At 40.5% G+C, this 212222-nt stretch overlaps 19 protein-coding genes and 1 pseudogene across 23 annotated transcripts; 7 read left to right on the top strand and 13 right to left on the bottom strand.

Annotated features, from left to right (window-relative positions):
- The first annotated feature begins 29167 nt into the window (after positions 1-29167).
- LOC119491648 lies at positions 29168-31054 on the top strand. Its single transcript, XM_037775802.1, has 2 exons — positions 29168-30804; positions 31042-31054. Exon 1 carries the CDS (start codon positions 29168-29170, stop codon positions 30539-30541), a length of 1374 nt encoding a protein of 457 aa, XP_037631730.1. The 3' UTR covers positions 30542-30804; positions 31042-31054.
- A 12825-nt stretch (positions 31055-43879) lies between these two features.
- sbds (SBDS ribosome maturation factor) lies at positions 43880-47786 on the top strand. The gene is made up of 5 exons (XM_037776053.1): positions 43880-44109; positions 45002-45131; positions 45861-46061; positions 46935-47099; positions 47208-47786. Exons 1-5 carry the CDS (start codon positions 43982-43984, stop codon positions 47331-47333), a joined length of 750 nt encoding a protein of 249 aa, XP_037631981.1. The 5' UTR covers positions 43880-43981; the 3' UTR covers positions 47334-47786.
- Positions 47787-48877: 1091 nt separating this feature from the next.
- Positions 48878-50177, bottom strand: LOC119491827 (claudin-4-like). Its single transcript, XM_037776055.1, has one exon. It carries the CDS (start codon positions 49981-49983, stop codon positions 49309-49311), a length of 675 nt encoding a protein of 224 aa, XP_037631983.1. The 5' UTR covers positions 49984-50177; the 3' UTR covers positions 48878-49308.
- Positions 50178-51836: 1659 nt separating this feature from the next.
- On the bottom strand, positions 51837-73698 carry cldnj (claudin j). Its single transcript, XM_037775212.1, has 2 exons — positions 73326-73698; positions 51837-52777 (listed from the first exon to the last, which is right to left on the bottom strand). Exon 2 carries the CDS (start codon positions 52748-52750, stop codon positions 52115-52117), a length of 636 nt encoding a protein of 211 aa, XP_037631140.1. The 5' UTR covers positions 52751-52777; positions 73326-73698; the 3' UTR covers positions 51837-52114.
- LOC119491317 (claudin-4-like) lies at positions 54582-55651 on the bottom strand. Its single transcript, XM_037775211.1, has one exon. The coding sequence runs from the start codon at positions 55561-55563 to the stop codon at positions 54904-54906; it is 660 nt and encodes a 219-aa protein (XP_037631139.1). The 5' UTR covers positions 55564-55651; the 3' UTR covers positions 54582-54903.
- LOC119491321 (claudin-4-like) lies at positions 58272-59372 on the bottom strand. The gene has a single exon (XM_037775214.1). The coding sequence runs from the start codon at positions 59286-59288 to the stop codon at positions 58656-58658; it is 633 nt and encodes a 210-aa protein (XP_037631142.1). The 5' UTR covers positions 59289-59372; the 3' UTR covers positions 58272-58655.
- On the bottom strand, positions 61390-62620 carry LOC119491320 (claudin-4-like). Its single transcript, XM_037775213.1, has one exon. It carries the CDS (start codon positions 62520-62522, stop codon positions 61890-61892), a length of 633 nt encoding a protein of 210 aa, XP_037631141.1. The 5' UTR covers positions 62523-62620; the 3' UTR covers positions 61390-61889.
- Positions 63373-64678, bottom strand: cldnf (claudin f). Its single transcript, XM_037775210.1, has one exon. The coding sequence runs from the start codon at positions 64575-64577 to the stop codon at positions 63831-63833; it is 747 nt and encodes a 248-aa protein (XP_037631138.1). The 5' UTR covers positions 64578-64678; the 3' UTR covers positions 63373-63830.
- Positions 67025-68485, bottom strand: LOC119491323 (annotated as a pseudogene).
- LOC119491322 (claudin-4-like) lies at positions 70733-71898 on the bottom strand. The gene has a single exon (XM_037775215.1). It carries the CDS (start codon positions 71774-71776, stop codon positions 71156-71158), a length of 621 nt encoding a protein of 206 aa, XP_037631143.1. The 5' UTR covers positions 71777-71898; the 3' UTR covers positions 70733-71155.
- A 10995-nt stretch (positions 73699-84693) lies between the features above and the next one.
- On the top strand, positions 84694-85958 carry LOC119491013 (claudin-4). The gene has a single exon (XM_037774577.1). It carries the CDS (start codon positions 85150-85152, stop codon positions 85816-85818), a length of 669 nt encoding a protein of 222 aa, XP_037630505.1. The 5' UTR covers positions 84694-85149; the 3' UTR covers positions 85819-85958.
- A 4866-nt stretch (positions 85959-90824) lies between these two features.
- On the top strand, positions 90825-92102 carry LOC119490829 (claudin-4-like). The gene is made up of 2 exons (XM_037774324.1): positions 90825-91642; positions 91747-92102. Exon 1 carries the CDS (start codon positions 90917-90919, stop codon positions 91571-91573), a length of 657 nt encoding a protein of 218 aa, XP_037630252.1. The 5' UTR covers positions 90825-90916; the 3' UTR covers positions 91574-91642; positions 91747-92102.
- A 2979-nt stretch (positions 92103-95081) lies between these two features.
- LOC119490766 (claudin-3-like) lies at positions 95082-96564 on the top strand. Its single transcript, XM_037774219.1, has one exon. It carries the CDS (start codon positions 95231-95233, stop codon positions 95876-95878), a length of 648 nt encoding a protein of 215 aa, XP_037630147.1. The 5' UTR covers positions 95082-95230; the 3' UTR covers positions 95879-96564.
- Positions 96565-104804: 8240 nt separating this feature from the next.
- On the top strand, positions 104805-116926 carry gipr (gastric inhibitory polypeptide receptor). Of its 3 annotated transcripts, none has more exons than XM_037775872.1 (15): positions 104805-104929; positions 107763-107881; positions 109146-109242; positions 109411-109518; positions 109612-109727; positions 109810-109916; positions 111186-111339; positions 112623-112782; positions 112932-112992; positions 113160-113229; positions 114371-114459; positions 114870-115008; positions 115130-115171; positions 115269-115361; positions 116443-116926. In XM_037775872.1, the coding sequence occupies exons 2-15, from the start codon at positions 107831-107833 to the stop codon at positions 116554-116556; spliced, it is 1401 nt and encodes a 466-aa protein (XP_037631800.1). In that variant the 5' UTR covers positions 104805-104929; positions 107763-107830; the 3' UTR covers positions 116557-116926. The 3 variants fall into 3 exon arrangements, 2 of the variants coding, with proteins under 2 accessions (XP_037631800.1, XP_037631801.1); XM_037775873.1 differs by lacking the exon at positions 104805-104929 and adding an exon at positions 107569-107653; XR_005207640.1 differs by lacking the exon at positions 115130-115171 and having other exon boundaries at positions 114870-115076; positions 116443-116545.
- A 1425-nt stretch (positions 116927-118351) lies between these two features.
- On the bottom strand, positions 118352-122367 carry LOC119492044 (THAP domain-containing protein 5-like). Its single transcript, XM_037776384.1, has 5 exons — positions 122185-122367; positions 120407-120590; positions 119410-120218; positions 118877-119063; positions 118352-118756 (listed from the first exon to the last, which is right to left on the bottom strand). Exons 1-5 carry the CDS (start codon positions 122244-122246, stop codon positions 118646-118648), a joined length of 1353 nt encoding a protein of 450 aa, XP_037632312.1. The 5' UTR covers positions 122247-122367; the 3' UTR covers positions 118352-118645.
- Positions 122368-123729: 1362 nt separating this feature from the next.
- On the bottom strand, positions 123730-135194 carry ppp5c (protein phosphatase 5, catalytic subunit). Its single transcript, XM_037775990.1, has 13 exons — positions 135046-135194; positions 131207-131448; positions 128822-128969; positions 128540-128661; positions 128390-128455; positions 127493-127591; positions 127254-127359; positions 126888-127030; positions 126490-126577; positions 126367-126407; positions 126066-126244; positions 125558-125639; positions 123730-124890 (listed from the first exon to the last, which is right to left on the bottom strand). The coding sequence occupies exons 1-13, from the start codon at positions 135104-135106 to the stop codon at positions 124828-124830; spliced, it is 1440 nt and encodes a 479-aa protein (XP_037631918.1). The 5' UTR covers positions 135107-135194; the 3' UTR covers positions 123730-124827.
- A 23941-nt stretch (positions 135195-159135) lies between these two features.
- LOC119491197 (cytochrome P450 2G1-like) lies at positions 159136-193390 on the bottom strand. Its single transcript, XM_037774930.1, has 16 exons — positions 193049-193390; positions 191731-191893; positions 191356-191505; positions 191010-191170; positions 189589-189765; positions 189238-189379; positions 188728-188915; positions 188460-188601; positions 187830-188010; positions 174416-174607; positions 170494-170603; positions 164652-164936; positions 164293-164527; positions 162864-163014; positions 160473-160583; positions 159136-160353 (listed from the first exon to the last, which is right to left on the bottom strand). The coding sequence occupies exons 1-16, from the start codon at positions 193217-193219 to the stop codon at positions 160306-160308; spliced, it is 2607 nt and encodes an 868-aa protein (XP_037630858.1). The 5' UTR covers positions 193220-193390; the 3' UTR covers positions 159136-160305.
- On the top strand, positions 176385-185524 carry LOC119491198 (cyclin-dependent kinase-like 1). 2 transcript variants are annotated; one of them, XM_037774931.1, is made up of 11 exons: positions 176425-176537; positions 176667-176878; positions 178928-179116; positions 180792-180913; positions 182197-182269; positions 183427-183517; positions 183862-184062; positions 184261-184343; positions 184445-184501; positions 184582-184731; positions 185128-185524. In XM_037774931.1, exons 2-11 carry the CDS (start codon positions 176852-176854, stop codon positions 185221-185223), a joined length of 1089 nt encoding a protein of 362 aa, XP_037630859.1. In that variant the 5' UTR covers positions 176425-176537; positions 176667-176851; the 3' UTR covers positions 185224-185524. The 2 variants fall into 2 exon arrangements, with proteins under 2 accessions (XP_037630860.1, XP_037630859.1); XM_037774932.1 differs by lacking the exon at positions 176667-176878 and having other exon boundaries at positions 176385-176537.
- A 715-nt stretch (positions 193391-194105) lies between the features above and the next one.
- On the bottom strand, positions 194106-200184 carry LOC119492138 (cytochrome P450 2G1-like). Its single transcript, XM_037776523.1, has 10 exons — positions 199974-200184; positions 199684-199846; positions 199429-199578; positions 197794-197954; positions 197485-197661; positions 196234-196375; positions 195936-196123; positions 195713-195854; positions 194384-194640; positions 194106-194339 (listed from the first exon to the last, which is right to left on the bottom strand). The coding sequence occupies exons 1-9, from the start codon at positions 200142-200144 to the stop codon at positions 194459-194461; spliced, it is 1476 nt and encodes a 491-aa protein (XP_037632451.1). The 5' UTR covers positions 200145-200184; the 3' UTR covers positions 194106-194339; positions 194384-194458.
- Positions 200185-203713: 3529 nt separating this feature from the next.
- Positions 203714-209325, bottom strand: LOC119491034. 2 transcript variants are annotated; one of them, XM_037774602.1, is made up of 5 exons: positions 208912-209325; positions 206097-206355; positions 205798-205831; positions 205392-205590; positions 203714-204589 (listed from the first exon to the last, which is right to left on the bottom strand). In XM_037774602.1, exons 1-5 carry the CDS (start codon positions 209213-209215, stop codon positions 204234-204236), a joined length of 1152 nt encoding a protein of 383 aa, XP_037630530.1. In that variant the 5' UTR covers positions 209216-209325; the 3' UTR covers positions 203714-204233. The 2 variants fall into 2 exon arrangements, with proteins under 2 accessions (XP_037630530.1, XP_037630531.1); XM_037774603.1 differs by lacking the exon at positions 208912-209325 and having other exon boundaries at positions 206097-206710.
- Positions 209326-212222: the final 2897 nt, after the last annotated feature.

The following is a 212222-nucleotide window of genomic DNA, read 5'->3' as shown; positions in this document are numbered from 1 at the left end:
AATTACTACAAATATACTACTATACATATATATATACTAATATTATGACTTTTTTCTCTTAAACTCATGACTTTATTCTCATAATACTACGACTTTTGTTCTCGTAATATGACTTTATTCTCGAAATCTCAGATTTATTTTTTTCCCTCAATCTGGCCCTAATACTCGGTCGTACATTCGTACCATAGACCTAAAACAATGATAAATAAAAATAAAAATGTAAACAAAAAACAGTTATTCTTTTCCATTTTTATAAATCCACAGAGAGCCACTGGAGAGCAGCTAAAGAGACGCATGTTGTTGACCCCTGGTCTAGAAAGTGTTCACTGTCGGTTGTATTTGAAATAAAGGGTGTTTGCTGCTCTCAAGAGGCCACAAAGAAACACTGCAACCTTAAAATACAGTGACCAGCCGGACGCGACCAGAAACTGTTTATGTTAGTACTAGTTTTTAATAGTATTCAATAATACACACGTTGCTTTTGCGACCTCTGGTGGTCACAGTCAGTAACTACAACGGCATTCCACTAGTGTAAAGTCGGACACAATAAGATAGTAACACTTCCGGTTAAGACATTCAAAATAAAACTTTTACACTTGCTGTGGAACACCTCTGACCTCTGGTCCCAGAACTCCACAGTACCTAAAGACTTGAAAGGACGACCTTCAGATGGCAGCTGGGAGAATATTTATTATTACATGATCCACAATCTGACCCACTCAGACTCCGGCACGTACCAAGAGGAGTGTTGGACCGAAGGCAAAGTCAGAAAAGAAAAGAAAAAGAAAAGAAAAAAGGTGTTAAAGATTATATCACAAAACAGACCAGTCCCCTCCTATGGGTCAGGGTGCAGCTCAAAGCACTGATCCCTATAATCACATGTATCCACAACGAAACAAAGAAAAACAAACAAACATAACTATATGTGCAATATATATATAATATTTTATATATTTTATAAAAAACTAAAAAGATGTCCCTCTCCCCAGCAACGTTTTCCAGCTCTTCCTGGTGGACCCCGAGGCGTTCCCAGGCCAGACGAGACATTTAACCTCTCCAGCGTGTTCTGGGTCTACCCTGGAACCTCTTACCAGTTGGACGTGTGTAACATACGCCTCTTGCGTGTTACATTAGATACATAATTTCAGCTTTAATAAATTGTTACTCTTGTTACTATTCATATTTTTTAGTAATTTTACCTTTATTTGATAATCATTAGGTTTACATATTTGTGTTATTTTCGTATTTTTATTCAGTTATTTTATATTTAGAATATGATACTATGGTATCCACACACTGCAACCAGGAAATAAACTGGGACACATTTAGAATGTTTACGTTTAAAATCGTGTCAAGGGTCTAAATATTTAGATTTGTGACATCACAAATGGGCAGAAATCCTAACGGCTTGTTTCAAACACAAAATTTCTGAATACGGGCTGTGTGTATTTCTCCATATATTGAGCGTTTTGATAGTTTAACAGTATTTATATAGCACTTAAAGGGACTATTTGTAACTTTCAGTAATGCTTGTTAACAGCGACACCTGTGGCTGTTAAGTCAACGAAAGTCAGCGTCGGGCTCGCGCTTGCTCGCTCTAAATAGACATGAACCAGCATCGCTCAAAACAGTGAGGCGACACACGTCAGCTAAAAGCACAATATCACTCTATATTTCAGCTGCTTGGCAGTAATGTTAGCTGACCAGACGAAGGTCTCTCCATGAATCACTGCTGATCCTAGTGTTGGCTTTTTCTGCCTCAGCCTCCGGGGCTCCGGGGCTGAAACAGGAAAAGAAACGTTATCGTCTCCGCCCGCAGCCGGTGTCTCCCTCCGGCACCCGGTCAGAGACAATAACGTAACTTGCTGCGGAGCCCCGTCACTTCACAAGACACGGAAAACCTCTGTTGGTCTGGAGGAGCTGCAGCATTTATTTCTGCACAAACGTCCACTGTACATTCACTAGATATTCTCAGGGCCCCACTTTGGACAGCCCTGCTCTATCTAGAAGACCTGATGCCACATCACTGTCTCACTTGATAGACATGCTCTCCAAGCTCCTCCATGATCAACAGGCTCAGAGCAACAGACCCAGTCCTCTCTTAAACTCTCCACTGTAGTACCCCAGGCCCCGCAACATCTGTCATGTCTGTGACAGCAGAGGTCACAGCACAAAAACACACTGTGTTCGTGACCGCCTGTGCTTCTCATGCTATTCGAGAGACCACAGTATCAAAGATTGCCCCAGACGTCAGCACGCTATCAGTGCACTAACAGGAAACCAAATGTAGCAGCCTAAGCATACTGACAACTTTGTGGCTTTTTCAAAGTGAACACACTTCATAAGCAAAAACCTGTACAGAATGACTATGATATTATTAATAGTAGTCTCATGTCCTCTTATTACATTTCACAGCTGTTTGAACTTAGCGAACATAAAACATTAATCTCCATCTACCAAGAATTTCAGAGCACGTTCAACTTGTTTGTTTAGGAGTTGTGAACAAATGAACAGTGGCTGCAGTTTTGGTAAAAACTCCTGAATGTGTGTTTGTGTGTGTCCAGGTGGCAGGGTGACTGGAGCAGTGTTTAGTGTTTGTACATTTAAAGTGTCACTGGTGGTCGTTGTAATTGTTCCTCACCTCCATACTGGCTGCCAAAATATCCCCTCTTAAAGTCATTTCAATGAAAGTGATGGGGGACACAAATCATCGACCTTGTTTCATACAAAAATTAACTCTAAAGTTAATCTGAAGCTAAAATGAGGCTTTAGCAGTTTGAGTTAGACAAATCAAGTGGGTATTCCAACTTAATTTATTTATTTATTCCAGTCTTTTTAGTACCAAATTCACTCTTTGTGTTAGTATCTCTCTGCCACAGCTCTAAAGACATTCCCATCAGCCTCAGCTGTACTCTGTGTTAGTGCTAATGTTAACATGCTGGTGTTAGTATTTAGCTCAGAGCATCACAGTGCCTAAGTACAGCCTCACAGAGCTGCTAGCATGGCTGGAGACTCTTAGTGTTGTCTACTGGTTAACACCATAGACTGTATAAAAGGTTAACACACACTCACTGTGTATGACAAAAACTGAAAGCTCCACTATTGTTTTATTGATTAAATAAGTACAAACAAACATGTGTCAGACGTGTCTGTTCACACGTTACAAGAAAATACTACAAACCTGCCAGTAAATGAGACTAGAGGATAATTCTTAGTGGCCATGGTGTAACAGAATGCAGCTTGTTTACGGACTTATTCAACCTCAACTCTATCTGTTAGATCACCCTCCTCCTCCTCCCTGTGTGGTGAACTAACTAAAGATAACACGTCAAAAGGTTAGACATATTTCGCAACAGAAATTAACTTTCATATGAAGCTAATACGAAGCTTTAGCAGTTTGAGTTGGACAAATAAAGTGTTTATTCCAAGTCAATTTATTTATTTATTCCAGTCTTTTTAGTACCAATTTCACACTTTGTGTTAGTATCTCTCTGCCAAGGCTAAGACAGGAAACACTATCTATGGAAGTGCAAAGACGGAACTTATTAATACTAAAAAATATCTAACTTAATAAATACCAACTTGATATCTCAGACTGTTGATGCATCATATCAACTTAACAACTTAACAGTTGAACTTTGGATGTATTTTTGCACAGAACAAAGACTGTGGATTTGTTCCTCTGTCACTTACATTGGAATTGCTCAGAGGTCAATTAACCAAAACAAAAATAAATTCACAAACCTACAGATTATACAATCAAACAGATATGTAAGGAATAATGTACAGCGAGCGGGTCGTTATTGTGAAATGAACCCCAACAGGGAAGCGGAGCGGAGGTCATGTTGTCATGTTGGTTGTTACAGGAAACGAGGGAGGTGGAAATTTTTCATTTAAATTAACTTGAGACTTGGCATTTAATACGAAAACCTAAAGAGATTCACTCTAAAGTCGTAGTCTTTACTACCCCACTTTTAGAGTTTTTAAATATTTATTATATTTATTTATGCTCTTCTCTCTCCCATCACACACACACCTCTTGCTGCTGGTTTCCCCATATCTCTCAATAATCAGTGTTTGAAGACACGACAGCCTCAGTGGCTTTAGTTCCACGCAAAGGACATAGATTAGTTGATAGAGAGCCTGTTGCTTCAGAGTTTCCAATGATGATGAGATAAAGTTATAAAGAAGTCATGTTCATCCAACCACAAATGAGATGCTGCTGATGAGGGTTGACACAGAGTTTAAGAAGGGAGTTGTGTCGGTGTTTGCGCAACACTCACAAGCAGACGTCCGAGCAAAATGGCTGCAGTCGCAGAGCTCTCCTTCCTGCTGTTTGCACTCATCAACAACATTCATGCAGAGGAACTCATCATCATCCAAAAGGAAAGGGACTCTTACACCTCCGAGCTCCCCAAGGAGGCCAACTCCTCCTGCCTGATCTCCAGATTTGTTGGTGAGGAGAAGATTGTCCTGTGGAACACCTCTGACCTCTGGTCCCAGAACTCCACAGTACCTAAAGACTTGAAAGGACGACTTTCAGTTGGCAGCATTTCTAATTACACGATCCACAACCTGACCCACTCAGACTCCGGCACGTACCAAGAGGAGTGTTGGACCGAGAGCAAAGTCAGAAAAGAAAAGAAAAAGAAAAGAAAAAAGGTGTTAAAGATGATATCACAAAACAGACCAGTCCCCTCCTATGGGTCAGGGTGCAGCTCAAAGCACTGATCCCTATAATCACATGTATCCACAACAAAACAAAGAAAAACAAACAAACATAACTATATATACAATATATATATAATATTTTATATATTTTATAAAAAACTAAAAAGACGTTCCTCTCCCCAGCAACGTTTTCCAGCTCTTCCTGGTGGACCCCGAGGCGTTCCCAGGCCAGACGAGACATTTAACCTCTCCAGCGTGTTCTGGGTCTACCCTGGAACCTCTTACCAGTTGGACATGTGTAACATACGCCTCTTGCGTGTTACATCAGATACATAATTTCAGCTTTAATAAATTGTTACTCTTGTTACTATTCATATTTTTTAGTAATGTTACCTTTATTTGATAATCATTAGGTTTACATATTTGTGTTATTTTCGTATTTTTATTCAGTTATTTTATATTTAGAATATGATACTATGGTATCCATGGTAGCGATGGAGCTATAAAAGCTCATCACTGAGGGAACGAGTCGGACCGGGCTTGTGTCTGCCAGAGGTGTGTGTTTGTTTGTGTAAACTTTAAAGGTCCCATATTATGCTCGTTTTCAGGTTCATACTTGTATTTTGTGTTTTTACTAGAACATGTTTACATGCTGTAATGTTCAAAAAAACATTTATTTTCCTCGTACTGTCTGCCTGAATATACCTGTATTTACCCTCTCTGTCTGAAATGCTCCGTTTTAGTGCATTTCGATGGAATTGCAACAGAATTGCGTTGCTAGGCAACAGCTTGGGCCATGTTTACTTCCTGTCAGCTGATGCCACTCACACACACTGCAACCAGGAAATAAACTGGGACACATTTAGAATGTTTACGTTTAAAATCGTGTCAAGGGTCTAAATATTTAGATTTGTAACATCACAAACGGCTTGTTTCAAACACAACATTTCTGAATACGGGCTGTATGTATTTCTCTGTATATTGAGCGTTTTGATAGTTTAACAGTATTTATATAGCACTTAAAGGGACTATTTGTAACTTTCAGTAATGCTTGTTAACAGCAACACCTGTGGCCGTTAAGTCAACGAAAGTCAGCGTTGGGCTCGCGCTTGCTCGCTCTAAATAGAGATGAACGAGCATCTCTCAAAACAGTGAGGCGACACACGTCAGCTAAAACCACAATATCACTCTATATTTCAGCTGCTTGGCAGTAATGTTAGCTGACCAGACGAAGGTCTCTCCATGAATCACTGTTGATCCTATAGTGTTGGTTTTTCCTGCCTCAGCCTCCGGGGCTGAAAGAGGAAAAGAAACGTTATCGTCTCCGCCCGCCGCCGGTGTCTCCCTCGGGCACCCAGTCGGAGATGATAACGTAACTCGCTGCAGAGCCCCGTCACTTCACAAGTCACGGAAAACCTCTGTTGGTCTGGAGGAGCTGCAGCAGTTATTTCTGCACAAACGTCCACTGTACATTCACTAGATATTCTCAGAGCTAAACTAACTCTTCTGCAGTGTGGAGTGAGCGCGCATGCACGTCTAGAGGTGGAGCAAGAACTAGCGCGGTGTGTGAGTGAAGGCAGGCAGGCATAGGAGCAGAGACACCGGTCCTGGAGACCAAAGCTACGGTCTCCCCCGCGTACTACGACCGCCGCCAACACTGTTTTGCAAGACGGGCTTCACTAGATACAACCAAGAGGTTTTGGTGCTTTCGTGAAGTTTGTGTTGGAGTCTTATGGTACGTGTCCACAGGGAGTCTGGACAGCCAAGCCACACGCGAACGCGCATATGCGAGAGCGCGCCTGGGAAACCGACCCGGTAGATTTATACGCTTAAAAAGTTACAAACAGTCCCTTTACACCTGTTTTATAATATAAAAGACATGAAAATCTCACTTTTTACAATACGGGACCTTTAATGTGTGAATATTAATGTATAGTCTATGTATAATATATAATCTAGAGACCGGGCTGGTATCTCCCAGGTGAACGTGTGTCCTGAAGTGCTTGTAAGATAAATAAATATGTGTTGAATGGACATCGGAGCTGTCTGTGGTTCGTTGGAGTGAACCGTTAACCGTCCGTTGGTCTACAATCAAACACAACGCAGAGCCTGTTGGCTGCCACCGCTATCAGCGGTAAAATACTAAGTTAACGGGGCCGTCATGAACTGTTTCTAGAGGAAGTCAACGTTACATATGATGAAGCTGTTAACCGAGAGAGCTGCTACTCCAGTGGATCAACGGAGACTGATATCCGACTGCTCAGCTGAGTTATTCTGGTTGCTACGCAACAAGTGGAAGGTAGCGTGTAACTCGCTAACGGTTTTTAACGAAACTAACAAGCCATATTTCTGGTTAAATACGTTAAGGGGATACATTTATTTACTCGTTTTGTATATTTATTATATTTATTTATGCTCTTCTCTCTCCCATCACACACACACCTCTTGCTGGTGGTTTCCCCATATCTCTCAATAATCAGTGTTTGAAGACACGACAGCCTCAGTGGCTTTAGTTCCACGCAAAGGACATAGATTAGTTGATAGAGAGCCTGTTGCTTCAGAGTTTCCAATGATGATGAGATGAAGTGATAAAGAAGTCATGTTCATCCAACCACAAATGAGATGCTGCTGATGAGGGTTGACACAGAGCTTATGAGGTGAGTTGTGTCGGTGTTTGCGCAACACTCACAAGCAGACGTCTGAGCAGAATGGCTGCAGTCGCAGAGCTCTCCTTCCTGCTGTTTGCGCTCATCAACAACATTCATGCAGAGGAACTCATCATCATCCAAAAGGAAAGGGACTCTTACACCTTCAAGCTCCCCGAGGAGGCCAACTCCTCCTGCCTGATCTACAGATTTGTTGGTGAGGAGAAGATTGTCCTGTGGAACACCTCTGACCTCTGGTCCCAGAACTCCACAGTACCTAAAGACCTGAAAGGACGACTTTCAGTTGGCAGCATTTCTAATTACACGATCAACAAGCTGACCCACTCAGACTCCGGCACGTACCAAGAGGAGTGTTGGACCGAGGGCAAAGTGACATCTGAGAAAAACATCAGTATTATTATTTGTAGTTCAATAGATGAGGAATTTCCTATGGTAGTGGGTACCGAAGAATCAGCGTTCCTGCCATGTAGGGGAGCGTATGACAATCTGGATATCCAGTGGCTCAAGCGTGAGTCTAGATATGAGCAAGAAATATGGACAAGAGTTTTTGGGGACAATACGACATCAGTGATGGACAATGTTAAAGGAAGATACCAAATGGTGACAAACACATCAGTTCTTCGTGTATCTGACTTCAGAACAACAATCTACACATCGTACACCTGTCTGGTGATGAACCAACAGCAGTGTGTCAGCAGTCACCCTGTACGGCAGGCACCCCAGTCTATAATCTACGGCTCAGTGGAGGAGACGGCTGTGCTGCCGTGCACTGTCACTGATTTCATTGATGACGAGCCCCCACATTGGAAGAAACTCATAGTGTTCTTCAAAGCTGACAAAGGACAAATCAACTACAAGATGTCTTTAGTGGAACAAGAAGTGGACCAAAACTACTCACTGGTGTTTTCATCATTAATGTTAAATCACACAGGTTTGTACAGCTGTGGAACCTCTAAAAGAATGCAAATGTATGTGCTGTTGGTGTGCCCCAAATTTGGCCCACCTGCTGTAGAGCTCTTCTCAGAGGGAGAAGAAATCACTCTCAGATGCAGAGATTTGGGAGAGAGTATGGGACACGTTTGGTTCATCAAGTCGAACCAAACAGACGGAAGAATCTTTAATACAGGAACTGATCTGAAAATGATGAGCAGAGTGAGCTGGGATCCTTATAAGCCATCATCTCTGGTTATCTCTAATGTCTCACTGGAAGACACAGGAGAGTATTGGTGTGCAGGTATTGACCGAGATCCTCAGTGTGTGTCAACAACCAAAACTCTTCTAAAGTACAGAGAGCCCTCTGGGTTTCCCTCCACCTTCTACATAGTGAGATGCTCAGTGCTCAGTGTTCTGCTGGTGATGCTCTGTGTTGTTGTAGTCGCTGTGAACCAGAGGACCAGGAGAGGAGAGCAGCTTTGAGCTGAGACAGAGAGTTAATATGCAGATGTTCATTTCACTTCACTCATTTCTCATTGGCTTTAATACAGTGTGTTATATACTTGATTTAAAAATAATGAATGTTAGACATTCAGCCAAATAAAACATTTGAACTGGAACATAAAAAAGAAAAAGAGAGAGACAAAGAGAGATTACAGAAACAACAAACAAGAAACTACATAAACTCTGTGTATGTAATATTATTATTATTAATTATTATTGCTAAGTGAAATAACAATAACAATGTAGTTAAAAAGTACAACATATCCCATAAAAGATGGGAAACAAGATAAATACGTAAAGATATGAATACCCCATGATAATAATAATAATAATAATAATAATTATAATAATTATAATAATTATAATAATAATAATAATAATAATAATAATAATAATAATAATAATAATAATAATAGTAATAATAATAATAATAATAGGAAATATCTTTAAAAAGGTTTTGAAGATTAGAAGTCAACCATTGATCATGATCATGACAGGGTGCAGATGTCCCCTTAGTTTTTTATAAAATATATAAAATATTATATATATTGTATATATAGTTATGTTTGTTTGTTTTTCTTGGTTTCGTTGTGGATACATGTGATTATAGGGATCACTGCTTTGAGCTGCACCCTGACCCATAGGAGGGGACTGGTCTGTTTTGTGATATCATTTTTAACACTGTTTTATTTTTAACATTTCAGTAATTAATCTGTTATCATTGCTTTCACCTGAGCTATTTTTATTTCACTTATTTTGTATCTTGTTATTGTACTGATGTTTTATTTTAAATCAAATGATTATGTGATTTCCAATCATATGTGAAGGAATTTGAGTTGCCTTTTATGCATTTATAATTGTTATATCTTGCAGTGTTGTCAGTGTTATATAATTGTTATTATACCTTGGTCTGTAATCAATCAATAATCAATTGTCTCTATAATAAAGGTTTCAAATAAACGATAGAACTTGGTTCCCAGTTTTTACTGTTCAAAGTTAAATATTTAATGAATTCAGTTAAAATTCAAATACTTATGTCTCTTATTTGCTTCCATAGACAAATATCATTTATGTCTGTTACTATATTTCATTACTCAGTATTACTCCATGCTGTTTTTTTTATATTTATTTGTATACAGGACACACATGTGTAGGCTATAAGAAATACAGTTTTCTAATTGCACTAAATAAAGGTTACAGGAAAGTGTGTGCACACATTAACAATCCTAATATTCAGGCCAGGTGCAGATTCAGTAGAGGAAAGAGTAGAGGATATCAGTCAACTGGATTATAGCTCCCAAACTTTTATTTGATCTCAACAGTCATGTTATGGGACGTGTTGTCCAAAACATAATGAAATATATAACTAAGAGTGACTGCTGTCAAACGGTAATGATATTGTGTAAGGAGGATAAATGCCTGGAGAAGTAGGCCTATTCAGCCTCTCTCTCCGAGTCTCTGTGTGTCTGTGAGAGTTAGACACCGCCCCCATGTGTCTGTGTCAAAGTACCACATCTGATGATATCAACTGCATGACAACCGTTGCCAGGTGAAGACTGCGAGCATGTAAAGGCGGGGGAGCAGACCGCGAGGAGTACAGATATAGATATTCTGCAATGTCAGCAGTTGTCAACAAAGACAGATGTTGTGTTTGAGTATTTAAAGCTATTCATCTCACCCTAACTAGATGCAACTAGACCCAACAAGTTTTCTATTTGCCACAACAACAGTCAACATTAAAGGTCCCATATTGTAAAAAGTAAGATTTCCATGTCTTTTATATTATAAAGCAGGTTTAAGTGCTTTATAAATACCGTTAAACTATCAAAACACTCAATATACGGAGAAATGCACACAGCCTGTATTCAGAAATTGGGCGTTTGAAACAAGCCGTTAGGATTTCTGTCCATTTGTGATGTCACAAATATACAATATTTAGATCATTACACGATTTTAAACGTAAACATTCTAAATGGGTACCAGTTTATTTCCTGTTACAGTGTACAGTGTGTAAATAACATTGGCTGACAGGAAGTAAACATGGACCCAAACTGTTGCTTAGCAACTCAATTCTGTTTCAATTCCATAGAAATGCACTAAAACGGAGCGTTTCAGACAGAGAGGTTGAATACAGGTATATTCAGGCAGAGTGTACGAGGAAAATAATGTGTTTTTTGAACATTACAGCATGTAAACATGTTCTATTAGAAATACAAAATACAAGTATGAACCTGAAAATGAGCATGATATGGGACCTTTAATATCCAATTGGTCAGGATCCAAAAACACAACGTAGGCCAACACACTTTAACTGTAGGAGCAAGAGGAGAACAGGCTTAAATCCTCTGATCACTAACATCCATCCATCAGTTTTATTCCTCTTATCTGGGATGGGTCGCCGGGCAGCAGGCCAGCAGGCCAGCAGGGTATTCCCCTGGCAAGGCAACTCAAATTCCTTCACATATGATTGAAAACAAATCACATAATCATTTGATTTAAAATAAAACATCAGTACAATAACAAGATACAAAATAAGTGAAATAAAAACAGCTCAGGTGAAAGCAATGATAACAGATTAATTACTGAAATGTTAACAAGAAAAAAGGTGTAGCACATTTCGCTCATTTCGCTCCATAATGCCTTGATAGTCTTCAGATTTCATTGCACCCGGCACAGATTCAAGACACCCTGTGCCAGATGCAGCAAAGCAGCCCCATAACATAACCGAGCCTCCTCCATGTTTCACATTAGGTACAGTGTTCTTTTCTTTGGATGCTTCATCTCTTCATCTGTGAACATAGAGCTGATGTGACTTGCCAAAAAGCTCCAGTTTTGTCTCATCTGTCCAAAGGACATTCTCCCAGAAGCTTTGTGGCTTGTCAATATGCATTTTGGAAAATTCCAGTCTCGCTTTTTTATGATTTGGTGTCCTCCTCGGTTGTCTTCCATTAATTCCACTTTGGCTCAAACAGTGACGGATGGTGCGATCTGACACTGATGTACCTTGACCTTGGAGTTCACCTCTAATCTCTTTGGAAGTTGTTCTGGGCTCTTTGGTTACCATTCGTATTATCCGTCTCTTCGATTTGTCATCAATTTTCCTCTTGCGGCCACGTCCAGGGAGGTTGGCTACAGTCCCATGGACCTTAAACTTCTGAATAATATGTGCAGCTGTAGTCACAGGAACATCAGGCTGCTTGGAGATGGTCTTATAGCCTTTACCTTTAACATGAAGGTCTATAATGTTCTTTCTGATCTCCTGAGACAACTCTCTCCTTAGCTTTCTGTGGTCCATGTTCAGTGTGGTACACACCATGATACCAAACAGCACAGTGACTACTTTTCACCCTTTAAATAGGCAGACTAACTGATTACAAGTTTGAAGATACCTGTGATGCTATTTACAGGACACACCTTAGTTTAACATGTCCCTATGGTCACATTATTTTACATCTTTTCTAGGGGTACCATCATTTTTTGTCCAGGTCAGTTTCATTAGTTTGTTTTTTAAAATGATTCTGTTGAACCACAATTCAAAAGCAATGTCTGATTTTCATTAGTTCATTTTCAGTAAATTTTTATTTATTATTACTTTTGTCAGTTTCAAGTTATTTCAGTGACCATTGTGGGTTTTTCTCTCTTTAACGGAACGTTACCAACAACTTTGCCTACGTCTGTATACAATATATATAATATTTTGAACCGTTAACCGTCAGCCGTTGGTCTACAATCAAACACAACGCAGAGCCTGTTGGTTGCCACCGCTATCAGCGGTAAAATACTAAGTTAACGGGGCCGTCATGAACTGTTTCTAGAGGAAGTCAACGTTACATATGATGAAGCTGTTAACCGAGAGAGCTGCTACTCCAACGGATCAACGGAGACTGATATCCGACTGCTCAGCTGAGTTATTCTGGTTGCTACGCAACAAGTGGAAGGTAGCGTGTAACTCGCTAACGGTTTTTAACGAAACTAACAAGCCATATTTCTGGATAATTACGTTAAGGGGATACATTTATTTACTCGTTTTGTATATTTATTATATTTATTTATGCTCTTCTCTCTCCCATCACACACACACCTCTTGCTGCTGGTTTCCCCATATCTCTCAATAATCAGTGTTTGAAGACACGACAGCCTCAGTGGTTTTAGTTCCGTCCAAAGGACATAGATTAGTTGATAGAGAGCCTGTTGCTTCAGAGTTTCCAATAATGATGAGATAAAGTTATAAAGAAGTCATGTTCATCCAATCACAAATGAGATGCTGCTGATGAGGGTTGACACAGAGTTTAAGAAGGGAGTTGTGTCGGTGTTTGCGCAACACTCACAAGCAGACGTCCGAGCAAAATGGCTGCAGTCGCAGAGCTCTCCTTCCTGCTGTTTGCACTCATCAACAACATTCATGCAGAGGAACTCATCATCATCCAAAAGGAAAGGGACTCTTACACCTCCGAGCTCCCCAAGGAGGCCAACTCCTCCTGCCTGATCTCCAGATTTGTTGGTGAGGAGAAGATTGTCCTGTGGAACACCTCTGACCTCTGGTCCCAGAACTCCACAGTACCTAAAGACCTGAAAGGACGACTTTCAGCTGGCAGCTGGGAGAATATTTATTATTGCATGATCCACAACCTGACCCACTCAGACTCCGGCACGTACCAAGAGGAGTGTTGGACCGAGGGCAAAGTCAGAAAAGAAAAGAAAAAGAAAAGAAAAAAGGTGTTAAAGATGATATCACAAAACAGACCAGTCCCCTCCTATGGGTCAGGGTGCAGCTCAAAGCACTGATCCCTATAATCACATGTATCCACAACAAAACAAAGAAAAACAAACAAACATAACTATATATACAATATATATATAATATTTTATATATTTTATAAAAAACTAAAAAGACGTTCCTCTCCCCAGCAACGTTTTCCAGCTCTTCCTGGTGGACCCCGAGGCGTTCCCAGGCCAGACGAGACATTTAACCTCTCCAGCGTGTTCTGGGTCTACCCTGGGACCTCTTACCAGTTGGACATGTGTAACATACGCCTCTTGCGTGTTACATCAGATACATAATTTCAGCTTTAATAAATTGTTACTCTTGTTACTATTCATATTTTTTAGTAATGTTACCTTTATTTGATAATCATTAGGTTTACATATTTGTGTTATTTTCGTATTTTTATTCAGTTATTTTATATTTAGAATATGATACTATGGTATCCATGGTAGCGATGGAGCTATAAAAGCTCATCACTGAGGGAACGAGTCGGACCGGGCTTGTGTCTGCCAGAGGTGTGTGTTTGTTTGTGTAAACTTTAAAGGTCCCATATTATGCTCGTTTTCAGGTTCATACTTGTATTTTGTGTTTTTACTAGAACATGTTTACATGCTGTAATGTTCAAAAAAACATTTATTTTCCTCGTACTGTCTGCCTGAATATACCTGTATTTACCCTCTGTCTGAAACGCTCCGTTTTAGTGCATTTCGATGTAATTGCAACAGAATTGCGTTGCTAGGCAACAGCTTGGGCCATGTTTACTTCCTGTCAGCTGATGCCACTCACACACACTGCAACCAGGAAATAAACTGGGACACATTTAGAATGTTTACGTTTAAAATCGTGTCAAGGGTCTAAATATTTAGATTTGTAACATCACAAACGGCTTGTTTCAAACACAACATTTCTGAATACGGGCTGTATGTATTTCTCTGTATATTGAGCGTTTTGATAGTTTAACAGTATTTATATAGCACTTAAAGGGACTGTTTGTAACTTTCAGAAATGCTTGTTAACAGCAACACCTGTGGCCGTTAAGTCAACGAAAGTCAGCGTTGGGCTCGCGCTTGCTCGCTCTAAATAGAGATGAACGAGCATCTCTCAAAACAGTGAGGCGACACACGTCAGCTAAAACCACAATATCACTCTATATTTCAGCTGCTTGGCAGTAATGTTAGCTGACCAGACGAAGGTCTCTCCATGAATCACTGCTGATCCTATAGTGTTGGTTTTTCCTGCCTCAGCCTCCGGGGCTGAAAGAGGAAAAGAAACGTTATCGTCTCCGCCCGCCGCCGGTGTCTCCCTCGGGCACCCAGTCGGAGATGATAACGTAACTCGCTGCAGAGCCCCGTCACTTCACAAGTCACGGAAAACCTCTGTTGGTCTGGAGGAGCTGCAGCAGTTATTTCTGCACAAACGTCCACTGTACATTCACTAGATATTCTCAGAGCTAAACTAACTCTTCTGCAGTGTGGAGTGAGCGCGCATGCACGTCTAGAGGTGGAGCAAGAACGAGCGCGGTGTGTGAGTGAAGGCAGGCAGGCATAGGAGCAGAGACACCGGTCCTGGAGACCAAAGCTACGGTCTCCCCCGCGTACTACGACCGCCGCCAACACTGTTTTGCAAGACGGGCTTCACTAGATACAACCAAGAGGTTTTGGTGCTTTCGTGTAGTTTGTGTTGGAGTCTTATGGTACGTGTCCACAGGGAGTCTGGACAGCCAAGCCACACGCGAACGTGCATATGTGAGAGCGCACCTGGGAAACCGACCCGGTAGATTTATACGCTTAAAAAGTTACAAACAGTCCCTTTAAACCTGTTTTATAATATAAAAGACATGAAAATCTCACTTTTTTACAATACGGGACCTTTAATGTGTGAATATTAATGTATAGTCTATGTATAATATATAATCTAGAGACCGGGCTGGTATCTCCCAGGTGAACGTGTGTCCTGAAGTGCTTGTCAGCTAAATAAATATGTGTTGAATGGACATCGGAGCTGTCTGTGGTTCGTTGGAGTGAACCGTTAACCGTCCGTTGGTCTACAATCAAACACAACGCAGAGCCTGTTGGCTGCCACCGCTATCAGCGGTAAAATACTAAGTTAACGGGGCCGTCATGAACTGTTTCTAGAGGAAGTCAACGTTACATATGATGAAGCTGTTAACCGAGAGAGCTGCTACTCCAACGGATCAACGGAGACTGATATCCGACTGCTCAGCTGAGTTATTCTGGTTGCTACGCAACAAGTGGAAGGTAGCGTGTAACTCGCTAACGGTTTTTAACGAAACTAACAAGCCATATTTCTGGTTAAATACGTTAAGGGGATACATTTATTTACTCGTTTTGTATATTTATTATATTTATTTATGCTCTTCTCTCTCCCATCACACACACACCTCTTGCTGCTGGTTTCCCCATATCTCTCAATAATCAGTGTTTGAAGACACGACAGCCTCAGTGGCTTTAGTTCCGTCCAAAGGACATAGATTAGTTGATAGAGAGCCTGTTGCTTCAGAGTTTCCAATGATGATGAGATGAAGTGATAAAGAAGTCATGTTCATCCAATCACAAATGAGATGCTGCTGATGAGGGTTGACACAGAGCTTATGAGGGGAGTTGTGTCGGTGTTTGCGCAACACTCACAAGCAGACGTCCGAGCAAAATGGCTGCAGTCGCAGAGCTCTCCTTCCTGCTGTTTGCGCTCATCAACAACATTCATGCAGAGGAACTCATCATCATCCAAAAGGAAAGGGACTCTTACACCTTCAAGCTCCCCGAGGAGGCCAACTCCTCCTGCCTGATCTCCAGATTTGTTGGTGAGGAGAAGATTGTCCTGTGGAACACCTCTGACCTCTGGTCCCAGAACTCCACAGTACCTAAAGACCTGAAAGGACGACTTTCAACTGGCAGCATTTCTAATTACACGATCCACAAGCTGACCCACTCAGACTCCGGCACGTACCAAGAGGAGTGTTGGACCGAGGGCAAAGTGACATCTGAGAAAAACATCAGTATTATTATTTGTAGTTCAATAGATGAGGAATTTCCTATTGGAGTGGATACCGAAGAATCAGTGGACCTGCCATGTATGGGAGTGTATGACAATCCTGATATCCAGTGGCTCAAGCGTGAGTCTAGATCTGAGCAAGAAATATGGACAAGAGTTTTTGGGGACAATACGACATCAGTGATGGACAATGTTAAAGGAAGATACCAAATGGTGACAAACACATCAGATCTTCGTGTATCTGACTTCAGAACAACAATCTACATATCGTACACCTGTCTGGAGATGAACCAACAGCAGTGTGTTAGCAGTCACCCTGTACAGCTTGTATCCCGGTCTATAATCTACGGCTCAGTGGAGGAGACGGCTGTGCTGCCGTGCAATGTCCCTGATTTCATTGATGACCAGCCCCCACATTGGGAGAAGCATATAGAGTTCTTCAATGCTGTCAAAGGACAAGTCGACTACAATGTGTCTTTAGTGGAACAAGAAGTGGACCAAAACTACTCACTGGTGTTTTCATCATTAATGTTAAATCACACAGGTTTGTACAGCTGTAAAACCTCTAAAAGAATGCAAATGTATGTGCTGTTGGTGTGCCCCAAATTTGGCCCACCTGCTGTAGAGCTCTTCTCAGAGGGAGAAGAAATCACTCTCAGATGCAGAGATTGGGGAGAGAGTGAGGGACACGTTTGGTTCATCAAGTCGAACCAAACAGACGGAAGAATCTTTAATACATTTAGTGATCTGAAAATGATGAGCAGAGTGAGCTGGTATCCTTATAAGCCATCATCTCTGGTTATCTCTAATGTCTCACTGGAAGACACAGGAGAGTATTGGTGTGCAGGTATTGACCGAGATCGTCAGTGTGTGTCAACAACCAAAACTCTTCTAAAGTACAGAGAGCCCTCTGGGTTTCCCTCCACCTTCTACATAGTGAGATGCTCAGTGCTCAGTGTTCTGCTGGTGATGCTCTGTGTTGTTGTAGTCGCTGTGAACCAGAGGACCAGGAGAGGAGAGCAGCTTTGAGCTGAGACAGAGAGTTAATATGCAGATGTTCATTTCACTTCACTCATTTCTCATTGGCTTTAATACAGTGTGTTATATACTTGATTTAAAAATAATGAATGTTAGACATTCAGCCAAATAAAACATTTGAACTGGAACATAAAAAAGAAAAAGAGAGAGACAAAGAGAGATTACAGAAACAACAAACAAGAAACTACATAAACTCTGTGTATGTGATATTATTATTATTAATTATTATTGCTAAGTGAAATAACAATAACAATGTAGTTAAAAAGTACAACATATCACATAAAACATGGGAAATAAGATTAATACCTAAAGATATGAATACCCCATGATAATAATAATAATAATAATAATAATAATAATAATAATAATAATAATAATAATAATAGGAAATATCTTTAAAAAGGTTTTGAAGATTAGAAGTCAACCATTGATCATGATCATGACCGGGTGCAGATGTCCCCTTAGTTTTTTATAAAATATATAAAATATTATGTATATATTGTATATATAGTTATGTTTGTTTGTTTTTCTTGGTTTCGTTGTGGATACATGTGATTATAGGGATCAGTGCTTTGAGCTGCACCCTGACCCATAGGAGGGGACTGGTCTGTTTTGTGATATCATTTTTAACACCTTTTTTCTTTTTAACATTTCAGTAATTAATCTGTTATCATTGCTTTCACCTGAGCTGTTTTTATTTCACTTATTTTGTATCTTGTTATTGTAGTGATGGTTTATTTTAAATCAAATGATTATGTGATTTCCAATCATATGTGAAGGAATTTGAGTTGCCTTTTATGCATTTATAATTGTTATATATTGTATTGTTGTCAGTGTTATATAATTGTTATTATACCTTGGTCTATAATCAATCAATAATCAATTGTCTCTATAATAAAGGTTTCAAATAAACGATAGAACTTGGTTCCCAGTTTTTACTGTTCAAAGTTAAATATTTAATGAATTCAGTTAAAATTCAAATACTTATGTCTCTTATTTGCTTCCATAGACAAATATCATTTTTATCTGTTACTATATTTCATTACTCAGTATTACTCCATGCTGTTTTTTTTATATTTATTTGTATACAGGACACATGTGTAGGCTATAAGAAATACAGTTTTCTAATTGCACTAAATAAAGGTTACAGGAAAGTGTGTGCACACATTAACAATCCTAATATTCAGGCCAGGTGCAGATTCAGTAGAGGAAAGAGTAGAGGATATCAGTCAACTGGATTATAGCTCCCAAACTTTTATTTTATCTCAACAGTCATGTTATGGGACGTGTTGTCCAAAACATAATGAAATATATAACTAAGAGTGACTGCTGTCAAACGGTAATGATATTGTGTAAGGAGGATAAATGCCTGGAGAAGTAGGCCTATTCAGCCTCTCTCTCCGAGTCTCTGTGTGTCTGTGAGAGTTAGACACCGCCCCCATGTGTCTGTGTCAAAGTACCACATCTGATGATATCAACTGCATGACAACCGTTGCCAGGTGAAGACTGCGAGCATGTAAAGGCGGGGGAGCAGACCGCGAGGGGTACAGATATGGATATTCTGCAATGTCAGCAGTTGTCAACAAAGACAGATGTTGTGTTTGAGTAGTTAAAGATATTCATCTCACCCTAACTAGACGCAACTAGACCCAACAAGTTTTCTATTTGCCACAACAACAGTCAACATTAAAGGTCCCATTTTGTAAAAAGTAAGATTTCCATGTCTTTTATATTATAAAGCAGGTTTAAGTGCTTTATAAATACCGTTAAACTATCAAAACGCTCAATATACGGAGAAATGCACACAGCCTGTATTCAGAAATTGGGCTTTATAAACAAGCCGTTAGGATTTCTGTCCATTTGTGATGTCACAAATATACAATATTTAGATCATTACACGATTTTAAACGTAAACATTCTAAATGGGTACCAGTTTATTTCCTGTTACAGTGTACAGTGTGTAAATAACATCGGCTGACAGGAAGTAAACATGGACCCAAACTGTTGCTTAGCAACTCAATTCTGTTTCAATTCCATAGAAATGCACTAAAACGGAGCGTTTCAGACAGAGAGGTTGAATACCGGTATATTCAGGCAGAGTGTACGAGGAAAATAATGTGTTTTTTGAACATTACAGCATGTAAACATGTTCTATTAGAAACACAAAATACAAGTATGAACCTGAAAATGAGCACGATATGGGACCTTTAATATCCAATTGGTCAGGATCCAAAAGCACAACGTAGGCCAACATACTTTAACTGTAGGAGCAAGAGGAGAACAGGCTTAAATCCTCTGATCACTAACATCCATCCATCAGTTTTATTCCTCTTATCTGGGATGGGTCGCCGGGCAGCAGGCCAGCAGGCTAGCAGGGTATTCCCCTGGCAAGGCAACTCAAATTCCTTCACATATGATTGAAAACAAATCACATAATCATTTGATTTAAAATAAAACATCAGTACAATAACAAGATACAAAATAAGTGAAATAAAAACAGCTCAGGTGAAAGCAATGATAACAGATTAATTACTGAAATGTTAACAAGAAAAAAGGTGTAGCACATTTCGCTCATTTCGCTCCATAATGCCTTGATAGTCTTCAGATTTCATTGTACCCTGCACAGATTCAAGACACCCTGTGCCAGATGCAGCAAAGCAGCCCCATAACATAACCGAGCCTCCTCCATGTTTCACATTAGGTACAGTGTTCTTTTCTTTGGATGCTTCATCTCTTCATCTGTGAACATAGAGCTGATGTGACTTGCCAAAAAGCTCCAGTTTTGTCTCATCTGTCCAAAGGACATTCTCCCAGAAGCTTTGTGGCTTGTCAATATGCATTTTGGAAAATTCCAGTCTCGCTTTTTTATGATTTGGTGTCCTCCTCGGTTGTCTTCCATTAATTCCACTTTGGCTCAAACAGTGACGGATGGTGCGATCTGACACTGATGTACCTTGACCTTGGAGTTCACCTCTAATCTCTTTGGAAGTTGTTCTGGGCTCTTTGGTTACCATTCGTATTATCCGTCTCTTCAATATGTCATCAATTTTCCTCTTGCGGCCACGTCCAGGGAGGTAGGCTACAGTCCCATGGACCTTAAACTTCTGAATAATATGTGCAGCTGTAGTCACAGGAACATCAGGCTGCTTGGAGATGGTCTTATAGCCTTTACCTTTAACATGAAGGTCTATAATGTTCTTTCTGATCTCCTGAGACAACTCTCTCCTTAGCTTTCTGTGGTCCATGTTCAGTGTGGTACACACCATGACACCAAACAGCACAGTGACTACTTTTCACCCTTTAAATAGGCAGACTGACTGATTACAAGTTTGAAGATACCTGTGATGCTATTTACAGGACACACCTTAGTTTAACATGTCCCTATGGTCACATTATTTTACATCTTTTCTAGGGGTACCATCATTTTTTGTCCAGGTCAGTTTCATTAGTTTGTTTTTTAAAATGATTCTGTTGAACCACAATTCAAAAGCAATGTCTGATTTTCATTAGTTAATTTTCAGTGAATTTTTATTTATTATTACTTTTGTCAGTTTCAAGATATTTCAGTGACCATTGTGGGTTTTTCTCTCTTTAACGGAAGGGTACCAACAACTTTGCCTACGTCTGTATACAATATATATAATATTTTGAACCGTTAACCGTCAGTTGGTCTACAATCAAACACAACGCAGAGCCTGTTGGCTGCCACCGCTATCAGCAGTAAAATACTAAGTTAACGGGGCCGTCATGAACTGTTTCTAGAGGAAGTCAACGTTACATATGATGAAGCTGTTAACCGAGAGAGCTGCTACTCCAACGGATCAACGGAGACTGATATCCGACTGCTCAGCTGAGTTATTCTGGTTGCTACGCAACAAGTGGAAGGTAGCGTGTAACTCGCTAACGGTTTTTAACGTAACTAACAAGCCATATTTCTGGATAATTACGTTAAGGGGATACAATTATTTACTCGTTTTGTATATTTATTATATTTATTTATGCTCTTCTCTCTCCCATCACACACACACCTCTTGCTGGTGGTTTCCCCATATCTCTCAATAATCAGTGTTTGAAGACACGACAGCCTCAGTGGCTTTAGTTATGTCCAAAGGACATAGATTAGTTGATAGAGAGCCTGTTGCTTCAGAGTTTCCAATGATGATGAGATAAAGTGATAAAGAAGTCATGTTCATCCAACCACAAATGAGATGCTGCTGATGAGGGTTGACACAGAGTTTATGAGGGGAGTTGTGTCGGTGTTTGCGCAACACTCACAAGCAGACGTCCGAGCAAAATGGCTGCAGTCGCAGAGCTCTCCTTCCTGCTGTTTGCGCTCATCAACAACATTCATGCAGAGGAACTCATCATCATCCAAAAGGAAAGGGACTCTTACACCTCCGAGCTCCCCAAGGAGGCCAACTCCTCCTGCCTGATCTCCAGATTTGTTGGTGAGGAGAAGATTGTCCTGTGGAACACCTCTGACCTCTGGTCCCAGAACTCCACAGTACCTAAAGACTTGAAAGGACGACTTTCAGTTGGCAGCATTTCTAATTACACGATCCACAACCTGACCCACTCAGACTCCGGCACGTACCAAGAGGAGTGTTGGACCGAGAGCAAAGTCAGAAAAGAAAAGAAAAAGAAAAGAAAAAAGGTGTTAAAGATGATATCACAAAACAGACCAGTCCCCTCCTATGGGTCAGGGTGCAGCTCAAAGCACTGATCCCTATAATCACATGTATCCACAACAAAACAAAGAAAAACAAACAAACATAACTATATATACAATATATATATAATATTTTATATATTTTATAAAAAACTAAAAAGACGTTCCTCTCCCCAGCAACGTTTTCCAGCTCTTCCTGGTGGACCCCGAGGCGTTCCCAGGCCAGACGAGACATTTAACCTCTCCAGCGTGTTCTGGGTCTACCCTGGAACCTCTTACCAGTTGGACGTGTGTAACATACGCCTCTTGCGTGTTACATTAGATACATAATTTCAGCTTTAATAAATTGTTACTCTTGTTACTATTCATATTTTTTAGTAATTTTACCTTTATTTGATAATCATTAGGTTTACATATTTGTGTTATTTTCGTATTTTTATTCAGTTATTTTATATTTAGAATATGATACTATGGTATCCATGGTAGCGATGGAGCTATAAAAGCTCATCACTGAGGGAACGAGTCGGACCGGGCTTGTGTCTGCCAGAGGTGTGTGTTTGTTTGTGTAAACTTTAAAGGTCCCATATTATGCTCGTTTTCAGGTTCATACTTGTATTTTGTGTTTTTACTAGAACATGTTTACATGCTGTAATGTTCAAAAAAACATTTATTTTCCTCGTACTGTCTGCCTGAATATACCTGTATTTACCCTCTCTGTCTGAAACGCTCCGTTTTAGTGCATTTCGATGGAATTGCAACAGAATTGCGTTGCTAGGCAACAGCTTGGGCCATGTTTACTTCCTGTCAGCTGATGCCACTCACACACACTGCAACCAGGAAATAAACTGGGACACATTTAGAATGTTTACGTTTAAAATCGTGTCAAGAGTCTAAATATTTAGATTTGTGACATCACAAATGGGCAGAAATCCTAACGGCTTGTTTCAAACACAAAATTTCTGAAAACGGGCTGTGTGTATTTCTCCATATATTGAGCGTTTTGATAGTTTAACAGTATTTATATAGCACTTAAAGGGACTATTTGTAACTTTCAGTAATGCTTGTTAACAGCAACACCTGTGGCCGTTAAGTCAACGAAAGTCAGCGTCGGGCTCGCGCTTGCTCGCTCTAAATAGACATGAACCAGCATCGCTCAAAACAGTGAGGCGACACACGTCAGCTAAAAGCACAATATCACTCTATATTTCAGCTGCTTGGCAGTAATGTTAGCTGACCAGACGAAGGTCTCTCCATGAATCACTGCTGATCCTAGTGTTGGCTTTTCCTGCCTCAGCCTCCGGGGCTGAAACAGGAAAAGAAACGTTATCGTCTCCGCCCGCAGCCGGTGTCTCCCTCTGGCACCCGGTCAGAGACAATAACGTAACTCGCTGCGGAGCCCCGTCACTTCACAAGACACGGAAAACCTCTGTTGGTCTGGAGGAGCTGCAGCATTTATTTCTGCACAAACGTCCACTGTACATCCACTAGATATTCTCAGGGCCCCACTTTGGACAGCCCTGCTCTATCTAGAAGACCTGATGCCACATCACTGTCTCACTTGATAGACATGCTCTCCAAGCTCCTCCATGATCAACAGGCTCAGAGCAACAGACCCAGTCCTCTCTTAAACTCTCCACTGTAGTACCCCAGGCCCCGCAACATCTGTCATGTCTGTGACAGCAGAGGTCACAGCACAAAAACACACTGTGTTCGTGACCGCCTGTGCTTCTCATGCTATTCGAGAGACCACAGTATCAAAGATTGCCCCAGACGTCAGCACGCTATCAGTGCACTAACAGGAAACCAAATGTAGCAGCCTAAGCATACTGACAACTTTGTGGCTTTTTCAAAGTGAACACACTTCATAAGCAAAAACCTGTACAGAATGACTATGATATTATTAATAGTAGTCTCATGTCCTCTTATTACATTTCACAGCTGTTTGAACTTAGTGAACATAAAACATTAATCTCCATCTACCAAGAATTTCAGAGCACGTTCAACTTGTTTGTTTAGGAGTTGTGAACAAATGAACAGTGGCTGCAGTTTTGGTAAAAACTCCTGAATGTGTGTTTGTGTGTGTCCAGGTGGCAGGGTGACTGGAGCAGTGTTTAGTGTTTGTACATTTAAAGTGTCACTGGTGGTCGTTGTAATTGTTCCTCACCTCCATACTGGCTGCCAAAATATCCCCTCTTAAAGTCATTTCAATGAAAGTGATGGAGGACACAAATCATCGACCTTGTTTCATACAAAAATTAACTCTAAAGTTAATCTGAAGCTAAAATGAGGCTTTAGTAGTTTGAGTTAGACAAATCAAGTGGGTATTCCAACTTAATTTATTTATTTATTCCAGTCTTTTTAGTACCAAATTGCCTCTTTGTGTTAGTATCTCTCTGCCACAGCTCTAAAGACATTCCCATCAGCCTCAGCTGTACTCTGTGTTAGTGCTAATGTGAGCATGCTGGTGTTAGTATTTAGCTCAGAGCATCACAGTGCCTAAGTACAGCCTCACAGAGCTGCTAGCATGGCTGGAGACTCTTAGTGTTGTCTACTGGTTAACACCATAGACTGTATAAAAGGTTAACACACACTCACTGTGTATGACAAAAACTGAAAGCTCCACTATTGTTTTATTGATTAAATAAGTACAAACAAACATGTGTCAGACGTGTCTGTTCACACATTACAAGAAAATACTACAAACCTGCCAGTTAATGAGACTAGAGGATAATTCTTAGTGGCCATGGTGTAACAGAATGCAGCTTGTTTACGGACTTATTCAACCTCAACTCTATCTGTTAGATCACCCTCCTCCTCCTCCCTGTGTGGTGAACTAACTAAAGATAACACGTCAAAAGGTTAGACATATTTCGCAACAGAAATTAACTTTCATATGAAGCTAATACGAAGCTTTAGCAGTTTGAGTTGGACAAATAAAGTGTTTATTCCAAGTCAATTTATTTATTTATTCCAGTCTTTTTAGTACCAATTTCACACTTTGTGTTAGTATCTCTCTGCCAAGGCTAAGACAGGAAACACTATCTGTGGAAGTGCAAAGACGGAACTTATTAATACTAAAAAATATCTAACTTAATAAATACCAACTTGATATCTCAGACTGTTGATGCATCATATCAACTTAACAACTTAACAGTTGAACTTTGGATGTATTTTTGCACAGAACAAAGACAGTGGATTTGGTCCTCTGTCACTTACATTGGAATTGTTCAGAGGTCAATTAACCAAAACAAAAATAAATTCACAAACCTACAGATTATACAATCAAACAGATATGTAAGGAATAATGTACAGCGAGCGGGTCGTTATTGTGAAATGAACCCCAACAGGGAAGCGGAGCGGAGGTCATGTTGTCATGTTGGTTGTTACAGGAAACGAGGGAGGTGGAAATTTTTCATTTAAATTAACTTGAGACTTGGCATTTAATACGAAAACCTAAAGAGATTCACTCTAAAGTCGGAGTCTTTACTACCCCACTTTTAGATTTTTAAAATATTTATTATATTTATTTATGCTCTTCTCTCTCCCATCACACACACACCTCTTGCTGGTGGTTTCCCCATATCTCTCAATAATCAGTGTTTGAAGACACGACAGCCTCAGTGGCTTTAGTTCCGTACAAAGGACATAGATTAGTTGATAGAGAGCCTGTTGCTTCAGAGTTTCCAATGATGATGAGATGAAGTGATAAAGAAGTCATGTTCATCCAATCACAAATGAGATGCTGCTGATGAGGGTTGACACAGAGCTTATGAGGGGAGTTGTGTCGGTGTTTGCGCAACACTCACAAGCACACCTCCGAGCAGAATGGCTGCAGTCGCAGAGCTCTCCTTCCTGCTGTTTGCGCTCATCAACAACATTCATGCAGAGGAACTCATCATCATCCAAAAGGAAAGGGACTCTTACACCTCCGAGCTCCCCAAGGAGGCCAACTCCTCCTGCCTGATCTCCAGATTTGTTGGTGAGGAGAAGATTGTCCTGTGGAACACCTCTGACCTCTGGTCCCAGAACTCCACAGTACCTAAAGACCTGAAAGGACGACTTTCAGCTGGCAGCTGGGAGAATATTTATTATTGCATGATCCACAACCTGACCCACTCAGACTCCGACACGTACCAAGAGGAGTGTTGGACCGAGGGCAAAGTCAGAAAAGAAAAGAAAAAGAAAAGAAAAAAGGTGTTAAAAATGATATCACAAAACAGACCAGTCCCCTCCTATGGGTCAGCGTGCAGCTCAAAGCACTGATCCCTATAATCACATGTATCCACAACAAAACAAAGAAAAACAAACAAACATAACTATATATACAATATATATATAATATTTTATATATTTTATAAAAAACTAAAAAGACGTTCCTCTCCCCAGCAACGTTTTCCAGCTCTTCCTGGTGGACCCCGAGGGGTTCCCAGGCCAGACGAGACATTTAACCTCTCCAGCGTGTTCTGGGTCTACCCTGGAACCTCTTACCAGTTGGACATGTGTAACATACGCCTCTTGCGTGTTACATCAGATACATAATTTCAGCTTTAATAAATTGTTACTCTTGTTACTATTCATATTTTTTAGTAATGTTACCTTTATTTGATAATCATTAGGTTTACATATTTGTGTTATTTTCGTATTTTTATTCAGTTATTTTATATTTAGAATATGATACTATGGTATCCATGGTAGCGATGGAGCTATAAAAGCTCATCACTGAGGGAACGAATCGGACCGGGCTTGTGTCTGCCAGAGGTGTGTGTTTGTTTGTGTAAACTTTAAAGGTCCCATATTATGCTCGTTTTCAGGTTCATACTTGTATTTTGTGTTTTTACTAGAACATGTTTACATGCTGTAATGTTCAAAAAAACATTTATTTTCCTCGTACTGTCTGCCTGAATATACCTGTATTTACCCTCTCTGTCTGAAATGCTCCGTTTTAGTGCATTTCGATGTAATTGCAACAGAATTGCGTTGCTAGGCAACAGCTTGGGCCATGTTTACTTCCTGTCAGCTGATGTTATTCACACACACTGCAACCAGGAAATAAACTGGGACACATTTAGAATGTTTACGTTTAAAATCGTGTCAAGGGTCTAAATATTTAGATTTGTAACATCACAAACGGCTTGTTTCAAACACAACATTTCTGAATACGGGCTGTATGTATTTCTCTGTATATTGAGCGTTTTGATAGTTTAACAGTATTTATATAGCACTTAAAGGGACTGTTTGTAACTTTCAGAAATGCTTGTTAACAGCAACACCTGTGGCCGTTAAGTCAACGAAAGTCAGCGTTGGGCTCGCGCTTGCTCGCTCTAAATAGAGATGAACGAGCATCTCTCAAAACAGTGAGGCGACACACGTCAGCTAAAACCACAATATCACTCTATATTTCAGCTGCTTGGCAGTAATGTTAGCTGACCAGACGAAGGTCTCTCCATGAATCACTGCTGATCCTAGTGTTGGTTTTTCCTGCCTCAGCCTCCGGGGCTGAAAGAGGAAAAGAAACGTTATCGTCTCCGCCCGCCGCCGGTGTCTCCCTCGGGCACCCAGTCGGAGATGATAACGTAACTCGCTGCGGAGCCCCGTCACTTCACAAGTCACGGAAAACCTCTGTTGGTCTGGAGGAGCTGCAGCAGTTATTTCTGCACAAACGTCCACTGTACATTCACTAGATATTCTCAGAGCTAAACTAACTCTTCTGCAGTGTGGAGTGAGCGCGCATGCACGTCTAGAGGTGGAGCAAGAACTAGCGCGGTGTGTGAGTGAAGGCAGGCAGGCATAGGAGCAGAGACACCGGTCCTGGAAACCAAAGCTACGGTCTCCCCCGCGTACTACGACCGCCGCTAACACTGTTTTGCAAGACGGGCTTCACTAGATACAACCAAGAGGTTTTGGTGCTTTCGTGTAGTTTGTGTTGGAGTCTTATGGTACGTGTCCACAGGGAGTCTGGACAGCCAAGCCACAAGCGAACGTGCATATGTGAGAGCGCGCCTGGGAAACCGACCCGGTAGATTTATACGCTTAAAAAGTTACAAACAGTCCCTTTAAACCTGTTTTATAATATAAAAGACATGAAAATCTCACTTTTTACAATACGGGACCTTTAATGTGTCAATATTAATGTATAGTCTATGTATAATATATAATCTAGAGACCGGGCTGGTATCTCCCAGGTGAACGTGTGTCCTGAAGTGCTTGTCAGCTAAATAAATATGTGTTGAATGGACATCGGAGCTGTCTGTGGTTCGTTGGAGTGAACCGTTAACCGTCCGTTGGTCTACAATCAAACACAACGCAGAGCCTGTTGGCTGCCACCGCTATCGGCGGTAAAATACTAAGTTAACGGGGCCGTCATGAACTGTTTCTAGAGGAAGTCAACGTTACATATGATGAAGCTGTTAACCGAGAGAGCTGCTACTCCAACGGATCAACGGAGACTGATATCCGACTGCTCAGCTGAGTTATTCTGGTTGCTACGCAACAAGTGGAAGGTAGCGTGTAACTCGCTAACGGTTTTTAACGTAACTAACAAGCCATATTTCTGGTTAATTACGTTAAGGGGATACAATTATTTACTCGTTTTGTATATTTATTATATTTATTTATGCTCTTCTCTCTCCCATCACACACACACCTCTTGCTGCTGGTTTCCCCATATCTCTCAATAATCAGTGTTTGAAGACACGACAGCCTCAGTGGCTTTAGTTCCACGCAAAGGACATAGATTAGTTGATAGAGAGCCTGTTGCTTCAGAGTTTCCAATGATGATGAGATGAAGTGATAAAGAAGTCATGTTCATCCAATCACAAATGAGATGCTGCTGATGAGGGTTCACACGAAGCTTATGAGGTGAGTTGTGTCGGGGTTTGCGCAACACTCACAAGCAGACGTCCGAGCAAAATGGCTGCAGTCGCAGAGCTCTCCTTCCTGCTGTTTGCACTCATCAACAAGATTCATGCAGAGGAACTCATCATCATCCAAAAGGAAAGGGACTCTTACACCTCCGAGCTCCCCAAGGAGGCCAACTCCTCCTGCCTGATCTCCAGATTTGTTGGTGAGGAGAAGATTGTCCTGTGGAACACCTCTGACCTCTGGTCCCAGAACTCCACAGTACCTAAAGACCTGAAAGGACGACTTTCAGTTGGCAGCATTTCTAATTACACGATCCACAACCTGACCCACTCAGACTCCGGCACGTACCAAGAGGAGTGTTGGACCGAGGGCAAAGTGACATCTGAGAAAAACATCAGTATTATTATTTGTAGTTCAATAAATGAGGAATTACCTATTGGAGTGGGTACCGAAGAATCAGTGGACCTGCCATGTCCGGGAGCAGCTGACAATCCTGATATCCAGTGGCTCAAGCGTGAGTCTAGATCTGAGCAAGAAATATGGACAAGAGTTTTTGGGGACAATACGACATCAGTGATGGACAATGTTAAAGGAAGATACCAAGTGGTGACAAACACATCAGATCTTCGTGTATCTGACTTCAGAACAATAATCTACACAACGTACACCTGTCTGGTGATGAACCAACAGCAGTGTGTCAGCAGTCACCCTGTACGGCAGGCACCCCGGTCTATAATCTACGGCTCAGTGGAGGAGACGGCTGTGCTGCCGTGCAATGTCACTGATTTCATTGATGACGAGCCCCCACATTGGAAGAAACTTATAGACTTCTTCAATGCTGACGAAGGACAAATCAACTACAAGATGTCTTTAGTGGAACAAGAAGTGGACCAAAACTACTCGCTGGTGTTTTCATCGTTAATGTTAAATCACACAGGTCGGTACTTCTGTAAAACCTCTAAAAGACAGCAAATGTATTTTCTGTTTGTGTGCCCCAAATTTGGCCCACCTGCTGTAGAGCTCTTCTCAGAGGGAGAAGAAATCACTCTCAGATGCAGAGATTGGGGAGAGAGTGAGGGACACGTTTGGTTCATCAAGTCGAACCAAACAGACGGAAGAATCTTTAATACAGGAACTGATCTGAAAATGATGAGCAGAGTGAGCTGGGATCCTTATAAGCCATCATCTCTGGTTATCTCTAATGTCTCACTGGAAGACACAGGAGAGTATTGGTGTGCAGGTTTTGACCGAGATATTCAGTGTGTGTCAACAACCAAAACTCTTCTAAAGTACAGAGAGCCCTCTGGGTTTCCCTCCACCTTCTACATAGTGAGATGCTCAGTGCTCAGTGTTCTGCTGGTGATGCTCTGTGTTGTTGTAGTCGCTGTGAACCAGAGGACCAGGAGAGGAGAGCAGCTTTGAGCTGAGACAGAGAGTTAATATGCAGATGTTCATTTCACTTCACTCATTTCTCATTGGCTTTAATACAGTGTGTTATATACTTGATTTAAAAATAATGGATGTTAGACATTCAGCCAAATAAAACATTTGAACTGGAACATAAAAAAGAAAAGGAGAGAGACAAAGAGAGATTACAGAAACAACAAACAAGAAACTACATAAACTCTGTGTATGTGATATTATTATTATTAATTATTATTGCTAAGTGAAATAACAATAACAATGTAGTTAAAAAGTACAACATATCCCATAAAACATGGGAAATAAGATTAATACCTAAAGATATGAATACCCCATGATAATAATAATAATAATAATAATAATTATAATAATTATAATAATTATAATAATAATAATAATAATAATAATAATAATAATAATAATAATAATAATAATAATAATAATAATAATAATTATAATAATAATAATAATAATAATAATAATAATAATAATAATAATAGTAATAATAATAATAATAATAATAATAGGAAATATCTTTAAAAAGGTTTTGAAGATTAGAAGTCAACCATTGATCATGATCATGACAGGGTGCAGATGTCCCCTTAGTTTTTTATAAAATATATAAAATATTATGTATATTGTATATATAGTTATGTTTGTTTGTTTTTCTTGGTTTCGTTGTGGATACATGTGATTATAGGGATCAGTGCTTTGAGCTGCACCCTGACCCATAGGAGGGGACTGGTCTGTTTTGTGATATCATTTTTAACACTGTTTTTCTTTTTAACATTTCAGTAATTAATCTGTTATCATTGCTTTCACCTGAGCTGTTTTTATTTCACTTATTTTGTATCTTGTTATTGTAGTGATGGTTTATTTTAAATCAAATGATTATGTGATTTCCAATCATATGTGAAGGAATTTGAGTTGCCTTTTATGCATTTATAATTGTTATATATTGTATTGTTGTCAGTGTTATATAATTGTTATTATACCTTGGTCTATAATCAATCAATAATCAGTTGTCTCTATAATAAAGGTTTCAAATAAACGATAAAACTTGGTTCCCAGTTTTTACTGTTCAAAGTTAAATATTTCAACGCTATGAATTCAGTTAAAATTCAAATACTTATGTCTCTTATTTGCTTCCATAGACAAATATCATTTATGTCTGTTACTATATTACATTACTCAGTATTACTCCATGCTGTTTTTTATATTTATTTGTATACAGGACACATGTGTAGGCTATAAGAAATACAGTTTTCTAATTGCACTAAATAAAGGTTACAGGAAAGTGTGTGCACACATTAACAATCCTAATATTCAGGCCAGGTGCAGATTCAGTAGAGGAAAGAGTAGAGGATATCAGTCAACTGGATTATAGCTCCCAAACTTTTATTTGATCTCAACAGTCATGTTATGGGACGTGTTGTCCAAAACATAATGAAATATATAACTAAGAGTGACTGCTGTCAAACGGTAATGATATTGTGTAAGGAGGATAAATGCCTGGAGAAGTAGGCCTATTCAGCCTCTCTCTCCGAGTCTCTGTGTGTCTGTGAGAGTTAGACACCGCCCCCATGTGTCTGTGTAAAAGTACCACATCTGATGATATCAACTGCATGACAACCGTTGCCAGGTGAAGACTGCGAGCATGTAAAGGCGGGGGAGCAGACCGCGAGGGGTACAGATATAGATATTCTGCAATGTCAGCAGTTGTCAACAAAGACAGATGTTGTGTTTGAGTATTTAAAGCTATTCATCTCACCCTAACTAGACGCAACTAGACCCAACAAGTTTTCTATTTGCCACAACAACAGTCAACATTAAAGGTCCCATATTGTAAAAAGTAAGATTTTCATGTCTTTTATATTATAAAGCAGGTTTAAGTGCTTTATAAATACCGTTAAACTATCAAAACACTCAATATACGGATAAATGCACACAGCCTGTATTCAGAAATTGGGCGTTTGAAACAAGCCGTTAGGATTTCTGTCCATTTGTGATGTCACAAATATACAATATTTAGATCATTACACGATTTTAAACGTAAACATTCTAAATGGGTACCAGTTTATTTCCTGTTACAGTGTACAGTGTGTAAATAACATTGGCTGACAGGAAGTAAACATGGACCCAAACTGTTGCTTAGCAACTCAATTCTGTTTCAATTCCATAGAGATGCACTAAAACGGAGCGTTTCAGACAGAGAGGTTGAATACCGGTATATTCAGGCAGAGTGTACGAGGAAAATAATGTGTTTTTTGAACATTACAGCATGTAAACATATTCTATTAGAAATACAAAATACAAGTATGAACCTGAAAATGAGCATGATATGGGACCTTTAATATCCAATTGGTCAGGATCCAAAAACACAACGTAGGCCAACACACTTTAACTGTAGGAGCAAGAGGAGAACAGGCTTAAATCCTCTGATCACTAACATCCATCCATCAGTTTTATTCCTCTTATCTGGGATGGGTCGCCGGGCAGCAGGCCAGCAGGCCAGCAGGGTATTCCCCTGGCAAGGCAACTCAAATTCCTTCACATATGATTGAAAACAAATCACATAATCATTTGATTTAAAATAAAACATCAGTACAATAACAAGATACAAAATAAGTGAAATAAAAACAGCTCAGGTGAAAGCAATGATAACAGATTAATTACTGAAATGTTAACAAGAAAAAAGGTGTAGCACATTTCGCTCATTTCGCTCCAGAATGCCTTGATAGTCTTCAGATTTCATTGTACCCTGCACAGATTCAAGACACCCTGTGCCAGATGCAGCAAAGCAGCCCCATAACATAACCGAGCCTCCTCCATGTTTCACATTAGGTACAGTGTTCTTTTCTTTGGATGCTTCATCTCTTCATCTGTGAACATAGAGCTGATGTGACTTGCCAAAAAGCTCCAGTTTTGTCTCATCTGTCCAAAGGACATTCTCCCAGAAGCTTTGTGGCTTGTCAATATGCATTTTGGAAAATTCCAGTCTCGCTTTTTTATGATTTGGTGTCCTCCTCGGTTGTCTTCCATTAATTCCACTTTGGCTCAAACAGTGACGGATGGTGCGATCTGACACTGATGTACCTTGACCTTGGAGTTCACCTCTAATCTCTTTGGAAGTTGTTCTGGGCTCTTTGGTTACCATTCGTATTATCCGTCTCTTCGATTTGTCATCAATTTTCCTCTTGCGGCCACGTCCAGGGAGGTTGGCTACAGTCCCATGGACCTTAAACTTCTGAATAATATGTGCAGCTGTAGTCACAGGAACATCAGGCTGCTTGGAGATGGTCTTATAGCCTTTACCTTTAACATGAAGGTCTATAATGTTCTTTCTGATCTCCTGAGACAACTCTCTCCTTAGCTTTCTATGGTCCATGTTCAGTGTGGTACACACCATGACACCAAACAGCACAGTGACTACTTTTCACCCTTTAAATAGGCAGACTGACTGATTACAAGTTTGAAGATACCTGTGATGCTATTTACAGGACACACCTTAGTTTAACATGTCCCTATGGTCACATTATTTTACATCTTTTCTAGGGGTACCATCATTTTTTTACCAGGTCAGTTTCATTAGTTTGTTTTTTAAAATGATTCTGTTGAACCACAATTCAAAAGCAATGTCTGATTTTCATTAGTTAATTTTCAGTGAATTTTTATTTATTATTACTTTTGTCAGTTTCAAGATATTTCAGTGACCATTGTGGGTTTTTCTCTCTTTAACGGAAGGGTACCAACAACTTTGCCTACGTCTGTATACAATATATATAATATTTTGAACTGTTAACCGTCAGTTGGTCTACAATCAAACACAACGCAGAGCCTGTTGGCTGCCACCGCTATCAGCGGTAAAATACTAAGTTAACGGGGCCGTCATGAACTGTTTCTAGAGGAAGTCAACGTTACATATGATGAAGCTGTTAACCGAGAGAGCTGCTACTCCAACGGATCAACGGAGACTGATATCCGACTGCTCAGCTGAGTTATTCTGGTTGCTACGCAACAAGTGGAAGGTAGCGTGTAACTCGCTAACGGTTTTTAACGAAACTAACAAGCCATATTTCTGGATAATTACGTTAAGGGGATACAATTATTTACTCGTTTTGTATATTTATTATATTTATTTATGCTCTTCTCTCTCCCATCACACACACACCTCTTGCTGGTGGTTTCCCCATATCTCTCAATAATCAGTGTTTGAAGACACGACAGCCTCAGTGGCTTTAGTTATGTCCAAAGGACATAGATTAGTTGATAGAGAGCCTGTTGCTTCAGAGTTTCCAATGATGATGAGATAAAGTGATAAAGAAGTCATGTTCATCCAACCACAAATGAGATGCTGCTGATGAGGGTTGACACAGAGTTTATGAGGGGAGTTGTGTCGGTGTTTGCGCAACACTCACAAGCAGACGTCCGAGCAAAATGGCTGCAGTCGCAGAGCTCTCCTTCCTGCTGTTTGCACTCATCAACAACATTCATGCAGAGGAACTCATCATCATCCAAAAGGAAAGGGACTCTTACACCTCCGAGCTCCCCAAGGAGGCCAACTCCTCCTGCCTGATCTCCAGATTTGTTGGTGAGGAGAAGATTGTCCTGTGGAACACCTCTGACCTCTGGTCCCAGAACTCCACAGTACCTAAAGACCTGAAAGGACGACTTTCAGCTGGCAGCTGGGAGAATATTTATTATTGCATGATCCACAACCTGACCCACTCAGACTCCGGCACGTACCAAGAGGAGTGTTGGACCGAGGGCAAAGTCAGAAAAGAAAAGAAAAAGAAAAGAAAAAAGGTATTAAAGATTATATCACAAAACAGACCAGTCCCCTCCTATGGGTCAGGGTGCAGCTCAAAGCACTGATCCCTATAATCACATGTATCCACAACAAAACAAAGAAAAACAAACAAACATAACTATATATACAATATATATATAATATTTTATATATTTTATAAAAAACTAAAAAGACGTTCCTCTCCCCAGCAACGTTTTCCAGCTCTTCCTGGTGGACCCCGAGGCGTTCCCAGGCCAGACGAGACATTTAACCTCTCCAGCGTGTTCTGGGTCTACCCTGGAACCTCTTAGCAGTTGGACGTGTGTAACATACGCCTCTTGCGTGTTACATTAGATACATAATTTCAGCTTTAATAAATTGTTACTCTTGTTACTATTCATATTTTTTAGTAATTTTACCTTTATTTGATAATCATTAGGTTTACATATTTGTGTTATTTTCGTATTTTTATTCAGTTATTTTATATTTAGAATATGATACTATGGTATGCATGGTAGCGATGGAGCTATAAAAGCTCATCACTGAGGGAACGAGTCGGACCGGGCTTGTGTCTGCCAGAGGTGTGTGTTTGTTTGTGTAAACTTTAAAGGTCCCATATTATGCTCGTTTTCAGGTTCATACTTGTATTTTGTGTTTTTACTAGAACATGTTTACATGCTGTAATGTTCAAAAAAACATTTATTTTCCTCGTACTGTCTGCCTGAATATACCTGTATTTACCCTCTCTGTCTGAAACGCTCCGTTTTAGTGCATTTCGATGGAATTGCAACAGAATTGCGTTGCTAGGCAACAGCTTGGGCCATGTTTACTTCCTGTCAGCTGATGCCACTCACACACACTGCAACCAGGAAATAAACTGGGACACATTTAGAATGTTTACGTTTAAAATCGTGTCAAGAGTCTAAATATTTAGATTTGTGACATCACAAATGGGCAGAAATCCTAACGGCTTGTTTCAAACACAAAATTTCTGAAAACGGGCTGTGTGTATTTCTCCATATATTGAGCGTTTTGATAGTTTAACAGTATTTATATAGCACTTAAAGGGACTATTTGTAACTTTCAGTAATGCTTGTTAACAGCAACACCTGTGGCCGTTAAGTCAACGAAAGTCAGCGTCGGGCTCGCGCTTGCTCGCTCTAAATAGACATGAACCAGCATCGCTCAAAACAGTGAGGCGACACACGTCAGCTAAAAGCACAATATCACTCTATATTTCAGCTGCTTGGCAGTAATGTTAGCTGACCAGACGAAGGTCTCTCCATGAATCACTGCTGATCCTAGTGTTGGCTTTTCCTGCCTCAGCCTCCGGGGCTCCGGGGCTGAAACAGGATAAGAAACGTTATCGTCTCCGCCCGCAGCCGGTGTCTCCCTCTGGCACCCGGTCAGAGACAATAACGTAACTCGCTGCGGAGCCCCGTCACTTCACAAGACACGGAAAACCTCTGTTGGTCTGGAGGAGCTGCAGCATTTATTTCTGCACAAACGTCCACTGTACATTCACTAGATATTCTCAGGGCCCCACTTTGGACAGCCCTGCTCTATCTAGAAGACCTGATGCCACATCACTGTCTCACTTGATAGACATGCTCTCCAAGCTCCTCCATGATCAACAGGCTCAGAGCAACAGACCCAGTCCTCTCTTAAACTCTCCACTGTAGTACCCCAGGCCCCGCAACATCTGTCATGTCTGTGACAGCAGAGGTCACAGCACAAAAACACACTGTGTTCGTGACCGCCTGTGCTTCTCATGCTATTCGAGAGACCACAGTATCAAAGATTGCCCCAGACGTCAGCACGCTATCAGTGCACTAACAGGAAACCAAATGTAGCAGCCTAAGCATACTGACAACTTTGTGGCTTTTTCAAAGTGAACACACTTCATAAGCAAAATCCTGTACAGAATGACTATGATATTATCAATATCAGTCTCATGTCCTCTTATTACATTTCACAGCTGTTTGAACTTAGTGAACATAAAACATTAATCTCCATCTACCAAGAATTTCAGAGCACGTTCAACTTGTTTGTTTAGGAGTTGTGAACAAATGAACAGTGGCTGCAGTTTTGGTAAAAACTCCTGAATGTGTGTTTGTGTGTGTCCAGGTGGCAGGGTGACTGGAGCAGTGTTTAGTGTTTGTACATTTAAAGTGTCACTGGTGGTCGTTGTAATTGTTCCTCACCTCCATACTGGCTGCCAAAATATCCCCTCTTAAAGTCATTTCAATGAAAGTGATGGGGGACACAAATCATCGACCTTGTTTCATACAAAAATTAACTCTAAAGTTAATCTGAAGCTAAAATGAGGCTTTAGCAGTTTGAGTTAGACAAATCAAGTGGGTATTCCAACTTAATTTATTTATTTATTCCAGTCTTTTTAGTACCAAATTGCCTCTTTGTGTTAGTATCTCTCTGCCACAGCTCTAAAGACATTCCCATCAGCCTCAGCTGTACTCTGTGTTAGTGCTAATGTGAGCATGCTGGTGTTAGTATTTAGCTCAGAGCATCACAGTGCCTAAGTACAGCCTCACAGAGCTGCTAGCATGGCTGGAGACTCTTAGTGTTGTCTACTGGTTAACACCATAGACTGTATAAAAGGTTAACACACACTCACTGTGTATGACAAAAACTTAAAGCTCCACTATTGTTTTATTGATTAAATAAGTACAAACAAACATGTGTCAGACGTGTCTGTTCACACATTACAAGAAAATACTACAAACCTGCCAGTTAATGAGACTAGAGGATAATTCTTAGTGGCCATGGTGTAACAGAATGCAGCTTGTTTACGGACTTATTCAACCTCAACTCTATCTGTTAGATCACCCTCCTCCTCCTCTCTGTGTGGTGAACTAACTAAAGATAACACGTCAAAAGGTTAGACATATTTCGCAACAGAAATTAACTTTCATATGAAGCTAATACGAAGCTTTAGCAGTTTGAGTTGGACAAATAAAGTGTTTATTCCAAGTCAATTTATTTATTTATTCCAGTCTTTTTAGTACCAATTTCACACTTTGTGTTAGTATCTCTCTGCCACGGCTAAGACAGGAAACACTATCTATGGAAGTGCAAAGACGGAACTTATTAATACTAAAAAATATCTAACTTAATAAATACCAACTTGATATCTCAGACTGTTGATGCATCATATCAACTGAACAGTTGAACTTTGGATGTATTTTTGCACAGAACAAAGACAGTGGATTTGGTCCTCTGTCACTTACATTGGAATTGTTCAGAGGTCAATTAACCAAAACAAAAATAAATTCACAAACCTACAGATTATACAATCAAACAGATATGTAAGGAATAATGTACAGCGAGCGGGTCGTTATTGTGAAATGAACCCCAACAGGGAAGCGGAGCGGAGGTCATGTTGTCATGTTGGTTGTTACAGGAAACGAGGGAGGTGGAAATTTTTCATTTAAATTAACTTGAGACTTGGCATTTAATACGAAAACCTAAAGAGATTCACTCTAAAGTCGGAGTCTTTACTACCCCACTTTTAGATTTTTAAAATATTTATTATATTTATTTATGCTCTTCTCTCTCCCATCACACACACACCTCTTGCTGCTGGTTTCCCCATATCTCTCAATAATCAGTGTTTGAAGACACGACAGCCTCAGTGGCTTTAGTTCCGTCCAAAGGACATAGATTAGTTGATAGAGAGCCTGTTGCTTCAGAGTTTCCAATGATGATGAGATGAAGTGATAAAGAAGTCATGTTCATCCAATCACAAATGAGATGCTGCTGATGAGGGTTGACACAGAGCTTATGAGGGGAGTTGTGTCGGTGTTTGCGCAACACTCACAAGCAGACGTTCGAGCAGAATGGCTGCAGTCGCAGAGCTCTCCTTCCTGCTGTTTGCACTCATCAACAACATTCATGCAGAGGAACTCATCATCATCCAAAAAGAAAGGGCCTCTTACACCTTGGAGGTCCCCAAGGAGGCCAACTCCTTCTGCCTGATCTCCAGATTTGTTGGAGAGGAGAAGATTGTCCTGTGGAACACCTCTGACCTCTGGTCCCAGAACAACTCCACAGTACCTAAAGACTTGAAAGGACGACTTTCAGCTGGCAGCTGGGAGAATATTTCTAATTACACGATCAACAACCTGACCCACTCAGACTCCGGCACGTACCAAGAGGAGTGTTGGACCGAGGGCAAAGTGACATCTGAGAAAAACATCAGTGTTATTATTTGTAGTTCAATAGATGAGGAATTACCTATTGAAGTGGATACCGAAAAACCACTGGACCTGCCATGTCTGGGAGCGGCTGACAATCCTGATATCCAGTGGCTCAAGCTTGAGTTTAGATATAAGCAAGACATATGGACAAGAGTTTTTGGGGATAATACGACATCAGTGATGGACAATGTTGAAGGAAGATACCAAGTGGTGACAAACACATCAGCTCTTCGTGTACCTGACTTCGGAACAACAATCTACATATCGTACACCTGTCTGGTGATGAACCAACAGCAGTGTGTCAGCAGTCACCCTGTACGGCAGGCACCCCAGTCTATAATCTACCGCTCAGTGGAGGAGACGGCTGTGCTGCCATGCACTGTCACTCATTTCATTGATGACCAGCCCCCACATTGGAAGAAGACTATAGTGTTCTTCAATGCTGACAAAGGACAAATCGACTACAATGTGTCTTTAGTGGAACAAGAGGTGGACCAAAACTACTCACTGGTGTTTTCATTGTTAATGTTAAATCACACAGGTCGGTACTTCTGTAAAACCTCTAAAAGACAGCAAATGTATTTTCTGTTGGTGTGCCCCAAATTTGGCCCACCTGCTGTAGAGCTCTTCTCAGAGGGAGAAGAAATCACTCTCACATGCAGAGATTTGGGAGAGAGTGTGAGAAACGTTTGGTTCATCAAGTCGAACCAAACAGACGGAAGAATCTTTAATACATTAACTGATCTGAGCATGATGAGAGGAGTGAAATGGCATCCTAAAAATAGATCTCTGGTTATCTCTAATGTCTCACTGGAAGACACAGGAGAGTATTGGTGTGCAGGTATTGACCGAGATCCTCAGTGTGTGTCAACAACCAAAACTCTTCTAAAGTACAGAGAGCCCTCTGGGTTTCCCTCCACCTTCTACATAGTGAGATGCTCAGTGCTCAGTGTTCTGCTGGTGATGCTCTGTGTTGTTGTAGTCGCTGTGAACCAGAGGACCAGGAGAGGAGAGCAGCTTTGAGCTGAGACAGAGAGTTAATATGCAGATGTTCATTTCACTTCACTCATTTCTCATTGGCTTTAATACAGTGTGTTATATACTTGATTTAAAAATAATGGATGTTAGACATTCAGCCAAATAAAACATTTGAACTGGAACACAAAAGAAAAACGAAAAAGAGAGAGACAAAGAGAGATTACAGAAACAACAAACAAGAAACTACATAAACTCTGTGTATGTAATATTATTATTATTAATTATTATTGCTAAGTGAAATAACAATAACAATGTAGTTAAAAAGTACAACATATCCCATAAAAGATGGGAAACAAGATAAATACCTAAAGATATGAATACCCCATGATAATAATAATAATAATTATAATAATTATAATAATTATAATAATAATAATAATAATAATAATAATAATAATAATAATAATAATAGTAATAATAATAATAATAATAATAATAGGAAATATCTTTAAAAAGGTTTTGAAGATTAGAAGTCAACCATTGATCATGATCATGACAGGGTGCAGATGTCCCCTTAGTTTTTTATAAAATATATAAAATATTATGTATATATTGTATATATAGTTATGTTTGTTTGTTTTTTTTTGGTTTCGTTGTGGATACATGTGATTATAGGGATCAGTGCTTTGAGCTGCACCCTGACCCATAGGAGGGGACTGGTCTGTTTTGTGATATCATTTTTAACACTGTTTTTCTTTTTAACATTTCAGTAATTAATCTGTTATCATTGCTTTCACCTGAGCTGTTTTTATTTCACTTATTTTGTATCTTGTTATTGTAGTGATGTTTTATTTTAAATCAAATGATTATGTGATTTCCAATCATATGTGAAGGAATTTGAGTTGCCTTTTATGCATTTATAATTGTTATATATTGTATTGTTGTCAGTGTTATATAATTGTTATTATACCTTGGTCTATAATCAATCAATAATCAATTGTCTCTATAATAAAGGTTTCAAATAAACGATAAAACTTGGTTCCCAGTTTTTACTGTTCAAAGTTAAATATTTCAACGCTATGAATTCAGTTAAAATTCAAATACTTATGTCTCTTATTTGCTTCCATAGACAAATATCATTTATGTCTGTTACTATATTACATTACTCAGTATTACTCCATGCTGTTTTTTTTATATTTATTTGTATATAGGACACATGTGTAGGCTATAAGAAATACAGTTTTCTAATTGCACTAAATAAAGGTTACAGGAAAGTGTGTGCACACATTAACAATCCTAATATTCAGGCCAGGTGCAGATTCAGTAGAGGAAAGAGTAGAGGATATCAGTCAACTGGATTATAGCTCCCAAACTTTTATTTGATCTCAACAGTCATGTTATGGGACGTGTTGTCCAAAACATAATGAAATATATAACTAAGAGTGACTGCTGTCAAACGGCAATGATATTGTGTAAGGAGGATAAATGCCTGGAGAAGTAGGCCTATTCAGCCTCTCTCTCCGAGTCTCTGTGTGTCTGTGAGAGTTAGACACCGCCCCCATGTGTCTGTGTCAAAGTACCACATTTGATGATATCAACTGCATGACAACCGTTGCCAGGTGAAGACTGCGAGCATGTAAAGGCGGGGGAGCAGACCGAGAGGAGTACAGATATAGATATTCTGCAATGTCAGCAGTTGTCAACAAAGACAGATGTTGTGTTTGAGTAGTTAAAGATATTCATCTCACCCAAACTAGACTTAACTAGACCCAACAAGTTTTCTATTTGCCACAACAACAGTCAACATTAAAGGTCCCATTTTGTAAAAAGTAAGATTTCCATGTCTTTTATATTATAAAGCAGGTTTAAGTGCTTTATAAATACCGTTAAACTATCAAAAAACTCAATATACGGAGAAATGCACACAGCCTGTATTCAGAAATTGGGCGTTTGAAACAAGCCGTTAGGATTTCTGTCCATTTGTGATGTCACAAATATACAATATTTAGATCATTACACGATTTTAAACGTAAACATTCTAAATGGGTACCAGTTTATTTCCTGTTACAGTGTACAGTGTGTAAATAACATTGGCTGACAGGAAGTAAACATGGACCCAAACTGTTGCTTAGCAACTCAATTCTGTTTCAATTCCATAGAAATGCACTAAAACGGAGCGTTTCAGACAGAGAGGTTGAATACAGGTATATTCAGGCAGAGTGTACGAGGAAAATAATGTGTTTTTTGAACATTACAGCATGTAAACATATTCTATTAGAAATACAAAATACAAGTATGAACCTGAAAATGAGCATGATATGGGACCTTTAATATCCAATTGGTCAGGATCCAAAAACACAACGTAGGCCAACACACTTTAACTGTAGGAGCAAGAGGAGAACAGGCTTAAATCCTCTGATCACTAACATCCATCCATCATCCGGTGCCGGGTCGCTGGGGCAGCAGGCCAGCAGGGTATTCCCCTGGCAAGGCAACTCAAATTCCTTCACATATAATTGAAAACAAATCACATAATCATTTGATTTAAAATAAAACATCAGTACAATAACAAGATACAAAATAAGTGAAATAAAAACAACTCAGGTGAAAGCAATGATAACAGATTAATTACTGAAATGTTAACAAGACACAATGCTGACACAAGACTAAATCTTCTATCTAACACTTAAAACAACAATAATAATAATAATAATAATAATAAAACGTTTAAAAATGTGTGCTGATGCAATGTTGCATTGCAAGGTGGAAATAATTGTCATGTACACTACGTACATGACAATTATTTCTGAAACTTATATATGTACTTATATTATTTCATTGGTACTCCATTTGTTTAATTATATTATATTATATTTACCTTTTTTTTTTTTAAAAAAAAAGGTGTTAAAAATGATATCACAAAACAGACCAGTCCCCTCTTATGGGTCAGGATGCAACTAGATGGACGTTTATATTCATGATTATAAATATTTTTTTCTTAACTACAAATCTAACAAGCAGACACAATACTAAATCTTCTATCTAACACTTAAAATAATAATAATAATAATAATAATAATAATAATAATAATAATAATAATAATAATAATGATAATAAAACGTTTAAAAATGTGTGCTGATGCAATGTTGCATTGCAAGGTGGAAATAATTGTCATGTACACTACGTACATGACAATTATTTCTGAAACTTATATATGTACTTATATTATTTCATTGGTACTCCATTTGTTTAATTATTTCAATTTATTTATTTAAAATAATCATAAGAAAAAAAAATATTGAAATCGACGGGGAAACGAAACGGAAGCGGAACTTTAGTTCGACGTCCATGTTTCACATCGGACACTCTCTGGAAACAGACTCAGAGCAGCATTGACGACGCAGTAATTTAACAGCAGATGTTTCCAGAGCTGCTGTTTCTAATAAAACATCAATATGTCCATATTTACACCAACAAATCAGATCCGGCTGACCAACGTGGCGGTGGTGAGGATGAAGAAAGGAGGCAAGAGGTTTGAAATCGCCTGTTACAAGAACAAAGTGATGAGCTGGAGGACAGGAGCGTGAGTAAACAACAACAACACACACTAAACACACACTAAACACACACTGGACTCAATAGTTACTAATATATCTGGTTTATTATCTCTTAAAGTATGTAAGGATATTTACTGTTTTGCTTTATAAAAGTCTTTTTATTGGTATTCTGTACAAAATCCAATAAATAATTGTATAAACAACAACAATCCCTATAACAATATTACTGCACTATTAAATAAGCCGAGTTAATTTCATAAACAATTACATTTATACATATAAATTAATTAAATCTGATAGCAAAATAAATAAAACATATACCAAACAAAAACAAAAAAAGAAATAAAAAAAGGAAAGGACCAAAAAAAATAGAAAAATAAGTAAATTAAAAATAATAATAATAAATAAAGTATAAGTTGTGAATTATATGTAATATGGAGTTTAAAACTTCAATATATAAATGTCAACAACACCCACTAAACACCCACTTGACTAAATAGTTACTAATATATCTTGTTTATTATCTCTTAAAGTATATAAGGATATTTACTGTTTTGTTACTAATATATCGTGTTTATTATCTCTTAAAGTATATAAGGATATTTACTGTTTTGTTACTAGTATATCGTGTTTATTATCTCTTAAAGTATATAAGGATATTTACTGTTTTGCTTTATAAATGTCAGTTTAATGCTCTGTTATCCATGTTTATTGTATATTGGTAGAATTTCAATTTTTTTTTTTATTCTTATATTATTCTCACGTTTTTATCTATTCTTTTGTTATTATACTGCCTATTTTACACCAACAAAACCAAAGCAAATTCCTAGTGTATACCTCTTACACCTGGCAATGAACACGATGCTGATTCTGATTCTGATCTTGTGAATGTCCAAACATTGTGTGTTTCCTTTCCAGAGAGAAAGACCTGGACGAGGTCCTGCAGACACACTCAGTCTTTGTCAATGTGTCCAAAGGTCAGGTGGCTAAGAAGGATGACATGACCACTTGTTTTGGGACAGATGATCTGACAGAAATCTGCAAACAAGTAAGAAATAATGTCCCTGCATTTCAACGGAATTGCAACGGATTGCAACAGAATTGCGTTGCTAGGAAACAGTTTGGGTCCAGGTTCACTTCCTGTCAGCTGATGTTCTTCACATACACTGCAACAGGAAATAAACTGGGACACATTTAGAATGTTTACGTTTAAAACCGTGTAATGGTCTAAATATTGTATATTTGTGACATCACAAATGTACAGAAATCCTAACGGCTTGTTTCAAATGCACAATTGCTGTGTGTATTTATCTGTGGATTGAGTGTTTTAATACTTTCACAGTATTTATAAAGTACTTAAACCTGCTTTATAATGATTCTTCCTGATGTTTGCTGATGTTGCTGCTTTGACACCTGAATTTTCCTCCGGGGATTAATAAAGGTTCATCATATCTTATCTTATCATCTTATCTTAATATAGAAGATATGAAAATCTCACTTTTTACAATATGGGACCTTTAAAAACAAATTTTTACAACTGTGCTTTCACAGGATTTATGAACTGAATTCTCACTTGTATCTTAACTTTTGACAGTGATTATTTTAATTATTTTATTTTACTTATTGTACTTTTTCTCATATATAGCTCCTTTGCTCAATGTTGTATAACTTTTGAACTATTTTATTTTATTATTATTATTTATTTTATTTTTATTTTATTATCCTCAAACGTTATTCTCCTTCACTTCTTGACCTTTTCCCTTTCTCTCTGGGACAGATCCTGTCCAAAGGAGAGCTCCAAGTGTCCGACAAGGAAAGGCAGTCCCAGCTGGAGACGAGTTTTAGGGACATTGCGACTATTGTGGCGGAGAAGTGTGTCAACCCGGAGACCAAGAGGCCGTATACGGTCAATCTCATCGAGCGGGCGATGAAGGACATCCACTACTCTGTCAAGGCCAACAAGAGCACCAAACAGCAGGTGAGGAGGAGACACACATCGATTCGCTTTGTTTGCATTCTCGTGATTATAGACAGCACACTGCAGTGTTTCCAACATGTAGAATGTATTTGAGCTACAAAGATTTATGTTTTACTATATTTATTATGTACTCCTTTTCAAAAAAGTATGTGTGGGGATGTACTCAAATGAGCAGACTGATTGAAATGTCTACTGAATGGTGCATTTATGTGTGATAATGTGATGTTTTCCACAATAAATACCACTGCTTTGACCAATCTTCAATCTGTGAGAGACATTGCAAAGAAGGAATCCATCTATTCCCTGGAGCCATAAATACCCTGGAGTGTAATTTTTCTAGACAGGCAGCGTTGAATGGATCACACTAGCATTTCATTTGTGATGCTCAAACCACAACACTATGTCTACTTATAAACTCCACATCTTTTCCCAAATATAATGTCAATTTAAATTAATTAAATGTGACAGAATACTTGTTGTTGGTGTTTAAAACTCAACAAAACAGATGGTATAATTGGAAGATTTTGTCAAATAGACAACAATGAGGCATAAGACAGATAAATGTTATCTTATTGATTCCACTGACAAGTGCAGATGAAATCCACCAGTGAATAACGAAACTTGCTGATCCTTGACTCTCTGGTCCATCATTGGTGTCTAATGAGCCAAAGTGTCATCCTGTAATTACAGTTGGCAGTGATGCATTTAAGACAACAGGTTCTCGAAAAGGCATGGCAGCCATCTATAAGCTCTGCATGCAGGAGAAATCAAGCTGTAACAATCTGTGTCTCTGATGCTTTCCCCTTCACTTTATTCTGGATCCTTTTGTACGACCTGTAACAAACTCATCTGTCCCGTTGTTGTTCCCACGAGGCTCTGGAAGTGATCCGGCAGCTGAAGGAGTCCATGGAGATCCAGAGAGCCCACATGAGGCTGCGATTGGTGCTGCCAGCCAAGGAGGCCAAGAAGCTGAAGGAGAAGCTGAAACCGCTCCTGCAGGTCGTGGAGAGTGAAGACTTTGTAGAGGAGCTGGAAATGGTGAGAAAAAAAAAGATTTTAAAATTGTATTCAAAAAAAAAATTTGAATCTGTATTAACCGATGCCTTTATTCCTCTCCCGTACCTCCGTCCTTCTCTTCATCCTCAGGTGTGTCTGGTGGATCCCGGCTGCTTCAGGGAGATCGATGAGCTGATCCGCTGTGAGACTAAAGGCAGAGGTTCTCTGGAGGTTCTCAGTCTGAAGGATGTGGAGGAGGGAGATGAGAAATTCTAGAAACCCAACCAGCCGGGGCTCCTGTACCTTATCCACACTAAACACGCCTCACTAACGCGACACAAACTCCGTAAAGAGTCTATATTTTTGATGAGATTCATGCTAATTTCAGCCATTCCTGCTTCTGAATCTCTCTATGTTTAAAGGAAGTGTTTAACAGAAGGAAAAGTGTTGCCAGATTTGCATGCTGGGTGGAATGTATTTGTGGAAAATTTGGCTGAGCATGTAACTCACAGGACAGTAAATAGTTCTGATGTGCATTCACTTATTTATCCTGTTTTTTATGTCAGTACCTCTGTATCATTAACAGAAATGTTCTGCCTTCCATCAGACTTTGTGCCATTTAGTCACGCTCAATATCCCAGTTTTATGGATAATTACTTTAATCCAATAACTTATATTTTGTCATAATGAATAAGTTTGTTCTGTAGAAAATAAATATGTAACACAATAGGTTTGTTTCTGTGGATGCTCAGTGATTTTCCTAATATGTTGCAAGAGAAGAGCATAACATCCAAGCCGGTGATATTTAAAGCACTTCCATCTGGTGTAGCCCTTTGTACAAAAGTGCTGTACAGAGCACAATATAAAACTAGAGAAGTGCACTCAGTAGAGTTCAGTCTGCCAGCTGTGTCTCCCTCTCCCCTTAGTCAAGATGGTGGCGAAGATAACAACAAAAGGGATTTTAAATAATTCTTTAAAGGAGTAACTTTTTACAAATGCGGAGAGAAATTGAAAAATACAGTCAATAAACTCAAGCGGCAAATCATACACTGTAAACTATGATTTTAAATGTGTTTTTTAAATTGTTTTTACTTGCAAAATTGTAGTACGAAAGAGAAATTTAGCTCCTCTGAGTTAAAAAGAAACATTTAATGTCAGTCATTTTATGCAAAAATAGGGGCTAGACATACTTTTTCTTTTTACTTTTAGTACGTACTGCAGCTGCTCTTACAAAGTACATAATGTTGCATGCAGTAGGCATACAATTGGGACATACTACTTCATGATAACGTTGCGCCTTGAACTTTGACCCTCTAGCTCATACAGTTTATCCGCTGTGCAGAGGATTGTTGGTCAGAACAGCAAACTGGCTTGCTTACTGCAAAATGCGACCGGATGTAGTATAGGACATCCTGGTATTTTTGGCATACTGCATTTGACATACTATGTATTGGGACATACTAAAACTTTTCCAGGCATACTATTGTAGTATTGGTACTGGAACGCACGGAGGGAAAGTGCAACATGAGGAAAAACTGATGTCTTCCTGTCATGTTTCATCTTTGACTTCCACTGTGAAATTGGACAGGACAAAGTGAAAGTGCACTCTCTTTTATGTTCTTTATTCTGAAAAGTGTAACGTACTGACGTCCCATGATATACCCACAAAACATGGATGTAGATTTGCAAATAGAAGTCTGAAAAGTCCATCATTTTAAACCCTACTGTTTCAAAATGACTGCTCACCTTATTACCTCCTCAAGTGCTCCGTGGCATAGTGAGATAAAACCACTCTAAGACAAAGTCAAATAACTCTTGGAAACATTGCAATGCAATTTATTCCACAGAATCATCATCTCAGATGTAAACAGTTTTTTTCCACTGTCAAGTAAACAAAACAAATATGACATTACATTAATCTAATGTATCTGTGCAATACAGTATTTAGTTTTAAGGCCAGTATATTAACTCACATTTAAAAGTCTGTAATGTCTTAATGTCAGTTTAGTACCAAAAATGTCATCGAGTAAAGCAAACAGACAGAAGTGTAATTTTACAGGGATATTATTAAAGGGGGAAATGAGGATTGAGCAATAAAAGTAGTGACATGACACATCGCTGTGCCTCTTGCTTAGTTAAATCAGTGCATCATTATGCAACATGTGCAGCTTCTGCTGTTGAATCTATCCAGTCATTTCACATATTGCTTTTCCAGTTAAATCACTCAGTTAAATATTACTGCACAGTCCACTCAGGTAACCACTGATCCGCGTTCATACTGGCTGTTTGTGAACGTAGTCCTGTTGATCCGGCTCAGAGGATGACTAGCCTCCTCCTCCTGCCTCGGGTACCTTCCCTCTCCAGGCAGAAACACCTCTCTCTCACCAGTGGGGCATCTGGTGGTGAGATACACCCCACCGGCCAGCATCAACGCAAAGGAGATCCATCCGAGGTACAGTGCAGGTCCCCAGTCTCTTCTCAGCAACACAGCCCCCCCCAGTGGCTGACTGGTGTGGTGGCATGTCCAGGCTGTGGGAACCAGCATCAGGATTCCAGACAAAACAAAGAGAGCACCAGAAAACACTTTGACCTGGCCACGCTTAGGGAACCACACCGCCCCCACCGCTCCAATCACCACAGCAAAAGCCCCGGCTCCGATGGCTGACATGATGAGGGCTCTCCACGTCCGAAAGCTCCCAGACAGAGACATGAGAGACTGGTAGAAGGAGCAGTGCAAGCTGCCATCGTGGGCCAAATCCCAGTGATCCCATTCCAGCCACACCCCGTCCCAGTATGCAGGCATAGTAGCCGTGGTGTTGTCCACGGTGCCGCTCACCTTCCACAGGGCCAGGCAGCGTGTCAGAATGGCACAAAGCCACCCTGTGAGGGCCAGACCGAGAGCGGCGAGCTCCAGCTGCCACTCCATGACTCCGGCCTGCTGCTCCTCCTCTTCACCACCGTCCCAACTGCCTAACCAGAAGCAGCTGGCTGTAGGGTGGGGTGTGTGTTGTTTTTAAAAAGTGCGTGTGCATATAGGGAGAGCCGAGAGCTTCTGTGTAGGTATGTGTGTCTGTTCAGAAAGGGGAAACCAGTTCTTTGGAATTCATGAAAAGAAGGCACAGCCTGCAGCTGGGTGGAGAAGGGAAATCCCTCTGTTTTCTCTGCCATGGTTTCAAAACAATCCCTTTCTCCCAGTTACAGCGGAGAGGGGAAAAACAAAGCTTTCCCTGTGCTCTGACTTTTCAGCCACTGTCATGTTTCTGAGGGAGAACTTGATTGAAAGAGCACGAGTTCTTAACTGATGTTGTCAGTCGCTATTGTTCTCACAGTAGCAGTGAGTGGAGAACAACAACGACACCTAATTGAACCTGATTTAATGACTGTATCACCAACTGGCACATCTTTACTCTACAGTCTTTATTTTGAATTCTAGGTTGCAATCACAAGCACACAAGCGTATAATTTCACAAAAAAATGGTGCCTTAAACACGATTAATGTCATTTCAAAATGCATGCACGTTCAGCTACAGGGGTACAAATAGATTCTCTGGCCTTCTTTGTGAAATTAGTCACCTAGTCCTTCTTCATGAGACCAGAACAATCCATATTATGATCCGCTTTGACCTATTGTTGTAGCCATTTCAAAGGATGTCAGATAATTATAGGTGTATCAGACATACAGTGAAATATATTTCCACTATAGAGAGATCTAGGAACCACAATAACTGGCAAACGTCTGGTCTTGACATCACTGTGGACAGAACTAAAGTATTGATAATGGTCAAATCCACATATCACCCCGAAGAAAAATGACAACGTAATATAATGTATTGCAAAGCATACCTTTAGAGTCCTTTCATATGTTTAAACATGCTGTGTTTTTCCAATCCTTAAAGGGTAACTTGGGTATTTTTCAACCTGGACCCTATTTTCCCATGTTTTTGTGTCTAACAGACTAATAGGGAGGGGCGGGGGCATGGTGGTGCAGTGGTTAGCACTGTCACCTCACAGCTAGAGGGTCGCAGGTCCAAACCCAGCTTGAGTGTGGAGTTTGCATGTTCTCCCAGTGTTAGCGTGGGTTTTCTCCGGGTTCGCCGGCTTCCTCCCACAGTCCGAAGACACGCAGGTTAGGTTCATTGTTGATTCTAAATGTCCCGTAGGTGTGAATGTGAGTGTGAATGGTTGTCTGTCTCTATGTGTCAGCCCCTTTGGTTCGACTCCAGTCCCCAGGATAAGCGATTACAATTACAGATAATGGATGGATGGATGACTACTAGGGACGACAGGTCCAGTATTGAGGGAGAGCGCTGTAGACGGCAGCTGCTCACAGGTTGCAATATGGTGCTATCGGGGCAAGCTGGCACCGTCATTTATGTGCACTAAAAGTGCTTGTTTTTGCCATGACAGGCTCAGATTGTTATTATAAGTGTCTGACATTATGGAAAGAGTTCTGAAATCTGGCGAGGTGACGTGTTGCCGGAAGACAACGGTGAAATAGTGGAATAGTGGAATACATCCATGGTTTAAACACTGCGAGTGAAAGCTGGGAAGAGTTTGTTGTGTTGGAATACAGAAAGTGTAGCTTAGTGTTATCTAAAAGATTGTCAATGTCATGGCTGAATATTTAGATGATTTCCACAATGTGGATGAGATCTCTGAATTTGTTTTTTTGAGCAAGAGTATATACGGATATTCAGATTTCACAACGAGACTTCTCCTTGAGCTGGACTTGGACACAATCACAAACAGACCGGATCAAGCGAAAGGAAAGAAAAAGGTTTTATTTCTCTGTAGGGTCCTTTCTGTAATGTGGTCAGACACTTATAATAACAATCTGAGCCTGTCAGTGGCAAAAACAAACACTTTTAGTGAACGTAATGTTACATTGACTCATTGCTCACTCGCCCTCGCAGCTTGTTTCGCGTCTGCTGGTTACAGCGTTCTCCCTCACTACTGGACCAGTTTCAAAAATTGTGGTTACAAAAACGTGGTAAAACAGGCTCCATGTTGAAAAACAACGAAGTTACCCTTTAAGAGGTAACTTGTTTGTCCTCACTTCACACATAGTTCTTGATGGCGTAGCTGCTGTGTGTGGGTGTCCTGGCCAGTGTGTACCTACTGGAGGGGAACCTGGCCCTCTGTGGTGGGCAGCTTGTGCACAGAATGGCTCCCCCAATGAACAGCAGCCCAGATGTCACAAAGCCGATATATATGGCTGCGCCGAGCTCCCTCTTCAGCACCTCGGGGACGCGTGGGTTGTGGAAGTCCCTGACGATGGAGTTGGCCGTCCAGGAAACGGCGACCACGGTGGTGAGGGCCGCCAGGCAGAAGATGGCCCCGGAGCTCAGCACCACCCGAGCCTTGATCCTCGGGTGGCTCAGGCAGTTGGTGCAGCGCGCTCCCAGGAGGAAGATGAGGAATCCCAAGCATCCCAGCACCAGGCTGATGCAGATGAGGCCGCGGGCCGCCTGGAGGTCTGGCGACAGGTCCAGCAGGGCGTCATAGAGCTTACACTGCAGCTGACCTGTGTACTCGCTGACACACGTCATCCACAGACCTTCCCAGAACACCTGCATGACCACCAGGTGGGTGCCGATGAACGCCGTCACCTTCCACATGGGCAGAGCGCAGATCAGGATGGTGCCGGCGACGCCTATCATGGACAAGCTGATTCCCAGCTCCTGCACCGCCATGGGACACCGAGCAGGCCCTCTCACACCCTGGGAAACACATAAACACCTTCATGTTCATGTGCGGCTTTTCATTTCAACCTGCAACAAGGGATTATGTAAACTAAAGACATATAAAATAAGAAAGACTACAGATAGATAGACACAAGATACAAAGTGTCTGTGTGCAGGTAAACTGTGTTCACTGTTATCAGATGTGATAACAGCAGCCACAGAGAGGTTTTTCCGTAAAACTGAAGTCGTTTCCTGTAACTGATGTCATCAGATAAAGATGTAGGGATTATCTAGCCATGGAGGCAAACGGCCACTAGGCCGCAGTACGTCACAAAAGACAAACACAATGACACTGATGACTGGAGGCGACAAACTCAGGTGAAGAATCTGAGTTTTGTTTTGAAAAGATGTACCTCAACATTCAATGTTTGCAATTTGAAAAAAATAAATAAATAGAAAGTGTCATCTTCTGTCGCAGAATAATTGCTGACATGAAATTACAATTTGCTAGTGAAGTGTTTTTGAATAGTCGGTGCCGAATCAACTTTTTTTTATCAGAATGTTTATGTGGTGTTGCAGAATTACCTTTCGGCATGAGAGTTGACTATTTTAATCCTTTTTCCTTTCCTATTGGTCTTAACGCTTTTATTATTTTAATGTCCTGTTGGTTTTAGGTTGGTCTTAGTGTTTTATTGTGTTGTCTTTATGTTTTTTATGTATAATTGTACAGCACTTTGGTCAACTTTTGTTGTTTTTAAATGTGCTTTATAAATAAATTTGGATTGGATTGGATAATATTTGAGTGAAAACAATGGGATTGTGCTCAGAGTTTAGCAGTCTGGAGTCTTTTGTGGACACATTAGCTTGGAAATAAAATAGAAAAATTATATTTCTATGTACATGAGCTTCAAGTTTTCAGAATTGTGTGCATTGTTACATTTTTTCAGCATTTTTTTCCCCCAGGAATGTCACCACAGACACCCATTTCATAATACTGCAAATATGTAAATACTGCACTACTTTTTTTTTTAATAACGAATCTTACAAATGTCTTATTGGGGTATAATCTTTGCATCGTAGGTTTTAAATGATGGCAGTGAGTTGTTCGAGTAGGACAAAATGTATGTATTATAAATGCAAGGTATTTCACTATCACCATAAAAGGGTGGGATTAATGTCTGACCTCCACATCCACACCAGACTGAACCGAACTACTGTAAATATAACACTTGCTATGTCAAGATATCACGTCCCTTAAAGTTTGAAGAATCAGTGTAGGCCTTGTTGATCATCAATATCTATCTTTCTTCACTTCTTGTGCTCAGAATACAGAGAGTTGCTGTGTACAAAAACATGAAAGTAAACCTCTGAGAAAACACGAACAGTTAGTGGAGAAATGTGTCATTTTGAACGCTTCAAGCTCTTCAGACACTTCCTGAGACATGTGAGTAATTTGACCCTCCCTTCCTCCCGTCTCTCTGACCTGCAGCCCGATAACAAGAGGAAACACAACACTCCCTTCAGGTTGGTGGGAATGTGAACGGACGACAACAACAAATCAAAACCATCTTCCGAAACCAACTTTTGTGTTTTTGGATAACCCCTTTTAATCACTTTAATGTATTTCCTCCTTCAGTGTTTATGCAGCAAACGTTGACTTTTGAAAGCAGGTCGAGTTTTACTAAACAAATCAACCTACAGGATTATAAATCCCTGAGTCACCATCTTTGTTCACTGGATAGTGATCTTCGGTAAGTACCTGACAAACAGGTTCTCCAACCACAGGTGCTTTTTGTTTTTTTAAATGTGCATTAACAAGAAGCATGACAGAAACACAACGTACAACAGAAGGTAATTTATTGTGAAAAAAATACATATATCAAAGGACAAAAAGGTGCACAGTGCAATTACAATAAATTATTTCTTCATCCACTTTCCCAAGCATGTAAAACACAGTTTTTATAATTTAAGCTACCACCATATACATGTTCATTACCAAGAGTACCAACAATATTCAAAGCAATCTCCGACAGAGAGCATAAAAGTGCATATTTCCTTCATTGTGGGTCGTCTGTGTGTTCGTCCTTTTTCTTGATGTTTCACAGATTAAACTCCAAGTTTATTTTACATCAACCAGACTTCTCTTTGTCCGTTTAGAAATCTCAAATATACGTCTTGTTCGGTTCGTACGATTGGCCTGAATCGCTATTTCCTCCAGGCTTGTTTAGGAAGTACTTAGCAGAGGGGGTCTTCTCCTCTTTAGGGGGACAGCTGGCACACATGAGCGCTCCTCCCAAGAGCAGCAGAGCCCCGGCCCCCCAGCCGATGTAAAGAGAGGCCCCGAGCTCTCTTTTCTGGGCGGCAACTAGCACAGGGTTGTAGAAGTTCCTTATGATAATGCTGGCAGTCCACGAAACAGGGATAAGACAAAGGAGTCCACTGATGATCAGCAACACACCCGCTGCTATCGACGCCCTTGCCTTGGCCCTCTCATCTGGAATGAAGTTGGTGCACTTTCCGCCAAAGAAAGCTACGAGGATCCCAATGATACCGACGACGATGGAAACCACCATGAGAGCCCGGGCCCCCTGCAGGTCACCAGTTAGAGCCAACATGGAGTCGTACACCTTACACTGCATCTGGCCCGTACTCTGGACCACGCAGCTCATCCAGATGCCCTCCCACATGGTCTGGGATGTCACTATGTTGCTGCCAATGAAGGCACTGACCCGCCACATGGGTGTGCCGCACACAATGATCACCCCGATCCAGCCCAGAATGCCCATGGCGCAGCCCGCCATCTGCATCCCCATGGAAGCCATCGTCTTCTCTCTCCGAGAGTCTCTGAGAGAATATTAGGAGCAGGTCAGGTGTTTGCGTTCCTCTGAAGCAGACTGAAGAATGGGAGGCGTGAAGGCTAATAAAGACACATTAGAGGCCCCGTCAGAGAATACCAGCCATGCAGGATTCTTTGTGTGTCAGAACAATAAAGGTTCACTTTGTCTCCTGGATGGAGATGAGTATCGTGTTACAGAAGGTTTTGTTGGTACTCTCAACAAAGAAAAGGACGTATGTGACAGAAAATTCACCAACTTGAAAATGTTGGCAGTTTGAATGCACAGCGGAGCGCAGACAGTAGTGTTGACATAAGGGTTTAAGAAAGTCTGCAAACAGTGAGACTTAAATGAATCCATGCTGCTACTCATGACACAGTGTCAAGGCAAACAGGGATTTGTCTCCATGTGTACATACATGTTTCCATGTCTGCACACTGACGAGTGTTTGAGATTTATTTTAAATAAATCACTGGCGGCGGGTAAATGAGCTGAAGTGCAAGCGAGCATTTCAATTATCCTGTTAATTGGAGTTTAGTTGGGTGGTGGCTGTGGGTGAAACTCCAACTAGTTTGAGAGCAAGGTGAATAAAACATGACAATTAACTTTAGTCTTCAATCAGTCGATTTAATCGCAACTAATCGCAAATTAATCACACATTTTTTATCTGTTCAAAATGTACCTTAAAGGGAGATTTGTCAAGTATTTAATACTCTTATCATCATTGAAGTGGGCAAATATGCTGCCTTATGCAAATGTATATATATATTTATTATTGTAAATCAATTTAAAACACAAAACAATGACAAATATAGTCCAGAAACCCTCACAGGTATTGCATTTAGCATAAACAAAATGCTCACATCATAACATGGCAAACTGCAGCCCAACAGGCAACAACAGCTGTCAGTGTGTCAGTGGTTTGACTTAACTATTACTTGCCCCAAACTGCATGTGATTATCATAAATTGGGCATATCTGTAAAGGGGAGACTCGTGGGTACCCAGAGAACCCATCTTCATTCACATATCTTGAGGTCAGAGGTTAAGGGACCCCTTTGAAAATGACCATGACAGTTTTTCCTCGCCATAATTTAGGATATGTTTGGCATTTGGTTCTCTAGTTTCATATGATGCTAGTATCTTCACTCTAACTTTAAAACTGAGCCCACTACAACCTAAAAATTGCAAGTTGCGTTGGAGAAATTAGTGGCGTTAAAATTAATTTGCGTTAACCACTAATAAATAAAACAAAATTGTATAGAGTGAAGTAGAAATTGACTTCCAAGTCAAGTTTAAAACGTTTTTTTTAATAATTACCGTTGAACGCTGAGCAGCTGCAGTATTTTTGGGCATCTATCTATTGACATATTTCAAAACAACTTTAGGTGACTTCAAATTTTGCTCTAAATTTTCTTTAGTTTCATTGTTAACTTAATAAACAACTTGGATTCTTTAAGTTTCAGTTTCTGATTTTTAAAAGCTATAATGCCATTTGGAATTTTCCTTGTAAATATATCATCAGGTGCTTAAAACTATCAAGAAGCATAAAAGCTTTTAAAAGGTGGAAAATAAGGTTTATGATCAGGTATAACATACTTAAAAAGGCATTTTACATTGAAAGAAGAAAATACTTTTTCCACTTTTAACCATAACCTTTTATATTCAATCACTGCTTCATTAGACTGTGATGCATTTGTTCCATTGTCTACTCTGACATCAGTTTGGCACACAATCATTGATCCATAACAGGTTGAGGTAGATTCTCTCTCTAATGGCAGAGGGCAAGTTAGGAATGTGAAACCAACAACACAACAGGGTGTGTTCACACCAGTGAAACAACTTGTACAGCAATGCTGCACTGCTGACATCATGTTCGTAAGGAAATGTCTGTGGAACATAATAGAAATGCATTTCCTACACTTTGTACAATAACATGTACTTGCATACAAATCCTCCAAATTAGCTGACGAAATACACTGTTTGAAACTGCCTTTTTAAAGGACACAAGGAAGTGTTTTCTGATCTGACACCAACATTCACCTGAGCCTTGCAAAACTGTTACAAATCACTGTTGAAAAATAAATCTGCAAAATGAATAAATCTGATGTCTGGTTATGATTTGGTTTGGTTAATAATATCGTTATCTGTACAGCTGTGTCTGTAGTGGGGATCGTAGAGCCAGTCGCTTGGGCAACCAGGGTCAGAGCCAAGTCAAAACATGATAAGGTTAAGACACTGAGCACCAGGGAGGAAGGGCAGAGTTGTGAAGCCTTCAGGCAGAGAGAACCTCAATGGTGGAGACCTGACAATTGCTCCTTGATCAAGCTTCAATAAACCTTCTATGTAAGACATCAACAGCTCCGGGGCCTCTTCCTTCCTATAAGTTAACTAGTGTATCAGAAATTCCATCACAATGTGAAACCACAAGTCAAAGTTGATTTATTTGTCACGTAACTTCCGTACCAGCACTTCCAGACTTATTCTAACCCAAACCACGATCTTTTCTTAAAGCTAACTAAGTAATTTTTGTCACGTAACTTCTGTACTTAAGTTGCGTCACTTCCGGTGAAAAATACGTTGTTGAAAGTCGTACTGAGCGTCACAAAATAAAAGGGGAAATCTGTGTCTATGTACACGAATCAAATAGATTACATTTTGTGTCTATTTCACGAACTGCCGTGAGCAGTTATATCAATATATCAAGGTTACTGTGCACCTTTCCTTTTATCATAGCTCTTGTTGACCAATAACAACTAGCACAGCTTAGATTTACATACAGAGAAAAATTAGTTTCGATACAAGCTTTATATAGAATAGCTCTCATTCAGTCCAGTCATCATGCCGTTGGAAGATTTTCTTGCCAGTACAATAGTTTCACCCCACGTCGTTTGTACTGTGTTTCTCCTTCCTCTCTCTTGCCTACACCAAAGAAATCTGAAAATCAGTTCTCACTGTGTGACACTTTAAACAAAATAAAAGTGAGACACAACTTGTGGTGGTAACAGAAACTCACAACGAAGGAGGATTACTCAAGAAAAGTAAAAGCAATTAGGAGTCTTTCTCAGGAGAATGGACGTCTCAGACGTAGGCTCGGCTGGTGGCTGTGGACCTGGCGGGGGCGTACTTGACTGGATACTCGGGGCTTGCTTTTTTTGGGCAGGAGCTGCAGAGGAGGGCACCACCCAGGAGGAGAAGCGCTGCTGTGCCCCAGCCGATGTAGAGTGCAGCCCCCGGCTCTCTCCTCTGGGCGTTGGTCAAGACGGGGTTGTAGAAATCCCTGATAATGGTGTTGGCAGACCAGCAGACGGGGACGAGGATTGCAACACCGGCACAAATGAAGACGATTCCAGCAGCAATGGCCACCTTGGCTTTGGCAGCTTCGTCCTCCACAAAGTTAGTGCACTTGCCTCCGATAATGCCCAAGATGACCCCAAAGGCAGCGACGATGATGGCGATGACCACAAGAGCTCTGGCGGCCTGAAGGTCCTGGGGCAGAATTAGCAGAGAATCGTAGATCTTGCACTGCATCTGGCCTGTACTCTGCTTCACACAGTTCATCCACAAGCCTTCCCAGATGACTTGCGCGGTCACAATGTTGGCTCCGATGAAAGCTGTGACCTTCCACATGGGCAGGGCACACACAATGATGGTCCCCAGGAAGCCGATGATGGCCAGGACGAAGCCCAGCATCTGTCGTCCCATTGATACCATGATGAGGTTTGGTTTTGAGTCACTTGAACAGAAGCAGAAGAGTTTTCAGGAACAGGTCAGCTCAGGTCAGGTTGTAAAGTTGAATAAAGACCGTTGAACGTCTCCTTTGGTTATAAGGACGTCTTTGTTGAAGGTGGAGTCAGAACGAATCAAATTGATTAAATTCTGTGTCTATTTCACGAACTGCCGTGACCAGTTGCCACCAGCTGCTAACAGGTGACGTCTCCTCCTGCTGATTTCAACACAGGTTTGTTGTTCACAGTGTAGCATGATCAGGGGAAAAATAGGATGCGTCCCATCAGGTTTAGTTGCGACATGCTTTTGAGCGTTTTTTTTTCTCTCCGTGTGGCTCCAGTCCCAAAGAAACTAAAACATGAAACAGAGTGCGTATGCGTCATTGTGGAACGCATACGCATACGTATACGGGAAAAGCATCAATACACAGGAATCGAAAGACACAGAAGCATGAGATGCCAAGGAATTGGACGAGTAAGAACCCATTCTTAACGGGAATCGGTTCTCTGATACAAATAATTTGACACAAAAATGGTCCTCCAGAGTCTGAGATCAGAACTACGCCCATAGCAACGGTCTGTTATTCTTCAGTGTCAAAAAAATCCTAATTACATCCGCTGTGATTCAGTCTGATAAAAAACAAAGGATAAGGCTCCTTTGTGACCTTTCTGTTATTTTATATTTTTATTATTGTAACAATGAATTTATCCTATTAAGTATTTTAAAAGGAAATTAAAGACTTATCATTTAATCTGGCTTTTAATTTGGAGTAATGTCATAACCTTAGTTGTTAGGGTTTAATCATTTTATCCAAAGTGTTTATTTTATTTTATTGACTTTCATTTTACTTAACATTTTATTGTTGTAATTTTCAGTCTTGCAAAATTGAATATATTATTGTTGTTTTATTTATTTTTGTCTGTGGTCTTTTAATCTTGCTATGTGAAGCACAAGCTGCTTGTTTGTATGAAAGGTGCTATTTAAATATAGTTGAGTTGAGTATTGTATGTGTACCAAAAGCCTGATATATCTTATACCTCTGTGACATAGTAAGTTTTGTTTATTATCCTTTTTGAAATTCCTTTTTGTAACTCCATCGTTGTTGAATAACTATTAAAAACACACCAATGAGCACCGCTGCATTACGATGAACACTGTAGATTACTTTAAGTCAATCCAACATCCTGCTGCTTTAAATACTCACTAAAGGGGTAAATATTCACAGCTGGACATAGTCCCCAATAAATGCACAAATGTATTCATGTTTGACAAACATTTGCTAAACAATAACAGTGCCCAGCTAGTAAATTACGTAACCCCTTTTTTAACAATTAAACTATACTGGTACATTTGTGGCCTATATTTAGACACAAGATTTACGTCATCAGTAGAAACCAATGTGCTTGGGCCTGAGTGCCAGAGACTGAGGAGGGAAGTAAGAAAGTACTGAGAAATGGTGGCTTTCGGTCGGATTTGTTCTACAAAAATGTCGACTGACGCCAGCTTTATCCTTTAGAACTGAAAGTCAGTCCTCAAACCTCATTGTTTATTTAATCTTTTCTTTATTCAAATAGAAGACTTTTTAATTGTGTATAGGTACGGCTCTTAAAACACACTGTAGCCAACTCTATAAAAAGGTTTTAACTGGCACTCAACTCTGTAAAACTGGCTGAACTGGTTGAACTGGTTGAACGTCTGCATGAAGATTTCAACATACTGCTGAATGTTTTTGAATACACTTTGTTGTTACACTCTGCACCTGCTTCGTTATACTTACTGTGTTTCTAAAACTATAATGTATTCCGTCAGAAACATGCACCTCAGTTTGCTTTCTGCCAGCCAGCATGATAAGCTGGGTCATCGCTGCATTACTCAGCCCTTCTGATAAGATCAAGCTGAAAGACTTGCTTTCAGTCTGGCATGAACAAAATGTTAAAAGACTGACTAACCTGATTTGAGTTTGCAAAAAACAACATTTCCTGTTGCATTAATCTGAAGTTGCTCTGGACTCTCAACTTTAAAATCAAAACTGTGAATGCAAAAAGCAAAAAAAAAAAAGAGAACAGAATAGGCGAACAAAAGAATATAATTTAAGTAAATGTTTTATTAAAAATCTGTGATTTCAGTAAACAAAAACATTCTTTTAATATTGCAAAAGATATTGGTAAATTATTTTATACAGCAAATTCACAATAAATCAAGGTTACTGTAGACCTTTCCTTTTATCATAGCTCTTGTTGACCAATAACAACTAGCACAGCTTAGATTTACATACAGAGAAAAATTTGTTTCGATACAAGCTTTATATAGAATAGCTCTCATTCAGTCCAGTCATCATGCCGTTGGAAGATTTCCTTGCCAGTACAATAGTTTCACCCCACGTCGTTTGTACTGTGTTTCTCCTTCCTCTCTCTTGCCTACACCAAAGAAATCTGAATTTCTCAGAAAATCAGTTCTCACTGTGTGACACTTTAAACAAAATAAAAGTGAGACACAACTTGTGGTGGTAACAGAAACTCACAACGAAGGAGGATTACTCAAGAAAAGTAAAAGCAATTAGGAGTCTTTCTCAGGAGAATGGACGTCTCAGACGTAGGCTCGGCTGGTGGCTGTGGACCTGGCGGGGGCGTACTTGACTGGATACTCGGGGCTTTCTTTTTTTGGGCAGGAGCTGCAGAGGAGGGCACCACCCAGGAGGAGAAGCGCTGCTGTGCCCCAGCCGATGTAGAGTGCAGCCCCCAGCTCTCTCCTCTGGGCGTTGGTCAAGACGGGGTTGTAGAAATCCCTGATAATGGTGTTGGCAGACCAGCAGACGGGGACGAGGATTGCAACACCGGCACAAATGAAGACGATTCCAGCAGCAATGGCCACCTTGGCTTTGGAAGCTTCGTCCTCCACAAAGTTAGTGCACTTGCCTCCGATAATGCCCAAGATGACCCCAAAGGCAGCGACGATGATGGCGATGACCACAAGAGCTCTGGCGGCCTGAAGGTCCTGGGGCAGAGCCAGCAGAGAATCGTAGATCTTGCACTGCATCTGGCCTGTACTCTGCGTCACACAGTTCATCCACAAGCCTTCCCAGATGACTTGCGCGGTCACAATGTTGGCTCCGATGAAAGCTGTGACCTTCCACATGGGCAGGGCACACACAATGATGGTCCCCAGGAAGCCGATGATGGCCAGGACAAAGCCCAGCATCTGTCGTCCCATTGATACCATGATGAGGTTTGGTTTTGAGTCACTTGAACAGAAGCAGAAGAGTTTTCAGGAACAGGTCAGCTCAGCTCAGGTTGTAAAGTTGAATAAAGACGGTTGAACGTCTCCTTTGGTTATAAGGTCTTTGTTGAAGGTGGAGTCAGAACGTCCGTCCCTCTGACCTGAAACCAGTGTGCTGATTGAATTACCTGCCCGACCAGATTCTTAACATCACTTGTACGGAGTAGTTTCGATGAGATGAACATTACGGACTCTATGTAAATGAGGACCGTAAAGAGGCACCGCCTTCCTTATCTAAACACTGGCCAACCTCTGATTGGCCCATTACCGGAAGATCAGGTCCAGTCACTAATTTCAGGTTTAAAAACAACACCATCATGGTTGGGAGTATCACCGGATGTCAGACGTTAATGGAAAGTACCTCCATTTATGTTTTTACTCATTACGTATGTTTAATCACCATATATTTGCATATTATACACTAGTCTAGGAATTTATTAAGTTTTTTCTCAATCAATTTTTGTCTTCATTTTCACAAGGTTTATCATGTATCTTTGTGTTTTTATTTTTATTTTAAATAATTAATAATAATAATAATAATTAATAATTAAATAATCTTTAATAAGCTCCTCACAATTTACAGTGAAACGACACATAATTAAAATTAAATAAAAGTTTTAAATTGGTTATAATTTTTATATATAAGAGGAAAATGTATATTGTTTTTTTTTTCATTTCTGCCTCTCATTCACACAGAAAGGCCCTGACCTTTTAAAATGACATAATATTTAATAACATTGAATTAAATAGTAACAATATGTTGTTATAATAACTCCACAAACACATAAGTGAATATTTTTCAAACATTTTATTGAACATCTTTAAAAAATAAAGTTTCATTTGCAGAAAACAAACATCACAAATCATCACTATTTACAAAATCAGGCTCTGTATGACAGGGAAATAAATATATCGACAGTGACTTCCTTGAACCATTGAAAAGAAATGCAACTCTCAGTGCACACAGCCATGTTGACATAATATTCATCTGAAATCAAGACATCATAAACTAGGAAGATTTCTGCTTTAAATCAGTCCAACAGAGAAAACATTTTATGAATGATTGATGATAATCAAAAGATCACATGGATTGAATTAATTTTAAATACCAACAATATATTAGAATACACACCATCCTCTAGAAGTATAATGTGTATTTTGGTGCTATTTTACTTTCTAGTGGCATAACAAGTTGCTGAAACCATCGTGGCTAAAATCTCAGTCTTTATCCTCTTTCTGTCCTTTCAGTTTTTAGAGGTATTGTCTGGGAGAGTATGCGGTTGGTGCTGCATACGGTTTGCCAGGTACGTATGACCCAGTGCCTGTGTATGGTCGGCTGGATGGGGGGGCATACACAGGGCCATACGTTGCTGAGTTTGGTCCGTAGGGGTACGGTGGTGCTGGTGGGAAGCCTGGGTATCCATAGAAGCGTTTCTGAGGAGGGCAGGACGTGGTTAGGATGATCCCACCGACCAGAAGAAGGGCAGCGGCGGCCCAGCCGATGTAGATGGCGGCTCCGAGTTCCCTCCTCTGTGTCTCGATGGTCAGAGGGTTCTGGAAGTCTGTGATGGTGACGGCTGCAGACCAGCAGACGGGGATCAGGACTAGGACGGCGGCAACAATGAGGAGACAGCCGCCTATGATCACCACCTTGGCCTTTGATGAGTCTTTCTTCAGGCAGCCCATGCACTTGGCTCCAATGAAGGTGACCATGAAGCCGATGAAGCCGAAGAGGAGGGAGATGATGACCAGGGCTCGGGCGGCTTGCAGATCGTTGGACAGCCTCAAAACCGAGTCACTCAGACTGCACTGCATCTGCCCGGTGCTCTGCATCACGCAGTTCATCCACAGGCCGTCCCATATGATCTGGCCCGTCACGATGTTGGCTCCAATGAAGGTGGTCACTCTCCACATGGGGATCCCAGTGGTCACCGCCACCCCAATGAAGCCTATGAAGCTTATGACCTGACCTGCCACTTCCTTGCCAATCCGCCCCATGGTGAAGAGGCTTTGTCTGCGGCAGGAGAGAAGAGCGTTTCAGCATACAGGTCTGGTCTTCTCTCGGAGTGAGACAGCTTCCTCGCTTGTTGTTTGTCAGGGAATGTGAGGGAGGAGGGCCATCTCGTCGTCAGGTGAGTTCTTCTGGCCAAACAAGATTCCTCTTCCCAGAGCTAGAGGAGTGGCACTCATTTTTAAACAATGGTTTCCTCTTGCTCTTAGAAAACACACTTTCATATGCAGATTTGCCCTGCAGTACGGATGGGGTTATTGGATGGATTTACAGCCACTTAGGGACTTCAAAGGTCCTGAAACCAGCTCAGACTGTGAACGATGCAAATGATCAAATCACGTCCAGTTCACAAACAGGCTCTTTCTCTCTTTCTTGTGTTAATTTATAATCAGTGAATCACAGCTTTGAATCCCCAAACACGGCTGATAAGACAAATGGGGGTAAATTGTTGGCAGGGGTGGGTAAAATCGGCAGGCCACTTTGGCAGACAGGGAAAACGCTAGTGATGGGATCAGAGAACCGATTCCCGTTAAGAATGGGTTCTTACTTGTCCAATTCCTTGGCATCTCATGCTTCTGTGAATAATGATTCCTGTGTATTGATGCTTTCCCACAGTTCCTGCATGCACAATGGCGCATACTCACACTGTATCATGTTTTAGTTTCTTTGGGACTGGAGCCATGCGGAGAGAAAAAAAAACGCTCAAAAGCATGATGCAACTAAACCTGAGTGGACGCATCCTATTTTTCCCCTGATAATGCAACACTGTGAACAACAAACCTGTGTTGAAATCAGCAGGAGGAGACGTCGCCCTGACCGGCTCGCTGTACATTATCCCTTACGTGTTCGCTACCATACTGAGACAATTTTAGAGGAAAGGCATCTCTTTATCCTTCTGCAAAATGTTTTCACAAGATTTTTTTGTCACTAATTGGTTTGGTCAAGAATACGTCAATACACACACCAAGGGAAGTGAGTGGTGAAGCAAGAGAGAGGGCGGTGAGTGTATGTGAGTGAACAAATGAGCTAGCGGAGCAGAAGAGAGTTAGTTTAGCTCCTCAAAACCAACAGAGCTTCCCGGAGCGATTAACATTATTGACTCCGGCCCAAGCAGTAAAAGTTAGGTTTGTCCATTGTGGGCTACTGTAGAAACATGGCGACTGTCTCCGTGAAGAGGGCCCGCTCCCTATGTAGATATAAACGTCTCATGTTAAGGTGACGAAAACACGACTCTTATTTTCAGGTGATTATACATTAAAGAAAACATACTTATTAATATTATATTCCATTTCTGCCAACTAGATCCCCCTAAATGTTTCACACTGGTCCTTTAAGGTTACATTTGTTTACATATATTCTGTTGAATCACTGAACTAAACTGTAGCTGTCAATCACAGTATCTTTAATACAACCAGACCAGAAACACTGGGTTTGTTAACATCATGATGCACAAACCAAAAATAGATATGACATAAGACACACAAGAATTAATTGGTATTTCTTGTTGTTCCAGCTGCTTGTATCACTGATGTTGAATGTGCTGATGAAAGGCATGAACAGCAAGCAGACCTTATCATGACCTGTGCCAAGAACATCAAGGTGTGGCCCAGTTGAGACAGATACTCAGCCCCGAGCCGAGGAGGAGACATCTGTCTCAGGATTGATAACGATCACCTTGATGGATTGATGAAACACAGGAAGCCGCTGACGCTGTCGCTTTGCAATCACACTAATACATCCTATGACAAACACCTCTATTGGATAAGCTGTTGACACTCGCACAGCTTATCCAGTAACGTGATACTGCACAAACAACCATTTCCCACACTGCGATCCAGTGACGAAAGTGAAAAATGAAAAATGATGATTGTGGGAATACTTGATGTTACTTTTCCATAACACACCACTTAAAAGTTCTACAGGTTAAAAAACACAGAAATAGTGCCACATTAGTTTAAACCAGGACTGCCCAAAGTGGGGCCCGCCATCAGGTTCGATTTGGCCTGCCAGATGTTAGCAAAATTGTCTTTTTAATTAAAAGGCCCACTGGATTGCCGGTGATCACGATTAACTTTACTGTCTTTGTGGAGGCTGTGGCAGGCTTTAGAGTTCGAGTGACGGTACTGGTCATCATATCATATGAAACTAGAAAACCTAAGGAATCCATTGGTACCAACCATGTCATGTTAGTTTGTTGTGAAGAAGGCTAAAAAATGCTCCAAAGTTAGGCTAAATTTTGGCGAGGAAAAACTGTCATGGCCATTTTCAAAGGGGTCCCTTGACCTCTGAACTCAAGATATGTGAATGAAAATGGGTTCTATGGGTACTCAGCTCACCTTGTGATGCTGATTTCATTACCTCCTCCCTCGTCTTTAATCTCTATAACACTATTATATGAGTTGAGTTTCTCAGAAGTAAGTAAACCGTAATCATCCAGTGAATATTGAGTTTATTTACAGTAACAGAACATTACAAGATTCAAAGGCACAGAAATATAAATGTGGATTTGCAGGTTTGGTGAAAATGAAAATGACAACAGATAAATAAAAATGCATAGATTTTCCGACGGCGTTTACTTATTGCTTTTTGTTATAAAGACAGATATAATCAATGCAAAACTTGCTTAAGTAGAAGTCATACTTGAAGTATTTTCACCTTTGTTGAGTTGTTACCATCTGAATGATAATAAAGATAATTACACTGTGAAATCCTTACAACAATCAGACTAAATATTTACACAGATTAATTATAATCATGATTTAAATCAAGCAGCTACAATACAACGTGGATTCAAATGTTTAAAAGGCTCTTTTATTTTGAAATTTTAAACTGAAGCATGAGCCTATTTCCTGTTTTGGTGTTTTCACAGCAAACATTATAACTCATCATAACAGGAAAAGCACATTGATGCTGGCTTCGCACCATCGAGGTGTGACAGTGAGCCGCTGGCACAACTACATGGCATGAAGTCATTGTTTATGCCGTTTGTAAAACTTGCTTGACAAGACAAAATGTCTGCTGTGACAAAGGTCACTGTGACACTTACACTAACAACAATCAAAACTCAGGATTCAGCTCGAGGAAAGCGGTGATTTCATTCTATATATTTACATTGCCAGTGAATATATGTTTTAGTTTTATCATTTCTCTCTGTTGCAATTCCTGTGACCTCAAGAGTCCATGTAGGAAGTGCGAACCATCCTATACGTATTCTCTTGACGTGGAGACCGACCTCACAGGTGTGAATTTGGGTACGTAGTGGGGTTGTTCATGTTTGGGCGGGCAGTTCCAACACAGTAGCCCCCCTCCCAAGAGCAGCAGTGCAGACGCCGCCCAGCCGATGTACAGCGCCGCTCCTAACTCGTACCTCTGGGCTTCGATCACCAGCGGGTTGTAGAAGTTGTTGATGATGGTGTTGGCGGACCAGGAGACCGGAATGAGACAGAGAAACCCCGAGACGATGAACAAAACTCCAGCCAGGATGCAAGCCTTCGCCTTGGCTCGCTCATCCTCGATGCAGTTGGTGCATTTCCCACCAGCGATTGACAAAAACACGCCAACGATTCCAGTCAGGATGGAGATGATGATCATAGCGCGAGCGGCCTGCAGGTCCTGGGCCAGAGCCAGCATGGAGTCATACACCTTGCACTGCATCTGGCCCGTGCTCTGCACCACACAGTTCATCCACATGCCCTGCCAGATGGTCTGAGCTGTGATGATGTTGGCTCCGACGAAAGCGGTGACCTTCCACATGGGCAAGGCGCACACGACGATGACCATGAACCAGCCAATCACAGCCATCGATATACCAATCATCTGAATCCCCTGAGAAACCATTTTGCCGGCTTTGTTCCTCACACGCTAAAATCCAGAAAGAAAGACAGGTAGGGCGATGTGAGCTTGTATTTATAGGCTGTTGTGTGGGAAGACGGGATGCAGACATGAGGGTATGTGATACCACAAGTCCTCAGCTCCTATTGGCTAGCAGCAGTTTACACACAAACAAAGACCCAGTGACCTTTAGTAGTGCTGAGCTGCCTGAATCCAAAGCTTCAAGGTCAGATACAAACAAAGGAAACACGTCCTCATCCTTTAACCTTTTGTTCTCTAAATGATTTAAAAAGGTTGGTTACAAGCACATTCAAAAGCAAAATTGACAAATGAGGCTTCTTCTAAATTCACATAAAAAGCTATAAAGCTTTTATGCAGTGGGCAACTCTAAGATCTGAAAAGTGAAGATGCTGAAGTGCCTTGAACTTGTATTCTTTCTAACAGCCAGCAGGGGGCGACTACTCTGCTTGCTAAAAGAAGTCTGATCGTATGGAAGTCTCTGAGTAAATGAGCCTACTCCTCACTTGATTTATTACCTCAGTAAACATTGTAAACATGAGTTTATGGTCTCAATCACTAGTTTCAAGTCTTCTTCAATACAGCATGATGTTCATTTAGTAAATTATGGTCCCATTTAGAGTCAAACAGACCATAAAGCAGGAGATGCTTTAGGACGTGGCTACCTTGTGATTGATAGGTCGCTACCACGGCGTTTTCCGGTCTGGGAGTTGTCTGTGTTTTTGTCTTACAACTTTAACCCTTTCACAGTGTGTTTTCAGTTCATGAAAGTTAATTGTAACATTTTAGTCGCCTAAAAATGTAACTTAAACTTTGTTTTATTAACACTGTACATGTACAGTAGATGTGGTAAACATCCAACTTGTTCGAGGGGAAAACCACAAACTACACTACTGAATAATGGATTCAAGTTTCAGGTCTGAACTAGAATAAAAGCCAAAACAGGTAATATGATTTAAAAATGAAAACATTTGCTGTATTTTTATAATGCATTTCTACTTATACATCAACTACAGGTGATAGAAGTGGGTGTGTTCAGAAGGTCACTTATTCTGCAGCAGTCTAACCCAAAAGCATCCCCTCACCAGCCCATGCATTGTTCACATGCACAGTCTCGGCTCGGCGCATGGTCTTCACATGATCAGAGAGTGCTGTGATTCCAATCACCTTCTGCGCAGATCACAAGCCTCATCTGTCCTCCTTTATTATCCTTTATTCATATTATGCTCATTGTACTGCATGAGAGCCTGAGTCTGCTATTTGTTGACGTTCCCTTATTGTTAAGAAGGCTGTGTTCTCCTCCTTTAACTCCTGTTTAAACTGTTTAGCTTGCATTTAATTATGCTTGCATGTGTTTGTTTATTATTACTACATGTTACTAATGCCTGCACATGTTTTCTATTTTATCATTTATCATTTTATTTAATCAATAAATGAGTGGTATCTCAAAGAGAGAGAGTGTGTGACCTGGACTAATTGATACATCACCATCATCTACATGTTCTTACCGGACAACCTCTTGGAGATTGTAAATGACATTCATAGAACCATCATCTAAGGGTTCATTCAATCAGCATCACTGAGGTCACAAGTTTGGTATCCAGTAAACCAACGCCTATTTTACAGGGTGTTTACACACGATCATATGTGAGAAACAACAGGATGTTTTATTTTGTTAACAGCAAGGGGCAGTGTTGGACAGGTAATGACTGAATTAGGAAAATGTAAGTTTCCTGTAAAAAAACAAAACAAACATGCATCTCATAGATCATGAGGATAATGCAAAAAGTCTGACTAGATTATATGCACATCTAATACAAAGTTGATCATAAATTAGTGTATTGTGTTGCTTTTTGAACGATTATGTTGTATTATAAAGTAATCTCAATTAAGTTCAGTTGTTTTTTTTCCCCACAATTCTTTTGTCTACTTACACTCCAGAAACATTTTTAAAGAAGAGATTATTTTACACTATATTTAGGATTTACTTTTGGGACAACTTGATAATATGTAGAATTTTGTATATATATATATATATACATATATATATACATATATATATACACATATATATATACATATATATGTATATATATATATGTATATATATATATATATATATGTAAACTTTTTGCATTTCATTGTTTTTAAATATTAATCAGCTAAAATCTGTGGGTTGTGTGTAGCAGAGTCCGGCCTTGTGTCTTCTCTTTGAAGCCTTTGTTTCACCTTCAGATGGAGCTGTTTTAATGGCATGTTATAAAATTTAAAAGAACAAAACAAAGCATGATAATTCAATGTTGATAAAAAAACTTTATTTACAGTTTCAGATGCTCACATATAAAACACATTTTCACAAATGAAATGATATGTAAAAGGGCACAAATGGATGAAAACAAAAAAACATGAATCAAAATTAACACGTTAAATGTAGTTCCAATATATATACTACATGGTTTTTTATTCACTTGCACTGATTAAGCTTTGTGTCACTCAGTCCACATTGTTTGGGTGTGGTACACATCTCTCCATTTTGGCACTGATGAAACAAATATTGAAGTGCTGTAACTCAATATGAAATTATCAAACTAAACTGTGAGCACAATAAAATCACTTTGAAATTGAAATCGTACTTTTTGCAGCGACATGAATCCATTGTATGGACCACTAAGCATTTGACTCAAGTCTTTTTTCAGTCTCTTTGGCTCTTCTCTCCTTAGACGTAGTCCTTGGGTGCATTTGGCCGGGAGCCACCTGAGTACTTGGCAGAGAAGTTATCCTTGGGAGGGCAGTTGGCACAGAGGAGTGCACCACCCAGGATGAGGAGGGCTGAGGCCCCCCAGCCGATGAAGAGTGCAGCTCCAATTTCCCTTTTCTCCGACGTCAGCGGGTTGTAGAAGTTCTTTACGATGTTGTTCGCCGTCCAGCACACAGGGATGAGGCACAAAACACCGGCAACGATGAAGGTTACACCGGATGCAATGCCGATTCTGGCTTTGGAGACCTCGTCTTCCACACAGTTGGTGCATTTTCCCCCTGCGAAGGAAAGGAGGATGGCGACGACGCCGAGCATGATGGAGATGATGAGGAGGGCGCGGGCAGCCTGGAGGTCAGTGGAAAGAGCCAGCATCGAGTCATAAACCTTGCACTGCATCTGGCCTGTGCTCTGGTGCACACAGCTCATCCAAATGCCCTCCCAATTGGTTATAGCCGTGACAATGCTCGTGCCGACGAAGGCCGACACTTTCCACTGGGGAAGGGCGCAGCAAACGATGGACCCAATCCACCCAATAATGCCCAGGGCAGAGCCCAACATCTGAAAGCCGGCCGACACCATGTCTTCTCAGTAAGCTTCTTGCACAGTCGTCCAAAAAAAAGGTCCAAAAGTGTGTGTCTCTGGAGGTCAGGGAAGTCTTGCTTGAGAGATCCCCAGGAGTAAATGTTTGAGTAAGGTTGGAGGGGGTCTTTTATACATTCAAATCGGGAGGGGCTTCACACGCACATATTGTCACACAGAGCCGTGACGTGATGACTACCACCAAACCCACATGGACATGTGTCATCATGTCAGTTTTTGTCTCAGGCAGGTAATTTTTGAACAGTGGGAACACACTGTGACTCACAGGTGCTGAGATCAGTTTAGCAAACTTCAAAAAAAAAAACTCAGCCACACCCTCAAAATGCTATTTTGCGTCTGCTTTTTACATTTTTGAGATCACCCAAGTAGTTTCTCAAAATGTTTCCTGGATCTAAAGATTGGACTTTTCTGGCTGTAAAGGTGCACATGATGTTTAATTTGTGATTGAAACGAGAGACACAGCAAAGACTTTCTCAGAATTTCGGGATTTTCATCAAACATTGACTGTTTGTAAAGGAGTGAACGTGTGCTTTCTACCCACTGATGTCAGGACCCTTGACCTCTGACCTCAAGATATGTGAATGTAAATGGGTTCTCTGGGTACCCACGAGTCTCCCCTTTACAGACATGCCCACTTTATGATAATCACATGCAGTTTGGGGCAAGTCATAGTCAAGTCAGCACACTGACACACTGACAGCTGTTGTTGCCTGTTGGGCTGCAGTTTGCCATGTTATGATGTGAGCATATTTTTTATGCTAAATGCAGTACCTGTGAGGGTTTCTGGACAATATTTGTCATTGTTTTGTGTTTTAAATTGATTTCCAATAATAAATATATACATACATTTGCATAAAGCAGCATATTTGCCCACTCCCATGTTGATAAGAGTATTACTTTAAAATGAGTAGCACTTTAAAATGTGCGATTAATTTGCGATTAAATATTTGAATCGACTGACAGCCCTAGATGTGATATATTAGTCTGAAATGGGCCATTGTGCAGAATGAGTTACTCTTTGTACTTTAACTATATTTTGATGCTAATACTTTTGTACTTACTTAAGTAAAATTTGGAATGCAGGACTTTTACTTGTAACAGAGTATTTCTACACTGTGGTATTACTACTTTTACTTAAACAGAAGTTTTTACATTTTTGTCTATAATAAATAAATTACTTTGATAAACTATAAACCACAGAATGCCGTTGGTTGGGTAAATGCTGAATTAATTATGTTATTATACCCTATTTATTGTATAAATATATTAATCAAGTACATAATTACATCCTACACTGATTTAAACAGCTTTACTCGCATAGTATTGTCACAGAAGAGCATCGTTGGCTCAGTGAAACGTCACGCCCATGAAAATATGATTATAATGAGCATGATTTTTTGGTAATGATTCCATTAGAAAGGAAAACAATAAAATAATTTCAATAGTTGTTTTCTTATGAACCCTATTTGTACGATGTACTTTCTATGAGCATGTATAGTAGGTGAAAAAACAAGAGATTAAAGCTGACCTTGCAGTGATGACGGGTTGCAGCCTTCTCCTGTAGGTTGCCTTGTACTCCTTGCAGTCCGGGGTTCCCACTTGTTTTATCGACAGTTTTCCACGGCAGTCACGAGATATCAGGAGGGAGATGTTGGGGAACGCTAAGCCAAGTGATTCCCTGTTGACACACCGTTGCAAAAAGAGGGAATAGTGAGTGGGGGCAAAGAGAGGTAGAGAGGGAATCAGATTGTTTCAGACATGAATAGAGGCAGTGTTTAAGGGCCAAAACTGCCGTTAGGACTATAATGCCTCTATTTTATCCAAGGTAGGATCATTAAAGCTACTTCGGCCTGGCTATGGAGATTGGGTTCCACACACAAGGAGGCAGGGAGGAATTTACACAATTAAGAATCTGAGGAGAGATGGTTTCAGGGTGAGATTAGTTCTGATGCGCAGGTCCTGGTGGGCCACAAACACACGTCTTTGAAAGATTCACATATCGTTAACATGGTACTCCTACACATGCAGCAACTTCAGCACACTTTTTACACACAACTATTGTGAAGTTCACAAAGAAACTGCAAACGAACAACGCATAAATGCTGCTCTCCAGTAGGACAGAGCTACGAGTGTGAGAACAACAAAACCGAGGGGAAACGAGTCAGACGTGTGTTGACCAAATTTCTTGACACACAACGTAGTAAAACTTTGATTTGTAACTGTTCATTAAAGCAAGACCTAAGTTAGGCCATAGTAACCTAGTAGTAGCCTTGTAGCTACAGTTGAAAAGTATTTTTTCCCCCACTAAATTCATCTCTGTTTGAGTGTTTTTGTGGGAAAGGTACAGGGAGATCTTAAGTATCAAACAGGACCTTTAAAGGTCCCATATTGTAAAAAGTGTGATTTTCAGGTCTTTTATATTATAAAGTAGGTTTAAGTGCTTTATAAATACTGTTAAACTATTTACAGAACACATTACAGCATGTAATCATGTTCTATTAGAAACACAAAATACAAGCATGAACCTGAAAATGAGCACGATATGGGACCTCTAATTACAGGGAGTACAATAATACTCCATTGTATTTTCTGTAACTAAGCAACCAACTGCAGAATAGACAACTCTGCTTCCTGTGTACACCGACACGCACATGCCCAGTGTATCCGTGAATGGTTAATTAATATGCTTTTTCACGCGTGTCAGTATGGACGGAGATTATTCCTAAAACGGTGCTAAAATGCTGGTGCAAACGGAGATGGTTTTTACATTTTTAAAATGAAAATGATGATGAAATAGAGTAGCCTGTGTGTGTGTTGTCTTACAAAGCACTGTATCAGCTGAATAATCATACATGTGCATAATCAAATCTTTTCAAATCAGACTGATAGTATAATAAAGTCATGCTAAATGCAGCTGGTTGTGTGAAACTTTGTGTTTTTGAAAGTAAAGGCCGTGCAGTAATCAACATTTTAGTGTGCTCAGGTGATATACTTTCTAAAGTAATTAATGGTGTCAGAAAACTGTAACGAAGAGCTCAAGTTTCCTCATTGAGACAACTTTGCAAACACAATCCAATCTCTGCAGCAGCAGGTGAAAGACTCGACGCCAGCAGCCGTGAGAAATTGCCAGAGGGAGCCGATGGGACAAGTGTCAACAGGCAGTTCAAGGCAAGCCCAGACTTCACAGTAACGGCTGACTTTGAATCTCACTCAGGCGTCCTACCCTTCAGTTAAACTGGTTCGGTCATTATGCATATCAGTGCAAATGTTTAAAGAAGCAATATCAGCCTGCAGCCCTATGAAGGGTTCAGGTGTCTTCATTTGGCTTTTCACACTACAGCCATGTTTTCTAGATTTTAATTTAAGCTAATTTTAAGATATTGTAAATGTAATATAACACACAATAGCTGCCATGCAAGTCAGGATAGAAGCCATTTTGGCGACAGAGTTTGTATTTTGGCCTGGGGAATCTTTCAGTTCCTCGCTTGGCTATTTAGCTTTTTCCACTACATCAATGTTTTTTATTGTTTCCCAAGGTTCAATTAAAATAAAGTTAATCGTCACATATAAAACTGGAAAACTGGGAACTTCAGATTTGATGTTGGGACCATGACTATTTGAATTTAGCAGGAAGAAAGTTATCTTAATGTAATATAAACCTTTAGATTCTTAAACTACTTCCAGCTCAATCGTCCCACATTTCTATAAAATATGTAAATTAATTTGTGATGAATTTTTTTCTGTTCAGCGAGAAACCTGTAAAATGTTTACTTGCAGTATAGTACTTGCTTCTAGTGTTTTCTTGTTCTCCTCTATTCTGGTGTCATTGTGGTGTTCCTACAGTGTTGTCTGTCTGGTACTCCTTGAAGTGGCCCCCTGACCCGGGCCTTTTCTATTTTGGAGGCAGTTTAGTCTTTTAAATACACTTTTATACTTTATGCTTAATTAAGTTTGACATAAATGAGTCATAAGTTATAGAATACTAATATAGTATATACGTTAGGGCTGTCAATCGATTCAAATATTTAAACCAAAACTGGCAATGCTGCTGATTTTATTCACACTGTAGTCAAATTGTTGACATTGAGGATGATATTTTTTGCTATACTTTTTAAACTTTTTTTCAAGTTTTACAGCAACCTGGTCTCACAGGAGGGCGTATAAATAGCAGGACATGACATTTTACATGTCATGAGGACGCATATTAGGCTTTTTGCGTGTCATTTGAACGCCACGCAACAAAACTGTGATGTAGGCAATAAAACCACTTAGTTAGGTTTAGGAAAGACATCATGGTAAGTAAAATATGTAGGTAAACAACATAACATAAAAACATCAACGTCATTAAAGTAACACTGGTGTCCTGGTTGAAAGTCCTGTGTTTGTTTGACCCATCCACCTCGCCTCCTGCCCGCCATAAGCAGTCTTTCTTACTTTTTATTCTACATCACTAGCTCTAAACGTAGCATATTCACGCAGAGCGTTTACATTGCAGTCGGTACAGACTACATGGCATACACATGCACACCTAAAGCAAGAATGGTTTTCTTATTGCACGCTACATGCCCTGCGCATTATCGTGGCATCCATGCGCCTTTTCGTGCGAGCAGGCTGTTTACAGAGTAAAACCTGAAGAGAGTCTGGACAGGACAGACTCTCAGTCCCTATATGATGATATTACACCAATATCGTATGTAAAAATATCATAAACTCACTGTTGAGTTGCTTCAAAAAAACATGTTATATGATATGATAAATGAAAGATGATGTTGGGTACACCACAAGGTGAATACAACAGAGCTAAATCACAAGTCACTATATGAATATTTTAAGGTGATATATGCTAGAATGTGGTATTTTAAGTAGTTTAGTACTTTAAGCTCATTACTACACTGTACCAGGCATCAAATACGATGAGGGGATTTAGTAATATTTAGTGATGTAATGAGAATTGTCCTTAGTTACTTTGTTTGGGTAAAAAAAGCTACAAGTAGTTTCATGTGTCAGAGTGGGACGTACAGGTACGTGTGTGTGTGTATCTGTGTGGGCGGACCATGTCTGTATTTGGCGTGTGATGTCATCACAGCGAGCCTCGAGGCCATTGTCCAGGTGCCAGTCACAGTTTCAGTGGGTAATTTAGGCACGGTAAGTATGCTTGTGTGAGTCATGCGTGTTTGGGCATGATGCGTCACATGACACAAACAGAAACCTGAAGTCTTCAAGAGACTGTTGAAGAGATTTTTACAGATCTCTTAGAGAAGATCTGATTTAAAAAAAATGATATCAATAGTGTACAATATCTCTACATATCAAACAATATACTGACTCTTTCAGTGGTGGAAGACGTATTCAGATCCTCTATTAAAGTATAAGTATCAATTCCAAACTGTGGAAATACTCCACTACAAGTAAAAGCCCTGCATTCAAAACCTTACTTAAGTATCAAACGTAAAAGTACTCATCAGTGTTTTACTATTACTACTACTAATATTACAGCTGCATTAATGTGTATGTTGCATTTTACTGCTATAGATGTTTTAAACTCCTTTATATACTGTTGGCTGGTTTGATCTACAGCAATGCATCAATGTGTATAAGATCATCATATGATTGTAGTGTCGCTGTCCTGTGAGAAACACGTATCTCTAAAAAGTCAGAAAAACAGCCTGTTTTCAGCTTTGTGACGATGCATTTTCCAGCTGATCCGAGAGGCTTTTTAAAGAGTTTATTTAGCCATTTAGGATTTTCTCAACACATAAAAGAACACTTCATCTTTCAGCTTATCACAAACATTCAACTTCAACACATCTGGAGATACGTGGTTTTCAATGTGCAGGAAGGGGAAACTGTAATGTGTAACTAAAGCTAACGTCAGACAAATGTAGTGGAGTAAAAAGTAGAATATTTGCCTCTCAAATGAAGTATAAAATTGAATGAAATGGAAGTACAAGTACCTCAGATTTGTACTTAAGTACAGTACTGGATTAAATGTACTTTCTGGTCTATTTTGTTAATTTTATGTTGGTGACGTATAGGAGCTGCAGATCCCATCTGATGTTTGTCTAAATGAGCATATCAGGTAAATGTGTGAAAGTCAGATAGTGTAAATGTAATAAGGGCTAACAGAGGCAACACAATCATCAGGATAGAAGTCATTTTGGTTGTGAAACCGGGAGTGGCTGAGGGTTTGTATTTTTTGCCTGGGGACACTTTCCTCATTTGTATTTTCCGTTAGCGGTAGGGATTATGGCGTATTTTGGCTTTGAACAAATATACTGGAACAACATTTGCTTCCTTGGAAATTCTGTAACTTCAACAACAAACAAAATCTAAAGAATTAAAAGGTTTGAATTGAATGTGAATGTAGACGTTATTGTTCACAAATAGTTAGTATTAAGGAAAGCTTACTGTGAAACAACAACAGCCCATAGTAAACACCAGCCCCTCATGGAAACCGGTCAGACTCGCTCCCGTTCCCATAACAGGTGAATGCTCAGCAAGGTGCTCTGCAAGCGGCTACATGTATATTTCCAGGTTATGATTACTCACGGTGCTGCACCTGCAGAGAAAACTGGTGAACTCCCTAAATGAAAGAGCACAGAATGGCCTGTTATTCAGGGATAAACATCTATGGAGCAATCTGTTGTATCCACCCAGCAAACAACATGATGTGCGTAATGAGTGTAAATTGGTACATATAGTATGGCATCCAATGAGTGGAATGAAATTATTTAAAATGTGAATCAATTTTTACATAAATGTCTATCTCATCATGTGATTTAACTTAAAGTTGAATTAAGGACAGTAAACAATTCAACATGCTGTTCATACATTTTGGTAGAAAACAAAGGCAGCCTCCCCATGCATTTTACTGGAGGTAAATCTAGTTCTTCATACGCAAATCAAGAAACCTGAAACCTAATAACAAGCTTTAAATGTCAAATCTTCCAACCACACAGATGTAATACAGGTGTAATATTCTACGTGTTGTTGTAATGGGTGCGGTGTGTGTCCACAGATTTCTCAAAGTCAAGTGAAAAGAGGATTGCAAAGGTCGAGACAGACCAAGCCAAAATGTAAATCAGTCTCTTTTTGTCAGATTGAGTAAGATATTGTTTGACCTTTAGAAAAAAAGCATGATGTTATCGGTGTGTTTTTTAAACTAAAGTAACTGATTGTACATAGCAACACTACTCGCCTCAGACTGAATCTGAGTTGCCAAAGTTTCAGTGATGTTCTGCATACTATTTCAGAGTAACTACACACCACTTGCACATGCTTTATTATTATTATAAGTCTCATAATGATGAGTTGTGTATTGAATACTGCAAGAATGGAGTGGCTAAGTATCAGTTATGGTATCGTCATGATTGTTTTACATGTTTTATGACGTATGACAGGGTATTTGCATTCTTAAAGCCGTTTCTCACCAGTGTGATAAGAAAATGCGGGAAAACACGTATGCAAATTTTCTGCATTGACAACAATAGCCTGAAAAATGTCCCATAGGACAGAAAAAAAGCTCATTAGTTACTGAAATTGAGGTCCGTCCAAATATTTTTTCCAGTTTTTATAAATCTCCATGTGATTTTTTGGACGAAAATCCATGCTTGGTGTGAAACGGCTTTTAAGCTGCCTTCACACGCACTTCAGGCGCAGAGCCTTGCAAAGGCAAAGCGCAGCGCAAGTATAAGAAAGTGGGCAAGGAACGCCATTCACTGTTTCTAGGCAACAACAACCACAGTTGTAACTGATATCTCATTGGTTGTCTTTTGAAAAGGTCAGCGGCAAACAAGGTCAAAGTTGAAATAGTTTAAACTTTGAGCGCTCTGTGACAATTTCGAGTGGTGCACCCAAGCGCTAACCTCTGTTGCTGAGAAAAGAAGCCAATGTGGAAGTGCCAAAAACTCCAGTTCTTCAAATGGCCAATTGAGGCTCCAAAGTCAAGTCAATCCCCACAGACCTCCATGTTAAAGTGCCCAACTTTACAGCGGAAATAAACATGTTTACAGCTTTGTACAAAAACTGTTTCGGTCTCTATAGCTAATTTCCCCGTTCATGACAACTGTACAGGGTTGAAATTTTATATAACTCACCCGTTTAAATTATATTAAGGCTTAAAGTTAGGCATAAATGAGGGCGTTGCCGCTTTGAGTGACAGGTGTGTGCCATCTCAGGTCGCTAGCTGCTAGTTGTCTGCTCTGTTGCATCACCCAGTCCCGCCTCAGCTCCACCAACAATCCACCTCTTTGCCCATTTTTGGATTAGCTGGGAGTTACGCCGTGTCGTCACTGCCAAGACGGCAACATCAGCCAATCACGTCTGCTGTTATGATTCAGTTTGTATCTGGTTTTATCTGACTTTATCTGGTAATCCAGAGTTGCCTGGTGTTCTGACCTCTGGTTGTTAGAGGTTCCAAGACACAAACATATATTTCACTGGAAGCAGAAACTCCCTTCTCTTGAACACTCCTTGTACGGAGACAGCTGCCAGCCGCAAATCAAAACCAGAGGAAGAAAACAACATCTGATTGATTTATGAGCATTTTGTGTGTTGGACACGTCAGAAATAACTGAGGGGTAAAAATACAATTTGGATGCAAATGCTTTTGAAATCAACCCTTTTAAGCATCCCTGTCAGTGCTTTTATAATATAATAACAATAATCTTAGAGCAATTTTTTAAAACCCAAGTTACAAAGTGCTTCATGCAAATCAACAAATTATAAAATCACTCTATAAAAACAGATAAAAACCAATGCCAGTAATGTAAGGAATAGAAAAAGTAAAATCAGGAGAAGCTCCCAGATGTTTGTTTAAAAAGAGATTTAAAAGATGTTAAATTGACTCAGCCTTGTTTTGTAAAGATCTGATATCAGCAATGCACACGTTAATCTTCTATTACTGTCACTCCGTAAACAGACAAAATCCTAATGAAGAGTGTTTTCTGCAAAACCAGACAAACACAGGCACACAGAGATAATGCAATAGTAGCTCCCCCTGCCTGTAAAAACATACACTTACACTGTTATGCACATAAACAGTTACAGTCTCTTGAAAAGTCTCCAAAGTCTATCCTGGATCATATGCATTGTTTCTGACCTCCCAAATGTTTTAACCTTCCCTTTCTATCAGATCAGATCAGATCAGAAATACTTTATTGATCCCCGGGGATAAATTTGTCCGTTACAGTTGCTCTTGTATAAACAAGAAATGTAAGAAAATAGAAATAAAGGAGTATGTAATGTGTAAATTATGTAAGAAAGAAATATAACTACTAAAATAAGAACAAAATATATATAAAAAAATATGAAATATGTTAAAATATTTGCATTAAGATGTGCCGACTTTTCACCTTAGCATCTTTTTATAATAAATACAAACAACAGTATTTCTCAAAACTAGTTCTTGGATTTTGCAATTTTTGCTCTTGGTTATACCTGACATGAAATTGTTATTAAAGGGTAAATACATACATACTGTGTGTACTGAACATATGTGAACATTAAGTGTGACTTTTATTCTGCAGCTGACATTATGATGCCAAAGCAGCCATCTCTGGCGCATTTTGCACTGAGGTTTTCTCTCAATAACACCTGGAGAAATGTCTTTAAAGAAAGATTACCGGAAACTTAAAGGGACTATTTGTAACTTTCAGAAATGCTTGTTAACAGCGACACCTGTGGCCGTGAAATCAACGAAAGTCAGCGTCGAGCTCGCGCTTGCTTGTTCTACATAGACATGAACGAGCATCGCTCAAAACAGTGAGGCGACACACGTCAGCTAAAACCACAATATCACTCTATATTTCAGCTGCTTGGCAGTAATGTTAGCTGACCAGACGAAGGTCTCTCCATGAACATGATTAAGATCTGATCCTAGTGTTGTCTTTTCCTGCCTCAGCGCAGGCTGAGGCAGCGGGGCTCTGCAGCGAGTTGTCGTCTCGTATCCGCCCACAGCCGGAGTGAACAGGGAGACACCGGCACCCGGTCGGTAACGAGACGACAACGTGTCTCTCTGCAGAGCTCCATCCGTCACTTCACAAGACACGGAAAACCTCTGTTGGTCTGGAGGAGCTGCAGCATTTATTTCTGCCCAAACGTCCACTGTACATTCACTAGATATTCTCAGAGCTAAACTAACTCTTCTGCAGTGTGGAGTGAGCGCGCGTTCACGTCCAGAGGTGGAGCGAGCTGAGCGAGAATGTGCGCTCTGTCTGAGTGAAGGCAAGCAGGCAGAGGAGGAGAGGCAGCGGCCACACGCGAACGCGCATATGCGAGCGCGCATGTGTCCCGACCCGGTACATTTATACGCTTAAAAAGTTACAAACAGGCCCTTTAAGATGAAGTTTTTAAAAAAGCCACATTTTCTGAACTAAATGAAAATATTCAAGCTGATGGAAGAAGGATTAGGATACATGTTTTTGCTTATTCTTTTTACTGATGCACAATAATGTAAAATCACTTTGCCAGTAAAATGGTCCAGATGCTAAGATTCCTGTCAGATGTGTGTCTGTGTTTGTGTGGGAGGATGGGAGGGTGAGTATGTGTGTACATGTATGTCTGTGGAAGGGGGGTTAACCACAAGATAACAGAGATACTCATCCTGACCACTGACCCCAGGTGACCTCTGTTGATTAGAGGAAAGCCTGTAATGACACAGAGCTCGCCGGCCAGCTGACCTCAACGGCCCCCTTGTCTATGAAACAACAAGCTATCCTTTGATTCATTTAGTGTTCAGCGTCACAAAAGGATGATGTTGACTCATAAAGACATCACAGATGTGATGCAGGATTTTGTGAAGGCTAAAAAAAGAAATGATAATGATGATATTTCTGGGCCTTTTTCACCTCACTTTGCTTTTTGTGTTTAGATTTTCAGGTGAGAATTTTCAGCTTCACATATATAATCGTAATTCAAATTATAGATGAAATGCGAGATCACAATAATTTATAGTTTTTGTTTGATTGACTTGCTCAGAAAGTAATGTTTTGGCCTAAAACTAAATATGGCCTTTGTCCTCTCTGTCATATACAAAAGGGGGTATTTACTGAAGGGATTAGTTACACAGACGACCTATCATTAAGTCCCGGGTGTGTATTTATGGTTTCACGTTTGCAATGGGATGTCCCCTGGAGATTCAAAAGATTATTATCTGCTTCAGGCTGATATCCTCAGCGCATTTTGTTGATTTAAATTTGGGCTGTCAATCCATTCAAATATTTAATCGTTCAAAATGTACCTTAAAGGGAGATTTGTCAAGTATTTAATACTCTTATCAACATGGGAGTGGGCAAATATGCTGCTTTATGCAAATGTATGTATATATTTATTATTGTAAATCAATTAACAACACAAAACAATGACAGATATTGTCCAGAAACCCTCACAGGTACTGCATTTAGCATAAAACAATATGCTCCAATCATAACATGGCAAACTGCAGCCCAACAGGGAACAACAGCTGTCAGTGTGTCAGTGTGCTGACTTGACTATGACTTGCCCCAAACTGCATGTGATTATCATAAAGTGGGCATGTCTGTAAAGGGGAGACTCGTGGGTACCCATAGAACCCATTTACATTCACAGTTCTTGAGGTCAGAGCTGAAGGAAGCCCTTTGAAAATGGCCATGACAGTTTTTCCTCGCCAAAAAGTTCAGAGCGTTATTTAACCTCCTTGTCCAAGCGATGGATTTATTAAGTTTTCTAGTTTCATATGATGTCAGGATCTTCACTCTGGCTTTAAAACTGAGCACACTACTGTGGCGGTACTGAGTTCCCCAGACTTTAGTTGTTCAGTCAGAAGACTGAAAAACAGTTCCCATCCACATAATAATATAAAATAAAATGCCTTCTTAATAATAATAATGAACAAATGCCTCTATATTAACAAACAATTAAGGAAACTGAAATATTGGTTTGTGTTTTTCCTTTTACCCTCCTTTAAAGTTTTCCCAAATAAAATACACTAAAAGAAATGGGTATAAAGGGTTTCATTGAAAATCAACAAATGAATAGAATACAAAAATACAGCCTGCAGGCGTTAGGCTATTGTAAGGCAAGCCAGATCGTTGCACAAATAGTACCTAAACGTCCCAGTGCAGGTAACCTAATTGGTTGGCACTTAACTTGTTTCCCCAACTAGGAGTCAACACTCTCAACAAACAAAACACAAAGATCACAGAATCCCAAAAGGGCCCAAAACAGACCAGAGTTTCTGGTAAAGCTGATAACACATGTTGCATTGAGTGAAGGAGAGATCAGAATGACACTGGGTGTGCAGTTTCCCTCCTCTTTTAAGCCCTACAGAAAGGGCGTCGTTACACCCTGATTGGCCAAGAGGGGAATGCACCAAGCTGCTCTCAACTATCATTTAAGAGCCAGTCCCCACACCCTGCGCAACAGGTGAACTGAATAACCCTCTAATCACTCAGCAACTCAACCAAAAAAACACCAGGGAAAAGGGAAACAACAGCAAGCACCAGAGAATTGGCAGCTGCCATACTACGACCTAAAAATCGCAAAATTATTGGCGTTAAAATGACCTTGCATTAACACGTTATTATCGTGTTAACTTTGACAGCCCTAATCTAAATATTTAACTATGTTACCTCCATTTTAAAGGATAACGCCTCAAACATGTCCACTGACAATGAGGCCTGTGAACTCAAACCCAGCGGGGTTTTCTTCTCCCAGGAGGGATTATGTAGCTGACCAGTAAAACACAAGGCCCGTCATTGTTGCTCTTTTTTCTTGCACGGAGATCTCATTCAGATAGTGATTCAGCAATTCTCTTCAAGGTTGTCGCATGTCTCATACACAGATACTAAAAAAAAGACTTAAAAAGGAACGCTGGTTCAAGCATCTTTATATAATATAGTATAATCAGAACTGACTAAATGGTTAGTGTAAGCATTTCTAATGTAAATGTGGTTTGAGACAACACTATCCTCCAGAATCCGAGTGTATTTAACATGTTTACTGGTGTCTGAGACTATACAGGTACTTGATAAAATATGTTTTCAGAGAGAATACAGATGGTTTTCACATGCGACGCCAATTCCAGTTGTAAAATATGAGAGTATTTCCTTTTGTAAGTGTAGTTTGAAGGTAAACACGATGCCACCTTGAGCTGACTCCACCTTCAGTCGTCTAAGCTGTATAAAGAAGGTAGAATCTGTTTCTCCCTCTCTCTTTCTCGCTCACTAAAAGTCTTATGCAGGACGTTGAGCCAACGGGATCCGATATCGCCTTCATCTCAGGAGGGTTGAGCCTGCGGACACAGAGGGCCTTCTATCCCACAGAGCCCTGGACCAGAGTCTTGTTAAGCTCCCTCTTCGTCCCCAGCTCCAACGATGTACTCTGCAGGCTTGGAGATCCTCGGGATGATCCTGACCGTGGCCGGCTGGCTGGGGGTGATGGTGGCCTGCGGCCTGCCCATGTGGCGGGTGGCCGCCTACATCGGTCAGAACATTGTCATCTCCCAGGTGATCTGGGAAGGCTTGTGGATGAACTGTTCCGTGCAGAGCACAGGTCAGATGCACTGCAGGGTGCACGACTCCATGCTGGGGCTGCCGGTGGACTTGCAAGCAGCTCGTGCCTTGGTCATCGTCTCCATGGTGCTGTGCATTGTGGGAATCGGTCTGTCGGTGGCCGGTGCCAAGTGCACCAACTGTAGCCGGGACGTGAGCAGTAAACCGCGGCTCGTGGTGGCCGCTGGAGTAACCTTCGTGGTGGCTGGGCTGCTGCTGCTGGTGGCTGTGTCCTGGACGGCGCACGCCATCGTGCTGGGTTTCTACGACCCGATGCTGGAGGAGACGGGGAAGAGGGAGTTCGGTAATGCTCTGTACTTTGGCTGGGCTTCCTCCTGCCTCCTCATTCTAGGGGGAGCCCTGCTCTGTTGCTCCTGTCCGTCCACAGCAGCTACAGCAGCGAGTGGTGGCGGCTCCATGCCTCCCCGGGTGGACTACTCCGCTGTCAAGATTATGTCAGTCAACGGATACCCCAGAAGAGACTATGTATGAACATGTGGCATGTGGGCGCAGATGAACATATGATGACTACTAGTGCATGGATGTTAATGCAGCACCTTGGGCTTGGACTAGAGCTGCAACAATCGATTAATCGATTAGTTGTCAACTATTAAATTAATCGCCAAATATTTAGATTATTGGTTTGAGTAATTTTTATTAAGAAAAAAAAGGAAAAATCCTCTGATTGCAGCTTCTTAAATGTGAATATTTTCTGGTTTCTTTACTCCTTTATGACAGTAAACTGAATATCTTTGAGTTGTGGACAAAACAAGACATTTGAGGACGTCATCTTGGGCTCATTTTTCACCATTTTCTGACATTTTATAGACCATACAACTAATTGATTAATCAAGAAAATAATCAACAGATTAATCAACAATTAAAAAAATGTTTTGCATCCCTTTCCTGGATATTAAGTACGAATCACTGATGTTTCATGATGTGTTTTTGTTATGACCATTTTTTCTGTAATGGTGGGCATCTTATATTGCCTTAATATTTTATTTCAAACATTCTTTTACTTGTATGTTTTGGCTTTTTTCTAAGAAACATTAAGATGTTGTCTGATCTTAAATAAATGCATAATGTCTACCCAGATTACTTCTGATTAAAGCAAGTTTTTTTATATGATCATGAATAAAAGAACACAACTTTTACAAGAATGTCCTTGTTTTCAAGCCTTCTTCATGGTGGAGTTAACACGTTAATGCCATGAGTCTGAAATTGATGGTCAAATTAAGTGTAACATAACAACTATGCCTGCATGAGTTCTTTGGTATGCAGAAACAGGGGCAGACGCCAGCTGTAGAGCTCAGCAGAGTCTGACCAATAAGAGGTGCACGCCAAAATGAGGTATTTTATTTCAGTGTAAATGGGGGAGAGAAACAATGAGTGGCTTGTTTCAGAGGAGCACCTTATGCCTACCTTCCATTGTAGCCTGTCCTCCATTTGCGAGAGTGAAACCGAGTGAGAGATAAAAGTCTCCTTCTGCAAAGCCTGCACTGTAACCGAGTCCAAGCTGAGCCACAAAGACCCTATTGATCAGATGGTTTCCAACTGTTTACTTTACTCCCCAGCCGGGATTCACTACAATAAAAGTGCATCTAAATACTCTAAGACTCAAATCTTTAAAAAATCTAAATGACAAAACAACAGAAGGTACTGTAGGAAAAATAACGCCTCTTTGGATTTACCAACAACATTACCAACAATGTGTCCGCCATGTGGGCTGTTTGCAACCAGAAGTGACACGAGAGGGTGGAGCTAAGTACAACCGAACGCTGAATAAGACGTATTTAGGTGACCAAAGAGGTTATAATAAACTTTCCTGATCTGAAAACACACTGTGAAAGGGTTAAAGTTGTGAGATGAAAACACGGACAACTCCCAGACCGGACAACGGCGTGGTAGCGACCTGTCAATCACAAGGTAGCCACGTCCTAAAGCATCCCCTGCTTTATGGTCTATTTGACTCTAAATGGGACCATAATTTACTAAATGAACATCATGCTGTATTGAAGAAGACTTGAAACTAGTGATTGAGGCCATAAACTCATGTTTACAATGTTTACTGAGGTAATAAATCAAGAGAGAAGTAGGCTCATTTTCTCATAGACTTCTATACAATCAGACTTCTTTTTGCAACCAGAGGAGTCGCCCCCTGCTTGATTTTACAACATACTACAATTTATAGAAGTTATACAAACTTGCATGGCAATTCAGTACTCCTGATTTAAAAGCAACACACAAGTAATAAAAGAACAAGCAACAAAGATGCAGGTTGAAAACATTTCTTGCTTTCTTAACTTGCTTTGGCCTGAAGAATGAGGTTAATGATCTAAAACGAAAGGCTTCTAAATGTCCTGAAAACTCCCCTTTGAGTGACCGCAGACCCTGCTGGCAGGATTGTGTTACTGAGCCCAGCGGTGCAGTCATGTGTTATGTCAGGCTGACTCCCAGTCAGGAGTTAGAGCAGACAAACATCCATGCAATATCTACCGTAAGAGCACCAGCTACTACTCCATAGGAGTTCCAACAAATCACAACAACAAGCATGATATCTTTGCTGAAACGCCTACATTTACAAGCAAAGTCTGCACAAGAGAGAGATTATAAAAAATGAAATGTTACAACATTTGGGGGTTGGTAGTGTTTCGATCGTCTATGATTCCTTCGGGAGTAGATCGTGGACACCACGGACGCATAGTAGTTTTGGCAGGTCCGCACGGTCACAAGGAATTGCAGATACGCGGACGTCCACACAGAGCCTATGCGTACACCCTCTGATGACAAAATTTAGGTCACACGGACCCCACCAGTGAACCCCCACGTATTTGCTGACGTGGAAAGTATAACTTCGGCTTTACAGACCCACGTTTCCTTCATGGCCTCAAGCAGCCATCAGAAACTTGTGAGATAATGTTGGGTTATTGCACACTCATCAAATACATGGTGCGTTTAAAAGGCAAAGTAAAGCTTTTGATTAGTCACCGCATCACGTTGGTAAAGCAACCCCCCTTTATTTTCAGTCTCTTCCTTTTTTTATAAACTGCAATTTGACGGATGTGCTGTGCAGATTCAGAGTGTGACGAGGTATTATAGTAAAGCTACTGGAGGTCTGAGTGTGTATTCAGGAGGGTCATTTTCTGTGGCACGTGCACAAGTTAAATTGAGGTTGAAACCCCTGATGCACTTTACGACCTTCAGAGCAAGGACACTGATAAGACCCCCCGCCCTTGTGCACACAGACAATTGTTTCAGCTTCCAACACATTGGTCTCGTCTCCCTTTGTGGTCCTTGGAATCATCTCTAGAAACATGTCTATGTCCTGAGAGTTATACTTATGCTGTTCATAAATGATTTTCCTGTGTGCCCTCCACATGCATATGCTGTATGTTTACAGGAGTTCTGTCTTGTTTGCATTGCAGTTCCCGCATGTGGTCTCAGTTATTAACTTCCCAGGGTTTACTAGGCAGCTGTGAAAAGCTGTTTTTAGCATCACGTAATCACGTAGCAGCACACACTCCAACATAGTTGAGCAATATTTCCTTATCTTGTTGTTTCTAAATGAAATTATTTTTAAAGGGATATTTCTGGTGTTTAGAAGTGGGGTTGTATGAGGTACTTATCCATAGTCTGTGTATTACATACAGTAGATGATGGTCGGCACGACCCCAGTTTGAAGAAACAGACAGGAGTACCAGCACAGGAGCAAGGTAATGTACTGCTGTGGACGGGGGCAGCAACAAAACATATTTTAGACACCTAAAAAAATAAATATTTGTTTAAGTACACACTATATTTAGAATATTTTCACCACTTTACCTTGCCATGCAAAACACGGGGGTTGCTGGTCTACCGCTACCTCTATCGGTTTGCTTGTTTGTGTTGTTGTGTGACTTTGATGAATCCGAACTAACCAAAGTCACACAATAACGCTAACTGATCGAGGCAACGGTAGACCAGTAGCTCCCGTGTTCTGCGAGGTAAAATTAAGGTTTTTTTCCAATGGAGTCTGGTGGCTTTGGCGAGAGAGCATAGATAAAGTGGTGGACACACTGCCCGCATGAGGCTCGCGTGGCTGCTGCGTGGCGTGTTGTTGTTTTTATTTTTTATTTTAAAGCGGGTCTCCTTGGCACAGAATTCCTTCATTTGTTAACCCGAGCCTTTTATTCTGAAATATGTGCCGGACAGTGATGTGGAACAAGCAGTGACTTGGAAAGCATCATAAATGAATACAGTACGGAGTTTTAATTGTGGATTATCACTATTATTTACTAATCACCACACGTTTCTGAACCTTTCTCTGTCTAAATATAAATTATATTTATCATGAAGTTAAATGGCCATTAAAAGGCAAACTCTGTGCAGAAAGAAAGGGCTGACAGCAGCAGCAGAAACACAGCTGACAGGCAGCGGACACGCAGCGGGCACGCAGCGGACACGCAGCCGACACGCAGCCGACAGGCGTCTAGTGTGAACACCAGACTCCTGCATCACGCAGCCACCATGCGACGCAGACGCCACGCGAGCCTCATGCGGGCAGTGTGCCCGCGGCTTAACGGCTTCACTTCCCCGTCGGAAGGGGCTGTCTGACAGCAAAGTAAACCAGCGAAAATATTCTAAATAAAGCGTACATTTAAATGGTATTGATTTTAAATAAATAAATAAAGTATAAAAAAAGATGTTTGAAAGAATTTTTGTATCACTCCGTATCCACTCACTGCAACATTTGGGGTTTCTCTCGTCAGTATTTCTTACTCAGTATTTATTTACTCTCCAAAGACAGCTGCTGGTTTTTCCACTGTATTGCAAGATTGTTCATAACATTCATTCAGATTCACTTCAATTTTCTCCCACACACTCAGGCCGTTAAAAGATGACGGTTACAGTAAATGGAAACGGGCAGACTTTCCACAGAACTTGGGATAATAGTTTTATCAAATTCACTGGATAAAAAAGCCGTACCCCCTTGAGATAATCAGAGCACTCCCACCGGTTTCCAGGAACTATCCTGATCCATTTAAACCTTTTTTTTTCCACTTCCACCATGCCTCCTCTTCCCTCTGCAGTCATTTCATATAAATAAGGAATAATTAAAGGAAAATATGTTTCACAACCCTTTTGTACAACTTGCAGTCTTCATAACACAAACCATAAAATGATGCAATATTGTTGCCATGATTCAATCAGAGAGGATTACAATGAGGAACCTGAGGGAGTTGATAGTGTGTCTTCCACTTTCAATCATTCATCCACCATTCTTTACCGTGTCTGTTATCCTTTAACTACTCCAGACCTGAGAGACAAGCCCTCTGTTTACTCTCCCCTCACCCAAATAGGTGGGAGCGCTACTGGGGCGAGGAAGTTGAATGATTAAGCTGAGGCCGTTCACATGCCAAGGCTGGGGATTTTACATTCAAACAAGGTGGGACAGAAGACGAGTTGCACTCCTCTCTGGCCAATAACCAAGTGACTCCACCTTCTGCTGCTTATATGAGTCATCAGCACTCCAGAGAATACACAATCCACCGCTGGCTACTCAGATAGAGAAGACGTCTGTGCACTTTGACTCATACATAGTTCAGACATGCCTTCAGTGGGACTGGAGATACTTGGAGTGGCTCTGGCTGTCCTGGGATGGATCTCAGCCATCGTCTCCTGCGCCTTGCCCATGTGGAGAGTGTCCGCTTTCATCGGGGTGAACATCGTCACGGCGCAGACCATCTGGGAGGGCATCTGGATGAGCTGCGTGGTCCAGAGCACAGGCCAGATGCAGTGCAAAATCTACGACTCCATGTTGGCTCTGAGCGCAGATATTCAGGCCGCCCGCGCCCTCACCATCGTCTCCATCGTGCTGGGCATCTTGGGAGTCATGGTGGCCATTATGGGGGCCAAATGCACCAACTGTGTGGACGACGAGTCGGCCAAGGCTCGGGTGATGATCGCCGCCGGGGTATCCTTCATCATGGCTTCTCTGACCCAGCTGATCCCGGTGTCGTGGTCTGCCCACTCTATCATCATGGAGTTCTACAATCCCATCATACCGGAGGGCCAGAAGAGGGAGATGGGTGGGGCTCTGTATCTGGGCTGGGCTGCAGCCGCATTTCTGCTCATTGGAGGGGGCATCCTGTGCTCCAGCTGCCCCCCGCAACCTGAGAAAAGGTACGGGCCACCGTCAAAGATGATGTACTCCCAAACCAGGTCGCTCGCCCCGAGTGGCTACGATAGGAGAGACTATGTCTGAACTCGCACCTGCTCTTTTCTCACACCTTTGCCATCATGGAAAAGACTGCTCAGAGAGAACTGGAGAGGACGTTTTTAAATAACTTATACATATCTGTCTTCACGTTGAGATGGAGAAAACTCCCGATATTCATGTCACAATATAATGTATGTCCTTTAGAGCAAAGCCTACATCAAACTTGTTTTCCTTTGTTAAATGTTTTGTGTGTATCTTTGACGCTATCGGAAGCACTGATGTTAACAACTATACGTTAGTGACGTGGTGTGCCCTGTGTTTTATACTTTATGGAAATAATTGTATAATTTGTGATCAAAATTTAGAGTATAGGTGAATCTGCATTTTTTTTTTTTTTTTTTACTGTATTGACTGTATGTGTTTTATTAAGAACCTTTAAGAAGTACGAGGAAGTCTGTCATGAAGTCACATAATGCAGATTTTTGTTATCTATCCATTTTGTAAATCAGTTTTGAAATGTTTTGATGTCTCACATGTTACGTTTTTAATTAAAAGACCTTGTTTTTTCACTTTTGACAATTATATTTTTCAGGTTGTCTGTTTCATTATCTTTATTGAAGCTGAGAGGCTGAAACTAGGGTTGTCGCGATATACCGGTCTTGACGATAACCGTGATATTTAAAAATGAAATTGTGTTACTAATACACATATGATAATATCGTCTAAATAATCCAGCGCCCCCTTAAATCATTTTATATATACAGTTATTTATGTACAGTAAATACAGTTATTATTACAGTTATATACATATATACAGTTATTTATATTATATATACAGTTATTTATATATGCCCTGATTTCTGCTTCGACCTCCTAGGTGTGCTGAACCCTCAGGTTGAGAACCACTTCTCTATAATGTGTCCATAGTATATAGTTCAATAGGCCTTCAGGTCATGGTAGGTCGTATATTCAACTACTCTTCATAACTAAACTAACATCCATGGGGAAATTTGAACAACACGTTCAAAAATAGGTTCAGTAAAGTTCAACTCAACAGGTGTATATGATTCAATGCACCGTGCATTCCCACCCATTAGTCTGACGACTGGGAGTCTCCATCCAGCTGGCTGTCTCCCACATGTCTGTTGCCTCTATGATAACAAGAACCGCTACTTTGTCAGCTTCCCCACACTCGACTATCTGACCTGCCTTCACGAACAATGAACCTGCTTCATGTCAGAAGGGGGGGAGGGGCTGTCAACGCTGGAGGGGGGGGGGAGACAGTCCAAGCCCCGAAGAATTTCAAGGGCATCCTGCAGACAGACGGAGTCATTAAGGCCCATCAAACATAACAGTGTTGTCAGGTGAAAGCCTCCTGACTCCAACTAAGGCTGAGTGTCCATATAGAGGTTTTTTCTGACCTTTTTTTCTCGAATGAGCAGAGAGCGTATGCGGCGACCCATCGTCTTTTTCTGCAGCTGTTCCGAGCACTTCTAGTTAAAATTATCTGAACTTTTCAAAAAGCCGCTGGTGTCGTCACCGGCGTTCCTTTTCAGTAGGGCTGACCCCTCTTAGTCGATTAGTTGACTAATCTGTCGTTTTGGTCTTAGTTGACTAAGATTTCTTTAGTAGTTTTTTTTATGCTGAATGACTTATTTGTAAGAAACTTATGAGCACATCTCTGGGAAACACAAGATTTAAAGTGATGCTTTTGTGTGATTCATTGTGAAGAAACTCAATTTTCCAAATCGGGCGATTAAATCAACTAATTTTCTAAGAAGCACTGCCCGCGTCTTTTCCTCCGTTCGCACAGGACGAACCTTAGCGATAGTTTCAGCGTCTGGTCTGTTTTCTCCACGTGCCGTGAGCATATCTGAAAAAAACAACGTCAAACAAATAGCTAGTAGCCCAAATAGATAATAAATAGCAAAGGGGCGATGCTGGTCTGTCAACGGCGGTTAGAGTGGTGAGATGTTGCCAAGATATTTTTGTAGCAGAAACAAAACCCAAGCGCAGTGGGAAAGCTTTTTTGATGAAGCGCTGCGTTGAAGCGCTCCCCAGTGCCCTGCCAGTGCTTTGGCGCTTTTCTGCCTGAAAAACAAAAACGCTATATGGACACACGCCCTCAGAAAGTTCCCCTATCCTTGGTCTTATGAACCTCTTTGTATGATTTCAAAAAATAAATGTTTTTTTTTTACATGCTGAAGTGCGAGCGTTTTGGAGGTTTTCACTACACAGTGGTGATAAAAAGGTTAGGAGCGTGTTACTGATGAACGAAGGTCAGACATTCTTCATTTATTAGCCACTTTTAAAAAAAGCAACATTATCAGACCTACAGAGAGAAGCCTGGGATAATTATGAGGAAGTGATCTATGAGTTATGCCGGGCACAAACTACGCGAGAATCAAGCCCATTTTGTGCCCGATTCCCCCGTCCCGACAACGGTCAGCAAAGCCACGATGTTTTGATGGTTCTAAAGATTATCTTTCCAGATATTCCTGTGAGGTATGTTAAGAGTGTTTTTTACATCCCTGATCGGCTCGGAAGTCCATCCTGGCCGCACAATCTCAAATCGTAAATATTAAACATGTTCAATATTTACGATCAGATATCCGGTTGTGTATGAGGAACCCGAGCGATGACACGTCATTTGGGAAAGAACAATTGAGAACCAAGCTGACTGAAGCGGAAGGACAACTGCCGTCATGGCGGCTGGCAAATGCAAACGCAAAGCATAAAGTAGCGGTAAGATAGACCTAAAAAATGAAGGACCAACTTGTTGATTTGTGGCAACAACACGAGTGTTAATATAACGTTTCTCCATGACTTCATCCATCCATTTTCTTTTTTCTTTGTGAATTTTCAGTACAAAGTTGCGCAAAAACTAACATTAAGTCTTCCTGTCTGTTGTTCGCCATGTTTGTTTACTCTAAGGTCACGTTTGATCGCGAGATAGTTTGCGAGATTTTCAGTTTTGAGAGTCGGGACTCTTGTTGTTCATGTTAGTGAACAACAAGAGGTGTTCTGGCCAAATCGTTGCTCTCCACACACTACAGGAACAAAACTGATAAATTTAACATAACATGTTGTTATGTGTGGACTCTCTCACATTTTCAACATCTGTTAAGATATGAAAAATCTTTTAGTGTGGGCCGGCCTTTATTGAAGATAAGAACAAGAGTTTATCAGTGATTATTGAATGTACTGCTGATTCTGAAAAGGTCTGATCCCATTTACAACTTGTTTCATCAGCATGATAAAGAACATAGTTTCTTTCTTGCAACAGTTCATAAAATTAAAAACTTATTTTCTATCATACAATAAGCTTTAATCCACCTGAGAACTGTTTCTTTGGTTATAAGAACACGTGCAATAGTTGCGTGCGTTGCAGCTGTAAAAGGCCTCTTTGTGGCCAGGCCCATTGTGAAGCTGGCCGTGTAAGCTGATAGCAGAGTGTGTCCAGGTCCTTCCCCCTGTTTTGGTGATGTCGACTCCTTCAAGGACTCCTCCCCTCCACCTGATCTGCCTTATAAAGGATACTGGTGACGCTGAGGCAACAGATCATCACACACTCACAGATGCGAGGCCTGAAATTAACTTAATTACTAGTTGGGTCTCTGCTTGACTTTTCTCCTTTCTGTGATCTCCTCTCAGGTGTGACACACATTCAGCAGCGGGAGAAGAAGAAGAAGACGCTCCAGTATGTCTGTGGGGCTGGAGTTGATAGGCATCGCCCTGTGCATTTCGGGATGGATTATTGCCATTGTGGCATGCGCCCTCCCCATGTGGAGGGTGACGGCCTTCATCGGCAGCAACATCGTGACGGCTCAGATCATCTGGGAGGGCCTGTGGATGACCTGCGTGGTCCAGAGCACGGGCCAGATGCAGTGTAAGGTCTACGACTCCATGCTCGCCCTCTCCCAAGACCTGCAAGCCGCCCGCGCCCTCACCGTCATCTCCGTCCTGTTAGCCATCCTGGCAGTGCTAATCTCCATCGCCGGGGCCAAGTGCACCAACTGCATTGACGACGAGGCATCCAAGGCCAAGGTGATGATCATCGCCGGGGTCTTCTTCATTGTTTCCGGGGTCATGCAGCTCATTCCCGTCTCCTGGTCGGCCAACACCATAATCAGGGACTTCTACAACCCTTTACTTACGGACGCTCAGCGGAGGGAGCTGGGCGCCGCACTGTACATCGGCTGGGCAGCTGCCGCCCTCCTGATTCTTGGTGGCGGGCTGCTCTGTTGCTCTTGTCCGCCACGCGAGACCAGATACAACCCTTCACGAATGGCTTACTCTGCCTCGCGGTCCGCAGGTGGCCCGGGGTTGGAAAGGAAAGACTATGTATGAATGGAGGCCAAAGAAAATGAGACATTAGTGAATCTCAAAGCTGCTCTCCACACCAAACTGAAGGGAGGAAGAGAGCTCAAGGAAACAAGGAGACTCCGTAATGAAGGATGTGTTTGATTTTGCCTTTAATGTTAAGAATCTCTGACTTTGGCTTTTTGTTTTCAGAGACTGAAAGGACATTGGAGCGGAAATCTCCTTTAATCATGTTTCAAAACAAAAAGAAAATTGTGTTATTAGTCTTTTTTTAAGGTCAGCACGCTAAATGATATTGTCACAATCAGTATATACTTTTTATACAGCCCTGGCTTCTTAATGTTTACCACTGAATACTTTTTATAAAAACCGCCATGACTGCTTCATGCGTCACCTTCATAATGACGCACTGCTGTGTTCAAAATGGAAGAATTGGATGTGTTAAATGGTACGACCGGGATTATGTGTTGTAAAATACTGTAGTAAGATTATCATTAATCACCTGTAACTGTCAAGACGGATGATAACTGTATTCAACGCAGCTTTTAGTGCAGTGTGGTAAAGGTGGGGATGGGGAGGGGTGGCTTTACAGTGAGCACGGACGGAGAACAAAAGGGTTCATCCATAACAGAAATGATCTTTGTGTGTTATTTACAGAACATGTATCCAACAAGTGTTTTTTTTTTTAATAAACATGACTGTTTTTTTTTTAATACTGCATATCTTGTTTCATTTCAAACATAAATTATCTTCTAATTTGCTCATTCTTAAGATTTAACAGCGTATTCACCACTGCACGAGTCAGTGAACCGGTGACAAAAATGACGTCCTATCCAGGTGCCTTCGTAAGAGTACCCTGACATTCAATCCCGAGGGCTACGTTACCGGCAACCGGCAACTTAACCACACACGCTCTAAACAATTAGCCACAGGATCAGTTAACGGGCAGAGGTGAGAAGTATGAGCACAGAGGAGTGGAGCCATTCCAGGCAGGTTACATGATTTATTCCTTTTCTTACCCCTTCAGACTTTAGTTATCACTGGATGCTTGGCTGAGCTTACATATACTTCTTTCCAACACCCTGCCACATACTTTTACAATTATTCATTAGCGGGAGCTGCCCCGTATCACCACAGACTTCTACTTTTGGCCACTGAACAAGATCAACTCGTAAAATTAGAAGTGCCTGGCAAAAGCATTCAGTGTTTTTTGCTCAAAGTCGTAGGGCAGTTTCCTAGAGATATTCCATTTAATCTGTTTTTCCTCTCATCTCTGTGATCTCTATGTAACGCTGAGATGCATCAAAGCAGTAGTTATCTAACACATTTAAAAGACCCATCAGTTTCCATGACAGACACGAGTTAAGCCTTTAAACACATGCAGCCACACCTGACAAAGGAAGCGACTTGAAAAATTCATGAACATCTTATAGTAAATATTCCCTCTGTGCTGTATCACATTACTTTCCAACTGTTGTCTCTTAACTCCCATATCAATGTCGCCTCTAACAAAAGGACAAGCTTGACATCTGGTCATGATTACAGTAACTACAGATGAGAGCTCATTAGAAATTCTGATTATTATTAGAGGAGATTACATTTGAGCTTTTCTTTAAGAGATGCTGTTTTCCAGAGAACACTGTGATGAGTCAGAAGGGGCTTGGTGCATTCATTGGTCAGGCGGGAGTTGAGAGCAAATCACTCGGTAACAGTCTGCAGCTGGATTATGTGGCTTTTGAGTCATTTACGGGCCTCAATACACAAAGGTTTCCTACCACCAAGATATTCAGGAAGTGAATGAGGAAATATCTTTTGTACATTTGGCAGAACAAGTTAATTTTTTATCTGTGTTTTGTTTTTTTTTTAGTAAAATTGCAGCATTTTTTGAATCATGTCTAGTAATTTAGGATACAACTATTTACTTGCTGATTAAAAAAAAAATTTAAAAACTAGGGCTGTCAATCGATTAAAATATTTGATCATGATTAATCGCAAATTAATCACATTTAGTATTTAGTACAAGTATTTAATACTCTTATCAACATGGGAGTGGACAAATATGCTTCCTTTATGCAAATGTATGTATATATTTATTATTGGAAATTAATTAACAACACAAAACAATGACAAATGACAAAAAAGTCAAATAAAATATTAAAAGCAATACAAGATGCCCACCACTACAGAAAAATGGTCATAACAAAAACATATGAAGCATGTATCAGTGATTCATACTTAATGTCCAAGCTAGGGCTGCAACTAACGATTATTTTCATAGTTGATTAATCTGTCGATTAGTTTCTGGATTAATCGATTAGTTGTTTAGTCTATAAAATGTCTGAAAATTAATGAAAAATGTCGATCAGTGTTTCCCAAAGTCCGAGATGACGTCCTCAAATGTCTTGTTTTGTCAACAACTCAAAGATATTCAGTTTACTGTCATAGAGGAGTAAAGAAACCAGAACATATTCACATTTAAGAAGTTGCAATCAGAGAAGGTTGACTTTTTTTTTTTATAAAAAATTACTCAAATTGATTATCAAAATAGTTGGCAATTATATTACGAGTTAACAACTAATTAATTAATTGATTAATCGTTGCCGTTCTACACATAACACTAACTAAAAAAGCACAAAACATAAAGCACATAAAGTGAGCTCTTTCCACAGAGGCGTGCCAGAGCATCATGATGGCTGAGCATGTTTACCAGTGAGCAGTCTCCTGCGTGCTGTTCCAGTGACTTGTCGAAGACCCTCAGGCATGTTTGGTCATCGTTGAGCTAATCATTGATTCTTACACAGGTGTACTTCAAAGCCACCCATAAATACACACGTTTCCCTTTTTACAAACGGTAGCATATCAGATGAAACACTAAGTGAGATGTTCATGTTTTAACGAGAATCAACCACCAACAACGATATAGCACACAGAGGCCTAAACCAAAGCTTCCTGAGGCCACGATGAAACTGAATCTCATCAAATACCTAAACCTGGCTGACTGTAAAAAAAAAAAAAATACAGAAAAAAGGCTTTCTGTGAGTCTCTCCGGTCACGCTCCGCTGGCTCAGGCCAAACGCTGCAGGTCACATGACCGATACTGGGGAATGTGAAGGGCAGTGAGGTTGCCTGGCACCTGAAGTCAGAAAGAGAAAGCACATCCCCCCTCCTCCCTGAAAACAACACAGGCTCACTGTGTCCACTCAGTGGGAACGGAAACTCACCGAGGTTTCTTACCTGCAACAGCAACTTATCTAAATCCAAATCTAAACCACAACAGACCCACAAAGGAACGGATTCAACAAGAAGGTTTCTCTCTGAATCAAAGTTACAGAACCATGATAATATATATATATATATATATACATAACAGGTTTGTCTGCTTGAAACTTTCTCAGCAGGAATCATGTTCTACCAAACTCTACAAAAGAACGTTCTCCCTCCTGAGTTTTATTTCGATGCACAGTCCTCGTTATAAAACCCTATCAGGAACTTATTTCTTAACCCTGCCATTTACTGTTATCCATACACACACCCATCACAGACTCACATTTTCCTAATCAGGGTCCCCCCTTCACAGAAACTCTTGATTTCCACTATAATCAACACACATACCTGATTTACTCACATCTTCCTACTTCCTCCTAAAAAAAGCCCAGTTCTTCCTCTCTCACTTTGTGTCAGTAACGTTTTGCTATTTGCTATTATTTTTAGGGCTGTCAAAGTTAACGTGATAATAATGTGTTAACACAAATTTGTTTTAATGCCACTCATTTCTTTAAAGCATTAACGCAACTTGAGATTTTCAGGTTTTAGCGGGCTCAGTTTTAAAGGGACTGTTTGTAACTTTGTAAGCGTATAAATGTACCGGGTCGGGACACATGCGCGCTCTCATATGCGCGCTCGCGTGTGGCCGGAGCCTCGTCTCCGCTGCCTGCTCGCCTTCACTCAGACAGAGCGCACGTTCTCGCGTACTCGCTCCACCTCTAGACGTGAATGTGCGCTCACTCCACACTGCAGGAGAGTTAGTTTAGCTCTGAGAATATCTAGTGAATGTACAGTGGACGTTTGTGCAGAAATAACTGCTGCAGCTCCTCCAGAGAGAAACGTTACCGTCTCCCTCCTGCACCCGCAGGGAGACACCGGGTGCCGGTGTCACGGTTCACGTTTCTCTCTGCGGAGCTTCGTCACTTCACAAGACACGGAAAACCTCTGTTGGTGCGCGCTGTGTCAGTGAAGGCAAGCAGGCAGCGGAGGAGAGGCTCCGGTTGCCGGTGTCTCCCTGTGGGCGCAGGAGGGTGAGGCAGGAAAAGCCAACACTAGGATCAGATCTAAATCATGTTCATGGAGAGACCTTCGTCTGGTCAGCTAACATTACTGCCAAGCAGGTGAAATATAGAGTGATATTGTGGTTTAAGCTGACGTGTGTCGCCTCACTGTTTTGAGCGATGCTCATTCAGGTATATTTAGAGCGAGCAAGCGCGGGCCCGACGCTGACTTTCGCTGACTTCATGGCCACAAGTGTCGCTGTTAAGCAGCAATTCTGAAAGTTACAAATAGTCCCTTTAAAGAGTGAAGATACAGATATCATATGAAACTAGAAAACCTACGGAATCCATCGGTACCAGCCATATCATACTAGCTTGAGATCTCTTCTTCTACTTCTTCTTTGGTTACCGCCAGCTACTGGACTGAAGTGTGGAGCAGTATAGATTTGCAGTACAATAAACAAATAAATGAAATTAACAAAAAAACTCAATTCTCTCTATTATTTCTGTTGGTTTTAAATAATTAATTAGAAGATTGTGTACTGTGCTTGATGTCTTTCCTATAGCAGATTCCCCGATGTTCCATCAATTAATCCTGATATGAATTCCTTTCTATCTTCGTTGCAATCTATAAGTACATGTTTGACAGTTCTTGGTTCATAACTGTGTGTGCATAGTCCGAAGGCAAGATATATCCCATAATGCATTGGGTTGAGTCTGAATCATTATGGGCAGTAACTGAAATAATAATATCATAGATAAGTGTAATAAATAATATCTAGATTATCCTTTGCGCACTTGGATAGTATTGTAAGGCATGCGCCCGGGGCGTACCATTGAGAAATCCATGGATACATATCGTTGTTATTCCATTTAACACATTTTATTTGCTTTTTATTTTATTAATTAATTATTCATTTTATTATTTATTTTAGTTTTTCAGAATGTACAAACGATCAGTCATACCATTTCAATTGACAAAGACAAGAATAGCTACATCAGATGGTGATATAATGAATTTATTTGGCTTCTTGACATGGAAATGGGCAGGAATCAAAAGAAAAGGAGCGTCATGGCCCTTTGTGCAAAAACAGGAAAAGAAGGAGACTGATAGCAAACAACTCTGGATTTAAAATACTTTTAAAAAATCAGTTTTGCAAATGTTTTATGAGGAAGGAGATGCACTTGACACGTTTGTGTTTTATGTAATAAATTAATACATTATGTATCCCCACATCCCATTTAAAGAATATCATTAAAGGTACAACAGACAGAATAACCAGATTATCAGGTTTTGTATTTGCTCTACTAAATGGTATTTTTCTTTGACATGTTTTAAATATTCATAAGTATGTTTTCATTAGTGTATAATCACCTGAAACTAAGAATCGTTGTGTTTTTGTTACCTTAGAATTCACGGAGTCCGCCATGCTGCTCCTCCATGTTTCTACAGTAGCCCAGAACGGACAAACCAAACACTGGCTCTAGAGAGAGCCTTTCACGTTTATATGTTGCCTAAAGGCCAGCGTAGTTCTCCGACACGCTTGTGAAACTGCGGTAACGTGAACCGCAGATTGCTAAACCGTGATACCGCCAGACGCCATCTGACTTCCGTTGCTCCTAGAGTAGTGTTATTATGGTATGGATGGCCTCTGAGCGAGGCGAACGGCGTTACCAGGGTTTTGCACTCGGCGGCTCACGTTTCCGCAGTCTTGGAAAGGGAGGAGTGAGGGTTACTCAGTTGGTTGCAATCTGCAACCACACAACACTAGATGACACCAAATCTTACACACTGTACCTTTAAGACAAGATCTAACTAATCTCTGTTCAAGAAGAAGTGATCATAAATAATACTGCGGTTTGTCTCTTTCAAAATTCAATGAGAAAGTAAAGGGAGGATGCAGATAGGTACACAAAAATGTGAGCGAAAGGATCACTTGGGTCAGGTTGTACTGGCAAAATGACTTCATGTGTGTGTGTGTGTGTATTTTGGTGGAACATCTACCTTTTAGCTCATTGGTGAGGCACATACTGTATGAGCGAATGTACCTGCTGATAAAGCTCCCGGTCAGATGAAAAGAGCATTTCCCTCCCTTACATTCCAAGCAGAGAGCCTCCCAGCTGAGCACCGATAAGAAACTCTCATCACTTTTCACTTTTAAATCAGGCTAAAGCTCGTTTGAGGTGACAGCAGCCTAATGAGAGAGGTTAGGTAAACATATAGAGAGATTCAAAAAGCAACACAACACATTTGGTGGGAGTTAAAAGTGAGTAACATTCTCAACTCACTGAACAGCTACCGACCGAGAAGAGATGAAAAAATGAAATAGATGCTGCTGCTATAACATCTAAAATCACACATAGTGAAAATGTCAGATGGAGGTCATGACAAAAAAAAATCTCAGATTTGAGGATCTTAATGTTCAAATTTAAAGGAGAAGTCTGATTAAACACACATTTTTCATACAAATATAATATTCTCTCTAGAAGTATTGCAACAGAGGAGTGGAATAAAAAGAAACAGCAGAGCGCTATAAGAGTGTTTTGCCCAATGGAAATATCAAAAAAAAGATATTCTGCTGCCCTCAAGTGGTCATACTAAAAAAATCTATATGAAGCTTCTTCAATTATAGAGCTGTGTAATGAAATAAAATACTACATTGGTTGTTATATTGGTGCACTGCACAATAGTCCTGTGCTATATCCGATATGACTAAACTGCTTTTTTTCCCTAGAACTTTACATTTAAACTTCAAGGTGCTAACCACACTTAGTGGTGCAAGTGTGTTTATTTGTCAAATTTGAATTTTTACATGAAAATCAACCATCAGAGCTTCTTTTTGGAAGTTCATCTTCCAACCATTAGGGGGCACTGATGTCTACAAGAACAAATAGACCCAGAAACTAGGCGCGCTACTCGTCCATGCGAGTACTGTGTAGGTGGAAGTAGGTTTGTAAAGGTATGAGATTTTCATGGTATGATAATCACCTCAGAAAATATCACAGTTTCACGGTATCACACTATTATTTTTATTATTATTATTATTCTTATCGAACACGTTCATGTTCACATCCCAACTCATCACATCCCGCTGCTTTGCCACGCACCTTGGCGTCACTCCTCCATTAGACTTTCTGAATATACAATCTATTATTCAAGATGACTTAGTTTAATGTATTGATTAGATACACAAAATGCACATTTTAAATACAGATATATTCCCTTACTGTATGTGCAGTGTGTTCAGTTTTAATATAATAAAGATGTATCAGATGTTTGGGAAACACAGTCCCTTCCCTCTCATTTACAAACAACTTTGACAAAATTTGGAACATTTTACATATTTTAAACCAAACACAAGAGAACGATAACAATAAAAGATAATGAAACAATAAAAGACAATTCAAACTGCTGTGGTTCTTTCACAACAAACCGGAAAGAACAATTTCTCTCCCGCGTGGACTTTTATGTTTGACTTCAGATTTCCCTGCTGTGTATCTTTTCCCACAAACGTCACAACCACGTGGTTTCTCTCCTTGCATTCCCACATGACAAAAGTAGAACCAGGTAATGTAATTTATGGGACAAGCTATAGAAACCAGAGTAATGGACTTTTGACTTCCACACCAGTTGTGATTGATTTACACTATAGCATTTTATTAGAGAAGATTATAGGATGCAACAAGGGTCCAGAGCTTCACTATCAGGCTACATCATCATATGCATCAAGAGGCACATTTTGAGGTTGCTTTCCTGCACTCTAAGAAAAGTCTGTAAAAATACGGGCCAGTGTAACGTCTTAATATGAAGGAATTTTCTGTATAGATTTTTCACAGGACTGTTACCCCTATTTTAAAATACGCATTGCATTGTGGGAACAAGAACCTTCGCTCGCGCGAAAGTTGGAAGAGGCAGAGACCATCGCACACGGCAAAGTTTAGTTCAAATTTCGGATGTGGAAAAACCTTTCTCACACTTCTGTGTTAAAAAAATCAACAATTAATGTCCAACTAAATTGATTTATGTTAAGGACTTAACGTTGTTTAGTTCAGTTGTTGTCGACCGTTAACGTTACCAGATACACTAGGAATATTTTGCTGACTCATTTTGAGACTAACGCAAGTTTGATATTGTAATTTACGTTTTATTAATGCTTATATTTTAGACTTCAGTAGACGTCAGGTAGAGTTAGCCCCAGTTTCAGCCTCAGGTGGTCCACAGAGACCGACAGGTAATGTACAAATGCTAGCGTTGGCGTCTGTTTTCCCTCCAGAATGTAAAGGTTGGGCCTGTTATTTGGCTAGGTACTGAGGACATACTGTAAATCTACAGAATTCTCTGTTTTAGGATTAACAGAAGTGTCAGTGAATGGTACGGAGGACATCCTGTAAATCAACAGAAATTTCCGTTTTAGGGTTGACGAAAATGTCCGTAAACTTAACAGAAAATGTCCTGGTAATTTTCTGCCAGGACATTATCTGTTTTTCTACAGATTTTTTCTTTAGAGTGTGGTAGGACCTATAAAATAATATCTTTTATATATACGTTGGTTTAGAGGCTACTCCACCCTTAGTACTTGCGACTTTACCGCAGAGAAAGTCAATGAGAGAGAGAGGGGAGGGAAGAGGGAGAGGTGTGATGAGTGTGTCAGATCACAGAGAGATAGTGTCTCTGTGGATGTCTGTCAGCCTTACAGTAAACCATGATTGCATAATGTGATTTCCCTCACCTCAGGTCACTTCGGGACACAGACTTGCTTATTTTTTCCTTCTCACCTACACAGCTGGGGTCTGGTTACAGAAACTCCCAAAGGTGAGGTCCACATTTCTTCTTCTCTGTTATGTTTGTGCAGCCTCTATCTCGTGTTTTGTGTCTCCAGTGTTTGGTAGCCGATGCCTTTTCTTTCTGAATGATAAATCGTTGATTGTAATATGATAATATGGTAAATGTCTGGCAGAGTGAATGGAAGTGACAGGAAAACACAAATGGAAGCAGGTAAACAAAACCTTTAATAACTTCACAGGTTTTTTAAAAGAAGCATATGGATAACAATACACGTTCTGTATAACAAAGGATCTTTGGCTCGAGCTCTGCAAATGGTCACTTGTAGAGGTACAGCTTCTGTCCTCAGCTTATAAAAAATTGGGTTGAAGGTGAGACAGTGATAACAATCAAAATGATTTAGGTCAAGGAGGAGTACCTTTAAAGTTCACTGTCAGTGTGATGGACTCACTGTTGAGACTGAGCAACACACTGAATCCACCTCTGGGATGAGTGAGATAAATAATAAACTTGTCAGACACGAGTCGCTGAAAAACAATCAATTAATGACCAAATCATCAATTAATAATTTGCTGTGGGCTCCGATAACTTGAAGTGACCATTTGTCACTATATTTTACTTTTTGAGGTTATCAGTAATGGAATAAAAACATTAGTTACGCTACAGTTATTGAAAGAAGCTGTTATTTATTTCAGTTAGGAGTTTCACCAAAGGGGATCTTGCTGTTGGTGTGTACTTGAAATGAAACAGGAAAGAAAAAGGACAACGAGAGTGAAAAATAAAGCAGAAAGAAAGTCCACATTCATTACAGAACAAGCCTGTCACAGCAAGAGTATAAAGTGAGTTATAGTTCCCTGCATACATATCCCTGTAATTGACGCAGCCACGATATCAAGTCAATGGATTTCTGAGATTTATCAGAAAAGCAGAATTCACTGACACCTGAGACCCTGCAAAATACACCTCATGCTGCCTGAATACATTGTGATTTAATGCTGACAGTACAGATAGGTGACAAATTAAAGGAAATACCTACATAAATAAGTGGAGAAATAAATCTAAAACAGCAAAGCCAGACAGCAGATGCATTTGTTTGAATCCTGTTCCTTTTAGTGAACAACCTAATAAGGGAAAGTATGAGTTAAAGGTCCCATGTCGTAAAAAGTGAGATTTCAGTGTCTTATTTATTATAAAGCAGGTCTACTACTTAATACTGTGAAATGATCACAATGCTCAATCCACGGAGAAATACACACAACCTGTATACAGAAACTGAAACAAGCTGTCAGGATTTGTGATGTCACAAATGTACAATAAATTGACAATTTCACAGTTTTAAACGTAAACATTCTTAAAGTGTCTCAATTTATTTCCTGTTGCAGTGTATGTGAATGACATCAGCTGACAGGAGGTAAACATGGACCCAAGCTGTTGCCTAGCAACGCAATTCCGTTGGAATGTGCTAAAATAGAGCGTTTCAGACCGTTTCAGAGTAAATAAAGACAGTATGAGGAAAAATAAGTGTTTTTAATATTACAGCATGTAAATATGTTCTAGTAGAAACATAAAATTAAAAAAACAGCAGAATGTCCATACAGACATTAAGAGAAAACTTTTGAACTCTTCTTTGGAAAAATAATTTTGTTGTTTGTGATGAAGGAAATAAAAAACCTCATCACCGTTCTTTCTCTTCTCCTCATGTGACACACATTTCCCCTTCTTGGTTTGATGCCTAATGTGGAGGGAGTTGTCTCATTTAAGAGGAAATAGTTAACATTTGAAGCTTATTAAACACGGAAAGAGGCTCATTCGAATGGAAAGGGTTTATTATCTTTCAGCCCAGTCCCACAGCAGCTCGTGAAATAGTCACGAAATTGTAAAGTATTGATTTGTGTACAAAGACACAAATTAAAAAAAAATTTCAGTGATGTCAGCATGAAATCATTTTGGATGAGTGAGTCAATAAACGCAGGACTTCGCCCAGGACACCGGTGTTTGTGTCCCGTGTGGCAACAAGTTGATTTATTTATTTGGCACATAACTTCCATACTTAAGTTACAGCACTTCCGGTGTTATTTTCACCCAAACCACGATCTTTTCCTAAACCTAACTAAGTAGATTTGTTGCCTAAGCCTAACAAAGTTCATGTTTAAAGCTGATTTTCACAAAATATTTACATCCTTTTTAATCTATTGAGGTAAAACTGCAAATCACTTCAACAACACAGTTGTAAATGTAGTGCAGCGCAAATCCACTAAAAACCCACTAAATAAAGTAAATATTAGAAACACCGGATAACACAATACAATTCAACAATACCGCAAACTTCAGCCTCCAAAATGACCATACATTTGAATCAACACCTCTGCTGATGGCTGAGCCGGACCCAAACGCAGACAAAGCAGGCAGACAGGATCAGTTCAGTGATTTAATGAAGGTATATAAAGGCTTACTGGTAGGTAGAGGTAGGTGGCCAGGTTCAGTTACTGGGTCTGGATCCGAGTCAGGGTCCAGTTCTGGTGGCTCAAAAGCAAAGGTACACTGGCAAGGAGAGGGTGGAAAAGGGCCGGTTGTATCCTGCAGAGCTGATGAGGAAAGTGGGAGCAGGTGTTCTAGGTGACAGGGGATGTCAGGTGACCAGGACTGGCAAGGAAGTGTGAGGGCATCTAGTGGACGGTTTGAGGATGGCAGGTCTGGGGAGTGAGAGGAGGGTACCTGGCTTCCTGGGGTAAGAGAGCAGGGACAGAGAGCCAGGTCAGGAAAAACAAACAAACAACTAGAAAGACCTCATGACACTAGAAGCTTGTAGATTTTTACTTACTTATCTCTTTTGACCTCTACTTGACCTCTGATGACCTCTCAGTGACCCTGTGGTGTCCTCTAAAGCTCTGAGATGATCTCCCGGCTGCAGCCCTGGCACACATCTGAGTGATGAAGGCCTCTGACATATTCCTCCTCCTCCTCCTCCACCACAGGACTCTGGTATGTGTCTGTCTAGAGAGACATTTTACTGATGACACAGCAGCAGCTCGTATCTTGCCTTAATGTGCATAATATTGGAGGTGAGCGTCGCCTGTTCTGTCCTCTTAGGTTTTATGTTTGAAGGAAATTGTCTGGCAGTCTAAAAAGGTTATTTGAAATTCCTACACAACATTAGTAACTTAGAAACAAGCTGCGCTGTGACGCTTCACACCACAGGAGTCCAAGGAGTACACATAGCTAAATGTCATGCAATTTAGTCCCGCAATGAATTGCCTCAAAATGTACCCAACTCGACAGTTATCGGGCTAATAAACAGGTGTTATCAGTCACTATAAGCACCATAGATGTTGGTCAGTAGGGGCCTACTACGCCTACTGCATTGTAAAAGTGAAAGCAAAACTTAAAAGCAACACGTACTAACACGCTGTAAAACTGAGTGAAAACCCTGTGTTCTGCGACCCATCCATCGTCCCCGACCTCCACCACATAAGGAGTTTGTCCATACTCCAGCGCCTGACTTCCTCTTCTGCTCCTGTCATAATTACTACGATCGCTAGAGGTCGCTGTCTTTTATATCTTCTTTCGGTGGTTTACGATGTGAATAGATGATAAAAACCTAGTATTGGGTGTAGTAGGCCCTTATTGACCCACATCTGTGGTGCTTAAGCCGCCCCCACACATGATCAGCAGTAAAATGGCTCTGCTCTGGCTGTGCCATTGTTTTCCTATGGGGAGAGCGGTGCCGCCGGACTATAGGCGGACTATTGGCGTGGCACACCGCTCGAAAATTGCCAGCGAGTGCTGCCCTCAAAGTTCAAATTATTTCAACTTTGACCTTGTTTGCCGCCGACCTTTCAAAGCATATTATACACACACTGCGCTTTGCCTCTGCAAGGCTCTGCCCCTTATACTTCGCGGTGGGCGATGAGCAAATTTCTTAACATGTGAAGGCAGCTTTATAGCAATCGATAACAACTATTTAATAGCCTGACAACAGTCTAATTGGCTGATATTTCTGTCAGCTAAATAGATAGATAGAAAGATAGATAGATAGATAGATAGATAGATAGATAGATAGATAGATAGATAGATAGATAAATAGATAGATAGAGATTTAAATAACAAAAAGAACAAAAAAAAAAATAATGTCAAAATATAATCAAAGTACAAATTGCTAAAGTGTTGACTGATATTAAGTATGGGTATATGTGTGTATGTGTGTGTGTGTGTGTGTGTGTGTGTGTGTGTGTGCGTGTGTGTTTAGTGTGTGTCGGGGAAGAATATGAAGGATACACTGGAGGAATGGACCCGCTACGAGAATGAATGTCTGCTCCGAATGAGTACAGAACCCAGAACACAAGGTAACATTTTTAGCTACACTGACTAACCACAGTATTTACACATTGTAAAACTGTGATTACACACACACATATTGTTGTCTCTAATGTATACTAACTGAGTCCTCCTCTCCTCTCCTCTCCTCTCCTCTCCTCTCCTGCTTCTCCTCTCCTCTCCTCTCCTCTCCTCAGGAGTGTTTTGTGCTCGTATGTTTGACCAGTACGCCTGCTGGCCAGATGGGAAACCAAACTCTACAGTCCAGGTGCCCTGTCCCTGGTACCTGCCCTGGTACGACCAAGGTAGGAATGATGATACTCTCACTTTATGTGTGTGTACTATATGTGATCAAGGGTGTGTGTGTGTTTTTCATCCTCTGCTGTGTGTTTGTTTAGTGCGTGATGGCTTTGTGTTGCGTGAGTGTGGTGCTGACGGTCAGTGGACCACCAGGAACCGCACCCGGATGGACCATTCTCAGTGCAATGCTGACAGCAGCAAACAGGAAGCTCAGGTACACACACGCACGCAAACACACACACACACACACACTTTATATTTCTGTGTGCATTAACCCACTCTTGTATTGTGTACAGGGGAAGCAGCTGATGATCTTAGCCTCCTTCAGAGTCATGTACACAGTGGGTTACTGTGTCAGTCTGGCCAGTCTCTCTCTGGCTCTGATTATTCTGCTCTTCTTCAGGTACCTCTCTACAATCTGTTTTCTGCTTTTGGATTTCCCTGTCTTGTTATCTCATTATTTCAGCCTAAGCCTAATCCTTTATCTGACTGAGGTTTGTGCAAGTTAGCATCTATGGCCCCGACTAAGGCTCTGAAATATCAGTAGCCTAACTGTGCTTCATATAGAGTTTGCATAGAGTGACGTATTTTTGTAGGCCAACCAGGAACTTAGCATCGCCCCGGTTCCCTCGACAAAAAGATAATGGGATTTTTCCATTGGGTTTTGGAATATTGCAGAAAATAAACTCTGCGGCAAACAAATGTTTATGATGCTTACACGTTTTATTCAGCGAGATAATCTTCACAAATGAACATGATTTTTTAAAGCGTGAATGCAATCGGCAGAAGTAAAAAGCTAACTTTATAACGCTAGAATCAAACTACACCACGGTCACATGACTTCACGTCAGCACCACTAAACTACAGGCAGACTAGTGTTCGACATGATGACGTTTAGTCGTCTCATTTAACGGTTAGCAACCGCCTTTTGTAAGACACGTAAAAGTTTATGAATGGGATATTTACTGACATAGAACTAAACGTTAAAATCTCTACATCTTGTGTTCACCACAGACCTTATTTCAGGCATCTAACTAAAAACACACAAAAAAAAACAGTGACTTCGAGATGAGGAAACCGGGAGTGCTAAAATGATAACTCATTTCCTGGTTTTAGGACTCATTCCTGAAGCACTCTATTGATAAATCCACGGCGCTGTCCGTGGTGCTGAAGTAGAAGACGGATTTGTAGTTGTGACTTTTTGTGAGTCCCGTCCTTCTGTCAGTTTTGTCTTGGATCTAATATTTTCTAAACTATATAGCTGGGGGGTGATATTAAAAAATACAGAACCAAAAGAGTCAGAGATAAGGCTGGTTCACTAATCACGGGTGACAACAAACTGGGTCCGCCCCCCCTCCCCCCTGTTAAAAACAGGTAATTATTACTGTAATCTAGAGCTAGCAACTCCACAACCAGTATGTTTATGTACAGCCTTTAAGCATCCTGTCATGCAGTTGCAGTTCAATTCTCTAAAGTGTTGATGACACATTTCCTCCCATATAAAGAAATTAAAATATAATTACAGCAAAACACATTACCATGACAAAACCTCCATACTCAAATAAAAGAAAGGGAGTGTTGAAGTTTCACCCACTGTGAGTCACATGTCTAACAGTGTGACTGTTTGTAAAACATTGTTCTGGTGTGTTTAACATCACTGTGACGTCTGCAGGAAGCTGCACTGCACCAGAAACTACATCCACACCAACCTGTTTGCGTCGTTCATCCTGCGAGCTGTTTCCATCCTGACCAGAGATGCTCTGCTGAGCCGAGACACTCCCGAGTTCACAGACAACAGGGACGTCTCAGATGTACTCACTGATCAGGTTGGCACACACAGAAAAAACTGAGAGAGAGAGAGAGAGAGAGAGAAGCAGGGATTATTTCAGGGATTTCTACATTTGTATCACTTCACAGAAAGTATAGCTTCCATTGCATCAAAATGTTTTCAACAGTTGTATCTAGACGGTAACCCACAAATTGTGAAAACTTGCAAAAACTCTCACGAGACTTGCTGCCCGACGGCGTCGACCTATCCTAACCATTGGGCAACCTCCGGGTCTGAGAAATGAAGTCAATGCTGAAGTGCCTTAAACTTGCATTCTTTCTAACAGCCAGCAGGGGGCGACTCCTCTGGTTGCTAAAAGAAATGTAATTGTTTAGAAGTCTCTGAGAAAATGAGCCTACTTCTCACTTGATTTATTACCTCAGTAAACATTGTAAACATGAGTTTATGGTCTCAATCGCTAGTTTCAAGTCTTCTTCAATACAGCATGATGTTCATTTAGTCAATTATGGTCCCATTTAGAGTCAAATAGACCATAAAGCAGGGGATGCTTTTGGGCGTGGCTACCTTGTGATTGACAGGTCGCTACCACGGCGTTGTCCGATCTGGGAGTTGTCCGTGTTTTCGTCTTTTCAACTTTAACCCTTTCACAGTGTGTTTTCAGTTCATGAAAGTGAATTATAACATTTTTGTCACCTAAAAATGTCTTATTGAGGATTCGGTTGCACTTAGCTCCACCCTGTCGTGTCACTTCTGGTTGCAAAAAAACAAGATGGCGACGGCCAAAACAAAGAGTATAGAAGCAAAGAGATGAAACTCTAGTGTTTTTTTGACAACAGCTGCGACCGCCATTTTGGACTGAAAACGCATATTATGTTTACAATATCTTATTGTTCAACACAGAACATTTCTGTAGAATATGACAACAGAATAGAAATAATTTGTCTTTTGTACGGCACTTTTTAGGAGGACTTTTTACTGGCATACAGTAGTCGCTTTCAAACTCGAGGCTCCAAAATGACAGTCCACAAACTAACGGGTGACGTCACGGTGACTACGTTCAGTCTCTTAACCTTAACAATTGAGGTCAATGCCTAACCTCAACCATCTCGCGAGAGTTTCACAAATCATGAGTTACCATCTAGACACGACTGTTTTCAATCACTAGCCTTCACCTTGACCATACGTTTTGACAATGCATCAATAATACAAGTCAGCTGAAGTAGAAAACTGAAGTCAAAACACATGTGGATAAAATCTTGATTTACTGAGACTTGATCCCTCACAACTTGAAATTTAAAAAGCAATATCATCACTCACCAGGCAGCGTCTGGCTGCCGCGTGGCCCAGGTGTTGATGCAGTACTGTGTGGGAGCCAACTACTACTGGCTGCTGGTGGAAGGCCTATATCTACACAACCTCCTGGTGCTGATGGTGTTCAACGAAAACCTCTACTTCTGTGGATACCTGCTCATTGGCTGGGGTACACACACACACACACAACACACAAGAATAAATGGTTTCACTCTTTAATTATTGAACAGGTCACACTGTGTGTAAACTGATTAAATTCACCTGCTGTTGTGTAGTGAAACTTCTCTCCTTAAATATGTCTGTTTTGTTTGGTATCAGGCGCTCCGGTGTTATTTGTGGTTCCTTGGATTATCGTACGTTACCTGTTTGAAAACACAAGGTGAGTCATTTTTATTGTTGCCTCTTTAATACATTTTGTGCTGACAGTGTGCAGGAGTTCATCATTTTTTTCTCGTACCTGTTCCTCAGTTGTGAATTAGATCTTCACTTATGTCTTATGTTGTGTATACTTGCTCACTTTGTTGTGTGTTTGTGCTTATACTGTAGGTGTTGGGAGATAAATGATAAAATGGCGCACTGGTGGATAATCCGCACTCCCATCCTGATCGCCATTCTGGTAAATGTACAAACAGGCACATTCACACCAGGGTTATTATCGTAAACTAAAACTCAAACTAAAATGAAAATAAGCAGTGAAAAATATTTTTAGTAAACTGAAAATAAATGAAATCTATATCCTTTTAGAAAAACTAAACTGAAACCATATTGCCTGATTACATTTTTTTTTTTTAAATTAAAATAAAAATGAACGTAAATTAATTTCAGTTTTCGATTTTTTAGCTATAATATATCAAAACCAAAAAAAAGGGAGACAGCATGAATGTCCGTCACCTCTCGTGACATTGAACCACAGAAATTGAACAGACTTGACCTTCCTTGACCTTGCGCTATGCCACAATTGCTTCGGACACAAAAGTAGCACAAAGATTAAACATTAAACATTATGGCCATTCCTACACAGTTCTCCAACCGTGTATTTTGTATGTAACTACATACCTCTGGCCCTAACAAAAACAAAGTCAAACTAAATCAATAAAAAACTAAAACTTTCTAAAAAAAACAACAACCTGAAACTAAACTAAAACTAGCAAACACACTCTGAAAACGAACTAAAATGAAATCGAAAAGTCAAAACTAAAATAAAATAAAGATAAATTGAAAATGTAAAACTGCTATAAGCTTGGTTCACACTCACACATACAAATAGAAACACTGGCCTATTAAACCCTCCAGTCAGTATGAATGCAGACGATGTGAACACAGAACAGAAACATCACAGGTTGTGATCCGTACGTTGTGTTTCCACGTGTTGTTTCTCATCTTATCTGCATCATGTCTAGTTACACAGTGTAGATCCTTCACCTTGTAGAGTACATGACCCCTAGCACTCCTTGTTGCATTCAAATTACTCAACCATGAACACACACACACACACATGAACATGAACATGTAATGTAATGGACATATATATGTACATACATATTTATATTTGACTTTCAGAAGTCAGTGATTAATATTCATGGGTGACTCATAGTAGCTTCCAGCCTGGACCATTGTGGGGGACAGTAGAGTGAACAAAGTTGTCATCAGAAGCTGCTCTAAATTATTATATACACTGATTTGAATCCATGTTTTGAAGTGTCATCTCACATCTCAATGAGGATGTGAATGCCCCTGCTTTTTTTTTCTCTCTTCAGGTCAACTTCTTCATCTTTATCCGCATCATCAAGATTCTCGTATCCAAACTGAAAGCCCATCAGATGAGCTACAACGACTACAAATTCAGGTAAGACGCGTGGCTGTTTTATTTGATATGTTTTTATTTTATTTTATTTTATTTTATTTTATGTTCTTCTATTTTATTTAATTGTATTTATCTATTTATTTATCTATTTATTAGCATTATTATTCGAATTATTAGTATTATATTTCTTTCTTTTTATTATTATTATTATTATTAATATTAATATTATTATTATTATTATTATTATTATTATTATTATTTAAAAATTTTACAAATACCTCACTAAGACTTCTGTACTTGCATTTCCGGGCGAAGGCAGTGAACACTGGGGGAGTAGTAGTGTGGGAAACCTCCTGAATAGACACCAGATATAAAGCCAACGCTCCATCACTTAATTTTCAAAAGAGGGACAAACCAAAAGAACAACTTCTGTTTTGCGTCTTTCCCTCCAGACTGGCCAAATCCACCCTGACCCTGATCCCTCTGCTGGGGATCCATGAAGTGGTCTTTGCTGTGTTGACGGAGGGACACACGGACGGCGTCCTCCACAACGTCAACCTCTTTTTCCAACTCTTCCTCAACTCTTTCCAGGTACACTCAGGACTTTGTGTATCCACCCAGGCTACATGTATCTGCAGCAGAACAAACCACATATCATGGTATTTATACGTTGGCTTCAAAATTACAGTTAAATGATTTCCCCTCTTCACAGGGTTTATTTGTAGCCATCCTCTACTGTTTTGTCAACAAGGAGGTAAGTGCTGTGTCTGTGTGTGTGCACACTATATGAGAAGACACCAAAGTGAGTGTAAACATGCAGGCACTGTACACCAGGATCACTTTGCTTGCAGGTGCAGGCAGAGATGAAGAAGAAATGGCAGAGGTGGAAGCTGGGGATGACTGACCTGGAGGAGCTGAGAAACACTGGCAGCAACACGCCACAGGTACATTTATACAAAAGGTTTATTTTATAAAGTTTTCTTTACAGGCAGAGAGAAACGCTCTGAATTAAATTATTTGTATGACTGTGTATTAATCCTGTGCAAACCTTTTTAATGTAGCTTCACACTGTGCAAGTCATTTCTGATTATCTCCTTTACTGTTTATTCTTCAGTAGATTTTAAGGAGGTGGGTGTTGCCTCAGTGATTAAGCAAACGTTGGTGTTTTAAAGGGGACATATCATGCTCATTTTCAGGTTCTTACATGTATTTTGGTTTCTACTAGAACATGTTTACATAATTTAATGTTTAAAAAACCCTTTATTTTCCTCATGCTGTCTGCTTGAATATACCTGTATTCACCCTCTGTCTGAAACGCTCCGTTTTAGTACATTTCAATGGAATTGCGTTGCTAGGCAACAGCTTGGGTCCATGTTTACTTCCTGTCAGCTGATGCAATTCACATACACTGCAACAGGAAATAAACAGGGACACATTTAGAATTTTTATGTTTAAAACTGTGAAATGGTCTAAATATTGTAGATTTGTGACATCACAAATGGACAGAAATCTTGACGGCTTGTTTCAAAAGCTCAGTTTCTGAATACGGGGCTGTTTGTATTTCTCTGTGGATTAAGCGTTTCGATACTTTCACAGTATTTATATAGAACTTAAACCTGCTTTATAATATAAAAGCAATGAAAATGTCACTTTTTACAATATGGGACCTTTAAAAAAAAAAAAAATTCAAATCATAATTTTAAATTGATACCTGATGCTACACAATATATAGCCTAGCCTGTCCTCATGAGTCACAGCCACATCTTCTGATTAAGTAGCAATTCACTGATCACTAATCAGGCTAAAAGTAATGAGACTTTTACATATTAATGTGGCAGCGAATTCCACAGATACTATATACTGTAGGTATAGTGATGGTGATGGCAAGGACAACTTTAAAAGGTATATAAAGTCAAACATATTTTTATAAAGATGAATAGATGGGCATTTAATGGATTATTGTAACTTTGATCAATAAGTTACTCATGTTTTCTATACCTCTTTTTTAACATTGTCATTGTGCAGGTTGGTGGCAGCATGCCGTTATCCAGTCAGTGCCTCCATCCGTCTCCCTGCCTGCCGCCTGCCCATCGCCAAGAGGACAGTCGCCTCCCCCCTCCTGAGCAGCTCAAGACCTAGTGCGATATCTCTGCTCAAGCACACGGGGTTTTAACGAAGAGGAGGAGGAAACGAGAAGTGTTGCGAAAGCTACTGCTGAAAATTCAAAATGGCCTTTTCAAGTTATGAGCAAAAATAAAGATATGATTAACAGAGGTGGGACCGAGTCATTGGTTTGCAAGTAAGAAGTAAATCTAAAGTCTTTGCACTCAAATCTACAAGTACTAAACTAATGAGTTTCGAGTCCTAAACGAGTCATGATTAGCTCGTACTGGCGCTCAGTAACGTGACTTTATTTCTTCATGGTTCTCTCCTGCAACTTGATTGGATGCTGTTGGATTGGATCTGAGGAATTAAGTGTTGTCTTGCTTGGAATGAGTCGTTAGTTGATTCAGGAAAGATGACGTTAGTTGATTTCTTAAAGATGCTAAATACGGGAGCATTTCTTTATTGCCTCTCATCAGCTCTCAACATGGCGAAGGTGAGCCGGCTCAGCTAATAGCGCCAACAGTGCAAAAAACGTCAAAAGTGCTGACAGAGATAACAGCGTTAACCAGAGGGAGAGTGACTTGACATTAGCCTACTCCTCTATATCTTCACATAGCAAATAGTGGTTGATGCTATATTAATGCTCTGGATAGAGCACCTTTAAATAATATACTATTTAATCTTTGGGCGTGTGGGGAAGGTATCAAGTATTTTCAAGTCAAAAGGCTCAAGTCCAAGTGAAGTCACAAGTCACTGATGTCAAGTTGCAAGTCTTTTTTGATTTTGTCAAATCGAGTCTAAAGTCATAGTTGGTGCCAACATTCATGTAGAGGTCTGATCTGTGTGTAACATCTCCTGTAATCCAGATGAAACCACCGACTCTACCGCCATCTAGTAGAGACATGAGAGCACTACATGAGGGGAAACACCCACCCACTGTATAAGAAGCAGGTTTACTGAGTGATCTGGATCATTTTGCTGAGTAAAAGTACTTAATATCTTGAACATTGACTGAAGTAAAATGACCTGATCCAGGTTTTACTCTGCAGAGTTAAACAGATAACTGTGAGAATGGATTAGTAACATCCTTCCTGCACATGGTTTACCCAATGAGGTTAATTTGATTTTCTAAATAAAAACATTATGGAGAAAAAATATGAATCTTCACAACTACTACTGTACAATTTAAATATAGTGTTCTTTCACATTTCAACTGGCAGCTCCTCTCTGTCACTGTTGAATCAAACCACCATGTAGCAACATGCTCAGTGCTACCTGTAAACAGGGGTTAAAACTTCCATAAACCCACGACGGTTTATGTATTGTACTGTCACTAAACTCATTTCTTTTTGTTCCTGCTACTGAAGAAGAAAAGGTCAAAGCTGTCAGTGATGATGATTAAAGGTGCACTATGTAATCAAATTTTGTTTATTTGATTTGTGTAGATAGACACGAATTCCCATTTTTTTTTCGTGACACTTCAACAACGTATTTTTTTCGCGTTTTCCCACGAATGTCCAGCAACACGTGACGTACATGTCAATTTCCACACCAGTCTTTTCAGAATAAAGCTACTTGGTTATGTTTAGGAATAGATCGACTTGGTTAGGCAACAAAACTACTTAGTTAGGTTTAGGAAAAGATTGTGGTTTGGGTTTAAATAACACCAGAAGTGGCGTAACTTAAGTACGGAAGTTACATGACAAATAAATCAACTTTGACTTTTTTGGGACTGGTTTCACACGAGACACAAACACCGGCCTTCTGTGCGAAAGTCTGATGTTTTTTGACCCCCTTTAATAGCTGAAATGTACAAATGAAGCACAAACCTGAATGGAAGTTATTTTTAATTTGATATGTACATTATCACAAACTTATAAGTCAAAAACAAAAAGTGGTTTGAGGAAGGAGGAAGGTTAGAGGGTGGAAACCTTAAAAAAAACCACATTCAACATTGTCTTGTATTACTCATCCATATTTGTGCAAAGCTCACAGCAGATTCAACAACACGCTGCCACGTCTCACACACACATCTCATAAAGTAGGTAGTTTGTTTTCAACATCACATCACTTTTTTTGGCACAGCGGGCAGCAGACGGACACACAGATGGGACAGTCGGTCTCACAGCTTTTCGTCTGTGTTCATTAGTGGAGTATACAAGTACGCAGCATCGTCCTCCTCATAGATGATGGCCACAGTCCCGCCAACATCTACACTGGTCTGGATGTACGCCTGAGAGAGAGGAGACAACTGAAAGTGAGCTAAAGCCAAAAGAAACTTGAGAACAGCAATTCGAAAGTTTTATTTTTTAAGATAAATCTGGATTTCATGTAAATACGTCTGAGCTCTCACCCTCTCGAGCAGCTGCAGTCGCTCTTCGTTGAGCAGGTTGTTTTGCCTCAGCTGGTTGACGTTGTTCTCCAGGCCCAGCATCTTCTCCAGGTGTCGGCGGTGTCGCTGCTGCAGCACTTTCACCTTCTTCTGCAGCTCGGCCACAACCGCCTCCAGCTGCTCCTTACTCAGACTGTTCTTATGGTAGCTGCTCATGGAAGGAATGGAAAGAGATTGTAAAAGCTGTAAGTCAGAGAGAGGATATAGGAGAGCTACTGAAGGGCTCTTTCGTAGGTTGAATATCAATATTTGCTGCATCTTTAAAGGTTAACTTCAGTATTTTTCAACCTTATTTTCCAATGTTTTTGTGTCTGACTGACTAATAGGGACAACAATTTTTGAAGTTGGTCTAGTATTGAAGGTGAGCACTGTAGACAGCAGCTGCTCACGGGCTGCAATATGGTGTTATTGGGGCAAGCTAGCACCGTCATTTACCTTGTTGGCCTGCGCCTGAAAATACAGAAATATATTAACATGCATGAACTTGTGCTCACCAGTGCTCCTCCAGCTGGTGATCCTGCCGCTCTATATCTTCCTCCTCTGATCTGCCGTCGTCTCCTTCTCCCTCATCTGTGTCCAGCCTCTCCACGGTGAGGACCAGGGACGTGGGGGAGGCCGGCGTGTGTTTGGACACTATAGGCAGAGTAGATGTGATGGGCTTGGAGCTCAGAGCGGACGACAGCACCGTATCCGGGGTGAAGTTGAACCGTGCGGGGGTTTTGATGGGGAGAACGTTTGGTATCGTCTCGAAGTAGGCGATGACTTGAGTCTCACGGCCTCCGTGGACGTCTGAGAACTCCTCTGTGGTGCACGTCACTTCTTCAACGCCGAGGGAGGCCACAGTCTCATGTGTGCAGCCCGGCGTGGAGTCATTCATGAGCAGCCCGTGGCCCTGAGATAAAATGGCAGCAGTGATTCCATTCAGGAGCTCGTCTTGACCTTCACCAGCGGGACATTCAGACATCACTACCACCTCTCCACCGTTACTCAGATCATTAACTGTCTGGAGTAAAGTTAAAGGGAAATTTGGCCCCGTTTCGACTGCATTTACCGATGCCAGCGGGTTCAGGTCTGTCTGGAGGGAGCAGTCAGATTCCCCAACATCCCCCGACTCCACCAGGCTGGTTTCTGCCTGCTGTGACGAGTCAACGGTGATCTCGTACAGGTGTACCGTGTGCAACGTGCTCTCCATCTCTACGGCGTCAACAGCCGCCGTCCTGTCATCTGACACCGCTATGCTTTGATTACTGTGAGCTCGAAACCGCTTTGGCTTCTTCTCGCTGTGATCCGCGGCTTTCCGTTTCTAGACAGAAGCAAAAGCAACATGACAGTGTTTACAGTCCAACTGTAGTTCCTTTTTTGATTTTGAGTTGCTGAGATAAATTAACCTAAAACATTCAAATACTACAAATGTTAAAGAACAAATATCAACTTCATGAAAAGAAAATCGGATTCAGCAAGAATAATGGCAATATAATGACTTTACTTTACCTCGGCCTCCTGGAAGACTGTTGGCACGGCGTCGCTCTCAAGGTAACGGATCCCCCAGCGCACCTTGAAGCACGACGGCGCAAAATGTTCGTGGCAAATATACTGGTGTCGAGAGGGAGTCCAGCTCTCACGTCCCATGTTCCTCAGCCAGCGCTGCAGCCGGACCGGGTCCTGGAGAGGGAACCTAGAACACAACGAAGACTACAGATGTGAGACACTCGTCACACTCTCCTCCTTCAAGAGAAATAGTGTAAAGTCTTAAAAACTGCCTCCCTAAGCTGGAAATCAGAGCATCAGAACTGATGTTGTGACTCTGTCGACTCGGCACATTTTGGCTTGTGCCGTTACACTCTGTTTAGTAAAATGCAGCCCAACACTGGTAGTTTTTTAAGTACTTAGTGGTGACGCTGTATCAGATTACATTTATGGATGAGATAATATTTTGTGTGAGGAAGACAGAATAATAGAAACACCTTTGAAATGATACTGTCAAACACATGAAAGCCTCAACGGCAGCAGTTACTGCAAACCTCGTTGCTTCTTATTGTTGACAGGTTTCTATTCTTCTGGTCACTGTTTTCAATTTGAAAATCTCAGTTATGAATAAGATAAAATTCACAGTAAATTCATCATGAATGGTGTCATATTGTCAGTGGTAGAGTGGAACTAAGTAAATTTACTCAAGTACATATTATGCAACTTTATATTTATACTCCACTACATTTAATAGGGCAATATTGTACTTTTAACTTCACTACATTTATTTGACACTTCTAGCTACTTTTTACTTAAAAAAAACAAACACATGATATACTTAAACCTACTGTATAAGTACATTTACTGTAAGTACTGTACTTAAGTACAATTATGAGATACTAGTACTTTACTTGAGTATTTACATTTTATGTTACTTTATACTTTTACTCCACTACCTTTATTTTACAGCTTTAGTAACTAGTTACTTTGCATATTCAGATTATTAATATAAAATCAACAAATAAAAATAAATCAATGTAAACATTATGATGTATTATCACAGGTTAAGTTATCCAGAAGGAAATAAAGTACTTAGCTCTACCTTTAAAACTACACACTGAGTGCTGTTGTTGAAATTGTTGTGCGTTGTTTTTTTTGTTCTTCTTCTTTGAGGTATTTATTTGTTTTTGTCTGATCTTTTATTTTCTTTGTTTTCTTTGTTAGATATGTGAAATACATGAAATGTCTTGTCTCTCTTTCTTTGATTACTGTGGAAATTCTGACTAAACATTTCATTGTATAATTTAATTCTTAATATTGTTAGTCTGTCTGTATGTGTATATATGTTTATATGTAAATATAATATGTAAATTCAATAAAAAATATTGTTTAAAAAAAAATAAAAAACATAGCAACATGTTTCCAGAATGAAACAAGTGAAAATGATCTTAAAGGGGAATTTACCCTTCAATAAAACAATCAGTCACCACCAGACTCAAATCATGATTTAATCTTCCTTCTTTCTTATCATGATTCAATCAACATAGAAACTCAATTTCTATGGTTTCAAAGGTCAAAACAAGACAAAACAAACATCAAAAAACACAGAATAATGTAGATATTTAATAACTACAGTGATTCATGTCAGTCAGTAAACATGTTGTGTAGACTGAGGTTGTGATAGACTGACTTATAGGACAAGAACACGTCCCCTAAAGTCAGAGATGACGTCTCTTCCAGCAGCTAACACAGTAACCAACATTAACCAACAATAACTAACAGATAAATAACATTGAACTTACTTGTAGAAGCTCTTCTTGTCGTTTTCATTCTTACAGTTTGGTACAGAACAATATTTCGGCATCTCAGGTGTTTAAGTCTTATTTATCTTCGTGTCCAGCTGAACTGAGTCACAACAACAAGGTGAAACTCGTGCTGCTGTGTGTTGTCAACTCGTGGCGCACACTGTGACGACAGACGGATCAGCTGTTCAGAGCCGTGACGTCATATTAATGCGACCTTCGTCCTGAAGAGGAAGCAGCATGACATTGTTTACCTAGAGTTTAATGAGTTTCTTTCTTACATAAAAGCCCTTAAAGTCATGAAAAACAAAAATGCTTTGAAAGTTCTTAGTATAATAGAATATGAATTACAGGTATACAGCCCTGTAGCCCTTCATTTATTATCTTCATGTATAATTTTATCTGTTCTTGTTCTGTATGCACCTTGTCCTTTTACTCTAATGCAATGATCTATGAGCCATGTTGTTTGTAAATCTGAATTTGTTCAATAAAAAAAAAAAGAAGAAATGTCATTGTTTATGACAACTACAGTTAAAGTGCAGTGGAGGGGATTTCAGATGTTTTGCTGTAGTAAAAGTAGTCATACTACAGTGTAGAAATAATCTGTTACAAGTAAAAGTTCTGCAGTCATAATTAGCCACAGAAGTATTAGCATTAATAATAGCATTAATTAAATATACTTAAAGTACAAAAAGTAAAAATGTAATAATAATGTAATTATATTATTGAATTATAGTTATTGATGCATTAATGTCTTGATTACTTTAATGTTGAGAAATGAGAAACTTTCTCGATATTTTGACTTAGTATCTCAATATTTTGACTTAGTGTCTCAAAATAATATATCTCAATATTTTGACTTTAATGTTGAGATACTAACTCATTATTTTGAGATAGTTTCAGGATTTGTTTTTTTCATCACAGTGGTGGAAATGGTCTTCCATAGTTATCTTTATCAATAATAATACATGTACAATGTAAATACTCAAGTAAATTACCTCAAAATTGTACAGTACTTGAGTAAATGTACTTTGTTCCTTTCCACCACCGTTAAATTGTTTAATAAATGTAAATATATATATATATATATTTTTTAAATAAACATCTTCATAGGTAGTTGAAACAAACTCCCCTGTTATTTATTTTATATAATATATACTGACCAGTAGCTTGTGAATTTCACCAATGGATCAATAAAGTCTTAACTTTATCCATAATAATAAATCAGAATTTATTTGTTGATTATATTTTGTATTATTAATTTGAGTCTGCAAAGTAACTAAAGTTATTAGATAAATATAGTGGAGTAAAATGTAAAAGACTTCCCTCTGAGATGTAGTACAGTACAAGTATGAAGTAGCAGAAAATGGAAATACTTAAGTAAAGTACCTCAATTTTACAGTACTTGAGTAAATGTACTTAACTTTCTACCCCTTATAAATCGTGTAAAAATGTACTTTTTATTTTATTTAACATCTTCATAGGTAGTTGAAACCACCCCCCCGCTGTGTTACAACAGTAGACAATATAAATAGACATAAATAAAGATACCAGCTTGTTTCTAAAATCACTGGACTGGATTTTTTTATTCAATATTTTTCTCCAAACATTACACGGAATCTTTAAATGATACAGTATATATACATACACATCAGTGTATTTCTTTATCTAAAAAGTTGAGGGCCATTGGACAATGCAGCTGTGCGTTTCAAGACAGGATTGCATTTTGGACGTTTTGTGTACTGAAGAAATCCACAGGTGGGTCACCAGTAGTTGGAACGTGTATCGGAGACTAGAGTGCCATCAGTGTTTGCCGTACACCAAAGCTAGTTTGGAGAGTAGACTGTGCGGGAGCTGCCGGGTGAGTGGCACGACGACGGTCGAGGGTGAAAACATGGAGAGCAGCAATATCTTCCTCAACAGGAAGCAGTGCAAATCAAATGTTACCAGCTACATGACTGAACCAACTAAATACACCACTAATGGCAGACAGCACCTTTGAGAATGTCCACTATGTTTTTGGGACTGGGATCATACATAATCATGTGCGTATTCCTGTAAAATAAAAAATAAACTGACACATTGTCGGATAGTTTCAGAAACACTGATAGACATGCTGCTCTTAACCCAGTTTACAATACTCCAAGCTGTGTACACGGGCCAACAGTACAATGCTAGGTTTCAGAGTCACAAGACGCTCCTTGTAAAAACTGAACAATCATTTTCATTACAGATCTTTGGTACATATCAGCTATTTGATCCCATCTGCTGAGTACATCGAATATGTTAAAAACCAAGCAGCTCCAAGGAGACTCGTCTGACAGGTTGGTTTCTTTACCCAGTGATGGAACACATGATCGGGTAAACGGACAACGGAAATGGGAGTTTTTTTCCAGTTTTAACTGATAACATGAAAGAACGTACCCAGTTGTGCGTGTGGACTGGGCTGGTGTAAGTGATCTCTTCCCATCTGAACTACACCACGTGGTTTCTGTACACAACTAGCGGAAGTTTGTCAGGGAGAGGGATCCCTTGGGCTAAGCATGAGCGAGAGCATGTCCGAGCACTGTAGGGAGTGAGGTGGCTGGGATGGTTCAGGTCAGATGGGAGGTCGTCAGTGTCACAGACAGGTTAGCGTGGCCTCTACATCATCCCCATCTGCATTAGCGTGTTGGCATACGCCATGGGCTTAACATTCGGATGAGGCTGTAAAGGAGAGTGAGGCAGACAAACATTAGATTGTGCTTCAAGGAACATTTTAAAAGCCCCAAATTAACCTTCAGCAGCTTGTTGCAAAGCTGATGCCCAAACTAGTAGTCACATGTGTGTTTCTAGTAGTTATTTAAAACTAAGTTCACACTACATGACTTTAAAAGTCGTCAGATCGCAGTGGTCACACGACACAGCTTGCTGCCTTGTAATCGAGAGTCTTGAAGGCATCGTGGTTTTCACACTACATGACTGACCGGTGATTTTATGAACATTCTACGAACATTTTTACTTAGCTGCTTAACTGAAGTGTCTCTGTAATGTAATGCGTCATTACAACAGAAGTCTCGGTCAATCTTAAACTTTTAACTGTCAGATTAATTTTACTTCTAAATAAGCAGTTAAGACAATTGGGCAAAACAGGACCGGTTTAAACCCTAGTAGATGTCACTGTAACATTATGCATAGAGAGAACCCCAAGTTCAAAATCTTTACAAAAATTCATACAGCTAAGCTCGATTGAAGTATAACCAACCAAAACTAATGGGCAAGACGACAAAACATGATGAAAAAATAGGACCCATCAACTCCAAAACCCACGGTTAATAATTCTTATTAATAACCGCATTTCCCAATTTAACAATTGATAGTACAGGATACTGACCACAGCAGTGAACTGGTGAAATTCTGGCTTGAGGTCTGATCCCCTGAGGTGGATATAAGCTCCTTTGTTTCCCATCTGATCACTGGAGGGAGGCAGAAAACAACACACAACAGTTAAAGGTCACAAAGTGAACAGCCCCAATACAAGCAGACTCAACACCCTCAAAACCCTTTAAAAACGGACTGATCATTGCTTGCATGATCCTGTTTAAATCGATCTGAAATAAAAACCACAATAGCTGGAGCATGCATTATTTTTGCAGCAGAAAGCTAAGGCTTCTGTCTTTCATGTCACCACATTGTACGCTCATGATGACGTCATTATGTTACGTGTGGAACGTAATGAATGCGATCAAAATGTTGGTTTACTGACTTATATAAAATTTTAACTTAGGTTGTGCAAATTTAAGGGGTATGAAGCATTTGAAGATAGCAATGTAGGCGCTGGCGGACCGTTTCTAATCTATAGCTGAGTTCAAAGAGTTAAGTTAGCCAGCGTGAGTACGTACCAGTAGTTGGGTGCTGAGAACACGGTGATGCACTTCCCTGAGTGAGTGACCTCGTAGCCCTCAGCTTTGACCTCATGACTACGCACAACGAAATCCAGCTTGTTCTGCTCCAGGAAACGCTCCGTCACATCAGGCCCGAACTGACAACTCACTCCTCGCTTGCTGACTGACCGGCCACTCTGCATGACAGAGAGAGAGAAAGAGAGAGAGAAAAGTGGACAGATTAATTCTTAATCTGAGATAGAAGCGGACTGAATGTTGCTCCAACACAAACTACTGGATACATAATGAGGGAACTGACCTGAGGCTGTGGATCTGACCAGAGGAGGTCACACATGGGACCTGTGAAAGAGCAGAGGAAAGTGTTGAGATGGTTTCTTGAAGTCGGTTTTATACTGATGGTGCATTAGGAGTCCGAGCCTACCTGAGTCTGGAGGCTGTCTGTTCCTTTCAATCTTCCTGAGGTCCTCCAATGTGACACCATCTTCACTGAACAGTCCACCATGCATAACCTGAGAAGGAGAATCTTATTACGTCCGGGCCAAACTGCCTACCTGAGCAGCGTGTGTGCGTCGCTGCACCTCTTGCTTTTCATGTTGACAGGTTACAGCAGCCACACAGCCCGCATGAATGGCTCAGGTGCAGCTCATCTTGAGATTCGGAGTCTCACTTATTTTTCCGCGTGATGCATGCGGTTCACAGCAAAACAGCATATTGACATCATACCAGCAACATTACACCTTTCACTACAGTTTCAATGTCTAAATCCGTAGTCCTACTGTGGGTCAGCTCGGACAGCTGAGCGACAATGCCACCGCTTACCAGTACTTTGCTGTTGATACATTGTGCAAGAGGCAGCCACTGGAAGACCTCGCTGAACAGCTGGAACATCTGGGCTGTGTACTTGGCTTTAACCTCCCCTTCAAATCCATACATCTGGTTCATGTTGTCTGTCTCGTGGTTACCTGCATGTAAAAATCTTGATTTAACAACCCTGTTTACATAACTTTATACGTTAACAAGGTACACGAAAAAGGCTAACGAATGAATTTCAGTGTTGTACTTTGAACTTTATGACAGCACACGTGTTAAGTGTGACACATTAACGTGACATATTAAAGCACACATCTGCAAACACTCCACATGCATCGACAGACTCATGCACAGGCACACTGTAGGCGCTCTCACCCCGAAGCAAGAAGAAGTTTTCGGGGAAGAGCAGCTTGAAGCCGAAGAGGGTGAGAATGACCTCAAGAGAGAACGAGCCGCGATCCACAAAGTCACCATTGAACAGCTGAATTCTGTAGTTAAGCATCATGACGCACAAGTGTTGATGTTTTAGACACAGAATGGTACAAACAAGGAGGATAACGGCACCAAACAGAGATGTAAAAGCTGATGGATGGCTGTCAACCAGAAAAGGATACGTAGGGGTTGGTCTCTGAGGGTAAGCCGTTCAACTTGAAGATGTTGAGGAGATCGTAGTATTGCCCATGAGTGTCACCACAAATTGTTATTTTTTCTGTCTATCAAAGAGAAACAGAACACCTTAAATAGATAACAGTATAAAACAACAGGAATATTGTGTTTTATTTACTCTCGTGCTGTGACTCTAAAGGCCCAGACACACCAAGCCGACATCAAAGAACTAGCGGAGATGAAGGCCGACTGTAGAGTCGCCTCACGTCGCCTTTGTCTTAGGCGATGAGTTGCATTTGAACACACCGCAAAGACGACAGCCAACGGCCAGTTAGCACTTAAGTTCTGCATCTGCGTGAGATGAAATAACTCTCCACACCAGCAGGCGGCAGTAGTCTGTATTCGTCATTCAAAAAGGGAAACCTGAAGACCGAGGACGGCGGATATACCGACTATTTCACACCACTCTCACTCACCACTTAGCTTCATTCCAGATGGCCATGTTGCTGTGAAAATATCCGTGTAATGATCAGATGAGAAGAGCCTTCTGTGTTTTTCCTCTTTACTTTACTCATTGGCTTGCTTTCCTCACTTCCCTTCTCTTCTCTTGCACTGATTCGTTTAAGCTGAACATCCAATCGGAGTGATTTCTCTCGCCGACGGACAACATGCTGAATCGGCCGACTAGAGCCGACGGTGAAAAAAATAGACCGACAGACGCTCACCGACGGTCCCAAACTGTCCGACGGACGACCATCTGCTTGGAGTGTCAAGGCTTTAACCCCCTATTATGAGCTGATCAAAGAATATAAGTCTACTGTTGCACTCAATGTATATGAACTAATAGCAACTTTAAAATAGCATCTTTTAGTCACTTCACTAGTGATTATCTGCAAAGCGCTCACCTCTTTTAATGTGATCTCAACAAGACTCGGTAGTTTCGATAGAAGATCTTTAACTTGCACCAAAATCTGAAAGAAAACAAAAAAAGTTTAATTACAGGTTCATGCATGTTTCCTTCAGTCAGTGTGATTCATGTGAACAAACATGTTTACCTGATAAGCACACTTTCTGTGCAGCTTCTTCTGGTCGTTGAACCAATCCATCATCTCCTGCATGAACTTCAATGTGACCTTCCCGTCCTCAAGTTGGGGGCCGTCATAGTCGTCCTCAATCGCTGCAACACAAGATTATCTTCATTTAAGATGACACATCATGAAGTAAAGTAAAGAATCACACAATGTTCACACCTGTGTATATTTGTTTTACAGCACAAATTTGATGAAAGCACATTATGATTACAGATAAATATTTGCTGAATAACACTGGAAACTCACTCATGTTCTCGATGTCCAGAGAGTCGACGACAGATTTTTTAATCTCATCGCTGGCGATGGCTCTCTCGAAAGCCTTCTGTTTCACAATCTTGTTACATTCCTGATACTTCATCCTCGCATCCTTGTCATTTGGTCGAACCCTCACTACCTATCAACAGAACAGGGAAATGAAATAAATCAACCACACTGGTTAATCATCAACTGGCATCAAGGAAGACATAGGGAAATTTACTCAGTGCAGCTGTAAAGACCAGCAATGTAAACAGCAATAAAAGTATATTAAGGTTTTAATTCTGCAGTTTATACTGGATGAAAAATATTGAAACCATTTACAGTCACTGTTGCACCCATCAGGGCTCCAGCCTATAATCAAAATGGGCCCATATGCGATACGTTTTTTTGAGTGTGAGTAAAAATTTCTTGTGGTCACATTCATGCGAGTGCATGACACAGAGACATCAGCCACTAGCCCCTTTCACACAGAGTTTCCGCAATACCGCCGTAAAGAACATCCGCCGTTATGCCAGCTTTGCTTTTTCACACTGGACTAGACAACGGCGGCTGTCCCGGTGTGTGATTTTAGATATCACGCCGGAATCGCAGAAGCAAAAGGGGTGTGATGTTAAACACAACAGCATTGGCGTCTAGTGTGTGTGAGCGTTTAGTTCCGATGTGCCAGCTGTCCCTTTCACACAGACATCGGCTCGGCTCTGTGACGACCTCCACTGCTGGCTCAGCGGCTGTCTCCCTATACCGCCTCCGTACCTTTCCTACAGAAGAGCGAGGAAGAATAACGGCACAACATTTCCGCCTTGAACAGGCTGTGTGAAATGGATTACTGTCTACTGCATCCATCCCAACTGCTCACAGGACCGTATTTGTGCACACAGAGCAGAAATGCTCCAGCGTGAGGATGTTTTTACGCTCGCTCTGTGCGTTTATATCACGTGCATGTGCCTGGTTTTTATGTGCGCGGTTTGAGACTAATTAAACGTCATATGCGTGTACGTAATGGTGCACAGCGCGTGATGTTTATGTACTTAGTGGTGGAAAACTTTACTAAACGATCCATTTAGCTGTTACCATGTTCCAAAAATGAAGCGGTCTAAAGCAGATTATTTTAAAAAGCAGAGAGAGGAGGAGGCTGGTGGTGAGAAAGAAACAACGACAAGTTTGGACTCGCCACTAATGATGAAAGTTCAGACAGGGACTAAAGACTGACTGAACCAGTGTCATTGATTAATACCAGAAGAGGAAGATCTTTGACTTAAGTAAAAAGACTAATAACACAAAGTAGTAAAAAGTAAGTATATAATCAAGAAAATGTACTTGAAGTATAAAAATAAGTACTCGCTATGCAGCCAAATGGGCCCTTTAGTTGTTACATTATTATAAATTATTAGATTATTATTGATCCAGTAACATGCATACTTTTTTATGTTATAGCTGGCTGCAATAGAGCTAATTCTTATTAATTTTCAATACTGTTGGGTGGTTTAATTCAATGTATAACAATGCATTGTGTTGCATATACTCATTATAAATAAATGTAGTGAAGTAAAAAGTACAATATTTCCCTCTGAAATGTAGTGGAGAAGAACCTAGCCTCAAAACTGTACTTAAATACTTTCCACCACTGATTAATACCATGCGGTAAGACACAAAAAAGGTGCATCCAAATCATGTACTGGTACTGAGAAAGTTGATAATAGGAAAAGTCAGTCTGGAGCCCTGCCTACACATCTATAGATCTATAAATACATATAAATCCAGCTCCAAGCTCTCATAGCTCCATGAGGATTATCTCTCATTTTCTGTTGTCATGGTGCGTGGTCCAGTTTGTGCAGTAAATGTCTATGCTATGACTATGGCTGAGCTTCAGAGGTCTTTGTTGCCAAAGCCCTGGTATATTTATATTCCTTACAGCACGACAAACAATAGAAACTAAATAGCTGTGGTTTGAGTGCCTTCAAACTGGATCTAATTGGCATCATGACTGGATTAAAGGATAATCCCTATTTCAGGCTGTTAAAGTAACATGAAGAGCCTAACTCATAGTGACAGATCAACAGATGGAACAGGACAGGAGAGCTCTTTCTTATGAGAAATGCACATTTAGTTGTGTTTAGCTGCGCACATTGCTCAGGGTCTCACATGTTGTAGGTGCTGGAAGTCAATTTATCTTTGTTTTGACTTTGTTTAGTTTAGACATTGAGGCTTTTACTGCTAAATTACCACAACTTCATCATCGTCATCACAGCACGCAGGTTTCCGTTGCTTAGTAAGCGGTACGGCTGGCGTTTTCCACACGTTTTAGACGCGGCATGTGTATGGCTCCTTATAGGTTCAGACTACATGGCGGTTGAAAGATGCTATATTTCTTACCGTCTCGTAGTCCTTAAGTGCAGCCTTGAACTTGCCCAGTGCCATGTTGGAGGTGGCGCGGCGGTAATACCCCTTGATGTAGTTTTTGTCTATCTCCAGGGCCTTTGTAGCATCAGCCAGGGCGTACCCGTAGCACTCAGTGCGCAGGTACGCCAGGCTTCGGTTGCTGAAGTAGACAGCATTGGTTGGATTGACCTCCAAAGCCTCCGAGTAGTACTTGATTGCATTTTCATAGTCTTTATCTGGAAAACAAATGTCACATCTTCATTGGAGTTTGTTGGGTTCTACAAAGTTACAATAAAAGAGTCAGAAACACGGCAAGTAATACAGGTGTATTATTCTTTTTACTACTAGACCTGATGGAAGATTTGGACAATAATGCCTAAATAAAATATCAACAATGTGCTTTATTCAATACCTCAAGATAAATAATGTGACGATATTCGGTATATGAATAGTGGTGGATTTATGTCATATATTTTTATTAATTCAACATTTAATCTACAGTATGAGTGGGCGATATGGCGTCTGAGAGGAGTTATTAGTAATGTAGACCTTGTTCATTTCACTAAAATTAGGTCACTAAATCCAGGAACAACATTTCAGCTAAATCAAATTGTTAAAATAATCCAAATCCCAGATGACAGGTGGGTCACCATATTCATAGCTTCAATATATAATATTTCATCTCCAGGCCACACACACACTAACATGTGTGCATGTTCGATTCTGCACACTTTGTGAAAAAGGAAGTTATGAAACAGTGAAAAACTTCCTTTAATCCCATTAGTGTGCAAATGATAAGGTAACAGCCAATATCACTGCCATGACACATGCTATTCTTATTATTTCCACTCTGTACGGCAAACCTAATTGTAAAATATAGCATTTCATATTGCGTACTAAACACAGATTTTATTTCAAACATTTCCTGAATTAAGGCTCTATTAGTAAATTCAGTTTATAGCCAATACAAAGATGCACTTATCTCAGTGAAATGTTTACGTTTGACATGCATTTGCAATGCTTGTTTCTAACCAGTTGGGTGTATTTGATCGTAATTGTTGATTTCCTTACAGTAGACAATAAACTAAACCAGGTTTTTGCAGATTTGTAATATCTGCCAATAAGCAAGCATCAACTGCCACAATTTACTAGTTTGACATGATTAATCTCTCTGACATGAAGAAGAAATAAGTTTTAGTATCAGGATAAGTGATGGCACATTTAAACTGCAATTGCCCATGAGTGATAGTGAGTAAATATCTAACCCTGTCCTGCTGTTTATGTTATGCAGTATACCTCAGACACAAGGAGATCCTGCCCATCCTACAACAGACAACCTTTCCCTGATATCTGCTCTGAGTCTGAGTCTTAGTATTTTAAACTATTATCTTTTATTACCTTTTATTATTTTAAAGAACTACTGGTTTTAGTATCAGAAACTATTCAATTCAATTCAATTCAATTTATTTTTGTATAGCGTCAAATCACAACAGAAGTTATCTCAAGACGCTTTATATATAGAGCAGGTCTTTGACCGTACACCATAGTTTAGAGACCCAACAGTATCCACCACGCGCACTGTGGCCAGGAAAAACTCCCCGAATTGTCTTTCATTACTTTTTATTATTTTAAAGAACTAATGTCTCACACTCAACATGTGAATTTAAGCAGGTTCATGCATGACTGTATGTTTGATCCAAGTTTTATGCGTGTACGTACATTGTGACTTTGGTATGTTGTGTGATGCAGTGGCCTAGAGCCCAAAACAAATTTCCCTGTGGGAAAATAAAGTATATCTTATCTTAATTAGACTCAAATGTTAAACTACCCAGCAGTATATAAAGTAACTAAAATTGGCTCCATCTTTACCAGCTGTAACATTAAAGTGATGAACTGCATTCATGCTTCAGTAATTATAATCCAGTAATATAATATATATGAATCTGAAACTGGGCCATATTTCTTCATAATGAGCACTTTTGGTCCTTTATTTTGATTTTTTTTTTATTTAATTTGAGGAAAACTGTCATAGTACAAAGAACACACCACCATATGCATCATCTGAGTAATTTTTTTTAACTTTTTTTATGCAATCAGAATAGTAGGATTTGCATAGAACGCATATCTTTGCAAATAAAATTAAGTATTGACTGAGTTAATCTTTGCATATAAACTATTAATTAGAAATTGATTTGCAATGTATTGCAATACTCAATATTTTAGATATTTTCTACCACTCCTAGTAAACACTGAGTCAGTGGTAACAGACAGTAGAAATATGGATCATGTAACCTTAATCACTGACTATTTTGCAATTTAGGAATTGCTTTTAAAAAAAATATTAAGGAAAACTTATCTGCCATGGTGGCAGGTGATCTGAAATGTTTTACCTGCCACAACGAACATTTACTCTGTCTTAGCCCCCAACCCTCTGGAATCATCTCCCCCAATCTATTAGAGCTGCTGAATCTCTGGACTGTTTTAAGCGGCTTCTAAAAACCCATCTTTATAGGCAAGTCTTTCTATAGGCCTCATCCACATGTGTGTTTGTTTGTTTTTGTTTGATCTGTTTCTGTATTTAATATTGTAATTTTTCCTGTATTTCATCATTGTTTGATGCTTCATTTGTGTGTGAAGCACTTTGTAACTGTGTGTTTTAAAAGGTGCTATATAAATAAAGCTTTACTTACTTACCCTGTATTTGGCAGGTGACAGGTGCTCATTTCATTCCCTGACTGTAGTACAGTATTGATGCTTTTAAGATCTGAATAACTTCCACCACTGATGATAATAATAATAATATATGTCTTGGACCAAATCAGAGGTGCAATGTGACTGGCATTATTCACATCCTTTCAAAATGAACTGGCCTAATCATAATAATCTAAATTAATAAACAGTACCTGTATTGATTGTTGGAACAATGTGACTGTAATTATTTACATCCTTTCTAAATGAACTCTCCTTATAATATAATAATACTAATAATAATAATAATCTAAATTAATAAACATTAACCATATTGATTATTGGAACAATGTGACTGTTATTATCTACATCCTTTCTAAATGAATTGCCTCAGGCTTAATAATAATAATAATAATAATAATAATAATTTAGATTAATAAAAAGTAACCATATTGATTATTGGAACACTGTGACTGCTGTTAGACTCTGCTGCTCCTCAGGCACATGCTGTCTAACAGAATATTCTAGCAGAGTTGTATCTGAATCTCACTTTAAGCTACCTGAGACTCTGTAACACGACTGAATACAAACCAGAGAGAACACAACATGCTCACAAACACACATAGAAAGCACCAAATCAGAGCAAGTTAGCTGTGTTATATTATATATACAGGACACGTGTGGCAGCAGCATGTGTGAACATCGATGCTGATGTTGTGCTGGCTGCTAGCTGCTAGCTGTTAGCTGCTAGCTGCTAGCTGTTAGCTGCTAGCTGTTAGCTGCTAGCTGTTAGCTGCTAGCTGTTAGCTGCTAGCTGTTAGCTGTTAGCTGCTAGCTGTTAGCTGTTAGCTGTTAGCTGCTAGCTGTTAGCAGCTAGCTGTTAGCTGCTAGCTGTTAGCTGTTAGCTGTTAGCTGCTAGCTGTTAGCTGCTAGCTGCTAGCTGCTAGCTGCTAATCCAATGAATGGAGGTTGACAGTGTTAGCATGCTTCCACAGCGCTGTTAGCTTAGCTTCATCATTAGCCACCGGCTCCGGTTTGGAGCGTTTTACGACACATTAACGTGTCTACTGTGATGAATAGAGACATGTGAGTCTGTTATAAGGTGCTGGTGGAAGCCGTCGACCTGTCAGGTGTGTCACATTTACCTTTAAAGAACTTATTCGCCTTCTCCTTCAGCAGCTCTGCATCATTACCTCCCTCCGCCATCTTCTTCTCTTCTGCCGTGTTCCGATTAGTCTGCCATTGACTGCACCGGTCGCAAAAGGTCGCAAAGACCTTTTTTTTTTGGCTCCAAATATTCAAAGTATTTTATTTTTTTATTTATTTTTTTTTGTAAATATGTTTTATTGATTTTCAAAGATTTTATCGCACAAAAATAACAGATACAAAACATGTATACATAAAAAAAAATTAGATATCATTCATCAGATCTCAAAGTAATTTTTTAAGTTAACTTTACCTACTTTTTTGCTGCAGATAGATTATTTCTAAATATATGGAAAACACAATTTGCAGTGCGAAATTATTTTTCAGGACTAAAAATAATTGTAATTTAATTTAATTATTAATATTATTAAAATAGTTATTACTTAAAAAAATAGATTAGATTAACTTTATAGTCATTGCAGCACAGGTACTGAGACAACAAAATGCACTTAAGCATCCAACCAGAAGTGCAAAAGCAGTAAAGTGCACAGTAATGCACAGAATAAGGTATAAAATATAGAATAAATATATTGTGGAATAAACAGTAAGGGGTATGAATACACTATGATATACCCAATATGGGCAGTGGGCTATGAACAGTATGTATAAATACACTAAAATACATAGGCAGTGCATGTACAGCCATATAGTTACAGGTAATGCTAATAGTAGACATACCGTAAATATTAGTGTTATTAAAGTAGTGTTATTAGTGTTCTTAAAATGAAAAATACAACAAATACTGTAGTAAAAACAAAGAAACTTTAATACAAAGATAAAAAAGAAACTATATAACTATATAACTATATAAGAAATTGGTTCTCAATTAATAAGCCTAATGCAAAACTATAATACACCAGTTCAGTTTAAACTAGGGCTGTCCATTGATTAAAATAGTTAATTGCGATTAATAGCATATTTTTTATATTTTTTTAATCTGTTCAAAATGCACCTTAAAGGGAGATTTGTCAAGTGTTTAATACTCATCAACATGGGAGTGAGCAAATATGCTTGCTTTATGCAAATGTATTAAATACTGAAAATCAATTAACAACACAAAACAATGACAAATGTTATCCAGAAACCCTCACAGGTACTGCATTTCGCATTAACTTTGACAGTTTAGTTTAAACTATTCTTTGGTAAATTCATATGTGCATCTTTTTTGAGGTTTTTATGCCTGAGAAGGAAACTGGCAGTTTTTGTGAGGGTTTTCCATATTGATTGTTGCTACGTTTTATGTTTTCCTGTCCAATAATAATTTCCTTTTGTGTAAGTTTGAATAAAACGCGTGTGTGTGGGTCAATAGGTGTGAGACTGAGAGATATTGACAATGACATTTCAAAGCTAAAGGTATAATATGTCAAGTAGGAATAATATCTCCATTTCTGTTCTTTTAGTTTATTAACCAGCAGAGGTCAGTATAGGACTTCACTGAAATACTGATGAAATGAAGCAGCATAACCGGTTGGGTTTACAGGGAATTCCGTCCATGTGAGGTTAACCAGAAAAAATGTTGAGATGGTGAGTAACGTGTTACAACCGAATCATTAGCTGGAGATTAGGTAAATGATTCACGTCGGAGCCAATTTCCCCTGGCTTGTCTTGAATCAGGACTTTGATTTTGAGAGATGCTCCGTCCTCAAGTGTCTGCCTCTATGACTGAACTGCAAAAATATTCCAATAAATTAAAATGATGTAACACAAAAGCCTCAGTCACAAGTCCTTTTGGTCGTAATCCAGATGCCTCAAAGATTGAGGAAGTTACAGTGGAAGTTTCCTACCTCCGGGCAACCACAGATATACGGAGGGACAAATGTGGCACAGGTGCACATCTACACAACTTTAGTCACTCACACATGGCATCTGACGCACCCCGGCCTCAAACAACTGGTTGGCAAAAACATCACGCAAACTTTAAGCAGAAACACACCCAAGCTGAAACTCGAAACTCTCATCACGTTCTCATCCCAACTCGTCACATGCTGACGCTTTGTCAGGACCCCTTGCCGTACTGGGTACCACAGCGCCTCAAGCCACTACGGTCGCAGTAAACACGTGGTTAACGAAAAACTTGCTTAGGTTTAAGCAACATAACCACTTCGTTAGGTTTAGGAAAAACATCATGGTTTGGCTTAAAACTATTACGTTTGTAAAGGGAAAGTGAAAGTTAACGTTGCGAACACATTGAATTATGAACAGGCTTCTGTTCTCATTCCCAGGGCGTCAAATGCCGACGCTTTGTCTCGGCCGTCGACGTTCGATAATGCCACACAAGGCACCCTTTATGAGACGCACCGGGCTTTCCAGTAACTACAATGTAAATCCAACGGCAGCAACAGTAAACGCTCAGGGAAAGTGCTGTGGTGACGTAGCTTAAAGAGATAAAGAAACACACCGGGCGGGCAGGATGGGAGGTGGATGGGTCCAACAAACATAAGGCTTTCATCCAGGAGACCGCTGTTCATGTCTGTGCGTTACGTTTCACTTTCACATTACAATCAGCTTTTTGTGTCCTGTGTTCACAACGTTTAGTTTTATTTTCACTGTAGCCTACAAACGTAGTCATTTTAAGCCCAATCATGTGGTTTTTCCCTAAACTTTACTAAGTGGTTTTGTTGCCTAAACCTAAGCAAGTGTTTCACAACATTAAGCATGTGTTTACTGTGACTGAAAAGTGACGCAGAGGGGTCTGACATAGCGTCAGTATGTGAGGAGTTGGGATGAAAATGTGTTGAGTAAACACGTGGATAATGTTGTGAATTCAAACAAAAACACTTGCTTAGGTTTAGGTAACACAACCACTTAGGTTTAGGAAAAAACATCATGGTTTGGGTTAAAATCACTACGTTTGTAAAGTGAAAGTGAAACGTTGTGAACGCAAATAACGTGTTGTTGGTTTCACACAGGACACGAACAGTAGTCTCCTGGATGAGAGCCATGTGTTTGTTGGAGTCATCCACCACCTCTCCCTTGTTTTTTTACTCTTCAAACTGCGTCACCAGTCCCCACAGTCCCCGACCACTTTCTGTGAGCATTTAATATTGACACGGACGGGTTTACATCGAAGTTACTCTGAAGTCTCATACAGACACTAAAGGGTGCCTTGTGCGTCAGAATTTGACGTCCTTGTGAATGAGAAACTGAAACTCTACACTCAAAAAGAGCTGTGGTGAGTGGAGTCAGGACGTCTGTCTTGTGTACCAGAAAGGAAAAGTCAACCCTTTGAGGTATAGGTTTGTGGTTTTGGTGTTTTTGGGTTATAGATGGTTATTGGGTTACAAGTTCAACAGAATGAGAGACGTTCAAGAGAGGCATGTGACACAGAGGATACAGCCCAGTCCAGTCTGCCGCCCTGACTCACAAGCGACATCCCGCAGCGAAGAGTAAGAGGCCAAGCAGCCGGGTGACTCACAGTGACCCCTGTCGAACACTTACTAACCCCACACTTTCTCTCAGCTAGAGCACCTATGAGTCGTCTCTTTCTCTGAGCCATAACACGTCTAGCTCTGTGATGGTTTTACTAGTAGCGCTTGAGGGAAGGTGGGGAAGAAAAAAAAAAAAACAACGACGAGATTGACTGGGAACGAGCTGACGTTACCTCCTCAGCCCCACATGAGAGTAAACGCAGACAGTGAGTGGGAGAGACTTGGTGTGGGAGGGAGAGAGGGAGAGAGAGAATCTGGCTAGAACGGGGAGAACGGAGGAGGGAGGAGGGAAATTGCTGTCCTCTTGGGTGTACGATGCATGAGCGTGGGCTTCGGAGGGGTCCTGAGAAAGTTAAAACAAACAACGAGTGGAGGAGCGCAGAGATATACGAGCAACCAGAGAAAGAGACACGTGAAGGTCAGGGCGAATGTGAGTGACATTCCAGGGTCGCGAGCCAATGAATGATGAGGCCTCCGAGCGAGCGGAGTATACGTTACATAGGCCTGATCCAGACCCTCTTACTATTTATCATCCTGTAGCATAAGTGTTTTGAACAACCCTTTTATACTCCGCCCCCTTTAACCGTCATGTCAGACTTTGTAGAAGCTGAAATAGCAGCAGTCTTGTTTCCCCTCCTCTGCTCCACTCTGTCCAAATAATTCACTAATGAGAGCTTGACTCCAGGGGGTCTGTGGGGGGTCGCACTTATTTGAACCACATGTTTTTCTAGCGGGCAGGGCAAAGGACTTCAAGCGAAATTAAGGATAAACTGAGGGGGAAAAAAACTCATCCTCTAGAGCTCCACCCTTCCTCCTTTTCCTTATTTCCCTCTATCTTTTCCTGTGCTTAGTTTAGACATTTTAGTTCCTCTGTATTTTACTGATCTGTCTCTTTGAGTCATCTACGAATTGCTCACATTATACGTCTCCCCTGCATGTACCAGTACGATCAGTGTGTAAATCAACATCCTGACATGACACATCGCATCGTATTTGGGGAGTGAGGAGTCGGAAATTTCATGTAGTTGGAAAAAGCAACATGATGCATACCTGCCTGAAAAGTCTGTTTTACCTTTTCCACATTAACCCCCCCACCCTCTCTGTTTTCTCTTGGTGTTGTACCCAGGCTGGTTGGAGGGGTGGGGACTGGAGGAGGGTATAGAAAGCAATTGTGTTTATATTTTGTTGAGCGTCTGTTTACATTTCTTGTAGGGCTGTTTTAACTATAAAGTCGGGTTGTTACCTTCAGTGCCTGCAATGAAATCAGCCGCAGTGGGAGTCCTGGTTTTATAAGAATCTGAGTCCAGATGAACTAAATGTTTTGCTTTGTTTGTTTCTTAAAATTCTTCTCTAACTTTTGCATTTAAACACATTTTTTAGTTATGGAGTTATTCAATAAGGGTTTAGTTAACCCTAAGAGACGCCACATGGACCTGGTTTTGTCTTTTTAATGGGGATTTAGAAGGTCAACAGTATCTATCATGTGGTGTACATCATCTGAAAGCGATTCATTTGAAATGCAGCTCAAAATGCAGCTTAGAAATAGATTGCGAAACATTATGATAGAAGTATATGATGACCATTCCCAAGCTCACTTATGTCTTCCAAGTTTTTTGCAGCCATGTTTGGGTTGATATCATTTCTTACGCATATTTGGTGCTGAATTTAATCATTTTTTACCACTCAAGAATTGATGAAAATTATCAAAAAACGCTCCAAAATACCTCATTAAAAGGGAGTGGCCGATACTCTTTGATCAACTTAATGTTATTGAAGTATAACAACCCTAAATAACACTTCAGTTATTCCTATGCTTGATCATAACGACTTAATATGACCTAGGTGTTATTTTTTATTCTGAATTGTTATTTGATACTCACGTGACAGACGTGCAGTCCTGCTCTGCCCAACTAAGACAGCTTACCAAGATCATACCATTCCTTTCATCTGCAGACTTAGAAAAGGTCATCCATACTTTTATCTCCTCAACACACTTTATTCTGGTGTTAGCAGGGGGGAACATCCAAAGGCTGCAGATGATAAAAAAAAAACCGCTGCTGCCAGGCGCGTACTAAGAGAAGAGACCACATCATACCGATTCTTGCTGCCCTTCACTGGTTGAGTTTTAGAATTGATTTTAAGACTTTACTGCTTGTTTTGAAAGCCTTGAATGGTTTGGCTCCTGCCTGCTGCTTGAGATCCTCTGGCAGGATCCTGGACCGGGCTTTTACTGTCTGAGCCCCTCAGCTGTGCAAACTCAGCGTCTTCCTTTAAATCTCGTCTTAAGACTTGTGGCTTTTTCTTAACTGCTAGTATATTGTTGTAACTATTTGAATTATTTTATCTTGTTTATATCTCAAAGGTGCTAAATGCAAGATTGGGAGCATTTCTATTGCCTCCACAAGGCTCTCAACATGGAGACAACAGAGCTGGCGGCTCAATGCTAACATTGCTTACAGTGCGAACAGTGCTAACAGTGATAACCTGAGGGGGCTACGTTTCCACGACGTCAGTCACATGCACTAAAAACACGCGTGACCGACCTGGCGATATCAACAAAGCACAGAGAAGCTCAGATTACAACACACACAGGATGGGGAGAGACTTCATTCTCTGCTCAGGTAGACATTACTCCTCTATATCTTTACATAGGTAATAGCTGTTTGCTGTTATATTAAAGCTCTGGATTTTTTTTTTATTATTGTAAAGCACTTTGTAACATTTTTTTTGAAAGGTGCTATATAAATAAAGATTGAATCGATTTTTTTCTGCTGTAAAAAAAAGGAAAAACAGAAACTTCTTTCCACATAGAAAAAGTTGTGGCATTTGAAAACAGAACAAAAAAGGAACTTTTAAACTGACTGTCTCAAATGTGCCCAATTGACTCCTTCATTATTAACAGCTCTTTTTATTTCAGTACTTCAAAAAGCAGATTTTATATCTATTCTATCTGTATCTGTCTATTGTATATATCATATTTGCTGGTAGAGCAAACTGTGAGTACGTACTGGCACAAAGCTCTTTTTTAGAAAATCTTTCCAAACCAGAAGGCAGTTTTGACTCGTGCACTAAAACAATAAAAAGCAGCATTAGCCACTGAAACCACGGCTCCATACCTGAGTGTGAGCCCACACACACACACACACATACACAAAGCCTGAATGGAGTCAATCCCTGACGATGGAAATGTGAAGCAGACTATGGGAGTTTTTTTTTTTTTTTAATGGCTCGTACCCAGCAGCAGCAGCCGCCCCCAGATCGACTGGCACCACAGCCTTGTTAAAGGAAATTTAGAAAATGACCGACTAAACAGATAATTAGAAGGAATAAAAACAAATTGCGATGGGAAGTGAAAGCAGCCCAGATTCCTTAAAAATTAGATTAGGATGAAAAAACGATTTTACAGTATGAACTCAGCGTTTGGCACGAGTCTGGCCTTATTTGGCCATATCTGCTGATATCATGATAATTCCTCATTTTCCTTTGGTTTTCACTGTCATCAGTCCGGATTCTTCCCTCCCACTGTCATCATCCTGGTTCTCCCATTCTCATCCCATCTACTTTTGCCATCATTCCCTCATTCACATGCTGTCCTCCCTTATGTCTCTTTTACTCATTTTTTAGCCTCACAAGTGTTTGATGTGTGCTGGGCACGAGAACAAGGGAATCGGATACACACCCCAAACAGGAAATGAGAAATTCAAGCAAATAGACCCGTGTCTGTGTGTGCCTCGGAGAGAAAGACTCGCGGGGAGGAATACAGATAGATAGACGCCGGAGGAGGAAATGATATAGACACACACTGAATCAAGAGAGCTGTAAATGTTGGAGGTGAAAAGGTTGTTACATACTGTGTGTGTGAGGACATAAAGAGGAGGTGGAAGAGTATTTATAGACAGTGACAAGCCCAGATGATGCGCTACATCATCGCCCTGTGACATCATCCATCCATAGGGTTCAAAAAGGTCCATTTAACTGCACATGTGATCTCAGCCAGTCACCTTATACTTCTCAACAACACCTTTTCTGTGCTCATGTCAGCTCACTTGGAGTCAGACAGTGTTGTGTTTGTTTGCTCTTTTCACCTGGAGGTTACACCATCAGCTTTGTGACAGGTTCTGCATCACAACCACATCACACAGACTAATGTGCTATAGACCAGTGGTTTTCAAAGTGGGGTCTGGGGACCTCCACGGGGGTCTTTAAGGTGGTTTCAGGGGGTCCCCAGCTAAAAGGGGAATCATTTATGTTCACTGTAATTCCATCCATAAGTAACACGATGATAGAATGTCATGTGCAAACTATTAGGGATGAAGATACTGGTATCATATGAAACTACAAAACCTAAAGAATCCATTAGTACCAACCATGTTATATTAGCTTGTCACGAAGGAGGTAAAATAACGCTCCAAAGTTACGCTAAATTTTGGCGAGGAAAAACTGGCATGGCCATTTTCAAAAGGGTCCCCTGACCTCTGACCTCAAGATATGTGAATGAAAATGGGTTCTATGGGTACCCACGAGTCTCCCCTTTACAGACATGCCAACTTTATGATAATCACATGCAGTTTGGGGCAAGTCATAGTCAAGTCAATACACTGACACACTGACACATATTTGTTTATGCTAAATGCAGTACCTGAGGGTTTCTGGACAATATCTGTCATTGTTTTGTGTTGTTAATTGATTTCCAATAATAAATATATACATACATTTGCATAAAGCAGCATATTTGCCCACTCCCATGTTTATAAGAGTATTAAATACTTGAATCTCCTTTTAAAAAGCATCTGTATTCCAGTTTGTCTGTGTCCACTGTTACGCAATGGTTGGGAAAGTACTGTTGCTCTACTGACTGATATTTGTTTGAACTGTTGTGTCATGGTTGTCTGTCTGCTGCTTTGCTTGTTTATTGCCGTCTCGCCACATCAGATCTCAGCCTTTCACGCCACTTGAGACAATTCAGCGAGAGGCTGGGGTGGTTTTCTCTCTTTCCACCTTGTTCTCAGAGCTGTGGAAGTCCTCCTTCCCTTTCAAGTCTCACAGTCATCTAACGGTCAGAGAGTGAGCACCCAGACATCCTGAGTCACTTATGATGCGGGTTCCTTTCTGTGGGGAAAGTTTGACCATGTGTGCCGCTGCGCTCCGTCGTTCATTGCTCATAAACAGTAGGAGCACAGCCTACGATGTTAAATAAACTAGCCGCCACAACATGTCGTCGCTACCGTTAACTAGAGTGAAAACAACAACCACACTGCCAGATGAAAGGGCTGCAGCGGGTAACTGTCGCTTTGACAGATAATCCCTCTCTTGTTTTATGAGTTTAACCGGGGTTGCCATCTATAGCAGCGGTTTCCAAACTTTTTCACCTCAATAACTCCTAAACTGACACAAATTAGACCCCCAATTGATAAGATTTTGTCCGTGCGTCCCTCATCTGATAGGATTTTTGCTTTTAGATGCTTTATTACAGAAAGTGTATGACACCAAAACAGTCATGAGATAAGATAAGATATAACTTTATTAACACCAAAGGAAACTCTTTTACCAGAGATAGCTCAGAAATAAATATAAAGTAATAAATATAAAGTGTATAAGAAGTAATATTAACACCAGTGTCTAATAGAATAACAATAAAAGTGAGATAAATTTAGTAAATAAGTAAACTAAAATAGAAAAGTAATATAGCACATGATATTGAAAAAGTAATAAGTAATATTTAGGGATGGCAATAGATTAAGATATTTAACCACGACTAAACGCATGGTTGTCCATAGTTAATCACGATTAATCGCAAATTAATCGCACATGTTTTATCTGTTCAAAGTGTACCTGAAGGGGGGATAGGTTTTCTGAAATGTTATGTTTATATATGTAAATTAGGCCTTATCTTATCAAGTATGCGCTAATTTTCATAAATTTCCAGAACAGAAATGTGAACATTGGATAAAGCCAGGTTCAAAATTATTGTTTCATTTTGTTGACATATTAGAGTTAAAGGTTTTGACGGAGGGGATTTTGGATATCTCTTTGCAGCACTCCATAAATCAGAAAATACTGTCAACCGCTATAAAAAAAATTCAAAAACATTCCACATGTTTTTAGGAATGAAATGTTCTATAAATCAGGCTGTGAATAACATATGAACAAACCACCCTGTAAAAACCTTCAGAATATAGATAGGACTGAAACCGGACAGTTTGATGTATGTAAGTACTGCTGAAGTGGAGATTTGCACACGATTCGACTGTTACCAGGCCATTAAATAAGCGTTATCAGTCATAAGCACCATCGATGTGGGTCATTGGGGGCCTACTATGCCTACTACGTTGTAAAATTTAAAGAGAAACTTAAAAGCAACACGTACTAACATGTAAAACTGAATGAAACGTAACGTTTTGAACAGAAAAAAGTTTCTTTAGGTTTACGCAAAAAAAAAGAAAAACACCAGTTTCGGGACAAACATCGTGTTTTGGGTTAAATAACTATGAACACAAAGAAAACTACACATTGTTGGTTTCACACGCGATGCAACCTCTGGTCTTCTGGGTGAAAACCCTGTGCAGCGCCTGACTTCTGCTTCTGCTCCTTCATAATTACTACGGTGGCTAGAGGTCGCTGTCGTGTTCTTTTATACCTTCTTTCGGTGATTTCGACCATGTGAATAGATGATAAAACCTACTAGTGGGTGTAGTAGGCCCCTATTAACCCACATCTATGAGGGTTATAGCGACTGATAACGCCTATTTATTATCTCAGAGTATGAGAAAAAAACATAATTTTGGCCTTTAAAGGTACATTTTGCACAGACACAGGTGAATAGGGTAAAAAAAAACAACTAATAGATATCATCATGAAACTTCCCCACTTGATTACTTACATTAAGATGATTATTTTCTGTATTAGAAGTTTTCCGAAATGTTTAAATATGAAAATGAGGTATTATCTAATGTTAACTTTTGTTGAATTTAGGAGAAATCTACAGACGCAAATAGACAAAGTAGTAAAATAAACACCTAAATGAGTATTTTGGATGTTTTCTTTCCACCAGTCTGAAGGAAGTTTTGGAAGCAAAATAGCCCAAAATCTCAAAGTTAGCCAGTGTGTGAAAAACAATGTTTTTTCCTGGGGTGTCTCGCCTTAAGTCACTGAACCTTTGCCATGTCAATACCAGCTGCGAAGCACAAACACAGACTCAGAAACCTTTGCTCAGTGTCTGAAAATATCCAGTCACACATCGGCAAGCCATCCAGGATGCAGAGGGGGAGAGTTTCCTCTTCCTGTTGCTCTTTCTGTTGGACTTTCCTGTCAGTTAGCATTAACTACTGACAGACCTTTGGGTGCCTTCCAGACTCATCCCTGAGCCTTTTTTTTATCTCAAGGGAGTACGATTCCTTACTGTAAAGTTCACATCCTGTACACTTGGGTGGCCGGGCAGGGGAGGCAGCGTAAATTTACTCTCTGGAGCAGACACCAGCGGGTATATCTAAGAGAAAACCAGGACCACACTCAGCGGCTCAGTCATACGAGTTCATCAGGTGGTGTGAACCAAAAAACCCACAGATAGCATCTTCCAAACTCTCACTGGACCCCCCGGCGGAATGCTTTATGACCTCCCTCTTTATCATCGCTGTGGTCAAAAAGCTGATCACCCTGAATTCATTTTGTCACAGATTGCTCAGATGCCACTGGGGAAGGCGTGCTGTGCTGTGTGTGCAGCTCTCGGTGTATCGAGCCTTTATGATTCAGCTGTGCCAGAGGGATGTGGATGTTAAGATGGACTGGCTTGAATTAGTGCCCACTTTTGGAGTCTGGATTCTGTTATACCTGGCCACCCATGTTTCCTTTTTCTCCTTGTGTTGTGCACATGTGTTTATAGGTGTGTGCATGTGTGAGTATGTATTGTACTGTATGCCACGGGTGAAGTCAAAATGTATTTGTTTGGAACTTTAAAATGGAGGCAAAGAAAGAAGAGCAACCTCAAAACTGAGACATATGGAAAATGAGCAAAAGCAATGGTGGAAAAAGAATTAAGATTATTTACTTTCAGTAAATGAAAGTACCGCAATGTCAAAATATTCAATGACAACTACAAGTTCTGCAGTCAAACACAAGTATTAACAGCAGAAATTAATTTATCTATCAAAAGTTAAAGTGTCCTTATACAGATTTGACATTATAGTTAGCTATATAAAACAAATGTTTGGGCAACACGGTGGTGCAGTGATTAGTGCTGTTGATCCTTGGTCTGTGTGGATTTTGCATGTTCTCCCTGTTAGTGTGGGTTTCCTCCGGGTTCTCCGGTTTCCTACCAAAATACGTTTTCCCCCCTGGAGAGGTTGCATCAGGAAGGGCATCTGGCGGAAACCTATGCCAAATCAATGTGCGCACCAATGATCCACTGTGGCGACCTCTAACGGGAGCAGCCGAAAGTTTAACAACATAAATATAATATATATTTGATTATTATTACTGGTACATTTCATGAGGAAACCACATTTTAAAGTAGCTGGCTGAGATGGAGATAATTTGACTAACGCTTGTGAAACTGTGGTAACGTGAGCTGCCGAGTGCAAAAGCGTGGTCCGCCAGCCGCCATCTGACTTCAGTTGCTCCTAAAGTAGTGTTATTATGGTAAGGATGACTTCTGAGCGAGGCGAACGGCGTTACCACGGTTTTGCACTCGGCGGCTCACGTTACCGCAGTCTTGGAAAGGGAGGAGTGAGCGGAGGGGTACTCGGTTGGTTGCAATCTACAAGCACACCGCTAGATGCCGCCAAATCCTACACTCTGTCCCTTTAAATATTGTTACTGGTGCATTCATGAGGAAACATCATTTTAATGTAGCTGGTTGAGATGGTGATAATTTGACCAACTACTGTGGAGTTTAACATATAAAAATGAATCCTACTGCATTAATTAATCATGTTTTTTTAGGTAAGATCTGCAACTTGTAACTATATTATATATAATAAAAATGTGGTGGACTAAAATGACTATATTACCATCTGAAATGTAGTAGAGTAGAAGTTTAATAAAGCATATCAGGTTAAGTACAGGTGCCTCAATATTGTACAATAAATGTAGATTACTTTCCAACATGGTTAAAAGTGCAAAATAACAGGTAAAGAACGTATCAGATGTAGCTAAAAAGTAGTGAATATTAGTAAAGCCACTTACTGTATAGGTATAAATTCATGAGCACGTGTGCAGATATTAGATACTACACGTGTGTTTCAATATGTTCTCATGGGTGCACATGTTTAATGTGATTGCGTGTGAGAGTGCATTGAATGGGAGGAGAAAATGAGGAAGGATTGCATAAACCAAACACATAACTTCACTCTGATGCCCGCTCCCAAAGTGCCCCGATCGCAGGAAATGGGTGTAAAGGAATGACTCAGCTTGCTTTGACCTCCCCTCCCCACCCCCACCCTCCTCTCCTTCAGGGCTGCTTTAATTAGAAAAGCAACTCGTTTGTTTTTCTTCGTCTCAACACCCAGTCTGCTCCTCTCAGTTTTTAAAAACGAGCGCATCCCAAGTTTGGTGATGACTCATAGCTTTCTCCTCCACCCATCATGCACTCTCTCTCCCTCCCTCTCTCTGTGTGTAACTCAGCTGGCCTAGTTTCGCCTTCGGTGCAACGATGTAAGTAAAAAAAACAGCTGTCACACAGATGTATGTCCTTATCATACCTGCTCAGGTGTGTCCAATCTGCAGGATTCTCTCAACACGCTCCAACTTTGATAGTGTCATGCTGAAACGTTTATGTTTTCACCAGTTGCTCAAGGCTAACACACACACACATTCGTACATTCGTGCACCCATGCTCACACACGTACACAAACACTCACATACTGCTTCAAAGGATGGCGTGTCGTAAACAGAGGGACTGGGAAGGAGGAATGTGTTGTTCATTGGGGAATTCGGAGCCAGTTGGGAGAGGAAGGAGGGGTGGGGGCACGCTGACCTAATGTCCCTCTGAGTGGAGGCGATGGAGGAACAGGCCGCCAAGCCGAACCGAGTCGAGCCGAGCCTTCCTCTCTGCTGTCATAACCCTTGTACGCCCATCAATACAGCCGAGGAGGCCGCAGATCACGGCTGACTAATCTAAAACAGACCCTGTACCCAGCTAACACCTCCCCAACCTCCCATATATCCAATAAGAAGAGTCAGGTTACCATGTGATACAGACAATGTGTGTGAGTGTGTGTGTGTGTGTGTGTGTGTGTGTGTGCGTGTGTGCGTGTGTGTGTGTGTGTGTGTGTGTGCATTCAAAGATGATATTTCTTCCTGTCCACTGTGTCAGTTTAACGCCAGTATGTGTGTGATTTGTGGCTTTAGTCACACCTCTCTTGATTGGAGTCAGCAGCGTTACCCCTGCTTTACTATGCGTGTCCATGTTTGTGGATGTGTGTGTGTGTGTGTGTGTGTGTGTGTGTGTGGGATGAGTAATGGAGTGTGATTGAACTTAAGTTTACTCCCTCTGGTGAGGGTCACAGCTTCCACTCAGTTTATGGCAGAACTGAAGCCCCGTCCCATTTCCCAGCATGCCTCTGTTCCACTGGCTTCTGTAACTACATGGCTGTGTTCAAAAACAACTGGACTCAGTATTCAAACCCCGAAAAAGGTCAACGGTGATTTGTCACGTAACTTCTGGTGTTGTTTTAACCCAAACCACGATCTTTTCCTAAACCTAACCAAGTTGTCTTCTGTGAAGACGGAAGTTTATTTTGAAAAGAGTAGAGTGTAAATTGACATGTGCATCACATGCTGCTAGACATTCATAGGACAATGCACAACAAATGTGGAATAACTTTTCGTAAGATATCATACGAACCGTTGTATGAGGATATGTTGGTCTAGTTAGCATAATATAGAGGACAACAATGATCTGACAATGAAATGTTAAAATGCAATCAATAGTAATGAAACTTTTCCACTGATTAATATATATATTTTTTCCATTTACAATGAATCCCATAACGCGTCATGTAGGTCTGCAACTAACAATCTTTTTCTTTATCGATTCAATAATTTTCAAATAACTAATTCGTTCAGTCTCACAATCTCTATTTCCTAAAGTCCAATAAGGTGATGTCGTCAAATTGATTGTGTTTTCTGACCAAAAGTTACAAATCCAGATATATTCAGTTTACTGCAACATGAAGCAAAGAGAAGCAGCAAATCCTCACAAATGAGAAGCTGGTTATGTTATGAAACTACTGATTAATCGATTATTAAAATAGTTGCTGGTAAATTTTCTGTTGATCGACTAATCAATCAACTGATCGTTTCAGCTCTAATGTCATTTGAAAGGGGTAACTCGCTCACAGTGACAAACCCACTGAGGATAATCTCTGTGGCTTTACGTTTTAGTCTTAGTTTACCAGCCCTGTCTCCAGCAGCAGCCGGTAGCTGTTTTCAGCAAACTAAAGCCCCTTCCCCACTGGACAAAACACCCACCAACACCCACTAACATCTGGCTTTTGTCTTTAGTGGGAAGAGTTACAATCAGCATTCATTCCCGGGACAAATGACTCTGCAGTAGTCAATTTTTCGCCCCTTTTCCGGTGCAATGCTATGTGGCGCACGTTGAAGTGAATATATAAATAATATCAACAAGTATTTGGACAATTATTATAATTTATTAATGTACAAAACATAAAATTAATATGCTCTCGTCAAAGCCACCAGACTCCAGTCAGCCATTATTTGACCTTGCCGATCATCAAAACACACTTCATTCAAATTCGACAGAAACCAAATGAAACTCACCAAAACCGTCTTTGTTAGTCTTTCCACTGTTCCAACAATCACCAACTTTGAAATAAACCCTTAATTTACAGAGTGAGATGTAAAAAGAAACAGCCGTTATATGCTCTCCTCAAAGCCACCAGACTCCATTGACAGAAACATTAATTTGACCTCACTCATCATTGTTAAACACACTTCATTCAAACTCGACAGAAACTAAATAAAACTCTTTGTTATTCTTTCCACTGTTCCAACAACCACCAACTCTGGTTTGGTCGAAATAAACTCTTAATTCACTGAGTTAAATGTGAAAAGAAACAGCCGTTTTATGAGCTCCTCAAAGCCACCAGACTCCGTTGACAGAAACAGTAATTTTATCTTGCTAATTGTTGTAAAACACACCTCATTCAAACCGTCTTTGTTAGTCTTTCCACTGTTCCAACAACCACCAACTCTGGTTTGACAGAAAAAGAAGTAACCACCGTGACATTTTCACTGTTTACTAACCCTGCTTTCCAGCGTGTTTGTGACGTTGAACATGACACACCAGAAACAAAAACAGAAAGCCATACTCGTGTGCTGGCAATGGGAAAGGAGCCTATATTTAGTGGGGTTTCCTGTGTTTAAATAACTGCGTATACGTGCTAATTTTGGTGGAATAAATAAACTGTGATGAACCCACTGGATACGCTACTGACCGGCAGAAAAGGTTAGTGTAAGTCAAACATCTAGCTGGATATTTATGTCTCAGCAATTGCTGGAAAACAGAAGCTGAGTTTACATGTCAGTGAATGTTAGACTTACTTATGGTTAGCCATAAAGACTTTATAGGGTGAAAACAAATCAAGGCCATCTGTTTGTCAGCTTGTTTTAGATTATTCTATCCCCAACAGAACCAAACATAAAACTATTGATGCACATTTAAAATTGTTGTTGTGTTCAACAGAAAACCCTCAGAAATATTTTCAGAGTTTTTAGAAAAGACTGTTGACAGAAACCTCTAATTAAAAACACATTGAGTCACACATGTTAGTGCATTAGAGTGCTGCAGGGATGACGTATTTCTGTAGGCCAACCAGGAAGTTAACATCGCCCCTGGCTCCCTCGACAAAAAGACAATAGGATAGTTTTCCATTGGGTTTTGCAAAAAATAAGCTCTGTGGCAAACACGTTTATGATACCTACACGTTTTGTTCTGCAAGATAATCTTCATAAATGACCATCACTTTTATGAGTTTTGAAGTGTAAATACAATCAGCAGAAGTAAAAAGCTAACGTTAGGCTATAAATGAACAACACCACGGTTGCATGAATGCAAGTATACACAACGAGGCAGTAAAGGTTAGAATCTCTTAACCTCTTAAGCCCTCGGGTGCTGGAAGGTGTGGTTCTACTAGACAGACATACCAAATTAAATCAAGAATAGCTCCACAACTATCAGGTCTATATGCATCATCTTGGTCTCTATGAATAGGTAAGACCTCAGAGAATTCATCCCCAGTGCCAGTAACATTGTGACTGTTACTATGCCTGAGTAAACTGTGACGAACCAAAGGAAAAATTGACATTTTTATCCTCGCCTAAAATGTTTTCTAGATTAGACAGTGGATAACACCATTATAGCGATGATGTCATGCACAGAGATGCCACTGAATTCGTTCAGCAACTCCTTGACTACAACTGTGCCAAAGCAGATATAAATAACACAAAGCACATAGATTCTACAAAGGTCTTAGTAAGGATAGGACCAGGCAGTTTTCTACCTCTTGAAAGGGAATCTGGCTATAAAATACTACTGATATCCACTACAGGAGGCTATGCGCACACAATGGAGCCTTTGGCCATGGCTTTTACCTCGTGCATCATCAGATTCTACCATTGTGCACAGTATAAAATCAATAAAAAACGAATAAATTGTATCATTTTGACTCCATTATAATAATGAAATACGATAAAGTAAAACTTAAACAATAACAAATAGGATCAATCAATAAGATCAATAACAATGCCAATGAGATAATAAAAAAATAATCCAAAGTGAAGAATGTACATTCAATATAAAAAATATTATAAAGAAAAAATACGATTTCTCGTGCGTTGATTTTGTAACTAAAATATTGAAATCACTGCCAAACAAACATTGTTTGGACAAAATACACTTGGAGTGTTGTTTTAGTTGCGTTAAAGTTCCCATATTGTAAAAAGTGAGATTTTCATGTCTTTTATATCATAAAGCAGGTTTAAGTGATATATAAATACTGTGAAAGTATCAAAACACTCAATCCATGAAGAAATAACCACAGCCCGTATTCAGAAACTGTGTTTGAAACAAGCCGTTAGGATTTCTGTCCATTTGTGATGTCACAAATCTACAATATTTAGACCATTTCACAGTTTTACACGTAAACATACTAAAAGTGTCACAGTTTATTTCCTGTTGCAGTGTATGTGAATGACATCAGCTGACAGGATGTAAACATGGACCCGAGCTGTTGCCTAGCAACGCACTTCCGTTGAAATGCGCTAAAACGGAGCGTTTCAGACAGAGCATGAACACAGAGGTATATTCAGACAGACTATATGAGAAAAATAATGAGTTTGTTCTAGTAGACACCAAAAATACAAACATGAACCTGAAAATTAGCATGATATGTCCCCTTTAAGACCTCTAAAAGACAACCACAGCATTTTATGAAGTTTTTAAAGGCAGTGTTTTAACACACAACTCATTAAGCTTATGTTAACCACAGACCTTATTTCAGGCATTTAACTAAAAACCCATTGACTTCCAGACGAGAGAACAGGAGGTGCTTTTAGTGTTTTAGGACTCATTCCTGCAGCTCTAGGCTATCTCAGGGCTGCTAAAGAGAATTAATGGGATCTCCTCCCCGCCCACCGTCACCATCATCCACTGATATGTTCCTCAGTTGGGATTGTGAGATTAAACCCTGCCTCTCCTCTGGGTGGAGAGTCATGGTCAATGTTGTCAGCTCCTCTCCTCTGTTTATTACCCAGGGAGATGGTAGCTGTTTATAGAGGGGGGGGGGGGATGTGTCCCTCTGTGTCCAGGGACAGAGAGCGAGAGAGAGAGAGAGAGAGAGAGACTCTGAGAAGAAGGAAGGAAACGGAGGGGCGGTACCGTGAGAAGGAGCCAGTCCAGAGATGTAATTGGTACCTTTCCTTTTTTAGAAAACGCTTCTTACTTACTGAGGTCCAGCAAATGAGTCAGGGCGCAGCATGCTTTATAACCACGCTCAGACACTCTCACATGCTTTATCATACTTTCCCTTTGTAGTTTCCACTTTGAAGAGGGTTTGAGTTTCTCCTCTTCCTCTTTGATCCTCCGTGTGTTAAAGCTATGATGTTATAGCTGGTTATGTGCATGACAAAAGATCACAGCCACCATCTGGTGAATGAGAGATTTTCATTTGTGAATACGTCCCCAGTTGATTTTTATATTGTAGACTATAGCGAGCAGAGGTGTGTGGTCCTTTTATTCCCCGTTCATTCACGCCCCTACATCTGTTTTCTTCCCCTATCACTGGCCTTGTTTAGTTCAGGTGATTACTCTGGAGAGTCTTCAAAGAGCTGGCAGGGGGTTAACATAAAGATGAGAGAGGAAAAGAAGAGACGGAGCGAGCGACATGGTCCGCTGACTCACACTGTGATAGAGATCTCTGCTTATACTGCAGGTGTGAAGTGAGAGGGACGGCGGTGAAGGTAAGACAGGTGGAGAGGGGGAAAACCTGTCAACTCACCTTCTGCATATTCAGCAGTTCAGCCTTCACACGAAACCTGAGGACTCACAAATGCAAGTTTAGCTTATATTTATCACAATCAAATAAGCACACACAAAAAAAGATTCAGTGAGATAGGGTGTGTGAGAGAGAGAGGTTCTTTCACTTCTTCTTCTTCTTCGTGAGAGTGAGGACATTTCCTCTGGTCCTCACTTCCATAAAGGGCTGTTTGAGAGTTAAGATTTGAATTATTAAGTTTAATCAAAGAGGTCTTTACAGACACAGAAGTACGAAAATGTGCATGTGTGTGTGTTTTAATGCTAATATGTCAAGCATGGGAGGATACTTATGCAATATAGTAATCTAACTATAAAGCAAGGAAATTCTGTCTGCCTGTCTGTACGTCTGTGTGTCCTTCGTATAGCTCTTGAACTGCTCCTCTGATCTACTTCACACTTGGCGGGCGTATTGATGGGGACCCAAGAACGTGCAGGGTCAAATTTGGTGCATTTTGGACATGAGATACATTCAATATTCATAAAATGTGAATAAACAAGTGATATCGCTCTGTGCAGCAGCGGGGGCGGGGCTTCAGGGCTCTGCTGACTAAGTCGAGCATGTCGTCTGCAGCAGGCGTCTAGTTTTGCTGCTGGATATACTAACGCTACAGTGGCACCCTAAAACCCAAGACATTAAGGCTGTTAAGGCCATGGATATATTAAGAGAATTGGATACAGCGTTGGAGGCGGGACCCCGTTCATTCCTATGAAAGTTGCTTAGTGGTGCATAAAGACGAAAAGGCTCGACTTCCGACTGGAAAAGTACCCGGATTTTCTGACGATCTTTCGCATCCATTGGGCCCATGAAGCAGGCGCAGTAGCGTCCGCTCGGTCACATGGCTCGGTCAGAGGGTCACAACCGTCACGCCATCGTCACGGCTTGCTAACTCCGCCTCCCAGCCCTCGCTTCAGCCTCGGTCTGGGTCTCTTTCACATGAGCGGAGGAAGGGAAATAACTCTGGATTCAGCTATTAGTGCATTTTACAACTTTTAGGACCTAATGATTTAAATAAGAGTTATTCAAGTGTTGTCATCTGCTGAGTTATAGACGTCTCTTTCCCAATGTAAGTCTATGGGAAAAAGTATTTTTGGGCCCAATGACATCACGTGACGGACACGGAAGTTGGAGTGCCGCCGTTTGGTCACTACGAAAATTGGGATCAATGACAGGCGCTGTTCTTGGGGGCTTGGTTAAAGCATATACACGCAGGAAACCTGCCAACCATCCTGTTATTAAAATATAGATCTCTATTAGTACAAAAATATTACTTCACGGTTCAAATCACTCAGGCATGAACAGGTTGGTTGACTTTAAGTAACAAACTACAGTGCAAGAGGAGCTCACAAGTTATACGCCGGAGCACTTACTATTGCCAGACCACAACAGTCCGGGGAGGACAAAGCTAAAATAAATAAATAAAACAAAAACATAATTAATCCCATACAACAACTCCTCACAACAAAACAGAAAGAAAATATACTTCAAAACCCCACCTGCTATACAGCAAACGTATTCAGATTACTCACTGAGCAGCGAACTACCAGCACACACACACACAGAGAGCCACGTCAGGGTAAGATGCCTCCCAGACACTGAGCTCGCCTATGAACAAAACATATAATTTCATTCCTTGCCAAAATGACAAAACCACAGTATTACTGTGCATCAAATAGTTTACTCACAATGAAGCAGGAACGTCCACAGTTACCCTCAGCCTAACGCAGGTAACTTCAGTCAACTCCTGCTGCCACACACACACACACAAACACACACACGGAGGAGACAAAGGGCTCAGAGCCTGCAGCCCGCCAACAGGTGCCTTTAATCACCTAATCACTGCCAGTGCACTACATGACAGGTCCGACCAGACCAACCATCCTACACCGTCAGTTCCACCTATAATACAGCCAAATGGAAAAATCCCATTGGCTTTTTGTCGAGGGAACCAGGGCGATGCTAACTTCCTGGTTGGCCTACAAACATACGTCATCCCTGCACCACTCTATAGTTACATTTTTGGAAAATTATTGAATTAAGAAAAAACATTGTAAATGAAATTGCAGCCGGGAATCAGAATTGAAATTAAAATGATAATAATAATAATAATAATAATCACTGCACAATTATAATTGGGGGTAGGAAGGTATGTTTATTGATGCACAGATTCAGCACCTGGAGCAACAATGGCTTTGAGCAGCTGTGTGTTTGTGGAGCAGCAGCAGGACACCAGGGTGTGTTATTAAGGTCGAGCTCCGTCTGAGTCCACAGGATTTTACACCGGGTCGCTTTAGTGCTCCACTTATAATGACCAGTGGCAAAAGATCAGTGGACATATAATTGCAAATGTCATAGATGTTGTAATAAGACAGAACCCAAAATAGCATTTCAGGGACCAGCGGCGTGGCGAATCAGCTAACATGACCTCCTTGTAAAAACCAAAAAAGAGAAAATGTTTCAGGCAGCGTTACATGAAACAGATTCACTCATTTCTCTGCAAATAAAAGAAGACGAATCACAAGCACATGGATGCAATTAAAGAGCCAATTATGACAAAATTGACTTATTCGCTCTGATGATATGCAACAAAAGAATAATTTTCCGGTTACTCATGCAGTCGTATAAACGCGGCACGTGGATTGCATTAGTGTTAAAAGAACACCTGCTTGACCTTGAAATGCTGCAGGCATCCGTCATCTCTCTTGCGTAACACGACGATGGATTCAAGTGCCCCCTTTTTCGTCTCTTTGGACGGAGCGTTTTCTGGGATGCACTTGGCAGGAGGTGTCAGCAGTTTGTTTCAGTCCCATAAAAAGCCCGAGGGCTCGAGAGGAAGCAGCTGCTGAGAAATGAACATTGGTTAGAAGGACAAGCCTACTTGAGTTTGACTTCCCTCTGGGACTGTTCCATTAACACCATGATAGATTTACGAGCCTCTTGACATACGTACTCTTTGTTTGGTCATTACAGGGAAAGTAAAGCAGGTGGAATGGCAGCATTTTTAGAAACTAATGTTAATGATCTTGTCCCCTCCAACAAAACTCATGTTTTTGCTTGTTTGGGTTCGGTAATGATGCTACATTCATGGAGAGAAACCTTTTAAAATTCCTATTACATCTGACGTGCCAAGATAAAACAGCACATGATGTGCCTCGGCACCATTAAAAATCAAGAGCTGGCAACAGATCTGTCTTAGAGGTGAGACAAAAGGGGATTCAATTATGATGATCGTGTTTCATTTTACTTTGTTTATGTGCTTTCTTTCCAAACAAGCACTCTCTGTGTGTTTGGCTCGCAGGAGGAAAATTCCTGTGCTTTCCAGAGGAACCCTGGATAACCAGCTTTGGAACAAGATAGCACAGATCACTGTCACCTTGTTAGCAACGCACGCATCCCCCACACCACACTCCCTATAGCTTATGTAAGGTATTTGACGTTGATGTGTGCTTGAGCCTTGGCTGCGTGTCAGTGGGTTCAGTGTTTTCATGTGCATGTGTACAGTATGTGTGTGTTTAATTTTCCATGTAGTCACTGCCCTTAAGTCTGGGACTTACCAACGGGTCTGGACCTGCTCTCCTCACTCCCAATTCAGCCTCGTGGGCTGCCAGTAATCCCTTGAGTACTGAGGGAGAGGGGTGGGGCTGGGAGGGTGGGAGTGGACGAGGAGATAGTAAAAAAAAAAAAAAATTGTTGGTATGGCGTGCATCTCAACAGGTAAAGGCTGTGCCAAGAACGGGGCTGTGCGTCCGGGAAGCCCAGCAGGGCTTGCTGCTCTTCTTCAGTCAGCCCTCAGTGGTCCAGAGTAAACAGGCATCCACTGCTTGCCCAGAAATAGACCACATGCACCTGGCATACGGCACGCTTTTCCACTGGTGGATCTCTCTCCTGACACTGGACAGTTGTTGCCAGTGGACAATCAGGTTTTATAAAATTTGCTGAAAGAAGCATGATGTGTGTTCTGTGCATGCTGAGTGAGGGATTCCCCTCCCTGCCGACAGTGGTCAGCAATGTTTTGTTGATGGTTCTAAAGATTATCTTTCCAGATATTCCTGTGGTGTGAGTTATGTTAAGAGTGTTTTTTACATCCCCCGATAGGCTTGCAACTCCATCGATCTCAAATTGCAAATATTAATCATATTCAGTGTTTACAATCAGATATCCTGTTGTGTGTGGGGAACCCCGAGGACAGCAGTCGTCTCAAGAAGGGAGCCCAAAATTGCAAAATCTGATCTGAGATCTGCAAAAAAACTCTTGCGAGACTCGCCGCCCGACGACTTATCCTCCTGACCTAAAATATTTAAGATCAATGCCTAATCTTAACCGTCTTGTGAGTGTCCCCAGTTCGCTGGCTACCTTCCAGCCACTACCGAGAACAGACGATGACGCAGCAACGTGGGAGAGGACGATAGCCAATTGAGAACCAAGCTGAGGTGAAGCGGAAGGACAACAACAGCCGTCATGGCAAAACACAAAGCATAAAGTAGATGGACCTCAGAAATGGAGGACCAACACGAGTGTTTATTGAACATGTCTCCATGACTTCATCCATATTTTTCTTTTTTCTTCGTGAATTTTCAGCTCAAAGTAAAAACTAACATCATTAATTCTTCCTGGCTGTCGTCCGCCGTGTTTGTTTACACTAAAGTCACTTTTGATCGCGAGAGATTATGCGAGATTTTGAGAGTCGTGACTCTTGTTGTTCATGAATGAATGTGTTAGTGTGTGTTGTGCTGTTTTGGCCAAATCGTTGCGCTCCATACACTATAGGAACAAAACTGTTAAATTTATCATAACATGCCATTATGTGTGGGCTCTCTCACATTTGAAAACTCTTTTAGTGTGGGCCAGAAGTAGAAGAGTAGTGTAGGAGGTGTTGTAGTTACACGTCATGGTGTTCGTGTCCACAACACGCTAGGTGTGCTTGTTGTTGCTCATTTCGTAAAATGTTCTCTCCCCTTGCCGGAATTAAAACACACACACACATGCATGCACTGACAAGTGCGACACACACAGACACACGCCTTTACAGCACAGCTCTCTGACAAGTGGAAACATCGCATGTGGTTTTATTTTGCTCACAAAAACCTTCCCCTCTCACGTGATAATTTAACATCAATGTTTATTTCAGATTGTTAAAATATTTACAAATATCAAATTGTAAGTGCACTATAAAGTCTTTTGGAGTTGTTCTTGAGTTGTGCAAAAAGCATCACACGTCAGATGAAAGTTATAAACCTGAAATAAAAGGCAATAAATTACCCCTAATTCACTATGGCGAATAAAAAACAAACAAGCAAAATGTGTGTATTGGGTCTGACTGGCTTCCCTAAAACCAACACCACAACCACATCCCCCTGACCCTCGCCATCTAGAGACAACAAGCTGGCTGTGAAGCCCGAGAGAGAGGAAAAACATGGTGTCATCACTCTTACAACCACTGGTATTACTCATGGCTTTGACAGCACGGGAGGCTTCATAACAGGACAAACTGGCATTGAACTATGAACACAAAAAAAGCTTTGTATAAATCACGTGGGTTGAAAAAACAAACAAAGTAAAAGTGATGGACGGTTCGTGTGAAACTCCAGCTTCCTCCGTCAGAGGGAGTTTCCCCAGGTCGGACTGTCCCTGCGGTCGTCTGTTGTCCTTTACGGTGCCACTCTCTCCAAAAACACCTGTCGCATTATCGTCCAGGAAAACCCCAACAACCGCTGTTTTCCATACCTGGGATTAAGCACCTTTAACTGTGACCTCATCAGGAAGATGATATGGAAATAACAGAAACGTCCCAGAAAACAAAAAAGTGTTCTTCCATCAATGTCATTTTGGTCCTTTGGCATCCTTTATCCACCTTTTTGGGGGGTTTTATAAATCACTTTTTATCCTTTTCCATGTCAAACTGACACACTTTTACACCATTTCTTTACAGATCTGTCCCTCCAACAAATAAATTAATTCATTTCAAGACAGATATTTTTTACTACTGCGAGGAAAAAAGTATATACACATAGAAAATGATATCTCTAATATCTATATAAAGAAGTTCATGGTTTGATGTGCGTTCAATGTGATAAGGAGGAAAAGTTGGACCACAAAGATCCTGATGACTTCAAATATTCCCCTCGTCCCCTTAACCTCCGTCACACGCTCCTCTCTGTGGTCTCCGACACATCTCTGTGTGTGTTTGAGGGGAGGCAGAGCAGTGTGCCGCGTTGTATTTTTAGCTACACTTGCAGGACTTCACAATCATATTGGACAGCTGCTCCACCTGAAAGTGAAAAGCAACAGGAACGTGATGAATCATCTGCATCAAGAGTTGCTTTCACATAAAGTGTTGTGTAAACGTTTCACCTCAGAATGGAGGCTACTTGGCTGCGGTATAGATACCTTGTGTTGCCGGCCCACGTAGTAGAGGATTGGCAGTGGCTCCAGAGCCTGGGGAACGCAGCAGGGCTGGGCAGAGGCTCCTGGGTTGTGATGCTTGTACAGGGCCAAAATCTGTAAACAATTATACGAGGGAAGGATGTGAAAACGGAGAACTCAGCTCAGAAATCACCAACATGACGGATTTACGAGTTCGAGTTTATGATGTTCAAATCCAGGTACAAGCCACAAAGTGTTGCTTCTTGGAATAGACTTTATAAATGTAATTTAGAGCCCAGTTTCCTTAAAATGACGTTCCCATACAACTAAACTGCATCCTCAATTTCATTCAGAGGGAAGCGGATTTTGTCGCGGATCAGACGTATCACAAATACGTTGGCAATGATAGTCTGTGGAAAGGCCGCAGCAAGTGACACGCAGCAGCACGCAGAGCAGATGACGTATATCAAGTGACCGTTAATGAGAGTTACATGGAATAATGATGAGTACAACAAGCGAGAAAGTGTACTATGAGTGGACAGGTAAAAAAAACACAGGACTTTCCCCCAGGAGACAGCAGTTCGTGTCCCGTGTGAGAGTCAACGTTCACTTATTTTTGTTGCCTAAACTTAACAAAGTAGTGTTGTTGTTTTGTTTCAATTCACAATGTTAACGTCTTAACACTTTGCGACCGTAATCCGGGAGAAAATACGTTTCCCTCAGAACGTAATTGAGAATACAGTTTAGTTGTATGGGAATGTAATTTTGTAGGAGACAGGGTCGGCCATTTAATATTTGTAAATTAAAACATTTATTAATTGGTTGACACTAAATTTCATCCATCCAGTAGTTGTTGAGATATTTCAGTCTAGACCAAAGTGGTTTTGGTATCAGTCAAAGTCAGTCAGTGAATCATGATTTGAATTGGGCCTGCAGCTAGTGATTACTGTCATTAACAATTAATATGTCATTAGTCTGTTATTTTTCTGACTAATTAAGTCGACAAAATGTCAGAAAATTGTGAAACTAATTCAAAGGGAACATATCGTGCTCATTTTCAGGTTCATACTTGTATTTGGATTCTACTAGATCATGTTTACATGCTTTAAGGTTAAAAAAACACATTATGTTCCTCATACTGTCTGTCTGAATATGCCTGGTCGCCTGGTCTCTTTAAAAGGTCCCATATTGTGAGATTTTCATGTCTTTTATATTATAAAGCAGGTTTAAGTGATATATTAATACTGTGAAAGTATCAAAACACTCAATCCACAGATAAATACACACAGCCCATATTCAGAAACCGTGCGTTTGAAACAAGCCGTCAGGATTTCGGTACATTTGTGATGTCACAAATCTACAATATTTTAGATAAGATAAGATAAGATATCCCTTTATTAGTCCCGCAGTGGGGAAATCTGCACTGTACAGCAGCAAAGGGGATAGTGCAAAAACAAGAAGCATCAGCTAACACAGCAAAAAAAGAGCTAAACAAAGTGTAACAAAATATGAACCATTTAAATAGATGGAAGTATAAAAATAGGAGCAGTATATACAGTATTGACAATAAACAGACTATTAACAAAATTGCACAGTTTAGACATTTTCACAGTTTTAAATGTAAACATTCTAAATGTGTCCCAGTTTATTTCCTGTTGCAGTGTATGTGAATGACATCAGCTGACAGGAAGTAAACATGGAACCAAGCTGTTTCCTAGCAACGCAATTCCGTTGAAATGTGATAAAAAAACGGGGTGTTTACGATAGAGGGTGTATACAGGTATATTCAGACAGACAGTATGAGAAAAATAATGTGTTGTTTGAACATTAAAGCATGTAAACATGTTCTAGTACAAACACAAAATACAAGTATGAACCTGAAGATGAGCGTGATATGTCCCCTTTAAGACCCCCTCCTGAAAAAGCCCAGTCTGGCTTGAGGGAAAAACATGGAGTACTTTTGGACAAAAGCGTCTGCTAAATTAAAATTGTACCTTTGCAAAGGCTGCAAAGGTTCTCAAACTGTGGGCGGTATATTCTAATGAGCCTGCCTGTGACATAGGAAGGGGAGCCAGATCTGAATGGCTTGTTGAATCACATGTTTTCTGATCTCAGCAGCCCACAACAAAAACTGACTGGGTTGTCTTCTTTCACAGTTCGTGGGTTGGTAGGCACTCCAGATACCCATATTTATGAGCACATGCACTGAAAAAGTGAGTTTTTTATGATATGTCCCCTTTAAACCCTCTTAACAAGCCGTGGCTGTCAATACAACACAGACCTCACCACTACTGGTCCTTTAGTAACCAGAGGAGGAGAAAATCAAGTTGTGAGAAAGCTTTTGGTCTGAGCTGCTAATCAGCCATGTAATCAGATGTGGATTGCACACTACAGTGAGGTGTTGCTGCACTATACCTGAGAATATTTGTTTTCAGCATTCCAGATGTAGGTGCAGGACCCCATGCAGTAGTTGGCATTGTAGCCCGTCGGCTTGTGTATCCACTTCCAGCCCAGATCTTTCCTGAAGTCGATGTACAAGCTCCGCACGCAGCACGTCTCTGTCGTGCTGCATGAGAGAAAACAGGGAAACGTCTTTTGTGAAGTGTTTGATGAGATGGCGTAGAGATTCTTAGAGCATCGTTGCTGTAGGAGGTACATTTTCAGTCAGTTTTAAAGCTGCACTAAAGATAGTTTTAATGTAGGATTGCACACATCCCATCATTGTACAAATTGCCAGAGGTGGGACCAAGTCATTTTGAGTTTCAAGTCCTAAACAAGTCATAAGGTGCTCTTCAACTGGCGTTAACCAACTGTTACTAACGTTACGCTGGTTCATGGTTTTCTCCTACAACTTGATTGGATAACTGGCGGATTGGTTCAAACAAAGTGGATCTGGGGAATCAAGTGTAAGATAATCAAATGCAAGTCCCAATAATATTCACCATAAATAAAGAGTCCAGAGTTCAACACAAAAACACAATTTTTCGGAGATTCAGCACCAAACAACAAACGATAGAAATTCAGTTTGTTCCCCCAGAAGTAAATCCTCTTCCCAAACAAATCAATAAAGGATCACTCAAAAAGTAAATAAACTCAACATCTCTGACGCTGTCAGATTTACCTCCGGTACCGGGCAATTGATTGACTTTTTAAATATCATAAAACTTTGGGCTTGTGGGGGAAGATATCAAGTATTTTCAAGTCAAAGTCCAAGTAAAGTCCCGAGTCACTGGTGTTAAAGTCCAAGTCGAGTTGCCAACTTGAGTCGAGTTGTGACTCGAGTGCACACCTTTGCAAACTGCAGCTGCATCTGAGAAGTCTTTCCCCTCCTAAACAGGACTCCTACAGTAAGATTTACTGAAGTTACCTAAATGAAAGTCTGGTGTCTGATATATTGCAGTCGCTTCTCTCCCGACAGAAAACAACAAATCAAAACGTGTGTAAAACTACAAACTGTCCCCTACAGCGCTCCAGTGCGGCTGTGGCCCAGAAGAAAGAGTAGGTTGGTGGTCTGAACCCCGGCTCCTCCTGTCTACACGTCAAAGTGTCCTTGAGCAAGACACTGAACCCCATCTGCTTTGCATGGCAGCTCGACTTTGCAGCAGTGTGTGTGCGTGAGTGAATGAGAGGCACATTGTAAACTGCTTCATCCTACTGAGGTTAAATGTAGTTAAAGGTGCAAATGTAGTCAATTTACCAAACAGCTATGAGTTGTGAAATGGATACTCAGGAGTAGTTAAAGTGTTTTAACCTGTTGCTGCCAATGTTTGCCTAGTGCAGCTTTAAAAAAATATAAATTAAATACAATACAACAGAACAGTGTGATATGTGCAGGGTCGCTTACGCTGTGCAGGTGTCTTTCGTCTCTGTGGAGCGTTTTTTGCGCGAGGAGAGGTGGGTGCTGCTGTTCTGAGGGATGGACATGGTCAGGATGTAGGGTGGTTGCTTTGTCATCGTGTGTAAAAATCCCGTGTCTCCCCTACCGGTCTCGATCCCAGAGATGGAAAAACTGAAGCTACTGTCGACACTTGCCTGGCTGCATTCACAGAACAGCCGAAGTTGGAAACTATGCTCATCCTCTGGTGACACAGAAATACATAACATTTAGTCATTTAAAACCGGTTGGTCACTTTATCTGTGAAGTAATGCACAGGATTGCACATGGGTTGAGCTGAACGAATAAATAAAGCTAGCTTATCTCACCGGTCCCTTTGAGCCAGTTCTGCAGGGTCTCGGTGACGTCGAAGGACAGCCATTTGCCTTTCCACTCGTTGGTGACGAAGCGGGAAGCGAGGTAGCTGGCCGAGGTATCCAGACCTTGGTACAGCTCCACCCGCTGCTTGGTTGCGATCGCGGTATGCTTGATGAGCATCCGCAGCTCGGCGCTGGTCAGCAGGCGGTAATCTCCCACGCTGTCCCGTATCTCTGAGATGTTGAAGAACATCGGGATCTTTATGGAGCTCTTGGTGGTCCCTGTGTCATTTTTTGCTGTGGGATATAAAACAATTACTTATTAGGAGATTTCACAAAACCATTTTGGACGAGCAAGTTCAGGCAAGACTTAATCTCAACACAGATAATGACTGAGGCACAATATGCTGTGAGAAAAGGCATGTTAGAGAGACAAATGGATGTGTTAAGGCCTGTCATATAATCTAGAGTTTCAAACCAACCTCATCCTTTAAGAACGGGAGCTACTTTGAATGGGAAATGTAATTTAAATGTTCTTCTTTTAAAGCCCTTTACACACCGGAGGGCATTTCTTTTGTACAATTAATTCAAACGTTAATATATTTTTTTCGAACTGGTGTTCTTGTCATGAATACTTTCACGCAGAACACAAATATTACACAGCGAAAAAGAAACATACTTTTTTTCCGGAACAATGTAGATTTTTCTGAACTTTCGCACCGCGAATAAAGGCATCAACCAATCACATTGTGCACAACGGGTTGCATTACACCTACATTTATAAAATCAACCACACGGAGGCTCCATAGTCCGATCCAGGACGGTTCCTTTCAACCTTGACAAATTTAATTTTCAATTCAATTTATTTTTATATAACGTCAAATCATAACCATATTTGCCGGCAAATATTTCACATTTTCGTGTTGTTTATTCGGTGTGCAAAGTGTTCTAACTTGTTGGTCTGTGTTTTAAAGGTCTTGACACCATGGATGTATTAAGAGAACTGGATACAGCGTTGGAGGCGAGGCTCCGTTCATTCATATGAAAGTTGCTCGTGTTCGTATTGGGAAGTTGATTCCCCTCAAAAAACATTATCCGCTGATTTACAGAAGTCTCTTTCCCAATGTAAGTCTATGGGAAAAAGTATTTTTGGTCCCAACGGCATCACGTGATGGACACAAACAATGTAGTACCGCCGTTTGGCCACTGCGAAAATTGCCATCAACGACCGGCGCTCTTCTTGGGGGCTTGCCTGACACAACAAGCCGACAGTCAGCCGTCGTACAGTTCTGTCGGTGAGCGTCTGTCGGTTTAGTTTTTGCGGTGTGTCCCGCTCCGTCAGCTCTAGTCTTCCCTTGTTGGAGTTTTTTCAGCCGATTCAGCATGTCGAACAGCACTTCATACATATATCACTGTAATTTATTATGTCATGTAACCCTGGGATGTTTGTTACTCTGTTTTTCATAAACAAACAGAATTCAGTACACACGCTAATAAAAAGGAGTGGTTACTCAATAATGTTAACTGCAGCCAAACATTCATCTATTCCAGCTGCTGTAAAGTTGACCATAAAGAGCGTTTTGTTTTCTTACAGTATTCCTGTTCATGTTTGCAACTTTTATTCCTGAGCCTGCCCATATCATGACAGCGGGAACATTCCCCCCGCAGAGGCTGATAGAAAACAGAGCCAAGCTACTGAAGGCTTTAACACCATAAATCCACCAGCGCTACATCGCAAAGGATTAAGTCGGACGGAGACGTGCAAAGATAAGCGGAAGAAGAGTGAAACACAGCGTGGAAAGAGAGAGTGAGGGGGGTGGTAACAGGCAAAGAAAACTGAAGAATGCACTCATATGAATATAACTCACAGTTGTGAGTGGTGGGAGTGGGGGTGCTGAGAAATTGGAGATGTGTATCAATGGAGCTTGGGACCTGGCGCTGGCCCAAAACTTCTACTCTGCCTCAGCCTGCCAAAGCCGGGATTCTCTGCTCTCAAGTCCGGGAATTACTCTTTGACAGGAGGTGAAATCCAGCCTGGATCCAGGCTGTACCAGGATCCTCCGTGTCACGGCTGCTTCTGTATCATTTACCAGTATCACCATCTGTGCTGTTGCTTAGGTAGTGTTTCACCCCCTTAGTAGTGAAGCCAAACTGAAACTGAAAAAAAAAAGAGCGCTGGCTTGGAGTGTAAAAGGGAAATGAGATGACAGTTTACTGGTCCCACCCAGAGCACAGCCAAATGTTTGGTTGTAAGAGCTTGAATGGAAACACGGAGCGGCTGTCACAACAGTGTATAGTATGTGAAGAGCGGTGAACTCGCCGTGATGTACCCAAGCAGCAAACACCAAGCACGGAAAGTCTCCAGCTACACTGAGATAACTGTGCTGAGGGTTGTAGAAGTGTTTACGAAACAGGAAATTAAGTCACTTCCCCTAAGATGCACGCTGGCTTCAGTACCATAATTACAGTGAAGCTTTATCCTCACTTCTACTTTCCAATTAACACCATTGTCTTCCTATCACTGCTCATCTTGACACTTCGAGAGGACAAAGTGTCTTCTCCAAGGCCTCGCTGTTCCAGATAAGGGTAAAGATAGCACCGCAGCCTGCGTACTAACATGGGTGTGGGGGGGATTTGTGTGTGTTGAATCAAGGCCTATCCGCAGGTAAGCCGGGGACAGCTGTTGTGACAGGTAGGGAGACAGCTCTGTAATTACCAGTGGGGAGGAACCAGATTCCAGCAACAGGCTAAATACCTGCCTCCTTCATATATACGCTCGGCTCCACCCTCCCACAGCCCTCCAGTTTCCCCACCTCACCCTGTTTTACACAGACCCCCGTTGCTACTCTTCTCCATCGTAGGGTGGCAGCAGCTTCATTTCCTCTTGAATATAATAATTACTCAGTAAGCAGTGAACTCATTTCACTCCTGAAGTGGCTGCTTTCCAAAAAAAGGGGAAAATGTTCTCTCTGTTAACGAGCTGAATTACATTTGGACCGATACCATGTCAAATGGGAGAGGTGAATTTGTGTGGGCTCCGAGGGAGGGATGTGACTGCTAATTCACAGAAGGAATCTAGCCTAAATCCACCACACAATTACCACAATGGAGGCTAAAACTATTAAAGTTGCTGCACTCAAATATGCATCCCCGCAGGCTGATTTGGGATCATCAGGAAAGTGTGAGTCGTCCAATAAAAAGAACCTCAAATTGAAATGACGAGTCGGATTTAATAATTAACTAATAGGAAAAAACTTGTTCTCCACTTGGCTTCTTCTTTAATTGCTTTGCTCATACTCAGCCCTGTCTTTTATTCACAGAAGAGCAGAAGCTGGATTGTCTCCTACAACCCTCCTGAGGGTGTGTGTTTTGTAGTTATTGTTTGACTTTCGGATCTGAAATAATAATAACTAGTAATTTTACATTGCAAAACACGGGAGTACACATACAATCCCACTTCAATGAATACGAACTAACGCTTTCAGTTATTACCAAACTTAGCACAGCTAATGTTGACTCAGCTTGTGTTCACATTAGTCATCACCTTATTGATTAGCTGACTTTGGTAACCTACGTCACTGCTTTATGCAATAGCTAAATGGGAGTTTCCATTTAAAAAAAAAGTGACAGAACCTCAGATGGAACCGCCCTTTAAATAATTGCAAAACACTTTCTTGCTGGGCCTGCACACGTACACTTCCCAGAGTGCAGTCTGTTTTAAGGAGCCGTGCTGAGGGTTAAGACAGTGGATGGGTGTTCTCTGGCATTCCACAGAGGTAGGAAACACATGCTCCCCATGGGCACCGCTTGCACCGGACCTGAGTCACTCGAGATCTCAGTGGCCATCGGCCTGCCTTCCTTCCTGCCAAGCTGCCCTGTCACAAACACACTGCAAACTCACTGATAATAAGCTCAGGAAACCCAGCCGAGAGAGAGAGAGAGAGACAGAAAGAGAGAGAGAGAGAGAGAGACGGGTAATCATGGGCAGGGAGATATGGGAATGAAATGGAAAATGGTCAGGGAGAAGGAGATCTGATGGAGGACAAGTGACAGGATAAGCAAGGGAGAACCCAACGCTCAAATTACAGGAAACCCCCAATCCCTGAGGGACAGAGAGAGAGAGAATGAGACAGGGTGAGGGTGAAGGAGTGCATTTCATGTCTTCTCACATCTCAGTTTTCCCTCCTGTTCTTTGGTTTTCATTTAAGCAGAACAAAATCATGCCCCTTCGTTTTGAAAGTTTCCTTTGTTCTCTCTTTGGTCTGTACACTCCTCAGCACGGTCCATCCACCCACTTTTGAAGTGGTGGATAAAAGAGGCATAACGTGAATGCCTGCCTGATAGGGTGAGGAGTATAGGCATGTAGAGAACAATGGAGCAAAGAAACCAAACTAAAAAAAAAAAAAAATCTGTTTATCATAATAGTTTGGGAGTCATTGCAAGTTTACAGCCAAAAACCATTTGGCTGAACAAACAGCGTATGCACGCTTAGCCAAACAAACAGCACTAATAACGCAGTAAAAATGCCAAAGATACCATGAAAGCAACACGGAGCATCAGAGCAGATGCAACACACGGTCCTGCTAACGTGTAACGCCTGTGATCTCTGAACTCCTCAGGCTGCCTGGAGATGTTGGGTGGAGATCAGAAGGGGTACACATGTTGAGGGGATTTATGGACGACATTGGAACTGACCTCAGCCGTCGGGCCAATGCTGATTAATTTGGGCTGTAGCTGATACGTTTGTCCATCCCAGTGATTGATTTAAGATGTATTTATGCTGAATGTAGCAACCCAGTCGTTACAATGTTGGCATTGTAAAAATATATGTTCAAAAAAGTTTCATAAATAGGTTTCTCGTGTCACGCTTGCAGAAATGCTGCGTGGTTCACGTTGTGAAACGATTGGTTAGGTTTAGGCAACAAAACCAATTTCGTTAAGGTTAGAAAAAATACAATGGTTTGAGTTAGAGCTGCAACGATTAATCGGCAACTATTTTGATAATCGATTAATCGGTTTGAGTAATTTTTTAAAGAAAAAAGAAGTCTAAATTCTCTGATTCCAGCCTCTTAAATATAAATATTTTCTGTTTTCTTTACTCCTCTATGACAGTAAATTGAATATCTGTTTGGTTTCACACGGGACACAGACAGCGGCCTCCTGGGTGAAAGTCCTGTGTTTGTTTGACCTATCCACCACCGTCCCGCTTTCTTGCTTATTATACTCGTCATTATACCACCTACCTACAACATAACTTTCATTAATGGTCGCTCGATATACTGTGTCACTTGCTCTGACCAAATTGGCCAAAATACAGTCTAGGAACCCACCAGCTATTGTCTAACGATGATTTAGCTTTTTATTGGTTTAAAATTATCTTGTAAATTGGAAGTCTACACCCGGATATCTGCTGGCTACACCGAAACTCAAGAAATATAGCTCCCTTGTCCCCAGAGGCTTATCCTTTGACAGACCGATAGCCGAAGCGTTCTGAGATTGGTGGTGGGCCAACATAATGACAAGGTGAAATATTGGCTTTGAGCGACAAAATGTCTTAGACCATCTTTGTTTTTTGATATATTTGTATACAGCAGTTCTCGTTCTAAAGGGCACCTGTTGATTTCCCTCTGCCATTAACACCTGTCAATGTAAGATCTGAACAACGTTTCAATCATCTCAAGGATCTTTGCCTCTATGTGTGTGTGTGTGTGCTGAGCAGTCTGCCTCAAGTGGCTGTAAATGTAGGAGCATAAATCACAGTCGTACTGTTACTTGACATTCTTAGTGCCGTAGTTAAGCCATCACCAATTCTTGACAATGGGCGTTCATGTGTGCAGAACACATATGTACTCACCGGTCATGTTGAACTTGTGCAGCACCTTAGCGAAGTACTCCTCCTCCTCTTGATGTTCGGAGATGTCCGTCTGGACCTGGGTCTGCTGCTCCCTCAGCATCTCCTTGGTGCTGTTGTAGAGGGACAGCAGGGTGGTGGGGATGTCCTCGTCGTCTCCAGCCTGATCTGGCTCAGGCTCTTTTGGCAAGCGCAGTTTGCTGAGGATCTGGCTCCTGATGGCCTCAATGCGCTTTTTCTTCACCATCTCCAGGTCCAGCGTCTTACACGTAGACATACCGCCTACGTTGCCCACCGTGTACACAACCATGAGCATCAAGACCGCCAGCTTCATGGTGCCAACCTGACTGTTTGCAACCGGGGGATGCTTAGGGAACGGTGAATCACTCCGTGGAGAGGTGCGAGTGACGCAAGGTGTTTACACACAGCCAAACAATTAAAGCAGTGTGGAGAGTCCTCAAAGTTCAGGACGACTGGTGCCAATGCTGTCGCTGCTGCTGCTGCTGCTGCTGTGAAAACCACCTAACACTTGTGTCTTCTTTGCACAGGAGCAGATGGAGAGAATCCCAGAGGGCAGACAGACGGCAAGTGACGAGCTGACCTCTGACTCAGCCACACAGGTAACACAATGACGTCCAAGAAATGAGTCCAGAGCGGAGCTGTCAAATGCTTACAGAGCCCAACCAAACATGCACACAGACAGCAGACTCAGAAGACCCCTCACCGAGTCCAAAACACTCAAACAGAGCCGGTTCTGTACTCCCAGACCAGCTTGTGATTCATATGATTTCAAGCCTCCACCCGGGATATTAAACTAACTTACTGCGAAGCGAGTATATAAACCTCCACGTGTCAGATCAGTGCTCACCAGGCAGTTTCTCTTTACATGTCCCCGGAGGGCAGCTGAGCCAATGTGAAGGGAGCTGTATAACACGTACTTACTATCTGAGTCTAAGGCTTTTCAGCTGACACTGCTTCCTGTCCTCCTTGACCCAAAAGGTTTCCTCACAGATCATGCAGGGCTACCCTGAACAAGGATGTGATGTCAAGTAGGCTCTTTCTAAATGTCTCTAAGGAAGAGAAAATAGCTACGATGAGTGTAAAAAATGCCCTTTCTATTTCCCTGTTTCTGATCAGATGACCCCAGTGGCTTTGAGCCAACCCAGAGCTAATCAAATATACACGGTGAAGGGAAAGAAAATATATTTATAAATCTCAGTAACTTATTCTAAATCAGTTCACAAACGTATGCAGTCAAGCCCTCAAGAATAGTCCCTTCAGAGAAAAAAGAAAACATCTGATAAACTTGTGTCGCTCTCCGCTCTGACTACCTCTTTTTTAGAAATAACAGCATGTGATCCGTGCACAGCTGCAGTTCACCAGAAAATGCTCTCAGCGCCTCCGACTCATGCCGACTTCACACACACAGAGCGGCTGTCTCCGTAGCTGTGTCTTCATTCTCAATAATGTGATGTCTGAGATGAGCAGGGATGCTTATCAGAAGATAAAAAAAACTGACAAAAAGTTTGACACACCTTCTCTTTAAATGAGTACCATCCAGACACAGCAGCAGTAGAGACAGCAGCAGTAACAGTCCCTCTTAGAGCACACTGTTTAGAGAGTCGGATTCTTGTCTCTTGTCTCTATCCATCCATCGGTATCACCTCGTTTATGCCCTCTGCAGCTCCTTCACACCTTCCCTCTCGAGTCTCCTCTGACACAACTCCCTATTCGCACCTCTATTTAACTCCCTGTCTCTCTCCCTTTCTCCCTCTCTCCTGATGCTTGTCAGAGCTTGCTGGTGACAAAGTGATTTGTGGAGGCTCAGCTAACTTTTCTCTTGCACTCCCTCGCTCTGCCTCTTTCTCTCTCTTCCCCCCCCACCCCCTCTAACTCTTCTTTTTTTTCTGGTTCCTGTTACTCGTCTAATAGAGCGGGGAGCTCTCCGCCCAGGAAATGAGGGTAACGGCCGCAGTGTAAAACATCTGCTGTTTAACAGAGCTCTGCTGCTTGCCTTCTGTCCACATCAGGAAGCCAGGAGCTGAACACGCTGAATGACTTGACTTTAGAGGCACCAGCTCTCTCTCACACACATACACCACACTCTCTAACCTGTCTGCCACTGACTGACATGTCAACAAAGCCCTGCACGGCACCAGTGTCCCACCAACTGACCGCCACATTTACCTGGTGGCTGTGAAGGTGAACGCCTGCCAGGGCCAAAGAACTGAGCCACTTGGGACCGGCGTGTCTAAAAGTAGAAGGGTGCATTTGAAGGGATGGAGAGCCAACAGGGCTGGACTGTGTGGTGCATTGACCTACGTCTGGGTGCTTTTTAGAGGTCGGATTGTGTATTTTCAAAAGGAAGGCCAGACTAAAACAAACCGGTGATGGTTTCAATCATTTTGTCTCTGTCTGGAGGGATGATTCAACAGGGAAGTAAAGACAGTAAAATGCCATGCGTTCAGTCTTTGCTCTTGGATTTTTTATGGTTTTGCCCCAACGTGTTGGTTGTTTATTGTCTTCCTTTCACTATGACAGTTATGAAGAATGAGCTATTCATCAGACACTGACAATAAACGGTGACATTTAGCATAGGGAAACTCACTGCAAAAATCCCCTGAAATACCAGCAACAATAGCAGAAACAAAGATGACTCAAACAAAGATACTACACACAATTTGTCCCACAGTATCAACAGCGATATATCTCCGATTACCATTAATGATAAAAAAAAGAATAGGAGTGTGGCTATCAGCTGTCAACAACACTAATGTGTCATGTTGTGTGGTGGTCTGTGCTCTGATGGGTGTGCACTGTCGCCTGGTGGACAAAGATGGTACATCATTTATAGGAGGTTGTCAGCAACCTCAACTCTTATGTTTAAATATTGTAACATATTATTTCTGATGCACACTTATGTTCTTCTTCGCACAAAATAAATTATGCAGTACAAATGTACACAACTTTTACAACAGTAGCGTAGTTGAGGTAGATGCCTCAGTAGCGCATCCAACATAAGACCCATCCTACCCTGGACACTATCTGTTTGACCTGCTGCCCTCCGGCAGACGCTTCAGGTCCATCAAATCACGGATAAACAAATAAAAAACTATTTCTACCCCACAGCCGTACGTGAACTGAACACTGACAAACACTGACACCGACTGTCTGCCTGCAATAATACCAGCACTACAGTACATTTACAGATACTTTGTATATATGTCTATACAGCTTTACATTACGCATTTACATTCCAACTGCACCTTAGTTATTCCTTTGTAAATTTGCATTCCTGTATTGTGTATATAGAGCCAATACAACTCAGCAAACGTGCAATGTCTGATGTGCAATATCCTACTGTTTTTATAGGTCAAGCAAATACATATTTTTCTATTTATACTTTACTACTTTACTATTTTTACTCTTCTTTATTCATACTATTGTTTAATAGATGTGTATGCACCGTCAGGATTACTATTTAATTTGGTTATACTCTGTGCAATGACAATATAGAAATTCTATTCTATTCTATTCCAGGGAAAAGTCACAACAGACACAATTATTGATCTTACTCCTGTATCATTTTGTCAACACAGCAGTGATGTATTTGAAAACTGAAGCTAATGAGCATTTCCTCTTTCGCTCTTTTAACCAGAGATGCATCCTGTGATAAAAATTAAGGGCGTCTGAGTCACTATTAGACAAAGAGAGAGTACTAACAGAGCTTAGGAAGCCACTGAACACACACTGTGCTAAATTTCGCTCCTGTTCTTGTCGTGCTAATGAAGCCTGATTCAAAATCCCAAATAATTGTCATGACCTATTATTCTCTTCTCTCCATTTGTCTGCTAACATAATGCATGGGCCTCTGAACACAACAACCAACGTGCCTCACTGACCCCGATACACTAACACGTCTTACCAGTCTGCCATGGGGCATTTCATACCCTCCACCACAAGGCCTCGGTGCCAGCACCTCAAGGTGTCTGTGTGTCTCTGAGCACAAGAGTGCAACATGGTCTGCTTTCCCATCATTCGCTGTGAAGTCCTAAATGATTCTGCAGAGGATCCCATGGAGCTGTGGCAAAGCCCAAAGTCTCGCCGAGGGAGGACGCTGGGGGAAAAAAATATTCACAGTCAACAGGGAGAACAGAACAGTCTATAATTCATTGCTACCACATCTGAGTTGGTCCGGCATACATTTCATATCTGTGGCAGAGTGACATGATGCTGCAGCTTCTTTCAACAGTTTTCTTTGTGACTATTGGGCAGTGGTATGAGGCCTGCTCTGGAACTTTATTTTGGATAGCAGCTCTTATATTAATAGACAAGCATGTAAAGTGCACAATACTATGAGGCATGTTCCTATTTTAGTACATAAGGAGTGGTGGAAGAAGCACTGTCTGGGATCTTTTACAACAATTTAAAAAAACTGAATTTGTCACGACAAAATGCAGGATTCGAATTAATTAATTCACTGATTTAATACCAAAGTGAAGGTAGATATACTATAGGCTTAAAGTCAGAATTGCAGGGCTCAGAGGCTCAAAAGTAAATGGCAAGAAACAACATAGCAACCTTGACAAACTGAGAGGGAGTGAGTGGAAATGGGCAAGTTAAATACTGCAGGGCTGACGAGGGAAAGTGGAAACAGGTGAGCAAGTGGGTGGGGAAGGTCTGGCAACTGCAGAGCAAATGAGGGACGTGGGAACAGGTGTGTAGCTGGGCGGAGCAGTCAGGTGATGGAGAAAGGAGGGAAAGTCTGAGGTGGATGGATGGAAAATGGCAATAAAGTGGTCTGGGGAACAGGGAGTGTGACTAAAGAGGAGGGACAGTCCTGCATTCAAAATCTTACTCTAGTAAAAGTACAGAGGGGTCATCAGTAAAGGGTACTTAAAAGTATCAAAAGTAAAAGTACTCATTATGCAGCTGAATGATTGCTGTCAATGTTATATTATCATGTAAAGTTTGATTAATATTGTATATGTGTTTTAAGAAAAGAAGCATTTATGTGGTAGCTGGTCAATGTTGAGCAACTTTTAAGAACTTTATATGCTGTTAAAATAGATATTAAAGGTCCCATATCATGCTCATTTTCAGGTTCATACTTGTATTTTGTGTTTTGTACTAGAACATTTTTACATCCTGCAATGTTAAAAAAAACACGTTATTTTCCTCGTACTGTCTGCTTGAATATGCCTGTATTCGTTCTCTGTCTGAAATGCTCCGTTTTAGCTCATATCAATGGAATGGCAACAGAATTGCGTTGCTAGGCAACAGTTTGAGTCCATGTTTACTTCCTGTCAGCTGATGTCATTCACATACACTGCAACCGAAAATAAACTGGGACACATTAAGAATGTTTATGTCTAAAACCGTGTAATGGTCTAAATATTGTAAATTTGTGACATCACAAATGGCCAGAAATCCTAACGGCTTGTTTCAAACGCACAATTTCTGTATACGGGCTGTGTGTATTTCTCCGTATATTGAGCATTTTGATAGTTTAACAGTATTTATATAGCACTTAAACCTGTTTTGTAAATAAGAAAAAGACCTGAAAATCTCACTTTTTATAATATCAGACCTTTAAAGTAATGTAAACATTAATGCATCAATAATTATCATACAATAATACAATATACATTAGTCTGAAATGGGCCTGCATAATGATGAAATGGGCCTGCAAAAGGTTCTCATTCTGCATAATGCGCTTTTAGTATATTAGTATATTTTGATGCTAATACTTTTATACTTTTAATTTTAAAAATTTGAATGCAAGACTTTTACTTATACCAGAGTATTTCTACACTGAGGTGTTTGTACTTTTACTTAAAGTAAAACCTCTCTGAGTACTTCTTCCATCACTGAGGTCAACTGAGGTTAGGAAAACTATAACAGCTGCTTCCTGTTGACGTCATCACGCCACCCGTCTCCACGGTTACAACGTACGTGTATCCATGAGCGTGTTTTAACTGACGTAGCCAGCTTTTGTGAATTGGCATCCTGTGTCTTGTTGCTCTTTTCTGCACAGTTTCTAAGCGGTAAGTTAAACATTGTAATGATTATTTACTATTTCTGTGTTTATGAATGTACGAGGCATCGTGTCAGTGTGAAAAACTGACTGAAAATGAAGACAGAGTGAGTCAGTTTACTGTTTAACGACATACTAGTAATAAGCAGAGAGGGTTACCATGGTGACGACGCTCAGGACGAGGAGACGGCAGAGGGAGGGAGTTATAGTAGCAGCAGAGACACAGAGAGACACCTCCGAGATCCTCCTTACTGCTGCAATAGTTCAGACTTAAAGGACTTTCGATGGACTTAAATCACCTGCAGACTCGCTGCTGACTTGTCGATGAAGACCCTTTCAGATTGTGGACAGGTGAGTGTGCCTCTCATGCTGGTTGTGACACAAAAACTATAGTTAGTAAGTGTCCACAAGCAGTATTCTCTCTCAGGTGTCACAGGTTAAGAAAACAAACCCTTACCTAAAAGAAGTTTATTCAAGTGTGCCATTAGTATACTTCTTTTAAACTTAGAATAAGAGAGCATACTTTCAGTTTGCTTTTTATGTACTTATCAGAGATAAGTATACTTAAGAAAAGTCTAAGTATACTTGGCTTATACTGACAAGTATACAGAAAAGTCTAAGTATACTTGGCTTATACTGACAAGTATACAGAAAAGTCTAAGTATACTTGCCTTATACTGACAAGTATACAGAAAAGTTTAAGTATACTTGGCTCATACTGACAAGTATACAGAAAAGTCTAAGTATACTTGCCTTATACTGACAAGTATACAGAAAAGTTTAAGTATACTTGGCTCATACTGACAGGTATACAGAAAAGTCTAAGTATACTTGCCTTATACTGACAAGTATACAGAAAAGTTTAAGTATACTTGGCTCATACTGACAGGTATACAGAAAAGTCCAAGTATACTTGGCTCATACTGACAAGTATACAAGAAAGTGTACTTTCATAAACTCAAAAGTGGGCTACAAGTATAAAACTAGTAAACTATCACTATTCAAGTGTGCTATTAGTATATTTCTTTTAAACTTAGAATAAGAGAGCATACTTCAGTTTACTTTTTATGTACTTATCAGAGATATACTTAACAAGTATACTTAAGAAAAGTCCAAGTATACTTGGCTCATACTGACAAATATACAGAAAAGTCGAAGTATATTTGGCTCATACTGACAAGTATACAGGAAACTCTAAGTATACTTGGTTTATACTGACAAGCATACAGAACATTCTAAGTATACTTGGCTTATACTGACAAGTATACAGAAAAGTCTAAGTATACTCGGCTTGTACTGACAAGTATAAAGTCTAAGTATACTTGGCTCATACCAACAAATATACAGGAAACTCTAAGTATACTTTGCTTATACTGACAAGTATACAGAAAAGTCTAAGTATACTTAGCTTATACTGACAAGTATACAGAAAAGTCGAAGTACAGTATACTTGGCTTATACTGACAAATATTCATAAAAGTTTAAGTATTCTTGGCTTATAGGCCTAATTTTACTTAATCTTTTGATTGAGATATACTTAAGAAGTATACTTTAAAGTGTACTTTCATAAACTAAAAAGTGGGCTACAAGTATAAAACTAGTAAACTATCAGTATACTTATGGTTGCAGTACATAATAAAACGTATGTGTAAACTAGTTGTGTACTCAAAATTTAGTATACTATACCCCTTACCTAAAAGAAGTTTATTCAAGTGTGCTATTAGTATACTTCTTTTAAACTTAGAATAAGAGAGCATACTTTCAGTTTGCTTTTTATGTACTTATCAGAGATATACTTAACAAGAATACTTAAGTAAAGTCTAAGTATACTTGGCTCATACTGACAAGTATACAGAAAAGTCCAAGTATACTTGGCTTATACTGACAAGTATGCATAAAAGTTTAAGTATTCTTGGTTTATGGGGCTAATTGTACTTAATCTTTTGATCGAGATATACTTAAGAAGTATACTTTAAAGTTTACTTTCATAAACTAAAAAATGGGCTACAAGTATAAAATTAGTAAACTATCGGTATACTTATAGTTGCAGTACAAAATAAAACGTATGTATAAACTAGTTGTGTACTCAAAGTTTACTATACCTATAAAAAGTGGGCCAATTTAGTCCAAAGAAGTATTAAAGTAGTACACTTACAAGTATACTACTAGTACATTGATATTAGTATACTTGGGAAATATATACTTGAGCCTACTTAAGTATACTTCATAAAATAAACTTGAAGTATACTACTTTTTTCGTAAGGAGAATAATAAAATGAAGGTTAGGTTACAGTGTTAGAGGAAAGTTAATAGTAGTGTGCATACAGCCTACTAATGTTATTCTATTTGGGGAATCTATTACATTTTAGTGAAGTGCTGAGTGTGTTTGTCTTTTGACAGGTGACAGCTACTAACTGCCCGATGGAGAAATATGAAAAGCTGGCCAAAATTGGCGAGGGTTCCTACGGTGTGGTGTTCAAGTGCAGACACAGAGATACTGGACAGATAGTCGCCATCAAGAAGTTTGTGGAGTCTGAAGATGACCCCGTCATTAAGAAGATTGCATTGCGAGAAATACGAATGCTGAAGGTGAGAAGAGATGAGTATCGCCCAATAGTATCAAGTTGGCTCACATCAAACACCACAGGTGGACACGTGCACGCACACATGCACACTCTTTAAGGTATATGACCTTTTATTGCTTTGTTAGGAAGGTGTCATGCAGATATAATTAGCCCATTCATACACAAGGCAAAGAGCTTTAAAGACATTTAAACTAGGGCTGTCAATCGATTCAAATATTTAATCTGGATTAATTGCACTCAATATGGGAGTGGACAAATATGCTGATTTATGCAAATATATGAATATATTTATTGTAAGGAATCAATTAACAACACAAAACAATGATAGATATTGTCCAGAAACCCTCACAGGTACTGCATTTAGCATAAAAAAATATGCTCAAGTCATAACATGGCAAACTGCAGCCCAACAGGCAACAACAGCTGTCAGTGTGTCAGTGTGCTGACTTGACTATGACTTGCCCCAAACTGCATGTGATTATCATAAAGTGGGCATGTCTGTAAAGGGGAGACTTGTGGGTACCCATAGAACCCATTTACATTCACATATCTGAAGGTCAGAGGTCAAGGGACCCCTTTGAAAATGGCCATGGCAGTTTTTCCTCGCCAACATTTAGCTTAAGTTTGTAGCGTTATTTAACCTACATTTACGACAAGCTAGTTTATACAACGAACATGACAAATGTAAAGCATTTAAAAGAATAAAGAAGCTCATTTTTTTCTTTCGTGGCAAGAGCAGCGGCATGTTGCAGTACCAAAGAACGTATATTGCCAAGAAGTGAAAATCAGTTGTTCGTTCCATTGCAACGTCAGCGCCCGCCATCAAAGCTATGTTTCCGCCATTTTGGACTGAAAGCGACTACCGGTCGCCAGTAAAGCGTCCGCCTAAAAAGTGCCGTATAAACAAAATTATTTCTGTTCTATTGTCATATTGTACTGAAATGGCCTGTATGGAATAATAAAATATTATGAATATAATAAGTGCTTTCAGTCCAAAATGGCAGCAGCGACTGTTATCAAAAAACATTTGTCTCCTTACTCTTACTCTTTGGCAGTACTCTAGCCTGGGACGTCACGAGGTTGGTTGGCTCGGCTGAGTTACACAGATACAAATAGAGACATCCCTTAAAAGATATCGTAGCCATCACAAACTAACGTAAGGCACAATAATTTATTTTATTTTATTTTTTATTCTTTTATTGCAAAATACTCATGAATTAAACATCCACAGAATGTCCAATATATATTTGCATTTTTTTTTTTATTTTATACACCCAGTGGTACAAATAGATAATTTATTTTTGGAACAAAACTTTACTTTTTTTAACCCAAAATGTTGACCGTCTGACCGTCTGCCGCTGGAGGCGAATGGAGGCAAACCAACCTTGTTACGTATGCAATGGCGTCACTCCAACATGGCGGCTCGCTAGCTAGATACCTAGGTAGAAATTACGAAAATAAATTTGTCACATTTGTGGTTTTAACAACTTTTTTTAAATCAGATTTTATGCAAGATGTTTTTTTCTAATACATTTAGCCACTACAAGTTCCAAAATATGCACGTTTCATGCCCTATTGAAGTCTGTGTTTAAAGACTAAAGACAGATTTTAGATCCTCTATAGGTTTAATTAAACATTTTGCACTGAAACAGTGTCCATGTTCTCCGTTGGTCCTGCAGCAGCTGAAACACGTGAATCTGGTCAACCTGCTGGAGGTCTTCAGGAGGAAACGACGGCTCCACTTGGTGTTTGAGTTCTGCGAGCAGACGGTCCTCAACGAGCTGGACAAACACCCTCGAGGGTAGGTCAGGGGAGTCTCGCCATTGTTTATGAGTTGTTCTGAATTACATCAGTGAGTTGTGGAAGATACTGAAGGGCCACATATGTAGAACATTGAAGACAATCATTAATTTTACATCTTCAGTGTGTGTGTATCTGATCTATGTTGTTGGTACTGCTCTCAAGAACATTTTACTCATTTTGAGGCACTTGTACTTTAGTCGAGTACTTACCTTTTATGCCTCACTACATCTCAGACAGAAACATTATACTTTTTACTCCACAGCATTTCGGCATCAAAACCACTACAGTTGCCCTTGGCGTCCCTTTAGGTTTAAGCAACAAAACCACTGTCGTTAGTTTTAGGAAAGAACTACAGTACATGGTTGGGTTTAAAACAACTACGTCAGTACAGTGAAAATGACACTGAACGTTGTGAACACGAGACGCGAACGAACAGCTGATTGTAAAGAGACGCGCAGGACACGAACCCCAGGATGATCCTTACTTGTTGGACCCATCCACCTCCCCTCCCGCCCGCCCACCCGATGTGTGTCTTTCACTCTTTAACATCACCACACTCCTGTTTACTGTCAGAGCGGATGGGTTGCTTATTTCACAGTTTGTGGGTTGGTAGGCACTCCAGATACCCAAATGTATGTTTACAAGCACTGAGAAAGTGAGTACAATATGGATGCAGGACCTTTAGTTGAAATGGAGTATTTTTACATTGTGGTATTGTTACGCTAACTTAAGTAAAGGATCTGAATATCTTCCACCAGTGCAAAAGTGGGCCTCTCCTTACCATATAAGTCATTGTGAGTACTTGCATTTGTTAAGAGTACTGCTTACAGAAGAAGGACAGCAGAAAGGACCGGGGTGAATTACAAAGACTGTTGCCAAGAGATTTCAAAGACGTAGAGAGTTGTTGGCAGCAGACTGAAGGAGGAACAGCTATTTCGGGGAATGGGTTGTCCTTTTTGCTCCTCATGCAATCTATAGTCACAAGATAAGAGTTTTAGTTTCGTCATGTGAAGTCACACAGCACGCCCAGGCTACCAGGTGCTATCGGACCATTTCTCCTTTTCCCACAAGGCCGTGCAGCAGAAACTCTAGCTGCTCCTGAAAACAAAGGCGCTGTTGCTGTTAGAGACAGGCCTAAGGTTACCCGGGTGACAAGAGCGCTGTGTTAAAGCACCACTTCTGTTTTTTTTTTTTTAAATAATAGACAAGCAAGACATGACTAGTAAATAGGTTTTGTTTTGTTCCTCTAACAACAATCAATATTCCTTTGTCTCTCTGCAGGGTACCAGAGGCTCAGCTGAAGAGTATAGTGTGGCAGACTCTGCAGGCTGTCAACTTCTGCCACAAGCATAATGTCAGTATATTTTCAATACTAAATCATCATGTATTTAGTCTTTGAGCCTCTCCATACTGGTCACGCAGCGACCCGTTCCCAGTGTGACAACACTATAAAAGTTGGGGGACAAAATCCACAGCCTCATATAAGCTCCAGCTTTTATTTACAGAATGAAGACTGTGTATTTTGTCCACCATATTTTAGTTGGAAAGGACGAATAACTCTCTCAACATACAGCTGATTATTGTTTTAAGATACACTTAAAAAAGAAATATGAACATATCCTTAAGATGTTTTATTTTTTCACTGTTTTACTGTTGACTATTGCTGCTGTTGACTATTGCTGCCCAAAGTGGGGCCTGTGAGCCAAGTTTGGCCTGCCATAAGGTTCGATTTGGCCCGCCAGATGTTAGCGATTTATTTATTTTTTTAATTGAAAGACCCGCAGGAACTTTACTGCCTTTCAGAGGCTGTAGCAGGCTCAGTTAAAAGGGGTCCCTTGACCTCTGGCCTCAAGATATGTGAATGAAAATGGGTTCTATGGGTACCCGTGAGTCTCCCCTTTACAAACATGCCCACTATATGATAATCACATGCACAGTTTGGGGCAAACCCATAGAGTTTTTTGAATGCGGTGTGTTATTTTTGCCTGTTCTTTAGATTATTTCTGCATGCTGGGGTCCTTAAACAGTCTCGGAAATGCATAAATTATGACTGGAAATGAGCTCAATTGTGAGCAAAAGAGTTTACTTTTGGCCCGTGGCCCACCATTGAGTTCCTTGGCCATCCAAGGGAAAACCATACCATAAATGAACCTACAAATTGATATAAACATGCTTTTCTTACGGTACAAAATATTTGAAAACTTGTGAGAACTGACTGAAGGGGTGCACCATCTCAAACCACAAAACATGTGAACTCGTCTAACATAAATTTAAAGACAATTCCAGATCACAATGAGCAAACTTTGTGTAGGCTTCGATCCTCCCAACAGGAGTCATTTAAGTCTCAGTAACTGCGATGCAGTATTCAGTTTCAATACTGAAATGTGTACAGGTTCCTGATCTCTTGCTATTGTTCCTCCAGGTCCTTCCCTAATATAAGCCTCTTTCTCCGTCACTAAGAGACTGTGTATCACGTTGCTAAACCTTTGACGCAGAGCGTTTATGTTGCAGTGCATCCACCGTGATGTAAAGCCAGAGAACATCCTCCTCACCAAAACCGGAGTCATCAAGCTCTGCGACTTCGGCTTCGCCCGCATTCTGAGTAAGTCATCCAGAGAGCGAGTGCATTTAAGTGCATTTAGTGCTAATCTGCCTCTAATGACTTATTCAACACGGAGCCTGAATGAGCTCCTGCCTCCTCACTTTCAATGTCTCAATGAATGCATGGCACAGGAGGACCGCTCAGCCACTCTGTGTCTCTGTTTACCCTTCCTGCTTTAGGTTTCCGTGTTATGTTACCATACATTAACATGTAGTCATTCAGCATGCCTTGTAATCCCTTCCTCTACAATGTACGTGTTATTCAGTATTCATTATTCAGCATTCTAAGTGAATGTGTGTCTCGTACAAGTTATCTCCATCTTGTCTGTGTGTCGGTGTTCTCAGCGGGACCGGAGGATGACTACACAGACTACGTGGCGACCCGCTGGTACCGGGCCCCGGAGCTGCTGGTCGGGGACACTCAGTACGGGCCTGCCGTGGACGTGTGGGCCCTGGGCTGCGTCTTCGCCGAGCTGCTCAACGGGAATCCACTGTGGCCCGGGAAGTCTGACGTTGACCAGCTCTACCTCATCCGAAAAACTCTAGGTACAGCGAGGGGCCACAGAAATAATCTACCTACGGATGCATAAACTCACTTGCAGAATTATGACATTGCTTTCTTGTTAGTTCCCACGATCAGCAGATGGATTTAAGAGTAGAGGTCGATTTTTAAAGGCCGATATAACGATAGTTTGGAGCAGGAAAAAGCCGATATCACACTGATGATCTCCTTTCTGACCTCAGGTGACCTGATCCCTCGTCACCAGCAGGTCTTCCGCTCCAACGTCTTCTTCAGCGGAGTCAGTATTCCTGAACCTGACACGACGGTACGACTCCTCTTACCATTAAGAATGCATAATAATGTTCTTAACAGAGAGGCGATGACGTGTGGTCAATGTTATTATTTCCCATTTATTTTTGCTCTTAGGAGCCCTTGGAAAAGCGCTTCCACGGCGTGTCTCTTCACGCCCTCCAGGTTATGAAGGTACGTTATGTTTATGTGTGATAGAGCCTGACTGAAATGCCAACACTCCACGCTAACTCTGTGCGTCTCTGTGTGAGCAGTCGTGCCTGGTGATGGACCCCTCGCTCCGGCTGTCCTTGGAAGAGCTGCTGGAGCTGCCTTACTTCCAGGAGGATGGAGTCAACTGGGGCCGTGAGGGCGAGCGCCCGGGAAGACGACATGACAAAGGTTCACGACGCAGACAGCCAGGGGTATGTATGAAACATAGCGGCTTTAAGGGATAGTTTGGGTGTTTTGAAGTGGGGTTGTATGAGGTACTTATCCATAGTCAGTGTATTACCTACAGTAGATGACGGTCGGCACGCCAACAGTTTGGAGAAAAATCCCGAAATACGAAATATCCCTTTAATGGTGTAAGAAATTTTGCCTTAACCCCAAACTTACAGACTGTGCACCCTGCTACAGCCACACACGTCTCATTTGTCAGACACAAGAGCTGCTTTTTTACCATTGCCTATACATTCAAAGAAGAAACTACCTACTTAACTTAACATTTTAAACAACGGTCCCTCTTCCTATTTTTACCACAGGTGTAAAAAAATAAAGCATCATCTCAACCTGTTTTCTCTCTCTCTTTCTCTCTCCAGGCTCAGTACCTGCCTCAGTTACTCAACAGCAACATCTCACCAGCACCGGATGTTAAGAAGCAGGTGAAGCATAAATATCACCTGCCCAACATTTAACAAAGCAACACGTTTGTGTCTGAACTGAGAAGGATGGACTTGTGGAAACATCTGAATACAGTACAGTTTGCATATATTCTTGGTGTGGCGGTGAAAAAGTGTATTTTAAGTCTATGATCACTTTCACTTGTCATGTTTGTTGACATCACTTAATGTACACAACACTCAACAGTTAGGACATTTACACTTGCAGGTTAGGCAACATACTGTACTTAAAGTACCCAAAGGATACAGCAAGTGTCAGTGCTGAAGACGTCATTCACATCTCTATAAAATGATATTAAATAGCTCATGAAAGTCACCAGTGTGCCGTCATCTCATGGCAAATGTACTGTAGTTTTCTAGTGCAGCCAATGACAACAACTGATCCCCATGCAGGTTCATAGCGGCTACTAAATAAGCACTACATGTTACCCTCTGAGACCTGCGGGATCAGCAGTGATTTTTTTAAACTTGACCTCACTGTATAAAATGACCTCTGGTGACCTCTAGGATAATCACAGCCTCTTGAAACTTTACAGCCACAAACTAAAGAAATAGGGCATTCAGAGGATGGATGGCTTTCCTAGGTAGAATTACAATAAGGGGGTTTCTGAGCAGTTTACACAACAGAAGTGCTCGCCATCTAATCGCCAAATGTCAAAAGTTTCTGTTACCAAATCACAGCATGGCTGTTTCTATGGTGTTCCTCAAGGTCTTGGTGTTTTAATGTGGAATTTAGCAGGGATTATTGATTATTTTTATCAATTATCGAGTGGTAATAAATGGTTAAATTTAGCAACAAATCTGTGTAACAAATGGTATCAACCCAAACATTGCTGCAACAACTTATGAGACATAATAGAGCATCGGATTAACCATCGTCTACTTCCATCATAATGTTACATGCACAATAACTTGACACAGTACTGAGCTGCATCTCAAATTAATCTTCATGTTCCCAGCTTCCAGGTGATGTACACCACTTCTATGTGACATCTACTGTTGACTTGCTATCTCCCCCTAAAGACTCCCTGTACCCCTAAAAAGGACAAACAATGGGTCTGTTAGGATTAAAGATGGTCAATAAACCACAATCATTTTTAATAATATTTATTTCCTGATACATTTTATTATAAAAATATAGAATGATAAATGCGTTAGTTTGTTTTAAGTAAAGTATACATGATGTAAATGTTGTATTATAAAACAAAAAAAAAGTACTTAGTATATATCACAGTACCACATCTAATACTGTATGCTTAATGTCTAAGTTCCTGGGTCTCATCAAGGTTTAATAAAAACACTCAGTAATTTAATGAGTTCTTGACACATCGCAGCCTCAGTCTTTGACAACGATCCCTAAAGTCTGACAATCCCACACACTGACAGCCTGACACGCAGCTTGATTGATCAACTGACCTGAACTCATCAAATTACTGAATGCTGTACGTCACTGTGCTACTTCCTGTAAACCAACATAATCCGTCACAAGATGATTGATGGAATTTGGACAAAATACTTCTCGTTTATGCATAAAATACATTCGTATACAATTATGTTTTTATTATGTGATTCCTGCATTTATCTTCTTCAAAAAAACACCTCCCAAAAAGTGCATATAGTCAGGTGAGGAAACAAAACATTAAACAAAAATGACCCCAAACAACTCTTTAAACCAATACTAAAAGACGCTGTTAAGAGGATATATGTTGTTAACTGTTTTACAAGTGTTATATTATTTATTCCTGAGTAGCTGCAGATGAAGCTTTTATCAGCTAAAGCAAAGTGCCCTCTTGTGGCGAAATGCACAGCTGCACGGTGGAAGGACGGATTGCAAAGTGGACTTTACTGCATCAAAGTGATGCAGTGTGTGACCGTCTCTGAACATAACACTTAACAAGATGGGAAACAAACTTAATTACAGTATGATACTGAAGCTTGTTCCTGTTTGAGGTGTGCTATTACAAAGAAACTACACCGTAAGCCAAACTTCCCGTATTTAGATGTCTATGTAGTGACAGGTGGTTTATATGAATTATACCATAATTAGACAATCAGGGACTTAATCTGCTCTTTGGGATCATTTCAGATTATTTACTAATAATATAGAAGTTAAACTTTGTGTATTCTGGGGGTTTAACTAAACTTTTAACATTTGGTAAAAGCTTATTCGAGATCATTAACTGAGAATCTTGTTAAAAAGATGACAAAGTTGTTCATAATTTTATAATAATATACCAAACATGCTGACAGAATATGTATAAACATGATGTGAGCAGGTCTGTAAAGATTACATTAGATTAACTAAGGCACCGTCTTTAATGTCACCCTTCAATTATTATCTCAGCAAGAGTCTAGGAAATTCACATTACCAAATGTTTGGGTATTTATTTTTTGCTTTGGCATCATTTAAACCACTAAATTGTTAATTAAAACTATCTGTGGGAGTTCAATCTAAAGAGCAGTGAAGTGAGCAGCTGGGTACAGCTGGCACAGGAGAAAGAATTAAATCAGTGTGCATATGAAATTAGGCCCCTGGGTATCAAATGATGCACTTTTTCGGAGGTTCGAAGGCCATAACAAAAAGGTTGAAAACACGGGACTATGCTGTAAAATATCATTACCACCGGGGCGTTGCAATGATCTTGTATGTGCGAGGCAGATTGGCGAAGCCGCTGTACTCGGGGCTGAGATCCACGCTGTCAGGTCCTCCGGAGCAAGACAAGGTGAAACGCTGCAGAATGGACACCAGGAAGAGGAAGATCTCCATGCGAGCGAGGGACTCTCCGACACAAGCTCTCTTTCCTGAGAGATAACCACAAACAAACCAGTCAGAATTAGAAGAATATATACCAATAAAAAAAATGATTGCAGGGACTGGTTTGGCCTCTTGAACACATCTAGCTCAGAAAAGAGCAGGACAACACTGTTGTTTAGCAAGCCACATTTTCTGAGTGAGTGAAACAGTTGAAGGAAATGTACTTAAAGGGATAGTTCATGTGTTTTGAAGTGGGGTTGTATGAGGTACTTATCCATAGTCAGTGTATTACCTACAGTAGATGACGGTCGTCACGCCCCCAGTTTGGAGAAGCAGACAGGAGTACGAGCACGGGAGCAAAGCAATGTATCTGTATCTGATTCTCCAAACTGGGGGCGTGCCGACCGTCATCTACTGTAGGTAATACAGTGATTATGGATAAGTGCCTCATACAACCTCACTTCAAAACATCCAAACTATCCCTTTAATAATTTACCTGCAGAGAATGGCAGGAATGCAGGATTTTTCTTAAATTTGCCATTCTGGTCCAGGAAGTGCTGGGGATTGAAGGACCAGGGTGTTGCCCACTGTTTCTCCTCTTTCAGCACAGAGTGCAACAAGGGAATGACCACAGTGTCCTATTGAGAAAAAAGACATGATGTTAGCGTGCAACATGGGAACAGTGATTGTACAGACAAACACCATTTTTATATTATCTGGAAACATTCTGCATCAATAAACTTAATGTGATGAGAGCAGAATACCTTGGGGATTGTGTAACCCCTGAAGGAGATGTCCTGGAGTGCGTAGTGAGGGATGCTCATGGGGACAATATCCATAACACGCTGAATTTCATGGAGGACTGCGTCTGTAAAGGGGAGGGACTTCCTGTCCTCCATATAAGGACAACGCCCCGGTCCCACCACAGTGTCAATCTCCTGCTGCATTTTATCTTCAGAATGAGAAAAAACAGATATTTAACAATTAGTTGAATACTTATTTAGCAAAGCAAGAAAATACTCATGTTTTTGCGTCAAACTGACTAATAAGGACAAACATTTCTGAAGTTGGTCCAGTATTGAGGGAGAGCGCTGTAAACGGAAGCTGCTCCCCGGCTGCAATATGGTGCTATTGGGGCAAGCTGGCAACGTCATTTACGTCCACTAAAAGTGCTTGTTTTTGCCATGACAGGCTCCGGTTGTTATTATAAGTGTCGGACATTATGGAAAGAGTCAGCGTACATATTTTCTTTTACACTGCTCTCTGTGACCTACCCTGTATTTCGGGGTGTTTGATCAGCACACTTAGTGCAAATCTGATAGTTGAGCTGGTAGTTTCGGTTCCTGCCAGGTACAGATTCAACACCGTCGACACCAAGTTGTCGTGGTGGAACTCGGTTGTGGGAATGTGCTTTTCCTAAAGAAACGAAACAAGAGCCATTTTACTGATTTGACAATACAACCTGCTGCAGGATCACAATTCAAGATGTTCAAATGGACTCGTGGGAGCTCATTTGTGCACAGGGAGTACGTGCATTTTGCATCAGTGAATAAGTATGTGTAATGAGTAAGCATGTCCACAGTAAATGAAACGAACTTCCACGTCACATATATTCTAGTTAATACCTGACTGAGTCTAGTGAGGAAGCAGTCGATGTAATCTCTGGGTGAGCCGGAGTCCAGCGTGTCCTGGTGTTCCTGGATCTTTTTCACAATAAACTTTTTCAGCTCTTCAATTCTGGCGAACATTTTGTGATGTCGACCTGGCAGCCGTTCCATCAGCCAAGGGAAGACATTATACATCTGTGATGGAAAAAATAATCATGTGAATAATGTGTTCCACGACCAGTTGTTATGTGAGTAGAAAGTAGCTGCCAACCTTTGGTACCAGATAGAAAGCCACCGACCCTCCCTGCAAATCATTCCCTAGAGGACAAAATTAACAAAGAATAGTTTCTGAACCTTGGTATCTACACTTGTACTTTGTACTTTGTTAAACTACAACTTTGTTAAAGGTGTTAACTGCAAGATTGGGAGCATTTCTATTGCCTCTGCATGGCTCTCAACATGGCGACAGCTGAGCCAGCAGCTAACATTGAAAACAAAGGCAACAGTGCTGACAGAGATAACGGCTGTATATATATACTATACAGTATTTGTAGCAGTATCATCATGCAGAAACCTACGTCAGGTCACATGGGAAAAAGGTTTTAGAAAAACTTGGGAAAAATACGCTAAAACATACATACTTCGACCAAAATTTGAATGTTCGGATTTGAATACATAAGAAAGGAACACCACTGGGAAACTACAGAATGATATAAAAACCTAAAAAATAAATATATAATGGACCCTCCAGTTGTGCAGTTGTCTTCCTAACCACTGACCCATCAACACATTCGCACTCCCAACTCATCAGCTCAACTCGTCGTCCCGTTTGGTCAGTGCCCCTCAGCACCGGAGACACTCGGCGTACCCCTCTTACGTTACTTTTGGACAGACCAGGGACGGCGTGTCAATATAGGCTCGTTACATGCATAGTGTCCTTTCAAAATAAACTTCACAGGAAGTTAGGTTTAGGCAACACAACCACTTCGTTAGGGTTAGGAAACGGTCGTGGTTGACGTTAACTTCACCGACTAGCGACTCATGGGACTGACGATACCGACGAATCACGTGACTAAAGACTGACGTGAAAAAATAAGTCACACGGGACACCAACAACGGTCTACTGGATGAAAGTCTTGTGTTTGTTTGACCCGTCCACCACCCATCCCGCCCACCCTGAACGACTCTCACACTATTAATATTACGTCACTTGCTCCGACCGCCAAATAACGCCACGGGTGGATTTACATTGGAGTTAGTTTAAAGCCCGGTTCGTCACATACTGTTGCTAAATGGTGCCTCCGTGCGTCGGTTTCCAATGCCGAGGGGGCACTTACCAATCGGCGGTATTTGATGAGTTGGGAGTGAGAACGGGTTGAACCCAACCCACCACGTCAGTATTCTACGGTATAGTCTTTCTCTGCACCTCCTCTTCTTACCTGACCCCAGGGACTGCTGCCAAATCTCAGGGTGTCTGAGATTATCTGTAGCAGGGAGAGGAAGTGGTCATCATCGTAGCTGAAGCGCTGACCAAACACCAAGCAGCAGATCACGTTGGACACAGTGCAGCTCATGAAGTAGGTGGGATCAAAAGGTGTGGCTGGAGAGAAAAAGGAATAAATAAACTTTCAGTGTGTCTGTTAAAACAGGTCAGCACCACCTGGACGATTCTGTCCCATATGTTGTTTACTCAGACTTCAATGTTACAGTTTATTTAAGTTTAAAGTCCATGAATATTGACAAGAGTCACCTTTTAGTTGTGAGTATATGACAGAGTAAACATACCTTTGGTACTCTCTATGCGGGCCACCAGGTGTTTGCTCTCCTCCTGGATCCACTCTTCCATCCCCTTGCGTCCCATCCCAAAATCTCTCAGCGTTGTCAGGGTGAAGCGTCGCAACTGCCGCCAGCGCTCTCCATTACTGATCCCCAAACCTTTTGAAGATGTAGAAATGATAATAGTCATAATAAATCTGGCCTCCACATACGAAAGAAACAAAATAATTAAAGCTTCTTACAGCGGACTGAAACCTGTCAAACTGTGACCATAAACAAATAGAATAAAAACACAATGCCTCTAATAAAGCCACCGTAAAGACACACAGTGTTGTAATCAAACATGCCGTTATGTTACACGTAAACATATAATCCTTGTATTACCATAGCCCCTGGTAACTCTCATCAACAAAGGAACAGGTCCTCTGCCAGTGAAGTCATCTGCTTGGTCCACCAGCGCCTCCTTCACAGCGTCATACCCCACCAGGACCACGGAGCGCTGAGGGCCCAGGTACACCGTCATCACAGGGCCGTGGCTTTCGCTGAGCTGGAGAGCAACAAGCAAATGCATCTGATTCTTGTACAGACATGCAAGGAACAAACCAAAGTGGACACACCCAGAGAACTGCAGAGAACGAACCACATACCCGGGACTCACAAACGTGTAAGGGATAATGTACAGCGAGCCGTTCATTGTTGTGAAATAAACTTGCATCGCCCTGAAGGGGTTTATTTCACAACAATGACCCCGGCAGCTGTACATTATCCCGCTTATTACACGGCTACTTACTTAAGAAATCAATCATTTTAATGCAGCAACAAATTGGTAAAAACTTAAACAGGAATTATAATTCCAGTATGTAATGTGTACTGTATATGAACATTGAATTTAATAGATAGGCCCCATTGTTACTGATATCAGATCCAGCTATTTGAGTCAGTATCTGCCCGATATCTGATCCGGTAACGGTACGGGATGATCGAGAAACTGGATGAAATGATTTCAGGGACACACAGTAAATGACGAAAATGATAAAAATAAAAAAATAAAAATAAAAAAAAATATATATATATATAAATAAATATATATATAAAAATAAATATGTAAATAAATAAATAGAATATTGTTACTATAACTATTGTTTTTTTCTGTATAATCACAGAGTTTATCATTGTCTATAAAATAATAATAAAAATAATAAAAATATATAAATAAATAAATACATTATAAAAAATAAATGAATACATTATAAAAATAAATAAATAAATATGTAAATAAATAAATACATTATAAAATTAAGTAAATGAATTATAACTAGTTTTTTTCTGTATAATCACATAGAGTTTATCATGGTCTATAAAATAATAATAATAATTAAAATAAAGAACATTTTTAAGTATTCTATAATTGTATGGCTTATAGTTCTTGTATAAGGTGCTTAGGCTACTTTGCACTGGGGACATGGTAAAATTGAGCACATGTACCATAAAAAAAAGCTAAATAAAAGTATGCTAATGTGCATTAGTCTGTATTGATGTGGTGAATAAGGCCTTAATCTATAATTTGAGACATTTGTTATACATATTTGGCACATTTTGAAGTAAATATGAGGGTCAGAAATGTTGCTGCATAACAGAACAGGAGTGACCCCAGTATGTAACTTACAGTATATAGTATAGTTTTATTATCACTCATTCTCACCTTCAGCATAGTTTTGAAAGGAGCTCTTTTGTCCAGCTGGTGCAGGTTTCCTATGAAGGGCAGACTAACTGGTCCTGGAGGTAAACACACATGTTTACTGCTCCTCACCTTTAACAGCCACAGAAAGACGATGATGAGCCCTGCTAGAAGAAACGTGGCAAACAACTCCATAATAATAATAATAATAATAATAATAGTATACACGTCTGTCCTCTGCTGCTACACTAATCTTTAGAGAGAGACACACTGACTGTTTAACTACACACAGCTGCAGCTCGTCGAGCGGTCAAACTTCCGCCTCTGGAGTGATTTCATGTTGATTTGCGGGAGCAGGAAGGAAACTGAAGTACCCTCGAGTAACTCCCTTTCTAGGAATAGAAGGTAACCCACAAGCTGCGAAACTCTCGCGAGGTTAGATTGGATTGGTAAGAGCGTTTGGCAGCAAGTCTCGCGAGAGTTGATGCAGCTTGTGGGTTACCTTCTACCCTGATCCTGCTCAGAAACAGGATCAGAAAAACATTATTGATCCGTTACAGATGCTTTTATATAAAAGCACAGAAATATAAGAAAATATAAATAAATAAATATATTTTTTTCTGTGCTTATATTTAAAAGCACAGAAAAAATATAAGAAAATAGAAATAAATAAATAAATATATGCATATATTTGTTTTCTGTGTTTTTATATAAAAGCACAGAAATATAACAAAATAGAATAATAATAATAATAATAATAATAATTATAATTATAATTATAATAATAATAATAAAATGTATAAATATATACATATATATATATATATTTCTTATGCTTCTGCGCAGAAATGTAAACAAATAGAAATAAATAAATATATATATTTTTTTCTGTGTTTTTGTATAAAAGCACAGAAATATAAGAAAATAGAATACTAATAATAATAAAATGTATAAATATATATATATATATATATTTATTTATTTATGTGCAGAAATATAAGAAAATAGAAATAAAAGCACATTTATTTATATATATACATATATAATGTTAAGAAAACGTTCCAAAAGGGAGATACAATTATTCATAGCAGCAAGTAATTTATTTCCATTTGTATGTATAGAAGGACTTAGTACTTTAATGTAGCAATGCATTTTTATAGCAGCAGTACCTTTATTGTTGTTATATAAGAACGCATGTTCACAATTAACACAGGACCAAGAATGGATTAAAATATATACAAAAAATATATATGTATGAAAAGACAACCAAAGCAAGAGACAAGAGGATTCATAATCATGCTGACGGGCCTGTCTGCTGCAGCAAACACCAACTGTACAACAAACATAAATGTGTGTCACAATAAAGCAATATATGCTGTATGATCATCCTTGTGAGGGCCTCAAGCGATGATAGGCGGTCTGAGTGGACTCTTCTCACCGCGGCGTGGCGATGATCTGTTGCGCGCGAGGCAAATTGGCGAAGCCGCTGACCTCTGGAACTAGGTTTATACTGTCGGGGCCTCCGGGGCAGGAAAAGGTGAAATTCTGCAGCAGCGACACTAAGAAGATAAAAAGCTCCATACGAGCCAGAGACTCGCCAACACAGGCTCTCTTCCCTGTGAAGACACACACACACAAACAAAGCGTAAGATATGTAGCACAAAATGACCCGTTAGTCCTGGACAAACCACACTCACAAACAAAAATATTTCACAAAACACAGAAGAAGATATTTATCGATACTTTTCTATTATTTGGTGGAAAGACAAGACGACAATAAATTCAATTATCATAACTGGTATTTTATTGCTTTGTGAGTTTCAAAGTGACCTTTAACATAAATAAAACTTAGAAAGTGATTTGTTTATTCAAATTATTATTATAATTTTTTTTTTAAAAGTCATTTTATTGGTTTGTTATTCATACTTTGCATGTTTGTTTTGATTTTGATATTATCAATGCAGCTAAGTTAAATTAAAACATATTTTTTTATGTGTAAAAACTAGAGCTGTCAAAGTTAACACAAAGCTTTAACGTATTAACAAAATCGATCTTTCGAAGGTTGTAGCGCGATCAGTTTTAAAGCTAGAGTGAAGGTACTGGTATCATATAAAACTATAAAACCTAACGAATCCATTGGTACCAACCAAAGGATAAATAACACTCTAAACCTATGCTAATTTTTGGCAAGGAAAAACTTTCATGGTCATTTTCAAAGGGGTCCCTTGACCTCTGACCTCAAGATATGTGAATGCAAATGGGTTTATGGGTACCCATGAGTCCCCCTTTACAGACATGCCCACTATATGATAATCACATGCTGTTTGGGGCAAGTCGTAGTCAAGTCAGCACACTGCCATGTTATGATTTGAGCATATTTCTTTATGCTAAAATTACCTGTGAGGGTTTCTGGACAATATTTGTCATTGTTTTGTGTTGTTAATTGATTTCCAATAATAAATATATACATACATTTGCAGCATATTTGTCCACTCCCATGTTGATAAGAGTATTAAATACTTGACAAATCTCCCTTTAAGGTTCATTTTGAACAGATAAAAAAATTTTCAGAGTAATCAAGATAAACTATGCACAATCATGCGATTAATTGCGATTAAATATTTTAATAGATTGACAGCCCTAGTTAATATGCATGATTTATCAACTGCAGCTGAAGATGTGTTTTACCTGCAGAGAATGGCATGAATGCAGTATTTTTCTTGAAGTTGTCATTCTGGTCCAGGAAGTGCTGGGGGTTGAAGGTCAAGGGGGTCGCCCACTGTTTCTCCTCTTTCAGCACAGAGTGCAACAAGGGAATGACCACAGTGTCCTGTTGAGAGAAGACATGATGTTAGCGTCATAATGCTTTATTTCCCCTCTAATGAATATAATATCTTGGGATGGACAGTACCTTGGGGATTGCGTAACCCCTGAAGGTGATGTCCTGGAGTGTGTAGTGAGGGAGGCTGAGGGGGACTAAGTCCATAAAGCGCTGCACCTCATGGATGACTGCATCTGTAAAGGGGAGGGACTTCCTGTTCTCCATGCTGGGACAACGGCCTTGTCCAATCACAGTGTCAATCTCCTCCTGGATTTTCTCTGCACAAAGCAAAAAGTATTTCCACATGCTTATTCATTTACTGACTATAATGTATGTAGAACTGGTAAAATAAGACGACTGTGTCCTCCATTAGGGGACCTATATGTACCCTGTATTTTGGGGTATTTGATCAGCACACTGAGGGCATATCTGATGGTGGTGCTGGTGGTTTCTGTTCCTGCCAGGAAGAGATTTAACACTGTAGAGACCAAGTTGTCATAGATGAACTCAGTTGTGGGAAGGTCCTTTTCCTGAAAGGACAAAGTGGTAAAAAATGCACATGATCAGTTTAAAAAAACACTTTAAAGGGACTGTAAGAATCAGAATTCGCTTGTTAACAGCGACACCTGTGGCCGTTAAGTCAACGAAAGTCAGCGTCCTGTTGCTCGCGCTTGTGCTCGTTCTACATAGACATGACAAGCATCTGTCAAAACAGTGAGGCGACACACGTCAGCTAAAACCACAATATCACTCTATATTTCACCTGCTTGGCAGTAATGTTAGCTGACCAGACGAAGGTCTCTCCATGAATCAATGCTGATCCTAGTGTTGGCTTTTCCTGCCTCAGCCTCCCGACCGCGGCCGGAGGGAACAGGGGAGACACCGGAGTTTTGGTCGGAGACGATAACGTTTCTCGCTGCGGAGCTCCGTCACTTCACAAGACACGCGAAACCTCTGTTGGTCTGGAGGAGCTACAGCATTTATTTCTGCAAAAACGTCCACTGTACATTTACTAGAGCTTCTCAGAGCTAAACTAACTCTTCTGCAGTGTGGAGTGTGCGTGCATGCATGTGAGAGTGGAGTGAAAGAGCGAGAACGAACGCGGTGCGTGAGTGAAGGCAGGCAGGCAGAGGAGCAGAGTACAGCAGAGACTCCGGCCCTGGAGACCAAAGCTACGGTCTCCCCCGCGTCCTCCGACCGCGGCCAACACTGTTTTGCAAGACGGGCTTCACTAGATAGAACTTTGCGGTTTTGGTGCTCCAGTGTAGTTTGTGTTGGAGTCTGAGTATGAACGGCGTAGCCACACGCGAGCGCGCATGGGTCAACGACCTGGATTCATTTATACGTGTAAGAAGTTACAAACAGTCCCTTTAACACAGTGGTTTTTCCGTTCTGGGCTACTGTAGAAACATGGCGGCCGGCTCTGTGAAGAGGACCCGCTCCGTATGTAGATATGAACGGCTCATTCTAAGCCAACGAAAACACAAAGACTCTCATCATCAGGTGATTATACACTAAAGAAAACATACTTGTTAATATTATATTCTGTTTCTGCCGATAGATTTGTTATACACTGTTCCTTTTAAAATGACAGATATGGTCTCGGGTTCCTTAAACAAAACAAATGATCGTTTCCAACCTGATTCATTCGGATGAGAAAGCAGTCGATGAAGTCCCTCGGGGAGCTGGGGTCCAGCGTCTCTTTGTGCTCTTGGATCTTCATTTCGATAAACTCTCTCACCTCATCTACCCTGGCAAAAATAGTGTGCTGGTGGCCGGGCAGACGCTCCATGATCCAGGGAAAGACGTTGTACATCTGAGGGAGATGGAAGCACACAGCACACTGCAGCTTTGTTTCTCAGGGGATAATAAAATATTGTATACAGGACACCATCTGAAAACCCAGCTAATATCGGCCTGTGACTCTCTGGCTCCGAGCTCCACCTACCTGACCCAAAGGGCTGCTTATGAACTTTATAATCTGAGATATGATGTTGAGGAGGTGCAGGAACTTCTTGTCTTCATAACCGAAGCGTTGGCCAAACACCAGGCAGCAGATCACATTGGACACGGTGCGGCTCAAGAAGAACGCTGGGTCAAATGGCTTGGCTGGAGGCAGACACAGTTAGCTTTATTAAACATACTAATCAGAAGAAAAAGGTTATGTTGGCAAGAACACAGAATCCAGTTTTATCTGCCATGCAAATGTTTTTCAAATGTTTTAAGTAAAATGTTCAAACTTTGCTGGAGTTTGAACATTTTGCAGCTCACTTTGGACGTTTTAACAACCTGCGTTGACCTGGGAGAAAAGTTTGCATCTTTAAAAGATGATTTCGGTTTATTACAGCTTGGGGCCTGCCATGTTTTTGAAATGCCTGAAGCATTTAGCTTGAAAGCACAATCCAAGGCCATGTATGCATGACATAAAGTTTGTTCCTCTGTTGCAACCTTTTTTTTACTCTCATTCAATCATTAACTTTTATTGATCAATATAAAATGTAAAAAAAATCAATAAAAGTATTATTTAAATTCAAGTTGATCGCCTCCAGTGAAACAATCTCCTATTTGTTTAAATGTAAATGCAGTTTAAAACGCCCTATTTGGTATTTCAGTCAATCAAGGCTGTGAGTGAAGCTTCGCTGGTTTAGCGGGTTACGTAACATATTCTGTGTTTACTTTGCACAGACTGCCATCAGAAAGAGATAAAGATTAAAGAGTGCAGCCGAAGCAAGAGAGATAAACACGCCGAGCAATCCAACAAAGCATCCCACACACTCTTTTCAGTTGTTGACAGATTATTTCATGAATCATGTAGTTTTCTTTACGTCAGTCAGTGTAATTGGTCACATTTGGCTGACAATATTCAGACCTAAAGTTTTATGATTGATAGGGTGTTTCCTTTGTTCTCGGTGTCTCTCAGATTCCATCTTTTTGGTCATTTCATTTAGAAAATTTGCCTCCTTTTATTTGGATGTGCAATTAGTGTTGATCAACTTATTGACGTGTCCTTGGTGCATGCTGTATTGTCTAAGAAAGCTGAGTTTGCAGCTGCAAAAATCAGTTGTTCTTCCAGCATCCAGCGCCGTCATTTGACGTAGTTGGAGGCAAGAAGAACTGCAACTTCCAGCCCTGTCGCACAAACAGGCGTGTGAATGACACAATAATGAACAACGCAAGCGTGTAATAAGAACGCCGTTCTTGCGTGTTATTTCCACACCATGTAGTCTGTACTGACTGCAATGTAAACGCATCTGTGTGAATATGCTACGCTCAGAGCTAGTGACATAGAATAAAAAGTGAGAAAGACGGCTTATGGCGGGCAGGAAGGTGCACGGGTCCAACAAACACAGGACTTTCAGCCGAGAGAGAGAGGCCGAGGATATGGCACAATGCATCCTGGTACTCAGCTAATTCGGTCAATACAGCACAACCTGAGGAATTAAATAGAATTTAATCGACTACAGTTACCATCAACACTGATTGGACATCCACATAAAAAGGTGATGAATTTTCCCTTTAACTTGACAGATCGTGCAACCTTGTGTGAAATATGTGCTCTTACAACAAACAGCTGAAAACACACCTTTAAATGTATCTATGTGAGCCCTCAGGTGTTTGCTCTCCTCTTGGATCCACTCTTCCATCCCCTTGCGTCCCATCCCAAAGTCTCTCAGGGTTGTCAGGGTGAAACGTCGCAGTTGGCGCCAACGCTCCCCGTTACTCATCCCCAAACCTGACGATAGAAAATGTGCAGAGCATGTGTAGATAAAGAGACATGCTGAAATCATGCATGAAACCATTGAAAAAATCCCTGAGATTTTAAAGTGTCTCGTGTTACCGTAGCCTCTGGTAGCCTTGATCAGAAACGGCAGCGGCCCTCTGCCTGAGAAGTCATCGCCCCGGTCCACCAGAGCCTCCTTCACTGCGTCATATCCGACCAGAACGACCGTCCGCTGCCAGCCCAGGTACAACGTCATCACAGGACCATAGGTCTCACTGAGCTACAAAAAGACATGATTTGTCAAGGTAATAAACAGTCTGATGCAAAAAAAAATGTATATTTGTGCAAAAGTGCTATAAAAAATGTAATAATTAAATCGAAGTGAATAATGTTAAATAAAATCTTACCTTGAGGAAGCTTTTAAAAGGTACATTCCTGTCCACTTGCGGCAGGTTTCCTATGACAGGAAGTGCAATGGGTCCTGGAGGTAAACGATTCTTCCCACTGGTTTTGAATCTAAACAACCACAGCAGAGCTAAGATCAGCCCGGCCAACACCACTGTTGCAGTAAGGTCCATAATGCTCTTTGCACTTTGCCTTCTGAATTCTTCGCTGGTCGACAGATCTCTCTTATACTCACTTTCATCCTGTGATTGGCGCTTATATCTGAATAGTGTTTATATTTAACAGGGAGTTGGCAGGAGCGCTGCATTAGGCCACAGGTGAGTCATGTGACTCTCCTGTCTATTTGCCTTAGTGCACCTTCACCTGCTTATTACTTTTCATTGACAAAGCGAGGCTGACAAAGCAAACATCTGACTTGAATGGACACAAACATGTAATTTACTTCTTCTCTGGCTGGATTAACATGCTAATCCAGCCATAATGAAGCCTGGTGGCTTTTTGACATGCTAGAACTAGAACTACTGCCTCGCAGTTGTACGCCTTTGCCAACCAGTCAGGATGCAGTTTACATCCATGTTGGTCCAAAATGTCATCACTTTATCATTTTATCCTGTTAGACATGTGTGTGAAATTGTCATAATTAGAGTATGAATTCTTGTGTTATGGCCAAAAACATGTTTTGTGAGGTCACAGTGACCTTTGACAACCAAAATCTAATCAGGTCATCCTCGAATCCATGTGGACGCTTGTGCCAAATTTTGAAGAAATCCGCTCAAGCCGTTCCTGAGATATTACGAGAATGGGACGGACGTGAGGTCACTATAGAGTGCCTCAGGGATGACGTATTTTTGTAGGCCAACCAGGAAGTTAGCATCACACGGGTTCCCTCGACAAAAAACCCATGGAATTTTTCCATGGGCTTTTGCATTATTGCAGGAAATAAACTCTGTGGCAAATAAACGTTTATGATACTTACACGTTTTGTTCAGCAAGAAAATCTTCACAAATGAACACCACTTTTATGAAAAGTGTGAATGCAATCGCCAGAACTAAAAAGCTAACGTTAGGCTATAAACAAACACCATGGTCGCATAAGCGTGAGTATAAACAACGAGGCTGTAAAGGATGACGAGTCTGCATGATGACGTTTAGTAGTCTCATTTAGCCACCTGTAAGCAACCTCCCTTTTTTAAGAGACATAAAGGCTTCAAAATTCACGAGTGGGATATTTACTTACGTATTTTATGTCGTAGAACAAAATATAAAAATCTCTTCAGCTTGTGTTAACCACAGACCTTATATCAGGCATCTAACTAAAAACCCATTGACTTCCAGACGAGGGAACCGGAAGTGCTGAAATGCTAACTCATTTCTGGGTTTTAGGACTCATTCCTGCTGCACTCTATGACCTTGACCTTTGACCACCAAAATCGAATCAGTTCATCCTCGAATCCAAGTGGACGTTTGTGCCAAATTTGAAGAAATTCACTCAAGGCGTTCCTGAGATATCGCTGATCCTAAAACATAATGCCTCCGACTACAGCTGTCGCCAGCGCTGAGGCATAACAAAACACAACACCAAATCATAACAGCAGTCAAACATACGTACATACAACGTGGCAAAGTGGAAATACTCGTTACTGAAACAGCCTTTACCTATTTTAAGAGAATGAACTCATAAATTGATCATTATCATTGAGACAACTGACCATGCACGCTGCACATATATAAAAACTAAATTTGACATAACATACTGTATGTTGTATCTTAGTAAATCAAGTCTATGAGTGGAGCTATCGGCATGTTAAACGGTTACGTAACATATTCTATGTTTATTTTGCCATCAGAACGAGATGATAAGATAATAGATGTTAATGTGCTGAGCAATCCAACAAAGCTTTCACACTCTTTTGACTGCAAACCCATTGCTTTAAGTATTTGGTCAATAGCTGCTCCTCTTAGCACCAGTGTGTCTAGGCCATAGATACAGTTTATGATGTTTGAGCTTTTGCTTGTTAATGTTTAGGGTGATTGGAATTGGTCATTTCACATTAAATCCGTGTGAAATATTCACAACAACAGCTGAAAACACACGTTTGAATGTGGTTAATCTTCTACTCGATCCACTCTTCCATCCCGTTGCATCCATCCCATAATCTCTTAGTGTTGAGAAAGACAGAGCCGCAACACCTACGCCATTTATCTCAATCTGTGCTTTAGTCGTGCATATACTCAAACACATTTGTAAGGATATGTAACTGAATTTCAAACCCACACAGCTTGTTCCTTTCAGGGGCAGGGCAACAGGGTAGTTGGCTGTTTGGCCTGGTTAGCAATCATGCCAATATTGAGCAACAAGGCTTTGAGGAATTACATAACATTCATCATATGATAAACACAAGTGAAGGTTTGTGGTAAAAGTAAATCAGAAAAAGATGATCAAAAATTATTTCGAAATAGAAATATTCATATTGGCAAGGGAAAGAGTCTATGTATAAAGAAATGTATAAAGAAAAGAATACAGAAATCAATAAGTTTGTAAAAATAAATAGGGCAAAATTGCAAAGGGAAAATCATCAATAAATATATTTAATAATAAATAAATATATTTTAAAATATATTTTAATAAAAAATCAATTAAAAGAATATGTTAATTAATTTAAGTAAAAAAAAAATGAATAAAAGGGAAAATTAAATAGAGTAGATAAATAGGGGAATTAATACAAAGGTAAATAAATAAAATCCCAAAATATAAATTTATGCCACATTTTATTAACTAATTTTTTTAGGTCTGTCAATCGATTCAAATATTTAGTCGCAATTAATCGCAAATTAATCACACAATTCCGTTCAAGATCTTAAAGGGAGATTTGTCAAGTATTTAATACTCTTATTAACATGGGAGTGTGCTGACTTGACTATGACTTGCCCCAAACTGCATGTGATTATCATAAAGTGGGCATGTCTGTAAAGGGGAGACTCGTGGGTACCCATAGAACCCATTTTCATTCACATTTCTGGAGGTCAGAGGTCAATGGACCCCTTTGAAAATGGCAATGCCAGTTTTTCCTCGCCAAAATTTAGCGTAAGCTTGGAGCGTTATTTATCCTCCTCCACAACAAGCTAGTATGACATGATTGGAACCAATGGATTTCTTAGGTTTTCTAGTTTCATATCTTCACTCTAGCTTTAAAACTGAGCCTACTACAACCTGAAAAAATTGCAAGTTGCATTAATGCGTTAAAGAAATTAGTGGCGTTAAAAAAAAATTGTGTTAACACATTATTATCGCGTTAACTTTGACAGCCCTAATTTATTTTAAATATTATTTTTGGTACATTTAATGGCATTTTAATGTATTTATCGAATAATTTATTCATTTGTTTATTTATTTTTTATTTTGGCAGATTCTGTCCTCCATAGCTGAGTCCTTCTTGCATGTGACAAAGGAAGACAGCAAGAAGGTGTCCCTGCAGGCTTTCCTTTAGGATGTCTATCTCAGCACGTACAGTATAAAAACTGAGAGCGCTCACACAAACAAACGCATACACAAGTCCACATCCAGCAGCACATGAGCTGTAAACCCAAGAGATTATTATTTTTTTTGCTGTGCGACAAAATCTCAGATAAGCACACACGACCATCCAGGCTCAGCGTATCATCCCTCCTCTCCAAACCGTGGCCCTGCTTTCAGCACGCCAGCCAGCAAACAGCAGATGGATGTAGAGAGAAAGACGCACGGTTCATGGTGACAGCAGGATTTATTTAGAGCTCACCTTTGGACTGCATTTCATGTAGGATATGTGCAGATGTGGGTTAATGGGAGTGATTCCTGAAAGCAGGGCAAAGGGAGCAAAGCGTCAATGAAATGGAGAGAATGTGGATGAGGAGGAAATGTTCACGGAGGTCAGATAAAAAAAAGTATAAAATGAACACAGCAATGAGACAAGCAGTGGAGAAACACAACTGTGAAAAGACTAAAACGTCCGTGTGGCTGTCTGGAATCATTACGCCGCTCACTCAGTTAACCTCAAGTCATCCTGTGGCATGGAAAGACTGATACAACACAGACAGACAGTGTTCAGAGGAGTCAAGACCATGAATGATTTACCTGAGGAGCATGGGCATAACGCCAGGAAGAACACCTTCATTAATTTATAAATTCGACGCATAGATAACAAACGAGTGATTAATTAATGCCCTTATATTATAAAGGAAAACCAACACAAGGGTTTTGATGAGAAGAAAAGGTCCCTCTCTTTCTAAAAAGCAAATCCTCCACAGTCAAATGCATCAAAGTCGGAGTCTCCTTCGAAGTCGAAGCTGTTGAAGTGAGGGGAGTCCACGTCCTGGCTGCAGGCGTGGAAGGAGCCTCCGGCGGGGAGCTCGGAGAAGCCCCCTGTGCCGTGGGCGATCTCCGGGGCTCTGGTGGCGAGGGGAGAGGAAGGGGGGCAGGAGGTGAGGTAGCCCAGAGCGGAGGAGGCCGCTGCCCCTCCCATCAGCAGGCACACCGCCCTCACTGCCCGGGCATCGCTGCTGTTGCCATGGCGAAGACAATCTGACACGCGATGAGGAGGGACCACAGAGACGCTGCGCAGGGGCCGCCGTGGTCCACTGCCTGTAGAAGTCATTGGAAAAATAATATCAACAATACATAATTAATTTTGCTTTTATTAAATACACCAAATCAGAAAACCACTTAGTTTAGGGAAAAAGTCGTGGTTGGGCTTAAAAAAAGTACGTAAACTAAGTAAAACACATACGGAAACAACGTAGCACAACTACGGAAAACACGTCACAAACTTCAATAAAAAAAACGTGACCAACGTCATGTGACAAACATCACTAACATAACTTACAAAACAAAACACCGATTAACAACGGTCTCGAACACGGTGTTTCCTGGTTAAAAGTCGGGTGTTTGTTGGACCCATCTGTCTCCCCAACCGCCTACCATCAGTGGTCTTTCTTGCTTTTTATTGTACGTCACTAGCTATGAGCATTGTATTTCTACGTGGACGCTTTTACATTGCAGTCAGTACAGGATACATGACGTACAAATGAACTGCAGAAATCAAGAAAGGCGTTCTTATGCATGCTAAACGCCTTGCGCATTATTGTGTCATTTTTGTGCAAACGGGTTGTACATGCATGAATATGCACTAAAAGCATGCGCGGCCGGCCCGGCTATGTCAACAAAGCATGGAGAAACTTGGATTACAACACACACAGAGGGAGAGTGACTTCATTCTCTGCTCAGGTAGACATTACTCCTCTATATCTTTACATAGACAATAGTTGTTTACTTCTACATAAATGCTCTGGATATTGAATTTAGCACCTTTAAGTGGTGAAGATGTTTTCTTCATTTGCTTTTTTACTATATACAGCTTTAAGCTGAGTTATTACATCTGGATGACCTGATAGCGGACCTATGCTGTGGCTTCTCTCTCTTAAGGAGCCTCCCCGCTCAGGGACTCGAACAAAAGGAGGGGTGCCCTCGCCAACCCTGGGTGACCCGGGGTCTTTATCACTGGAGGAGTCGGGCAGGGGGTCTCTGTCGGTGATGCAGGGAGTGATGCTGCGCTGTCTCTGAAGTGTCTGGGGTGACATGACACCCTAGAGAATGAGACAAAAACAAGGTTATTATATCACAGAGATACATGGTGTAGTGGTAACACAGAAACCTCACAAGAATTCCCTTTGGATGTTTGTAGATATTACATGTTTTTAAGATTTCTCAGATATCAGAAACGTATGTATAAACTTGAGCGGTGAGGTGTTGAGATGAAGACATGAAAACAAGGCTCAAAACTGCTGACTCACCTCTCTCACTTTCCTGATCAAGTTCAGCCACATACTGTGAAAGGTAAAATGACGAGTCATTATATTTGAACCAGAGCCATGCCTGTAAATTATTTATGTCAACACAGGCAAAAGAGCAGTATTGCCCCCAATCTGATAACCATCTGCAGTAAACATGTCTGATAGTAAGTGGGACAAAGGAGGCCAAAATTCTTGCATGTGTTCAGCAATATGTCACCATGTGCAGTTAACATCCCATAATGAGTGGGGCAAAGGACCAGCATGAGCATCCAGCGTGACTGTGTGAGAGACAGACTCACTTGCAGTCATCTGGGTTTTCAGTGAGGAGCAGCAGGAACTTGTTCTGTGGCAGGATGAGGGCGAAGCAGCAGTCCCTCCTGCCCCCTGGAGGCAACTTGGGCAGGTCGAGGATTTCTCGTCCCTCTACAATCGACTCGCAGTTGGTTTGTAACGCCACCAACTGGTCTGGAGGGGACTCTGCATCGCGGCACACCAACAGGCTTCCCTCCAGGGTCAGCACAATGTATTTCTCCTTCCACTGCTTAAACATGAAGCCCCCTGCAGCAAAATAAAAGACAGAGAGAGGCATGTCTGTAGGAGCTGGAGTTTGTCTGTTTATTTTTGCTTTCGTTGTCTTGGGTGATTCATGGAGTGAAAGAATGCTGTAGATGAAAGTAGATGTGAAAATCTGGACAGAAGATTGTTTTTTAGGACTAATAGTCTATAGCTATGTTAGCAGCTCTGAGGATGTAGCCTACTTTGGCACAGCGGTGCTTTGAGCTAGACGCTAATGCTAGCATGGCAACATGCTCACAACAAGGATGTATTATAAGAATCGGATACCGGATCCAAAGATGGTGCCTATTCAATCCAATGAGGATTTGGTCATGTCTAGAACTTCTCGCGAGATTCACTGCCCGACGACCTATCCTAACCTTAACCATTCAAGGTCAATGCCTAACCATAACCATCTCGTGAAAGTTTCGCCATTTGCGCATTACCTTCTAGCCACGACCTGAAATTTCTAGCTTCTGGCTTTACTTCTGGGGTATGCGGCCCTCTGAAAGATGGTACATGCCCACAGGCTCCGTCCTTTCCACGCTTCCCATTCATAATCTATGTAAGCAGCCAATGCATTCTGGTAACGTGGCGGCGTGATTTGAGAAACGCACCGTCACATCAGCTGCTCCTCATTTATATAAAGCTGAGGTTTAGGCTACTTTATGCAAATCAGGGGCGTCCGGTGCGACTCGCCGCCTCTGGAAACTCCCAAGAAACTTTTAAACTAAACTAACCTGGTGCCTAAACCTAAAGAAGTTGTAGTTTTGTTGTCTAATCCTAAAGAAGTTGTAGTTTTATTGCCTAAACCTAATGAAGTTGTAGTGTTGTTGCCTTAACCTAAAGAAGTTGTAGTTTTGTTGCCTAAACCTAAAGAAGTTGTAGTTTTATTACCTAAACCTAAAGAAGTTGTAGTTTTATTGCCTAAACCTAAAGAAGCTGTAGTTGTATTGCCTAGACCTAAATAAGTTGTAGTTGTATTGCCTAAACCAAAATAAGTTGTAGTTTTATTGCCTAAACCTAAAGAAGCGGTTTTGTTTGTGTTCAAATTGTAACGTTTCATTCAATTTTACATGATAGAACGTGTTGCTTTTAAGTTTCACTTTCACTTTTACAATGTAGTAGGTGTAGTAGGCCCCTAATGACCCACATTTATGGTGCTTATAGCGACTGATAACTCCTATTTAATGGCTTGAATCGGATGCCAATTTCAAGTAAGGGCTGCTCTAAAGCTGAATTAAAAACTGAAACAATGACAGAAACGAGCAAATGGTGAAAAAAGCAACTGCATGTGGCCTGAAATCTGAAATAACTGGAGAAATGTAAACTAGAGATAGAGAGTATAATGCTCAGAGCAGCATGAAGATGTGAAAGTTGAATAGTTATAATGTAAATCTCCCTGTCCTTGCAACCAGCCATCAAGGACAACTTTAACGAGCAGAAACAAAAGAAAAAGCTTCTGTTATTGTGAGTTTTCAGGATAGGACACACATGATGCCGTAAGTGCCCCAGTCAGCCGTCCATTGTGTAATAATGATAATAGATGGCGAGCACATGCTGATGGACGGGGAAGATGTGCTCTATTTCTCCATACAGAGGATTAAAGATGAACAGGTGGAGAGGGGGAGAGATAGAGGTATAGGAGTTTAGATGGACTGCTATTATCATGGTATCTAATTGGAAACACTGATGTGCCAACAACTTTATAGATTTAAAAACATGATTGTTATGGTATTTTACTATTATCAGTCCACAGGTAAGAGATAAAGAGAATACGTTTCACTGCTAGTAAACTAAGCCACCGTGACGCCACTATCAAATGAACTCGATGGAGATATAAAACAGATGTAACATAAGCACAAAGACATCGGCTGAATCCTGACTTTGAAAACAAACTTGTCATTCTGTTAGAACACATCTGGGAGCGATTCAATCATTGTTAGGTCTACAGCTGTTCTTGGAGGAATAAATACCAAATATTTATTACTCCATTAGAGGGAATATCACAAACACAAGTTCAATACACTCAATAAGTCTAAAATTGTCTAAAAAAAAAAAAAAAGACTGAAAAAGTGTAATTTGTCAACTCAATGCCTGAGATTCTTCAAAAAGTATAAAAATGTGTTTGAATTTTGGCTGTCAATAATGTTGGACAGACAGTTAGTATTTAGTTTAGTCTATTTGTGATGGGACAGTGCAAATTAATAGATACATATGGTATAGAATAAAATGCCAGAATTAGCCAAAAGGCAATTTTTCATCTGTTGTCCCTGGCCAAGGTGTTACAGAAGGCATCATAAAATACATCATAACACATGACGTCAACTCTGATCATTCACTGTCTGCTTGTCAGATTCAAATTAGAAACTGCAGTCAAACATAGGTGGATAGGGAGAGTATTTAAAAAAAACACTGTGTATCAAGTAACCCACATCTAATGCTGAAATGTTTTTTATAGAATGAGCACAAACATGAAGTAAACAACAATCAGACAAAGAGATACAGTCCATCAGCCACTAATGAAGGCAGAGTAGGAAGGAATCAAAGCAGGCCTACCATATTTCTTGAGGAAGCCTCGATGAACGCCTGCTGTGCTCATGCCTGTGGTCATCACAGCAACAGGGACTAAATGAGAGGGAGAGCATTTGATGCTGAAAAATAGGGTAAGAGAGAGAGAGAGAGAGAGAGAGAGAAAGAGAGAGAGAGAATAATCCCCACTATTTAGGCCTTCCTTCCTTAAACCCGTGCTGTTGTGAGTGGAATTGGAACCGTCCCCGCTTATGCACACATAAACATCATATGAGCGTAAGAGCCAAATAATCATAACAGCAATGGATAAATCCCACCAGAAAAATCCCATGATTTTACATGGCGGCCATCACCAGATGTCTCGCTGGACTCTTCCCATACTTCTCCTCTCGCACAGATTTAAGCCTCTATTCGCAGTCTTTGCACACAACATATGGGCGATTCATATTAGCTCATCATTAAACTGTCATCAAACCAGTGTATCTCTGTGCCCTTGGATGGCCTCCGAACTAGGGCTTGGGTCACCTCCCGCTCAGGCAGATTAAAAACAGAGGGATTATTATTCTTGCACAGCTGGAAGCCTGTTGTTGCAGTGCTGTGGATAGGCCCAACCAAGATTTTAATCTGCCCAGACCTGGGATATGTGCCCTCCTACAACAACCTTCAAGATATTAACTGATTTGCAATGTCATATATCCAAGCGGGATTAAACATCGTTGTCTCTCGGGCTGTGTTTGCTTATCACAGTTAGAATAACATTATGTAACAAGAGGGATCTAAGACAAACACTGTCACACCACGAGGTCATAGTATCTGATGGGAGAGCTTGATTTCACAGAAGCAAACTTAACCTGCATGTTTAGTTTCATCCAGTTTTATTTTGGCTTGGGTTTGAGACATTGGGAGATTACTTGTGTCTTTGGTAAAACTAACCATCATTTATAAATGGTAAATTGATAGTTAATTAAACTTATTTTACTGTTAACAAACAATGAAATGATAATTGATCATGTTTATTGCTATAATATCTGTTATTTTATCATTAGTTTGTGTAATATGAAATAATTAGTTGTATTTTTATTGCCTAAACCTAAAGAAGTTGTAGTTGTATTGCCTAAATCTAAAGAAGTTGCAGTTTTATTGCCTAAACCTAAAGAAGTTGTAGTTTTATTGCCTGAACCTAAAGAAGTTGTATTGCCTAAACTTAAAGAAGTTGTAGTTTTGTTGTCTAAACCTAAAGAAGTTGTAGTTTTGCAGCCTAAACCTAAAGAAGTTGTAGTTGTATTGCCTAAACCTAAAGAAGTTGTAGTTTTGTTGCCTAAACCTAAAGAAGTTGTAGTTGTATTGCCTAAACCTAAAGAAGTTGTAGTTTTGTTGCCTAAACCTAAAGAAGTTGTAGTTTTGCAGCCTAAACCTAAAGAAGTTGTAGTTTGTATTGCCTAGACCTAAAGAAGTTGTAGTTGTTGTTTTTTTGCCTAAACCTAAAGAAGTCGTAGTTTTGTTGTCTAAAGTTGTAGTTTTGTTGTGTCTTTGGTAAAACTAACTATCATTTATAAATGATAAATTGATAGTTAATTAAACTTAGTTAATAGTTATTTTACTGTTAACAAACAAGTAAAAATGATAATTGATCATGTTTACTTCTATGATATATGTTATTTTATCATTAGTTTGTGTAATAATAAATAATTTGTTTATAAATTACATATTGCATCATAGCTGATAGGAGACGATAACAATTACATTCAGATTACATTAGAAAACTAATTATTAACCGTTTATTGCTGTGCACATTGTAAGATTGTATATACAATATTAAGTATTTGTTCATGATTACATGATTAGTAAAACATCTATAAACATCACATAGACCAGAAAACAATTATTAATCATTGACAAAGTAACAGTCTAAATGATGTTTATAGATGCTTTACAAAGTATTTATTAACCATTTAACAAGGTATTATAATCATCAGCTGAATAGTGTTACCAATATCTGGGTCATGTAATGTTTATAGATGTTTTACAACATATATTTACATAAAATGTTATATGTGCAAGGAACTATTAAAATAACATAGCATTACTAATAATTAGTATAATATTATCATTTCATTGTTAAAATAACTATTTAATTAACTATCAATTTACGATGATTATTATAAAGTCTTACCGTGTTGGTAAATATAGTTATACGTTAGAAAACGTAAGCTATCTAACGTTACGAGTTAGTGACCTAGTTAGCTGAGCTAAGCGTTAGTTACCATGGTAACTTTCACTTTCACCGAACAGTCCAACAGACACAGTGACGCTCCGCGAGCTCGAGCCGTTTAGTTCCGTTAGTCGGTTTTCTCCGTTAAGGAGTTCATCAGCTACAACCGGAGTGAAGCACCAGAGCCCGAGAGTATGTATGTATGTATGTATGTATGTATGTATGTATGTATGTATGTATGGAGAAATTAGTTTAAGTGAAATTTTCGGGATGTCTGACAATCGAAATAGGAAGACACGAAAAATCATGGCAACCAAGTGAAAACCAAATTTGACAGAAGAGTGTTGTGGACGGCAGGAAGGACATAAATGCAGACTCAAAGACGGGCTGCTACAATGAAGATACTTTAATAAATTAAAACATTCTTAAAGCTGCAGTGGGTAGAAATGGAGCAAATATGATTTAAAAAGTTATTTTTATAAAACGGTCTCTATATCCTGACAGTAGTGCATGAGACAGGTAATCTGGAAAAAAACAAAAAAACATGTGCCTCTGTATCCTCCGGTGTCCTCATGGCATCTGCAAGATTTCACAGACCGGAGGAAAACAACCAATCAGAGCCGAGCTGGAGCCTGCCGTCTCTGAGCAGCTGTCAATCACTCACATACTCCTGATCAAACGGTCAAACTCAGGCAGCGCTGATCAAATATGAATCAATATTCTGTTACTGTAATGTCAAATGTTTTCAGAAACATCTTGTAGTGTACTGTTTAGCTGTAAAATGAGAAAGTTTGTGAACTGGCAGCCATGTTGAGATCAGTTGAGGAAATACCAAGCACCGCCCGCCAGCCGGAGCAAGCTTTCTCATTTTACAGCTAAACAGTACACTACAAGATGTTTCTGAAAACATTTGAGGTGAGAAATAGATATTACAGTAACAGAATATTGATTCATATCTGATCAGCGCTGCCTAGTTTGACAGTTTGATCGAAGTTCGTGAGTGATTGACAGCTGCCTCTGTTGAATGAACAGCCAATAAGAACGCTCTCTCTCCGAAATGGCCTGTGATTGGTCAAAGTCTCCTGTCATGGGCAAGACTTTTTAAATCCTGAAAACAGAGCCTTGA

Source organism: Sebastes umbrosus, chromosome 7 (assembly GCF_015220745.1).
Source record: "Sebastes umbrosus isolate fSebUmb1 chromosome 7, fSebUmb1.pri, whole genome shotgun sequence".
In the NCBI taxonomy this organism is placed as follows: Eukaryota; Metazoa; Chordata; class Actinopteri; order Perciformes; family Sebastidae; genus Sebastes; species Sebastes umbrosus.
The sequence above is the reverse complement of the archived record's forward strand: the minus strand, read 5'-3'. Positions and strand labels throughout refer to the sequence as shown.

What these genes read in the sequence shown, in the direction of transcription:
- LOC119491648 (XM_037775802.1), top strand. Translation starts at nt 29,168, where the DNA reads ATGGCTGCAGTCGCAGAGCTCTCCTTCCTGCTGTTTGCACTCATCAAC.
- sbds (XM_037776053.1), top strand. Translation starts at nt 43,982, where the DNA reads ATGTCCATATTTACACCAACAAATCAGATCCGGCTGACCAACGTGGCG. An exon ending in ACAAGAGCACCAAACAGCAG is followed by an intron (nt 46,062 to 46,934) that starts GTGAGGAGGAGA and finishes TGTTCCCACGAG; the next exon opens with GCTCTGGAAGTGATCCGGCA. An exon ending in TTGTAGAGGAGCTGGAAATG is followed by an intron (nt 47,100 to 47,207) that starts GTGAGAAAAAAA and finishes CTTCATCCTCAG; the next exon opens with GTGTGTCTGGTGGATCCCGG.
- LOC119491827 (XM_037776055.1), bottom strand. Translation starts at nt 49,983, where the DNA reads ATGGAGTGGCAGCTGGAGCTCGCCGCTCTCGGTCTGGCCCTCACAGGG.
- cldnj (XM_037775212.1), bottom strand. Translation starts at nt 52,750, where the DNA reads ATGGCGGTGCAGGAGCTGGGAATCAGCTTGTCCATGATAGGCGTCGCC.
- LOC119491317 (XM_037775211.1), bottom strand. Translation starts at nt 55,563, where the DNA reads ATGGCTTCCATGGGGATGCAGATGGCGGGCTGCGCCATGGGCATTCTG.
- LOC119491321 (XM_037775214.1), bottom strand. Translation starts at nt 59,288, where the DNA reads ATGGTATCAATGGGACGACAGATGCTGGGCTTCGTCCTGGCCATCATC.
- LOC119491320 (XM_037775213.1), bottom strand. Translation starts at nt 62,522, where the DNA reads ATGGTATCAATGGGACGACAGATGCTGGGCTTTGTCCTGGCCATCATC.
- cldnf (XM_037775210.1), bottom strand. Translation starts at nt 64,577, where the DNA reads ATGGGGCGGATTGGCAAGGAAGTGGCAGGTCAGGTCATAAGCTTCATA.
- LOC119491322 (XM_037775215.1), bottom strand. Translation starts at nt 71,776, where the DNA reads ATGGTGTCGGCCGGCTTTCAGATGTTGGGCTCTGCCCTGGGCATTATT.
- LOC119491013 (XM_037774577.1), top strand. Translation starts at nt 85,150, where the DNA reads ATGTACTCTGCAGGCTTGGAGATCCTCGGGATGATCCTGACCGTGGCC.
- LOC119490829 (XM_037774324.1), top strand. Translation starts at nt 90,917, where the DNA reads ATGCCTTCAGTGGGACTGGAGATACTTGGAGTGGCTCTGGCTGTCCTG.
- LOC119490766 (XM_037774219.1), top strand. Translation starts at nt 95,231, where the DNA reads ATGTCTGTGGGGCTGGAGTTGATAGGCATCGCCCTGTGCATTTCGGGA.
- gipr (XM_037775872.1), top strand. Translation starts at nt 107,831, where the DNA reads ATGAAGGCCTCTGACATATTCCTCCTCCTCCTCCTCCACCACAGGACT. An exon ending in TACCTGTTTGAAAACACAAG is followed by an intron (nt 112,993 to 113,159) that starts GTGAGTCATTTT and finishes CTTATACTGTAG; the next exon opens with GTGTTGGGAGATAAATGATA. An exon ending in TACAACGACTACAAATTCAG is followed by an intron (nt 114,460 to 114,869) that starts GTAAGACGCGTG and finishes CTTTCCCTCCAG; the next exon opens with ACTGGCCAAATCCACCCTGA.
- LOC119492044 (XM_037776384.1), bottom strand. Translation starts at nt 122,246, where the DNA reads ATGCCGAAATATTGTTCTGTACCAAACTGTAAGAATGAAAACGACAAG. An exon ending in CAGTCTTCCAGGAGGCCGAG is followed by an intron (nt 120,219 to 120,406) that starts GTAAAGTAAAGT and finishes GCTTCTGTCTAG; the next exon opens with AAACGGAAAGCCGCGGATCA. An exon ending in CACCAGCTGGAGGAGCACTG is followed by an intron (nt 119,064 to 119,409) that starts GTGAGCACAAGT and finishes TTCCATGAGCAG; the next exon opens with CTACCATAAGAACAGTCTGA.
- ppp5c (XM_037775990.1), bottom strand. Translation starts at nt 135,106, where the DNA reads ATGGCGGAGGGAGGTAATGATGCAGAGCTGCTGAAGGAGAAGGCGAAT. An exon ending in CACTTAAGGACTACGAGACG is followed by an intron (nt 128,970 to 131,206) that starts GTAAGAAATATA and finishes TTCTGTTGATAG; the next exon opens with GTAGTGAGGGTTCGACCAAA. An exon ending in TTCACCAGTTCACTGCTGTG is followed by an intron (nt 124,891 to 125,557) that starts GTCAGTATCCTG and finishes TCTCCTTTACAG; the next exon opens with CCTCATCCGAATGTTAAGCC.
- LOC119491198 (XM_037774931.1), top strand. Translation starts at nt 176,852, where the DNA reads ATGAAGACCCTTTCAGATTGTGGACAG. An exon ending in GAGAAATACGAATGCTGAAG is followed by an intron (nt 179,117 to 180,791) that starts GTGAGAAGAGAT and finishes TTGGTCCTGCAG; the next exon opens with CAGCTGAAACACGTGAATCT. An exon ending in ACTTCTGCCACAAGCATAAT is followed by an intron (nt 182,270 to 183,426) that starts GTCAGTATATTT and finishes TTTATGTTGCAG; the next exon opens with TGCATCCACCGTGATGTAAA.
- LOC119491197 (XM_037774930.1), bottom strand. Translation starts at nt 193,219, where the DNA reads ATGGAGTTGTTTGCCACGTTTCTTCTAGCAGGGCTCATCATCGTCTTT. An exon ending in ATTCCTGCCATTCTCTGCAG is followed by an intron (nt 188,011 to 188,459) that starts GTAAATTATTAA and finishes GTTATCTCTCAG; the next exon opens with GAAAGAGAGCTTGTGTCGGA. An exon ending in ATCATTGCAACGCCCCGGTG is followed by an intron (nt 174,608 to 187,829) that starts GTAATGATATTT and finishes TTTTTCCCCCAG; the next exon opens with CGTCCTCCCTCGGCGAGACT.
- LOC119492138 (XM_037776523.1), bottom strand. Translation starts at nt 200,144, where the DNA reads ATGGACCTTACTGCAACAGTGGTGTTGGCCGGGCTGATCTTAGCTCTG. An exon ending in TAAGCAGCCCTTTGGGTCAG is followed by an intron (nt 197,662 to 197,793) that starts GTAGGTGGAGCT and finishes CATCTCCCTCAG; the next exon opens with ATGTACAACGTCTTTCCCTG. An exon ending in TTCTCATCCGAATGAATCAG is followed by an intron (nt 196,376 to 197,484) that starts GTTGGAAACGAT and finishes TTGTCCTTTCAG; the next exon opens with GAAAAGGACCTTCCCACAAC.
- LOC119491034 (XM_037774602.1), bottom strand. Translation starts at nt 209,215, where the DNA reads ATGGGATTTTTCTGGTGGGATTTATCCATTGCTGTTATGATTATTTGG. An exon ending in GAAAACCCAGATGACTGCAA is followed by an intron (nt 205,832 to 206,096) that starts GTGAGTCTGTCT and finishes TACCTTTCACAG; the next exon opens with TATGTGGCTGAACTTGATCA. An exon ending in TGATCAGGAAAGTGAGAGAG is followed by an intron (nt 205,591 to 205,797) that starts GTGAGTCAGCAG and finishes CTCATTCTCTAG; the next exon opens with GGTGTCATGTCACCCCAGAC.